We start from the raw sequence: 248,690 nt of genomic DNA on the forward strand, positions 1-248,690 counted from the left end.
TTCAGCCTTGTAAAAAGTCGAACGTTAAGAGATATTTTACAAGAAACTAATCCACTTTTGAGGAAAAGTTTCCTGCCAGAGATGCGAGAAAAGCAGCTATAGCTGAGCTAAAGCTTAAAGCAGAGCAAAGTAAGTCTGCGTTTTTTTTTTTATATTATGTTTTTAGCCTGTCTAGAACATCAGCACATACTGAGACATATTTACAGCCATGATGGTAAAATGGACTTAAAATGTTGTGGCTCCCAAGGTGGTTTGAGTTTTGTTGAAAGGACAAAATGGCTCTTCTAAACATTTGGGTTTCCAACCACTGATCTAGTGCAAAACTAAAGAAATCTACAGTCATCAAACCTCTCTCTCTCTCTCTCTCTCTCTCTCTCTCTCTCTCTCTCTCCCAGCTGCTGTAATTAATGCATGGTAAACAGATGTTGAGTGGGGTCGGCAGGTAGCAGACACATCTTTTTTTTTAGTGGGCAGCTGATTCTAATGGGCTGCATATGGGCAAGAGATGAATGACCGCCGCTGCCTCCGTGGCATCTGCTGACCGCACCAGCTCTCTGACCCTGCATTTTCCCAATGCTGGGCCAGCATGGAGCCAGGGTGGACCACCTCTTCACCCCATTCCCCTGTGTCGGACCATTAAACCACTTCTTCACTTCCTCACACTTCCACCCTTACACTCTTGCACTCTCGCGCTCTCTCACTTCCCAGTAGTGGCTGCATGCTTTTGTGTTTGTGCAGCTCTTGCACATTTAAATCAACTCACAGACAGTAGATATGGTTGAGATTAAGAATTATTCCCATAATCCATGTTTTCAGAGCTGATCTTTTATGGTTGGTTGACAGGCTGGACATCCAACTGGACTAGATGAACACATTTCCTATGCCGGTCAACCAGCTGGTAGGCCAGTTTAATTGGTTGACCAGCATGGGGTGTGATTTTGCTTGAATTTGATGGTTTGGCTGATCAATCAGATAAGATGGTCAACAAGTTAAACCATCTTGAGCTGACCAAGCTGGTTTTTCAGCCAGGTATCGACTGTTATTGCTCTAATTGACTAAATTAGCTATGTCTTCTGCCGTGTCCACTTACTTTGCCCTGTCTTGGAGCTGCCACACACCAAGTGCCCCCTCAAGATGATCTCTCTGCACCCTCAGTTTTAGACATGATTTTTGATGTTTTAGTTTACTGGGGCTTGAAAAAATATCTAAATTAAATCTTCCAATGATTTAATGTTTTTACAGATCAGGTGCTATAATAGTTATGGTTAAATAGCATCTAGGTGAACGGACCACTTAATTTGACCACTTACACAAGGTACTGTCTCTGTTTAACTTGAGAAACTAAGCCTCTTTTCTAAATACAGAATGTTCTGATTATTCAAATGCCAATGTAAACAGCACACTCCGATTTCTTAGATTGGAGTAAGGTCTAGAAATCCGATTAAGAAATCTGAAAAAAAAAGAGCTGGATTAGCTCAGTAATCAGATTCCTCAGTGCATGTGGACTCTCACTCTGATTTCTTTCATTCTTCCTCAGTCGGCACATGAGTGAAAACAGACGGCGGTACCGGAAATAAGTGAGCAGCGTTGCTGCGAGATGCAGCAAAACACTTTTGGAGCAACGATGAAACCAACTACATGCTTGACAAAATGAAGGATTTAAATATTTTTCATCTTCTCAATTATGCATATTCATATTTTAAAGGTAAAGTGGTGTGATGGTTTAAAAAAACCACAGCATGAAGTTTGTGTTTTACATATTTTGTTATCATAATGCTTTTGATGCTTTTGATGTAGTAATGCTGTAGTACAACACTGCTGTAACTGCAAAGTGTGTTTCACTCAAATTATCACCACCACCATCAAAATTTCACATGGCCTCCATTCATTGTATCCTGGCGCAGACCCTGGACTGCTATCATTCATATTCATAAAGCTCTTTTTCTGTAAGACACACATCAAAATCAAATAAATTAACCAAGAAACAAACTTTCTTATCATGCAGTTTTCTTTCAAAAAGTTTTTGTTTGTTCAATCTTATGTTAACATAATACTAATTTTGAAAATTCTCTATGGGAATCACAATATTATGTTAGCACCAACAGAGGTATACAGGGTGTCCCAAAAAAATTGATAATTTGAGATGTGAATATCTGAGTAACTACATGTCCGAGTCAAATGAAATTAAATATGCATCATGTTGAACAGTACAAAATTTATTTATCAAAATTCGAACAAGAAATTCAGAGTAGATTTTATAACCGATTTCACAAAGCTTCACAAATGTAATATCCTCTGATACTGGTGGTCATCCAGATCCCTTTGCCCTGCACAGACAGCCTTCCTCTCTGAATTTTTTGTGCCATGTCCAAATCTGCTTTCCAGTTGGTGCATTTTTATTGAATTTTCTCGAAAAATGCTGCACATTCTTGTCTGACTGTGTTCGAGCATATTCTAACACACAAAATGCCTTTTCATTTCTAGTGAAGGTCATTCTTCAACCTTAAAAAAAACATTAAAAATTAAACTTGGTTATTTTTTACACATTTTGTTAAAATTTGAGATCATTTGAAGAAGTATTGGCTGTTATTAGACTACGAAATGATGGGACACCCTGTACATTCACATTTCCACTCTGAATTTAACTATGCACTAACAATACGGCAGCTGTACATTAATGAGGATAAGACATGCACGATGTGTCTAATTAAAGCTTATAAGACAAACATTCAACGTGATTTACTTTGTATATTGTGAAGCTTTCAGTAAACATTTTAACTTTAATTTTAATTTTAATTTTTAATTTTAACTTTTCAGTGAATACTACTGAAGGAGCCTCTTAGCTTGTTAGCTATCTGACCAAGCTGTTTTTTCAGCCAGGTGTCGGCTGTTATTGCACTAATTGACTAAATTAACTAACTGTTGTGTCCACTTACTCATCCTGTCTTGGTTAGTTATCTGAGCTAACTGCTGAGCTGGTCAGTCAAGAGCAAATAAAAAAAAAACTTATTATTACAAAGGAAATTTTTAGTATGGTTTTCAACAATTTACTTCATATACATATATGATGCTGGAGTGGACTGACCACCCCAGAGACCACCCCGTTACTAAATGTGCTGAATGTGTTTGGGATCAGTTGGATCCTGTGAAGCATAAAATGCAACCAACTTCTAAGACTGAACTTTGGAGGTGGAGGTGGAAAAATATCCCAGCAGATTTCTTTGAAAAACTGAAAGTGAGTCTCCTAAAAAAGAACAGAAGGTGAACAGCAGACACAATAAATACTGAAAAAAATGATATTATACTTAGTTTTTGAGGCTTCTGTATGAATGTAATGGTCTTTGACTTTTGCACAATCCTGTGTATGTATGATAATATAACTGTTGTAGCTCATATTGATAATGAGCGAATGTGTTAAATCATATTTAACAAAGCCTTAAGTGAGTCAAACTGGGGAAAACACAAAAATGTACTGTGTCATTACTTGTTAGCTACATTAGCCTTGGAGCTTCAGTGCACTTTGGGCACCGAAGTGTGGGGTATTGACCACATTTGGGTTTGAAGGGGAAAATGTGATAACATCATTTCTTATATTATAGTATTTTCAGCTCTATTAATCTGCTTCTTTGGGTCAAGGCTCATCAGAGAGGAAGGATCTTGAGGCATGAGAAGGCGAGTCCACACTTGCTCGATATATTTTATTAATTTATTAATAATTTTGTTCATCAGGCAGCTCATAACTTCTGTTTGTCACTGGTGTCCTGTGCTTTAATGCCTGGGTAATTTAAATTTTGTCAAAATAATGCCACGAATCATTTTTATTATAAAATTGCTGATTTTAAGTAGTTGCACAAGGTCACCTGACCAACAATGAGTCAGCAAGTTTACAAGTTCCTCAATTTTAACTCTAATTTAAATTTTAAGCTCTCTGTCCTTTTTGCATATATGATAATAGGATGTGTTAATGGACATAATAAGATTATGTAGTTTTGGGATGAAAAAATAGATTTTTCAAAAATGTATATATATATATATATATTTTGCTTAACCTATATAGGAAACATCATTGCAATGTAGTTCGATACTGGATTAATGCATGTCTATGGCCGAATAGAAGCCAGTTGCTTCAGCCCAACCCACTGGCCTCTATTATAAGCATATTCTTTTATTAAGTATTAATTACTTTCTGCGCTAATCAAGCATATGATACAGATTGAGTAGACAGAGATTAGGCTGGAGTATCCCTTTACCCCCAGTCTGAGCTAATGGCACCATTGTGCATGGCTTTGGCCCTTTGCCTTAGTTTAGCATTAGTTTAATATTCACTGCTTAAATATATAATATTTTTCCCCTGTAACACCAAGCTGACGCCACTTCTCCAATTACCGGCTCCTCTATGGGTATATTTACATCAGTGCGTGACGGCAGCTTCCCCGGACAGCCCGCTGCTGTCTCCGGCTTTGGTCTGACCACACACCTGTGACACAACACCCCCCCCCTCTACACACACACTCATAACTCCCATGCTGCTGTAGGTATCCTGTGTCACTGGGCTAACGCTCAATAGAGCTCATTTTTACAGCCGAGATTATTTCGTGTAATTGGGCCTTGTGCGGTAATGACCTTGCAACTTCTTTTTCTCCCACACCCCACGCCTCCCCCCCACCCCCTGTTCCTCTCTGCAAATTGGAGAAGGGAAATCTGCTTTGACACGGGGGCCCAGAAGATGTATTAGCGCGCTATGGTAACTGCCTGCCGCAATAAGGTCGCAGTGGAAGTGTGTAATTAGTGCGTGGTGGCCGTCCCCCAGGAATGGCTTTTTATTACCCCAATATGTCATAGGGAAGGATCAGAGGGAGAGAGAGAGGGAGAGAAAGAGCGAGAGACTACTGTATAAGCATAAAAATGGTTATATTTTTAAAAGATATTAAAGTAATTACACATATGTTAACCCGGCTTTTGGAGTGGAAGTTGTGATATTATGGGATATTAGTGTAAAATAACTCACTCTCTCTTTGATTAATGCCTTATAGCCTTAGTGACCACACAGGAGGCCAGATACGTAAAACTAGCATGAAGTGAGAGCTGATTTGATCGCAATTTGAATCACTGTCCACGGTGTGTTAAGACCGTTTGGTCCGATTCATGGTCAGATTAATGAAAATTATTTTTTGTTATCAAAAATCAAAGGCGGTTGGCAAAACACTCAAAACGTTTTTCCTCAGTTTAGGTTCAGTTCAGGTTATGCTGGCTTCACATTATTATTTTGCCCCAGCTAAGAAATAAAATATGAAACAAACGTGATTAAGTTTTGATTAATTGAACAATTAAATCCGCAAAATGTTTGGGAATTTCTCGTAGCAAATCTCCTAAGTGCCACTATGTTCAGAGGGAGATATTACTGGGCCAATTGATGTGGACACTAGAGGTCAGTCTTGCTCCACTGTAGACAGCCTTTTCAGGTTTTATATGCAAAACCCAATGCTTGACCCTGGCTGCAGGTGTCCCGGCACGCAGGAATGATGAAGAAATGAGGCTTTTCTGTCCATATGTGTGGACAAATGTAGAGAATGCTATCTAACACTGAGCTGCCTCTGAATGGCGAGGCTGGAATTGTGCGACCATCCTAATATCAGTCTTTCCTGTCTGATTTTCCTTCTACAGATGGAGACGAGTCCATCTTCAGTCCTCTACAGTATTTCAGTTGGGTTTCAGTTCAATTTTGGAGATTTATTGGCATGACTGTATCATATACAGTGTGAGCAAAGCATAGTAATGTTTCTAGCTAAACATAATCAAAAAGTAATCATTGTTACATAGTAATAACACAATAATAATGATATCAACAACAGTATTGGGAAGATTGAATGTCATTGTAATGCTCTTCTTAAGCTTTTTCAAGCCTGCTAATCAACTGGCTGCTTATTACTACTTTATTAAGCAATAATGAGGGTGATCTAAGTATTTTCCAAGCACTTTTTTATGTATTATAATTATACATCATTAGCTTTCTTGTGAAATTTTAGGTGTCTGTTAATAAGGCCTTATTAAGCATTATCAAGCCAGTAGCTGGTAATGAACTAGTTGCTTATTACTACTTTATTAAGCAATAAAGAGGGTGACCTAAGCATTTTCCAAACACTTTTCTTTATGCATTATACATTATAGGCTTCCTTGTGAAATTGTATGTGCTAGTTATTAAGGCTTTATTAAGCATTATCAAGCCAGTAGCTGGTAATGAAGTAGCTGCTCATTACTACTTTATTTAGCAGTAAAGAGGGTGACTGAAGCATTTTTCAAGCACTTTTCTTAATGTACTATACATCATAAGCTTTCCTGTGAAATTTTATATGCCTGTAATTAAGATCTTATCAAGCATTATCAAGCTGGTAAGTTATCTTTCCAGTAACTGCTAATCTATTACTACTTTATTAAGCAGTAACTACTGTGAATTAAGCATTTTCCAGAGCATTAGTTGCAGATTATACATCATATTCTTGTACACAACCCAGACAGAACTGCATCTATATTGTTTCATTTGATTAATATCAATACCTCAATATTAGCTCTAAATAAAGACAAACTGACCCTCTACTTTAAAGTGAAGACTTCTAGTAAGCATGTACTAAGGTGTTTAGGCCTTATTTGAGTGCAAAGTCTGTATGAACTGTGCTAGAATCTAATGTCAGCCTACTTTAATGTCATATTTTGTTCATTAAGTAAATCAATACTGTGCAATAATTGTAAAATGTAGTGTTACATAGATTATTTTGTTGGCAGTTAGTGGCAAAAATCAACATCAAAGCACATAAATAAAATGAAATCAGCAACTTTAGCTCAGTTACAGGTTGCTATGAGTAAAAACAATTGATAATGACAAACATCTTGCTAGAGCAAAACACTTATTGTTGGTATCATTCAGATCAAATGTTTGCGTTTTATTTCATTAAAATTAAATACGTGTAAAGAGTAATCTAAACGTACAGCCAGCCTCACTGTAGCACATTCTACATATGTAAAAATTGGTTCTTCAAGCGTTCTTTAGTTAAGCAGGGGGTTCTATTTAAAACCATGAGTTCTATATAGCTTATGCTTTTTATGTTTTTTTCCATGGTCCTTCAGATTGATGGAGAATGTGCTGTTTATGGTTCTATAAAGCAGCAAAAAGGGTTGTTCTATTGTTACACTCTTAAAAAGATGGTACTTCAAGGATTCTTTAGTAAAGGAAATGGTTCTAGATAGAACCATGAACACTCAACAGAGGAATCCTTTAGGGTTCCATCTATAGCACATTCATGCACATTAAAGAACCCTTTCAAAGAACCGAAAGGGTTCTTTAATGTGCATGAATGTGCTATAGATGGAACCCTAAAGGATTCCTCTGTTGTTACAAACTTGACGCCGTAACAAAAGAAGAACCCTTTTCGAAAAGTTCTATCAAGAACCATCTACAGCACATTCTCCATGTGAGAATGTGACAAAAGCTGGATAATCTTCACTGAAATAAGGCTAAACCGTGTAAAATGACGAGGGGAAAAAGGGAAGACAAGGCAACTCTTGCAACACAAATGAACTTAAAACCTTGTTTGACGTTGTAGAGAATCCATGAATAACCCTATGAATATTTTAAAGGTCATAATAGTGCTGAGCTTGTTCCTTCAGATCATCTCAGACACAAACAGCCACTGAGAGAAAAGAAAGCACATTAAGACTGAGCTTCTCTCACCATGTTCACGCTGTTCTCCTCTGTTTTTGCAAGTCTGGAGGGAAACAAGTGGAAGGTGTTGTTTTTTCATGTAAACATGTTTATTTTGCTTTCCTTACTGGAGAAAAAGTGAAGATAAGAAAGACAGTGGTAGCCAGTCCACCAATGCATTTTGTAATGCTCTAAATTTGAGGGTTTGGCGATATGATGATGTATTATTGTTTTCGTGGAAAATTAAATTACACTATGATGTGCTTTCTGGGTATATCATGGGTACGGACAATACTTCTGTCATAAACAGACACATTTAGATCAATTATAGAGAGTCTGTGAACAACAACAGCCAAAGTATAGAAACTGTAGCTAATTGGATCTCAGCCCATTATGACATCATCTTAATTTATTCATTTATTTTTACTGGTTGTTTGATTTTTCTTCCTGTTTTTTCTTATTTTTTTGAAAATAAAATTTCTGTTAATCAGATTCGGACACGGTTAAATTTAATGGGATAATTTCCACTTCTACCACTAAAATTGCTAAGAAATTGCTAAAATTACAGGTTAATTATTTGCTGTTGTTCTCCCAAATTATGGTGTTTTCTCTTCTCTCTTTGATTATTTAGGCTGATGTCACCTAAATATCAGAAAGCCATATCAGAAAAAATGTTTTTTGACCATTAGTAGTTGCCGTATTTAGTATCTTAGCATAAGTATCCATTTTACCCCCAATTTCCTCCCCAGTTTAGTCAAGTCTAATTCTACCCACTAGCTATGTTTCTCCCAATCACATGATACTACAAGCACTATGATGGTAAAGGCTGGCAAGTGCTTCCTCATATAAAGCACCTCTGCACTTTTTCAAACTGTCGCTAACACAGCATCAATGGACAGTTCAACACGCTTGGAGGAGAACACTAAGCAGTTCTGTTACGTTAGCTAACAGACTCCTACACTATAGCATCGTGCTTAGTGATGGAGACAGAGAGAGGACCATCCTGCCCACTCAGAGAAAGCGAGACCAGTCCTGCTGTCTTGAACGCCTGGCCACAGATGGCTGTAGCATCATCAGCATCATCATCATCATCATCATCATCATCATCGTCCTGGTGATAAGGCCAACTTAGATGATTGAACCAATCAGGAGCCCCAGTTTCCATTTTAATCACTTCCAGAATCACAAAATATAGATGCTTTGTAAAATCATATAACCATGTGTGAAACTGATACGGCAGTTATTTTATTGACATCCACATGGGGACTTTTATCATATAAAAGTTGATTACCGATGTCAATATTACAGATGATATCCAATCAGAATGGAGCTTTAGCCAGGTAGATGTTTAGAGTAAATAATGATTGAATGCAATGTGTCTAAGAGATTTCTTATCCTGTGTGAATCGACCATAAATATTACCCATGGTCTGAGAAAAAAATGACATCACTCCACCTCCCAATGTAAAAAAATACCTGTCTGAAGAATATTAAAGTGCTATGATGTCATATTTTTGTCATATCATCCATCTTTACTTTCCATACTGCAGCAAATGCATGGATTTGTTTGGTTTCACCCCAGCATACCTACTGGACTTTGTAAATGGTTTACATCCACATCAAATTACAATTTATGGTATTAATGTTTGTATTTATAATAAATAAACACTTCGCCTTGGCAATTAGCTTGATAAGGACCTTATGCTTATGTACACTTATGTAAATATGTACCAGTTCAGTTCCCAGAGTGTATATATATACATATATATATATATATATATATATGTGTGTGTGTGTGTGTGTGTGTGTGTGTATGTGTGTGTGTGTGTGTGTGTGTGTGTGTGTATGTGTGTGTGTGTGTGTGTGTGTGTGTGTGTGTGTTTTGCTAATTATCTAAGTGAAAGTAACACATCCTTACAGGGAACAAGCTTAAGTATGGAATTTTTCTGTACATGTTACTGTTTATTTGCTGAGTTTAACATATTTCAAAAAAAAAAAAGCATATAAAACATAAAACATAAACTGTGCCGTAATGTCTGCACAGGACACATTTTATGTTTCATTTTTTTTCCCAAATATGTTAAATTCAGCAAATAAACAGTAATTGTGTGTTAAAATCTGCAGAAGTGTGTTCTCTGTAGAGGATGTATTCACAATATGTCATTTGACTGGGGCGCCCAAACCTTTGCATACAACTGTATATCTGCTTATTCAACCTACAGTGGTTTAGCTCCGCCCATTCAGGTTGAAGTTATACAGAGTGTTTCAGCCCTGCTTGTTAAATGATGCATGATACAGGGCAGCCAATCAGAACAGAGATGATTACATTAACATGTCAGTCTTAAAGGCACAGTAACAAAAGCGGCCTGTTTGATTGTAAGAGATAAACAAAGGTTGTAAAATGGAGATGTAAAATCGAACGATCGTTTTTTTCGGTATGTAAAAACATGCAAATGTCATCAGGGAGAAAAAAAGATGTGAGATAAATGAAGGATATTAGGTGTTAAACGGGTTAAACAGAACTTCCTCAGCTGGCCTGAGACTTTGCTCAGAACTGCAGGCTACAGGATCTGCTACAGTCGCTGCACACTGAGTACTTGTTTCCATCTTCTTCTTTGAAATAGAATGTGAAGCAAGCCTGAGATTTCTTCGAAATAGAAAAGCGCTCCCTCGTCCATCTTTCTAGCAAGGCGTATCTGTTGTTTCTCTCTCTCTCTCTCTCTCTTGCTGAGGGAAAGGGCGAGCGATTCTGTGGTATATGGGCTCTTTTCTCACTTTGTGTCATTTTCAGGCCAGCTCTCCCCCGGGACCCCCCCAGCCGCGGGCCTGCCGCGTGTAACACATGGGCTCTGTCACGGCGCCTTATTTTAGAGTGCCCCGCTTGGCTGCAGGAGCATTCGCTTTATGTAAATCATATTAATAAATTTGCTCCAAAGTTGCTCTAAGGATTTCCACTCGCGCTACCAGAGGGTGACAGGGAGAGGCAGAGTAATCCCTTTTGTTCAGCCACGGCTCACTGCGAATCCTCAGCCTGTGTGCTTGTGTCTGTGCAGCCTGCGTGTTGTCACAGCCTGCCCTTACCCACAGCGTTTGGGTCCACATAAATCTGCTTACTGAATAATCCAGACAGCTTTACCTTTAATAAACTGCCATCATAATAATTGGTGGCATCAACATTTCGAAGGGGAAAACGTGTGAATTACTCAATCGTCCTTAATGGGGCCCATTTAATAAGCACACAGAAGGCCTTTACAGAAAGCGAGCGTGATTTATTTGTGATGTCATTAAATTAATTCGAATGTGTGTACAGTCATTCGCAAAAGTTTAAACATCCATGGTCAAATGATGTTTTGAGGATTTTCTAAGTGAAAATAAGTTAAAATATCCTCTACAGAGAACATTTTTTGCCAATTTTAATGCTTATTTTCTACTTATTTGTGAAGTTTATCATACTTGGAGGAAAAAACAAACAAACATAAAAGGTGCCATAACTTTTGCACAGGCTATATTTTATTTTTTCCAGTATATTAAACGTGCAGAAGTGTTTTCTTTGTAGAAGATGTGTTAAAGACCCAGAGAACCCAAATCTGGGTTTTCTTTCTATTAGGTTAATCTCATTACTGCAGCCAAACAGCAAACATGTACTAAGAACACCCTTTGAATAATGTCCCAGTAACCAATGAATGACCAGTATATTTTATCATATTTCTCTCCCTTTAATGTGAACTGGGCGGTCCTCATCTTGGGTAACACTTTATAAACACTCCCCTGACCAATCACAAGGCTGACATCTCTGGCCCCGCCCACAAAAAACAGTTTCAGAGTCAGAGAAACTTAGGTAAGCCAGCATAACCAAAAGCTAGCAAGCTAGACCACCTGTCAGTAGCTGCCTGTCGCGCATTCATTCATTTATTCATACACCAACATTGGTCATTCGTCCATTTCTTCATTCACATATTGCTTCATCCATTCGTTTGACCGTCTGTCCGTCTGCACATCTGTTCATCTGAGATTGTTTCATCCAGTTATCATCATAAAAAAAATTGATGATGATTTTAGTTCTGTAATTGGGGGGCGGAGCTAGGAGTGTTGGCTAGGAGTGTTGGACAGAGAGCTGTCAATCAAGCTGCTCATTAGCCACACCCACACAGTTCTCAGATAGGTCTGATCAGTGGTTTTTAAGCTGTGTTTTATCATATTTAAATCAAAATTTTCATTCAGGCTTTGCTGGTTGTTGAATATAACAGTCATGTTTGGTATCATACAAACATTCTTAATATTTTACTCTGTTCCCTGGAACTTTAGCTTATTTTCACTTAGAAAATCAACAAAATATACATTTTGACCGGCAGAAACTTTTGCATAGCTGATGATAAACAAGTACGTTTTTAGCCTAGACTTAAAAAGTCCCGAACATTGACAAGAAGATTATTCCAAAGCTGGGGGGCTTTGTGTGAGAAGGCTCTCCCCCCTGATATAACTTTATTAATTATAGGTACTAACAGTAAACCAGCACCTTGTGATCTAAGTAGGCGTGATGGTTCATAGTAGGAGAGAAGTTCACTCGGGTACCGAGGGGCCGTTTAGAGCTTTATATGTCAGTAAAAAATGTTGTACTCAATACGGAATTTAACTGGCAACTAGTGTAGGTTTGATAAAACTGGGCTGATATGGTCAAACGTTCTGGTTCTTGTAAGGACTCTGGCTGCAGCGTTCTGGACTAACTGAAGCTTGTTGAGGCTTTTGCTGGAACATCCAGACAGCAGGGCATTACAGTGATCCAGCCAGGTCATAAACGTGTGAACTAGCTTTTCTTCCTGTAGAGTCATAGAGAGTGCATTTCTTAACTTCTTACTTTGGCAATAAATTGTGTTCACTATGTAATGGCCTTAATTCATTTCCAATAAAAAAATGTTCTCACCAGAAAAGCTTTTGTTTGTAGCGACTCTTGTATAGTTAATAAGTTTATGTGTTTAGATTCACTACATGTTGATTTTCCACCTCAAAATGTTAACTGGCCTGCAGTCATATTTTCTCAAACATGTATATGTGCGCTCAACATCTTGAAAAGCCAGTTCGTGGACATAGCAGCAGTAGTTAAGGGAGGGATTGTCAGAATTTTGCAAAGCTGAATTCCTCATCATATTGAATGGGAAGTTCTGTAAAGCTTGTCAAACTTAGCAAAAGTTGCTGTGAAAGAACGTCTTTGTGGGCAGTGCCTGGATAGCTTAATTTCAGCTTTGCTAAGTGGATTTTAGACTTTGGAATTCTGGAATGTTCTCTAATCTAATGGTGATCAGATTGAGAGCTGATTGGCTGAATGGATTTCTAATTGTGTGCATGCTACTGTATTTGGCACAGTTAGGTAATTAAGTGAGGCAGTGAGCCAAGAGTGAGGAAAATTGGATTTTTGCTGGTCATAGAGGTTTGGACATTAGTCCTGCTGTCTCCAAAGAGTGGAACCAGCAGATGGAACATTGTATTATACAGACACACAGCTTTCTGTTATAAGCCTCTATTATTTCTTTCATTCCTGTAGATTTATCAACTGCCAAGAAAGATCACTGACAGCTGAAACATAAGGTTAAATGTGTTGGGCCACTATGAGCTGCTAGATTCTACAAGTCTCTGGAACTGTACTACTGTACTCTGAAAGATATTCCCTCAGTTGGTGTTTTGATGGTGGTGGTCCAAAAACCTGATATTTTAGGATGTTCAAGAAATGTTTTGTTATGTTAGTTCTGGGTTGTGTATTCTCTAGCATTTATTACACTTGGTTCACTTTGCAATGGACTCTTATGGTAGAGGACGGGGCTAAGCATTACCCCAGGGGTGTGTGTATATGTATATGTGAGCTGAGACAGAGAGAGAGAGAGAGAGAGAGAGAGAGAGAGAGAGAGAGAGATGTGAGCTTGGGTAGAGAGAAGCTTCACTTATGTATGGTGTGGCTGTGGCTGACAACAGCTGGAAAATAAAGCACCGTGACTTGTGCTTAAGAAGTGTCTCTTTTAGTAGTAGAGAATGCTACAATATGCTACGCTCATAGGATTTACTTCAATTTAATACCATTCACTGACCCTGAGATCACTCAGGATAGAAATGTTTCTTCATAGAATAAAGGTGATCGATCAGAATAACTTTGTACTGATTGATTTCTTCTTAGGGGACAAGTGGACACAAACCATGTCAGCAAAATGTGCCCCACAGCCAAAGCCACCAGAAAACCTTACTGTGGAGGTCCAGTATTCAGGTCCAGGTCACAGATCTGAGGTACTGTTGGTGTATGCTGCACATGCACACTCCCACTTGTGGAGAATATGATGAAGGATAACTCATCTGACCAACCTATCTGAAAGCATCTGTGTGCAAAAAAGGCACCCATGGTCAAATGACATAATTTGTTGATTTTATAAGTGAAGGTAAAGTAAAAATAAACACATCCTCTACAGAGAAGCTACAAAAGCCTATGATCAAAATGCACAATGCCAAGCGTCAGATGGAGTGGTGTAAATCACCCCACCACTGGACTCTGGAGCCGTGGAAACCTCAGTGGAGTGATGAATCACACTTCTCTATCTGTCAGTCTGATGGACGAGTCTGGGTTCCGCGAATGCCAGGAGAACATTACCTGCCTGACTGCATTGTGCCAGCTGTAAGGTTTGGTGGAGGAGGGATGATGCTATGGGGTTGTTTTTCAGGGGTTGGTCTAGAACCCTCAGTTCCAGTGAAGGGAAATCTTAATGCTTCAGCAGACCAAGACCTTTTGGACAATTCTATGCTTCCAACAGACCCTTTTCTGTTCCAGCATGATTGAGCCCCAGTGCACAAAGCAAGGTCCATAAAGGCCTGGCTGGGTGAGTTTGGTGTGGAGGAACTCAACTGGCCCACACAGAGCCCTGACACCAACCCCATCGAACACCTTTGGGTTGAACTAGAATGGAGACTGTGAGCCAGGCCCTCTCAACCAATACCAGTGTCTGACCTCATAAATGCTCTTCTAGATGAATGGGCCACAATTCCCACAGTCACTCTCCAAAATCCTGTAGAAAGCTTCCCAGAAGAGTGGAAACTGTTACAGCTGCAAAGGGGGACTAACTCCATATTAATGCCTGTAAGTGTGATGTGTAGGTGTCCCAATACGTTTGTCCATAAAGTCTATTCTTATTCAGTGGTTTATCATGTTAAAATGACATGATATAAAGAAATGACCTGCTCTTTCATCGTGCATTGACAAGTATTTGGATTTAAATATAAAAAAAAACTCTGTGATACAACACAGATCAAATATTTATAGTGAAAATGTCTCCTGCTAAAACGATATTGCAACCTGGCAATACTTATTTGTGATCTTCTAATAGAGAAAGAAAAAAAAAGAGACAGGATAGACATGCTGGAGTATAAATTGGTGGCAGGGGACGGACGTTCTGGGTTTTAAAAGTAAGTGACATTGAGTGTCATACTGAAGCAGCTGCCAGAGTCTTTTTAGACTATTAGCCCAAGTAGGACAGAGTCCCAATCCACAGTGGACCTCAGGACGGCCAGAGCAGCTCGTTTAGACTCCACAGAGCCAGCGGAGACTCTGCCCTATTTATGAGAATGTTCCGGATAAATCCATGCAAGGGATGGCAAAACTGTATGGGTAGATGCATCCGTGCCACATTAAATCTTATATTAAATCTCCTAACACTTCAGGTTTAATGCACATACTACCAGACACATACACATGTTTACAAACATACAATACTGCCCCAAACACATCAGCACACACATAGTAGTTCTGAAGGAGATTAGATAGAAGATATCAGGAAGGAGGAAATCAAAGGAAAACAAATCTGGAGTTCTAGAAACAATCAAATGCTACAGAGAAAATATGACTCCTAACAACCACCTGGAAGACCTGGTAGACACCAACACTGCCCCCATCAGATAAACAGCACTTAAAGCTTTCATCTTTGAGAGAGAGGAGAAAATCAAGCTGCTTCAGATCTGAAAACATCCACAGGTGTTTCTGTCCATCCTTCCACTGTGAGAAGACGACTCAGCGCTGTGGGTCTGAAAGGATGTGTAGCTGATCAAGAAGAACCTCACTGAGAAAAGGAGACGGACACATCAAACAAAGAAGCTGCTGGTGTTCTCAGAACAATGAACTGACCACCCCAGAGTCCAGGCCTCAACATCACTGTATGTGTTTATGATTACTTGGATTGTGAAAAGCAGAAAATGCCACCAACGTCTAAGACTGAACTTTGGAGGTGTGATAAATATCCCTGCAGGTTTCTTTGAAAAAACTGAAAGTGAGTCTCCTGAAAAGAATGGAAGCTGTAATAAAGGTAAAGAGTGAACTCAGTAAATACTGAATCATCTGTTGTTATATGTGGTTGTAGTGAAAATGATGAAATAAATGATAAAAATGTGTCTGTTTTGATGCCAGTTTTCTGTTTGACTCACTTGTTGCTGTCATTTAAATGGGATATTAACATTTACTCTTCCACCTGTGATGGACTTGTGTTTTTGCATTATGACTCAGTTTGGCTTGAAAGAAAAAGAGATTTTAATTCAAATTTACACAAACCACCGATGTAGGTACAAGATATTGATAATAATAATAATAATAATAATAATAATAATAATAATGATGCAGTAGCAGTAGTAGTAGCAGTAGTAGTAGTAGTGGTAGTGGTGGTTGTGTGGCAGCAAAAGGTTGGCTAAGAAACATTAATTAAGATCAATACATTTATATATATTTTCCATATTTATAAGAAGCTTAAATACATTTATATATTATGTAGTTAAAAAATGGGACACATTTTCTCATATTTAAGTTTACAATACAAAACATTAGATGAGAACCTTTCTGTAGCTCAAATTCATAAGGACACTCTTTCCTGCGTTTTTTCAACTGGCGCCCCTTGGAGAAGACCACCTGGCTAGTGGCCCCTAGGTAATTTGTGTTGGAGACCCCCGAATTAGATGAAGCTCTAACTTTTATTTATTATTTAGTTATTTAGTTATTTAACTAAAATTCTATAAGGTCCAGTTAGAGAAAATTTCCTCAAGCAAAGGTCCAGAACACCATAATGTCTAACTTGCATCATGATTCAGTGCCTAGTAGGTATATCAACATCTTATACAGTCAGCAACTGAATGTCAAATCAAATAAAGTACAATTCAGCCATATTTCAACATCATTTATTGTTAGTTTTCTCTTTTTAGAGCGTCATGTGAAATAACTTCCCTCTGACTCACTTTCTTCTCCGAATGCTGTGTCTCGCCTCGTCCCTCCCCTGTGTGTGCGTCACTCACTCGAGTCTCAGTGCTCATCGTAATGCACAGATCTTATTGGCTGAGTAGCGTCACGTGTGATATTTACAATGCACATGATTGGTCTGTGAGTCTCCTGGGCCGCTCAAGCGGCACCGTAAAGGCTAGAAAAGTTACGCCGATTAAAATAAGACCACCCTGTCGAAATTAAATAATTCTCCATAGTTTATCAGTTATGGGTCCAGGTCTGCATAGGACAGCGTCTGGGTCCGGACTCGGACCGCGGGCCACCTATTAGTGACCTCTGCTCTAACTCCTTGATTTCAAGCAATTAAGTAGCATCATGGGTAATGTTACAGTCTTTATGCTGGTTCAGAATAACATGGTTCAAACCCATGTTCTATTTTTGGCTTTAACCCTTTGCTTCACTGTGAAACATGATGGCTCTGTCTCTCTTGATGAGAGTATCTGTAATATGCTGTGAAATTAAATTAAGTTCACTTTCAGGCTGCCGTCTTGTCCTCTCGAGCCCCTGCCCTCCAAAATGTATCATGTCTCTCCAAAGTGGTAACTTTGCAGGAGAAAAACCTTCCTAAGCTGCTTAAGAGATTTTGGTAACATGTTACTTAAACCCTGCTACAAAGTACTGACATTAACGGTAGCATGACTGGGATGGTCATAATGAGATGGTCGTAATATCTCATGACAGTGTATGACATCTTGTTAATGGTATCATTATGTGAATGTTATGTAGGGTTCAAGTAAAGCATTATGGAGATTATATTCCAAGCAATTTCGGAGCATTTCTATTCATCCTCAACATTTTCACAGAATGGAAACACCGGTTGTGTTGAAGCGATGAAGAGAAATATATATTAAAAAAGGAGATACTTTGTTTTCTTTTCAGACAAAGACGTTGTGTGCATACACTCCTACACAACACACACTCACTAATCTTATAGCTGTGTGTGGGCTGTGGCAGGAGGCCTAGTTAAGCTCTCTCTGAGCCCTTTCTCAGTGAGATGCAGCCTGGAGGGAATAGAGCAGACAAAGCTTCTATTTGTTCCATTTAACTTCAGGCATTTTCCCTTTAATAGCCTCCATTCTCATCACAAATCCACCTCTAACTCACTGCAGACCCTCTTCACACACTGATCTACGTGTGTGTGTGTGTGTGTGTGTGTGTGTGTGTGTGTGTGTGTGTGTGTGTGCGTATTGATCGGAGCAGGAGGTAATAATGCGATCAATGCAGCTGATGGGGAAGATGACGGGCGAGAACAAGGAAGGAAGTGGGTGGAGGAAAAGTGAGGGAGAGAGAGAGAGAGTGAGAGAGAGAGAGAGAGAGAGAGAGAGAGAGAGAGAGAGAGAGAGAGAGAGAGAGATGCAATGAGAAAGAAGAGCAAAAGAGAAAGAAACAAAGAGGAAAAAAGAAATGTGGAGAGAGAAAAAGAACAGAGAAAGAAAAAGAGATCAACATTAAAGGGGAGACTGGAAGACAGAGAGTGAATGAAGGAAAGAAAGAAAGAGAGACAATGTGAAAAAAGAGAGAAATATGGAGAAACAGAAAGAGAAAGAGCAAGCAAGAAAGAGAAAAAAGAGAAAGGAGGAAAGAGGGGACATTTGGAGAAAGAAAGAAAGAAAGAGAGAGAGAGAGAGAGAAGGAGAGGGAGGGAGAGAGACAAAAAGAAAGATTTAAAGAGAGAGACAATAGGAAAAAAGAAATGAAGAGAGAGAGCAAGCAAGGAAGAGTAAAAAGGAAAATGAGGGAAATTAGAGAAATGTGGAAAGAAAGAAAGAAAGAAAGAAAGAAAGAAAGAAAGAAAGAAAGAAAGAAGCAGCAACAGAAAGAGAGAGAGAGAGGGGCAGATAGAGAGAGAGGGGGAGGAAGAAAAGGAAAAATAAAAACGAGGGATAGAGAGGATAAAATCAGTAAGGAGAAAAAGAGATTTGAAAGAGAGATGGCAAAAAGAGAGCATGAGAGATGAAGAAGCAAGAACAAAGGAAAGAGAGCAAGAGAGGAGGCAGGAATAACAATAAGGAAGAACAAAAGAGAAAAAGAAAAAAGAGATAAAGAGAGAGAGAGAGAGAAAAAGGGGTTTAGGGTAAAATCATGTGTCCTTCATGGTTTGTGGACTTATTGGACATAAATGTTTCCTCTTTGGGCTCCTGTACACACACACACACACACACACACACACACACAGGTACACACATACATACACACACACACACACATACACACACACACACACACACACACACAGGTACACACATACACACACACACACACACACACACACACACACAGGTACACACATACATACACACACACACACACACACACAGGTACGCACATACATACACACACACACACACACACACACACACACACAGGTACACACATACATACACACACACACATACACACACACACACACACACACAGGTACACACACACACACACACACACACACACACACACACACACACACACAGCCCTGTGCTGTGATGCCAGGGCTGAAAAGCCCTGCTGAGAGAGAGTATGTGTGGTCAGTGAGGGTCAGGTGTTTGGAGTGGACGCTCTGTTGGTCAGGAACTCTCCCCCTCCGCTGCCTCGGAGCATGTACTTTTGCTCAGGCTGCATAATTCATGAAGAGAGACACACTGCTGCACAGAGAGAGAGAGAGAGAGAGAGAGGGGGGGCAGTGAGAGAGAGAGAGAGAGAGAGAGAGAGAGAGAGAGAGAGAGAAAGTGAAGAGAATCTATAAAGGCGTGTGTGTCTGTAACACCTTCTCACTGCCCACCTCTGTGTCCTCCTGTCAGCTCATGCTCTGATACACACCTCAACACTGCGTCTGTCACACACACAGCCTTCATCACACATGACCATCATCTCTATCTATTTCGCTTGTTTGTGTATTTTTACAATTATGTTCATATGTTTGGAATAATCTCCTGTATGAGTCATCATGATCTCGGTCACGATCTCGATCATATGCATGAAAACATAATATATTGTAAGAAGATGGTGAATAATGATGAGGTAAAGATGAACCAAACTGGTGCTTTAAGTATAATTTAACTAGCTTGGACCACTGAAGGCTGCTGGATCAACTCATGTTAGGAGCTGAACTGAAGGAGCAGCCTGTGTTTAGTGGTGGTAGGCCGGTGGGTGGAGTCTTTCCCATATGCAGAACAGCAGAGGGAGGAGTCACAGTGTTGGGAGCATGAAGAATCAGATGCATTTACACTCATATCCACCTCATTCCTGCACCCATGAGGCTTTGAGTGGCTTATGGACAGAACCTCCTGTGAAGTGTTAGCAGGCTGTTTACAGGTGTAAAGGTCCATGACAACAATAATTTTTATTGTTTTGATGTTTAAATGCTTTTGTGCAGATGCTGATCTGTCAACAAAAACATTTTAGTCAGAGGATTTTATTTATAGTCTACATAAATTTCATTTCAATAAAAATTAATGTGACTTTAATTTTGTTCATACTGTCAGTTACAGGCATAAAACCATAAAAGAATGTGAGTATTTAATGCAGAAACCCATTAATTCACTTACTTTTTGAGCACTTGGCTCAACATTATACTGGATTTTGATGTCAGCTGTAGGGTAAATAAAGACATTTTACGATTGTAACAGGTATACACGTAATATATTCTTTACTTTGTCTTTTTTGTACTTTGTGGAGTTTTTAAGTAATTCCTTCTGCGAAGGCTTGAACTCAAAGGAGCTTTTAGCTGGTTAGCTTTCTGCTCACCTGCTCAGCCTACTCTAGTGAGGGCAGAATATATCCAGTTACAGAGAATATAAAGTGTAAGCCAGTTAAAGAGAGTCTGTTAGCAGCAGCCAGTGATGCTCAACTGTCAGTTATTTATTTGATTGGAATTTATAGCCCAAATTTGAACAATAACAATAATAACTGGGCTTTTTCAAGCAATGATTATGAAGCCACTCTGCTAGACCAGCCATAGATTAACATATGTTGTGCTTTGGATGCTGGTATGCTGGTCAACCAGCAACACCATGAACCAGACCAGCACTAGACCAGCACAGACCAGCTTAGACCACACTGCTGATCTTCTTAGCCCTTAGAAGCTCTGCACTTTATTGAGCGCTTTATGCTCATAACATTCCTGGTCTTGTCATACTCAGCTTTACTGCAAGCTCCTTAACTTAGCTAAAACGGTAACGGCACTTTTGTCCCCCAACTGGGGTATTTTGGCCATAATCTTGAAATACAGGGGGTCACATCCCTGAAATCTCCTGAAGTGGTTTGAGTGATCAGATTTAACTCTGTTTTAAATGTGTCTTGGGTGCCTTTTACACCTGCATTATGTGGATATTCTCTATCTGGATATAATCCGGATACTCAAGATGCATGAAATGACCAGGGGTTTATGTGCACAAACTGTACTGGCTCTGTGACAAACACAAAAGAAAAACAGACAGACAGACACAAACACACACACACACACAAAGCATCACTGACATCTCGCCTAAACACACAGACACAAACATCCCGTCATACCGTCCGGCCCTGGAGCGATTCCAGCCAGCAGATCCGCTGCAGTCAGGGTGTGATGATTAATTCACACGGTGACACACTCATTTAGTGGCGTGGAAAAGGCCGCGGCAGCAGGGCCAAACATTCATCACACTGTTAGCATCTCCTGACAGCCGCAGGAAACACCGCCATCCACGCTTTCACTGAGAAAGAGCTGAAAAGAATATGATGGGGTTATCAAATCCCCCAGAGAGACAGAGAGAGAGAAAGAGAGAGCAAGGGAGAGAGAGAGTGTGTATGGTACCATTCAAAAGTATAAACTAGGCATTCAGATGTTTTATGCCATATTTTCAAGGATTTTGGAAACTTTTTGTATGAAAAAAATGATCAAACAGTAAATAATATACTATAGTTCTCTCTTTATAATCATTTTCATCATGTTATTTGCATTTGTTTTGAAATATGAGGTCTTTTGGATATTAATCTTATTATAATTTAGTTGAAGGCTGTGAAGTTCCACTGGACTAGTATACTGGAAAAAGGTGCAAAATACAGAGGGTCCAAAATTCTGGGGGGTCCTTGAAAATATGCTTATTATGATGTTATGATGTCCATTGGGGAAAAAGATGCTCAAATACAAATTCAGGGAAAGGTCATTGTTTAGCTTCATCTACATCCCCATTTCCAAAAATGTTGGGACACAAGCATTTACAAATTGCAAATAAAAAACAAAATGCAATGATGTGCAAATCATTGGAACCCTATATTTTATTGAAAATAGTGCAAAGACATGTCAAATGTTGAAACTGAGAAATTCTATTGTTTTTTGAAAGATATTTTCCCATTTTGAATTTGATGCCAACAACAAATGCTAATGAAAACTCTAAAACGCAAAGAAGAAACCACATAGAAACAGGATCCAGAAATGCTGCCACCTTCTCTGGGCCGGAGCTCATTTAAAATGCACTGAGAGGAAGTGGAAAAATGTCCTGTGGCCCGACGAATCAACATTTGAAGTTCTTGTTGGAAATTATGGACACTGTGTCCCCCGGGCTAAAGACCACTCAGCTTGTTACTGGTGCCCAGTTCAAAAGCCAGTATTCATGATGGTACAGGGGTGCAATAGTGCACATGGCATGGGTGACATGCACATCTGTGAAGGCACCATTAATGATATGTTGTCTTTGTAGTATTTTCCTTTATAAATATGGTTTACATGATTTGCATATAATTGCATTCTATTTTTATTTACATTCTGCACAGCATCCCAACTTTTTTGGAAATGGGGTTGTACAATTAGCAAGCTTCTGTCTTTGGTAGTCTGCAGCACTGGTCTGCCTCAAGGTGGTGCTGTAGCAACTTGGTTCACCCAGTTGGTCCTTAGTGGCCAAACAACTATAACTACACCTGGGAGATCTCTAAAAAACTTAGTTCTCTTAGCATCGCTAGCTAGCTGAGTTAACATCACAGCCTACACTGCTAGTTACTGCAGCATGACTGAAATTATATACTGACATTAGGGCAAAAACAGAAAACACAACATTATGTTACCTCAAACCAAATCAATAAAGTTAAACTACTTGGTGATGTGAATATGGAGAGAGATAAATAGAGGCTTAGCTCAAGGATTTGGTGGAAAGAGTGAATTTTTGCCTATTTTTCAAACCAAAGGCAAAAGAGGAGATGTGTAAGAACTCAGCTAATGTGTGGAAGTCTGCATTACTAAACTAGAAAACAGCTTTTCTGAAATAAGAATTGTTAAACGGAATATTTTGTTGCCATTGAGCTAGCATCAGTGCTACTATGGCTATGAGTTAGCAGCCATTGCTGGAGTAGCCAGCTAACACAGAACCCCCTGAGAATCAGGAAATAATTCGCACACTGTGTTGGAGCCATTCCATACATTTGTGGTAGAAATCAAGCAAGAAAGTTCACCAGTTACAGCTGTTTTAGGGCTGGTTTGCAGGTCAGGAATTAAGCCTAGTCCTGGACTAAACAGCATTTTAATTTGAGGTTTCCCAGAGAAAGGAATACATTCCATTCCTTGTTGCTAGCTAGCTAGTTTGAAGCAACATACTGTTGTGCTTTCAGTTTTTACAACAGTAAATAAGACAACATATGGTGGACAAACCACTTAGAGTAACTTCTAGCATGTTAACTTAGTTAGCTAGCTATGCTGCCAAGTTCCACAGGACAAGCCTATTTGAATCAACTGAGTGAACTTTCTGTATGGCCTATCAATCAGATGTTTAGCCCAAAGAACTTCAATTACATGACAAACTACAGCCAGTCTATCCTAACAGTGTGACTTTTCACTGACATACAACATAAATATCATTGGAAATGAATAACACACTTTAAATGCTATGATAGTTTCATGAAAACTGAGTTTCTCATTAAGTTGCATGGCATTTTTGCCAATGTTCTGTAAAGCCTGTCATACATACAAAAAAGAACACATGGGTAGGTGAAGCATAGACGACACATATCACGTTTATATTGGGGTGCCCAAACTTTTTGCATCAAAAAGACTTTTGCTATGTAGTGGGCCAAGGGCCAAAAAGACAAAATAACACACAAACAAAGAGGGTAGGTAGGCTTCCAAAAGTAGTTTTCAAAAATGTACATTATATAGTTGTTAACAAAATAATTCAAAGTACAACCCCAATTCAAAAAAAGTTGGGACGCTGTGTAAAATATAAATAAAAGTAAAAAAAACCAAAAAACAAATGCAATGATTTGCAAATCTCATAGGCCCGTATTTGCCATGCAATCCACAAATTTAAGTTAAAGCTGTATCATGCAAAGAAGAAGCCATATGTCAACAAGATCCAGAAACGCTGCCATTTTCTCTGGGCCAAAGCTCTTTTAAAATGGACTGAGGCTAAATGGAAAACTGTTCTGTGGTCAGATTAATCAAAATTTGAAATTCTTTTTGGAAACCGTAGATGCCGTGTCCTGCAGACTTAAGAGGAGAGGGATCATCCAGCTTGTTATCAGCGCACAGTTCAAAACCCTGCATCTCTGATGGTTTGGGGCTGCATTAGTGCCTATGGTGTGGACAGCTTACACATCTGGAAAGGCACTCTCAATGCTAAACAGTATATAGAGGTTTTAGAACAACATATGCTCACATCCAGACAGCGTTTTTCTCAGGGAAAGCCTAGCATATTTCAGCAAGACAATGCTAAACCACATACTGCATCCATTGAAACAGCATGGCTTTACAGAAGAACAGTCCGGGTGCTGGACTGGCCCGCCTGCAGTCCAGACCTTTCACCACTAGAAAACAGTTGGCACATCATGAAACAAAAAATCCGGCAAAGAAGACCCAGGACTGTTGAGCAGCTATCCTACATCAGACAACATTCCTCTCCCATAACTCCAGCAATTGGTCTCCTCACTTCCCAGATGTTTACAGACTGTTGTTAAAAGAAGAGGGGATGCTACACAGTGGTAGACACGGCCCTGTCCCAACCTTTTAGAGATGCATTGTTGTCATCAAGCTCTAAATGAGTTAATTTTTTTCATGAAATGGTAAAACTTTCTTTTTGTTTCACTGTCTCACTTTCAACTGATATGTGTTCTATATTGTGTATAAAATATGGGATTATGAGATTTGCAAACCATTGCATTCTGTTATTATTTACATTTATTTTCATTTTACACAGCATCTCAACTTTTTTGGAATTGGGGTTGTATAATTTAAAAATAAACAAGAATTTTCTAAGTATATAAGATTTAGTATAAAGTATATGGTATAAAAATTGTCCTTTCATTAGATGAGAAGTTGGGTTGCGTTCTGGTGGGCCAAATAAAGTCTTCGTAGAGCCCAAAGGCCACACTTTGGGCAGCCCTGGTTTATACTGAAAACAGACTTTTGAACAGTAGTATATGAGATACAGAAGCAGAAGAGGGAACTCCAGCCAAACACGGCCACATTAACCACGGCGCGTATCCCTGTTCGCTGCCCAGTGGAGGCCGATCAAAAATTCTATTAGATTACCCTCCAATTCCTGCCCCGATCTCAGCTGAGGAAACGTTTGCTCTGCCACCATCTGTCCGAATGGTAGGACATATTGGAAATCAAAGCAGAGGTCAGAGGAGAGCTGGCCCGCGGGTCCTGATGGCCTTCGCTCGGGCAGGCCGTGGAAAACATGGCAGAGAAGGAGCCGTGGATACACAGAGGTGGTGGAGGCCCACCTGCGTATAACACACAGCCATATGGCAGGAGTGGAGGATGAAGAGAGAGAGAGAGAGAGAGAGAGAGAGAGAGAGAGCAGGTAAGTGCATACACATGTACACATACAAATGGCAAGCTTACACGTCTAGAAATGAGGCTCGATGGGACGAAGCAGAAATAGATTCACATCTGCCAGAAACATGGGTTCTGTATACAGTACCAGTTATTATAGACACTTTAAAGGAAAACTGTGAGAATGTCCCGCCTCCCTTAGTTACTGTTGCTATGTCTGTCACACTCTCAGTTCAGGCTACTAAAACTTAAAACTCATGCTAACATGCTAAGTAGCGCAAAGGAAACTTTAGGAGCACTTAAAACATTGTTTCTTTCAAAAATAAACTGGCCTTACAAGATCGGTGCAAATATAAGTTTGAGAATTGGCAAAATATGTTTACATTATGTTTGCATAATCAAAATCAAACCAAGGATATGGTTTAGTTGCTCAACATTAAAGCGGCAATATGGCATCAAATCCAATTCAAAATCTGCAAGCGAGGAAGGCCGTTCTCACAAGAGGGAAACTAGGTCATCTTCTAGAGTGAAAGTCCTGTTCCCGGTTTTTTATATGCAGCAAAAGCTCTGACAACCACTGACAGCCAGCCAATCACAACACAGTTCCAGAAATCAGTAGTGTCCAATCTTCTGCGCGAGCAGAAGCTCAAGAAAGAGCGCAACCCCTCCCCCATGGATGCTTTTCTTTGCGCGAGTAATTCTCTTTGCATGCGCGAGAGTAGTATTCCTCTGTGAGACTGCAAAAACTCCTCACCTGTGACTTTTTGAATTGGATTTGATGCCATACGGCAGGTTTTCATATCTAATAAGGAGGAGGTTTTAGCAACGGAAGCTACCCCTTTAGATAAGCTAATGCTAACGCTAGTGCCAGATGCTGAGATCCAGAAGACTCATCATTTTTTTCCATAAGATCGTTTAGCAAACTTTTCGGGCCCACTTTATTTGGATGGTCCCCTATAGATGATCTCCAGATACTTAAATCAGTAACAAACTTTCTGGTGACATTCAGTTGATTATCAACAACATTATGGTGAGGGTTAGGTTTAGGAGTAGGTGTAGGTTTTGCCTTGAGGTTAGGATTAGGGTTAGGTTTAGGATTAGGGTTAGATTTAATAGAATCTTCCACACTCAACTTCACTGGCATTTAATGGATATTTAGTTGAATGTTACTTAAAGATGTACTGAGCATCTTTAAAGCATCTACAGTGGACCATCCAAATAAAGTGTTATCAGCTTTTCATTTTTCTGTAATGTCATTCACCTTTAGACATTATATTAAAATCAGTTTTTAGCAAGTACAGTAAACTGGATAAAACTTAGCTTACCTTAACTAGCACTGCCACTGAGCTAAGTGAGGTTTTCCAGAACGTTTTCAGCTTCAGGAGTAAAATAAAGAAAGCTCCGCCCACCAGCCAAAGAGGACAGCATGTGCCTGGCATCAACCAATCCTGATTGCTAGCCTAGCCACTGATCTTGGAGCTAACAAATACAAGCTAGCACTCTCTTACCTCAGTTGTTGAATGAAGCTGTGAAGAAAGCAGCAATTCTATCTTGAATCAGCACTGAATGGTTGCCAGAGAAAAGAAGCCAAACAAAGCGAAGATATCCAGACAGTCAGCTACCCTGCTGCTTGTTGCATGCAACTCACATCATGCAAATAGCTGCATGAAAGTTTCACAGTGCAGAGCCAGCCTAAGAGTGTTTTGAGGTTGATCACCTGAAGCCAATACTGAGTTTGTTATCAAAGCATTACAGCTGCTATTGGAATAAACAAGTGCATGAAAACACCCTCAACTATTTCCAATTTAAAAAAAATCAGGCAGGGAAAACCAAACAAAGCCCATTTTCTCATCACCTGCTCCCCCGCCTGGTCTAGACAGGTGTCTGAGCCTCCATCCATCAGAGTGGACAGTCCTGGCCAATCAGAACCTTCAAAATGATCCAAGAACAGATAGAGCTCGGAGCCTGGAGAGATTAAAGAGGTAGTAACTGACCAACACTGCTCCAAGTGCTTCAGACAGATGGAGAGAGAGAGAGAGAGATTAGCGAGAGAGAGGGGGAGAAAGAAAGAGATGGAAGTAGATGGATAGCAAAGAAGGATGGAAAGATAAAGAAAGAAAAAAGGAGAGAGACAACTGAAAGAGACTGTGCAAGAAAGAAGATAAAAGAGGGAAGTAGAGAGAGAGGGAGGATGTAAGAGAGAGAGATAGAGAGAGAGAGAGAGAGAGAAGGAGGTAGAGAGGGATAGAAAGAGAGCGAGAGAGACAAATAAAAGGGAAAGGGAGAGAGAGCGATAGAAAAAGGGAGATAAAAAGAGAAAGAGAAGGAGATAGAGATGTGTAGCAAAAAACAAGAGCAAGAGAGAGAGAGAAAGGAGAAAGAAAGAAAGATGGAAAGCGATAGAAAAAGAGTGAGAGAAAATGAGAGTGGGGAGAGATAGAGAGACATAAAGGGGAAGAGGAGAGAGATAGAGTTAGAAAGAGGGAGAGAGAAGGAAATAGCTGGAAATAAATGAAAGAAAGAAAGATAGAGATGGAGATAGAGAGGTATAAAAAGAGAGCAAGAGGGAGACATAAAGAGAGAGAGAGAGAGAGAGAGAGAGAGAGAGAGAGAGAGAGAGAGAGAGAGAGAGAGATACAATAAGAGTAATGAGAGAGAGAGAGTGAGAGAGAGAGACATCAACACACAACAATAAAAGAGAATGGCAGAGAAAGAGAGAGGTAAAGAGAGATCTCCCTCACTGATTCTTTTACATGCTCGCTCGCTCACACAGAGAGTGAGTGAGTGAAACCTGATGACTCCTCAAGATGTGAAATTTCTGGTTTGTTAATTAAACCTCATTTCCCACTACACTCCACAAACCCCCCACCCCCGCCGCAGTGCTCTGGCAGTTGGGCTGAGGGTAATTAGCCAGCTCCTGGCTCTGATGGGCACGACTCACACTGCTATATTGACTGGCATATGCTGCCTCTGCTGTGGGCAGCCCAGGAGAGGAGAGCCCTCGGACGTGCCGAGCCGGAGCTTCTGGAGCTCACTAACCGTGGCTGGAGACCAGGGCCAGGAGATAATTGGAGAGATTTTGCCAAGTGGCCAACATACCTCACTGTGAAGACCCAGAGAATGGACCCCCAAAGCTAGCACAATAACACTAGATTTCCCTCATTTAAGGAGCTCCGGGGGCCTCATGCAGCGATGGCCCATCAGCAAATACCGTAATGAGACTTAACTGACAAAGTGGGAGTCTATTATTCTTTCATATCAGCCTCTGGTGTGAAAGAGAAGGTAATTATATTTTAAAGCAGATGGGGGTGGGTGTTTTCGTCAAGCGCATTACTGTCACGTTGAGCCAATCATTTCCTTGACTATTATGTTCTACAGTACACAGTCGCAGCCACTTTATTAGAACCACCCCCCCCCCATACCTCCAGATATTTTTGTTACACTCTGCTGTAAAATAGCCAGTAAGTGGAAGTACATGATAGGTTTTTCTAATAAAGTGGCCAGTGAGTGGAAGTACATGGTAGGGGTTTCTAATAAAGTGGCCAGTGAGTGGAAGTACATGGTAGGGGTTTCTAATAAAGTGGTTAGTGAGTTGAAGTACAAGGCAGGGCTTCTAATAAAGTGGCCAGTCAGTGGAAGTACAAGGTAGGGGTTTCTAATAAAGTGGCCAGTAAGTGGACGTATGTGGTAGGAGTTTCTAATAAAGTGGCCAGTCAGTGAAAGTACATAGTAGGGGTTTCTAGGTTTCTAATAAAGTGGTTAGTGAGTGGAAGTACCTGGTACGTGTTTCTAATAAACTGGCCAGTGACTGGAAGTACGTGGTAGAGGTTTCTAATAAACTGGCCAGTGTGAGGAAGTACATGCTGGGGTTTCTAATAAAGTGGCCAGTGAGTGGAAGTACGTGGTAGGGGTTTCTAATAAACTGGCCAGTGAGTGGAAGTACATGCTGGGGTTTCTAATAAAGTGGCCAGTGAGTGGAAGTATGTGGTAGGGGTTTCTAATATACTGGCCAGTACATGGTAGGGGTTTCTAACATACTAGCCAGTGAGTGGAAGTACATTGTAGGGGTTTCTAATAAACTGGCCAGTGAGTGGAAGTACCTGGTAGGGGTTTTTAATAAAATGGCCAGTGAATGTAAGTACATGCTGGGGTTTCTAATAAAGTGGCCCGTCAGTGGAAGTACAAGGTAGGAATGTCTAATAAAGTGGCAACTGAATGTAAATTACATGCAATTTGGATTTCTGTCCATTCTTATTGGACGGAAACAATTTTATTTGTAGTCCAATCTCATTGGCTGTTGCTTTATGTTTTGTTTTTCTGTGATTTCTTCCTCATAATCAATGGTGGCTGCTGGAAAGATCGGGCATGTCTGGGAAGTGATGGTGCTGGCAGAGTGAAAGAGAGAGATACGGAGAAATAGAGAAGCTCATCCTTTCACAAATTACCCACTGTTTGTGCGTGTGTGTGTGAGAGAGAGAGATAGAGAGAGAGAGACATTTACTGTGCAAATAGTTGCTCCAGTTACATTTGTTTATTCAGTGTATTATTCAAAATAATTTTGAATCGCACAAAAACATTGAATGAAATCCTGGTGAAAACTGAGATTTTATCATGAACTGAATAGTTTCTGTGGGAATCTTAATCAAATCGATTTCTCGTGGAGCCGTTTAAACCTCCTACTCAGAGCACTACGAGTTTGTAAAGCTGCCATATGGTAATATGCGCAAACTGACTTGGTGGCTGGGAGGCATTCAGTTTCTTTATTTTCAGGCCAGCAACTGAACACTAGCAAACAAGATGAAGCTCTGAACCCAGAGGAACTCCAGGAACTCCATTAGCCAGTATTTATTAGTATTTCCAATACTCCCCCCAAACCTAATGGATGGTGCCTGCCCATCTGTGAACACGCCTGGTCGCCATTAGGAATTCAACCTGCTGAGATGCCACTGGAAGAGTCACTTGAATTATCTACACTTCCCATAAATCAGGAAGACTTAGCTTTTCAAAATGTTTTATCAGAGGTGAGCAAGCTTTCTGAGCTAGTTGGAAAAATGTAACATATTCAATTGATGAATCAGAAGAAACTGCAACTTGGAAAAATACTGAAACTGAATTATTATACCAAGGAAGACACTTCGACAAGAATACAAGATAAGTCTATTTAAAGTATTAAAGCACAGCTGTATTTCTGGTTAAACAAGAAGAGAAGAGAAGAGAAGAGAAGAGAAGAGAAGAGAAGAGAAGAGAAGAGAAGAAAAGAGAAAGGAAAAGAATAGATCAGATAAAAGATTAGAGGAGAAGAGAAGAGAAGAGAAGAGAAGAGAAGAGAAGAGAAGAGAAAAGAAAAAAGAAGTGAAAAAATGAGAAGAAAAGAAAAAGGAGAAGAGAGGAGAAGAGAAGAGAAAAGAACAGAATAGAAAAAAGAAGTGAAAAGATGAGAAGAAAAGAAAAAGGAGAAGAGAGGAGAAGGAGAAGAAAAAGGAAGTATAGAAGAAAGAAGAGAAGAGAATAGAAGAGAGGAGAAGAGAAAAAGAGAACAGACAAAAATAGAGAAGAGAAGAGAAAAAAGAAGAGAAAAGTAGAGTAGAAAAGGGATGAGAAAAGATCGGATAAAAGATTAGAGGAGAAGAGAAGAGAAGAGAAGAGAAGAAAGGAGAAGGGAAGAAAAGAGAAAAGAAAAGAGAAGAGGAGAGAAAAGAAGAAAAAAGAGAAGTCAAAATTATAGAAGAGAAGAGAAGAAAAGAGAAGAGAAGAGAAGAAGTGAAACGATGAGAAGAGAAGAAAAAAGAGAAGAGAGGAGAAGAGAAGAGAAAAGGAGAGAACAGAAAAGTGTAGAAGAAAGAAGAGAAGAAAAGAGAAAAGAAAGAGAACAGACAAATATATAGAAGAGAAAAAAGAAGAGAAAAGTAGAGTAGAGAAGGAAAGAGAAAAGAATAGATCAGATAAAAGATGAGAAGAGAAGAGAAGAGAAGAGAAGAGAAGAGAAGAAAGAAGGGAAGAAAATAGAAAAGAGAAGAGAAGAGCAGAGAACAGTAGAAAAAAGAGAACAGACAAATTATAGAAGAGAAGAGAAGAGAAGAGAATTATTAAGCCACAGTAATAATAATGGAAACACAGACAAATATAATAAAAGACTTTAACTGAGGACACTGTGCTTAATAAGTGTCTAATCTGTCTCTCACTGCCTTCGTTTCCTTTCTCTCTCTTTCATTAAAAAGGTGATTTCTTCATTTTTCTGTTATATTTGCCCTTTAAGCAGGAAAATGGTCAATCACCCCTAATGACCAAAGGTCAATAACTGTATCTCAGTCTTAAACTAACTGGCCTCACACGACCACATAGTTCTCTCTAAGTGTGCGTTTGTTTTGTTCTGTTGTTGTTGTGTGAAATTTTCATCAGGTTTCTGTTCGATAAGTTCCTGATTTACTCTCCTCAAAACAAATGAGTTAATTGTCTTTTTAATTTTAAAATGTATCTTTCCTTAAATCTCTCTCTCTCTCTTTCTCTCTCTCTCTCTCTCTCTCTCTCTCTCTCTCTATGACAGGCCTCCATCTCTGTTCTTGTTGACAGAATGTTAATTACCTCTGCACCATCTGAATAATGCATGCATCTTAATTAGCCCGATCTCCGTCATGTTTCTGTAATGACAGCAGATCTTTCCTCCTTTCCTCCCTCCCTAAACATCCCTTCCCATCACACACTCTGTTGGTGGAGCGTTTCCAGCAGCTTGCTGAAAAAATGATGCAAACATGCTCGCTGGAACAAATGAAAAAATGCCTGCACACGTTGCTGTTCATTCAGCAGCTGCATACTAACGGCCCTGCAGTCTGGGGCTTTCGCAGCCTTTCACAGGATAATTAACAAAACAACGGCCATTTTTCTTTTCAGAAGCTCTATTGGAGACGAATTAGTTTCACCAGAAGAGATTGTGTTATGTAGTTTGTTAAAATATCTCTGCAATTCACTGCAAATTTTCAATGATTGCCTGGATTGGAAGGTCATAGACTGGGTGTTTACATCAGTGCCACACAACAAGACTCAATAACAATAACAACACACTGCACAGTCGTGTGTATTGGCCAGTTTGGTTATTCCATTAGATTGGAATAGGATTACTGTTACTGAGGGAACTCCCAGTTCAGTTATTGCTGTACGATTGTAAAAACTACACACACTACAGATTCATACTGGATTAAAATCACTCCACAATTATTACTGTCAGACTGTAAAACTACACACACTGCAGATTCATACTGGATTAAAATCACTCCACAATTATTACTGTCAGACTGTAAAACTACACACACTGCAGATTCATACTGGATTAAAATCACTCCACAATTATTACTGTCAGACTGTAAAACTACACACACTGCAGATTCATACTGGATTAAAATCACTCCACAATTATTACTGTCAGACTGTAAAACTACACACACTGCAGAATCATACCGGATTAAAATCACTCCACAATTATTACTGTCAGACTGTAAAACTACACACACTGCAGAATCATACTGGATTCAGAATTCCATTACTAATGGTGAAACTCAAGCGGCCCAAATTTTACTGAAACTCATGTTAAAAAGTTAAGAATGTTTTTTGTAAACATCCTTAGGTTTTATTACGACAGCACTGTAATGTAAGCCGGAAGGAAGTCTCAGACAGAAAACTAGCCAGTCTAGCAGGAAAAAATGATGAGGTTCAGGAAAGCCGCTAATGAGCTGCGCCATTTGCTCAGCTCAGCACGTGCTCTGGCTAACTGCAGGTTAGCATGTAGCACTTGGCTAGCCTCAGCCTTTGGCCTAGAGACGTCCACTCCTGCTCTGAAGCATCCATCTGCTTCAGCATTAGCGGCTAAATTAGTGGCTAAATTAGCCGCTTAATGTAGCGTATTTGTTTAAGTAATTGGAGAGTAATTAATAAGATGAGATGCTGTAGTCTCTCCATGTGGGAGTGAAGACAGGCTTATCCAAAAGAGCGAGTGTGTCTGCACTACTGTTCAGTAGTATATACAGTTTTAACATTAATCATTTTTGCAAAGAAGGTGCCACAAAGCGTTCTTTGAAAAGGGTATTTGTGAGTGTGGCAAGCATTTAAAAGCTTAAAGAACCCTCACAGAATGTAAAGGTTCTGGAACAGTTTAAGGGTTTGTCCTAGAACCTTTACATCATGTGGAGGTTCTTACAACTTTAGAAAGGTTCTTTATACTCATACATCTCTTTTACAACAATGTAAGGTGTTTTTAGGGAAAAGTGCTTCTATGGCTTTGGGCAAAAAAACAGCTAGTTCCAGTCCTAAAATCTGATTGGCTGAGCTGCGTTCAAAGCCGTTTTAAAATCCACAATATATACACACCTATGACCACCTCACAACTGAATTGTGTGAAATGGAATAAACTTTGACTCTAATGCTGCTCACATGGACCACTGAGTATATCAATGGAGTAAGAACCCGTTTTTTGTTTAAACTGAGGGGCTGATGACTTATGTTCTTAACTAGAACTAGGCTGGTCAGCTAGCTAACAGACTAAAAGATATAAAACAACCTAATCAACTCCATCATTAATATCACAGGCTTGAATTAAAGTACTTACAGTATGATTAACTGAAAAACGGCAGTATGAAAGTCTAAAAAATGTCACTTGAATGAATTACATGCTTCAAATGTTCATATTTCAGACAGAAGTAGCATCAAACCCAGGCTGAATCCCAAATGGCTCCATATTATCTAAATAGTGCGCTATGAAAGTTTAGAAATTCTGGCTTCTACAGCCAAAGAGTGCATCATTTGTCGAGTGTGGATGTGTCTGAGTCCCAAATGACTATTTCCTATCTGTATTTTGCACCGTTGGGGTTCAGGATCAAGGGCACTATGTATGGGGCAGGGAGTCATTTGAGGTTCAGCCCCAGCTTGAGAAGAGGGCGCCGCTGGACTGATGCTAAATAAGACTCTCAGTGGTAATTTGGTGACCAAAAAGTACTTATAAAGTGAAAGGTTTTGCATTAAACAGTACTTTGTTATCAAATGCTTATTGTTAAATGACAAAAAGTTAAAAGGTTCATGAAATGACTGCAACATACAGCGATGGGCAAACGCCTCGCGTCATGCCTAAGAACACCCTTCCCGTGATAAAATCGCAGTAGTGCACGGCCTCTCGTGGTTTATCGCTTTAATATACATAAGAGAACCAATAAATGGTCAATTAATCTGACTTGGATTTACAGTTCTAAGAGAAACGTTTAATTAGCATAGAACACTTACACAATGTGGAAGTTCTTTGAACTTAAACTAGACTACCCTCATGAATGGTTTAAAATGGGTTCATTAATAGTTCTTAATTAGGTCAATGTATCATTAATAAACAGTTGTAACACATTAATAAAGGGGGCAACTGTGAGCTGTATGTGATGCATATGAATATCTGATGAAGCTGACATGTTCAATAGTGACTAATAGAGAAGTAAAATTTTAACCATATTGATAAATGTTGGATCACTATTTGGCAAGCAACAGGTCACCATATAGATAAATGTTGGATCACTATTTGGCCCTTTTTATTTATGTGCTATAAATGCTTATGATTGCTTTTTAAGGTGTTTATGGCCCATTTAATAACCATTTTAAACCATTCATAAACGCTTTATAAGTGGAGTATTGTTGTAAAGTGGTACCCAGTGATGTTTTTTAAAGAACGATCCTTTGAAACGTTCACCAGGGAAACAAATGGTGCTTCATAAATGCTTATTAGCATCTTCATTTTTAAGAGTGCAGTCTAGAAGCAACTGTCAGTACAGATGGTGCTTCATGTCGGGCTGTCAAGCTTTTCTAAGAGTTATTAAAAATCAGCATCGACACATCAAACAGTCAACACAGAGAGAGATATCAAAACCATTTTCAAACAGTTGGGCGTGATCATGAGCGCTGGTGGTCCGCTGAAGCCCAGCAGAAAGCCTTTGGTCGAATGGCTGCTTTGGAGTGCTTGCTGGCATCGTTTTCTGTCCCGTATCGGAAAAGAGCGCTGAGGGAGGCGTGCGGAATTAGTGCAACATTAAACTCTGCTTCTAATTACCGTGTTCAGAGGGGTTGGCTTTCATAAATATTTGATGCCATGTCATCTGCGGCGCAGAAGGGCGGCGGGATGGAGGGATGAGATGCGGAGAGAGAGACAGAGAGAGATGAAAGCAGCAGACTTTATCGGAAAACGAAGGGATGAGAGAGAGAGAGAGAGAGACAGAGGGATGAACGAGGATGAATGAAGCCATTTAGGGGCAAAGAGTGCACGATGCTAAAGATGGAGTGGTGGTGTAGAGGGATACAAGGAAGACGGATGCAGAGAGGGAAAGAGCGAGAGAAAATGACACAGCTTGAGGGAAAGTAGATTGAAAATGCCAGCTGTTCTTTACATCGTCTGATCATTTTATGATGAATGGATCAATAGAAATGGTTCAAATTTTGTTGGAATAAATAAAATCTCATTACAATTTGTTGCCATTGGACAGATTAAAACCAGTCACATATACATGTAGAATCAGAACGTAACTAAGAGAAGCTAATGTGCATTGGATGTCCATACTTCTGTAGGCAGAGCTTCTGATGCCCTAGCAGTGCCAGCTCTACCTAATAAGCGAAATAAGCAGCTGCTTAGGGCTCCACAGCCACAAAGGGGCCCACTAACAACTTCTGGGCTATTACTGTGCCATTATGTTGTCTAAGACGTTCGAGTGAAAAGCAATTGGTATTTCTCAAAAAAGAATGTAGAAATGTGGAACCGAAAAATGGAAAAGAAAAATGATGAGCAGGAAAAGCTTGAAGGTCCAGGTATATTTTGAAGGTTAAAAAAAAAAAACATACTACATGAGTATGTAGATTGTGAAGCATTTATTATTTATTTTACAGTAAAAAAACAACGCCGTCATCGCTGCCACCAGGGTTAGATCCAACTAAGCTTAAAGTTAGGTGGGTGAGCAAGAAGTACTGCCTCTTGAGGCAGAGGCCTGGACTGAGAATGCTGAGAAGGTGATCTATAATTTACATTTTAACTTATTAGAATCCCAAAACGAGCATCCAATCTTCAGTAATGCACACATTTGACAGCACATGTATACAATTTAGTGGTGATCATTGTTTTTAGTTAGTCTCTAAATTTCAATACATCAGCTAGCAGGGTGGGGGGGTCCAAATAAAAAATTTGCTTAGGTTAGGCCCTCAAAAGACTTGAGCTGGATCTGCGCCCGAGACAAAAATGGAAACATCAATGATGAATTTGCCACTGTGCTAATGTTAACTCAATTAGAAAAAATGTCAAAAAATGTATATATAATTAACCACATTAACGTTTCACATGCTTATTTTTTGTATTTTGGTATTTAGATAAAAAAACTGTAAATTGTCTTTGAATTAAACTGAATGGACTTATCCATGCTCCGCCCACAAATGCAATCTTTCTCAGAAACTAACGTAAGACTGGACCAGCTTTACAGAACACTGGCTAAAATATCATTCAACCAATATGAGAAACTGTCGAGATCTTTGTTTAGATTTGCAGCACAATATTGAACTACGACTAATTAACAGCTGAAAATGCCATACTATGAAGCTGGACTATGTTGCGCTAACATCAGCTCAGTTGGACATCAGGAAAAAAATGTGAGAAAAACTTGAAAGAAAAAGTTGTGTGCTACAATTTCTCGTAAGGCTAAATGGATTTTTTTGTCCTATAAACCTTGTCCAGCTGTTGCTATGAAAGAAAAAAGGTGTGATCAGAGCATGAATTGACTGGCAAAGCAACATTCAGCCTAATGAGAAATATAATATTTTGTAGTGTTTCCCACCATTAAAGGAGACACACAGCTTAAGTCCAAGTTGTTGTGCTTTATTACAGGCTGTTGTCTGTCCCGGCCACACTGTAGAAAAAGCAAGGCTTTAGGCTAACAGCTCACTCTAGCATTAGCTCAGGTCTGCACTCTCTCACTTCCGAGCTCCAGCTGACCAGTTCTTCCTGAGGACAGGCATAAACACAGAACAAAGTGGGTTAACCCTGCCTTCACAATAACAGTCCTTATAAAATAAACAATAAATAAATAACCCAAATTCTACATGTACACACTTCTTGAACATGCTGCAATGTTGTAATGGAGGGGGTTCTCAGAAAAACTTTACTGGACACTTGGCACAGCAATCAGAACTCTGAATGGAAAATGGCCCTAGTCTAGCTAACAGCTCGTCCTGCTAGCACTACACTATGAAGCTTGCTTCAGCAACACATCACTGAACCTAGTCCTGCCCATCACAATAAGAGTCCCTACAAAAGAAAACAAGCTTAATTAAACAGCCTAAGCTTAGCATGAGCAAGCATTTTAATGACAGGTTACACTTTAATAATTAACTAAGTAGAACACAGGCATGCTCTGACTCAGCAATATTTTGTTAAAATACATTAATTATTTCATACACTTTGATGCATAACATAGAGCTTTCAGTTTAAAATACATCACTATTGAGCTGGTCTATGTTATTAAAGCTATACAAAACCAGTCGGGTTGTAAATGCTCTTGTCAGAGAGCGTGATGCATTTGGTCACTTAACGTGGGAAGGAAGTGCCTACTTTGGCAGGAAAGGGCCGCCTGAGTGACAAACACGCGCGCAAGAATGTGTCAATGTGCAGACAGCCAGCAGGAATGGAACCAACAAAATCCCAATTGTTGTAGCCAAATTAATGCAACTGTAATGATGAATGGTCATGGCCCTTCTGAGGCTGAGACTGTATTAAACTAATAAAAGCAATAAATTTGCTGCTATGCTAATATTATCTTAATTACACATCAAAAAATCTAACTCCAACCCTCCAATGTGACTTTTCACACACATACAAAATGAATATTGTTGAATTTTGCACGAATTTTGGTATTTTAAGAATTCTCATTAAATGGGATTTTTTCAACGTTCTGTAAAGTCCAGTGTATCAATGACTAGATTGATCAGTTGTTGTTTGTTGGTAAATTGTCAGCATGCCATGACCTTAAAACTACCCTTTGCTAATGTAGTAGATACAATCAAGCTGATAGATCGATCTTGACCTTAAAGTAAGAGAAAGGGAAGAGATGGAGAAACATTCTAAACCACAGTCTAGTTCTAACCTCAATCTGTTCCCTGTTCCAGCTAATTAACATCTTCAGATGACCTTGATTGGTTGGATCAGATGCTTTAGTGTTAGGGAAGGAGGGGACAGCATTTCAGATGTGGGTTGGAACTAAACTCTGCAGGAAAGTAGATCTCCAGGAGCAGAGTCGATGACCACCATTCTAGAGAAACACAGCTGCACTCTGCAACGAGATGGAGCGATGAGAAGGAAAGTCGCAATAAATGAAGGAAGAAAGAGGGATGGAGAAAGAGCTGGGTAGCTGCTGTGGAATGAGACTCTACGGTATCGTAACTGGCTGATCAGAGTGGGTTGTGGTTAGGGAGATATATTCTGACAGGACGTGTCGAGGGCTATGGCTCCTGTAGGGATCTGCCGCAACGCACTCACTCACACAACATTACTGACTTCATTAAATGTAGCTTCCCAAGAGCAGCATGAAGGGAATAGGCTGTTTTGCACTGATTCAATGCAGGCACACATACAGCATCAGTCTATTATACATATGAGAAGGGAACAAACTAGATGGGATGTGGTGATTCAAATATGCAGGTATCTGGGCTCATCTTGGATATCAGAATATGGCCTGAGTCATTTGGGGGAAAAAAGTTAATTCCTTAATATCTTGTTAAGTTTTTGAGAAAGAATGATGACTGTAGTCCATCTGTTGCTCTGCATACGTTAGCCCCCTTTACTGTTCTTCAATGGTCAGGTACTGTTTGGGTGGTGGATCATTCTCAGCACTGCAGTAACACTGACGTGGTGGTGGTGTGTTAGTGTGTGTTGCGCTGGTCTGAGCGGATCAGACACAGCAGTGCTGCTGGAGTTTTTAAACACCTCAGTGTCACTGCTGGACTGAGAATAGTCCACCAACCCAAAGTATCCAGCCAACTCTGTCCTGTGTCGTTGCAGAACTACAAAGTGCACCTGTATAGTAGGTGGAGCTGATAAAATGGATACTGAGTGCAGATACAAGGGGGTGTCCTGTACATAAACATTACATGGCCAAATGGATGTCACTTTTACCACTGATCCCAGGTAAGCACAAAGCGGTAGACCACACAAACTTAAAGAGCGGGTTTATCGAGTGCTGAAGCTCCAATACTCTTAAATCACTCACTATAGACTTCCAAACTACAGACTTCCCAGGAGCAACATCAGCAAAAGAACTGTGCATTGGGAGCTTCACGAAATGGGTTTCAGTGGCCGAGCAGCTGCACACAAGCCTAAGATTTGGTGTGGAGGAATTCCAGTGGCCTGGAACTCAACCCCACTGAACACCTTTGGGATGAACTGGAATGTCGACTGTGAGCCAGGCCATCTTGTCCAACCTCAGTGTATATTTTATCAGCTTCACTTAGTCAAAATGTTCTTTTGAGTGAATGGACACAAATTCCCACAAACACACTCCAAAATTCAAATATAAGAAATTCCAAATATATTTACTGAATGTCAACATATAAATATAATTACATATACTTATGTCAAAAAACATATTTTGGAAAAATATATCATTCAATTTACATGTACATACCTACATATATATTTCAGAACTAACATATTTTTAAATACATGTAAATGTATCCATATACATGTAGATAAATATATATGAAATGGTGTCAATCATCAGAAGTGTCAGATGTATTTATATGTCAATGTATTTCAATTTTCCATGACGTTTTGAAAAATGTATGTAGACATATTTCCTTTTCATATGGGGCAGTCATCACACTTTGATTAAAGATTACAGGAAAACAAGCGTGTAACCTTTTAATGATATGACATGATTTATCATGAATATGACCAGAGATATGACTTTAAGAGTGCAGGTGACAAAGGTATTGACTGCTAAACGTCTGCTTTTTAAACATGACTGTGTTTGTCTACCCTGTTCATTCATTAACGAACCTTTTTATACAGCTCCAAACTGCAGCAGGAAGAGAGTGGAAGTGAATATTCCCTTCGAATATCTTTGCAAGGTTTTGCCCTTGTAAAGCACGGCGAGATTCGGGGTGAAACACTAATCCTTATTGATCCGATCAGGACAGCGACAGCTGAGATAAACAAACTGGCTTATTAAAGGAGAAGCCTCAGGCATTTACTAACGTGATGGCCCAAGAGCTAATTGGAGTCCAGTTTCCATTCTATTCCAGAGAGAGAGAGAGAGAGAGAGGGCGAGAGAGAGAGAGAAATATTTTAGTTCTGCAGTTCATATGACCTTGCGGACGTGTTGCTGACCTGTCCATATTGTCTGAAAACACTCAACACTGCATGCAGAATAAATGTATGTGTCTCAGCTTGGCCTGGGAGGGACAGCAGACTCATTAAAAGTGAATACATGAAAAGGAGACATGACCCTCCAAGATCTCACCGACTGGGAGAGGACCACCCCCACCCGCTCCACCAAAAGCTAGACGGCGCTTCAGCACAAAGTACAGTTTGAACTGCATTAGCTTGCATAATTTAAGGTTAATGAGAAAACAAGCTGAGATGAATATCAAAATCTTATCTCGTCTGGGCCACTGCTTGGCTGCGGGCGCTCATTAAACACACGTCAGCTGCTGTGTGTTAATGAATTGTCGAGTTGTTCAAATTTTCAGGGCATTATTACTTCCTTTCTGTGGCGCTTTTTGAAAAAGGCACACGTGCCCCCACTTTTTTTCAAAGAGATTTCGGGTTTGTTTAACACTGGATCGAAGGTTGTGGGACATATGGGCCTCAATTACACCAGTAACTCCACGAAAAACTAATTATTCCTGAAACGGGACATTAATATGGATGAGAAAGAAGCTCTTTGGCAGGTGGGAGCTCCACAGATCTGCTAATAACCCATCACTAATTTCTTTATTTAAAGAAACTGAAGAGACGGCTTATGACTGAGCTCCAGTCTTTATCCCAGTTGTCCAACATCTGAGGGATCTGTTGCAGTTACTGACTGAGGGAATCTGATTGGCTAGGATCAGCTTTCTTTCATGAAATTCAAAAATACTTGTTTGACTGTATGAAAAATCTTGGCAGGGTCCATTCTTGCTCTAAGCTATTGGGGTCCTGGGAGTTTTTTTTTTTTTCATGTTGTTTTTGTAAAATTATGATATTAGCAGAAACAATATATTGTGAACATACAACTGAAAACTCCCAAAAAGTCAAGATAGCAGAAATAATGTTCATAATTCATGTACTTTTTTGGTTTTGGTTATATAGACACTATAAAACTGTTCTAAATTCTTTTTCATTGTTTCATTCTTGCATATCTCTGCTGTCGGAATAAAACCTTGTATCTCCATTTTTGTCGTTTTTCAGTTTTTGACATCATTTGAAAATGTCAGCTGCCCTTTACATTGTGTGTAACTTTCATGATGAATGGACCAAAAGAAATGGACCAAAATGACTTGGGGAAAAATTCCGGTTCCATTGACTTACATTAGAAGTAAAATATGTTTTTTTCCTTCTCTTGTAAAGTTACCATTTTGGAGATGCGAGGTTTTGTTCCAACAACAGCAATATATAACAATATGATTGAATTGGGCAAGGGCCCCCAGAAAGGGCTAAGAATGTTGTGAAATATTACAAAAAAAACATCTTAAACAGGCAATGCAAACATGGTATAAAAGGTGCATCTAGGAAAGGCCTAGTTCTTTATGTACAAGGATGAGCCAAGACTCACCACTTTGTCAAAAAAATGCATCAAAGAATAATCCAACAGTTTAAGAATAATGGGCCTCATTCACCAATATGAGCTTTTGATTAAATGTGTCCTTGAGAAATGTCCTAAGAAGAAGTCTATGTCAGATTCATGATGTGTACACCACAAAATTGTTCGTACCTTTGTGCTCTTGAGTGTGTGTAGACTCTTACTAAGAACGAATCCCAAGTAAGAAAACAATGGTGAACGTCAGAATCTGTGAAAACTGTGTGGCTTTTAAGAAGAAGTTTCTTCATAATAATTGTTGGTGAATGAGTTCCATTGTTCCTCAATGAGCAATTGTAAGGATTTTATATATTGCACCCTCTACAGTGCATATCATCATCAAAAGACTCAGGGAATGTGGAAGAATGTCTGTGCATAATGAATCCTTGTGACCTTTGATCTCTCAGATGGAACTGCATGAAACATTGCGTGTTTCTATGATAGATGTCAATACATGGGCTTGAACATCCATTGTCAATAAACACCATTCATTGGTGCATCCACAAGTGCAAGTTGAGACTGTATGTCAAAAACCATAAGCCATATGTCAAAAGAAACGCCGCTGACTTCTCTGGGCTCAAGCTCATCTGAAATGCACAGTGGAAACGTGTATTGTCTGATGAGTCAACATTTCAGATTGTTTATGAAAATAGTGGACATTGTGTTCTCAGGGCCAAAGAGGAAAAGCACTATCTAGGATGTTACCAGCATAAAGTTCAAAGTCTGTCACGGCACAGGGGTGTATTAGTGGCCATGGCATTGGTAACTTGCACATCTGTAAAGCTACCATCCCCAAAATGGTTACTTTACAGAAAAAAAGAAAAAAACATTCTTCACTTTTAATAAAAGTTAACATAAAGAGCTTTTAATTACAAGCAATTTTGAAGGATTCCTATATTGGTCATTTATTATAAAAGAATAAATGAAAAAAGGTGGCAAAGTAAACAGTTAAGTCAAGAGCTGAATTTGGACTATCTTTTGTGTTATGATTGGTGACTTATCTAACTTTATAGCAACTATCTGGGACACTTTATTCATTATTATCACCAAAATATTCCTAACCACAATCTGTAGTTAAACAACACCAAAAAGAAGTGGGTTTTGTTTGTTTTGTTTTTATTTTTTGGGTCCTGCCTGGGTCACTATTTCTTAAAGAGACACAAATATCAGTGTGACTGTGGTTTCGGAGTGATATAAGACCCCAGTACAACACACAAACACACACACACACATTCTCCACTGTCCCCTAATGACATGGGCATGTACTCCGAGGCTCCTCGCTGTAATACAGGCGGAGGTAATTGGACAGCAGGACGGAGTGTCCTCACCTCTGCCGGCCCGACAGCGCAACTAATCACGTCGCAATTTGCATGGAGGGCCGCTCAAATCAGCCGCAATAACACCGCACCGCTCTGAGAGATGAGTTTTTAATCTCACCGAAGAGATGAGACACTGACTCTGGCATTCTCTTCAATTTTTCTTTCTTTTTTTTGCTTGTCGTATTTTCATTTCCCTGCCTTTTCTCTTCTCATCCTGTTTTCTTTTTTTCTCTCTTCTCGTATTGCGATGGACCAGTGGGTAAATTTATGAGGGCAGGACACCCATCACAGGCAGGAAGGACCATCACTGTGCATTCATTACTGCACCAATAACAGAGAGAGAGAGAGAGAGAGAGAGAGAGAGAGAGAGAGAGAGAGAGAGAGAGAGACAGAAGGAGAGAGACAGAGGGACAGAGGGAGTGGGAGAAAAAAGGAAGAAAGAGAGAGAGAGGGAGAGAGACAGAAAAAGAGAGAGGAAAAGAAGCAGAGAGAGAAAGAGGGAGATTGAAAAGGGGAGGAGGGAGGGATGGAATGGGAGAGAAAAGAAAGAGATAGAAACCAGAAGAGAGAGAGGGAATGAGTGGAAGAGTAAAGAAAGTAAGAGAAAGAGAGAGAAAGAGATAGCAGGAGAGTTGGAGAGAAAAGAAAGCCAAAAAGAGAGGGAGAGAGAAAGTGGAAGAGAGAGAGAGGGAGTGAGGTGGAGAGAAAAGAAAGTGAGACAGAAGAAAGTGAGAAAACAAAAGGGAGAAAGAAAGCAGAGAGAGAGAGAAGAGAGAGGAAGAGAGGGAGAGAGAAAAGACAGAGGGAGAGACAGAGAGGGGAAGAAAAGAGAGGGAGAGAGAGAGGGAGGGAGAGAAAGAGAGAGAGAGAGGGAGTGGGGAGAGAGAGAGAGGGAGGGAGAGAGAGAGAGAGAGAGGGAGGGAGAGAGAGAGAGGAAGAGGAAGAGAAAGAGAGAGAGAGAGAGAGGCTCTTTAGAGAAAGGTAGGTTGTCCATGTGAATGAAACTCCTCTAAAACGTAATCAAAGCGCTGACAGATATTCTAGCAGGAGGAAATTATTTCTTTAGCCGAGTCCTCGCGAAGGCCCCGAGACTTATTTGGGCCTCATTACCCCTGAGTGACCCACGTAATAGAGAATTTCACAACGGGAAGTGTTTGAAGAATCTGGCTGAGGTTGACTAATGAGAGTGTTTAGAGGAGACGGACGCTCCGAGAGCCGAACCAGACACATGAACCGACTATGGACTGCAAGGATATGACAAGCTAAATATCAGTGCTGCGCTGATGCTGAGGTACAACCAGAAATGTTAAACAGTCACGTCCCTTTGCGGCGGACTGGGCTGTCTCCTTGTGTACTCCAACGCTGGATTCAGGAGCTTACTGGAGCCTCCAATCAAATGGAAATTTGACTGGAAACCAAAATGACCTTGCTGATATCATCTAAGTTGAACCCAAGTTCTAAAGCATTTAAATCACAGTAACTATTGTAAAACCACAGTATGTTCCTGTACATATGTACAAATGTGCCCTCAAAGGTACAACAGTGGTTTTAAGGTCCAATTGTGTACCTTAAATACATTTTTCCTAGTGGAAAAGTACAACCCCATTTCCATAAAAGTTGGGGCGCTGTGCAAAATGTAAATAAAAACAAAATGCAACCATATGCAAATCATATAAACCCTATATTTCATTGAAAATAGCACAAAGACAACAAATCAAACGTTGAAACTGAAATTATATTGTTTTTTGAAAAATATATGCCTATTTTGAATTTGATGTCAACAACACATTCCAAAAAAGTTGGGACAGGGGCAACAAAAGACTGGTAAAGTTTTGCAACGCTAAAAAAAACCACCTGGCGGTTAATCGGCAACAGGTCAGTAACATGATTGAGTACAAAAAATGCATCCAAGACAGGCGGAGTCTTTCAGAAGTAAAGATGAGGAGGGTTCACCACTCTGTGAAAGACTGCACAATCAAATAGTGCAACAATTTAAGAACAACATTTCTCAACATAAAATAGCAAAGAACTTTTGCTTTTCATCATCTACAGTACATAATAACATTAAAAGTTTCAGAGAGTCTGGAGAAATCTCTGTATGCAATGGACAAGGCCAAAAATCAGTATTTGCTGGCCGTGATCTTTGGGCCCTCAGGTAGCACAGCATTAAAAACAGACATGATTCTGTAGTGGAAATCACTGCATGGGCTCTTCTGAAAACCACTGTCTCTGAAAATAGTTTGTCACTGCATCCACAAATGCTAATTAAAGCTCTAAAATGCAAAGAAGAAATCCTATATAAACAGGATCCAGAAACGCTGCCACCTTTTCTGGGCCCGAGCTCATTTAAAATGGTAAGCAGCTGAAATCCTATATCAAGGAAGAATGGGGAAAATTTTCCCTTTCAGAACGGCAGCAGTGTCTCCTCAGTTCCCAAACGTATACAGAGTGTTTTTAAAAGAAGAGGTGATGAAACACAGTGGCAAACAGGCCCCCGTCCCAACTTTTTTGAAACGTATTCTTGGCATTAAATTCAAAATAAGCATATATTTTTCAAAAAACAATAACATTTTTGAGTTTCAACATTTGATATGTTGTCTTTGTAGTATTTTCCTTTAAAAATATGGTTTACATGATTTGCACATCATTGCATTCTATTTTAATCAAATAATCTACAAATAATCAGACTGAACATGAATATTATTTTATGGTGTGTATATATATATATATATATATATATACATATACATATATATATATATATATATATATATATATGTAAACGCCATCAGTATAATGTTCATGATCATATCATGTTAAATAAATGGACTGCCCGTATGCATCAACATTTCACATGTAGAACTGAACTGCATACTCATATCAAAGTGTAAAGTGGCGAGGCAGGTTCATAATGAAGGAGGAGCCAGACTGCATCACCTTCATCAGTGCAGTCTCGCCTCTACGCTCCTTCATCTTCCTCTTTATCACCGGTGCCAAATCACCACTGACAGGCCCAGCTTTCCTTCACTCACGCAGAAAAGTGAGACGCCGAGAGTCAAACCTGCTCGATCCCAGCGGCACTTAACACACGCACGCCATGCGGACTCGCGCAGTCACCTTCAGCACGAGAGCACGAGGGGACAGAGATCACACACACCCTCCACACACGGCAGAGAAGGACACCTTCACCCACTCACTCAACACAACTCTGTGTGTCTGTGCTGGCAGACTGACAGTGGGACTTCAGCTGATTCAGTTCTCACTGTGATAATTCTAATTATGATCAACATACTTCTGTGAAGATTAAACAGAAAATAAGCAGAAGAAGATGAATAAGAAGGAGAGAAGAACAAGAAAGAAAGAAAGAAAGAAAGAAGGAAGAGGAGGATGAGAAGAAGAAAAAGAACTAGGAGGATCACTGGAAGAAGAAGAAGAAGAAGAAGCAGGAGGAGACAGAGGAGGAGAAGAAAGCTGAGAGGAAGAAAAAGTAGAAGACAGACAAAAGAAGAAGAAAAAAGAATAAAGGAGGAGAAGGAGAAAGATAACAAAGGAAGAGGAAGAAGACAAAGAGGAAGAAGAAGAAGACAAGAGGAAGAAGAAGAAAAAGAAAGGAAGAAGACGAAGAAAGGAAGGAGGCAAAGAAGAAGAAGAAGAAGAAGAAGAAGGAGACAAAGAAGAAGAAGAAGAAAAAGAAAGGAAGAAGAAGAAGAAATGAGGAAGAAGAAGAAGAAAAAAGGAAAAAGACAAAGAAGAAGGAGACAAAGAGGAAGAAGAAGAAGAAGAAAAAAGGAAAAAGACAAAGAAGAAGGAGACAAAGAGGAAGAAGAAGATGACAAAGAAGAAGACAAAGAAGAAGAAGAAAAAAGAAAGAAAAAATGGAGAAGAAGGAAGAGGAGGAGGGTAAGAACAAGGCAGTTAAGGAAGAGAGAAAAATAAAAGTAATAAGAAGAAGAAGGAAGAAGGAAAATAGATAGGAGAAAAGGAGGAGGATAAAGAGGAGGAGGAGGCAGAGGAGGAAACAAAGAAGAAGAGGCAAAGGAGGAGAAGAAAGAAAGGAAGAAGAAGAAGAAGAAGAAGAAGAAGAAGAAGAAGAAGAACAACAACAACAACAACAACAACAACAACAACAACAACAACAACAACAAAGAAAACTTTAATAATTTGATGTTATGGGAATATTCAGCTGACTCCTGTGTCCCTTTGTCATTTATTTTTTATTTAATTTAACATGGTGATATTTAGAGATATGTGTGTATTTATTTGTTTATGTATTATTATTAGTGTTATTAGTATTATTTTCTTTTTTTTTTGCTGAGGTTCAGGTTAAGTTTGAGTAAGGTGTGTGTAGTGAGGTAGTGTACACTAGCATTTACATACACCACACACGCACAGGCCAGTACACACTAGTGTGTGCACTGGTGTATTAGTGTATTAGTGTGTGTGATCACCTCACCTGCTGCTGAATCTCATTATTGGTCCACTTTAAAGCAAACGACGGAGCTCCGCTTCTGCTTTAATTAGAGGTCACACGCAATGAGCGTTTAATTAGTGTCAGCCATCAGATGACTTCCTCCGTATAGGAAAGCTCTCTGTGGAAAGCTCAGCAGCTAATTGGATCAGAGGCATTCCCAAACACATCACTGCCAGAAAGTTTGCGGGGAGAGAAAGTTCATCAAACAGAAAGAGAACAAACAAATATTTGAAAAGACAGCAGGCCGGAGTGCTGCAGGCGCGCTCGGCCCGAGCCTTTGTTACTGCAGCGTTTGATTATAAAAGGACCGTTAAGCCCTCATAGACAATAGAGAATAACACAACACACTGAGAGAGAGAGAGAGAGAGAGAGAGAGAGAGAGAGAGAGAGAGATTTACATATACAGATGTCTGACAAATTAAAAGAAAAAACACAAAGTGTCTTAGTAAGGTGTTAAGTCACCACAAGCTGCCAACAGGGCCAGCTCTGGCCTTCTGGGGACCCTAAGCAGGAATTTTTGTGGGCCCTCATCTTGCACTGCCCGTCCACTTCATTAAGTTCACCTCCTTGTTTCTACACTCATTGTCCATTTGATCATTTATCATGTTCATTTATTTTGTAGTTCTACAATTACAGACTGTAGTCCATCTGTTTCTCTGTATACCTTGTTAGCCCCTTTTCACCCTGTTCTTCAATGGTCAGGACCCCCACAGGACCACCACAGAGCAGGCATTATTTGGGTGGTGGATCATTCTCAGCACTGCAGTCACACTAATGTGGTGGTGGTGTGTTTTGCCTGTACGAGTGGATCAGACACCTCAGTGTCACTGCTAGCCAGAGAATAGTCCACCAACCACAAATATCCAGCCAACAGCACTTTATCCTATGACCACTGATGGACTACTAGCCGCAGGCCTCAAACCCCTAAAACAAAGTTCCTTAAAAAACCTAACAGTTTAAATTGAACCCAAAGACTTTTCAGATCATGTCCAAAACAGTCCCTTGAGGAACGTTAGGTTCTTCATGATCTTAGGTTACTCAGGGAACTGAGCTTCTCAAAAGGGTTCCTATAGGCTCCGTAAAGGGTTCTGCCAGTGCAGTGAGCTGAGGAACCCCAAAAGGTGCCTTGAGTATCCTTTAATTTTTACAATGTATGTTAAAATTACGAGTACTGTCCAACTGTACACTATATGCACTATAATTCAGTCTTACAGTGCTGTGAAAAAGTATTTGCCCCTTCCCCAATTTCTTCTAGTTTTGCATATTTGTCATATTTGAATGTTTCAGGTCATCAAGGTTCTTTTAATATTAGATAAAGTAACCCAAGTAAACACAAAATGCTGCTTTTAAATGATGATTTCATTTATTGAAGGAAAAATGCTGTTGAGCCCTACCTGGCCCTAAGTGAAAAAGTAATTGGCCCCTTAGCTACTAAATCGACCATTTAACCAAATCCAGTTAATTATTGGGTCCAATTTTACTGGTCACGCCCAGGCGTGATTAAAGCCAGACCTGTTGAATCTAAACATCGCTTAAATAGAACCTGTCTGGCAATGTGAAGCAGCACATTATGCCACGTTCTAAAGAGACTCAAATACAGGTGCGAAACAAAGTCATTGAAATCCACCAGTCTGGAAAGGGTTACAAAGCCATTGCTAAGGCTCTGGGACTCCAGCGAACCACAGTGTGAGCCGTTATCCACAAATGGAGAAAATGTGGAACAGTGGTGAACCTTCCCAGGAGTGGCTGGCCTACCAACATTTCACCAAGAATGCACTGACGATTCACCCAGCAGGTCACAAAAGAACCCAGATGAACATTGATAAGAACTGCAGGCCTCACTTGCCTCAGTTAAGGTCAGTGTACACGATTCCACAATAAGAAAGACACTGGGCAAAAATGGCATCCATGGGAGAGCTGCAAGGCGCAAACCACTACTGACCAAAGAGAACACAAAAGCTTGTCTCTCATTTGCCAACTAAATGACCACCAAGACAATATTCTGTGGGCTGATGAGTCAAAGGTGGAACTTTTTGGAAGACATGGGTCCTGTTACATCTGGCGTAAAGCTAACACCACATTCCACCATAACAACATCATACCAACAGTGAAACATGGTGGTTGTAGTAGTGTGATGGCCTGGGGCTGCTTTGCTTCTGCAGGACCTGGACGACTTGTCATAACTGATGGAACCATGAGTTCTGCTCTCTATCAGAAAATCCTGAAGGAGAATGTCCGCCGTCAGTTCATAACCTAAAGCTTGAAGCGCAGTTGGGTTATGCAGCAGGACAATGATCCGAAGCACAAAAGCAAGTCCGGCTCTGAATGGCACAAAAGAAACTAAAATAAAGGATTTGAAGTGGTCAAGCCAGAGTCCTTACTTGAATCCCATTGAGATACTGTAGCAAGACCTTAAGTGGGCAGACCATGCTTGAAAACCCTCTAATGTAGCCAAATTAAAACAATTCTCCAAAGAAGAGTGGGCCAAAATTCCTCCTGTGAAAGTCTCATCGCAAGTTATTGCAAATGTTTGCTTGCGGTTGTTATTGTGAAGTGTGGCACAACCAGTTATTAGGTTGGGGGGGCTATTACTTTTTCACGTTGATGATACAGGTTTTAAATAAAGCTTTATTTTCAATAAATGGAACAATCATTTGAAAGCTGCATTTCGTGTTTACTTGTGCTGTCTTTATCTTACATTAAAATGATTTGGATGATTTGAAACATTTAAATGTGATAAATTAGCAAAAATAGAAGAATTCAGGTGAGGGGCAAATACTTTTTCCACAGCACTGTATGCTAAAGTCCTTCACCTGGAGCTGTGCGTGTCCATTCCAGCCTGAGGATAATGGATTTCTTTGGCCATCTGTGATCCAAGGCTGCGCCATGAGCCCTGGATTGAAAGCAAAAGGCAGACAACAAAAGCATCCTCCTGGGACTGCGCTTTAGTCCAACCTTGTGATATAAAACTTTAGAAACAGATTTGCTTTATGGTATCAATCACAAAACATGTTCTAAAAACAATCTCAGAAGTATGGCTCTTCTACCTGTCCCACAACAAAAGGACACAATATTGTTGATTACTGCGCCTCCTAAATGGCAAGGACACCGAGTGGTCTCAGGAAAAAAAAGAGCTTGTTTGACCCTGAAGAAAAGTGCACAATAACCCACAGCCAGCTTCCAGGCACAGGAACAGCGATAACTTCACGACCTCTGCTGCCGACAAATTTACAATTTACCAGTGTATTGCCTTGTTACACACTAATACATTAGTCATTGTTACCTCAAAATGACACAATAAATGTCCAATTTTGGCTAAAAGGGAAGACCTGACCTCATTGTCTTCTTGTTCAGAAAGAGAAGAGCGTTTTAAGCCAAGGCCAGACTGCCTGTTTCACAATAAATGCAAAAGGCAGCCTTGTAGAGTGGCAATTACTGCACTGATATGAGCAGTGAAGGCTTAAAAAAGTCCTTTTCAGTTTGTGAGTCAAACGCTTACAGGCAACTCTACAACTGCTACTGTACCATACATGTTCTTTGTAGGTTTACAGTTACTGTAGCCAACTTTTTGCTGCACAGTTTATCAGCCCTCGTCGACACCATCCATCAATGGAAAAGGACCATCTAGGGCAGGGGTGTCCAAAGTCTGGCCCCAGGTCTGGAGAGATGGGCTTGTGGCTTCAGTTTAAGAGTGTGTAAGAGTGGTACAAAAGCCAGTGTGTTGCAGTGTTTCCTTTCACCAGATGGTGGCAGCAGCACCATAAAGTTACAGTATAATGCACCATTTGCCAAAAAAACAACCTCCAAGACTTTTGGGACAATATTCTGTGGGCTGATGAGCCAAAGGTGGAACGTTTTGGAAGACATGGGTCTCGTTACGTCTGGCGTAAAGCTAACACCGCATTCCACCATCACAACCAACAGTGAAACATGGTGGTGGTAGTGCCATGGTCTGGGGCTGCTTTGCTTCTGCAGGACCTGGATGACTTGTCATAACTGATGGAACCATGAATTCTGCTCTATATTAGAAAATCCTGAAGGAGAATGTCCGCCGTCAGTTCATGACCTAAAGCTCAAGTGCAGTTGGGTTATGCAGCAGGACAATGTTAACGAAGCACAAAAGCAAGTCCACTCTGAACGGCTCAAAAGAAACAAAGGTTTTTGAGTCAAAGTTAAAGTTCTGACTTGAATCCCATTGAGATGCTGTGGAAAGACCTTAAACGGGCAGTTCATGCTTGAAACCCTTCAATGTAGCCTGAATGCAGTTGCTGCATTTATTTGATATGCAAATAACACAATCTAACAAAACTAAAAAGTGTATATATTTTTGTTTAGTTTGTCTAATTATGTTTTTGAACAAGTAAACACTCAAATAGGAATATACTTAATACATTAGACATGTTTTATTATGAGCACTTACTGATCCAAATTGCTCTGAGCAACCCAACAGTGAAAGAAGCCCAGTGCATCTTTTATACAGTGATAGGAAACATTGTAGCTCTTATAGTTTCTATAAGCTGATATTCTAAAAACCTCATATTTTAAATCATTTGTGAATAATATTTGATCTCTCAGGTATTTTGAAACAGTATAATCTGGCCCTCTTTGGAAAAAGTTTGGACACCCCTGACCTATGGCAGCACGCTAGCGGGTGTGGCACTTATGCTGCATTCGGGACTAAGTGGGAACTGGGAATTTTCCGAGAACTTCCAAGTGGGAAAAATCAATGGGTTTGTTCCTCATACTTACCTGGTTAATATGTAGAACTTAGGGGACTGTAAAATAAAGCATTCTCATAACAAAAACATCATTTTCTATCAAGAGAGCTGATGAAAAAATAAGAGGTAATTATTGGAAAAAAATGTAAAGAATTCTGGGTCACTCTGCCCCCAGAGCTGCACTATTTCTATTACTTAAGACTGTGATTTTATCTGTTTATTTGAATTTAGGAAACATGCCCACTGAGAAGTGACAGTCACACATTATATGGACAAAAGTATTGGGACACCCCTCTTAATTATTGAGCTGGATAAAATTAAGCATATAGCCATGTAGTCTCGATAGACAAACACTGGCAGTAGAATGGGTCGTACTGATGAGCTCACTGACTTTAAACATGGCACTGTCATAGGACGCCACCTCTGCCACAAGTCAGTTTGTAAAACGTCTGTCCTGCTAGATCTGCCCTGGTCAACTGTAAGCGCTGTTATTGTGAAATGGAAGTCTGGGAGTCTGGGTTTGGCGAATGCCAGGAAAATCGTTACCTGCCCAACTACATTGTGCCACCTGTAAAGTTTGGTGGAGGAGGGATAATGCTATGGAGTAGTTTTTTATGGGTTGGCCTTTAGTTCTAGTGAAGGGAAATCTTAATGCTTGGTCAGCAGACCAAGACATTTTGGACAATTGTACTCATCCGACGTTGTGGGAACAGTTTGGAGAAGAACCTTTTCTGTTCCAGCATGACTGAGCCCCAGTGCACAAAGCAAAGTCTATAAAGGCCTGGCTGGGTGAGTTTGGTGTGGAGGAACTTGACTGGCCCTCACAGAGCCCTGACCTCAACACCAACAAACACCTTTGGGATGAACTAGAACGGAGACTGCGAACCAGGCCCTCTCGTCCAACATCAGTGTCTGACCTCACAAATGCTCTTCTGGATGAATGGGCAAAAATTCCCAAAGACACTCTCCAAAATCTTGTAGAAAGCTTCCCAGAAGACTGGAAGCTGTTATAACTGCAAAGGGGGCGACCAACTCCATATTAATGCCTATGTATTTAGAATGGGATGTCATAAAAGCTCCTGTGGGTGAATTGTGTAGGTGTCCCAATACTTTGGTCTGTGTAGTGTATACACTTACAGTGCAGCTGTCTAAACATTGGCTCAATCATCGAGAGTTTGATCCCCAGTGATGCCACAGCCTTCCATGGCCAGGCGTCCAAGCAGGGCCAGCTCTATGCCCTCCATCTGGAGAGACGGGAGAGTTTGCATGTTCTCCCTTCAGCCACTGATTACTGGAATTCTTAAATTCAGAAAGGCTACTGGACACAAAATGTTCATATTTGTTGGGCCCTAGTTGCTGGTATGAGTGCATCAGACGCAGCAGTGTTGTTGGGGTTCCAACACATTGAGTTCTATACGTCTAGAAAACAAATCCTGTTCCAATAGTACTTAGTACAAGCAATCAGACTCCAACAGCATGACCCCACTAAGAGTGTGGAAGAGGAGATTAGTGTGGCTGATAGATGATGATTTAATCCTCAATATGACTTCCAGTGTCAGTCGGATCATCTTCATTTAGATCAGATAACACTAATTCAGGACACTGAGTCCACACAACACTTATAATCTCTCTCTCTCACCCTCTTTATTAAACTCCTACTCTCATGCAAACGCATTTATATTCAGTCACACACACTCCTCCAAATTACACAATGTCAAGACAAGAGCATATTTTAACAAGGCTGGAACTTCAGCGCCTAATCCGTCCACACGCTCCTATTTGACACAGTGGAGGAAGGGCATGAAATAAGCAATTATTGACCCATCTCCTCCACTTACACTGCAGACTGCAGACCAGCGGAGCAGCTGACCACACGTCACCTCCAGAACGACAGAATGAGACTAATGAGAGACAGCGATAGAGAGAGAGGGTGAGGGAGAGAGAGAGTAAGTACTTTAAAACAGTCAGTGAGGACGCCTGTCTGATATCAGTTGCTAGACTGTTCCAGTGCCTTAGTGCAGCAACAGCAAAAGCCTGATCTCCTGTCAGTTGAGACTCTGACTCTCATTCAGAGTGACTGAGAACAGTCGAATGTAATTGAGCTGCTGACCTCAGAGATCCTGAAGGAGCACATAGACGGAGCATATCCACAATGTATGCAGGTGCTAGATCACCTTATACTGGGTTCTGTAATGAACTGGAACACAATTATAGATGCTAAAACTGGAGAACGGAGATCTTGTTTCTATATACCAGTTAATAATGGCGCTGCAGCATTTCAAACTAATTATGGATGGATGGATGGATAGAGAGACAAATAGAGAGTGGGAGAGACTGAGACAGAGAAAGAGAGAAGAGATAGAAATAAAAGAGAATGAGAGAGAGAGCTAGACAGACAGATAGGTGGGAGAGAGTGAAGGAGAGAGGGGAGAGAGTGAGAGATAGACAGAGAGAGAGTGAGAGAATGAGAGAGAGAGGAGAGAGATACAGACAGACAGACAGATAGATAGATAGATAGATAGATAGATAGATAGATAGATAGAAGAGTGAGAGAGATTGAAAAAGAGAAAGAGAGAGAAGGGAGAGAAATAAAAGAGAAAATGAGAGAGATGGACACAGGTGGGGGAGAGTGATAGAGAGAGAGAGAGGGAGAGAGAGAGAATAGAGAGATACAGAAAAAATGAGAGAGAGACAGACAGATAGACAGACAGATAGGTGGGAGAGAGAGAGAGAAATAAAAAAGAGATACAGAAAGAATGAGAGAGATGGACACAGATAGAGGGGAGAGAAAGAGAGAGCTAGACAGAAACAGACAGAGTGAAAGAGAGAAAGGAGAAATAAAAAGAGATACAGATAGATAGATAGATAGATAGATAGATAGAAGAGTGAGAGAGATTGAGTGAGTGATGGGGAGAGAGAGAATAAGAGAAAGTGACAGTGACAGAAAGAATGAGAGAGACAGACAGACAGACAGACAGAGAGGGGAGAGAAAGTGAGAAAAACGGAGACAGAGAGTGAAAGATAGAGTGACAGAGAGCAAGAGAGAGAGAGTGACAGACATACAGAGAAAGAGACAGAAGGGATAGAAATAAAGAGACATACTGAAAGAATGAGAGAGACAGACAGAGAGAGGGGAGAGAAAGTGAGAAAGAAAGATGGGGGGAGAGAGAGAGAGAGAGAGAGAGAGAGAAAGGGAGAAAGAGAGAGAGGAAGAGAGAGAGAGAGGAAGAGAGAGAGAGAGAAAAAGAGAGAGAGCAATAGAGTTATGAGAGCAGGTCAGTAGCTCGGGGCGTTTGATCCGGTCTGAGTGTCCTCACAGATCGGCAGACAGATAATCCATCACACACTCCGGCCAATGACACGGATGGATTTCAGCACACGGCTGTGGACACACACACACTCCCACGAGCCATGAAGGACACACACACACACACACACACACACACACACACACACACAAACCCCGCTGTGATCATTAACACGGCACCCAGCATTAAAACACACTTCTCCTGTGTCACTCTTTGGTTGAGGCCATTAATCTGATCCCTTCGATGTCAAAATGTTATAAAACGCTGACCTCATCATCATCAGCCTCCCAACGAAACAACTCCACAGACTTGCACTGATCAACGCAACACACTGGCTTTCAGAAAAAAGCCTCTGCTGTCAAGAACTAACAAACTAGAGCTTTAAATAGAGCTTTTTGGCAACAAACACCAGAGGTGAGTTTGGCATGGACACAAAGATAGCCATGCAGAAAAGTTCCCCACTGTGAAGCATGGTGGTGGATGTGTGATACTGTTGGGCTGGTTTAATGGTTTAATCAGATACATGATATCACAGACTCCATCCAGTACCAGCAGAAATAAAGTCAAAACCTGACTGCCTCAGCCGGGAAGCTTACACTGGACCAGAGTTTGGATCTTCCAGTAGGACAATGATCCAAAACACACCTTAAAATCAACACAAGAATGAATCACTGACCAAAGAACTAAGGTTTTGTCAAGGCCACCCCAGTGCCCTGACCTAAACCCTATAGAGAACCTTTGGGATGAGCTGAAGGGGAGGGTCTGAATGATCTGGAGAGGTTCTGTATGGAGTAATGATCCTTTGCCATGCGTTCTCCAGTCTTATTAAGCATCATAGGAGAAAACTCAGAGCTGTTACCTTCGCAAAAGGGAGGCTGCACAAAGGATTAAATGAAGGGGTGCCAACGATTGTGGCACACACAGATTTAAGAAAAATATTTATTTTATGATTGTTTTTTTAAAATCATTGTACTTAAAAAAAAAAAAAAAGTTAGATTTTTGTTTACATTTTGAATGAAAGATCAAAACGATAAGCAATAAACTATGTTTTTACAGTCTGTATGGAAATTTAAATGGTCCAAAATTACTTTGGATGAATACTGTCTCCATTAACTTCCATTCCAAGTTTTGGGAGTTCTGAGGTTTTGTTCTGACACTGACGATATACATCCGTACATACACCTGTACACACACACACACATTAAATATATATATATATATATATATATATATATATATATATATATATATATATATATATACACACACACACACACATCATAAAATCACACCTATAATAGCAAAAAATATACAAACAAAAGCAAAAACAACAGGACACAATGTGAGTTTAACGGAATCTTTTTATTTAATTGAACAAATAATACTCTAAAAATACATTCATGTATTTCAAAAAGTCTAATTACATACAATTTTGTTTCATTATAATAAAGAAATAGACAAAAATAAATCATGGATGGAAAAGTTGGCCTGCTGGACTGTAAAATCTGAGATAGGCATGGTGACAACAAATCAAGTCTGGCTACTGCACTAAACCAGATTTTATTTGAAGTGACACAACAAAGTAGCTGCACACAGTGGATTTTAAAAGGCATAGAACGACACCAGTGTTTATCTTACGCCCACAACACACACGTTTTCAGTAAGGCATAAATAAGCTAGGCCTTAGGCTTCACGTATTCAGACCTGTGACGAGGCAAACGAGCCCTAGAAGCCATACTTATAACTGAAATAAGGCCAAATCAAGAGTAAGCTGGATTCACCTGGAGGCTAAAAGGCTTAAAAGGTAAGGTGCACCTGAGCTAAATCCATTATTTAGCTCAGTTCTCCCTAAAAGCTTGCTAACTTACACCTCACCCAGGCTAACAAATGTATCATAGTGGAGGAGATATAGAAGCTGTTAAATCAACCTCTCCAAGCTCCGCCCACAAATGCACTCTGTCATAGCTACTGTTGCTAGGTTGGACATGTTCTACAGAACTCTGAATCTAGTTCAAGCTAAAGAGAAACTGTAGTGCACAACTCAAAATACCTACATTTACAGTGTTATTAATTTCTAAATATATTTATATTGGGCAAGAGTGAAAAGTTACAACGTTAGGGAAAAAGCAGGTGCAGGTTTTGTCGTGTAATCAAGGTTTTTAGTGATCGCTGACACAGTTGACGCTGATGCACTTACGCTAAGCCTATCAACCAGATGTTCATGTCTAAAAAACAAATAAAAATGACAGTTTATCATTAGGTTGAATGACATTTTTTCAATGTTCTGTAAAGGTCGTCCAAACACACAACAGCAGCTAAGAAAAAACACATTTGTGGGCAAATCAATTAAACGTCTTACTCCTTTTTTTCCCCAGAATACAGGCCTGAAGGCAACTCTGGCCACAGGGCACCTGGTAGAGCATTTACAGCCACAAAGCAGTAGGCCATGGGTTTGAATCCCACTTCACACCAGGCCAGCGAGCCTATAAGAAGCTTAATAAATCAATACCAGGTTTGCAGCTCATTTCACAGTCATAACGATAACCATCAGAGAGTTTCCTCTCCCTCCCTGCGGTTACTGTGTGCGATTAACAATACGCAATGCTGTTCATTGTGTGCTGAGGAGCGCTATTGTGCTGATTGCTATCTTGGCTAACGCTAACCCTGCGAATGCTCCCACACTGAAAAACAATCAGGAGGTTGACTATCTCTCGCCAACACGGAATGCAAACATGATTATACATAAAGCAACGATTGGACGATTGTACAAAAAACCCACAGGTTAATTAAAAAAAAAGGAAAATAATAAGAAGAAAAAGATGCAAATGGTCTTGAGATACAACGGCAAAAGTAAATTAAAGGACTTGTGGTGACAAATGGCACTTGAAGAGAGTAAACGAATGTGCTTGAGTGGATTTTACGGTCAATAGGGCTTGTTTTAAGGAATTATTATTAGGGGAATAGTTCGGCTTTTCAGAAGTTGACAAAAAAGTCTAGTTTTAAAGGAAATTACAGCATTTTCAACCTAATCTTTATCTGCTGCATCTGTGGCATATGGTCAAATATCATGGACATACGGTCAATTACCATGGACATATGTTTTATAGGCAAAAGAACAGAAATCTAAGGAATAGATCAGAACTCAGCCATTCATATGATAGAAACCACTGGGGACTTATAATAGAAGCCAATGGGAAGATGCTGAAGCGACTGTCCATTGACTTCTATTGGTATATTGACTACAGTATATGTTTCAAATCAATAGGTTTTCTGTTCTAACTAACAGGGAAATGCTTCAAAATTACTGTCCATGGTAACCAAACATATTCCACAGATGCAGATGATATACATTAGAATAAAAAATACTGGAAATCTTCTTTAACATTTCAGGTTAAAAGCTATTTGAACAGGAAATCATCACTTTAAAGCAGGTTTGAACCCTTTAACCTGTCCACAGCTCTGTTGGAGGGGCCTAAGCTTTAAACAGACCGGACGGCAGGGCATGGCGAGCCCAGTTTAGTGCAGTGAGTGTTTCTGTGATCTTCTACTTGCATGATTGATGAGTGCATGTGGATAAGGAAGAGGTTATTGTATAAGTATGTATGCATATCATTTCTTAGTGATAGCAGCCACTGCTTTCCTGGCTGCGTCGTCCAGGTCGCTGGCCGAAGTGATGGGCAGGCCGCTCTCGGACAGGATCCGCTTAGCCTCCTGCACGTTGGTTCCTACACCCACACAGAAAGAGAATTCTGGTTATGCCATGACATAAACAAACAAACACATACATACATACATACACACTTTTTAGTTTTTGAGTTTAGATCTGGAGCAGCGAGGCTAACATAGCTAACAAACACTAGAGCCCAATAGTCACCCAAATAGCCCAAATCTTTTCTGTAAAAATGCATCCATAAAACTTTTCTCAACCCACTCAAACTGCATCCAGGTCTTACACATAGTTGTAGATGTGAACTAGTACACAGTGCGACTTACTGTGCACTATAAAAATGAACCAAACCGCAGGCAGTCATTTTAGAGAACAGGCTCTGTTTTCAAAAACCACCTCAGGAGTAGGAGTGAGGATCTAGAATCGGTATTTGTGACAATGACCATCATAAATACAGCTCTGGCGTTGTCTGAAATGGCTGCCTGTGAAATTTAGTTAATTTTTTATAGTTTATAGTTTAGTAATTTCTATAGTCAAACTGTGTCCTAAACCATGTAGGCAAGTCTGCATGACTTTAATAAAGACTTGGGGATGGTTTGAGCAGCTGAGAGAAATTTTGGAGATGTGTTTTTATAGAAACAATTTGGGCTATTTGGGTGACTATTGACTTCTAGCGTTTGTTAGCTATGTTAGCCTCGCGGCTCTAGTACAAAGCTAAGGAAAAGCAAACTTCAGACACCAAACATACCTTGGCTAATCGACTACATTGAAATAAGAGGAAAACTGTGTAAATCTGAATTTTGCCCAATTATCTCTTTAACTGTCGTCCTGTTCACATGGTAAACTCAAAACGGCTCTGATTTGGCTGGAGTTTCCTTTGTTCTCTCTAAACTATGAGAATAGCAGGGCCTGAATTTGAGAGAGTTGCAAAACTGAACTTCGTCCTTTTCGACCTAGAAAGGCAGCGGTGTTGAAAATACGGCAGTGCCGGGCCATTGGCTGGGAAAAAGAAAGGGGTCGCTCGTTTGATTGGCTGAAAGTCAGTGGTGTCGTTCCATTGGCTGCAGTGCATGTCGACCCCAGCTGCTGGGGGGGCCCTCGGTGCGCGCTCTCAGTTTCATTCTGATCAGGCAGCGTTCCAGGACGGATCCCTCGGCCCTCCGGGGGTCTATACAGGGTTTATAACCTGACAAAATCTCTCACAATACCGCCCAAACCGACACGAGGGAAGGGCACAGAGCCAAAACAAGAAAATAGCGACTGAAAAACACCCCAGGAGACGAGAGGAGAGATAGAGAGGGAGATCGACATAGAGATAGAGGGGGGAAAAATGAGAAGAGAGACAAAAAAAGCAGAGATTGAGAGGGGGGTCTCAGAGGAAGGTGCTGTTGCTGTTGGGGTGTTTTTGTGTGTGTTTATTCCTGTGTTTAACCTTTTGTGAGGACCGACTCTCCTCGCAATGACAGAAAAGCATGAAGCAGTAGAGGTGAGGACACTTTTCTGGTCCTGTTTTCAACACAAACTCAACTTCTCTTTGGAAAAACTAGAAGAGCTGAAAGACTGACTTTTGGTCACTGAGGTTAGGGTTAGAGTTAGGATTGGGTGGAGCATTACACAGCAACAGTATTACACGAGTCAGTAGAAGTCCTCACAAAGATAGAGATTCACTCAAAAAGAAGTGCACAAAAAGAGTATAGAAAAAGAAGCGCAAACAAAAAGTGCACAAAAAGAGTACAGAAAAAGAAGTGCACACAATGAAATACACTAAAAGAGTACAAAAAAGAAGTGCACATAAAGAGTACTGGAAAAGAAGTGCACGCAATAAAGTACACAAAATGAGTACTGATAAAGAAGTGCAAACAAAAAAGTGTATAAGAAGAATACTGAAAAAAAAGTGCACATAAAGAGTACCACAAAAAAGTACACACAATGAAGTGCACAAAAAGAGTACTGAAAAAGAAGTGCACACAATGACATGCACAAAAAACGACTGAAAAAAAGATGTGCACACAAAGAAATGCACAAAAACAGTACCAGGAAAAAGTGCACATAAAGTGCACAAAAGAGTACTGAAAAAGAAGTGCACATAAAAAAGTGCACAGAGTACCGAAAAAGAAGGGCACACAGTGAAGTACACAAAAAGAGTAATGAAAAAAAGCCCATAGTTTATGCATGTGTTTGAGTATGACTGTGTGCGTGTGTTTGAGTATAATTTGTGTGTGTGTGTGTGTGTGTGTGTGTGTGTGTCTGTGTGTGAGCACGCAGTGTAATTATGATGGTATCTGTTCTCTCTGGAGGGAGGTGTCTCTAATCAATAGCAGTTTCAGAAGGAATTCAATTACCAGCACCACTTAACTACTGATATTTCAGCGCCCGTGTCCGCTCACATAACAACTCACTTCCAACACATCTCCCACATTTGGCAGCACTAAACAATCAATTGTATAATTTCATTAGCGCAGGAACCGGACTAAAGGGAGCATGTTAGCAGGGTATAGAGTGTCTGCTGCTGTCTCAACCTATAAAACACTGGACAGAGACAGAGAGAGTGAGAGAGAAAGAGAGAGAGACAGAGAGAGAAAGAGAAAGAGGGAGGAAAGTGGATATACAGTACTGTGCAAAAGTCTAAGCACCTAAACACATTATGATTACAATGAATACAAAATAATGAAGGACTGATGAGCCAAATGACTAATAACTACAATTAAAACGGGGCTGCAGTGAGGAGAGGCCTGGAAATGGTTAAGCAAACAACACTGACATGCATGTGGTCACTACATTATTCTAAAGTGTTTTTGAACAAATGAACGATTAATAAGAATTCATTGCCCAGATAAACAGTTTTACACATATATATATATATATATATATATATATATATATATATATATATATATATATATATATATATATGCATTTCTACATAAAATAGGATCAGATTTTCATTTAACCTAGAAATACAAACAATTATACAGGTTTTCATTAATTTATTGAACAATGTGATCCACCATTAAATGTCTTTGTTGGCACAGTGTGTGAACCTCTGCTTTCAGTAATTGCTCTAACATTCTACTGTAGAATTTCTTGATACAATCCAGATTTCATACCTTATTCAAATGATAGCAAGCTGTCGTGGTCCAATAGCAGCAAAACAGCCCCAAACCATGATACTGCCACCGCCATGTTTCACAGTTGAATAAGGTTTTTATGTTTCAATGCAGTGTTCATTTTTGTCAAACAACGTTTTTCTTTGCCTTACTTGTCCACATAACATTATTCAACAGTATTCTGGCTCATCCAGGTGATCTTTAGAAAACTTTAAACAGGCAGAATGTTCTTCCTGGAGAACTGTGGCTTCCACTATGCTATCAATCCATATACATTATCCTTATTTATGTATTTACGTGATGGTGAACTAATAAACACTGATATTAGCCAGTGTAAGAGAGACCTGAAGATCCTCCCACAATATCTACGTCTTTATCTTGGAATCATTTCTGTTGGATGAGCACTCCTGGGAAGGCTGACAATGGCATTGAATTTCTTCCATCTGCCTGACAGGGGGTCCAAACTCCTCCAAAATTATTTCGGAACCTCTTCCAGCCTAATGAGCACTGGTAGATGTTTTTTCTATGGGCCTCAGAAATCTCTTTTGATTCAGACATGGCATGAACTAACAAATGTGTGGTTGAAGTTTCTGAAACAGGGTTGGATCAGCCACAATCACACCTTCCGCAGAGAAATAGCTCAGTTGGGAGCGTGTTAGACTGAAGATCTACAGGTCCCTGGTTTGATCCGGGTTTCGGCAGGGAACATCAGGCCCGTCTTTTTATGGGGGCAGTCGTGGGCTGGAGGTTAGGGAACCAGCCCTGTGACTGGAAGGTTGCCGGTTCGATCCCCTCGGCTGACAGTCCATGACTGAAGTGCCCTTGAGCAAGGCACCTAACCCCAAATTGCTCCCCGGGCGCCGTGGATAGGGCTGCCCACCGCTCCGGGCAAGTGTGCTCACCGCCTTCTAGTGTGTGTGTGTTCACTAGTGTGTATGTATGTGGGTGTTTCACTGCACGGATGGGTTAAATGCGGAGGTCTAATTCCACAGTGTGCGAAACACAGTTGGCTGATGGTTCTGAATGAATAACCTGATTGTCATCCAACTGACTGAACCTCCTGACCCTAATTATCACCTACACCAAAGTGATAATTCTAGACGTTCACACCTTTGCCAACGGAAATATATAATGCTGGATCATGGTGTTAAATAAATGAATTAAAAAACTATAGAATTGTTTGTGCTATTTGTTGTATTGGATTCTCTTTATCTATAATTAAAGTAAATGAAGATTTGTTCTTGTTTTACATCAAAATTATGCAGAAATGATGCTAAAGGGTTCATAAACTTTCAATCAGCACTGTATAAACACAGTGTAAATACATATTGTCGCTGTCTGAACAAAACCTTCTATCTCCATAATTTGACATAATTCTGAATTTCATATGATCTAATGCCCTGGAAAGTTGTAAAAACAAACGTGTGTGTCATTGTTTGTGTATGCATTTCCTCCATTCAATCAAAATCTTAAAGCCAGCAATCCCAAGCAGATCCACACTCACACACAGACCCATCTCACCCAATCACACACACACACACACACACACTGCAGGGTAGAGGCTCTAACTGAGCAACACACACTCTTGCACACATGTTCCCGTGCTCACCTGTCACCACTAGGTGCTGCCAGAGACCTACTCTAGTCTCACATCAACACAAAGCAGAGTTACTTCACTAACACCACAACATGGCCTCAGACTGATCGCTGCCTAAAGAGCATTACAAATGCACAGGTTGCATACACTGCCATGTGTATTATATGAACCTGCCTGTATATAATAACTATAATAACAATATCTACAGACGAAAGCTGCCAAAAAGAGGCCCAGAAGGATGTCTGGTTTGGTCCATTGCTCCAACCTGCCCACCCCTTCATCACCCAGTGAGAGAACAAACATTTCATATAATTTCTTATTTCTCTTTTAAGATCTGAATTATCTAAAAAAACTTTTTGTAACAAAACATACAATCAAATATTATAATAGGCTGTTATGCTATATATGCTATATGTTATGACCCCTAACATCACACAGTCGTCACCAAATGCAACTCAGATGTAACACACAGATTTTCTACCTTTATACTTTCTACTTTTATTTTCTACCTTTACGTGGTCACTGTCGGAGCAAAACCTTCTTTCTCTAACAAAGTAATTCGCAGGAGAAGGGAATAATCTATATGCAAGATAATATTAGGTCATTTTGGACCTTTTTTATTGGTCTATTCATCATGAAAATGTTAGACTTTTAAAGCTAACATTTTTGATACACACTTATTACCTTTAGTTATTAATACAATTTTGGATATATCAAGTTTTCACAAAGAATAGCACAATTTTTATTTCTTTACTAAAGGTAGTATTAATCATAACACAGCATTGATGTTTCTTCCATGTATAAAAAGCATCCCTGACAACATATATCATAAAAATTGGATTTGCTCCGGCAGCAATGATATAAATACAAAAGAAAGAATAGTTAAAAATAATAATAATAAAGCAGGGTTGTAGGCTGTTAAGCCACTTCCTAACAGCAGGGGGGAGTGTGAGGCACCGGCCAGCAGGGTGAATGCTAATGCTGTGGGTAAAGAAGCGGGGGGGTGCAGCAGAAAAATGAGCATCATGTTAAACTAAGTTTATAAAGTTTAAAGTTAATAAAAAAGTCTCACAGATATACAGAGTTCAGCGTCGGAGATTCAGGCAGGCTGAGTAAAGCCCCCTGACCATCAAGCTGTGCCATGTTTCAGGGGGGAATCAATGGGCAGATAATGCAGCTAAAGTCAGACAGAGGAACCATCTTATAGCACTCTGTCAGACATGATCAGTGCCCACACTGAGAGACAGGCACGGCTATCGATCTCCCAGCAGCATGCCCAGCCACACACACACACACACACACACACACACACACACACGCACACACACACACCTCACACCCAAGAACTCTCCTCTACCCAAATAACTTTTTCAGCTCAACCCCACGTTTACTGCCTCAGGCTGACTTTAGTTATTTCTGCTGAGATTTTGATCCACATTTTATCTTATCAGTATTGAACTACACACCTAAACCATCAACTACTAATGCTATTCCAACCTTCAGTTGCTATCGTTTAGAATCAAATTAGCTGGTGTCCTCCAGGATATTTCATACATTGAATTTATTATTATGATTCAGTAAATGATACAGAATTACAGTAGAAGGCTTAATGTCTCAAATCATAGCTACAACAACAGACTGGATTCACCGTTAGGTTGCCCAGATTCCAGCCAGTCATGGAAGTAGCTGTCCAGTTCATGTAACCAGACTAGAAGTGTGAAAAAAAACAAGGTTTTAAATGGCTAGTTGCACTGATGGCTCTCTCAATAAAACCGGGGTTATTTCAAGCTTCTGCCATGGTGAATTTGTTTATCACCGAAGTACGCCGAGTCTGAAGTACAGCTGTAAGTTTAGGCACACCTGGTCAAATTTTCTAAGTGCAAATAAGTTACAGATTCTTAAGAGAGATCACACTTCTGCACATTTTAATGCACAATTACTGTTTGTTTGTTTAATTTAACATAGTGGGGAAAATTATATATACACCTTTAAAATGTGGCTTGTGCAAAACTCATGGTACATGTAATATTTAATGTTTTATTTTTTTCCTATAAGTCAAACGAAGCAAATAAAAAGAAAATGTGCTCTAAAATTTGCAGAAATATGCAGGAATAAGTGTGCTGAGGATATGTTTCATTTGACCAGGGGTGTTCAAACTTTTGCGTTCAACTGTGTCATTTACAAGCAAGTCACAGAGCTGATGTCAACATGCAAAATGCATTCACGCATAACTCTTACAATCAGGATAACATAAACAAAAAAAAGAGTTGGCTTCGGCTAAATGAGCCTCATCAATCAGCTCATCATGACAACTGAGAAACCTTTATAAAGGCTCATTTCAAAAGGCATCATCTTTGTTTTTCAGGCTCTAAGAAACTTAAAGCTTGGATCAGCCCCGTCTCTACTTTGGCAGCTCCTTATGGTACCTTAGCGATCTCCATGGAGTTAGTGAATTCAGTAAGCTAATGCGCTAGCGAGTAGCATGACTCAGCTATTTTGTGCCAATTATCCTAACGACCAGCTGGGAGCAGGCCGAGGGCTGGACACACTCTAGCTCTTAGCATTAGCATACCCAGGTGAGAGGTCGCGCAATCAGGGGCCGTCTCCTTCGTTCTTCTCACTATCGCTAACGACTGCTACGACGTTGCGCGCATGCTAACGATGCTCCCTCGCATGATACCCCGGGTGGACTCTGGGAGCGTGACAGTTGAGCAGTCAGCCTCTCTGAGAAGTTTGAGCTGCTTATAATGAGCACCGTGATGGAAGCATTATTTATGCGCGGACATGGCATTTAGCATGGTTTGACACAAGCTAACCCATTAGCCGCCTGCTCACAGACCGCTAGCTGGGTCTATCCAGCGTTGTTTAATAAATCCTTTCCTGTGGATACAATGACACCCCCCCCCGCAAGGCCCATCAGATGCAGTCATACCTCAAAATACACACCTTCTAACATGCTCAAAAACACACTAACCTTCCAGCCGGACGACCAGGGGCACCTTGAGCTCCAGCTCTCTGCAGGCTTTAGTGATGCCGTTAGCGATGATGGCACAGTTCACAATCCCGCCAAAGATATTCACCAGAATGGCCTCCACCTGAGAGAAACAGACAAAAGAGAGGGTTGGGTCAATTTATAGCAAGAGTCTGGACAGCTAAAACTGCAAATAAGCAAACGTTAGCATCTTTAGCTTGCCAGACTGTCTCTAGTTGTCCTAGTTGTGCTGCATATGCCAATACTAGGGATGCTCCAAAGGACCTGGATTGTAACAGGATCAGGCATATTTTAATGGATCAGGTTTTGGCTATACTAAGACTGATCCAGTTCCAATAAAATACACTCCCGTCACTCGCGAGTGGTTGAAAACAAAACTAGTGTGGAATTGTTCTGAAAAAGGAGCTGCTACTGTGCCTGTTAAAACCATGGCAACCAATGGTAACACTTTACTGTAGGGTACAGTTCATAAGGCGACATGACACCTACATAAGCTTGTCATTACAACTGACATAACCCTACATAAATGTTTATTAATGCTTTTTCCCATAGGAGTCATCTGTAATAAACCCTACTTTGATCAAAATGAGTAAATGTACCCTTTATAGCAAATAATGCCAATTGGAATAAGCATTAACCAACATTTATGTAGGTTTATATCAGTTATCATGACAAGCTTATGTAGCTGTCCTGTAGCCTTATGAACTGTACCCTACAGTAAAGTGTAACTCAAACAATCTATATAAATATAAATGTATTATTTCAGATAAGTAAACCACACAAAAAGATATCAGCACAGAGAATATATATGACCATGCAAGTCAGAGACCACCATTTGTTTATTTAATCCACAGTTAAAACAGCCATTGAAGATAAATTGCACAGATGCCTCAGCAACTAAATATAACATCACATTTGTCTACACATCTTTTCAAACTCATAGCGTTGAGCCGTCTTCTCGCAGTGGAAGGATGGACAGAAACATCTGTGGATGTTTTCGGATCTGAAGCAAGAGTGAAGCTTGATTTTCTTCTCGCTCTAAGAGATTAAAGATTTAAAGACACAGGGACTAAATCTGTTTTCTTTCTAATTAGGTTAATCTGGTTCTTGCAGGCAAACAGTAAATATGTACTAAGTAAACCCTCTGAATAATGTTCCAGTGACCACTAAATAAGCAATATATTTCACCATATTTCTATCCTCTTGATGTCAACTGGGCAGTCCTAATCTTGGGTAATGCTTCCGTAAGCATTTCTAACCAATCACAAGGCTGAGATCTCTTGCTCCGCCCACAGAAAACAGTTTCAGAGTCAGAGAAACTTAGCAAGCTAAAGGTAACCCAGCACAACCAAAAGCTAGCAAGCCAGACCACCTGACTGTAGGTGCCCATAGCCCGTTCATTCGTTTATCCATACATGAACATCGTTTGTCCGTTCCTTTTTGCATGCATTGCTTCGTCCGTCCATCCACAAGTCTGTTCGTCCATTCCTTCATGTGCTGCTTTGTTTATCCATTTGTTCTCCATCCGTCTGCATATCTGTTCATCCGTGACTTTTTTGTCCAGTTACCGTCACATAAAAGCTGGATAATGATTTCAGTTCTGTTTGAGGGGCGGAGCAGGCTAGGAGTGTTTGACAGAGCTGTCAATCAAGCTGCTCATTAGCCACACCCACACAGTTCTCAGATAGCTCTAATCCGTGTTTCATCATATTTCTACTATATTTTTCATTCAAGCTTTGGTGGATGTTTAATAAAACACTCAAAAATGTTTTGGTAATACTTTCTATGAATGTCACCTTTGTAAGCATCTATAAACATATTCATAACATGTTATAATGCATTCATAAGACATTATAAACATAGCTATAAATATTTATAAAAATGCATTATACATTATAGCCATGTTTATTATGCATTGTGAATTGTTAACATAATACATTATAAATACTGATCATAAATTATAAGAGCTCATAAGTCGTATTTGTCCGCTCTAAGTGAAGTGAAGCGTACTGTACTAAAGCCTCCTCCAGTGTTAAGAGTGAGGCTTCAAGTTGAAGTATTTACTGAAGGATTTACTGAAACACTAAAACATACACAGTAAAACACATTACAGGCTTCAAATGTCAGAGTTTAAACTAGTGCTGCCATCAGTGTTTTACCCAATGTGGGAAAGTCAATGTGCACCACCGTTAGCTTGGTATTTGTCTTTACTTAACTCCTGTTTTTTCACTAAAATTTCTTTTGTCTTTCTCCTTCCTTATGCGAGTGGTCTTGTGTCTAATCTACTCAGAAACATCTCCTGAAAAATGAAGTCGTACTTAATGGCTGTTCTGACTGGAAATTACATAAATGGCGGGTGGTATCTGACTTTTCCTCAGAAATTAAGTGATGTGACTGCAGCATTTTAAATGAACTGGTAGTTAAATCATCAGGGAAGTCAGTCAAGCTGGATTATAATAAATATTCAACAAATTTCTAAAATAAAGGGTAACATTTTATGAATCCTGTATTCAGAATGCTTTATTAATGTATTTATAAAGTGTTACATGGCATGCATAATGCCTTATAATGGCTGCCATAAGCCTGCACATTTGCTAATAAGTAGTTATAATTACATGCATAACACTTCATAAAGCAAGAGAATATGATTATAATGTTACAACATGAAACAAACATGAATGTTGTAATGCACTATAACAAGGCTCTGGTATGTTTTCTGTATGGCATCCAGACCCTTCACAACAGTTATGAGCATAATTAGGCCTGTTTACTTGGATTTAGTACAGTGCAGTTTGTAAAACATTGAAAATCACTGCAGCTGTAGGTTTATTAATATTACTTTATTGTTATTCGGCACTACATGTTGTCTGTTCCAACTTATTAAATCTCAGAAAAACTATCGTGATGCATATCATGAAACGCCTTGAAGTATCTCGATATAATATATACAAGCAATTATACAAACATATACTTGGTATTATAAGGTGTTATGTATGCCATATAATGCCTTATAAATTGATTTATAAAGCACTAAGTATACAGGATACATAAGAAATATTACTGCCAGAATTTCACATTATACAGACACTATAAAGTGCATTTTTACTGTAGTATTAACTAGACGTCTAGAATACCTTACCAAACCATGTAGCTGTATATCAATGAAAACACAGCACTGTGGTGGCTGATACTCAATATTAAAGGACTAAGGATCCGATTTGGCAGCAAAAAACGGAACCAATACACTTTACCAAAATCTCTTAACCTTATCAGGAGAATATTTCCTTTCTTTGAAGTTCTCTAGCTTACATACACTGCACACCTATGCACATATGCAGTGACTAAAACTTAAGGCAAGAGATTGGAGCAGCTAGAACTGCTAACAAAACAAACTTAAGCAACTTTAATTAGTCAGTCCGTCGCTAAATATACCGCTGTCACAGTTGCGCTGGATAAGCACATAAGCACTCTGACAGAGGCAGACAAGGCCACGGAGGAACCTTGTCTGGGACGGCGCAAAAATAAAAAACCTAGATTCAACAATATCACGACTCGCTCCCCAAATGAGCGAGCGGCATAAAAAACAACAATACGATCCCGCACGTCCACAAGGTCTTCCAGCGTGCCAGGAGAGATAAGAAAAGGAAGTGTGAGGTACAAAGTCCTTGTGAAAACACCAGACGCAGGATATTCAGCTTCAAAACTCTGGCTGAATGAGCGGAGCCAGTGAGGGGAAATCTAACGAGCGAGGCCAAGGTTAGCGCTATCAGTCGAGCCACAGTCAGGTATGGGATTAGGATAATCCCTCAAAAGCTAATAAACAGATTACATTTCACATAATCCCAACAATGATTTATATTCATGTCCATGAGGTGCACTTGAACGTGTGCACAAAAACCGTATTATGTGTGCATGCACGTACCATACTCACAGTCTCACAGAGACCAGCCTTCATTTCTTTAAATTCCAGTCAAAACAGCAAAGTACAAGTTATTCATTTTCCCCTTATATTTCTGAGGAGATTAGATATGAGATTAGATATAAGGAGAAAGGAAAAGGAAAATAAGTGAAAAAAAAGGAGTTTCCTAAACTGGAGTTCAAAACAATGATTGAAATACAGAGAAAATGGGCCTCCTAACAACCACCTGGAAGACCTGGTAGACACCAAAACTGCCCCCATCAGATAAACAGCACTTGAAGCTCTCATCTTTGAGAGAGAGGAGAAAATCAAGCTGCTTCAGATCTGAAAACATCCACAGGTGATTCTGTCCATCCTTCCACTGTGAGAAGATGACTCAGCGCTATGGGTCTCAAACCAAGCGAAGAAGCTGCTGGTGCTCTCAGGACAACAGAATGACCAGTCCACACCTCAACATCATTGAACGTTTTTAGGATTTTTTTTTGTTTTTTGGATTATGAGAAGCAAAGAAACACAACTAACTACTATAACTGAACTTACGAAGCTGAAAAATGAATTACTTGTACTTTTAGACCAATTTGATTGGAAATTAAATAAATAATTGGTGGTCTGGCTTTTGCAGTACTGTATAAATGTATGAACTTACTGTATATAAAATGCTTGTTTATACAGTAGGTACATATGTCTTATATTTAATTTCATATATATATATATATATATATGCACACTTCAGCATGGTATATTATTATTATTACATATAAATAGGAACTTTTGTTATTATTAGTAATCATCATTAGACATTTTAACACAAGTACATACATTTTAACACAGTACTACTACTATTAATAATAATTATAACAACAACAATAATAATAATAATTATTATTATTATTATATTATTATTGTTGTTGTTATTATTATGTTCTATCTGCCTTATATATCCCATATGTCCTTTTTTAATACAAAATCAGAGTCCTGGTTAATTTGCATATCAAATTGTGTTAATAAAAACACAATGCTCACAAATCACAGACTGTAGCACATTAACATCACTGCTATAAATGTCAGGCTGGAAAACTGAACTAATCTACGCAGATTTGCGTGTCAAATTTGTATTTTATAAGTCATTACTTTAAGACAATTTTCACTTCATTTAAATATTAAATCTCTGCATACAAATAAATGAGGCCCCACAATTATAGTCCTAAATACACACACACACACACACGCACACACACACACACACACACACACACACACACACACGCACACGCACACGCACACGCACACACACACACAGCTGAGTATCAGCTCTGCCTGTGCTACTGCAGTCTGAGATTGGAGAGATGGGATTAAACCGGCATGTTTACATATAATCTGCGCTAATCTGGGTGATCGACAGGAACAGGTGCTAATATTGTTTACACACAGAGTGAGTGGATCAGAGAGAGAGAGAGAGGGAGATGCAGACTGACTTCCAGGTGCCACTGCTTCTGTTCCGCTGTGAGAACATCTGTGCGTTCTAAGCTCTGTGACCTGAAGAGAGCCGAGTGCTGCTATCAGACCAGCAGATAGCAAATGAAAACAATAAACAAACATAAGCGGGTGATGGTGTTGTTAGCTCAGGGGACACCAGCAGCACTCAGGCAGATTCTGAGGTGTGTGACAGGAAGAATGTGTGTGTGTGTGCAGGTGTGTGTGTGTGTGTGTGTGTGTGTGTGTGTGGCTGCAGCTCTGAACAGCAGACACACACCTGAACGGTCCGTCAAACCGGCCTCTGCTACTGTGGAGAAAATCTCCACACAGTGATGCTGAGAGCACATCAACCATGACTGGACAATTTATGGTCCTGCAGCTGCTCCAAATGTCTAAAATCACTCACACACACACACACACACACACACATATACACACAGGCAGCACAATATACTGATGTTGTACAGTAAAGCTGTATGCAAAAGTTTAGGCACCCCTGGTCACGGTTAAAAAAAACACGCTTTGTTGATTTTCTAAGTGAAAACAGGTGAACACGTCCTCTACAGACAACATACTTCTGCACGTCTTTATGCACAACTACTGATTATTTGCTCAATGTACTTAGAGAAAAAATAAAACTTACATAAATAATAAAATGTGACCTGTGCAAACGTTTCGGCACATTATTTTTGCTTTATGTTTTCCTCCATATGCTTAACTTAATGTTTAGCAAATAAATAGAAACTGTGCACTAAAATGTGTAGAAAAAAAATATTTAAGCGTGTTCTCTGCAGAGGATGTATTACCTTATTTTCAATTAGAAACTCAGCAAAACGGTAGATATGATTGGGATGTTCAAACCTTTGCATGTGACTGTATATACAGTCTGATGGGTCCAGCTCCTCCACAGTTGTAGTCTCTTGCTTCTATACTGCTACATCCTGTTTTGAGGAGAACTGGAGTTTGCACTTCGCTGCTGCTTTTGTTAGTTTGCTGCTTGTTGATTTATCCATAGCTCTCCTGCTAGCACTGCTTCAGCGCTTTCTATTGCTTACTTAAGACTTGACGTACTTCAGTGATAAACAAATTCTCCCTGGCAGAAGCTGGAAATAACAGTTTTATCAAAGGAACCGTAAACAGATCGCTTTACCTTTTAAAAGCTGTATTTGAACAACAGGGCTACAGTCGGCAAATCATAGCAACACATACAGTGCACAGCAGATACCATGGATGGTTTGGGCGGTCAAACCATAGAACTTGTAGAGAGGAGAATTACCGCTCTGTAATGCTTTCTGGGTTTTTCAAATGCTAGAGGGCGCTCCTGAGCGAGTCTAAAATGAATGGGTTGATATGGATCATTTGAGTAAAATCATAGTTTATAAATGCTTAGACATTTTTAATGTAAAAGAATGCATTCATTTTCTGAACACAGACATTTTAACACCACTGTTATACTTTTAAACGCCTATAAAAAAAAGGAAACATACAGGTGAGTTTTCTTAGTTTTTAGTGAAATACATCCTATCTGAAATTAAAGGAAAGCTCTGGGCGAGTGATTAGAAACTATTTTAACTTTTCGTTTTAGCCGTTTAGCTCCATTCACCACCATTCATTGACGGCTCACTCGTGGGCGCCCTCTGCTGTTTTGCAGTCCTGTTTTTGATATAACGGGGGAAATAGGAAGTAGCCAGACTCCTCATAAACATGCCCCGGTCAAACTACAAAATGCATTAATGGTGCTACAATAAACTTAGCACCGTTAATCCTTTCACATTAACTTTGATACAAATAATTTATACTGAAATCAAATCAGATTTTTGAGAAAATGATGAATAGAAATCTCCTGAAATAGCCTGGAATAAAATCTGGTTATTTTAACATACTTTAAAAGGCCCATATCATGGAAAACCAAACCAACTTCCCAATCCATACAGCCTATGTATTTGGAAACTGCTGCAAAATTTCCCCCTTTTTTAAAAAAAAAAATATATATATATATTTTTTTTTGCAACATAAAAATCACACAAATGTCATAAAATGTCATGAAAAAATAAGCTGAATACAAGGGTGTAAGAATATTTCTCCCTTCTCCAGTGAAGTTTCAGTGATATAAGTTTCTTTTAATGGGGATGATGATATGCTAGTGGCTACTATCGTCATAGGAATCTGCGTGTCGACAGCAAAAATGAGAACCTGTCTAACATTTGTCAAAACAGGATACAGAAACATCAGCAGAGCTTTAATACACCAGATAAGCACTGAAAAGCGCCCGGCCTTCTTTAAAAGGCAGTTTTTTTATGCAGTGCCATTTCCTCCTTTGTCAAAGCTGAACACTGTCATTGGTATTTGGACTCTGACTGACAGCTCACACAAAGGGGGTCTTCCACAACATTGCCTTTTCTGCTCTCGTGCCACCAGAGGGCACTGCAGATCCAGCTGGGCGACAGCGCTCTGCTCCTTCCCCTAACGGCTCTCTCGCTATCACTGCCCCATTTTTCAGCTCAGCCCGTATTGAGAGCGGCCATATTTCTTCCGCTCATGCGTTTCCTATTGACATCTATGTATATTAATGATACACAGGGTGATTTATGTATCCTTATACACAAGTCAACGCAGTTCATAAAAACACTGGGCATGCTTCGCACCACCTGCTTGTGAATCTCCTACTTAAACACATATGCAAAGTTCCTGGGGAAAGAAGACGTTCCATCTGAAGTGTCCCATTTCCTCAAAACACTGTACCATGCTCAAATTTTTCAAACTGATTTTACTGAAATACTAGCTGGATCTCTCTTTCTGGCTTAAACAGTTATAATGCTTTACAATCATATTCAGAAAAAGTGGCCAATGTAATGAAAGAAACGTAATGGATGATCTGATAACGAATGAGTCCAACCATATTAGCTCTCACATGACCACAAGCACACTCAAATAACAGAATCAAATAGAATCATGTGTTACAAACCCTTGATACAGTGTTATACATGTGTTATTACATATAATAGCCATGACTGACCAACAGCAGCAGAATTTCAATATTCGAGGCCTTAAATATCAAATCCTTCTGAATACAAAGCAAAATGGACTCATTTATTTAAGCTCATAACATCATGCAAACATTTCATGAAGAATGGACCAATACAAATAATCCAAAATGACCTGGAATAAAACCTGGATACATTAACTTACATTAAAAGGCCTGTATCATGGAAAAACATCACGGTCCACAATCTCCTCAGTCCTTACTGTCCATATTGAAAATAAACTGGCCCATAATGAATTCACTGCTGTTGTGATGTCACAAAAATGGCTAGTCATGTAAAACTGAGTGCTAACACTTTACTGTAGAGCATTCAGAAGGCTACATGACATCTACGTGTCTATGACAACTGATACAAACCTATATTAACATTTTTAAGGGCTCAATCCAACAAGACTGTTGTTCTCAATTCTGATGAGTCTGATTGACAGCTGGACTCACCTGTCATGAAATGTTTCTGTAGGTGGTGTAAAAGCCAACAGCGTAATATTGTTCCAATAATGTAATAAACACCCAGAAATGCAATGAAATTTAACACTTGTTTGAAAATGTTATGAAACCCAATAATGTAATTACATGCCCAATAATGTAACAACGTCTCAACAGATAATGTACTAATATTTTTACTGATAATTTAATATTACATTTGGAATTTAATACATTTTCAGGTTGACTATGTTTAATACATTGCCAATTATGTAAGAATGTCTTAACTGATAATGTAATAATATTTTTTACTGATAATCCCAAATCTTATTACACTACTGGGAATTTATTATATTTACGGGTTGACTATGTTTTATAAATTCTTAATAATGTAAGAACATCTTAACAGATAATGTAATAATACTTTTACTGATAATATATTACATCATTGGGAATTTACTACATTTTTAGGTTGACTTTGTTTAATAAATTCCTAATAATGTAAGAACATCTTAACTGATAATATAATAACATTCTTACTGATAATTACACAATGGGGATTAATTATATTTTCAGGTTGACTATGTTTAATAAATTCCCAATAATGTAAGAACATCTTCACTGGTAATTCAATAATTTTTTTTTACTGATAATATAATATCTTATTACCTTGTTGGGAATTTATTACATTTTCAGGTTGACTATGTTTAATATCTTATTCCATTACTGGGTTTTATTGCATTTTTGATCAAATTAAGAGCAAAGTCTTATTACATTTAGGTGTCGTGTAGCCTTATGAGTGCTGCCCTACAGTAACATGTTACCAAAATAACCTCACAAATGTTGTAAGACTTCTGAGAAAAAAAAATAAAAAATACACACAAGCAAGGTGTACAAGACCACAAGCACCCACAATGCACAGCAACATTCTGCCATTGTGAATTCAACAGGAATTCCCCTTTAACTATAGTCAAAATAAGAAAACAAGACAGAGATTTGTTCAACCAGCCATGGTCAGGAGAGAAAATGGACAAACAGAATGGTTCCACATTGGCAAAGGAGTCAGACAAGGCTGCCCACTATCACCACACCTGTTCAACCTGTATGCAGAACATGTAATGAGGGAAGCAGGACTGGATGAAGACGATTGAGGATTCAGCATTGGAGGAAGAAACATCAATATTCTTCGATCTGCGGATCACATGACACCCACAGCGGAAAGTCTGGAAGATCTGAAGGCCCTTATACGGAAGGTTAGAGAACAGAGTGAAAAGATGGGACTTCAGTTATGAAGAAGACTAAGGTTATGATGACAGGAAAGAAAGCTAATTTACCACTGATGGAAATGATGTGGAAATGGTGGACGGCTTTTGCCAACTTGGATCAGTCATTAACAACAGAGGATTCAGCATTCAAGCAATACGACGTAGATTGACGCTCAAGAGAACAAGGATGAAGGAGGTTGAGATCATCTTCCAATGCAACGATTTGTCCACACAGACAAAGATCATGTAAAAATGAAAACTGTCCAGGCTGTGGTCTTCTCTGGGGTTCTTTATGGATGTAAAAGCTAGACATAAACAAATGTGGCAAGAAAAAATATAGATGTCTTTGGTGTTGCCGAAGACTTTTGAGAGTACCTTGGATGGCAAGGATCCTCAAACAAATTAAGCCTCACCTCTTGCTCGAAGCCCAGATCACCAAATCTGGACATATTCTGAGACGAACCAATGGGAAAAGAGCATTATGCTTGGAAGAGTTGAAGGTAAAAGAGGAAGAGGATGACCAGATACAAGTCAAAGGAATCCTGAACCAGCCTTTCAGAAGCCTGAAGACCCAAACAGAAGACAGGATAATCTGGAGAAGCACATCCATAAGGTCACCAGGAGGTGGAAACGACTTGACAGCACTTAATAACAGTACTAATAATAAGACAGAAATTATTTGAGAGAATAAATATGTTTTTTGAAGCTTAGTCCTGATTTAAATGAACATAATTAGTTGCAGCACGCATGTTTTATTGCATTTTGTAGCCATCAGGGTAAACATTTCACTTACACTAATTTTAGACGTCGGGTCAATTTGAATCAATTCTCGCTCCAATTAGGAGCCTAACGCACCAATGGCTTGATTGATCATCAAATCGTTCTGCAATGCGCAACAGTCCAAAATTACAGTAAGCAACATTTAATTAAGCCAATTAACACTCAACTGGATCGATTAAGTCAATTAACATTCAGTTAATTAATCCCTTGAGACAACAACCAGAGAAAAAAAAAATAAATACGTTCTGTTCACACTGGAACACAGGGAGTTTAGACTAGTGCATTTAGTACTGGTCCACTCAAGTGAATATTTTTACGGAAAACAAAAAGAAAAAAAGGCACAAAGGCGCCGTCCGACACTCGGTAAGCGCCTCGCACAAGTGTCACCGATTTCTGCCGTAAAAGTTGCACAAGCGACTCAAATTTCACATAATAAGGACATAGCCGCTGGCGGCAGAACGGCCTGTCAGTGCACTTTCCCTTCAAACTCGGGCGGAAGGGGGGAGGACGAACAGCTGGAACGGGCTTCAGAGCACAAGCAAGCAGCAAACAACCGGCTTTCTGCTTTAAAGCTCCCTCAAACCCGTCACACGCGGATACAGGCAAGGAAATGCTTAGTCATGAAACACCCTTGATGCACCGCTTACAAATTTATACATATGCTTTTGGGACAAAACCTCGTATCTCCAAAATGGTGACTGTTTGGGAAAGAGAAAATGCTTCTCTCCAGGAAAGGGAAAACATTCCGAAAGCATTCTTATATGAATGCAATGAGATTTTTCCTGCCCCCCCCAAGTCATTTTGGAGCATTTATAGTGGATGAAATGTTTACACAATGCAAAGCTGGTGCTTTCAAATGGCGTGATAGGAAGAGAGAAAATGGAGATAAAAGGTTTCGACAGAGGCTAGTTTGAACACCCCTTTGAACCAAAAATGTCCAACTATGGGCAGCATCTTGTGACCACTGAGGAAGGACTAGAGGATGACCAATACAAACTGAGCAGCAGCAGATGAGCTACTGTCTCTGTTGTGGACAGCAAGTGGACAGTGTTTGAAAACACCACTGCTGTATCTGATCCACTCGCACCAGCACAACACACACTAACACACCAGTGTCACTGCAGTGCTGAGAATGACCCACTACTCAAATGATACCTGGTCTGTGGTGGCCCGGTGGAGGTCCTGACCACTGAAGAACAGGTTAAAAGGGGGCCAACAAAGTATGCAGAAAAACAGATGGACTACAGTCTGTAGACCTACAAAGTGCTCCTATATGGTTGGTGAAGCTGATGAAATGGACAGTGAGACTATACGACTTCATGAAGTGTCTGCATGTAATTATAACGACTTAAGACACATTAAAATCCATAAAAAAAAACATACATGATACATATGCTGACATATAGACTATATAGTGAGGTCAACAGTGAAATGATAACATCATCCTTAGGTTAAGACTGACCACTTCAAAACAGCCCTAAAAGTTCTGATCAAATTTTTAGAGTCTGACCACAAAAGATGCAGGTTCTTTCTGTCCTTAAGATGATCTTTGCTAGGAGCCAGGACAATCCTAATGCGTACCAACTACTCAGCATGGAAACTGTTTCTCTGGGACAGGTATTACAACTTCAGTAAATAACCCTATGTAATCTGACCCTCACTGATACAGTGCCTTGGCAGCTCCTTCCCTTCCTGACACGAGAACAGGTCCAAGCTGCTTTTGTTGGTCAGCCATTTGTTTCGCCCAACAACCTCTGCGACACGTATAATGGCGCTCGATACAATGGTCCTGCGGAACGTGATTACGGCAAATCGGCCTAGAGTGGCATCAAAAGAGAGGAGCAAAGCGCCCATTCATATCCAGGCCTTCAAATAAAACAACAGTGCTCCGCTCTTCACTGTCAGGAGGTTTGAAGCCTGGTGACGCAGCGCTAACATTATCATCCTCTCTCACACAAACGTGCTCACAAACTCTGGCAGACCCGTTCAGACCGAAACGGGCCACTGGTCCTGTTGACCGGCGCTAATCAGCTGGCGGAAAGGCATCTGCCTTTTGTTAGCGGCTAACAGATTGAGCAAAAAGCGCTGGAATCGCCCCCTGTCTGCGAGGACCGTTAGCACCATTGTTCGGCTTATCTGCAGAACACAGCCGTCTCCGACAGCCGTCCTGTTCTGGTACCTCTCCGAACCTTCCAGAACCTCCAGCGGTTGGCCGCGATCGGCGCAGAATGCCACTCGTAGCAGTGGAGGTCAAAGGTTAGAACACATCACTTTCCAATGAAGAGAAGCAGCGGACAGCGGAGATCAGTCCCAGAGGACGAACGGACGGTTTTTTTTTTGTCTTCTTCCAGCAGTAATGGCATGTGCGTGGGTGTGCCGTGGCTAATAGGTAAATGGATATCCTGTGTAGTGCTTTCCTAACATTAAAAATTAACGAAACAGCAATAAAGGGAAGACGGACGCTTCTAAAGGCGGATGACGCTCCGAATCGGGAGGGGTTTGGGAAAAGCTTAAGTGAAAAACAGACACACCACACATACAAACTGTCAGCATGTCCCCGTATCAGCAGAATGTGATTGGCAGGCCTATACACATGCAAAACTCGCATTCAAATCAACAGCCCGAGATCCGAGTTGTGATCCGAGTGACCAATGACATCAATGACAGGACAGCTAATGTGAACGCGTATTTCTTTTGACTGCTTCCTTTTGGCTTTCTTCCTCTACTGGCACCATCTTATCAAATCTCGAGGCTATTTTTTTTGTCGCGCTAATCCGTTCCCATTGGCCCGGCCCTTCCTCTGGCATGGGACGTGGAGAAGAAGGGAGGGAGAGAGAGAGAGAGAGGAGGGCAGAGAGAGCTAGCGTGGTCTCAGGCTGTTATTGGGGACTGAGATTGGCCCTGGCAAAAGGGGATAAGAGGGAAATAATTATCCAGTCTGCTGGAGCATGACAGCTCCTCCTCTCGCCTCCAGTGAAAGAGATGAGGCATCATGTCAAAAAATCAAGCTCGCAAAAGCCCAAAGAAACATCCTGACATCGCCATCATCCCAGAGCGCTCGTCGCCTTCGCCACTTCTTGATGGAGTATTTTGTAGGACCTTATCTTATAGTGTGTGAGTTTCAGAAAGAGAAGAAGAACAACAAACGTGATTCAAAAAGAGTTCAAAGATAACTTTTGGAAAACGTCCTAAATTTGTAGATCTTTCTGAGGTTATCCCCAGATACGCCTGTTCAGAATATGACACAATGGAAAGAAATGTTTGTTTGCAGAGTGACAAGTGAATTTATATGAAGAAACGTCTTGCAGGGTTTTGTGCATTCAAGCTGTAAAACTGACATCCAGGTAACTGAAGACCCCCATCATCATCGTCCTCATCAATTTTTCCAACTAATATTTACTCATTTTGTTTTAAGAACAAATACCTGAAACATTTGTTTAACATAAAGCAGCTATGTGCTCATCTTTTGAGCAAGAGGTTTTACCTACATAATGATTTGACAGTTTTCTACTCCAAACTACTGTTTAAAGCATTAAACGTACATCTTGAAACTCTTTTGGCCCAAAGGTGATTTAAACACCTGGGTGTTTCGAGTGCTACTGAGTGCTACCATCACAGTGATGGGATCAAATGCATGGGCTTTGGCCTTGTTACCAATTCAAGGGTTTTTCAGTTGTTCCCTCAGCTTTGCAGCTACTAAAGAGCTGATCTAAGGATGTGCCTTGTGACAAATGTTTGGTCTTCAAGTATCCATAAGAGTTAATGGAAGGAAATTTGGCTAACTGCAAGGAAGAAAAAAAAAATATGACCACAGCTGGGCTTTAGGCTTACTGTTTAGATAATAGTAATAGTGTGAATATGCTACACCTTTCAGCAGCAAGAAAATAACAAAGAATACAGGTTAACTACTCAAAAATAGCAGAGAGAAGAGCTTTTCGTGTCTGACGAGGCTGCCTCTTCAGATGAGCCAATGAGCTAACACTAGAGCTAACCTGTACAACATTAAATGTGGATTAATGCTCAAGGTCTTCTCTGTGAACGATGTACCAATATTAGTTCATCTAAGAATAATTTTTCACCATTGCTAGAATTAGACAATATCAGCTGGCGTACCTTGCCTAGTTCAAGTCACAATTTATTTATATAGCACTTTTACAACAAGTGTTATCATAAAGCAGCTTTACAGAAAAGAAAAGTCATCTCTGCCTTTTCAGTCACGTCCATAGCAAGAGGTTTTACCTACATAATGATTTGACAGTCATTATGTCAATATGGCAATATGCTCATATTAAAGCACTTGTTTTCCATATTAGCAAAGTATAATATAATGCATTTACTTGCTCACAACTATTAGCGTAAGTTTCACATTTGACAATCCAGTTAAGGGGGCTCCCAAGTGGCGCAAGCATCGGCTCTATCATCAGGAGATCGCGAGTTCAATCCCTGGTGATGCTACAGCCATCCATGATCGGGAGTCCAAGAGAGCACAATTTGCCTCGCTCTCTGGGTGGGCAGGATGCCCCACTCTCTCCCCACATCACTTAAACGCGATGCTAGCCAGTGCAGGTGTCTGTCAGCTGACATAACAGCGTTCGACTGTCCAATTACGTTGCATGAGCGGCAGTTCGAAAAGATGCGACGGCACTTCACAGGTCTCGGAGGAAGCCTTCACCCTCCTAGCACTGGTGGTATCGTGTAAGTGGGGGAATCTAGTGGGTGGAATTGGAAACGACTTAATTGGGGAGAAAATTGGGGATTAAATAATAATAATCCAGTTAAAATGTTAAATTGCCATTTGGGTGAACTGTTTGCATGTATATTTTTCCTGCCGCCCCATAGTGAAACATAATGAATGCCCGAATAGTGAGAGTATTCAAATACTGGCAACCAGATGCACACTGCTAACCAAAACCACTGTCTAATAAGTCACTGCAAACTTCTGACCAATGGAGTACAAGCACATCGCCAAAGACTTCTTCAAGCACTGCTCATTCTCCATCAGCTAGCACCTCCTTGCTAGCACTAGAGAGGCTGCCGCATGGCTCTAGAGTTTATAATGATCCTCACGTATCTCCACCAGGTGAGCACCAAGTCAGAACCCTCTCTTTCACTTTGTTACACATTCCCAAACTTTTGACAGGTACTAAACAAACAGTGCCAAAGATTTATTCAAGCACGGTTTGCTCTCCTTCAGCTAGCACCTTCTTTGCTAGCACTGGAGAGGCTGCAGCATGGCTCGAGAGTTCATAACGGCCTTCAGGTCCTCACTTCTCTCTGGCATGTGAGCTCCAAGCCAGAAGCATCTCTCTTTCTCTCTCTAGTGAAAAGAAAGCAATCAAGACAGAAATGGATTTGCAGTCAGGGTCTGGAGGTGTGTGTGTGTGTGTGGGGGGGGCTGGGGGTGGTGTACCGCAGCGTCCCGGTGAATTGATACTTGAGTTGGTCATATCCGCCTCAAGGTCCCCTGCTGTTGTGTGGCGGCAGAGGGTTGTGAACTGTGACAGCTGCCGCTCTGCACAGCCTATCACGACCGAGCAAGACTGTCCTTTCACACTACCTGTCATTCAATTCCCAGCACAACACCACGCGCTCCAATAGCGTCAGCACAGAAAAGAGCCTCAGACGGAGGTTTATAAGGATGAGAGTGGTAGTAAACACACACACACACACACACACACACACACACACACACAAACACACACACAGACCCAACCAACACAAGGACAAATGCTAATAAACCGAGCAAGAAGGATGAAAAAACATGAATGATACCAAACAGTGAACTGAGCGTTTTAGCAAAATGTTACGAACGCTAAAAGGGAAAAATTCAACTTAATTTTTCCTGAAATTTCTAAAGACATATATATTTTTTTCCAGTATTTCGATTAGCTTATCTGTGTAAAGCCTTGGGTTCACTACACGACTTTAAAAGTCTTAACAGATTATGAAAAGACTGGGCATCTCACACATCTGACTGGTTTTTGCAGATATTTGGGCGACTGAAATATTGGGGATCACACACTAAACGATTAGGGATCACACACTACGCAACCTTTAAGCTGTTGCTGAACCGAACGGAACTCACTGAACTCGCACAAACTCACGATAACTCATGCGAACGCACACAAACTCACGCATTCTCCCGTTACTAGGAGACCCAAATGAACAAAGTATTTTTAGAGTTTTAAATGTACATAAACTCGATTGTTTTTGTGCCTTAAACTCAGCTCATTAAAAAGCTTCGCTCCACACGACATTTTTCGCCATTTTTATTTGTTTACTTCCTGTATTTTCTTCTTTCGCGCTCTCAGTTTTCATTGGCTGTTGCAGGAATCCATTCACATTGAGCTGTTGACCAGTTTACACTACTAGGTTACACTCAGAATGGGGTGGAAAAATCATGTTCGATAAACTCTGACTGGTCCGTAACGCAATTGGGAGACCAAAAATCTGAGTCTGCACCCCTCACACACTACTCAATTCTCTCTCCACCTGTCGACTCCAACTGACCCAAAAATCTGCAGACTAGAGCCGACCAGCACAGACTCAGCCAGACTGAGAATCGGGGCTAGAATCGGGGTATAAGTCGTGTAGAGTAACCTCGGCTTAACAGTGAGTTTCACATCCTGCTTAAACCATAAGGGGCAGAATGAGGCGCTAATTGCTGACCAGCTACAGACACTTTGCGTTGGTAGCGGTAGCCATTTTAGCATGTAATGGACACAGGTGCAACTCTGTATTTGTTATATGACCGAAACAATGTACATCCCTGTTTTGTTCATGTTCTGTGTGTAAATGGAAGCTCGTTTCCACCAAGTAGAACAAAACACAAGTTTCTTCATAACTGTGTAAACTTTCTTGCCTCCTTTTCTGACATTAGCATGTCCTTGTTTTTACTTATGACGTCAAAGGTTTGACTTGTCATCTCAAAGACTTTTCTTGATATTTTGAGTTACTAAGTCAAATTAATGACTTTGTGCGTTTGCTTATTTGACTTAGCATGTTGAAAAAGACCGCTTATCCTACTGGGTCGCAGGGAGTTGCTGGAACCTATCCTGTGGAAGGCAGGATACACCTTGGACAGGTCACCAATCCATCTCGGGGCAGACATACAGACATATACATTCACACACAGAGCAATTTAGTGTGTCCAACTGGCCTGACTGCATGTCTTTAGACTTTGGCAGGAAACAAGAGCACCCGGAGGAGAACTCCACACAGAAAGGACTCTGGTCGCCTGGCCGAGGAATCGAACCCAAGCCCTTCTTGCTGTGAGGCGACAGCGCTACCCACTACGCTGTAACGTGTTAGCGCTTGATGATTTTGCAGTTATATGTTGAAAGAAAACATCATCATCTTATTATTTTGTTGCCATGAGCTGATCACTAAGCCTCTCCACTCTATCAGCGTTTTTTTCCCTTCGTTTTCTACAAAACCAACTGCAACTTCTAGAGCCACCCAAGATGTTTTTCAAAGATTTCACGCTCCATCACTCTCCCGCTGCATTCCTTTGGACTCCTTCATCCTTCTGACCTTCTCTGACCATGTTTTTTCATCAGATGAACAGAAACATGAGCACAGGGTCAGGAACGCAGTGGCCACTCATACTCAATTTGCACCACTCGGAACTCAGTGACTCAGGAGGGAAGGGGAGAGAGAGACAGAGAGAGGGAGGCAGGGAGAGAGAGTTCTTGATGCTGCTAACTCTAGCAAAAGCATGCGAAAAGGAGGGAAAAGGTAACGCCAGTGCGAGCATGACGTGCAAAGCAGAAAAGCTACAAGACAGAAATAAGCAGCGAAGGAATGACAGAACGAGTCAGGTGGGGTCACAGTGAGAGAGAGAGAGAGAGAGAGAGAGAGAGAGAGAGAGAGAGAGAGAGAGAGAGAGAGAGAGAAGGCGGTTGGCAGCAGAATTGTCACATGTCAGTCAGAGCTGAGATTTCATTTCCTCTCATGAACTCCCAACATGCTGAGCGCACACACATCCCAGCATGCCGAGCTGTCAGCCGGTGAGATTTTGACGAAAGCAGACGCGCCGAAACGGGAAAACTCCTCATCTCCAGAGAACAACGTGTCACCAGAAACACACAAAAACCTGAAATGCTCTTCGGCTGAAGGAGTTAAGACGTCCATCAGGGGGACAGCAGACCACAGATAACTTACACAGCAAAGATACTCCACTACTGACAGGAAAAGACAAAACTGTAGGCTGTGGTGGCTACACAGTCATCTCTTACAGAACTCTGTGGATGGAAATACAAGTGAGCATGTTTTGTGGCACAACCACGCAATTTTGGCCCCACGGTCAAGAGGTTGGGAGTTGATTTGAATTTGGAATCTGTTGCTGTTAACGCTCAATATGAAGTCCAAAGAGGTTCACTGCCAGTGAAGCAAGCCATAATTAGGCTGAAAAATCAATCAGAGAGACAGCAAAAACATGAAGTGTGACCAGATCAACTACACTGGTGAGCTCAGAAGACCTGGTGGACCATGGACAACACTGTGGCGGAAGAACCCTGGTCAAGAAAATCCCCTTCATAACAGTTGGCCAGATGAAAAACACCCTCCAAGAGGTAGGTGTAGGTGTATCTGTGAAAAAGTCAACCATCAAGAGCAAAAACAAAGAGTTTACCACAAGATATAAATCATGGGTAAATATCAAAATCAGGAAGACCAAGTTTAAGTTTGTTAAACACTTCTAAAAAAGCCTGTACATTTCTGGAGCATCATCTTATGAACAAATGAGACATTGATCAACTTGACGATAGAAAGAAAGTATGAAGAGGAGAAGGTACTGCTCATAATCCGTATCATTTTACCTCATCTGTGAAGCATGGTGGAGGTAGTGTTATGGCTTGGTATACATGGCTCCCAGTGGAACTGATCTATTGATGATGTGACTGTTGACAAAAGCTGAAGGATGAATACTGAAGTGTGTAGGGCTATATTACCTGCTTAGACTCAGACCAAATGCTTCAAAACTCACTGGACGGTGCTTTACAGTGCAGAAGGACAATGACCCAAAGCATACTGCAACAGACTTATTTAATGCAAAGAAGTGGAATGTTCTGCAATAGCCAGTCAGTCTGCTGACCCGTGTCCAGTTGAGCACGTATTTCACTTACTGGAGGCAAAACTGAAGGTAAAACCCCTCAAGAACAAGCAGGAACTAAAGGCAGCTGCAGTAAAGGCCTGACAGAGCATCACCATGGAAGGAACCCAGCGTCTGGTGAAGTCTACGGGTTCCAGACTTGTGAGTATATCAAGTATACAGCAATGCCTCTGAATGTGGTTCAGCTAGAACCAGATCTGTTTTTTAATGGCTATTTATCTTTCTGTACCTACGACTGTTAAGTTACACACATGTACTGTGTCTCACTACGTCACGGAGCAGGGATACTTTACTGGACCTGTCCAAGGGGTCACTCACACTGCAACAACACGTTATATATAACACCATGTCACACTAAAAGACCAATTACCAGCTGTCCAAGTTTACCGCACTGTCAGTCTTTTTGTCGGGGTGACGGAGAGCACACAGGGGCCCAATCACTTCTTGGCTCCTGTCACAGTAAACAACAAAAACACTTCAGAAATCATTCATACTGGCAACCTAGACTGCACCCAGGCCTGCCGTCAGAGAGCAGACCTGTCCTTAAACTCCAAACAGAAAATTCAAGCATAACTGGACAAAACATTGACATATGCACTTTAATACAGTCACTGCTTACGTCCTTATCTGCACACAATTCATGACTTCATAACATCAATATTTATAGTTCGCAACATAACAAATATATTCTGTCGTTAGTCAGTTTATTCTCTGTGTTGTGTAGCTATTAAGTAATATTTAATAGTTTTTCAAATTACTATTTAAAAATAATTCTTGGTCATATTTCTTATGTAATAATAACACCATTTATTTATTTATTTATTTATTTATTTATTTATTTATTTCTACCTTGAGATTTGATAACTATTTTTAAACTTCATTCTAGATACTGATTTTATTAGAACTTCAGTGTGGATAATTTTATTAGAACTGCATTCTGGATATTAATTGTATTAGAATGTCATTCTGAACACTGATGAACTTTATTTTGGATGTTAATTTAATTAGAACCTAATTATTGATATTAACTGTTTTAGAAATATATTCTGGATATTAATTTGATTAGAACCTAATTATTGATATAAATTTTATTAGAACTTCATTTGGAATATTTATTTTATGCAAATTAATCTCTGATATTAATTTTATTAGAACTGCATTCTGGATGTTAATTTGATTAGAACCTAATTATTGATATTCATTTTATTAGAACTTAATTCTGGATATTAATTCATTAGAATTTCTTTCTGATGTAAATTTTATTAGAACTTCATTCTGGATGTTAATTAGAACCTAATTCTTGATATTAATTGTATTAAAACTTTATTCTGGATATTAACTTTATTAGAATTTCTCTCTGATATTCATTTTATTAGAACTTCATTCTAGATGTTAATTTAATTAACTTTATTCTTGATATGAATTGTATTAGATCTTCATTCTGGATATTATTTTTTAGAACCAAATTCTGGAAATTAATTTCAGTCATTTTAGAATCATTTCTGTTCATCATTTCAGACACATCTATAATTTATTTACTTTCTTTTTACAGTTTAAGATCACATGACAATCATTTTATACACTTATCTGCAACCAAACTGGTTTTATATTATTGAAACCGTTATTTCCAAACTTTGACACGGTTCTAAACTTTTTTTTTTAATATATCTTATTAGAATTTATGTTAACACCTGCACTGAGAGAAATGCCTTGTACATTTTGTCCCTGACGAATAAAACATTGTGATACTGACTGTAAATATTTAAGCTCAGGACGGCCCTTACGCGAAGCCCTAATGTGGCTCAGCACTACTACTGCTGTCACTGAGTGGACGGGCTGCGATGTTGGACAGACTGCTGTTTTTTTTTTCCTGACAGGCCTTAGCTATTAAATTTATAGCACAGTGTGTGGTTCTGCACACTGAAGCAGTCCCCATGCCCGCTCCAATCATCATGGAGCCGGGCGTCCGGCAGCGCTCTGAGCCACAGCTACTTTATTAAAGTGAAGAAATGCATAATGGCACCGAACGGCATGCATAATCACCTCGGAGAACAGCCACAACAAACCGGCCGCCGCATATAAAAGACCAACACGCCCGCCTCACTCCGCCGCGCCGCGCGGCCAATCAAAATTAATTTATTCTAATGTATTCGCGCAGAAGGTCAATTATCCAAATGATTCCGATCGCGACTGCACCTGATCTCAGGAGCCAATGAGGCGTCCAAAGGGCAGCTGCGCTACTTTTTGCAAAGCAAATCATTCTCTTTTAGTCGCAGTTCAGAGTCGTGTTTTGTGTCTTTGTAAAACGACGCTCGCTAATGACCACACAACTGGTCACTTTAACGTCGCTCGTAAATGCGGACCTGTTAAACAAGTGGGAGGTGGCCAGTGCTGCGGGATGCAGAGCTTAGGGAGCAGTTAATTATAGATTTCACCAAACATTAGAGCTGCTGGTTCGATACCGGGCACTGATATCAGGCCGATATCTTGGGAAATATTTGGTTAATGATATCGGACGGGAAAAAAAGGAATGAATCTGATCAGATTCTGTCACAAATCAAGCCTGAATTAGCAAAGAACTGCTTCTCACTCAGCAAAATGTAAAGTGAAGCAAAGAAAGTCATGTTATAGCATCACTAACCACATGATAACATCACGTTTCAACAGGAAGCGCAAGGTAGAAGTGTGAGTGGCTTGAGCAGCACAGTATATAAATATATAAATATTATACAGACTTTCGTTTTAAATCTTAGTAGTTTTTACTACAGCTGGGCAAAATGACGATATTCTGTTATTGTGATAAGCAATATCCTTTTTTAAGTATATCATGGATATTGCCTAAATGATCGCCTGACTGATACTGTTTCAATGAAATGATGAGTAATATTGTGATATGATATTTTTTGCCATATCGCCAAACCCTTATTTTTCACTAAGCTACTGAAACCTTGGGTATCAGCCAAAGAAGGAAAATAACATCAGATCAGTATGTGTATTAATCAATACTCAAGGCTCCCATAGAAGTAAAGGAAAAGAAGTGGTATCCTGCCAACTGTAACAAAAACGGATTAAATCTTTTAAATTAATATATAAATCTCTGTTTTTTTTGCTTTCATAAACTATTTTTGCCAGTAAATAGCTTATGAAAGTAAATTCTGGTTTGGCCTGGGGAAAAATGACAATAATCTGATCACAGTAATTTTCAGAGCATTTCTTGAGCAACATTTTTAAATGATGTCAAAAACGGAAAAACAACAAACAGAGATATATAATATAGAGAGAGGTTTTCTCTCTCTATTTTATATATATATATATATATATATATATATATATATATATATATATGCATATATATATATATATATACACATAGAAAGAGAGAGAGAAAGAGAGAGATTGTTCCAACTAATCATATCTTCAAAAATATCATTATACTTCTTATTTATCCTAAAAATACCTTTATGTATCATATTATATATTTGCCACATTGCTCAGCCTTGTTTTGGCCCCACCCGCAAAAAAATAAGGAAATAAATAAATAAATAAATAAATAAATAAATAAATAAAGCTTTGAAAATATGTCATTGACAAGATTTGCCTTCAGACATCATCAACAATTTGAGCGATGCCAAAGTCAATTCTACCAAATCAGGAGACAAACTTCACTGTTAAACTTCACCCAAAGCTTTCCAAACTCTCAAACTCTCAGAACTCAACAGTTTCACACATTCTCACGTTGTTTATTTGCTGACTTGAACAGCATGAAAAAAAATAAAACATAAAACAAAACATGCAGCCAAAACAAAACATGTGTTCACTTTTTTACTCTTAAAAAAAAGGAACAAAATCATGTAATCTGACCTGAGGGGGTCAAACCTCTGCATACGACTGTATCTTGTACTTTTGCTCCTTGGCCCCTAAAACACCAACTTCATAGGTCCACTATAAGTGTCCAAGTGCAGACAGCAGCCCATCTGTTGATGCACTGTATATGTGCCCCCCTCTACTCTATTCGTCACTGGTCAGTGTCTGACCACTGTTGACCAGACATGAGTGGTGGATCATTCACAGCACAGCAGTGACAGTGAGTGTATCAGACACAGCGGTGTTTCTGAAGTTTTTATGCTTGTTAGGTTGAGAGTGGACCACCTCCCAAAAATATCCAGGCAAGAGTGGCTCTGTGGTCAGAAAATGACCACTGATGAAGGGCTAGAGGACGATAAACACAAACTCTGCATTAACGGATGGGCTACAGTCTTTAACTGGAGCTACCAGGGAGGAGTTTCTGATAAAGTGACCAGTGAATGTTTTCTCAGTAAACAGACTTAAATAGGTGAACATTTTTCACACCTTAATTCACTATTTGAGGAGGAAAGTGTGAGAAGGGACTGTAAGCTCTTTGTGTCTGTGTCTATATCTGCCTCAGAGAGTTCAGTAAAGTATATATAAATGCTTGTGCTGCATTTGCAGAGTCATTTAATGCCTCTGATGGCAGAAAATCAGCAGGAGAAAGTTGGAGCGAGAGGGCCGGATAATTCACTTTTCTGCCCCTGTTTAGCGCGAGAGGCAATTTGGCGGGGATGAAATAACCTTACAGCGCTTTAATCCAGATAGATGGAATGCTATTTTGATATGGCGGTGTGGCCCTCCTTGGAGCCCACTCTAAAAATAGGGACCTTTTAAGGCCACTAATTTGTTATTCATCTGCGAGAATCACTGTATCACTACACTTATTGAAATGCAATGACTGGCTTCTGCTGCTGCTCCGCTCAATCTAAATGAGTAATTTAAAAATTGATAGAATACCACATACTGCAGGCTCTCTCCCTCTCTCTCTCTCCCTCTCTCCCTGGCTCCGTAGGGTCTGGGGAGACGCCTGCTGCTAAACTGCCCGAAAACCACAAATCAGGCCTAACAGATGGGCGCAATCAAGATTTAATTTCCTAAAAGCTCAAAACATGGATACATACACTGAGTGGGTGTTCTGGGTGACTCTGCACTGCTGTTCACAGAAACATAAGTGGGTGCATGCGTTCGTTACTTTATGGAATTTTTTTTTAGAAGAAAAACAAAATAAGAGAGAGAGAGAGATGGAAAAAGAAAACATATTAGAAGATGAAACAAATGGCAGAAAACAAAAGAAGGAAGAAAAAGACAGAAGGAATGTGGAGAAAGGAAGTAGTGAGAGGGTGGAAGAAGAATGTAGATAATAAAAGGTGAAAGAGTTAGAAAAAGAGAGAGAGCAGGGGAGGGAGGCTCACTGGCCACTTTATCTGAAACACCAACCTAATAGGCCCTCTATCCGTCTCTCTTTCTCTGTGTAAATGTATATAAAGTAAAGAAAATATGAAACCATTAACACTCATGATAAAAGGGTTCTTTGCATGGTCAAAGCGTTCTTCAGACTGATGGATAATGTGCTGTAAAAGGGTTCTACATAGCACCAAAAAGGGTTCTGCAATCGTTTCGATGTTAAGCTTGTAACAATAGAAGAAGCATTTTTTGGTGCTATATAGAGCCCCTTTTTAAAAAAGGTTCTATATATCATATAACCTATATACCTATATATATCATTTACAGCACATTCACCATTAATCTGAAGAACAATTTCACAATGCAAAGGGTTCTTTGAGTGTTCAAAGATTTTCTTTTTGGAAGAGCCTTTGATGAAGCACTACATATATATATATATATATATATATATACATATATATATATATATATACATATATATATATATATATATATATATATATATATATATATATAGGAAGTAAAATTCAACACTCAATTAAAAGTATTGATACGTGTGTCAAATGACAATGACAAGTAACTTTAAATAACACAACTTAAGTAAAAGTACAGAAGTATCAGGTCAAAATACTACTTAAGTACTAAGTAATGTTTAGTTAGTAATGTTAACTGCAGTGGAACGTCTTAGTAAATCCAGCGTCTATCAGCACAGGAAGTAGTTTGTATGGCTCTGGTTTTCTATTTTTATCCTGTTCTGGTCTAAAATAAAATGCTAAAGCTCTGAAGTCTGAGATTCCACCAATCACAAAGCAGATGTCAACAACAAAACAAACAAACAGACAGACAGACAGACAGACAGACAGATAGATAGATAGATAGATATTTAGAGAGAGAGAGAGAGAGAGAGAGAGAGAGAGGGAAAGTGACAGAGAGAGAGAGAGAAAGAGGAGATTAAGTGGAATTAGAGTAGAGCAATGTGATTGGATTATCTTATTTAGTTGTTTAGTTTTGTATGAAGAGTTAAAGAAGGTAAAAACACCACAGTGCAGTTATTCTGCTACATACAGACTCATGGTGATCTGCTCTGAGAGGCAGAGAGACAGACTACAGAAAAGGAAAAAGGAAGAAATTCAGGAAGTCCCTGCGTATCCCCGCAGTCTTGGCCGTGACCAAGCTCTCCTCTGGACGGCCCCTTCAGCCCTCTGGGCTCCGGCTCTGATCTGCATGACTCACATCAAAGCTCATCAATTAGCCACTGCAGCTTTAGCCAGGTATTAGGCTCCAATCCCTCAGTGAGTGACCACAGAGCACTGAGCCCATTACCCTGACCAACGGGCACTGAAGAGCAGTTACAGGTGGGGGGGGAGAGGGAGAGGGAGAGAGAGAGGGAGGGAGAGAGAGAGGGGAGATATCAGAAGAGAGAAAGAAGTGTGACAGAATGACAGAGACTAGAGAGAGACATAAAGAGGGGAGAGAGAGATGAAAAGAGAGAAAGAAAGAAGAAAGTGGAGAAAGAAGATAACGGAGAGCGCTAAAAAGAGAGGATGAGATGAGATAATGATGCAATGACTAAAAATGGAAGCTAAGAAAGAGAGCGAGAGAGTAGACAGTGAGAAAGTAGAGAGAAAGAAGAGAGGAAGTAGAGAGAAAGCGAAATAGTGAGAACAGAGAGAGAGAGAGAGAGAGAGAGAGAGAGAGACAGTGTGTGTGTGAGAGAGAAAGAGAGAGAGAGAGAGGAGATACCAGAGGAGAGAAAGAAGTGTGACAATGACAGACTAGAGAGAGAGACATAAAAAGAGGAGAAAGAGATGGGAGAGAGATGAAAAAAGAGAGAATGAAAGAAGAAAAAATAGGAGAAGGAAGATGATACAGAGTGCTAAAGAGAAAAGAGGATGAGATGAGAAAATGATGCAATTAAAAAAATGGAAAGAAAGAGAGAGTGAGAGTAGACAGAGAAAGGAGAGAGGAAGTAGAGAAATAGAGATAGTGAGAATAGACAGAGAGAGATAGTGAGAGAGAGAGATAGTGAGACAGAAAGAGAGAGAGCGACGGAGAGAGAAGAGTGACTGAATTTGATTTATTCTTCACATCTAAAAGTGGCGTTTCGCCACAGTAAACATCACACACACACACAAACACACACACACACAAACACACGCTCTCCCGTCAGCCCCCGGGTGCGGACATCTCTCGGGGTCTGCGGAATCCTCCCCAAAAGATGAGCTCCAGTGATTACAGGCACAGACAGTTTTCTAATTATTCTGTCAAACATCAGTCGGGGCGGCTGATGGAGGCTCTCGCGGCTCTGACGGACACTGTAATCACTCCTGCACTTCAGCAGCCTGACACGGCCTGACAGCGGCCGCGCAAAATCACACACGGGAGAGGCTCTATCAGCTGATCCAGCCTGGGCCTGCGCAAAAACACTGCCAAATCCACCTAAAATAGAGCCGTTCTCACATGGGGTCAAGCGGTGAGGAGCTTCCTCTCTTTAATAAACCAGTTAGCCCTTCAAAGTCTAGTTACTACTGTCATTTTTCTATACTACTTACATGAAACTACAAAACCGCTTAATTAATCACATTAACATATGATTTACATTAGGTGTTGCACTGATATCGTATCGGCGCTGATACTGGTACTTTAACACAGCATCGGTATTGGCTACAAATGAATGCCTACACTGTTCGAAATAAAGGTACTATGCAGGTACATTGTTCGTTCATCAAGGTACAAACAATTTAAATGTACCCTCAAGGGTACAACCGTGGCTTAAGGTCCAATTGTGCACCTTAAATAAGTTTATCCCAGGTGAAAAGTACGTATTTGAACCTTTTCAAAACAGAACAAGAAAATAAAAGTCCTGGAGACGAGACGGGGTGTGTGGAGTCAATACAACTTAGGAAATATCATTTCAATGGATTATGGCACAGTTATGTTCCCTGACTAAAGGTACCGAGATGTACCCTTGAGGGTCCCACCCCAGTGATAAGAGGGTTTAATTTCATTATTTCATGCTTGAGCAATAGCAAGTGCTGCAATGCCAGCATTTTGATAGAAGGCACAGCCAGGAATGATTTCAGTACATCCAATATAATTAACCATTTAAAGATAAACAATGACCACAGCAACTGCTTCCAGCTCTAAAACCAATTATATGTGAAGTTATCCAACCAATAAATGTTCTTCATTCAAGCCTAGTATGGTTTATTCATGACACAGAACACTGCTTTTACCGAAATAACCCAATCAATATTAGAGTTTATGGGCACTGATCGAGTAGTTAGGTTAAACAGAGTCAGGATTGGTGTTGATAATCAGTATCGGTAGGTATCAATAATAGGTATCGATAATAGGTATCGTATTGGTATCGGTGCATTCCTAATTCACATTCGGATCTTAATTAGAACTGTAAAGTTAACATGTTAATGATGTGATAACACAATAAATCATTAATGCCACCACTTTTTAACGTTAACAGTTTCCTAGTTTGACACTTTAAATGATCTGTAGCTGCAGCATGCTGGATGTTGTTATGATAGAATCCATGATTGTTCAAATACAGCTTTTACATTTTAAAAACTGTCATATTGTTCAAATTTTAAAACAGGATTTAAAAGCAATACCTTCAGCAGACTGGACAGTGCTCATTGATATGCTATGGATAAATCAACAAGCAGCAAACTAACAACAGCAACCGCAAACTGGAGCTCCAGTTCCCCTCCAATGTGCATTCTGATGTAGCTTCTTTTATCCACTTGCATAGTCATAACAAAATGCACTGCTTTTCAAATGAAAAGTGAAACTTGAACAAATGCAATTAACTGCAATTAACTGCAATTAACTCCCCAAAATAACAGGCTTCCTTACTTTATTCGACGGCCCTAGATTTAATACATTACTAGGAATATCACCTTATGTAGCAACATAGCCACATATTCGCAACACTAGTATCCCGTCCATATCGTGCAGCCCCAGCTTCCGCTGTCCACTGTGCCACATTTGTCACTTAAGAAAGGCAAAACTCTGATCCTAGATCAGACTGACAGGTCCAGGTGTGCAGCTGAGCTGACAGTGAAGGATAAGCTCAGCCCATCTCATCTCACGTCCATCTCCAATGGAGCCTCTGACAGCAGACCCCAGAGAGAGAGAGAGAAAGAGAGAGAGAGAGACACAAGAGGGCATGTTCAACATCTCACCTCCGTATCTACTCAATAACAGCACCACAGATGAACACTCGACTCCAGAGAACAGCAGCACTAGTCTGGTTCATCACAGTCTCCACAGACTCCTTCTATACAGTTATAGGAGTGAATCAAGCACTGGGAGCTGAAATATAAGGCTGATATGTTATTACATATGGGAAAATGATGTAATGATTATTTTATAACTGAAGGACGTAAGGGGTGTTGGAGGGGCAGCATCACCCCCACTGAGGGCAGGAAAACAAACAAAACAAAACAAAAAAAAAACAGGGGAATCTATGGGGACTTCAAAGCCTTCATAGAAGGTCTAAAAAATTCAGCGAAATAAAAAAAAGTTTGTATTTTTTAGTTCATTTTTGTTTATGCTTGCTGTCTTTAAATGCATAGTAATATTTTTATTACATTATTAAGTTTTAGGCTCAACAGAAAATGATCCAATCAGGATCGTCTTTTTCTGTAGTCTCTATGGAGATACAGCCAAGCAAGCTCTCTCATTGGTTGGTTAGGCCTTCAGGAGCTGAACTGAAGGCCTCAAATATCAGATCAACTGCTAATATTAGAATATTAGAATAATAGAATAATATTAGAAACTAACATTGGAATCAAGTAATCATGTTTTGATTTCCAGTAGGTGGGACCAATTTTGTGAAAAAAAGTCACTCTAAGCATTCTGGGAATGGACTGTAAATATGAGTGACAGCCTGACCAATGCGATAGAAAAACAGCAGAGGCAGCTCTATATCAGGACTCTGAGACACTGTGAAGCTGCTACAAGGTAAAATATATGTCCATGTGTCTGTTACAATGCTTCAAACAAAATATGGAAATGTTCATTACAACCTTTAAATGAATGTGTTTAATGCATGATGGCCAAAACGTGTTCATGTGAAACATGCTACTACAATCTCATACGGTTGCTAGTGAAAGTTAGCGCTGTGTTTTTCCTTTCCCCCATTTCTGTTTTCATTATTTTCTTGAGGGAAACGTTGCGTCAGACACCAACAGCAACACAATCTCACACAAACTACCGTCTGCAGCCACCGACCCTCTTTGCACTGCTGATTGTGTTTTGATGAGCATCAGCATCATTGTTTTCCTTGATTCCAAATTGGTTCTCCACTGCTTGTGTTTGCAGGCCGTCCGGTTTGTAACAGTGGTTGTGGTTCTGACAGTGATTTCTTTTACAGCTGCTAGGTTTGATCAGGGAAGAGTCGGAATTGTCAAAGGATATGGATTTTTGATAAATTAGCTGCTTGCTATCGTTCGTCAAATATTTTTTTGCATAATGACACAAATTCTTACAGCAATTTTGTCTGAAATGTCTCTGCCCAGTTTTAATGTTTCAGTAATGTTAAATCTACCTCTGACACAGTGAGTGAGTGAGGGAGTGAGTGAGTGAGTGAGTGAGTGAGGGAGTGAGTGAGTGAGTGAGTGAGGGAGTGAGTGAGTGAGGGAGGGAGTGAGTGAGTGAGGGAGTGAGTGAGCGAGGGAGTGAGGGAGTGAGGTACGGCTTTCTTTTGGTTTTCTTCCTCAGCTTCAGTGACGAGGTGTTGGACGTGCCCAGCAGATTTCAGATTAGCGTCTGATGAGAAACGTTTGGTGTGATCTGTGCAGCCTTTTCATTACAGCAGTAAAGAGTGCTGGATATCAGACGAGAGCCTCAAACAGAACCTCTGAAAAAGCCAATTACACTGACGATAATACCTGTGAACTGCTCTCAACACGCACCAGCAAACATACAGACAGACAGACAGACACAGACAGAGAGAGAGAGAGAGAGAGAGAGAGAGAGAGAGAGAGAGAGAGAGAGAAAGAGAGAGAGAGAGAGAGAGAGAGAGAGAGAGAGGGGTAGGGGAGGGAGAGAGAGAGAGAATAAGAGAGAGAAACAGACTGAAAGAAAGGGAGAAAGTAAGAAAGACAGATGAGACAGAAAGAAGAGAGAGAATGAGAGACAAGAGAGAAACAGAACGAGAGAGAGAAATAAGACAGAAAAAAGAACAGGAATAAGAGCAAAAGAGAGAGAGGGAGAGAAAATAAGAGAGAGAATGAGAGAATGTGTGAGAGGATACAGAATGAAAAAGAGAATAATTGAGAAAAGAGAATGGGAGAGAGAGATGGAGAGAGACAGAAACAGGGAGAATAAGAGAGAGAAACAGACTGAAAGAAAGAAAGTAAGAAAGACAGATGAGACAGAAAGAAGAGAGAGAATGAGAGAATGAGAGAATGAAAGAGAAACAATGAGCGAAAGGATACAGAATGAAAGAGAATAAGAGAGAAAAGAGAAGGGGAGATAGAGAGAGAGAGAATAAGAGAGAGAAACAGAATGAGAGAAAGAGAACGAGCAAATAGAGAAATAGAATGAGAGAGAGAGGATACACAATGAAGAAAGAATAAGACAGAGAGAAATAAAGAAGGAGAGAGAGAGAGGGGGTAGGGGAGAGGGAGAGAAAGAGAGACAGAATGAGAGAGAGAATACGAGAAAAAAAAAAAAGAATGACAGGGATCGATGAGGCAGAAAGAAGAGAGAATAAGAGAGAGAGAAAGAGAAGGGAGAGAGAAAATGAGAGAAACAGAATGAGAGAGAAATGAGACAGAAAGAGGAGAGAGGATAAGAGAGAAAGAAGAGAGAGACAGAAAGAGAGAAGGGGAGAGAGAGAAGGAGAGAGAGGATACAGAATGAGGGATGTCAGGAAAAATGATCAAATTATCAACAAAGTCTTAATGCGGCTTTATAACTGAAACAAATGTAATGCGAATCAGAAGTAAAGTATATTTGAACTCGGCTGTTCTTGTACAGCCTTTAAGTACTGCTATTATACTGCTACATTTGGTGACATACAACGTAATATATTAACACACTGGTCTACACTGAATGTTGTATGACTAAAATCAGCCTTAAGCTTTAAGGTGGAATAAATCAGCGTTTAGAATGTGAATCAACCAGTGAACGATTTATGAAACACACATCAGGGCCTGTGTTACAGAAACGTCCTGTCTTTTTGTCTTAAACCGAGATCTGACAGGTCAGGATAAGATTTTCCTCAAATTTGTATCACGGAAACAAACCTTATCTTAATGTAGGAATCTTGCAGCATCTTAAGTCAGGAAATCTTAACTTACTCAAAGTCGACTGTCACGTCTGTTACCTAGCAACCAACCATACGCGCAGAACTTAAACACAGACACATAATCAAAGTAATCAAGCTAGTTAGCAAGGAAGCTAACATTAGCTACTGCTACTGAGGTAACAAAGGTCAAACCAAACTAAAGCGTGATAAACTGAGAGTTAAGAATATTGAGAATGTTGTTTCAGCGCTTCAGGCTGTTTATCTCCACAGTTTCTATTTCCCAAATGTTTTAGCCGAGCGCGCTGACGTTATTCCTCCTAATAAACAGACACACGTTCAGCTCCGTCTCCTCATTATTCACCATCGTCGCTGTCATATTTTAGCATCAACATTAACACACGAAGGTCATAAGAGGAGGTGGAGGCCGAGTCTGCAGCGTCTGGGCTTTTAAAAACAAGTCAAAGCAGCGTTTTCAGTGTAGATAAATATGATGTCATTATGCTGGTCATAGTGAACTGTCTTGTCTATCACTGCATAAAACAATAGAAACAGACGGTTTAAACAGAAGTTAAGACCCTCTGGGGTTTATCTTAAAGTTAGGACAGTATTTAGGAGATTCAGTCTAGTTAGGATGTTTCTGTAATACTGTTTTCTTATTTGGAGTTAATAAGATTATGAACTTAAGAACTGTTGTTCTGTAATAACTCCTGTCCTAAATTCAGTCCTAACTGAAGTTGTCATGGTGATTATGCAGGTAAGTTTTCAGAGTTAAGAGGTTTCTGTAATACGGCCTCTGGTTTATAAAAATGTCGTACCCATCTTGGTGCATCTGGAATGCAGCCTTGATGCGAAAAAGTCATGTCTGAAAAAATGTCACATTACCCAGTTGTTTATTCCGGCTGTGTTAAGTATGTATTGACTGTCTATCTCTACAGTGTCTATCTGCCTTCTATAATATCATTACTGCAGAGGGTAATAATGTGATAATGATGTATGGATGATGCAGTGTACAGCCTACAGGCAGAGCCGGTCTGTAAAGGAGGCAAGTTTATTTGGAGGTTTACACCAGCGTGTTTTGGTGGCCGTGTGAAATGGACAAACACGATGTGACATGAAGTCTGGACAGACCTCGGAGGAAGATGGACACGTCTCCTCTCGACTGCTGTGCCAAAACTCATCAGCTTAATTATGGCACATGTCCCAGAGAGAAAGGAGGGGAGAGAGAGAGAGAGAGAGAGAGAGAGAGAGAGAGAGAGAGAGAAAGAAAAAGAGAGAGAGAGAGAGAGAGAGAGAGAGAGAGAGAGACAGAGAGAGATAGAAAGAGAAAGAGAGAGAGAGAGATAGAAAGAACAGATAGAAAGAGAAAGAGAGGGAGAGAGAGATAGAAAGACAGATAGAAAGAGAAAGAGAGGGAGAGAGAGGTAGAAAGACAGATAGAAAGAGAAAGAGAGAGAAAGACAGAGAGAGAGAAAGAGGAAAACAGAAAAAGAGAGAGAGGAAGAGAGAGATGAAAGAGATATGAAAGACAGAAGAGAAAGGAAGACAGAAAGAGAGAGAAAGAGAGATAGAAAGAAAAAGAGTGGGAGAGAGATAAAAAGAGAAAGAGAGAAAAAGAGATAGAAAGAGAAAGAGAGAGAAAGACAGAGAGAGAGAGAGAGACAGAGAGAGAGAAAAAAGACAAGGAGGAAGAGAGACATGAAAGAGATACGAGAGAGAAAGAAGAGAGAAAGGAAGACAGAGAAAGAGAGACAGAGAGATAGAAAGAGAAAGAGAGAGAGGCAATGAGAAAATAGGAGAGCACAAGATAGGGAGAGAGAGATAAAAGAAAGAAAGAAGAGAAAGAAGGGAGAGAAAGAGAGATGAAAGAGAAAGACAGAACAGAAAGGAGAGAGAGAGAAGGGGGAGGGAAAAGGAGAGAGAAATTGTGTTTTATATATAGAGAGAGAAAAAGACAGAGAGAAAGAGAGAGCGCATGAGCAACAGAGGAAGAATAAACAGACAAACGTTTGAAACGGATAACGCAAATAAACAGTGAGAGACACTAACAGAGAGAGAGAACAGCTCCATCTCTCTCAGCCACATTCATCAACACTGCTCCTCCCTTCTTCTGCATGTCAGCTTCACTGTGCTCAGCCATTCCTCCCCTGTAACCCCATCCAACACCTTCATACAGCAGAGCAATCATCACACACAGCAACACAGCAGCAGCTACACATACTCTCACTGCAGCAGGGTATTGCCAGCTAGCTTGCAATACGGCCATCAGGATACATCAATTTATCAGGACACATCACAGCAACACAACAGCGACGATGAAGTCATATCAGTCATATCTTCACCACAGCAAACGTTTATAATATATATATATATATATATATACACACACACACACACACACACACACACACACACACACACATAGGTACGTCATCCACATTAATTATGCTACAGTAATATATATGCACGGACAGACAGCTACACATTCTTAAACAAAACAGCTAAACTACGAAATGGTCCACTGGTCACTATTTCCCTAGTCAGCCCTATTCGAGCTGGATTAGTTTTACCAGAGGAGGTCCGGTAGTGTCATTTGTGCATGATGTGACCAGCCGATTCAGACGGGATGAAGGATCTGCATCTTCCCCAAATTACCCCAAATATTCCAGATCAAATCATCATCGCGTGGATGTTTACTTATTAGCATTATGCGACATACTGGCATCATGTGGCAGGTTCCATACCTCCGAACAATTAATATTGTGTTGTGTGGTTAATTAGCATTTAGACCAGCATTAGGCTGGTAAGGAGGGTTCAATCAGCTTAGAAATGCTGCCCAACATGACAGAAAACGCATCGACTTGCAAGTGGTACTGCTGAGATATTCCATTTTCCATCTCGTTGAAATTCGGCCATCGCCAAAAACATCGTGGATTTCAGTAGTCTTGAGAATTAAGGAACTGGGCCAAATTAAGCTCCAACAAATAAAAAAAAAATGAAAACATGGAGGTGCTGTTTTCTAGTTCTGTGACTTACAGAGGGGAATTCGCCCTGAAATGATTCTTTAGCAGACACTGTAGATTCATACTGGATTAAAATCATGGATCTTGTCCGTAATCACTCAATTACAGTGCCTCCCCAGGTTAAACTAATCCAGCTCCAATAGGGCTACATAAACACTTCATTTATTTCTTGCCTTAGGTGTTGGTATTGCTGTTTTTTTTAAGAAGTGATTACTATTTACAGCCTCATATTTCCTTTCCCAGAGAAGAATGATTCCAAGCAATACTGCACAGTGAGGTAAAGAGATCTAAACAGAGCACAGCCGATTTTGACTTCAGATATCAGAATTGGTATCAGAAAAAAATGTGGGCTCAGTGCATCCCTACGAAACACGTTTCACAAAGACACATGCACAGTCGCACAGACCAACACACAGTTAAACACACAGTAATACAATCAAACGCTGTCTGCTTCATCCGTACCTCTCAAACAAACCAGCATCTCCATCTCGGAGTTAAATTTACATCTCTCTACAGCACAATCAGCCACATGCCAGTGACTCAGAGCTAACTCAATGGCACACTGCACACTTCAGTAGCTCCTGAATGACATGGACATGCATTCATCTCCCTTTCCACATACACACGCTGTGAACTCCCTGACCTCCTGCTATCATCAGCGCTGGTTGGCTAAGTATTTCACGGCTGGTTGAGTCACGCAGTTCATGCAGCGGAGACATACTTCAGAATTCGAGGCGAGCGGCCAGCGGCTGGTTCATAAATATTGATGCATCAATAGTTAATGCGGGATAGGAGGACAGTAAAGAGCATTAGGGAATGCTCCATAAAGCAGAATTAGCTTCAGAGTCTGGACAGATGGAGAGAGAGAATGAATGATTAGAAGCTGAGGGCAGAGAAACGACTAGTTCAAGAAAGAGTGTTTTATAATGTACAGAATGGGCAGAGAGTGTTCGTGTCCGGAAGCAAGTGAGCTGAAGCATAACATTGCGCAATGCAATAAAAACTGCCACAGACGAGCTAGCAGGGCTAACAAAGCGGCAACACAGTACCAATGGTGGCAAAAAAAAAAAAAAAGAAATTATAAAGGAGGAGGAGACGCTTCACTGGCTGTAAAATAAATGGGAGGACTCAACATGAATTATTACATTAATGGGTCCATATTAGATTCAATTTTTCATTTTTAAAATCGTTTAATGTAGTATGTAAACATTGTTTCAAAAGATAGCATTACAGTCCATACATGAAAACTAAGCTGAAAAAACAGTCTATTCTGAATTTACAACACTTTTACATATATCCACCTATTAATCTATAAAGCACTTTAGCCCCACCCATTCACACTGAAGTTCTAGGGAGTGTTTCAACCTAGACTACTTTATGAATGAAGTACAATAAAGGACAGCCAATCAGAGCAGAGATCATTTACACATATCAGCTTTAAAGCCCTTGTTAATCCTAAGAGATAAAGAGAGGTCAGAAAGTGGTCATGAAAATATAAATTATGACTGTTTAGGTATAACTCATGCAAATGTCGTAAGTGGACCTCAAGAAAAAAAAAAATACAAGAATAGTCCACCAACCAAAAATATTTAGCCAACAGCGTCCTGTGACCACTGATGAAGAACTAGAGGATGACCAACGCAAACTGTGAAGCAACAGATGAGCCATCATCTGATCCATATCAGATCTCTACAGTGCTGAGAATGATCCACCACCCAATAGTACCTGCTCTGTGAGGGTCCACGGGGTCCTGACCATTGAAGAACAGGGTAAAAGGGGGCTAACAAAGTATGCAGAGAAACAGATGGACTACAGTCTGTAACTGTAGAACCACAAAGTGGTGAGTAGCCGATAAAAATATATACAATATATAAAATATAGTGTAAAAACAAGGAGGTAGTTTTATCGTTATGGCTGATCACTGTATGTTATGGAGTGGCAGAAACCAAATAAGCCTAAACTTACTAATCAATGTGATCTGAGGTCAATGTGTGCTGAATTAGGCATGTAGTTTGTAGCATGCCAGCCATCAAAAGCCTACTTTTTAGCTACAATAGCTTCACATCTTCTGTGTAAAAATAAAATTGGCAAACTTCAAACAACAAAATGTGACTTTTTCAACGATAATTTTTGGCCATTGCTTCAAAAGAATAGTTCAACTTAATGATGCTAAGATGAAAGCTATAAAGCTACAGCTGCCATCGGGCTACCTGGACATGGTTCATCACATTAGCATCCGAACAAATAATGCCTTTGACCATTACGAGCTTAACTAGCGTAGCTGTTCTTGGATCAGTTTAAAAGGGGAACTCTGGTCCAGAGAGAATCACAGAGCTGGGAAAGCAATATGTAGCATGACATGTGCCAAGAATGTTTAGTGCCATGTCAAGACCTTAACAAACTGGGAATTCTGGGGGAGTGTGAAGTCAGACATGACCGGGGGGCTTCCTCTGAGACATAGCAATACTGTAGTGGGACTGAAATCATGGCTAGAAAGTGTGCTATGCTGACAGCGGATGGGAAGTGATGGATGTTTTGGATTATTACAGGAAAGCTACGCAGTATCTTAGTATACTGGAAGCATACATTGAATGGCCGCTTTATTAGAAACCCTTCCCTTATCGCCCCACCTTTCCAGTTAGATAGTGTTTCCTGTGGTCATAAAATGACCAATGACGACATCATTTGGGATAGAGGGCACTTGATAAACTGAGCAGCGACAGATAGGATCCAGGTTGTAAATGTACACCTATATAGTGGTGTTTCTGGTGTATATATATATATATGTATATATATATATATATATATATACATATATATATATATATATATACCAAAATTAATGGTGATTAATACTGTGACATACATAAACCCCCTACTATTCAGCTGACTACTATGGAAATAGAAATAAATAGAAAACCTATTCATTAGGCCTGTTACAATGTGCAGTTACACATTTCCACCAGAGAGGTCTCCAAATCCCCAAATCTTACCTAGTGTAGCTTTAATAATTGCAATCAATGCAAATAACAGGTAATAATTGCGACAGGCCTACTGTTGACTTGAAATACACTTAGAACAGAAGCCAATGCTTCAGCATCTGTCCACTGACTTTTATTATCAGTTTCTTTTAAGTCAGTATGTTTTCTGTTCTTTATTTAAATGCATAGACCAATCATAAAATTTTAGTTGATATTTAATTGCCATGCAAATAATTGCAAGTAACAATTTAATAGTACTTTTTGTTCATTGTACGCAAGCCTAAAATAGGCTGATTAGCTATCTTGCTCCATAGCTGTTCCTACTTAGCAGCTTCCAAACACAACTTGAGCTCAACTGAACAAAAATTTATCACTGTCACCCTCTGAAAGTTTATTAAAAAATATATATCATATATATGAAATAAACAAAACACTACTCACCGCTGCCCTCTAAAGGTGTTACAGCACTAAGAACTATTGTTGCTTTCACAAAGATCCATGATGTGTCTCAATAAATGTGTTTTATGCCTTCATTTACATTATAAGACTTAAATAAAATAGTAATTATAACACTATAAATAATAATTTCAGGGGAGTTGGGTGGGATTTTGCAGGAGTTTTTCAGACCATGTCATACGTCTTTATGCACTAATGTACACGCACAGGCTCAAAAAGAACGTCCAGCTCGATGTTTACGTCTCAAACACAAAATCAACATTATACTGATAAAGATATGATGACAATAGCATATCATTCACTCACATCCTCAGAATAAACATCGTCCACCAAAACTGACTGAATTCTCTTTCAACGTGCTTGCAATCATCAGATTCATCCGCTCGGGAGGGGGTCCGAAGCACAACGAAGCAATTACAAAACGTTCTCCTGCATGTTGCGTGCAATTACACATTTCCACCAGAGAGGTCTCCAAATACCCAAATCTTACTTGGTGTAGTTTTAATAACTGTAATCAACACAAATAATTGTGATCAGGTGACTTTGTGATCATTGTGACAGGCCTACTGTTGACTCGAAACCAGAGATGGGAACAAGACGCTAAGTTGCAAGTAACAAGCAAGTCTTCACATTCAAGTCCCAAGTCAAGATAGTCAAGTCTCAATTCAAGTACTGAGTCAGTACAGGCGAGTCTCAAGTCGAGTCCCAAGTAAACAGTCCTAATCTTCGAGTCCTAAACAAATCAGTCTGCATTCTTCAGTTAATTTAAGGCCAAAACACTGAGTAAAGGTAACAGCACTGTAGCCTTTTAATGACAGCACGATAGCAGCGTATGGCTATAACTAAAACAACCACTAGTTTGAATCGAATTTAGATGGAAATAGAAATAAAAAAGACCAAACTGAACAAAGTTTACAGAAAAGACAGTAAAATGACTGAATGTACGAAGCTGAAGTTGACGTTCAGTTGAAGTTTTTTTCATCAGCTTCTTATTTGAAATTTCTATTCCACCTTAAATGGTGCAGCAGTTACGTTCTGGTGCCTAACGGATGGATGGATGGATGGATAGATAGATTTTGTTTTGCTACCATGAGGAAAATGATCGGTTTGCCTGGTGAGTGTCTCCAGTAAGATGGAGTTTAAGTGCTGAGTGAGGGGCGCATTGATGCTGTTGATGCTTCGCGTGTTTCCAGTTTACGGAGGCGAACGTGAGCTCTAACACTTCTCTTGTCTTCCGAACTGGAATTAACCGAGCATAAACACAGCAACAGACGTGGCTGTTTATTCAATTTACGGCAGGAAACGAACCCATTCACATGAAAAATAACCGACTGTGTAGAGTCCCGCCTGCGGTCAGGCTCTCCCCATGTTTCTCCCACTTTGAGTCTCGAGTCTTTCTGAGTCATGATGATCAAGTCTGAGTCAGAGCCAGAGTCGCTGGTGTTGAAGTCAAAGTCAAGTCCCAAATCTTTCTCGAGTCAAGTCTAAAGTCATCAAATTCGTGACTTGAGTCCACATCTCTGCTCCGAACACACTCAGAATGGAAACCAATGCTTCAGCATCTGCCTGTCGACTTTTATTATTAGTTTCAATATGTTTTCTGTTCATTTTTAAGTGCAAACAAATGCGTCAACATTATTATTCAGTGATCTGATGCATGAAAACTGCTGAAGTGTACAGTAGTACATAAACGCACACAGCAAGAAGAGCCAATCAAAGACATAACAGATACAATAAGACGAGACAAAGCATGACTGAAGATGCGAATCCGTCGTTTGATGAAATCCTCTATGAGTGGCCAGCAGGCGTGGACATGATAGCCCAACATCAACGAGCAAGACACACAGCAGCACAGTAATTACATCATAAGCTCTGGTGCATCATCCGGTGTGAAACAGAGCAGAACTAGTTCATACTGAGCCTGTTAAAACAGGATCACACATCATGTGATCGAATTACAATACACAAGACCTCATTTGAACAGATTCTGCGGTGTGAAGCTGCCGACGGTCAGACACGGCAACAGATAAGTCATTGAGGAAAAGATGAAAAACAACACAACAACTTGTTTTATTGAAGAGTTTTATTTCCTTTTCTTCAGTACCTCGAAGTTGGAATTGCACCTTAGCAGGTGATAATTATTGAAAGCAAAAACAATTTACAACAGCAGCTCAACTCCTAGAGGCTCATCACGAGGCTACATTTCAGTATTTACCTCCGCTTTTCAGCTCAAAGGAAATAATCCACGCCTAAAGGAAGAGGAAGGATAAAAATGACATTTCATCTAATTAAAATAAAATTATAAATATTCTTAAAAATATGTACTGCAGGGCCCTTTCAAATAATACAAATATAAGATTATTATTACTAGCATTTTTTTTTTGTTGTTTAAAATGGTAAAATGATATAATACCATAATTCTTGTTTTTGCATTATTATTAAGGCAATCGTTATTAATTAGTAACTGATTAATATATCAATTGTTTTCACAATTAATTGGGCAATTAAGAATTTTTAAAAAGGCAAAATATCAACAAATATCTGATCAACACATTTTGAAAGTGTTCTGTATCAAAAATTACATTTATAATATAAATGATATTGACATGGTTTACTTAAATATAATATATAATATCTAACAGAATGTATTTAGCTTCAATCAAACTTCATATTTACTTCTTTATTTTGACTTAAAAAAAAAGTATTAATACAACAATATAATACAAATTATAATATGTACTTAATTTATATGAGTATTTCTTATTTGAACTTACATTAAATCAAAAATGTAGCTTCAATTTAATTTTCTAAACTTGGGAAATATTTGGGGAAAATTTGGGGAAAAATGCAGAAAAAAAAAAAAAATAATAATAATAAATAAATAAATAAATGAATAAATTTTCCCCCTGAATTTAGAATTTGTACGAATCTGCTGAAGAAAGCTGTTCGGAATGCTGTGGAAAGTTTATAGCGTCTGCTGGCAAAACGCCAGACTAACAAGAACACGGTGGATTTTTACCTGAGGAACATCTGGAAAGTACGAGCAAAACTTTCTCAAACAAGTCCAAACTCTGGGCTCCCGAAAATCCCCCACTTTCAATATTTAATGACGTGGAGGAGCTGGGAGGTGTGAAGGATCTCAGGCCAAATAAATAAATAAATAAATAAATAAAAGACAACCGACCACAAGGTTCGGCTACAGTCTGACCGGTCTTACTCTGTGATGGACTTCAGTGTCCTCAGGCACGGCATACTGGAAGACAGAAAGACACAGGGAGGCGAGAAAGAAAGACTGAATAAAAGAAGGAGGGAAGAGAAGAGAGCGGGGAGGAATTCTCCTGCTGTATGTGGGACAAGAGCCGACACGGCCGAACACTTCTCCCCCTCAATAACTGCAGGAGAAAGGCTCAATTAGCGAGCCTCCAGCGCTTTCTCCCTCATCGATCCGCCTCAAATGAAGAATGGCAGGCGGGACGCTTTTCAATCAGTCCGTACTTTCTGAAGGCCACGTCCTGTTCGCGGCAGGTGGAAAATCCATGGGTGGCAGATATAAATAAATATCCGTCACGAATACGCAAACGGCCGCGAGGCATTTAGGCCGGCTTCTATTCAGCGGCTGTGGAAATGCCACGTTTTTTTTTATTTTTTTATGGCCTGAAGTCAAATACCATCCAGAAGCCTTGAGTGGACAAGGGCAGGGAGCGTCCCTGTGGACGGATCAATCAGATGGATCATCAGAGGCAAGGGGCACTCAGTACAATTCAAACTCACTTCGAATTAACCTTCAAGACGAGAAGGATTAAGAAAAAAATGGACCAGCGACTCCATTTTCTGTGAAGGCCTATCGGGAGGGTTCGGACAATGCTTCAAAATGCTGTCAATCTGTATAATTGGGATGTACGATAAAATCAGAACCACTTGGGATCGGTAGATAATCGTTAAAAAAAAACTGTATCGGCATAGGAGAGATGTTCAGATTGGGCTGACATTCCAAACTGATATTTAATGATTTATTGTACTCTGGAAAAGCAGAATGTTAAGGTCAGGGGTCGCAACCCAAATGTTAAGAGCAGCCACTTTGTCCTTTCAACAAAACTCAAACCACCTTGGGATCCACAACATTTTATGTATCTATTTCACCATCTTGGCTGTGAATATGTCTCAGTGTGTGCTGATGTACTAGTATAGGCTAAAAATACAGTATAAAAGAAAAACCTCTGCTTTAGGTTTGGCACAACTACAGCCGCTTTTCTCGCATCTCCGGCAGGAAACTTTTCCAAAAAAGTGGAACAGTTTCTTGTAAAATGTCTTGTAATGTTTGATGTTTTCCGAGGCTGAAGTTGCTTCTCATTCACAAGATTCTTGTTCAAACATTCCTGTCCCACCTTAAATGGTGCCTGAGGCACCAGAGTATAACTGTGGCACCATTTAAGGTGGAACAGGAGAATTTAAACAAGAATCAGATGAATGAGAAGATTAAACGTTGAGATATAAACGCAAACAAGTCTATTCGTCTCCAAATTATTGATGTGCTTTGCCTTTTCGTTAGCTACTAGCTAGGTGAAATTGTTGTCTGTGTTGCTATGGTGACCAGCAGTCTGCACGCCAACCTTCAGGGTTAAAGGCTGAATTAGCAGTTCTACATTAAATCCAGTGTTTAAGACCATTTATTGTTAAACTGTGTTGAACGACCAGCAGAGCTTTATTTTACTGCAAAGGAGGATCATTTTACTTTTACCTATAATTCTAATTCTGCTGTGGAGCCGCAGCAGGGCAGTAAAAGAGCCGCAAGTTGCCGACCCCTGGTTTAGGTGATGCTGGGTTACTGCACTAAAATACCTACATTTATTCATTTTACAGAATATACAGTATACCACCCCCACAGTGCTAATCCAGGTGAATGCAGCCTCAACTACTACATTTCATTCCTCTTTATATATCAATATCGGCAAGATATTCACCTGAAAGAACAGATTCACAGATTGACATCGGTCCACGGGACACCCGTACCTCTGCATCCCTACTTAAGCAGTGCTAAGGAACAGTTTGGCTAAAAAACACACACAAATGGACACAACCTGATCACCCACCACCTTTCGCAAATGTAGTCGAATAGCTAGGACATGTTTGGTGTATGTAGTTTTACACTGGAGCTATCAGGCTAACACAGCTAAGATATGGTAAATGCTAATGTCCTCCAATTAGCATCCATGTGGTTTTGATACATAATTATAAATTAAAGCTACTATAACTAGACTAACTTTGCAACTGTTTTCTAATTAATGCTAAAGATAAAAGACGCATGAAACTTGGTTAAAAATGGCACTTTTGGTTTCAGCCAAAAGAAGATAATGCAGAAAGAAAGCCAAACGATTGAATAGGACTACAAGGTGTCAACGTCTAACACTTAACAAATCATTTTAAAGATAAAGAAAATGAGATTCAGTGCTTAAGCACTGTTTTTTTCCCTTTTGCATAACCGCAGACCCGTTCAAACAGACTGAGCCGTAGCTCAACAACAAAAAAAGCGGTTGTGTGTAACTATTTCACAATTTGTAGAGTTTCTAGAGGTTTCTAATCTCTGTTCATCTCTCAACAGAGAGTCTGAGGCTCAAACGCTTCTATATTACAGGTTTGATACCATTTCAAAACACAACCACTCCCTACAAATAGTGCAGCAAAACAGAAGCAGTAAGTCCCTTTAGCACACCATCTGCAGCCACCGTCTTTGAAATTCACAAGTGAGGAAAGGAAAGGAAAGGAAGTGCAACGCATGACTAAAATATAATGGCAATAGAATTAATTGCCTTGGATGATTGACCATTCTCTGATGTTCAAGACGTCAGATATCAAAGGTAATTTCTAGCCTACACACTGCAGGGCTCAGTGTTACTCATTGCTCGAATGCCTGGGGCAAATAAATATTAATTCAGGGATAAAAAAATCACTTGACAAGTTGACATTCAGCCACAGGGTGCTTCTGACAGTGAACAACTGTACTTGATATAATCGCTTTTATAGGTAAACACTTCCTTCACCACGGGAAAAATGGCCTAATTCAGTTGTGTGTGGAGTTAAACTTAGCCAATCATGTTGTTTGTTGGTACTCCCATAGTAAAACTAGTAGTAAAACTACTTCCCCTGCAGAAAAATAGACCTCTTCACTCTGCTGCTCTTCTCAGCTGCTCTCTGAATGTTGAGTAAAAAGTGCAAAATGGAGAAAAAGCTGTTTGATGGTCATTTTAGATATCAAATTACATTTTACAGCTAACGGCTTTCATCTTATGAAAGGCAGATCATCTCCATAACCAATAGCTAGCTGGCTAACTGCTGTGCCGTCCTTCTGAAACTGAGGTCATGAAACTGGTCATATTTGCACTGTGGATGTGTGTCCCTTATTGTGTGTCAGGCCTGTGAAGTAAAACTGTGGGGACACTGTGAGGCCCAACGTTAGGAGGGGGTAGCTAACGTAGAACTAAGCTAACATATCAACTTATACAAGTAAGTTGACCATCGCACTCTTGTGAATGAAGTTAATCGCTTATAGTAGGATTCTGCAAAAGGTGGCTAACACAAGTAGGAAACAGTGTCTAGCTACGCTACAAAGAATGGTGTAATAAACCTTCATAAGAAACCCTGTTAATACATTTAGAAAAGCTTAAATAAGCTACATGCTGGGAGTTTTGTCTGGGACTCGGAGCAGCGATAGATCAGTCACATTTAAGTGAGGGACAGTAACACAAGTATATGATATATATCATTGCTGTCCAAAGAAAAACATGTATCTCCAAAATATTAACTTTACAGGAGAGGAGAAAAACACACTTAAGTTTCAATGTAATTAACGTAAAGAGGTTTAATTTTATTTGTACTTTACATTATTAACAATGTAAAGGAGAACTGCTGTGTCAAAAATGGATATACATGTTTTTCTTTGGACAGCGACGATATATTGGAACCTCTGAATTGTACTTTGGCAGATCTGACGTCACCAAATTTGGCCCCATCCAACTCTCAAAGTTGTTTCAACAGAAAAGACCACCAGCATTCGTTCTCTGCCAGTTCACTGTGCAAACATCATAAAAATACAGAAAATAGAAGAAAGTCATGAAAATGAGTAACAAAAATAGAACTGCAATGGATGATCAAACATTTATGTTCCTTTACTAAAGGTACTGAAGACGTACCCTTAAGGGTACCGCCCCAGTGAGAGTCTAGTACCTTTTCTTCTTAAAGTGTAGGCCCAGAAATTCCTTTGATGGCCATGACGCAGACTCCAGAATGACGACACGAGTTCAGTGCTCTATAGCCATCAGCAAAAATCATGTGTACATGTTTAGTGTCTACAGGTCTTCTTGTGCAGATTAAGTCAGCATGCATACACCCGGCCAGGCTCCAGGCGGAGCTCTCATCAGGACGTTGGCAGAGACGCAGAACGCTCAGATTGTGCGTGTTTGTGTGTACGAGTTCTCTCAGAACCTCAGAGCTGCATGAACATCAGCGCTCGAAGCCCTGAAGAACTACAGAAACCGGGCAGAATCAGTGGGGCTGTGCGTGTGGATGAAACATCTACAAGGAGTCTAACAAACCTCCAGCATCTCCACAAACCTCCCTCACTGCATCAACATCGGAGCCTCCACCGCTCAGAGCCGACTGCTGTAAATGCAGGTCATGCGTGGACCAGTGTGTACACAGCAAAGTACCCCTTACAAGACCTGGGTCTGTCGGCTGACCCAAAGTTTTATTACACACTTCTATAACCTAAGAATAGCTCAGTCGGTCCCTGTAGTTACTGAATAATAAGCTTCAGTATGCATTAAGCCTGGAATTTTAAGCTGTTAAGGGTAACGGTAATATGACACGGATATTACTGGACAATCTCTCACGACAGCATATAACATCTGGATTACATGTTGATGGCATGTCTGTGTTAATGTTATGCAGCAAGGTTCAAGCGTTCCTTGTAGACGACGTGTTTACTTATTTAGAAAATCAACAAAACGTCATTTGACTGAGGTGCCCAACCTTTTGCACACAACTGTAATCTCTAAAAATAAAAAGAACCATTATTTTTAAAATTGTCATTGTTGATATGAGTGTTTACGTGAAGCTACACTGGCGATTCAAGATTGAAGATTCAAGACCAGTTGACCATCATATGTATTCAGAATACAGGGCATTCAAAAATACTATGGCATTCATATACTACAGCACCTAGTAAAATAATAAAACTGGTTTATTAGCATGTTCCTTTGATTTAGTGCTGTCAGCTACTGGTTATAGCTACTAAAACTAACTAGACCAACTCAGACAGTCTTTTCTAGCTAATATTCAGCTCAGAAAAGTCAAAGAAAACTTTTATGGCCCATAACATACAGATATATATATATATATATATATATATATAGAATATTGTTTTTTTACAAGAAAATGTTGCCTATGCAAGCCTATGTTGCATGTTCAGGTTATATAAACCAATATGAAGCATTACTTGAAATCATTCTTGTATGAAACGAAGGTTGATACAGTTGGCCGACTGGTTTATCTCACCGCCTCTCTCTCACTTCCCAAGGAAACAAACAAATAAACAAACAAACAAACAAACAAACAAACAAACAGTGCACAAATAGATTCCTCTGCAACTCTCAGTCTCTCATTAGACTAGCCTGTTATTGATTAACCACACAGTACAGTGGGGTTTTGCTGGATTTGGTACTGTTTTTTGGCCCAGTTTCACTGTAGGCAGGTCCAAATGTTTACTCATTATCAGTACAGGTCAAATCACCCAGCTCCTGATAGCACAGCCTGTTAGCGTAATCATCTAAATAATAATAATAATAATAATAATAATACATTTATTTATTAAATAAATTCACAGATATTCAGGACTCCACATCTGACCACAAGAAAGAGAGAAGAAAAACAGAGAGAAAAAGGAAAGAGAGAGAAAGGGATTGAGCAAGGAAAGAGAAAGTGAGGGGAAAAAGAGAAAGAAAAAGAAAAAAATAAAGAGAAAGAAAGCAAGTTGAAAAGAGAGTTAGAGAGAAAAGAAGTAAAAAGAGAGAGAGAGGGGAGAAGGAGTGAGAGAGAGAGCGAGAGGGAAAGAGAGTGAGAGAAGAAGAGCAAAGAAAAACAAGGAAAAAGAGAAAGAGTGAGAGGAAGACAGCAAAAAAGAGCATGAGAGGAAGAAAAAGAAGGGAGAGAGTAAGCAAGCAAGAGAGGGAGAGAGAGTGAGAGAGAGAGAGAAAATAAGATCATGACAGATAGAGAGAGATAAAGGGAGGGAGAGAGGGAGGGAGAAGGGACAAAGAGAAAGAGACAGAGATAAGGAAAGTGGTGAAAGAGAGAAAGAGTGAGTGAGAGACAAAGACGATAAGAGAGAGAGAGAGAGAGAGAGAGAGAGAGAGAGAAAGAGAGAAAGAGAGAGAAAGAGATAAGGAAAGTGATTGGTGAAGCAAATCAGACTGTGAGGAAGCGAGAGAGGGAAAAAAAGAATGAATGAATAAAAAAAGAGAAACATCTGTGGTGAGGGAGTGAAACAGAGAGTGAGAGAGGTGTAGTGAGAGAGGGGAGCGGGGTTAAGTAGAGTAGATTAGTGTTCTGCTGTGGTGTCCTACAGAGCACCCACTGATTGATCCGGGCAGAAATTCCGAGGAGATAGGGAGGAATTATCGGCTCAGCGCTGCTCTCTGTGCGCTCCTCCCAAACACGTACGGCCTCTCGCTTGATTCACGCTGATAAGATCTACCATTAGTCTCAAAGAGAACAAGAGCGCTCTCTCTCTCTCAGAGGGCGCCCGCCGAGCACTGCCTAACAACTGCAAAATAACGAAAACTTTGTTTGAAAACACTGTGATCAATAATACGTGAAGTGAGTGATTCAGCACCTGTGCAATCCAGTCTGCACTGAGCTGAGGGGCAGGACTCGGGGCAGCTAATGAAATTTTCATGCAGTTGACCACACTTGATAAAAGAGCCGACGCTCGATTAAGACGTGAGAGCTTTATAAAGAGAACGTTTTATCTGCTTTAGTTAACTTCCACAAGTACAAATCTACACTGAGCGGCCTGTTTATTGGAAACACATAACTTGTTCCTACACTCACTGGCCATTTTATCAGAAACACCTACCATATACAGTGGGCACAAAGGTATTGACAGTTAACCATTTAAACAAAATAAAACAAAAAAAAAAACATACAAAATATTCCTCCACATGTATGCAATTACACATTTTCACCAGAGAGGTCTCCAAATCCCCAAATCTTACACAGTGCTGCTTTAATGGCCTGTTTAGGATTCTTCCGATTGTATTCAATCATCTTGTTGCACCTCATATACTGCACATACACTATATGGACAAAAGTATTGGGACACCTGCACATCACACCTAGAGGAGCTTTTATGACATCCCATTCTAAATCCATAGGCATAATATGGAGTTGATCCCCCTTTGCAGCTGTAACAGTTTCCACTCTTCTGGGAAGCTTTCTACAAGATTTTGGAGAGAGTCTGTGGGAATTTTTGCCCATTCATCCAGAAGAGCATTTGTGAGGTCAGACACTGATGTTGGACGAGAGGGCCTGGCTCGCAGTCTCCGCTCTAGTTCATCCCAAAGGTGTTTGTTGGTGTTGAGGTCAGGGCTCTGTGAGGGCCAGTCAAGTTCTTCCACATCAAACTCACCCAGCCTTTATGGACCTTGCTTTGTGCACTGGGGCTCAGTCATGCTGGAACAGAAACCGGTCTTCCCCAAACTGTTCCCACAAAGTGGGAAGCATAGAATTGTCCAAAATGTCTTGGTTTGCTGAAGCATTAAGATTTCCCTTCACTGGAACTAAAGGCTCTAGGCCAACCTCTGAAAAACTACCCCACAGCATCATCCCTCCTCCACCAAACTTGGCATAATGCAGTCGGGTAGGTAATGTTCTCCTGGCATTCGCCAAACCCAGACTCGTCTATCAGACTGGCAGATAGAGAAGCGTGATTCATCACTCCACTCCACAGAATATGTTTCCACTGCTCCAGAGTCCAGTGGTGACGTGCTTTACATCACTCCATTTGATGCTTGGCATTATGCTTGGTGATGTAAGGCTTGCATGCAGCTGCTCGGCCATAGAAACCCATGCCTTGAAGCTCCTGGCGCACAGTTTTTGTGCTGATGTTAACGCCAGAGGAGGTTTGAACAGTTATTGAGTCAGCAGAGCGTTGGAGACTTTTATGCACTATGCTCCTCAGCACTCAGCGTCCCGCTCTGTAACTTTTCGTGGTCTGATACTTCATGGCTGAGATGCTGTGGTTCCTAAACGCTTCCACTTTTCAATAATACCACTCACTGTCAATCGTGGCTTATCTAAAAGGGAAGAACGTTCATGAACTGACTTGTTGCTCAACGGTGGCTATTCCAGTACCACCCTCAAATTCAGTGAGCTCTACAGAATGACCCATTCTTTCACAAATGCTTGTAAAGGCAGACTGCATGGCTACGTGCTTGATTTTATACACCTGTGGCAATGGGACTGAATGAAACACCCAAATTCAACGATTAAGAGGTGTGTCCCAATACTTTTGTCCATGCAGTATGTTTATGAACTCTCTTAAAAGCTCTTTACTTGGTGGCATCTTACCAACAGGTTAAATCCCAGAGGGAAAGGTCAGTGGAGAGTGGAGAGTGGAGCTATTTAGTTGAAAAAAACAACAGCAGGGCTGTTTGCTTCCAGCCACGCAGACTGTCAATCATCTTTCAGCAGCGCACACATTTAAACATGCACGCGAGCCCACACACTCAACATGGGGAGGAAAAAAGCACCGTTTGTTGTTTCTTCTTGTTGTGAAAACATGTATATATTCAATGCGAACCATCAAGAAAAGGCGTTAGGAAGCTCAGCCATATGGCGCGTTCCTCATCAAACATCCCAGACTCATCCCCGTCATATCCACTCCACACACCAGGGCTTAACACACTGCGTGGGACACACTAACACCAAGGTTTTAACTGGCTGAGGACGATGTGGAGTACAGCGCAGCATCAGGCCTTTATGTACAGCACACACCAACAGTCTGAAAACACCTACTCGTTCCTCTGCTTCCACATTTTACAACAAGAGTGAAGACACTACAACTTTTAAAATAAAATACACCGCATTATGCAATTAACTACACACTGTTAAAAGAAACTGACTGCTATTTTACATTCTTAAAAGGCCCCTATCATCAAGTTTGGGTGTTTTAATACACCATTTCCTCATGACCATTTTCCAACCTCTGTTTATCCCTTAGAATTAAACAAGCTGTTTTTCTTACTGTGCCTTTAAGCCGGATATACAGCCGTATGCAAAACGTCTGAACGCCCCTCGTCACGTTCCATCTTTTGTCAGTTTTTATTAGTGCCCAATTTCAATTTGTTTCAGTTTAATGTATTGGAAAAAATAAAACATGCAATATAAAGTGTGCCATAACTTTTGCACAGGCCACATTTTATGTCAACATTTTTCCCCCTATATATATTAAATTCTGCATATAAACAATAACAGTGCATTAAAGTGTGCAGCTCTGTAGAGAATGTCTTAACTTATTAGACAAGCAACAAAACGTAATTTAACCAGGGGCACCCAAACTTTTGCACACAGCTAGGATGACCTGTTTTTATGACATCACAAAAACAATGAATTCAAAATAGCTTCTGTTTGTAGCTCAGTTTCCATTTCTGGGCTGTACAGATAACAATGTTTACCTACTACAGGGGTTGACAACATTTACTGCCCTGTTTCGGCTCCACAGCAGAATTAGATTTTAGGTAAAACTAAAATGATCCTCCTTAGAGTAAAATAAAGCTCTGCTGATCGTTCAACACAGTTTAACAATAAATGGTCTTAAATGCTGGAGTTTATCTATAAATGCTAATTCACCCCGAGGACTGGCGTGAAGACTGCTGATCACCATAGCAACGCAGACAACAATCTCGCCTAGCTAGCAGCTAAAGAAAAGACAAAGAGAGAGATTTAAGACGAACATCGATAATTTGGAGACGAAAGGACTCATTTGCATTTATAATCTCTCCAGCTGGTTTCCTGATACGTTTAATCTGCAACGAGAAACAAACACTAAAAAGTCCCAAAGCTGAAGTCGCTTCTCATTCGCCAGCTTCTTGTTTGAATTTTCTTTTTCCAACTTAAAGGTGCAGCAGTTACATTCTGGCACCTCAGGCACCATTTAAGGTGGAACGGGAAAATTAGAACAGAAAGCTGGCGAATGAGAAGCGACTTCAGCCTCGTAAAAAGTCGAAAGTTGAGAGACATTTTACAAGAAACTGTTCTACTTTCGAGGAAAAGTTTCCTGCCAGAGATGCGAGAAAAGCAGCTATAGCTGAGCTAAAGCTCAAAGCAGAGCAAAGTAAGTCTGTGTTTTTTTTTTTATATTATGTTTTTAGCCTGTCTAGTACATCAGCACATACTGAGACATATTTACAGCAAAGGTGGTAAAATGGACTTAAAATGTTGAGGCTGCCAAGGTGGATTGATTTTTGTTGAAAGGACAAAATGGCTCTTCTTAACATTTGGGTTGCCGACCCCTGACCTACAACAAACTCTTTTCATAGGTGTTTCAAAAAAGTGAGGACAATTATGTTTTGAATGATAGAGGCCCTTCAACTTCTTAAATGGCCAGGATCCCCCAGCGGCTCCTAAGTTTTACGGCACACTTTTTATAACCTAAGAATAACTCCAGTTTGCAATACTGTCCATGTAGTTACTGAACAATAAGCCTTAATATGTAATAAGCTTGGGATTTTAAGGGGTTAAAACCCATTGCATTGGTGCAGCACTGCACCATCTTAGCATTCATGAGCCACCTGTGATGCTTTTCAGGAGCGGAGAAGATGCACATAGCAGGTTTGCTAAAACTATTGATTGAGTGTATTTTTAAATGAAATATATATATTTCACTGAAAGTAAACAGTAGTTTTAACTTTAATTTATACGTAGACACTGACTGCAGTAGTTTATATGTCTAAGAAACATTTTAAATCAAATCATCTATAAAGGAATTCTCCATTTAACCTAATTTTCTCCTGCCATATCTCCATCATACCACGGAGAATAATTGCATTAACACACTGGCAACATGTTACCACAAATCTCTCATCTGGAAAGCTACCGAGCACTCTAGTACTCATTTTAACATGTCTTCATCATCTTTACCTAGCCATTGCCCCTTGGGGAACTTAAAAATACATTAAATTATAACTACAATTATAAACTATAATACTCAATTTGTTTAAATATACACAGATCAGCCATAACATTAAAATCACCTCCTTGTTTCTATGCTCATTGTCCATTTTATCAGCTCCACTTACTATATAGGAGCACTTTGTAGTTCTACAGTTACAGACTGTAGTCCATCTGTTTCTCTGCATACTTTGTTAGCCCCCCTTTTACCCTGTTCTTCAATGGTCAGGACCCCCATGCACCCTCACAGAGCAGGTACTATTTGTTTATACTATGCGTTGCGCTGGTCTGAGTGGATCAGACACAGCAGGGCTGCTGGAGTTTTTAAACACTGTGTCCACTCACTGTCCACTCTATTAGACACTCCTACCTTGTAGATGTAAAGTCAGAGACGATAGCTCATCTGCTGCTGCATAGTTTGTGATGGTCATCCTCTAGTCCTTCATCAGTGGTCACAGGACGCTGTTGGCTGGATATTTTTGGTTGGTGGACTATTCTCAGTCCAGCAGTGACACTGAGGTGTTTAAAAACTCCAGCAGCACTGCTGTGTCTGATTCTCTCAGACCAGCGCAACACACACTAACACACCACCACCACATCAGTGTTACTGCAGTGCTGAGAATGATCCACCACTCGAATAGTACCTGCTCTGTGGTGGTCCTGTGGGGTCCTGACCACTGAAGAACAGGGTGAAAGGTGGCTAACAAAGTATGCAGAGAAACAGATGGACTACAGTCTGTAACTGTAGAACTACAAAGTGCTCCTTTAAGATCATGAAAACGTACACAGGTGTGCTCAAACTTTTGACTGCTGCTTTAGAGAGAGGGAACTTCATACATACACACACACAAACATGAGCGCCCATAAGACGCACCATTTCAATTTGATTATACATGTGAAGGACTGTCTGCAGTGTCCTTTCACAGCAAAGCAAGCTCTTTCCTCCTACTCTCATCTTCAAAGCTCCATTCTCCTGTTTTTCCCAGAAAGCCCTCTGCAGCGCACAGACGCGGAACCCCTCCCAGTAAACAAATCAGCAAATGCAGCCGTGAGTGGGCCCTATCTCTTTTAACCCCGCGCGTCTGCGAGCGCAGAGTCAGAATGGACGGGCTCTTCTCTGGGATGATAATTGGATGCCGTCTCTCTTTACGTTTCCTCTCCACATCACAGGTCTCGTCTGGCTGAGCCGATATCAAAAGCTAACGTTCGCCTTTCATGACCGCCGCCATTCACGCGGCACGGTGGACGAGAGAGCGGCTAAGAGACACACAGGTGCGAATGGCTGAGATGAGACTTTGAGGTTGTTCATGTAAGTGGACTACAGAATCGGGGTGATAGCAGCAGCCTGTTTAAAGTATGAAGACACTTCGCTTTTTTTCACTCTTACTATTAAATACTACTACTACTACTACTAATAATAATAATAATAATTCTTATTTATATAGCACTTTTCATGCTGGTGGCAGCTCCAAGTGCTTTACAGACTGGTGACGCAGATTAATTCAAAAGATAAATCCCACAAGACGTAGGGTTTTAATTAAATGCTGAGTTAAAGAGATACATTTTAGATGCTTCTTAAAAGTGAGCACTGAGCTTGACTGTCCAATACAGGGGTCTTTAATTAAAATTCAGTACGGTCCAGTTAGGGAAAATATCCTCTAGCAAAGGTCCGGAACATCATAATGTCTAACTTGAACCATGATTCAGTGCCATATACTATTTACTGAAGTAGCCTAGTATGCAAATCAATATCTTATGTAGTCAACAACTGAATGTCAAATCAAATAAAGTACAATTCAGTCATATTTCAAAAACATTTTTGGTCAGTTTTCAATTTTAAAAGCACACAATGTAAAATAATCTGGCTCACTTTCTACCCTGACTGCTGTTTCTCACCTCGTCCCTCCCCTGTGTGTGCGTCACTCACTCGAGTCTCAGTGCTCATTGTAACACACAGATCTGATTGGCTGAGTAGTGTCACGTGTGATATTTACAATGCATGTGATTGGTCTGTGAGTCTCCCGGGCTGCTAAAGCTACCTTAAATGCTAGAAAAGCTACACCAAAATAGGACCATCCCATCGAAATTAAATAATTCTCCGTAGTTCATCGGCTATAGGTCCAGGTCCGCATAGGACAGAGTCTGGGTCCGGACCCGCAGTCTGCCTATTAGTGACCTCTGGTCTAATATAAGGTTAACTGGGCTTAGAAGTTTAGAAGCATAACAACTAAATGAGGTCTCTCCATGTTTCCATATTTTACAGAAGTCCAGTTTTGCAGATGTAAGTTCATGTGCTGATAGACACTCTGTGATGTAAGCGGTGCTTTAAGGTCATTTAGAGCCTTAAAAACTAGTAGCAAAATGTAAAAATCCATCCTGAACGAAACAGGCAGCCAGTGCAGCTCTTTTAAAGTGGGAGTGAGCTGGTCTCTCTGTGTTGTTTTTGTTAGGAAAGGATGTATTGTTTTCTTAGGAAGTCCAGTAAGAAGATCATTACAGTAGTCAACTCTGCTGTAACAAATGCATGAACTAGTTTCTCTGCGTCGCTCTGAGAGAGAAAAGGCCGAACTTTAGTGAAATTTCTCAAATGATAAAAAGCTACTTTAGTGACTGTGTTTACATGCGGGATAAAACAGAGCTCAGAGTCTAAGGTCACACCCAGGTTTGGAAAATGAAGCTAAAGAATGAAGTTCATGAGTTTTTGTTTCAACGATTAGTATTTCGTTTTTTTTGTGATTTAATTGTAGAGAATTTTGTGAGAAATATCTGACACACAGCTGGTCAGCCTGTCTACAGAGTCTTGATCATCAGAAATGTATAACTGGGTGTCAACAGCATAGCTAGGAAAATTTAGATTATGTTCCCTAATGACATCACCTCCAGGTAGCATGTACAAAGAGAAAATCAAAGGCCCTAAAACTGAACCTTGAGGAACTCCGCAAGAAATCTTTAAAGGGAATGTCAACTGCAAATATTAAAAATATCTTAATATTAGTGGAGATATGTGACTTGATACTGGAAAAAAAACCTTCATAATTCACATTAGGGACCAGTATTTCAGTCAGTCAACAAATCACCTTGTTCATACTAGCCTGGCTTTACGCAGTTGTGCATATGTATCACACAACAGCATGGAATAGTGCATTATAGCTATGACCAGGGGGGCGTGGCTGCTACTCAAACTAATCACAATAACTGCAAATAAAAGCTATTTTTAAAGTGCATGTACATATATCTATATACATCTATATATATCTATATATATATATATACATACATACGTATGTATATATATAATAGGTCATTTAAAGGGGATTTCACTGATTTTTCAAAGTTTCTACATAAATAAATGGTTAGGATGTACACAAAGTCAGAGTGGTTTGATGTGAAATGCTACGTTCTAGATAAACTTACTGAAAGAACTGTTCACAGTGGTGATGACAGGAACCGGTACATATAATACTCAGAAGATGTGTAGGTTCACTGGTGGTTTTGGATAGTAAATAAAATGGCTATATTTGTGTTGTAGACACAGCGTTCCTGGTTCCTATCACCACCACTGTAAAGAAATCTGAGTTTGTTGGCTTCTCTACAACGAACCATTCCATATCAAACCACACTGAACGACTTTGTTTATATCTCAACCACTGAATTATAACACACACAGATCACATATCATATTTGAACACCCAGTACTTAACATAACGTTACACATAAAACATAATACAGCAGATCCTTCAACAGTGTCCTTGACGTGTTTACCTAACCGCACTCAGGGCTGCAAACTGATGACTTAACGTCATCCGATTTGCTGAGTTCTACTCTAAGTTTATGTCAGTATTGTGCCACTTCATCCTGTGTCCATATTTCAGTACCAAAAACAAATAAGATCAGTTCACTTACACCAAATAAATGAAAGCAGTGCCCGATTCTTGATCTGAACCGTCAATTGAATAACACTTGCTAAATGTTAAACGGTGCTGCAAACAAGGGGAGGGGAGCTGGTTGGTATTAGCTTAGCATGCTAACAGCTCTGCTCACTACACAACAGCTTTGATTCTGGCTAACAGAAGCTGTACTGACAAGTTTAGATGGTAATGACTCAAGTCTGAAGAAGCGAAGCCGAGTCGCTCATGCTGGAGTGATAAAAAGCTAAAATGAGAAATTAGCCGAAATTGCTAGCTGGTTCATCCCTTCTGCAAACAGACAATGAAAACAAGCTTGTATTTGAGAAGCTAGGTGTCCGAGCTTTGATGGGCAGTGTAAAACACTACAGTGAAATAGCAAAAAACACTTACTACACATTTAAAAAAAGATTTTTCAAGGTTTCTTTAATAAAGGCAATTATTCTATTAAGAACCATTTCATGTTTAAATGGTTCTTAGAAAAAAGTTTTATATGGAACCATATAAAAAACGTTCTCCGTCAATCTGAAGGACCGTTTCACCATGCAAAGATACATTTAAGCATGAAATGGTTCTAGATAGAACTCATGGCTCCGAACAACCACTGTCTTTACTAAAGAACCTTTGAAGAACGCTTGTGTGGGAGAACAAAATCCCTGCAGCTAGTAACGGTACAGTGCTTCATTAGTATTCCCCAACAGGTGGTCTAAAAACCTCCAAACACAATCACCTTCTGAACTGTCTTTTATTTTCAGAACATCAAAAAATGCATCTGCTTTGACAAAAAAACAAAGATTGTTTTTGTAAAACATTTCCTCAGCTGGTCCAAAGTCACAGTGAATCCAAGCTAAAAACAAAAACAAAACAAAACAAACAAAAAAACCAAAAAAACAGCTGAAGTATGGAAGTAAATATACTGCATTATCTGGTCATTTTTAAGGTTTGGGTTGGATCTGAAGAGAATGTGGGGACATTCTGATATTGAGAATAAGGGAAGGCTTGTATTAGCCCTTAAGCTAAGCAATATAATATCTGTACATGGAATATGGAAATATTTCAAGTAAAGAAAAAATAAAAAACCTTGTTCAGTGCAAGTTTTGCAAGGTACTGCTCTTGTACTTGTGTTACATCACACCTGAAACACAGGGGATAAAAACAACCAGACGGTCAGTGCGATATTACTTTTTTATTGCTTTTTTGAAATCTGTTTATAGAATGACTGAGCTTTATTTGTGCGATATTAGGTCACTGGATATGTAGGTCATTCCACGTCCCTGTCATGTCATGTCACGTATTTCCATGAGGGAAAAAAAAAAATAATAATAATAAATGCAACCATGTAAAAATTAAGTGTTTTTTTTAATTATGAATTTTTAAAGTCAGCCCAATTACACTCTTAAATATCTTAAATATTTAATTTAACTGCTGACAGAATGACTGAACTGAGCTGAAATATTAACTGAGTATAAATGCAACACAATAAATACTATTTCACTTTAAATCAACTAGGTTCATGTTCATATATTTCCACAGCAGGTTCATTTACTGGACACTGACCGACAAATAAAAAATGTAAAAATTAATATTGCACATAAAAAGTCCTCTCCTCCAATGAATTAACCTGCTGTGGAAATAACATGAATCCAGTTTATTTAAATTGAAATATTATTTTCGGTGTTGTACTTATACCCAGTTAATACAGTCAGCTCCATAATTATTGGCATCCTTGGTAAAGCTGTGAAAAAGGCCTTAAAAATGTGGTTAATCAACTCAATCTCATAGAAAATATGGGAGAAATCGAAATGTAGACTAGATGTACTTCAATTACAATTTAGATTTTTCTCACAATTTCAGTGTGAGATCAACTTTTTTTTTAACAAGGGTGCTAATAATAATGGAGCTGACTGTACTTCAGCTCAGCCCAGTCGTTCTATAAACAGTTAAGCTCAATATAAAATGAATCTAACAGGGTGAACTTTTTAAAAAAATCAGCTGAATAACTATCTGGAGCACAGTTTTGAATTTCTGCAAGGTTTATTAGATTAATTTGAAGTTTTTGCTTGAATTTCTTCACACAAATTCAAAAAGGTAATAGACGGGGTCACACAGAGTGACCCATCTATGTCATAAGCTCATCTAACTCTCAACGTACTCCTTTGTTGGGATACCTGAATACCATTTGTTAACAAATATGCATATTTGAACAGCAAAAACGGTTGAAAACGCTCACTCGACGCTGCAATCGTCTCATATAAAACAGCTCGGCTGTGTTGTCGTGTCAATCACACTTAGCGGAGAGCATGTGAGCGCGGGGCAGACGGCTGGACGCAGGGGAAATGAGCTCTATTACTGCAGGCGGCCGCGTCGGGGCGCTGAGATTGGAGCGGGCCTTATTGCCTGCGCTCGGGACAAATGGGAAATGAGGGTCCGTTGGGAATGGGGTGCGTGTGAGGGGGAATCATTACAAACTAATGGCACCATCAAAGCCACAATGACAAGGGCACTGGGGTCCATATGTACTTATAGAGACAAATGATGAAGTGTGGGTGGGATGGAATAAAGAGGGTGGGGGGTGTTTATGGGAGAGACACGAGTTTCGTGTGTATGTGTGGCTCGAGGCGGACAGTATCGGTATGGTTGGTAATGAAGAGAGTGGGACACAAATCCGCTCTAGACGGAGCACTAGAACCTCTCCTGCTCTCTCTTTAACCTCCAGCCGTCTGTCTGGTCCTCTCTCTACTTACTCTGGAGTCCACAGTCACAAATACATCCACGTTGCATCACGTATCAAAAGTGTGGTGCTTTTTTCCAACAGAGAAAAATACAAACCTCAATTCCAAAAATGTTGGGACAGTATGTGAAATACAAATAAAAACAGAAAGAGGTGATATATAAATCTGCTGTGACCTCTATTGGCACAAAAACATAATGTCATGCTTTACCTTATCGATGTCCCTGTTCTTTCAAATAAATATGCGCTTATTTTAAAATTCAGTTTTCTATTACATCATTAAGAACATCCCACTGGCGTTTTAGGCAAGCTGTAACTCTGTAACTCTCGTCTCGTCATTGCTGCTGCAGCTACAACCCTGCAGGTGAAAGATGACCGACCAAAATAGAGTGGAATGACCATAAAAAGATGAATTCATACATGGACACGTTAAATATGCCACTAAAATATGTTCAATAACCTCAATAAATGTAGCCTTAATCAGGAAATACCTTAAACTTTCGCTTGAAAATGTTTAAAGAGCAGCAGTGAGCTAAAGCTATAATCAGCCGATGGAGCTGCTGGGCTGTTGAACGCGTCTCATTGGCTGATCTAACGCTGCCAAACCAAACACTGCTATACTTTACCCACTACGCTAATGAGTGCACTTCTAATGGTGCTGCACTACTGTTTGCACACTATTTAATGTGCTGGTTTGTGGTTTGGGAAGTAACATGTTAAATCTCAGCCATTCAGATTTCAGTTTGTTAGTTTTACAACAACTAATCAAGTAAATAAAGGCAGTTCACTGAAATGTATTGGTTAATATGCTTTAAAATGAGATTTAAGCTCAGTGTTCCCCCCCCAAAAAATTGTTTTTCTGCCTTTGCTGGATCATATATGAAATAAATTCATAACCGACCCAGCAAAGGCGATAAAACAGGGTTTTGGGGAGGAGAGTGAATACCGCCACTACGCTCCTGAGTAAACTTGAAATCGCCTGCCAAAATGGTGGTACTGAGATTAAGTGACATCATCGGAATACTAAATGATGCCTGCAACATGTGCCTACAGAGTTGATACTAAGACTAAGAACATTGTGAACTATTTAAAAAAAAAAAAAACATCTTAAAGAGGTGATGCAAACATTCTCAGGTTTACAAGGAGCATCCAGGAAAGGCCTAGTCCTATATGAGCAAGGGTGGGTCAAAGTTCACTCTGTCCCACGACGGCTAATGTGTCAACCAAAGCCAAAACATAACCGAGAAAGACACTGAGTGCGTTTACATGCACTTAATAGTCTAATAACTGCAGAAAATCAGATTTTGTCAGTAATCCAATCAACGCATTTACGTGCACTTGAGTTATCAGATAATGGGGAAACTCCAGGTCTACATGAGTCAGACAGTAATCAGATTTCTACTTTGCAACCAGCCAATAAACTCACAGAAGACAACGTGACGTAAACGTAATGTAAAACTCAAACTTCATGCTGCGGCTTTTTAAAAAAACATTGCGTCACTTTACCTGAAAATATGAACAAACATCATCTAGAAGATGAAGAATATTCAAATCCTTCATTACGTCAAGCATGTGTTTGTTTTCAGTGTCGCTCCAAAAGTGTTTTGCTGCGTCTCGCGGCAACGCTGCTCGCTTATTTCCGATCTGTTTTTGCACATGTGCAGACTGAGAAATCCAAAAGAAATTCACATGTACTGAGAAATCTGATTACTGAGCTAAAATCCAGCTCTCTTTACCGGATTTCTTAATCGGATTTCTAGATTGGAGCATAGTGTTTACATGAACATTTGAACGATCAGATAACTGCAGAAATCAGATTATGGTGTACACAGCAGCAAAATGCATGTTCTTATAGCTGAGGTTTCAGCAGGGATGGACTAAACATGATTTTCATGGCTGAGTCTGATTACCCCTCCCTCACCCATGTAAGCGAATGCCGCACAAGACAAACTACCACTTCAACCATTTCATTACACGTCAAACTAATTTCTTCAGCATCTGTGTTCTGTCAGTTCCACAACTTATCATCATGTTGACCTTTCTAGCTAATACTTTTCTTTCAATGCTTTTATAGAAGTTATGTGGTAACATGTAAAAAGCTGCTCTGACTGACGGCTAAAACATCTTATTTTCTCTGTTGTCTTTTTCTGTCCTTTTCTTATGTTGGCTTTTATTTGCCTTTCTTAACTCCGGCACTTTGAGATGCTCTTTAATGTATGAAAGATACAGATAAAAAAATAAATAAATACTGTGTAAATGTGTGGTGTGTGATTCGGCTCACTTTAGGGTTCATAACTGCATAAGGGACATCTGTGGACTCATGCAGTCCACTTATATATACTTATACAATCACTGGAAGAGAGACACAAAAAAACAAGAAAGAAAGAAAGAAGAGGGGAGTGAGAGAAAAGAGAGACAAGGAGATGGGGAGAGAGAGAATGAGCAGGAGAGGAAAAGAGAGTAGGAGAGAGAAAAGGAAAAAGAGCGAGAAGAAGACACAAGGAGAGGGAGAGAGAAGGAGAAAGAGGGAGAGGGAGAAGGAGAAAGAGGGAAAGAGGAAGAGAGAGCAGAAGCAAGAAGGATCAAGAGAGAAAGAAGAGGAGAGAGCAAAAAAGAGAGAGAAAAAAAGGAGAGAGAAAAGGGAAGTGAGAAGAAGAGAAAGAGAAAGAGGGAAAGGGAGAGAAAGAAGGAGAGAAGGAGAGAGTGAAGACAAAGAGAGAGGAGGAGAGAGCATACGCAAGTAGGACAGAGAGAGAGAGAGACAGAGAGAGAGAGAGAGAGAGAGAGAGAGAAGAGAGAAAGAGAGAAGGAGACAGAGAGAGAGAGAGAAAGCCTAGAGAAAGAGTGCAGGAGAAGAAGAGAGAGAGAAAGAGGGAGAGAAAAGGAGAGAGCAAAGTGTGAAGTATGAGAAAGAGAGAAAGAAGAGGGGAGAGAGAGGGAGAGAGAGTGAGAGAGAATGTGAGAGAAAGAAGAAGCAGAAAGAGTTAGAAGGAGAGAAAGAGGTAGAGAGAGAGAGAGAGAGTTAAAGAGAGAGAGAGTTAAAGAGAGAGAGAGGAAGAGAGAAGGATATAAATATAAAATAAACACTCTGTGTTTAGACGTTTTTTTTCATGGTGAGGTTTTTGGATTGAGCACTGTGACACAACAGTTAGTATCAATATTGATGTCAGAGTCAAAAGTCGACCCTGCGACACATTCAACACATACGCAAAGGCTTCGAAATAGAGACAGACAGACAGACAGACAGACAGACACAGACAGACAGAACGCCCCTGAGAGTGAGTGTGACTGCATGAAGCAGAGACGACGACCCAACAGGATTTCACACATCAAAGAAAAAACAAAGAGGCGGAGAGAATCCACACGGGTGATCTCAGAAACAAGAGACGATAAAGACATCAGAGAGAGAGAGAGAGAGAGAGAGAGAGAGAGAGAGAGAGAGAGAGAGACACTCACAGTGAAGAATGTAAGAGTATTTAGTTTTATAATCTTAGTTACATTACTTACAAAGGAAGCACGTACAGTGAGGACTGACCAACATATCAAGTACTGTGATACAGCCACACTGAGTGTGTTTACATGCGCTTAATAATCCGATAACTGAAGAAAATCAGATTTTGTCAGTAATCTGATCAACACGTTAACATGCACTTGAGTAATCAGATAATGGGGAAACTCCAGGTCTATACGAGTCAGACAGTAATCAGATTTCTGCTTTGCAACCAGCCAATAAACTCACAGAAGTAGACGTGACGTAAACGTAATATAAAACTCAAACTTCATGCCGCGTTTTTTTTTAAATGCTACGTTACCTGAAAATATAAACACACATCATCGAGGAGATGAAGAATATTTAAATCCCTCATTTCGTCAAGCATGTAGTCAGTTTTAGTGTCGTTCCAAAAGCGGCAACACTGCTCGCTTATTTACTGTCTGTTTTCACACATGCTCAGACTGAGAAATCTGAAAGAAATCAGAGTAAGAGTTCACATGCACTGAGAAATCTGATTACAGAGATAATCCAGCTGTCTTTATCAAGTTTTTTTTTTTTATCAGATTTCTAGATCGGAGTGTGGTGTTTACACGAACATTTGAATAACTGCAGAAATCTGATTATGATCCGATTATGCATGTAAAGTGCATGTAAACACATTCAATGATTTTTTTGAGGCTTTTTCTGGCTTCTTACTTATTATCTTACACACAATCGAATCATTTAATATATTTATCTGCAATAAAATGGTTTTAAATTAAATAGTTCATTTAAATTGATTACAAACTTATGAAGTGTACAAGCAACTCTGGAATTATAACTGTGACCTCAATGTGCCTTATTATGTTTGTTTTAGATGCATTAGATGCACAAAGCTGAGATTCCTGAAGGCCACTGCAGTACAGTGACCCCTCCTCATGATGTTTGTGCTTTTGCTGCCCAGATAAATAGCTTTAAACAACTGGACGGTGACCAACTGCAGAATCAGGGCTGCTTCAAAACACAGTAAAGAGTAAATAAAGGCACTGATGGTTGTTTCGGCAGCGCGGCTCAGCTCGGCCCATTAGCAGTAAGACGAGAAAAGGACTCTGCCCCAGTCAAAGGAGAGCCCTGTCTGATGGTGAGCACTGATCAGCGAGCCTGCACTGAGCTTAATGGGAGAAACGAGGGGCCGGAACATTTGGAGCGGAGAAAAGAAGCCCAAGCGGAGTGAAGGAGCTGAGGGAAGTGAGGAGAAATGCAGATTTGATCCTGTTAGAGATGGAATAATTAACAACTCAATTAAAATTCCCAGCACAGAGCAGAGGTGGCAGAGAAAACTCCTGTGAAATGCAAATTAACACAGAGAGAAAGAGAGAGAGAGAGAGAGAGAGAGAGAGAGAGAGAGAGAGAGAGAGAGAGAGAGAGAGAGAGAGAGAAAGTAAGGGAGGGTATAAAAAGAACAAAAAGAGAGGGAGAAGAGAGAGAGAGTAAGGGAGAGAAAAGAGAAAGAACAAAAAAAGTAGAGAAAGAAGAAAGTGTGTGAAAGAGAGTGAGTAAAAAAAAGGAAAAAGAACAAAAAGGGGAAAGAAAGAAAGAAAGAAAGAAAGAAAGAAAGAAAGAAAGAAAGAAAGAAAGAAAGAAATAGCGAGAGAAAGAAAGAAAAAGAAAGACAGAAAGAAACAGAGAAACAAATAAAGAGGAAGGGAGAGAGGGAGAGAGAGAGGGAGGAAGGTAGAGAGGGAGGGAGATGGAGGTGAAATAAAGTAAGTAAAAAAGAACAAAGGAGAGAGAGAAAGCAATAGCGAAAGGAAGGGAGACAAAACAAAGAGAAAGAATCAAAGAAGAGAGAATAAAGAGGTGCAAAAGAAAACAGAAAAAGACAAGAGAGAGACAGATGGGAAGAAAGAGAAAAAGAGAGCACGAGAGAAGGAAAGAGAAACGTGAGAGAAGAAGAAGAAAGAGAGAAAGAACAGTAGAGGAGAGAACGAAGGTGAAAGAAAGATAGGGAGAGAAGCAGGGAAAGAGGGAAGGATGGAGAGGGAGATGAAACAAAGTAAGCGAAAAAGGAGAAAGAACAACAGAGAAGAGAGAGACAGTAATAGAGAGAAATGGAGATAAAATGGAGACATACAGAAAGAATGAAAGGAGAGAAGAGAGAGAGGAAGTGATCAACGAAACGGAGAACGTAAGAGAAAGTAGAAAGAAAGAACAAGAGAGCAGAGAGAAAAGGAAAAAGAGAAAAAAGAACAGAAGAGGTGCAAAAGAAGACAGTAAAGAGAGAGAGATGGGGAAAAAGAGAAAGAGAGCAAGAAAGAAAGGAAGAAAAGAAAAACAGAGAGTAAGTGAGAGAAGAAGGAGAGTAAGAGAAAGAACAGAAGAGGAGAAAAAGAAGAGAGAACATATCTATCTATATATATATATATATATGGAGAGAGAGAGAGAGATAAAGAAACAGCGAGAGAGAGAGAGGAAAAAGCGAGAGAGAGAGAGAGAGAGAGAGAGAGATAAAGAAACAGCGAGAGAGAGGGAAAATGGGAAAAAGTAAGAGAAGGAAAGAAAGAAAGGAGAGCGAGAGAGCACGAGAGAGCGAGAGAGATAAAGAAACAGCGAGAGAGAGAGAGGAAACAGCGAGAGAGAGAGAGAGAGAGAGAGATAAAGAAACAGCGAGAGAGAGGGAAAATGGGAAAAAGTAAGAGAAGGAAAGAAAGAAAGGAGAGCGAGAGAGCACGAGAGAGAGCGAGAGAGATAAAGAAACAGCGAGAGAGAGAGAGGAAAAAGCGAGAGAGAGAGAGAGATAAAGAAACAGCGAGAGAGAGAGAGAGAGAGAGAGAGAAAGAGAGAGAGAGAGAGAGAGAGAGAGACTCTTGGTAGCTGCCCATTAAACCACAGGTGCTTTAGCGATGAGACACTCTGGATGGAGAGACTCAAACTCTGGTCTCTTCCAGCCTCATAATCGCGCTGTTTAATCCTGTGATTAAAAACTGGCCAAACGTCCGGCAGCATTAATCTTTATTACTGGGTCGACTGACAGAATAACGGATGAGTGTGGTCCTGCGGACGGGGCAGGAGAAACACTGTCCAAAAATACCCCCTCCTGCACCTCCTCCACGTTTTTTTCCCTTCCCCTGCAGTACAACATGATGAATTCATGCATGACAAGAAATAATAAATACACCTCTGATATTTGAGCACGAACAATATATCAGCTGCTGAGAGCTTCTGGACCGCAGCCTGTTCAAAATTCATCATCTCCGAGAACGGCGGCCGCGGCCACTTTCTCAGCATTAAAGCCTCGCCGCTCGTGTCGTCCCGGAAAAAGACGGATACTGTAATTCGCGTCCCTGTAAACACAGCGCGCTGGGATGAAGATGTCACCTCCCGCTCCGAACGCAAACAGATCCGGTGGAAAAATAAATCCGCCGCATATTGACACGTGTGATTAGGGCAGAGGTAAACAAATGATTAGCGTCACCGTATCTTATCACGCTCCGGCTTATTGGAACTCCGAGGGCGGAACGTTCGGGCTGGTGAAAACCCCGCTGGGAAGAAAAAGCTGGCTTTCAGGAGTTAGTAATCAATGACGGAAGTGTTGCGGGAGAGGTGAGGAATAAAGGAGAGAGGTGAGGAATAAAGGAGAGCAGATGAGTCTGAGGCGTGTGGGTTTATGATTGCAGAGGAGAGAAGTGCGATGATGAAGATGAACCTGATCAAGCCTGTGATGAAAAGCAGCGGCATGAAGGACCTCGCTGTCAAACTCAGACCAGTGTCTACGTCAACAAACCGCCAGTGTCGGAAAGAAAACTTCGGAATTTAAAAATCTGGCTTTTACATTGCGCCAAAATTTCATGATGAATGGACCAATAGGAAGAGTCCAAAATTACTTGGAATAAATAATTCCACTGAAAGTCAAGAACATTTTCCTTCTCTTATCAATTTAACTTTTTGGAAACACGAGATTTTGCTCTGACAACATATGAAGATGTGTGTCCATAAAAGAAAACTAAACCACTAAATTATTTTCTTTCAATCTTTTTTCACCTTATAAGCTCATATTAAGCACAATTCATCCTATAAAGGAGAATTTAAATGGTCATGATGTAAACAAAGTCGTTGAGAGTGGTAAGTGTTGTAGAGAAACTTACTGAATCAGAAACGTTCACAGTGGTTTTGATAGGAACCAGACGTCTGAAGAGTTTAACGCCTCTAAAAGTTCCCTCACAGAAAGCTGTTACATGAAATGGTTACAAATATGCTGCCTGATGTTGTTTTATAATAGTCTTGAATCAGTTATATTGATGGTGGAGAGGTACATTTTCTTTATTTTAGCACTATTTTACCATTATTAATATGAGAATAAATACATAATGTATAATATAATGGCTATATTTGAGATGTAGGCCTCAGGAACCAGGGGTTGCATCAGAACCACTGTAAAGAGTCCGTAAGTTTCTCTAGGATAAACCATTTCACATCAATGCACTCTGACTTTGTCTACATTTTAATTACTAAATTATGCAGAAATTATATACATCACTACTGTCGGAACAAAACCTTGTATCTCCATTTTTGCCGTTTTTCAGTTTGTCATATAATTTGAAAATGCCAGTCACCCTTTACACTGTGCTCAAATTTCATGATAAATGGCCCAAAATTACTTGGAAAAATTCTGGTTCCATTGACTTACATTAGAAGTAAAGTATGTTTTTTCCTTCTGTGAAGTCTCCATTTTGGAGATTGGATGAAGATTGGACCAATAGAAATGCTCCAAAAATGCTTGGAATACAATCTCTTCACATCAACTTACACTGAAGGTGACGAATGTTTTTGCCCTCTCCTGTAAAGTTACTATTTTGGAAAATTTTTCTTTTGACAGCAACAATATATATTTAGCACATATCGTATATCGTAGCATTATGGCTGCCCGGACTGGCTGTTTGAAAGCTATGTCGTAGCCTTCTCCAGCCACTCGAGTGATGCTATACTGCAGCTACGTTTCTGGCAGGACTGACTGCTTGAATGGCGTTAGATTATAGGTATGCGGCTGCTCGAGCAGCGCTACATCACTGCTTTGCGGCTGCTTAGACCGGCCGCTTGAGCGGCGTTACATCATAGGTATGTGGTTTCCTGGGCCGGCCACTTAAGCAGCGCTACATCACAGCTACGTGGCTGCCTGGACCGACTGCTTGAGTTATGCTTCACCACAGCTATGAGGCTGACTGGATTGCTGGTGTTCAGCTGCATGAACGACGCTACCCATTTATGGCTGAGGACTTTTTCTGGGGGAATCCCAGGCTAGCTGCCTGGGTGATGCTACACTGCAGGACCCCTGGGCAGAGAGGGTCTTTCTCCCACGGACTGCTTCCATGCCAGCAAAGTGAGTCTACACTATGGTCCGGGGAGTTTGCCCTCCTGTGTGTGTGTGTGTGTGTGTGTGTTGTGTGTTGTGGGTTGTTTGATTTCTTTTTGATAATGTATTTTTTACTTCTGTAAAGCATCCATGGGTTTGAAAAAGGTGCCATATAAATTAAAATGAATATTATTATCATCATTCACCATCACACCAGCTCGTCGTGTTGTTTCAGGTATAATCCACATCACTCAAAAACGCTGCTGTTTCCCAGCGGAACAATGGGTTGCGCCCCAGCTTTGGATTCCACATGAACTCTTACCTTCGGGTCAGCAGTGAGCAGCTTGAAGGCTGCGTACACCTGGTTCTCCTTCACTCCTCCTCCCAGGTCCAGGAAGTTAGCCGGTTTGCCGCCGTGCAGGTCAATGATGTCACATGTTGCCATGGCGAGGCCGGCACCATTTACTGTAATGGGCAAACACAACAAAGGCATGAACATCACATGTGTGAAACGCCTGGAAACAACGGATTAAGAAACAGAACTAAGTGAGAGGCACAACATGTTTGTATGAGACTGATGTCCAACAGGAATGTGCACAACTAATCAAATACCGGGTAAATCCTTTCAGACCGCAGTGATCAAATGCTAAAAATGTAATTTTTAGAAAAATATTTGGACAGCACGAGTATAATTTGTATGCTAAGAATGCTTGTGTCTGTGTCATTAGTCTATGCCAACATTAATAAATATTCAAAAGATTATTGTCTAGTATTCTAATACTGAAATCATTATTCTAATATATATATATATATTTCCGGCATTTCAGTCTAGTTCAATTCACTTACAAGGTATGTATGTTTTTCCCTTCTCCAATTTTGTATCTCCAATTTTGTCATTTTTCAGTTTTTGACATAATTTTCAAAATACCTGTTGTCCTTTACGTTGTGTGTAAATTTTATGAAGAATGGGCCAAAAGAAACGGCCCAAAATTACTTGTAAAAATGTCTGGTTCCACTGACTTACATTAAAAATAAAGTATGTTTTTCCTTCTCCTATAAAAATACCATTTTAGAGATACATATGTATGTGTATGTGATTTTTATCTAATTTACTCCCTAATTTATTCATTGCCGATTCAACCGCCCAGCTTCAGTCATATGCAAATGTTTGGGCACCCCTGTTCAAATTACATCGTCTACAGAGACCACACCTCTGCACACCTGTGCACTAAAATTTACAAAGAAATTCCATATTAAAGATTGGAAGAAAAAAAAAAATAGAAATTATGGAGCCCTGATATTCACTATACTTTAAAGGGCTAATATTATGGAAACATCTTTGCAGCATTTTTAAAATAAAATTACATGTACAATACACACACTTTCAAAGTTTCAAAACATAGCATGTACTCCACATTCTATATGGTCCATTTATGCTAAAATAAACACAAAACATGCACAAAATATAAACAAAAAAATATTCACAGCCACATATACACATTTCCACATATCTATCTATTCAGCCTACATGCTCAAGTTATGAGGAGTGCTTGGGCTGCTTTTGGAATGAGCCAATCAGAGCAGAGGTCACTGACATACATCAGTCTTAAAGGCAAACTAACAAAAACCGGTTTAACTGAGTGCTTAAGAACCTGAGGCGAATGTGAGCTTCACTCTACCAACTGTCAGTGGTCAGGAATGGCGTTCAACGCTGTTTAAAAAAAGAAAACCTGAATGAAAAACTCACTAATCTAATTGTGTATCAGCCCGGCTGTCGGACAGATAAGTGAATCAGACCACAGGTCTGTTGAACATCAGCAGTAGCAGTAGTTGTGGTGTTAGCTGGCCTATCGAACCCGCCTCATTACTCCTGCAGCCGAGCCAGGAGCTCGAGTGTTTTCCTGCAGCTAGAGTCCAGTTCTGGCTTGGTAAGCACTCTCAACAAAGAAAAACTCACTTTAGCAGCCGTCACATGTTCAAACCAGCATCTCATGTCTATAGCTGTGTACTTACAGCATGTAACAAAGTCCTTACAGGCCTTTTTCACAGTGCCCTCAGGCAGCTACTTCCAGTCATACAGGACCAGACTCACCTTCAGTTGGGGCCTAACAACACCCCTTGAAGGAGAACTCCACTCATTTTTCAAATGGTCTGCATAATTAAACAATTAAGAGGTAAACAAAGTCATTGAGGGAGCTTTGATGTGTCTTCATTTTAGAAAAATGTGCTGAGTCAGAATTGTTTACAGTGGTGGTGATGGGAACCAGACATCCAAAACGTTTAATGCCTCTAAAAGCTACTTCACAGGAAGTTATTTTACAAATAAAGAGTGAGATTGTTGCAAATACACTGTCTGACGCCTGAGACATGGTTTTATGGTAGTACTGCAATAAAGTTTTGGCATAAAATGTTTTCAAAATGTTTCCTTAATATACATTTATGGCGGAGAAGTACATGTAAGGAGTAATAAGGCAAAACAGCCCCCAAAGAAAATTTACTTTTCAGATTTATTATTTTACCACTATCATCATCATATATCAAACACAGCCAGCTGTAGGTGGTGTTGGGTAGTAAATAAAATGGCTATATTTGTGCTGTAGACATCGCGACCCCTGGTTCCTATCACCACCACTGTAAAGAATGACTGAATGATTGCATTATGTTGGATTCTTTACAAAATTGGTCGAATTCCCCTTCAACAGCTGCAAAATCACTGTAACACAGTCGCTTGTGGTTTATTGCTTTAAATGCGATTTTCTCCTATAATAATAACACAGCAGTAACACAACACCATGTTGAGCTACTCTATTCATTTCCCTCTGATGATTTCTCCCAATACAGATAGCTTGCAGTGTCAATGACCTAATCTTGTCTTTCTTAGGGTGTAGGGAGTCTTTTTTGTTTCACCCTCCAGCCTTAAAGTCATGATTTCCGAAGAAACGCAGCTTTAATGACAACTCGAACCGTCTCTCTGTCTCGCTGAGCCGTTTTCTAGAGGTTTCTCACTAATTGGAAGCCATTGCTTCCAGCAGGTCTCATCAGGAGCGGCTAGATAGCTGTGTAAGAGCCTGACTGGAATAAAGCCTACGTGGTTATACTTTCGCATAGTTCAATAATTTCAAGATCAAAATAAGACCCTCTAAGATAAGACGCTGAGGAACTGGAGATAACAACTCCCCAGACGTGTCTTTATCACACTCTCCACAGTTCATAAAGAAGCGCACAGTCTCACAGTTTCTTGTCAGGTTGAACTCTCAGAAGGGCTGATCTGGCGGGTGATGGTATCGGGCGATACGTTAGACCAAACACATGCCAACCCGTATGCTGACCATTGAAAGACTGGGGACGCCTAACTTTACAAACCAAATGTTTTCATAAATGCTTACTTTCAATAAACGAACATGTTTACTTTGTCTGTAAACGTGTTGTAAACTGATATATTAAAGTCTAAACAGGTTAAGAAATAAAATATTATCTATTTAACATTCCATAAAGTGCACTGCAGCAATTTCAGTTAAGTAGAAACAATCATGCTCTCTTTGTAATGAAATATGCAGTTATGTAAGAATAATATACACAGCATGAGCCGAAAACCATATTGTGATGTGATTAGTCACAACAATAAATTACAATTAATATTATTATTAATTAATAAATAAATTAATATTTGTTAAAATACAGAAAAACAACTGTTACAAGAAAACCTGATGTCTTTCTGTCTGTTTCTGTTTCTTTTTTTAATTATTTGATTTAAAAAGCTGCTCTCACACTTTTGTGAACAATTAATGATGAATGGACCAATAAAATTGATCCACCTGGATTGCTTACAATTAAATTTTGTTACATTAACACAGATGTTTATGAACATTATTTCCTTCTCGTCTACAAATTTTGGAGAACAAAACTAAAGCAAATCAAAAAAGACTTCACAATTGTAATTGCTGCAAACATATTTTTATATATATATATATATATATATCATGTATATAAAAAAACAGAAAAATATAGATAAAATATATTAAATATCAGAATGTTATATACTTCAAAGCTATAATACGCTGTATATTATAATATTTTATTCAGCTTTTTCGTTCAAATTTTCTATTCTACTTAAACAGAGCAGCAGGGGGAGTCGTAGGTTGGAGGAGGGTACCAGCCTTGTGAACGGAAGGTTGCCAGTTCAATCCCCTGAGCTAACAGGACATGACTGAAGTGCACTTGAGCAAGGCACCTAACCCCCAACTGCTCCCTGTGGCGACATGGATAGGGCTGCCCACCGCCCTGGTCAAGTGTGCTCACTGCCCCCTAGTGTGTGTGTTCACTAATGTGCGTGTGTGTGTTTTACTGCACAGATGAGTTAAATGTGGAGGTCAAATTCCTCTGTGTGTAAGCAGAGTTAAATCAATGGTTCAAAATGTTCTATTCTACCTTAAACAGAGCAGCACATACATTCTGGCAACTGTACCGGCGCCTGAATGTAACTGCTGCACCATTTAAGGTAGAGCGGCTATTCTTTTGTGTCCAACTCAGATGACATGGACTAGACAGCGGGAAGTGATCGGGGCGTCTGCTGCATTTTCATTTCCATTTGAAACATGATTGAAACATCCCTGACTCAGCCATTCACCTAAACATGCTAACTCTAGTGTGGTTTGCACTGTTTGTAAGTCACACTGTCTGAGTTTATAGGTGTTATATCACTGTAACTCATACCCGAGGAAGAATTCCAACGGTACACCGCCCACTACTATGGACACTCAATATTTCAATTTTTCCAGACATTTTTGACCGTTGTTCTTGCCGAAAAACGAACTAAACTGTTTTTACTGTCTAATTTTAGTAATTATTACATGTGATATTGTTTCCTCTAAATGAGCTTGATCAGTCTTTAATGTGTAAAGTTATTACAAACCAATAAAGAACATTTGCTGATTTATTAAAAGAGGAAAACGTACCGAAGCAGGCGATGTTTCCATCCATGCCGATGTATTTGAGGTCATATTTGGCCGCCTCGGTTTCGATGGGGTCACTCTCGGCCGTGTCGTCCATGGCGAAGACGGTTTTCTGGCGGAACTCCGCGTTGTCGTCAAAGTTTATTTTGGCGTCGAAGCACACAACTGAGAAAAACATGAGCACAACAAAAGCATTAGTGCTGGTTTTCTGTTTGCAGACAAAAGTCTGGATACACCAGACTGAAGGGTTAATATAAATGTTTTTCATAATCTTTTTGATCCATATATTACATCATACATGTTTTAAGGCTTATGCTTAAATGCATATGCTTCCAAGACACAGTAGTGAAATAGTGAAGTTAAAGGTGTGAATATATATATATATATATATATATATATATATATATATATAACTCTTAGAATTAAACAGATTGTTTCTGTTGGTGTTTCTTAAAGACTGATAATATACAAATGAGTTCTGTTCTGATTGGTTGCCATGTATTGGGGCTTGAAACACTCCTTAGCACTCATTAGCACTTTAAAGTGAATGGGTGTGGCTAAACTGCTGTAGGCTGAATTTATGTACGTGGATGAGCTGGCTCTTGTGACAAACATTCTTTAAGTTTTTGTGATATCATATTTCATAAAGCTCTTGTATAAAAAAAAGGAACTTTTTCCATGATATGGATCCTTTAATGTTTATTTTACAGTGCACAATCTTTCCACATATTTTTCCTTTATTTACTCATTTGTTTTCTGTGCTTGACTTTATTATCAGTTCTACGTCCTCTATCCCTTTATGAGTGGTGTGTTTCTGACCCCACATGACCACTGGATATTTTTATTTGGGGGGATTATTCTGAAATACTACATTATACAGTGACTCTTCACCCTCGCCTTTGGGCCTTATTTTAGATTCGAATGCCTCTAATAGTAAAAATAAAGTTTTTTAGACGCTGTTTGACTTTTTAAAATATATTTTAAGACTTTATAAGACTTTAAGGCTCTTTCTACAGTTTCCTTTCTATCAACCACCTTCCATTAAAACCTATTCATTTAGTAAATTCTTACATTTTCAAGGTACAGTCATTGACCTAAGCAGAAAGTTTAAAAAAAAATGGGCGTGGCTAAACTCCTGTAGGCTGAATTTATGTATGTAAATGAGCTGGTACTTGTGACACCACAAAAACAAGCTGAATGAATTCAAAATAAGCTGTTTTTGCAGCATAGTTTTGAAGTACTTTACGTACTTTAAGAATGTTTATCATATTTCATAAAGCTTTTATATTAAAAAAAAAAAGTTAGGGAAATTTTCAACGGTATTGGCCCTTTAATGTTTATTTTATTCAGATTGGCTGGAAATGCAACATAAATATCTGCTAGATTTCACAATCTTTACATAAATATTTTTTATTTATTATTATTATTTTTTTAACTGCAGTTGACTTTATTATCATTTCTGCATCCTCTACCCCTTCATCAGTGGTCTGTTTCTGACCACATGACCACTGGATGTTTTTAACTGGGGGAATTATTCTGAACCTCTCGACCTCACCTTTGGGCATCACCTTAGATTTTAATGCCACTACTGGTTAAAAACAAAACTTTTTTTAGATTCTTTTTGATTTATTAAAATACATTTTAAGACTTTAGAAGACTTTAAGGATCTGAAGGAACTCTGACCTTTCTGCACTTCCCTTTCTATCGTCCACCTTCCCATTAAAACCTATTAATTCAGTAAATTCTTACATTTTCAAGATACAGTCACTAATCTTAGCAGAGAGATTTAATGAATGGGCGTAGCTAATGTGCTGAAATAATATATGCAAATGAGCTGGTTCTTGTGACATAACAAAAACAATGCAGACTGACCAGATATCCTTCAGAAGACTAGAAAAAAAGTCTAAAAAAGTTTTATTTTTAATTATTAGAGGCTTTAAAATCTACGATGATGCCCAAAGGCAAGGTCCAAACTGACCGCACTAGTGTCCAGACTGTGCTGCACTATAAAATACCTCCATCCATATGGTACCATTCTACAAACAGGGCCTCTACACTAAGCAGAACTAACAGGGGTTTTCTATCCATACAGAAGAGTGGGAACAGATTCTGTTCCTAAGGTAACATGAAAGCTAATGAGGTTTCGTGTTAAACCAGCACAGCTTTAGTCTTCAGTGCTGGGTATCTGAGTGCGCTGTCTCCACCGCGTAAAGTCTGACAGTGCCTCGAAGGGAAATATTATTATTTATGATGAGCTCTGCTTTAACGTTTCGCTGCTGGACACTGTTCAGAGCAAATAACATTTGAACAGTGAGCTACCTTCCCCTAGGCCAAAGCAGCTTTAAAACACAAAAGGGCATCGTCTCCCTTCCACCTTTCAGTGCAGTTTCAAGGGCTCTCCCGAATGGAAATAAAGGATAGAATATACGTGATTAACCTTGCAAAGCTTTATGAAACAATAACAATGCGTGAGCTTCACTCTTTAAAGCGACAGCTTTATACAGTGCTGTGCAGGTACATTTGCAAATTCACCAAAGTAACAACATCGGTCATTATTAACCAACACCTTTCTGTTTTTTTCATAAATTAGTTCTTGAGAAAGGTCCTAAGAAAAAGTCTACGTCAGATTCATGACGCGTTCGTAAACCGCAGAACTGTTCGCACCTTTGTGCTCTTGAGTGGGTCTAGATTCTGTTCTTACATAAGAACAAATGCCAAATAAGAAAACACTGGTGAATGTTAGAACATTCATGAAAACTGCGTAAGTGGACGAAATTTCGGTAACACTTTCTATGAATGTCATGTTTGTAAGCATCTATAAAAATTCATAACCTGTTATAATGCATACATAAGCCGGGCTATAAATATTTACAAAAATGCATTACACATTATAGCCATGCTTATTATGCATTTTGAATTGTTAACATAATACATTATAAGTACTGATCATAAAAAATTATAAGAGCTCATAAGTCGTATTTGTCCACTCTAAGTAAAGTGAAGCGTACTGTACTAAAGCCTCCTCCAGTGTTAAGAGTGAGGCTTCAAGTTGAAGTATTTACTGAAGGATTTACTGAAACACTAAAACATTCACAGTAAAACACATTACAGGCTTCAAATGTCAGAGTTTAAACTAGAGCTGCCATCAGTGTTTTACCCAATGTGGGAAAGGTAATGTACACCACCGTTAGCTTGGCACTAACTTAACACTGCATATCTAATAAAAGGCTAGCAGAAACTAACATTACTGTAGTGTAGTGTAGTGATGTTACAGAGTGAAGGGTTCTAGCGCTTGACTTTAGAACCAGTGAGGGAACAAATTACATTGACAACACTCTACTATCAAATATAACATGTTATTAACACTACTTATAATGCATTATGTTAACAATTCATAAATGTATAACAAACATGGCTATAAAGTGTAATTCAGTGTAATCCATTTTTAGAAATATTTATAACTATGTTCAAAATGCCTTATGAATGCATTATAACATGTTATGAATGTGTGTATAGATGCTTAAAAATGTGACATTCATAGAAAGTGCTACCGAAATTTCTTCTAAGGAACAGTTGGTGAATGAGGCCCAATGGTCTTGAGGTCAAACTGTACGCTATAAATAAGTTTTAAAGGTACAGTACATTCAGTTTCCAAGGAGAAAGGGGCATACATGCTTTAAAATGGTTTATTATAGAAAAATAAAAAGACTGGAGTCAAGACAAGATGTCTAGAGTTAATGTAACATAATGGAACTTTGGAAAAAAATATAGCTGATAAAAAAATAACTAAATAACCACAAATAACTGACGGTACCAAAGCTGCACCCTCTCAATCAGACCGTGTGTAGTTGATCAGCAAATACATGCCTGAGGTCTGAAGTTGCTTCTTTAGTTTTGCACTGGGGCTACGAGGCTGATGTAGCTAACAAGCAATGGAAGCTTAGCATCGTGTAAACTGCATATCGCACACATTTTCTAAGCCGCTTATCCTCCTGGCTTGCGGTGGTGCTGGAGCCTATCCCAGCGCTCACTGGGTGGAAGGCAGGTAACACCCTGGACAGGTTGCCAGTCCATCACAGGGCAGACACACAAACACCTAGGGCCAATTTAGCATCTCCAATTAGCCAATTGTACATCTCTGGACTGTGGGAGGAAACCAGAGCACCTGTCGCCTAGCATGTAGCCTGATCACACAATGCTACCAAGCTGGGAGAGTGAAGGCTAGCTTCCTCCAAGTCACAGGAAGCAGCATTGGAAACCACAACACGCTTGGAGGAGAACACTAATGGCCAGTTCTGTGACATCAGCTACCACATGTCCTGCACTCAGTGATTTTGGAAGAGGGAGGACCGTCCTACCCACCAAGAGAGAACAAGGTCAGTTACACTCTGTTGGACCCCTGGTTACAGAGGGCTGTGACATCGCTGTGGATCAAACTTGCAGTCTTAGAGACTATGAGACTTACGTGGTTCCTCAATCTGTATGAGATACGCACTAAAATTCACAAAAGCATAAAAAACTTCAGTTAATATTGATTTTTACAGACAGCAGTTTATCATACAGTGTTAGAAACAACAAAATCAAGCTGATTCAAAATTACTTAACAAAACACTGAGTGCGTTTACATGTGCTTAATAATCTGATCATAATCTGATTTCTGCAGTTATCTGATTATTCAAATGGTCATGTAAACAATTTACTCCAATCTAGAAATCTGACTGAGAAATCCGATTAAAAAGAACTGGATTTTAGTTTAGTAAGCAGATTTCTCAGTGCAGGTAAACTCTTACTCTGATTTCTTTCGTTTTTCTCAGTCTGCACATGGGAGAAAACAGACTGGAAATAAGCGAGCAGTGTTGCCACGAGATGCAGCAAAACACTTTTGGAGCAAATGAGGGATTTAAATATTCTTTATCTTCTAGATAGATGTATGTTCATATTTTCAGGTAAAGTGGAGCAAAATTTTTAAAAAAAAAAAAGCCGCAGCATGAAGTTTAAGCTTCACAATACATTTACATCACGTCCTCTGTGAGTTTGTGGCTGGTTGCAGAAAGCAGAAACCTGATTGCTGCCTGACCCATGTAGACCCAGAGTTTAACCATCATCTGATAACTCAACTGCATGTAAATGTGTTGACCGGATTACTGACCAAATCAGATTTTCTGCCGTTATGGAATTTTTAAGTGCATGACACTTCTTAGCTACATTAGCCTTGTAGCTTCACTATAAAATTATTGAACTTCAGACACCAAACATGTCTTGGCTGATCAACTGCATGCGAGATAAGCGGAAAACTGCGCAAATTTGAACGATCTCTTCAAGCCCGACCGAGTGGGCCGCCTCCTTTTTTCCACCCTCTGTAGAATCCTATGATCGATCTTCTCCCTCTATATCACAGTCCTTTCCCTGGAGATGCCATCATCCACAGACTCGTACACGTTTCTGCTCCAGCCGTTATATGTGTGATATAATGGCTGCTACAGAGCTCAATACAATCATTTAGGCAGCAGCCAGAGAGGCTGAACATTCATCACTGCGCTCTCAGTGCAGCGTCTCTGAGCTCATCCAGCACAGCGAGAGGAGGTGATGAATCGGAGGGAGGAGAGGAGGACTCTAATCAGACTCGTCTGTAGACTTCCAACTCTATCCCTCCATTTCACTTCTCTCTCTCTCTCTCTCTCTCTCACACACACACACTGTATCACTCTCCATCTTCTCCCTCACTCCTTCCCTCTGTCTCTTTCTCAACCCTCTCCATTTTTCCTTTCCTCCCTCTCTTACCCCTTCCATCTTTTCCCTCCCTCTCTCTCTCTTTCTGTAACTCTGTCTCTCTCTCAACCCCCTCCAATTTTCCCTTCTTCCCTCTCTTCCTCTAACTTTCTATCTCACCCCTTTTCCTCCCTCTCTCTCCATTTTTCCCTCCCTCTCTCTCACCCCTCCATTCATTTTTCCCTCCCTCTCTCTCACCCCCACTATTACCCCCTCTCTTTCTCTCTCTCCATTTTTCCCTCCCTCTCTCACCCCTCCATTCATTTTTTCCCTCCCTCTCTCTCACTCTCTATCTTCTCCCTCACTCTTTCCCTCTCTCTCACCCCTTTCACCTTTTCCCTCTCTCTTCCTCTAACTCTCTCTCTCACCCCTTTCATCTTTTCCTCTCTCTCACCCCCTCTATTTCTGCCTCTCTCTCTCTTTCTCTCTCTCTATCTTCTCCCTCACTCTTTCCCTCTCTCTCACCCCTTTCACCTTTTCCCTCCCTCTTCCTCTAACTTTCTTTCACCTTCCATGTTTTCCTCTCTCACTCATTTCTATCTTTCTCTCTCCATGTACCTTTTCTATCTCTCTCCTCAGCTTTTTGTCCACTTCTCTCTCTCTCTCTCTCTACACACTCACTTTCTCCCTCTCCCTCGCCATCTCTCCCCATCTTTTCTTTTCCGCTCCCTCTCTCTCTCTGTGTCTCCTTCTCTCCCTCCTTACCTCACCACTCTCTCTCTCTCTCTCCTGCCATCTCCCCTTCTCCATCTCTCTCTCGGGTTGCTGTGCACAGCCCCAGTCGTCCACTTATTTGTAGTGGTGTCCAGTGTCTCATTCAGACTCAGCCCCACTGGACAGAGGGTGCGCTGGACACGTGTGTATGAGGGGAAAAAAGGCAAGACTCTCACTCTCAGCTTTACACTGTACACAGCCATGAAGATACACGCGGTCCGCTACTGCAGTATTATTTAACAACAGTACCGACACACAGAGAGAGAGAGAGAGAGAAGGTGTGAAAGAGAGAAGAAAGAAAGGTGAGGAATAAGAAAGAGTGAAAGAGAGAGAGGAGAAAGGGAAGGAGAGAGATCAGGAGAGAGAAGAGTACGAAGAGATACAGAGAGAAAAGGTGTGAAAGAGAAGAAAGGTGAGTGATAAGAAAGAGAGAGGGAGAAAGAGAGAAAGGGACAGAGAGAGAGGAGAGAAAGGGAAGGAGAGAGACAGGGAGAGAGAAGAGATGCAGAGAAAGGGTGTGAAAGAGAGAAGAAAGAAAGGTGAATAATGAGAAAGAGAGAGGGGAAGAGAGAAAGGGACAGAGAGAGATAAGGAGAGAGAGGAGTAAGAAGAGATACTGAGAGAAAAGGTGTGAAAGAGAGAAGAAAGTAAGAAAGGAGGAGAGGAATAAGAAAAAGTGAGAAATAGAGAGATGAGAAGACAGACAGGTTTTAATGGAATGCAGGCCGACAGGAGACGCGTGAGGAGCGGACGAGTCTGAACAAACGCGCTCAGTCTGACTATACACAGAGAAAACACTTCATTAGGAATTTCTCAAAACTCAATGAAAAGACAGAGAGAGAGAGAGAGAGAGAGAGAGATAGAGAGAGAGAGAGAGAGAGAGAGAGATAATAAACACATCCTCTTTCTTTGTCATCTCCTGACACTACAGAACACTAACGATGTCGTCTCTGAACAATCCATCAAACGACAGAGGAGGAAACGTGAGCGCACGTCCGGCACAGACAGACGTTTAATTTAAACACCGTGATGTCACTGTGAGAACAGATACAGCACTGAGAGCTGATCACAAACCAACAAACAAACAAACAAACAAACAAACAAACCAACAAACCAGACAACAGAGACATTATTCACTATGTGAAGAGGGGGAGAGTGATAAAAAAAAAGAAAATATAGACAGAGAGGAAGAGAGAAAGAAAAGGGATATAAAAAATAAGAGAGAAAGAGGAAGAAGATATAAAGAGAGAAAATAAGAGAGTATGAAGATAAAAGAAGAGAGAGAGAGAGAGAGTGTGGGAGAGAGAGATGAGAGAAATAAGAGGAGCACATATGAATAGAGAAAAGGACAGAGAGAGACAGATGCAGAGAGAGAAAGAGAGAGAGATATAAATGAGAAGAGGAAGAAAAGAAAGATAATCAGAGAAAAAGAGTGAAGGAGAGAAAAACAACAGACATGAGGAGAGAGAGACAAAAAGAAGTAAAGAGAGAAGGAAAGGTGTACAAAGTGAAGAACTGTGAAGTACAAGGTAAATGAGGAAAGAAGAGAGAGAAGAGATGAGAAAGATCAATAGAGGAGAGAGAGGGGGAGACAGAGAGAAGAGAAGAGAAGAGAAGAGAAACAGAAAAGATTAAGAGAAGAGAACAAAGAGAAAGAGAACAGATTAAGAGAAGCATAGAAACAAGAGAAGAAAAGAGAAAAAGAGTACATGAGAAACAAAAGATGAGAAGAGAGGAAAAACAGATTAGGCAAGAAACGTGAGGAGAGGACCAGAAATGGAAGAAGAGAAGAGAAGAGAAGAGAAGAGAAGAGAAGAGACAAGATGAGAAGAGAAGAAAAGAGAAGAGAAGAGACAGAACAGAAGAGAACAGAACAGAACGGAATGGAAGAGAACAGAACAGAAAAGAAGAAAGCAGAAGAGAGGAGAAGAGAAGAAAGTAGAAGAAAAGAGAGGAGAAGAGAAGAAAGTAGAAAAGAAGAGAAGAAAGTAGAAGAGAAGAGCAGAGCAGAGAAGAGCAGAGAAGAGCAGAGCAGAGCAGAGCAGAGAAGAGCAGAGAAGAGAAGAGCAGAGAAGAGCAGAGCAGAGCAGAGCAGAGCAGAGCAGAGAAGAGAAGAGCAGAGAAGAGAAGAGAAGAAAGTAGAAGCAAAGAGTGTTAGTCCCCCTTCATCCTTTTTATTATTGATCAGGACCACCACAGGACCACCACAGGACCACCACAGAGTAGGTAGATCATTCTCAGCACTGCAGTAACACTGACGCGGTGGTGGCGTGTTAGAGTGTGTTGTGCTGGTGCGAGTGAATTAGACACAGCAGTGCTTCAGGAGTTTTTAAACACTGTGTCCACTCACTGTCCACTCTATTAGACACTCCTACCTTGTTGGTCCACCTTATACATGTAAAGTCAGAGACGATGGCTCATCTGCTGCTGCACAGTTTGTGTTGGTCCTTCTCTAGTCCTTCATCAGTGGTCACAGGACGCTGTTGGCTGGATATTTTTGGTTGGTGGACTATTCTCAGTCCAGCAGTGACACTCAGACTGCATGGCTATGTGCTTGATTTTATTCACCTCTTAGCAAAGGGTGTGTCTGAAACACGTGAACTGAACAATTAGGAGAGGCGTCCACATACTTTTGGCCACATAGTGCAGCTAACTGGTGAGAAAATTTGATTGAAAAAAATAAAAAAGGATATTGAGTAAGTCTTAATCGATTGAGCGGAGTCTCTGGACGTCCTGCTGATCTGGACAGTGAGAAAAGAGTGGAGCTACAGCTTTACTCTCACCAGAGCTGTTACACAACCTCTCAGCGAGCTTCTTCTCTCACACTTACAGTTCGACTTTTTATGCACAAACTCAGTGATGAGTATATACCGTGACTTTCCCACAAACCCAGAGGAGCTCCTGAGAGACAGCTGCGGCGGTGTGGAAGCGTCTCACCTTGTCCTTGGGGAGTCTCTCCGAGTGGATTGACTTCCACTTGAGTGGCGTCGACTTTCAGGAACAGATCATAGAGCTTCTTAATCTGATCTGCAGCCTGGGACACATCCACAGAGAGAGGAGTAATTACCCCACAGCAATCAAACTCACCAGCCTGTCAGCGTCCATCATCACAACCACACACACACACACACACACACACACACACTCCCACCATCACCATTACCTTCTCATCACGCACACAGGCACCCTCACACGCATACAGAAACAGCAGCACTGTGAGGGCTGAACAATTACGGCATTTTTAGAGGGAGAAATCAGTTTCCAGCCTTAACTGACCGTCAGTACAGTTTAAGGTGAGCCACTGCACTGTTCAGTAAAGGTGAAATAACCAGCAGCCTTTTTAAACACCTGTAAACCACGAAGGACAGAGTTATGAAGCACAATAAAAGGATTGTCTAAGGTTAAGAATAAACACTGTATCATTTATTAACTTTGAAGGGTTTATAAAGTTTTAAACTACTGCTGCTACTACTACTATTACTATCACTACTAGAATTATTATTATTATTATTATTATTGTGCTTTTTCTACTGTATTATTAAATAAAAGTAGAACAGTAGTATAGTTATTATATAGTTATGTAATACAATATTATACACACAGCTGCTTTGTGAAGCGTTCTTTAGTAAAGAAAATGGTTCCATATAGAACCATGAACACTCGAAGAACCCTTTGCATGATTAAACTGTTCTTTGCATTGTGAAAGCGTTCTTCAGACTGATGAAGAATGCATTATATATGGTTCTACTTGGAACCTTTTTGAAAAGGGTTCTATGTAGCACCGAAAAAAGGTTCTTCTACTGTTACGGTGTCAAGGCTGTAACAGAAGAATCCTTTTAGTGCTATATGGAAGCTTTTGAAAAGAACCATATACAAGACCTTCTCTATTAATCTGAAGAACTCTTCACAAGGCAAAGAACCCTTTAATCATGCAAAGGGTTCTTTAAGTGTTCATGGTTCTATATGGAACCATTCTCTTTACTAAGGTACCCTTGAAAAACCATCTGTATACCAATGTACATATATTATTGTATTATATAACTATGCAATAACTATACCACTTAATAATACAACATAAAAAGCACTATAATAATAATAATAATAATAATAATAATAATAATAATAATAATAAGAAGAAGAAGAAGAAGAAGAAGGAGAAGAAGAAGGAAATATTAACAATACAATATTGATAATGAATAAATACAATAATTCATCATAAAAATTACTACTTTATTACCATATATTTAATTATATAGCATAATAATAGAAATATATTTTTAAATATATTTTAAAACTTACAATAATCTGATACTTTTGTATTAAAACATATTATTGTAGTAGTGTTGTAGTATTATTGCATATTACATAATAGAACCATATACAAAATGTGATATAACAACTATATAATAGTGTTAATAACTATAAAACAATAATAATAAAATGAATCAATTTTAATAATACTTTTAGGACAATCAATAAACCTAATATTCTAATCGAATCAAAACAGAAATGTGGTTAAACAGCATTTAAAGATCTTAGTGTTTTTCCACCAGGCAGTATAACACAGCATGGCGCCTTTACAAAGCTGAACCTGGAACTCTTCACAGCCAGCGTCCACTTTTTGTTGTGTAACAGAAGCATGAAAGAAGACGGACTTCTCTGAAGGTTGTGTGATGGTCACAGGATTTCTCATATGAGGCTTATTGTTATTATTATAATGATGATGATGATGATGAAGATGAAGACAGCGTTAGTGTCTACTGTTAACAGTAAACCCAATAAATCAGTATCAACAGTGCAGACGTTTCTGATTTACCTTTTACTCTGCTTTTGGTTTCACGTGAGAGTCAGTGATTCAGCCTGGTTCACTAGAGCTTTTAAGAAATGGCCGTCGTTTGACTGGACTCGATCTGTAAGCGTGCTGCCCTGCACTGCCCAGTGGAAAAGCACCAATTACACATTTTACGGCAGACACAGGTCCAAGATGAGCACTGTAGTGTAGAGACCATGAAGAAGTGACTGAGCTCCATCAGAGTGAAGCTTGCTTGGAGAAGAGTTTGAGTGGGAGAGGATGGTGGACCGGTCACTGTAATACAGCGTGTTCTCGAGAGGTCATCCTAACAAATCCCATTATCTAAAGCCTTGTGGAGATAAAATGACATTTCTCAGTGTTCCTGCAGTTAAGAACGCAGGGTGACTAAACACGGCAGTGCAGCTCACACTCACTCACACACACACTCACACACACACAAACACACACACACTCACTCACACACTCACTCACACACACACACACACACACACACACACACACACACACACACTCACTCACTCACACACAAACATACACACACACTGACTCACACACAAACACACTCTCTCACACACATACACACACACACACAGACACACACTCACACACTCACTGACTCACACACAAACACATTCACACACACACACACACACACACTCACACACACACACACACACACACACACACACACACTTACACACACACACACAGACACACACACAAACACACTCACACACACACAAACACAGACACACACAGACACACACACACACACAGACACACACACACACACACACACAAACACACTCACACACTCACACACACACACTCACAAACACACTCACACACACACACTCACAAACACACTCACACACTCACACACAAACACATTCACACACACTCACACACACACACACATACTCACACACAAACACATTCACACACTCACACACACACACACTCACACGCACACACACACTCACACACACACTCACACACAAACACATTCACACACACTCACACACACACACAAACACATTCACACACACTCACACACACAAACACACTCACACACTCACACTCACACACAAACACATTCACACACACTCACACACACTCACACACACACTCACACACACACTCACACACAAACACATTCACACACACTCACACACACACACTCACACACACTCACACACACACACACACTCTCACACACACTCTCACACACACACTCTCACACACACTCACACACACACTCACACTGCCCTCGTTTAGTCATCTTACAGCACTTCAAAGTTATTGAAGTTATTTAAACCATATTCCGCCTCCAAAAGCATCCTAATTACAGCTGAGCTGAATAGACGTTTGCAAATGAGCTTTATTAAAAGGACGACTTTAGCAGAAACAAAATGACAAGCCGCACACTTGATTAATAATTTCTCTCTCCTCGGGCTGCTGAAATCGATGCCTGATCGCACAGCCGTACAGACACACGCTGAGCATCCAGAGCTAAAGCCTCGTGTTCACATCCCTTAAAAAACGCCTTCATTAAGTCAATTTATACATTTCCTGTATTTCAGCATTCAAATGAGTCTGAGTCCGGCACGCTAGTCTGAATTAGCCTTAATACAATGCCACTCGACAATGAACCAAGAATGAAGAGAAGGAAAAGGAGGAAGGAGGGGGAGGAGGAGGAGGAGGAGGGGAATGAGACAGGAAAAAAAGAAGACGACAGAAGAAAAAAAAAAAATGAAGAGAAGAGGAAAAATTAAGGCAAAGCAGCAACAGAAGAAGAAGAAGAATAAGAACAAGAACAAGAAGAGCAAGAAGAAGAAGAAGAAGAACAAGAACATCAATGAAAGACAAAGAAGAACAAGAATGAAGGACAAAGAAGAAGAAGATCATCGATGAAGGACAAAGAAGAAGAAGAAGCAGAAGAAGAAAAAGAAGAAGCAGAAGAAGAAGAAGAAAAACAACAACAAAAAGATCAATGAAAGACAAAGAAGATGATGAGGAAGAACAAGAAAAAGAAGCAGAAGAAGAACAACAATAACAACAAGAAGAGCAAAAAGAAAAAGAAGAAAAAGAAAAAGAAGAAGAATAAGAACAACAACAACAAGAGCAAGAAGAAAAAGAAGAAGAAGAAGAAGAAGAAGAAGAAAACAAAGAACAAGAACAACAAGAAGAATAAGATCAATGAAAGACAAAGAAGAAAGATGAAAAAGAAAGCTAAGAGGAAGATGAAAACACCGAGGACAAAGATGAAAAGAGGAGATGAAGGAGATGAAGATAACAAAGAAGCGCATTTAATGCAGAAAGGTTCAACAGAAAAGAGCCCAGAAGTGCTTGGATTAAAATCTCATTATATTATTGTATATTAAAAATTAGATCCTTTCTTTCTTTCTCTTCTAAAGTTATGAAGGTGGGGGTTTTGTTACGACTATGACATACTGACCAAATCATCTCCTGACCTAGACGCCTGCCAAAACTGGAATAAGCCACACCTCTAAATGTTTTCGTGGCTAAAGGTGACATAACATTAAAAACACACAGCATTTAGTCAATGGGATCAGCAGAACAACCGGATCTGTGGAACGTGAGTGGAGAGCAGGGAGTCTGTCTCCAGTGAGTCCATCTATTCTTAAGAACAGTGAGCTTTTCCGTATTTGGTGTCAAGAGTGGGACTATGTGCTGCTTCAAGTTCTGGCCATTACCTGCCTCTCCAGTGGCCCTTTGAAGCCCAAATTAGCCGCCATACGCAGCGCTTGGTCATCTCGAACACCTTCGAAAATATCGATGGCCTCCTGTGGAGAGAGAGAGAGAGAGAGAGAGAGAGAGAGAGAGAAAGAACCACCATCAGCGCTAATTTGACACAAAGTGGATGTTCGTATTAAAATGGCGAGATTGCAATTATGCAGTGGCAAGCTGCCAACCAGAGAGAGAGCGAGAGAGCGAGAGAGCGAGAGCGAGAGCGAGAGAGAGAGAGAGAGAGAGCGAGAGCGAGAGAGAGAGAGAGAGAGAGAGAGAGAGAGAGAGAGAGGGGAGGCCAAGGGTCTCATACAATAGCTTTCTAATTACAGAGTGGCTCTCTGACTGAGCACCTTTGGATTGGAACTGCAAACATTTGACACGACAGACATTATGCACGTCAGAGGTGACCACAAAGAACATTCCTGGTCTAGTGCTGAACCTCATTCAGATCAGGTGCTTACATATAATATGTAATCCAAAATGTATTGTTATTTTCAGTAATGTGCGAATGTCAGAGACCACCTTTAACTATTTAAATTGGAGTCAAACACTGAAACAATGGAAGCTACACATCACACCCAGAGGAGCTTTTATGACATCCCATTCTAAATCCATAGGCATTAATATGGAGTTGGTCCCCTTTTTTGCAGCTTCCACTCTTCTGAGAAGCTTGACCATTCATCCAGAAGAGCGTTTGTGAGGTCAGACACTGATGTTTGACAAAAGGGCCTGGCTTGACGTTTTCGTTCTAGCTCTTCCCAACGGTGTTCAGTGGGGTTGAGGTCAGCACTCTGAGCAGGCCAGTCAAGTTCTTCCACATCAAACTCACCCAGTCAGGCCTTTATAGACTTTGCTTTGTGCACTGGGGCTCAGTCATGCTGGAACAGGAAAGGGTCTTCCCCAAACTGTTCCCATAAAGTTGGAAGCATAGAACTGCCCAAAATGTCTTCTGGATTTCCCTTCACTGGAACTAAGAGCTCTAGGCCAACCCCTGAAAAACAACCCCATAGCATCATCCCTCCTCCACCAAACTTTACAGCTGGGACAATGCAGTCGGGCAGGTAACGTTCTCCTGGCTTTCACCGAACCCAGACTCGTCCATCAGACTGACAGATAGAGAAACATGATTAGTCACTTCACCAAATATGTTTCCACTGCTCCAGAGCCCAGTGGCGGTGTGATTTACACCACTCCATCCGCTTGGTGATGTAAGGCTTGCATGCAGCTGCTCGGCCACAGAATCCCATGCCATTTGGTGACTTTTATGCTCTACGCTCCTCAGCACTCAGTGACCTGCTCTGTAACCTTTACACTTCGTGTCTGGGTTGCTGTGGTTCCTAATTGCTTCCACTTTTCAATAATACCACTCATGTTTAATCCTACATGGTTACAGCACCATGCTGGAATTCAGTGAGCTCTTTAGAACGACCCACTCTTTCACAGATGTGTGTAAAGGCAGACTGCATGGCTAGGTGCTTAATTCTATACACATGTGGCAATGGGACTGAATGAAACGCCTGAATTCAGTGATTGAGGTGTGTATATGTATACGAATGTGTATACATGCGCACAAGCAGACAGGCATGTACCTTAAAGATGAGCTCTGGTGTTCTGGCCGCCACTTCCTCAATGTCCATTCCCCCCTGTGGACTGCCCACCATGACAGGCCCGTTACATGCGCGGTCCATTAGGATTGCAAAGTACGTCTCCCTGTTGATGTCCAGAGCTTCGGCCACCATCACCTGCAACACAGACACACAAATACAAAGACAAAACACACAAACAGAGGAAAGTCGAGTTCATTGGTGCACATGAATCAATACCCAAGCTAGAAATCACATCACATTCAAAAGACTACAGCTCCTCTAAATGCCAGAGTGGACAGATTACAACATAAACATGTACACAGATCAATAAAACTCTGTTCATATTTACAGTTCACAATAAGACATATTGTGCTTTTGGAGGTTTTGGGGATGTATTTACAGGAAAGATTTGGGTGACTATTGACTTCTAGTGTTGGTTAGTAATGTTAGCCTAGAAGCTGCAAACATTCAGACAAAATTTAGACACCGAACATGTCTCGGCCGATTCACTACATCTGGGATAAGAGGAATCTTGTGCCAACTTTTGACATCAGCCTTCCTCTTTACACTGGATCAGGTCTATTAACCCACAGCTACCTCAGACTAGTGGCAGCTATGATAGCAGAACAAGTCACCCAGCAGGAAAAAGACAAAGTGAAGAGATAGCAAACACAGCTAGAGGTAAAAGGTATGGACTACAACAGGGGGAAGGAGAGAAAAAGAAAAAGAAAAAGAGAGAGAGAGAGGAGTGTGTCTGTATTGCAATCTGAATACAGCCATATTAGCGGATAAGCTCCTGGCGAGGTGACAGCTAGCTGTGCTTTCCTGTTCGCAGAAACGCAGAATGACAATGCAATTACAGCCTCTTAACGGCACTCGAATTCAAGCCTCCACCATGTTCAACTCCTGCTACGCTCACTCCATTCATTAAAAGTGATCCGCTGCCTCCGTCCTCCGACGCGGAAAAGAATTCCGAGAATTCCGCCACAGCACACATTTCTCTTTTCTTTCCCTTAAGAACGAAAGAAAATAGACAGTGTCGAATTCGTGAGCAGACTCATTATTCCCAAACACATGCGAGCTGGGGGTGGGAAAGTCTTTGAATAGCAAATGTGAAGGACCCTCAAAAGACGAATCTGAAATGAGTGGTGGAAAGAGCTGGGACTCAAACACGAGTTTGGAGGAAAACACAAGGCTGGCGTTCTCCGAAAGACTTCCGCACTCACGCCTGAGGAGGTTTTTCTCCTTTTTTTTCGCCTTTTCACTAACTCTCTCAGCCTTTCTGGAACTTTCAATCCCTATCTGTCTCTCTCATCTCTCTTTCTTTCTCCTTCCTTCTGTCTCCATCTCTCTCTGTCCCTCTCCCAGGACTGTTTTAATCTCCATGCGTTTCTACCAGTGCTAATAGTTAGATGTGTTAATTACAGCTTTTTGGGTCCAACTTTATGCAAAGTGTCTCTAATAACTGTGTAATTACAAATTAACAATGCATGTAACTACAGTGTAACTACTGGTGCTGTGTTGACTGTTACAGACAAATTGCAGGGGCCATATTACAGAAACATCTAAGGTCTGAAACCTTATCTTACCTGCTTAGTCACCATGACAACTTCAGTTAGAACTGGATTTAGCACAGAAGCTAGTGTGCACTAGCAAAAACGGTTGAAAAGATGGTTCTTCAAGGGTTCTTTAGTAAAGAAAATGGTTCCATATAGGACCATGAACACTCAAAGAACCCTTTGTATGAATGAGGGTTCTTTGCATCAAGAAAGGGTTCTTCGGATTGATGGAAAATATGCATGACTGTCCTATAGACGGTTCTATACAGAATCTTTTCGAAAATGGTTCTCTATAGCACCCAAAAGGGTTCTTCTATTATTAAAAGCGTGACACCATAAGAACAGAAGAACCCTTCTGGGTGCTATATAGAACCATTTTACTAAAGAAGCCTTGAAGAACCATCTTTTTTAAGAATGTACCAAAAAAGGGTTCCTTAGCTTGTTAGAATAGTAGAACACCTTTTGATGCTGTACAAAACCATTTTCAAAAAGGTTCTATAACGAACATTCTACATGAATCTGAAGAACGCTTTCACAACACAAAAAACCCTTTAATCACGCAAAGTGTTCTTTGAGTTCATGGTTCAGAACCATTTTCTTTACTAAAGAACCCTTGGAGAACCTCTTTTCAAGAGTGTACAGTCTTAGCAAAATGGGTTCTACATAATACTGGCTTTAAAAAGATGGTTCTTTAATTGTTCCTTTGTAAAGAACATGGTTCTATATAGACTCAAAGAACCTTTTGCATGATTAAAGGGTTCTTTGCATCATGAAAGAGTTCTTCAGATTGATGGAGAATGTGCGGTAGATATTTCTATACAGACTGCTTTGAAAAGGGTTCAATATGGCACCCAAAAGGGGTTCTTCTACTCTTATAAGCTTGACATCGTAACAATAGAAGAACCTTTTAGGTGCTACATAGAACCGTTTTTAGAAAGGTTCTATACAGGAACATCTACATCACATTCTCCATCAATCTGAAGAACCTTTCACAATGCAAAGAACTCTTTAATGATGCAAAGGGTTCTTTGGGTGTTCATGGATCTATATAGAACCAGTTTTTTTTACTAAAGAACTCTTGGAGAACCATTATTAAGAGTGTACAGAGAAATGCATGGATCATTTGACTCTTTTCTTAAATAACAGGCAGGGCAGAGGGGGAGTGGACAGGAAGTGAGGCCCACTGTAACAGCAAGTTAGAGGCAACGTTATACACACAGCAAGGAAATGAGGACTACTTAGCAGCTAAGGGGATCATTACCTGTGTGTGTGTGTCTGTGTGTGTGTGTGTGTGTTTCCTTTTCTGTGCTGCTGAGAGGAACAGATAGAAAAAGAAAAAGAAAGAAGAGTCAAAGAAAATGGGAATATGATGCGCAGGCTTGTTAGTGACAGGGAGAGTTGTGCATCTGCTGATATTGGCTGTTACTAGAAACACATGTTTTATGTATTGCACTGAACCCTGGCACCACACACTCCCCACAGAACACTGTTTTCCTCTATTTCAGAAGGAGGACAACAAACGGTGCTGGATCACAACGAGCGAGTCTCATTTACTGAAGAGAGCATCGTTCAGAAGAGAGAGTGAGCGTCATTAATGCAGCAGAGCGGCAGATGATCAGCAGCCTGAAGCTCAGTAAAAGGATGAAGGTGACGGAGGTGAAATGTAGAGGTTTCTTCTGAGGGAAAAACTCACCGTTTTCACTTTCACTCCGTCTTTAGGCGTCTGCTTGGTGGTCAGGTTGTAGCCGAGCATCTTACCGGCCAACTCGCCCACCGCTGCAGGACTGCAACACAACACAAACGGGTCATTAATGTGAGGAAGAACGCCTTCTAATACAGCCTCTTAATACAGACGTCTGGAATCTGTTCTCAAACATATAAAAGCAACTTTGTTGGGAATAAAATATGTTATAAATATTATTCTAATGTGATGCTTCACATTTCAAAACTGCAATATTTTTTTCTTTCTTATTTATTTCTTATTTAATATCTTAACGTTCCCAAAAAAGCTGAATTGATATTAAACAAAATATTTAAAAGGATGTTTCAGTGTCTTGGTTAAAATATTTTAATGTACTGTGATTCTAGATTAGATTAGATTAGGACAGTGATTAATATAATAAGTGGTTCTAAACTTTTGAATGCTACCATTAAATAATATTAATAATAATAATAATAATAATAATAATAATAGAAAAAGAAGAATGAGAGAATTAAAGAGAAAGAGAGAGAGAGAAAGAGAGAGAGAGAGAGAAATCAGATAAAGAGAGTGATATAGAGACTGAGATAAAAAAGAAGAAAGAGAGAATAAGGGAGAGGGACAGAGAGGAAATAAGAAAGAAAAAGGGAATGAGAGAGAGAGACAGACACAGAGAGAATGAGAGAGAATGAGAGAGAGAGAGAATGAGAGTAGTAAGGGAAGAATGGGTGACTGATGTACTCACTCTGTGGTTAAGTGCACTCCTCCTTTAAGGCCACTGTCAAATACTCCTTTACCCCGACCCCCTGCCAGAATCTGAGCCTTCAGCACGATCTCCTTAGCATCTGAGAGAGAGAGAGAGAGAGAGAGACAGAGAGAGAGAGAGAGACAGAGAGACAGACAGTCATATATCACTCCACCAAACTGTCCAGAGACCTCTCCTCAGCAGTGGGTCAAACAAAGTTTATTACAGCGAATAAAATACAGCTGCACATCCCATTCACTCAGCACATAATGCATATTTCACCCATTAATAGTCTGAACCATTCACTGAATCACAGAAAGAGAGAAGAAAATGAAAAGCAAAGAAAGAAAAAAGAAAAAAAAAATGGATGTATGGATGGATGGATGGATGGATGGATGAGCACATGGTCTGGAACACAGACACTGAACAGTAACTTTATCTTCCCAAAGAGAATCACAGCACAGAGCTCTAACGAGAGAGAGGAGCAGAGCAGAACTCTGCCAAACAACTGTGTCAAACATACAGTATGCTAATAACTATATACAGGTTAGACAGTAAAAACTATATGTAATACTACTACTACTACTACTACTATTACTACTACTACTACTAATAATAATAATAATAATAACAAACCTATTTCCAAAAAAGTTGGGATGCTGTGCAAATAGTAAATAAAAACAGGAAAAAAAAAACATTTAAACCCCATATTTCACTGAAAACGAGAATATATCACATCTTGAAACTAAGAAATTATATTGCTTTTTGGAAAAAAAAAGCTTATTTTGAATTTGATACTACCAAAAAATGTCATTAAACATCCATGATTTTCTAAAAGAATTTAAAATTTTGATTCATCAGACCACAGGACACTTTCCACTTCACCTCAATCCATCTTAAATGAGCTCGGGCCCAGAGAAGGCAGCAGCGTTTCTGAATCCTGTTTATATATAGTTTCTTCTTTGAACTGTAGAGTTTTAATTAGTATTTGTGGACGCAGTGATGAATTGTGTTCACAGACAATGGATTTCAGAAGTGTTTCTGAGCCCATGTGATTTCCACTGCAGAATCAAGTCTGTTTTTCATGCAGTGCTGCCTGAAAGCCTGAAGATCACGGCCGGCTGGTACTGGTTTTTGGCTTTGTCCCTTACATACAGAGATTTCTCCAGATTCTCTGAAGCTTTTCATGATATTATGACCCATAGATGATGAAAAGCAAAAGTTCTTTGCTATTTTACGGTGAGAATCATTATTTGCCTGTAAGGTCTTTCACAGAGTGGTGAACCCTTCCCCATCTTTACTTCTGAAAGACTCAGCCTCTCTGAGATGTTCCATCAGATGTTTGTTTTTTAGCATTACACAACTTTACCGTTTGTTGCCCCATCATTTGATATGTTGTCTTTGTACGATTTTTGATGAAATATAGGGTTTATATTATTTGCGCATCATTGCATTTCGTTTTTAATTTACATTTTGCACAGTGTCCCAACTTTTTTGGAAATTGGACTATAATAATAATAATAATAATAGTAATAATAATAATAATAATAAATAATAATATATGCAATAAGAAAAAGATTAAGCTACTAAATTTTATTTTTTTATTTAACCATATCGTGTATTCATCATCCTCATAATAATAGTCTCTTTGGCAATTTAACATTAGTTATAATTATATCAAAATAACTGAATTGATTCACTGTAAACTCTGAGACTGAATGATGAACTGAATCACTTTCTAAAGTATATGAATCAAACTGAATCACTGTGGGATCTGATCAAATATGCGCTGAATCACTTACTAGAATCAAGAATCATAAATGATTCTGAGGTCAGAGATCTACAGATTCACAGGGGTCAGAGGGTTTTTAAAGGTCTAAGAAAGCTATTTTTTATTGAGCAAATGCAAAGCCAGGCTTCAGGCTCTAAAGAGGGCAGAGGCATCAGCATTCGGCTCGTGCTCACGCTCAGTGTCAGGCCAAAGTCTGGGGAAGCTAATGATCCCTCCAGCCACATACAACCACACCCCTTTCAGACTGGCATCTCTCTAAAGCCCACTCCAGGAAGCCCACTGCAGCAGCTTCCACAGACAGCCTGAGTGAAGGGCGAGTGGGAACATGAGGCAACGGGGGGCTCCATCACCTCATCTGGGAGCGATACAAACGTGGAAAACACTGCTTTGGCTTTGTCTGGATCAGAGATCTGCTGCACCGCCGAGAGAGAAAAGAACATCGAGGCCCCTCACTGCATCACCCCATCACACACCCCCCGAAAACACTCAGCACGATCGAACAGACACTCCTAACAGAGACCAGCCAGATAGAGCTGAGAGAGAGAGAGAGAGAGAGAGAGAGAGAGAGAGAGAGAGAGAGAGAGAGAGAGAGAGAGACTGAGAGGGAGAGAGAGAGAGAGAGAGAGAGAGAGAGAGAGAGAGAAAGAGAGAGAAGAGAGAGAAGAAAGAAATAAAGAAATAAAAAAGAAATAAAGAAATAAAGAAAGAAAGAAAGAAAGAAAGAAAGAAAGATGGAAGGGGAAAAGAAAAAGAAAAGAAAGGGACACAATGAAAGAAAGAAAGAAAAAGAAAGAAAGAAAGAAAGATGGATGGGTGAGGGAAGGAAGGAAAGAAGGACGGAAGGAAAGAAGGAAAGAAGGAAGGAAGGGAAGTAGGAGGAAGAAAGGAATAAAGCAAGGGGAGTAGGAGAAAGAAAGAAAAAGAAAGAAAGATGGATGGGTGAGGGAAGGAAGGAAAGAAGGACGGAAGGAAAGAAGGAAAGAAGGAAGGAAGGAAAGTAGGAGGAAGAAAGGAATAAAGCAAGGGGAGAAGGAGAAAGAAAGAAAGAAAGAAAGAAAGAAAGAAAGAAATGATGGGTGAGGAAAGGAAGGACATAGGAGGAAGAAAAATGAAGGATAGGAAGTAGAAAGAAAGAAAGAAAGAAAGAAAAAAATGATGGGTGAGGGAAGGAAGGAAGTAGGAGGAAGAAAGGAATGCAGGATAGGAAGTAGGAAAAAGAAAGACAGAAAGATAAAGAAAAAGAAAGAAAGAACGAAAGAAAGAAAGAAAGAAAGGGGAAACGGAAGGAAAAGAAAAGAAATAAAGAGAAAAAGAAGAGCAGTTGAAAGAGACATAGAGAAACAAAGAAGAAAGGAATGGAGGAATAAAGGAAGGAAGGAATGCAAAACGAAGAGCAGACAGAAGAGAGAAGAGAATGAAAAAGGAGAGACAGACAGATAAAGAGTCCAGTCGTCTTGGCGTCATCGTCAGTGTTGCCATAGCGACGTGGTTTGAACCCTGAGCTGAGGGAGACGGTGCTGAGGGGCAGAGGTGGCTCAGGGTTTGTCGTCTATTACAGACTCTATTCAGAGGCCACCTGTTTACGGCTGATTAAAACGGCCGAGAGACGCAGCTCAGCTCCTGAAAATCAGCTCAGATCCAGCCCAGCTCTCACTCACGTCTGCATCAGGAGCACTACAGCAGATCTCCACACGGCCTCCAGCGCATCCTCGCCAGAGAGAATTGATGGAAAAACATGGCAGAGGGTCCAGGAGCCCACTGAGAGGTCAGGAAAAAAAGAAAAAAAACTTCTTCTTCCTCTAGAAAAGAGTCATTAGCATTCTGTACCGTTCACTAACTCCTCTCTTCCTTTCTCCTCTCTCCTCCCCTCCTCTGGCTTTCTTAAGGACACAAAAGAGAAATTAACATGTTCCTACATCTCCACTCGCATCATAAGTAATTGGGGTAACACAGAAATCCCCGGGCAAGCAATTTCCAATTAATGAGCTCAAATTAATTTGAAGCTTATTTACTGATGGAGGCAGAGCGCTCGGCTGAGCTCACTTCCGCCCCACTGTCTCCTCTCTCTGCTGCTGCTGTCCCCACACGGCCCTGCAGGGACCACCACTAACATCTAATACAGCCACGGGGGCGGGAGTTAGATAGAAAGAGAGAAGAATGAAGAGAAAGAGAAGTGAAAAAAGAAAACTAAGAAAGAGAGCAAGAAAGAAAGGAAGAGAAAGAAAAAAAAAGAAAGAAAAATCTGAGAAAATGAGAGAAACGGATTAGAAAAAGAGAAGGGAAAGAGAGGAAGAGGAAATAACGGGAGAGGGAGAGGGAGAGAGAGAGAGAGAGAGAGAGAGAGAGAGAGAGGGGGAGAAAAATGAAGTGAGAGGGAAGACAGTGAGAAAGAAGAAGAGAAAGAAACGAGAGACAAAGAGAGAGAAAAATGTAGAGAAAAATAAGAGACAAAACTAACAAAGAGAGCCAGAAAGAGGGGGAGAGGAAGAGCAAGAAATGGATAAAAAGAAATCTGAGCAAGAGAAAATGAGAGAGAGAGAGAGAGAGAGAGGGAGAGAGAAGAAAAAGAGAAAAGGGAATATAAATAATGGAAGAGAGGGAGAAAGAGAACAAAAAATAAAAAGAGAAAACTAAGAAAGAGAGAAAGAAGGGGAGAGGGAGAGAAAGAAATGGATAAAGAGAAAACAGAGAAAGAGAAAATGGGGAAAAGGGGAAATAATCAGAGAGAGAACAAAAAATAAAAAGACAAAACTAAGAGAGAGAGAGAGAGAGAGAGAGAGAGAGAGAGAGTGAGAGAGAGAGTTAGATAGAAAGAGAGAAAAATGTGAAAAGAAAAAAATGAAGAGAAAGAGAAGTGAAAAAGAAAACTAAGAAAGAGAACAAGAAAGGAGGGAAAAGAAAGAGAAAGAAACAAAGAAAAAAAACTAAGAAAAATCTGAGAAAATGAGAGAAACAGATTAGAAAAGGAGAAGAGAAAGAGAGGAAGAGGAAATAACGGGAGAGAGAGAGAGAGAGAGAGAGAGAGCAAAAAAAGAAGAGAGAAAACTAAGAAAGAGAGAGAAGGGGGAGAAGTGACCCCCAAAGCTCTGAAGGACTGTGTGCAGGTTTCGGCTTCAGTTCCTCTCGTAACTCACATATTAGTTTCACAGTAGTTTGATTCCTTTACAAAACAACATCTCCAAGGAAGCATAAAGCACTGAACTTTTCCAAATTTCCAAAATATGCAACCATGAAACATTCTGAATGGTCAGTCATGCACAGCTGCCCAGTTCCAGCCACAGGAACCCAACCCTCCAACTCTCCTGACTGATGAGATGTAGCATTAAGGGCTACCAGCTAAGCCAGCTCAGGCCTGTTAGAGCTGGGAGGACAAAACCATGCAGAGTGGAGTGTCCTGGACCGGCGCTGGAGCCACTGCTCTCTCATTTTATAGAGTCATAATGCTGAGACTACCGGTTTAGAAACACGTCTCAGCAGAGCTGAAAAGCATGCAATTTTAATGGACTTAAATGAGTTTTTCCTCCAAATACCAAGACAGAATGATCAAAGCTATCTGTTATATTCTTTTCAGCTTAAACGTGGCTGCTGTTATTTCTCTTATTATCTGTAAAGAAGTCTATGCAGTATCAGAGGGCGAACCTGCTCCCTGTGCAGCACTCATTAGACGTGGTTCGTGGACTAGGAACTGTCACCACCATTAAACAAGATGTCGATTGACTGCATCTTGCAACAACTGGCTTTAAACTATCTTCAGCGAAACGCAGCCTCCATCTTACAAAGCTACACTATCCAAAAGTATCCAGACACCATTGTGTTGACACAGATGTTCAGCTGCACACATACAACTTGTATAATCTCCACAGAGAATGAATGCGAAGTGCCAGGGGGTATAAAGCCCCCCAGCTTTGGAGTAGCGTAGCCATGTTTTCTGGAGTGATGGAGCCCAATCCAATACCTTTGGGATGAGCTGAAGTGATCCAGACCTGATCATCCAACATCAGCACCTGACCTCACTAATGCTCTTGTGGCTGAATGCAATCAGATCCTCACATCAATGTCCCAGCATCTAAAGTAAAGCCTTCCCAGAAGAGTAGAGGCAGCAAAGGGGAACAAACTTCCTAATAATATCCCTGATTCCAGAAGAAATGCTGGGTGTCCACAAACTTTTGGCCACTTTAAAGAAGCCTAACCCACACTGTAAAGTCCAAAATACAGAAGCACAGAACATCCAAATAGGCAAGTATGGAGTGTTTTGAATGGGCAGACATTCATAAGCAGTTTTGTATCAAGGTATGCATGTAAGTGCAGGGCATCCTGAGCATTTGGATACAGAGCTAAGCCTCCTGGCTGTTCTCCCGAACGTCACACACTGGCGGGTTCTGTGGCTTCTGTTCCGAAGCATTATTAACACGGCCTTGTCTCCACAGAAACAAGGGAAGTTGGAACGCGCGGCTGACTTAATTAAATCACATCCTCAGGTAAGCATCGCGTTCGGTGGAAGGCGGCACTGAATCCAAAAACAAATTTGGATAATCGCCTTCGCTGAAACGCGGTGCAATAAGCTGGAATGTGAAATTAAGCTTTTACATCCTTGCATTACTGCGCGTGCTGGGGTTATTTCTCCAAAGGCTTGCAGTGACGCCCCACAGGCTCTGAAGATCACGGCACAATTAGAACATGGATGGTTCGCTACAGACACTAAGCAGATGCTTAAACTATCGTTATATTACAAACAATTAAATATGCATTAACATCATAATCATAATCTTAACCCTAAGCCTGGTTCTAACCCTAATTATAATGCTATCGCTATTGAGAATCACCCAAGAGTTTGTTAAGAGCACATATAGATCATCTACAGAGGAATAAATAAAGACGGGTGATTAGGAAACAGAACAGACCTCTGAAGTTGTGCTGTCATTCTGTAGCTGCTGTCATGCCCATATAAGGCACTTCCTGTCTTTGCCTTTTTTCTCTATATGAAAAATGAATGGCGGTCTTGAAAATCGCTTGCATCACTTATATAAATCACTTATATAGCTTATTCCAAAGCTGATATATTATACTGTATACAATATATATTTTATCCTGTATACAATACAACTCAAAAGTTTGGAGGCACTTTTCAAATGAATTACTGTTATTAAAAAAGAGTAATAAATACAGTGAAGACTGAAATGTTACAAACTCAAAAGTAAACCGATGGTTTATTTACAATAAGAATTTTGAGAACAATGAGTGCATTTACATGCACTTAATAATCCGATCATAATCAGATTTCTGCAGTTATCTGATTATTCCAATGGTCATGTAAACAGCACACTCTGATTACTTAGATCAGAGTAAGGTCTAGAAATCCGATAAAGAGAGCTGGATTTTAGCTCAGTAATCAGATTTCTCAGTGCATGAAAACTCTTACTCTGATTTCTTTCGGATTTCTACGCTTGTCCGAAAACAGCAGCAGTACTGGAAATAAGGGAGCAGTACTGACGTCAGATGGCAACAAAACTCTTCTGGAGCGTTGCTGAAATCAACTACATGCTTGATGAAATGAGGAAAAACAAAGAAAAAACAACGCGGCAGAGTTCGACGTTAACATCATGTCTTCTGTAAGTTTATGGTGGGATGCAAAGCAGAAATCCAATTTCTGCCTGACTTATGCAGACCTGGAGTTTTCCCATCATCTGATTATGCAAGTGAATGCAAATGCGTTGAACTGATTTCTGACAAAATCTGATTTTCTGCAGTAATTAGGTTTTTAAGTGCATATAAATGCACGCATTGTTTTTGCCTGGACATTTTACTTCTTTTATTTTATTTTACTGTTCTAACTTATCAAACCTCAGAAAAACAAAATATTGTGATACATATTGTGTCATAATATTATACATACCAGCAAGCTTCATCAGTTGTGGCTACCTCTGCCAAAACAACTTCTGACTAAGCTCGCTGATTTGCACAGATTATTCTGGTGAACCTGATAGTCTTACTATAGCAACATGACAACATTAGCAATGCAGCTAATCTGTTTCTCTCATTTTCTCAGATTTTACTTAGTTTTTTTTCTTTGTTTATTTCTCTTTCTCTTCCCTTCTTTCTTGTTCTCTTTCTTAGTTTTCTTTTTTTCACTTCTCTTTCTCTTCATTTTTCTCTCTCTCTCTCTCTCTTTTTTTTTTGGGATTTTTCTGCAATTTTTCCCCATTTAGTCGTTTCCGATTCCACCAGCTAGTTAGCACTCCCCCAGTCACACCACACCACCAGCGCTAGGAGGGTCGAAGGCTAGCACAGGCACTTAGACGGTTGCACCACTCGGGAGCCCACCTTTTAAATTCTTAACAAGGATCCTGTGATATTTAAAGCAAACACATGCTTATTACACATTAGATCAGTTTCAGAACAGTTTTGTTTACCACAGAGACTACTTTCAGGAACGCCATTCATTCTTCCCATAGAGAAAAACTGCTTAGACCCGGAATTCCTTATATGGGCATATCGCCAACAAACAAAATGACAAACGACTTCAGAGGTCTATTAATGTTCATAGATAATACTGCAGCATTTTAGGACCTAATCTCTATCCTCTGCATCTGTACCATAAGGCAGATTACCACAGACAGTAATTCGGGCCCAGAAAACCTGCTGACTCAAAACCTGCTTATAATAAAAGGCAATGGGCAGCGTTAAAAAAAGAAAACACAGAAGTTTTCCTTTAATACCATCACAGCACTATATGATTCTATTTTGGCCATGATTTCAGCTTTCAGTGCTCTGTTTGATAGTGAATCAGCTTGTCAAGACACTTATTTCAAATGCAGTACAGCCACACTTAATTATACTGTAGCTCGCACAACAAAGAGGGATATTAATATGTCTGGTTTCTCAGGGTCAACACAGGAAAAATAAAACACAGTCACCCACCGTGTCACTCTGACGTTAACACAACTAGGCTGCCAGGCAAACTTCATATTCACAGTTCTGAACAATTCTGATTGCTGTTTGTGGTGCGAGAGAAGAAATGCTGTTCGGTAATGAGCGATGCCTGTGAGTGTTTTCATAAACCACATTCGTATTCATTTCGAAGTGGATCAGAGAGACGAGAGATGACCAGTCAGAGAGATTGACTGTAAACAGAAAGGAACAGAACAATCATACTGTAGTGTGATGCCATTTTTCATAACCTTAAAAAAACATTTTCAAATGCTTAAAGGAATAATTCAGCACTTTACAACTTAATCTTCATCAGCCGCTATTGTACAGTCAGTTAGCACAAGACAATAACTGTACAATAACTTCTCTGTACTTAGTAAAACAACAGAAACTGTGTTGAACTGTAACCCACTTATAATAGAAGTCAGTGGGTAGGTGCTGCAGCAGGTGCCACTGACTTCTATCCTACGTGTGATTCGAGTCAACGCTTGGGTACAATACTGATGTGGCCGGTACAGATAAAGTTCAAACTTTCTGAAGCATTCCATTAAAAGCCTGAAACATTTTTTAAGACAAATATGAAAATACCAAAGTTGATGCTTATGTATGTATTTCTAACTCCAGCCTTACATCAAAGGACTTTTCAAGCGATTTTACTGTCGCGGACAGATATTCAGTGTCGGAACAGAATAATGAGAGTCTTGCTAGAGTTGCGTTGCACTCGGGTCATCTCGATAATTTAGTGTAAGGTGGTCAAGATGGCGGTCTTAAATCAGTGTTTTAGATAGTTAAATAGATAGATAGATAGATAGATAGATAGATAGATAGACAGACAGACAGACAGACAGACAGAAAGATATATCGATAGATAGATGGATAGACAGACAGACAGAAAGACAGACAGACAGAAAGATATATCGATAGATAGTTAGATAGATAGATAGATAGATAGATAGATAGATAGATAGATAGATAGAGAGATAGACAGATACATCGATAGATAGACAGATAGATAGACAGACGCATCGATAGATCGATAGATAGACAGACGGACAGACAGACAGACAGACAGACAGACAGACAGACAGATACACTGATAGATCGATAGATAGATACATCGATAGATACATCAATAGACACATCGATAGATAGATATATAGATAGATAGATAAATAGATAGATAGATAGATAGATAGATAGATAGATAGAAAGACAGACAGACAGGCAGGCAGACAGACAGATAGACAGATATATCGATAGATCCATAGATAGATAGATAGATAGATAGATAGACAGACACAGATAGACAGACATAGATAGATAGACAGACAGGCAGAAAGGCAGACAGATAGACAGAAAGATAGACAGATAGACAGAAAGATATATCGATAGATAGATAGATAGATAGATAGACAGACAGATAGACAGATACATCGATAGATAGACAGATAGGTAGATAGACGCATCGATAGATCGATAGATAGATAGACAGACAGACAGATAGAAAGATAGACATAGATAGACAGATAGATACAGTGATAGATAGGTAGACAGACAGACAGACAGATACATCGATAGATCGATAGATTGATAGATCAATAGAACGATAGACATAGATAGATAGACAGATAGATACATCGATGTGTAGACAGACAGACAGATAGATAGATAGATAGATAGCTAGACATAGATAGATAGATAGACAGATAGAAAGACAGACAGACAGGTAGACAGATATCGATAGATAGATAGATAGATAGATAGATAGATAGACAGACATAGATAGATAGACAGACATATATAGATAGATAGATAGATAGCTAGACATAGATAGATAGACAGACATAGATAGATAGATAGATAGATAGACACATCGATAGACACATCGATAGACAGGTACACAGACAGATAGATACATCAATAGACAGACAGACAGACAGACAGAGAAAGAGAGAGAGGGCAAGAGAGAGAAAGCGTGAGGGCCTGAAAGCTCTGTAAAAAAGGCGAATCTGCTCCACTTTAAAACAATAATCAAGGGCTACAAGAAAAAGGACGGGGAAAACGCCTCTACAGTGCAGCACTGCGCCACACACAAGCATTACATTCATAATGCTGAGCGATTCTGATCACTCTGAGCGTCAGTAACTCTGTTAGTTATGAGCTGCTGGTGTAAACTCTCTGAGTGTTCATAAATCCTGCTGCTGTTCATTTTGAAGCGTCAGTCAGTCGAGGTCCATGTGTACCGCGTCCATCTAATTTGCTGCAGGATGACGGGAAACGGACGGCCGTTAGAGCGAGGGAGCCTGACCTGTCTGATCATCGCCGTACGCTGTTACACACACACGCGCGCGCCGCTCCGGCTCAAACCAGGTAGGACACGGGCAGGAAGCAGCCGCAGAGCGTCTAATGATGCCGTTCACCTCACAAAAACAGAACAGGGCTTGATAAGGAGGCCCAGACTGTGTGTTCTCAACTTCAGCTGTCACTGAGCGACTGACAGCTGAAGCCTTGTTAAAGCCGTCCACCTGCTCACACTAACAATTCCCTGATAATGACTTCCAGCGCTGGGCTGTAAAGTGACGCCGTGTTCGAGCCCTGCGCTCTTAAACAGGAGAGCGCGAGTCTAGAACACTCCCGCTGGACTTCAGCACGGCCGCGGCCGGAAGACCGAGGCGGATAATATAGAGGAATGAAGCAAAAAAAATAATACACACATCAATATATATACTCTCTATCGCTCTCTCTCAACTATATACTTTATCTCTGTTAACATATACATTACCTCTCTCTCTCAATATATGTTCTAACTTTCTCTCTCTCAACACATATACTCTCAACTACCTTTATCTCTGTTAAAATATATACTTTTTTCTCTCTCTCTATCAACATATATACTACCACTCTCTCTCAATACACGTTCTACCTTTCTCTCTCCCTCTCAATATATATACTACCCCACTCTCAACTACCTTTATCTCTGTTAAAATATATATCTTTTTCTCTCTCTCGCACAATATATGTTCTACCTTTATCTCTCTCTCTCTATCTATCTATCTATCTATATATATCTATATATATATCTATATCTATATATATCTATCTATCTATCTATATATATCTATATATATATCTATATCTATATATATATATCTATATATATATCTATATCTATATATATATATATATACACTACCTCTCTCTCTCAATACATGTTCTACCTTTCTCTCTCTCCCTCTCAAAATATATACTAATTCTCTCTCTCAACACATATACTACCCCACTCTCTCAACTACCTTTCTCTCTCTCTCTCTATCAACATATACACTACCTCTCTCTCTCTCAATACGTTCTACCTTTCTCTCTCTCTCCCTCTCAACATATATACTACCTCTCTCTCTCAACATATATACTACCCCACTCTCAAATACCTTTCTCTGTTAATATATATACACCTTTCTCTCTCTCTCACAACACATATACTACCTCTCTTTTTACCTCTCTCTTGCTCAACTACCTTTATCGCTGTTAAAATATATAGTACCTCTCTCTCTCTCTCAACATATATACTACCTCTCTCTCTTCCTCCATCAACATATATACTACCTTTCTCTCTCTATCAATGTTCTACCTTTCTTTCTCTCTCCCAACATACATACCACCTCTCTCCCAACTACCTTTATCTCTGTTAAAATATATACTACCGTTCTCTCTCTCCCTCTCAATATGTTCTACCTCTCTCTCTCCCTCTCAACATATATACTACCTTACTCTCTCAACTACCTTTATCTGTTAAAATATATACCACCTTTCTCTCTCTCTCTCTCTCTCTCTCTCTCTCTATCAACATATATACTACCCCACTATCTCTCTCAATATAAGTTCCACCTTTCTCTCTCTATTTCTATCAACATACATACTCCAGCAGCACTGCTGTGTCTGATCCACTCGTGCAAGTGCAACACACACTAACACGCCACCACCACGTCACCCAAATGATACCTGCTCTGTGGTGGTCCTGTGGGGGTCCTGACCACTGAAGAACAGGGTAACAAAGTATGCAGAGGAAAAGATGGACTACAGTCTGTAATCGAAGCACTACAAAGTGCTGAGTAATGAGTAACGAGTGTAGATACAAGGAGGCGGATTTAATGTTATGGCTGATTGGGCTCTATCTTTCAAGACATACAGCTCCTATCTCTCTCTCTCACTCTCTCTCACTCTCTGTCCTTAACAAAGGAACACAAGCACTGCGGTATCTCTACTCTGAGAAACGGCCTCAGATACGTGCGATGTTAACCTTACACAGACGTGACCCAAAGCTCAGCCCAGGTGTGTGTGTGTGTGTGTTTTTCCACGTGAGTGAGCAGGAGGGGTGGGAGTAATGTATATTACCTGTGTGTTTGTGTCTGAGGGGATGTGCATAATAAGACACTGCGTGTGTGTGTAGCTCATTTGTTCAGGCTGGTGTTGGTAACCTCGCACACCATCCATCTTCCTGTGTGACAGCTACATATGCCATGCCGGGTGAAAACCCTTCAGTCTGTCACTCACAAGCCGAAGCAGAGCTTGAGAGATGAGCAGAAGATACACTATATGTCCAAAAATACTCAGACATCCCTTCTAATTAGTGAATTCGGTGACTTTAAGGTGCATCCATTACTGACACAGGCATTCTCAGCTTGTATAATCTCTATAGAAAAGCACTGTCAATAGAACAGGATGCTCCGGAGCAGCCACACATAAGCTTGAGGTCATCACGCCCAAGGCAGGGTGTCACCTAAAGGGGTATAAAGCCCACCAAGCACTGGGCTGTAGAGCTGAACTGGGTTCCCTGGAAAGATAGAGCTCCATTTGATACCTTAATACCTCAATACTTTACCCTAAAAGATATATTTAAATCATTTTAACTTGCGTGAAGAAGTGGTACACACTTAAAGATGGTTCTTCAGGGGTTCTTTAGCAAAGACAGTGGTTCTATATAGGACCATGAACACTTAAAGAACCCCTTTGCATGATCAACCCCTTAACAATCCAGGTTTATTTCATACAAAGGCTTATTATTCAGTAATAACAGGGACGTCAATGTAAAACTAATGGAGCTATTCTTAGGTTATAAAGTGTGTAATAAAACTTTGGGCCCACCTGTGTCCAGTCTAACAAGGCCATGAGGTAGTTATAATTTTCTGGATTGTTATCTTAAGATAAGTTAATGTTATCTCAAGATAAAGTTGTTATTTTGAATTAACGAGTTAGCTACCTTGTTATCTTGAAATAATAACAGTTATCTTGAAACAAGTTAACTATCTTGTGATCATAAGATAAAGTTGTTATCTTGAAAACACAAGATAATTAACTCGTTATCTCAAGAAAACAATCCAGAAACAGCTCATGGTATCTCCGTACATCCGTACCACGGCTTGTTGAGGGGTTAAAGGGTTCTTTGCATCATGAAAGAGTTTTTCAGATTGATGGAGAATGTGCTGTAGATGGTTCTGCATGGAACCTTTTTTAAAAAAGGGTTCTATACAGCACCCAAAAAGGGTTCTTCTACTGTTATGTAGAAGCTTACAAAGCTTATTACAACAGAAGAACCCTTTTGTGTGCCAACAATCAAGGTTTATTTCATACAAAGGCTTATTATTTAGTAACTACAGGGACTTCAATGTAAAACTAATGGAGCTATTCTTAGGTTATAAAGTGTGTAATAAAACTTGGCTTGTTGAGGGGTCAAATGGTTCTTTGCAGATTGTTCTTTGCTATATATAACCTTTTTAAAAAGGGTTCTAGACAGCACTCAAAAGGGTTCTTCTATTGTTATGATGTCAAGCTTGTTACAACAGAAGAACCCTTTTTGGCGCTATATTGAACCATTTTCAGAAAGGTTCTCTTTCATGATGCTAAGATGACTTTAATCATTCGAAGGGTTCTTTGAGTGTTCATGGTCCTATATAAAACCATTTTCTTTACTAAAGAACCTTTGAACAACCATCATTTTCAAGTGTCTAAAACAGGCTTTTTTAGTGCAAATTCAAAGATCTACAGTACTGTATTAGGTAATAATACCATATTATAATATTATTCTATGAATTACAGTCGTGTCCCTTAGGCCTGTCACAATTACTGCATAATTGCCTAATCACAATAATTTAAGATGATCGCAGTTATTTAAGCTGACTGCAGTCGCTTTCCACAGGCAAAATCAGAGCTGAGTATATACACTCCTACAAAAGAGGGTTCTTCGAGGCTTCTTTAGAACAGAAAATGGTGCTATACAGAACCACAAACACTCAAAGAACCCTTTGCATGGTGAGTGTTCTTTAGATTGATGAAGAATGTGTTGTATATGGTTCTACATAGAACCTTTTTGAAAAGGGATCTGTATAGCACCAAAAATAATACTTCTAATATAACACTCTTGAAGAAAATGGTTCTCCAAGGGTTCTTTAATAAAGAAAATAGTTCCATATCGAACCATACACACTCAAATAACCTTTTTAAATGGTTCTTCAGATGATGGAGAATGTGTTTTACATGGTTCTACATAGCACTGAAAAGGGCTCTTCTATGGTTACAAGCTTGACATCATAACATTAGCTGAACCCTGTCTGGCGCTATATAGAGCCCTTTACTAAAAGGATCTACACAGAACCATTTACAGCACATTCTCTATCAATCTGAAGAACCTTTAGTCATGCACAGGGTTCTGTGAGTGTTCGTGGTTCTCTTTAGAACCATTTTCTTTACTAAAGAACCCTTGAAGAACCATTTTTTTTAAGTGTGAACATAAATAAATGGATGTAAATAAAAGAAAGCAGGACATGCAGTGATGGAGACCAACACGTTTAGAGGGCAGTGCTGAGTCACGTTCATTTATCTGTTAGCTATGTAGCTAATTCTAATGTTTTTAGCATGTTCGCCAGCAGGATGAGCTTTTTTTTGCTTATATTTTCCAATTTATAGGAAAAAATTATGCTCTCCAAACGATTCTTTGTGACTGTAGACATGTAAACAGCTGTAAACAGACAACAAAAATGACAATTAAATGTTAATTTGCACTTATTTATATGACAATTATTCATCAGCTAAAATTTCATGATGGCATTTCATTCTAGGGTCTCTGTAACTAAATGGCTACAAACTCTGCTGCCTGCTATTTACTATATATACTGTCAAATGTACAGGATTTTTTACAGTGATAAATAAAAGACTTAGTGATAACAGGACAAGTGTTTTGTTTAATGCACCGATACTGAAATCCATGTCAAATACAACCTCTTCACACAGAGGCGGCTCACTTACGATGTGTTTAGATGCTTGTCGGACGAAATTAAGACTGAGAGATAAACCTGCTAGGTTTCTGGTCAGTTAGAACAAGGGGTTCTCAACATTTACCACCTCAAGGCCCACTCCTTTGTCACTAGTAAGCATGAAGGCCCACAAAACAAAAAAAAAAAAAAAACAGCTTTTTGGGGGAAATTTACGGCACAGTGTGTCCACTCCTGCAATATGTAACATGCATCAGTGAACATAAAATATCAACAGAACAGTAGCAAATTAAGTGGAATGTTTCTGCAACACAATTTCTTTTTTGTAGTGTTGCAGGTGGGCAGCTGAAACATCGGGCAGAGAATATTTTGTTTTTCGAGTCAAGAGGCAAAAAATTGGCTTTCTGAAGGTTTTCACAAACCTCATATTAATGCTGTTCACCGTTTGGAAACATTTTATGGTTCGTTTTTATTGTTGAGTCAATTTTTTATTTTTTATTTTTATGACAAAGTGCCATCGCAGGCCCAGTATGGACCACTGGCACCCCCTCAGCAATGGCCTGAGGACCACCAGAGGGTGTTTCAAGGCCCACTTGTGGCCCAGTGGCTGAGAAACCCTGAGTTAGAGGAAGCAATATGGCGTAAACGTTGAGACAGTCAATATCTGCTCTGAAAATGAAACCTATTGTTATATGTTGTCAGTATAACCCAAATTATAATGATTTTGATTTTCAAATTCAAGCATCTGTCGAGTGGTGAATTCACCCTTGTGTGGTGCTGATGTGTTTGTTACTCAGTGGTCTGGTGGACCCACCGTGTTATTGGTTTTCTAAATCAATACAGCCACAACAAATTATGTTAAAATTCCAGATGTTAAAAATACCAAGTGGCCAGCGTAGCTTCTGCTTTAGCAGCTGTAGCCAGTCAGCAGCCTGTGCATGTTGTCCACCCTCACACATACATATACACACAGACACACACACTAACAGCAGGCCATGTAGGAGGAGAACAGAGTGAAGGGACACAGCACCTTTTATCCATACATAACACTTTTACTCTATTACTTTTACTTTATTTTTTATTTTGATAAACACTGAAAATGGGTCCCACAGACACCAACACCACACAAGGGTTAATACAGCTAAATTAGCCCAGCCTTTAGTTTATACTGGCTCATCTTCCCACTATCATGATGCTGACCAAGTTAAGCACCAAGTGGACTGCACACAGACTTAACTGTCCATATTATTGCTGTACTATTGTACTTCTGATTCTTTTACAGTAGGCTGAGTCGACACTTATGATTCCATTTGTTTCAAAGTCAAACACTGTAAAATGTGTACCTACAGTCATTTTACAGTGTTTTTTTTTGGAAACAAATGGAATCATAAGTGTCGACTCAATCGTTTATCAAATTCAAATCAAAATAAAAAATCTCATCTACTTACATACACGAATGTGGTGCAGACTAAAAGCTTAGAATCTGCACTTTCCACACAACCTCTCGACCGGTTTCAACGAGCTACAGGTGAGAAATAATTCATATCGCTTTCTGTTATCATCAGCGATAACTGCGACTTCTAATGTTTAGGCAGTGTACTTTTCAACTCTGGAACTGAAACTAAAGTTTCTCGTTATGTTCTTGTTTTGAGGATCAATAAGCGAGCTGTCTTCTGCAGGAAGCTGGATACAGATTAGTTGGCGCTCAGGCTTATTTGCAGGGCAAACATTCATTCGGTGAGAACATAATCTAAGGGAGATTATACTGCCGCCCTGAAACTGATTTACCGACGGGCCAAAGCATGCAGAGGTAATTAGGGGAAGAAAAGCTTCCGCAAAAGAACTAAGTCACTTTCACTTTTCCCTGCAATAACCAGATCAGATGCAAGAGTGGAGCAGTAAGAGTGCGGTTCACTTCTGTTCAGGACAGATCCAGACTGAGCCACTGTGTGTGTGTGTGTGTGTGTGTGTGTGTGTGTGTGTGTGTGTGTGTGTGTGTGTGTGTGTGTGTGGCCCAGGGCAGCATGCTGCTTCATTCTAGCTGCTGGAACACACTCAGCGAGCTGTCAGCCTGCATGTCTATGTCAATCAACATCCTCAGAGACTCCAATCTCTCCAATCCACCTTAAAAGAGCACAGCTGCTGAACAGACACAGCAACAGGACAGACAGACATACACAAACACACATACACACACACACACACACACACACACACACACACACAAACCTCCTACTCATACCTAGGGGGTGCAGGGATGCAGCAAAATTTTGCCTGCCGAAAAAAAAGGACAAAAAAAGACTGAAAATTTTTGCTGAAAAAGTGAAAGATTAAATACAGTTGTTTGCAAAAGTTTAGACACCCCCTTTCAAATAACATATCTTGCTAATTTGCTAAGTGAAAATAATGCAACACATGATACCAAAGGTATATTCACAACAAACAATGAAGTTGTGGATAAAACATAAAAAAAGGATAAAACATCAAATTACTTGTTGTATTTGTACTGTTTTAATTAAAAAAAAAAAGTTCAAAGTGAATTTACAAATCTCTGTTTTCATATCGTCACTGTCCACAGAAACCACGTATCTCAATTTTAGTTCATTTATATTTTTCTACATCATTTCAACACACAAGCTGTCCTGTACGTGTGTGAGAATTTTATGATGAAAGGACCAATAGAAACGCTCCAAAATCACTTGGGAAAAAACCTCTTTACATTAACTTCCACTAAAAGTTAAGAGTGTTTTGCCTTCCCCTGTAAAGTTCCTATTCTGGAGATACTTGTTTTTCTTTGGACAGCAACGATATGCATTTCACTTACTTGGGGGGGTGGTGATTGGACAAGGGTGTCCACTCCTAAAGGGCTTTTTTGCGGTTTTCTTGCTTGAAAATACTGGATTCAACTCAGCAGTTAGTTACAAGGTTTAATAGGTGTATCTGAACACGAAATCATGCTGGACTCCGGCCCTAAAATACTAGAATTGGACGCCCCTACTGGGCTAATCCATAACTAAAAGGCATAGCAGCCACGCTTGCTGGACCGCACTCAATCATTCACAATTTCAGCCTTCTTCACGCAAATCAGCCGCATTACAACAAAGGCAGAGAGAGTCTAACACGCCGTCTGTCGATGGTTACAGTAGTCTCGAATTTGCCCAGCGGGTACACACGCACACACACTTACCAGGCACGAGCCAGCCAGAAACAAGAACTGGAACAAAGTCAGTGGGAGGAGAGAAGAAAAAAAGAAAAAAAAATAATAATAATAATAATAACAGTGTATTTCTTCTTACAAATTTAGCACTCAATGGAGCGTAGAACAGCCCTAATAAAACATGCAATTTGGAGCGCGCATTAGCAGAGTAATGGCGTCATAGCTCCTACTGGAGCGGCCGTTGAGGCTCCGGAGGCGCGGGGAGCAGTAATGCACCGTGGGTAATGTCAATCCAGAGGAGCCGTCAGGAAGGCCAAATTACATTTTGATTTGTGGGCTCGTCGAAACGCGGCTTGTGTTCCCCTCCGCCGATGGATTTGCAGAATCATTTGAAAAGCCGGCGCTATTGTTTTACCACAGGGGCACAAATCACCGGGCCAATTACAGTTCTTTATGATTCATAAACTCGAGAGATTTTTTCGTATTATGGCTTTTTTTTCCTGCGCCCATGTTGTTTTATGAGAGTAGATTCCATTAGTGACTCAAGGGCCTCCATTCGCGTACTTATAAGCCTGAGGAGGCTCCACTTCCGCGAAGAAACTGAGTAAAGACAAATACGCATGTGTTCATTTCATAAACACGAACACAGATTCAATGAACGACCTTTAAAAGGGCTCATATCACGGAAAAATGAAATTTCCTTGCTTTCTGAAAAGGGCCACACCCTACATGCTTTCCCCGAGGTCCACTTATAATATTTGTCTGGTTTAATGCATCAAAGCACATTTTTATTCCTATTTTCCACCCACGGTTTATCCCTTACGATTAAACAGGCTGGCTGGTTACTGTGCCTTTAAGACTGACATATACATCCCACCACTGCTCTGATTGGATGCTTTGCATTGTGCCTGAAACACGTGACTGAAACATTCCTTAAAACATCAGCGTGAAGGGGCGGGGCTAAACTGCTGTATGCTGAACAGATGTATATGCAGTACATAAATGTGTTGGTTTTGGTGACATCACAAAAACAATGAATTCAAAACAGGCCGTTTTTGAAGTTTAGTTTCCATATATGGACTAATGTGAATGTTGAGGATTCAAAACCTGCCAATGTTGACATACTATACTCAACTCTTAATTCAAAAAGCAAGGAAATTTTATTTTTATGATACAGGCCCTTTAAAATAAGGGATCGATGTAGCATATAAATACTGCTCGAGTTTCAAAATGTACCGTTTCATATAGTATTATACTATATATGCTATATACTATATATACTATAGCAGGGTTCGGCAACACGCTGCTCCGGAGCTGCATGTAGTTCTTTCCAGATCTCCAATCTCGCCTAGCTAGTAGCTAACGAAACAGCAAAGAGAAAGCTTTAAGGCAGACATCAATAATCTGGAGACGAATAAACTTATTTGCATTTTTAATCACTTCAGCTGCTTTCCTAACATGTTTAATCCTAAAAGAGAAACTGTCAAACACTTAAAAAGTCGCAAAGATGAAGTCAGCTACTCGCTCCAATTTTCCCTTTCCACCTTAAATGGTGCAGCAGGCTATAGTCTCAGGCACTATTTAAGGTGGAATGAGAAAATTCAAACAAGAAGCTAGTGAGCGAGACGCTGACTTCAGCCTCATAAAAAAAAATCGGATGTTGAGAGACGTTTTACAAGAAATGATTCCACTTTTGGAAAAGTTTCCTGCCGGAGATGCGAGAAAAGCAGCTATAGCTGAGCTAAAGCTTTATATTTTTGAGCCTATACTAGTACATTATTTGTGGCTCCCAAAGTGGTTGGATTTTTGCCGCAAAGACAAAATGGCTCTTCTTGACATTTGGGTTGCGACCCTTGTACTATAGAATCTAATCTGCAAAAATAGACGGTTTACAATCCATTGTTTTTTGTGAGGTCATGAAAAAGACCGCATTTTTTAAAAAGAGATATATTGTACTCATTAACATACTTGTTTGTTGTTGCTCTTTGAAAGACAATTGCAAAAAAAAAGCTTTTATTCAGCTTTTCTACACTCTGTTTTAACCTTGAATTAACCTTCAAAGGCTCATTTTATGGGCATTAATTCTATATTCAAACGAGAAAACTCACAGTCATTGTGCTGCTGTGTAAAGTTCAAAAACGCTCGAGTGGAGTGCAGCATTGTGAGACTGTATAGCATCACTTAGCAGAGCAGTGCTATAAAACGCAGCAGGATGTTTTCCAGTGGTAAAGGTTTACATTCACGTTCTCAGCCTTGTTTCATTTTGCTTGTATCTTTCTTAGCAAACACACAGGAATTTAGCATGATTGTCTGACAAAGACCCGTCAGAGATGTCTAGACTTCTCCTACATATCAGTGTTGTATCACTAGTCTGACTAAAGTCAGAAAACTCTGAGTTCTGAACCTCACCGATGTAGCCTAGCAGCTAACTGCATTATTTTTCAAGAGCTTATCCAACAACGGAAGTCTTCAATCGCATAAGGGATACAAATATTCATCTCTAGGGAACATCATGTTAACCGGGGTTTGGTCATGTACAGAGCATACTCGGATTTCTTCAGATCAGAGTAAGGTCTAGCAATCTGATTAAGAAATCCGATAAAGAGCTGGATTTTAGCTCAGTAATCAGATTTCTCAGAGCATGTGAACTCTTACTCTGATTTCTTTCAGATTTCTCAGTCTGCGCATGTGCGAAACAGAAAACATTATTAAGTGCATGTAAACGCGAGTTATGAACTTTCTAAACCATTCTGTCCCTACAAAGCACACTCACATTTATCAGAATGACGATGTTCATTGTTATCATAAATTACATCAAAACATCAAAATATATCTTTATGAGAATATCTTGGATATCAGTCCTCTGTTTTGAAATAAGAGAGTTTGATGATGTACATAAAGGGTGTTAAAACAAAGTTCACGCCCCGGTCCACATACGGACACCAAACAGATCCAAAAACAGCCTGTTTCAAATGAATTGTTTTTGTGATGTCACAAAAACCAACACATTTACATAGTTCCGTCTATTCAGCTTACAACGGTTTAGCCTCGGCCTTTCACGCTGAAGTTATAAGGAGTGTTTCAGCCTGGACTGCTTTTGGAATGAAGCACAACACAGAACAGCCAATCAGAACAGGATCATTGGCATAAATCAGTCTTAAAGGCACAGTAACAAAAACAGCCTGTTTGAATCTAAGGAATAGAGAGAGGTTGGAACAACATATATGACTGTTTATGGTACATAAAACCACACAAACATTATAAACTGACCTCAGGGGAAAAAAACAGCATATGGGCCCTTCAGTAAACAATGACAAGGTGCTTGTTTCATTACAAAGAGAGCATAATTAGTCCTGTATTCAGTGTAGCGAAGTGTTCAAAGATCACTGTACTCACTTTAAACGTGGCACCAATCATGCTTTTTATTTGTTCCAACTGATCAAACCTCTGAAATATCAATGCGATACATATCATGCAGCGTGAAAATGTCTTGAACTGTCGTCCCGTTATTTTCACCCTACTGTCCACCCCAACCTGAAACGGCACAAACACACAGACAGGTTCAGAGACGCCGTCAGTCATGCTGCTCCCACTGAACGCAGTCATGACATCTAACAATCAGAGTTTATTAGCACAGGAGCTGCACAACAAACAAGCATGCATACAAACAAAACAACAACAACAACACATACTTCAAACGTCTTTTATCTCCCATCAGAGAAATTGGCCTGACCAGCGTTGGCCTATCAAAGCCCGTCTCTGACAACGAACGTCAGAGCGAGAAACAAAACAGAGCTCAAAAAGGCCTTCAGAAAATAAATATATAAACACAGAGGTTGAGGCCAGTCGTTTGTGCAGATTCTGTTTAACATATAACAGCGAGACAGGGAGGCTCGCCGCTCGTCACGCTTGGCCGCGGAGGCTCATGTAAAGAACGAGGGGAGAGAGAGAGAGAGAGAGAGAGAGAGAGAGAGAGAGAGAGGCAGATGGCTGGGACATGGCGGAGTGGTGGGTTCAGAATGAGACATATGGTCCGACACAGCTGATGAAGAGGAGCAGGCAGAAGAAAGAGGCGAGATGGAAGAGCGGCGCCGCTTTGAGGCTCTCTCGTAGACGAGGCGACTGATTCCGCAGCCGCAGTGGGACCGAGGGGGCTGATTCTGCCACAAAAGGACCGAGGCAGCTGTCTCTGGAAACCTTCACACTCCCAATGAAGCTGAGGCAGCTGAAACCTCCAAAGTCATGATGAAGCCAAGCAGGGCATCAACTCTTTTCTAAAATCATTTAGCCCGTCAATTACTGTTTGATTATTCCACTCGCGTAACGGTTCTGCTTTTTTCGGTTCCTCTGGCTTTGGCACCACCATCTTTCAAGGTTCTGTTTGTCCAGAAAGCAACAACATCATAATTGAGCCCTGTTCAAATGACTGCATGTATAATATGAACGTAAACCTCCATGTGGTGGTTGACTCTAGAACCTCTATGACCACGATGGAACCTAGGAACAGATTCTAGAACCTCTATGACCATGATAGAGCCAAAGTGGGCTGACTCTGGGCCCTCTTTGACCATGAAGCAGCTGATTCTGGAATTTCTGTGACCATGATGGATCCGAGGCAGCTGAATATGGAACGTCTACGACCAACAACCACGAAGCTGACTGTGGAACCTCTATGACCAAGATGGCCAAGGCAGTCGACTGTGGGACCTCTATGCCTAATAAGAAGCCAAGGCCGCTGGCTCTAGGACCTCTATGATCATGAAGAAGCCAAGGCAGCTGACTCTAGAACCTCTTTGACTGAGATAGAGCTGAGGCAGCTGACTATGCAACATTCATCGCCATGATGGAGCCGAGGCAGCTTACTCTGGAACCTCTATGACCAAAATGGAGCTGAGGCAACTGATTCTGGAACTCCATGACCACGATGGATCCAAGGCAGCTGACTCTGGAACTTCCTTGACCCTAACGGATCCACGCAGCTGACTCTGGGAACTCCATTACCATGATGGAGCCAAGGCTGCTTACTGCAGAACTTCCATGACCACAATGGAGCAAAGGAAGCTGATTCTGGAACCTCTATCACCAAGATGGACCTGAGTCAGCAGACTCTAGAACCTCCACAACCACCACACAGTTGAGGCAGCTGACTCTGGGAGCTCCATTACCGCGATGGAGCCAAGACTGCTGACTGCAGAACTTCCGTGACCAGAATGGAGCCAAGAAAGCTAACTCTGGAACTTCCATTCAACCACAATGGGGCAGAGGCAGCTGAATCTGAAAACCTATATAACCATTAAGAAGCTGACTCTGAAAGCTCTTTAACCACAATATAGCGAAAAAAGCAGATTATGGAACCTCTATCACCACAGTGGGGCTGACAGAACTCAGAAACATCAATAGGGCCAAGACTTCTGACTCTGGAAACCTCGATTTTTGCAGGCTAGTTAAGGCAGCTTAATCTGGAAGAAATTATTTATCTGGAGCAGGTGTGGCAGACTGGGGTAGTGGAATTAGATCCCAAAGGAAGGCTGGTTTCCAGGACCAGGGTTGGTGCCCACTACTCTATAACCACAATGGCTATGTGCTATATACTGGAAAGTCTATGACCATGATGGAACCAAAGCAGCTGACTTCACAACCACAACTGAACCAAGGAAAACCAAAATCAGACTCTTGGCTTCTGAAGATACATTAAATTCAACAAAAAACAGGCCCAGAGTTCTTTGATACACATCAGTTGAGACTGTGTGAAAGTGCCAAAAGAGCACCACAGCCTGGTTAGCAGAGGTTATTAACAGAGATCTCTTTAAGCATAGGCATTGCTCCAGCGCAGCAGAGCTGTTGCTATCAAGGATGGGACCTCCGTTTGGCGACTCAAGTTGCACTGGAGTTGTGTGCTGACTGACTCATGACTCGTCTCAACACTTACTACAGTCATGTACGGCCATTACTGTAATGCTGTTTTTCCTAAAATTCAGTGGCATCAGGTTTGATAAGGCTTCAAATAATGAACCTTACGGTGGCGCAGTGGGTAGCGCTGCTGCCTGACAGCAAGAAGGCCCTGGGTTTGATTCCTGGCTGGGCAACCAGGGTCGTTTCTGAGTTTGCATGTTCTCCCCGTGTCTGCGTGGGTTTCCTCCAGGGTTCTCTGGTTTCTTCCCACAGTCCAAAGACATGCAGTCAGGCTAACTGGACATGCTAATTTGCCCCTATGTGTGTGTGTGTGTGTCTGCCCTGCAATGGACTGGTGACCTGTCCAGGGTGTATCCTGCCTTCTGCCCAGTGACTACTGGGAAAGGCTCCAGCACTATCTGGGACCCAGAAGGATAACGCTGCCTTTACTTAAAGTTGTTTCAAACCTGGCAGGTTTTTAGAAGTGTTTTTGTTCGTATAATGTGATGCCTGCAGCAAATAACAAGACAAAACTACAACTCTCCACTAAATCTTCGAAGCTCAACTTACTTGAAGCCACTTACAAACACCGCTGGCTGCTATTATTAAAAAGCAGCTACTCTGGCTGGTCTGAAAGCTGCAACGATTTGCGCCTTTTTTAAAAAAAAAGGCCTGCATTACTTGAGATATGTAGAATAATTCTTCACTATGTGAAAAAGATGGCATGCCAGTGCAGATGATGGGAAATTAAGCAGCGGTGGCGCGCCTTTGAAATTTCGCAATTCTTCAAAGTAATTGCTCTCAACAAGGCCCAGATCACATCAGCCATTAGGGATGATAACAGCCTAAATCTTAGAGGAAAATGATCTGAGCTGAGAAATCTAGATACAGCTCCGGGAAGAGATCTCACCCTCCGCAAAGGGGGAAAAAAAAAAACAAAAAAAACAAAAAGAAGTACTGTCATGTAACAAACGCCTTGAGTCTAAACGTGACAACACATTAGCGGCAAATCACCTTAATCAAAGGTTCTTCAAAGGGTTTCTCCTAGGGCGAATGTCAAAGCGTGCTCATCGTGTACAGACCGCAGTTATTAAATAAGGGAGCGTGAATAAGCGAGACAGAAGTGGGTACCTCCACCTGTCTCCTCGAAGGTGGTTTGATGCCAGCGCGCTTCAGCATCAACACAGGGTATCAAACCTCGCTAATAAGCGCACAAGAGATTTGACTGCAATCCATGAAACAGCACTGGAATATTCATGTCCGGGCTATATGAATTCATTACGGCTCATTCTCGTGTTAATTGTTGACTGTTTTTCTTTGACTTTCAATGAAAAAGGAGCTGCTTTCCTACAGTGTAAAGAAGGAAGGTGAAAAAGAAATAAAAAGGAAGCAAGAAAGAGAAAGACCTGGCGGAAATCTAAAAAAAAAGCATCTGCAAGGCTTAAACGGAATAAAGCCAAGGAGATTCAGATGGCAAATAAAGATAATCTGAATTTATCAGATGGACATTAAAACTTCAAGAACTCACTTGGCTGCTTGCCGTAACAACCCGTATCTACAAGCACATACGTCGGACATCACAACACCAATATGTCATCGAATTCCCCATCTTTAAGCAAAATCAAATCTGGCGTCTCCCTTTAGGGCCGGAAACCGATTTGTGCCGTTAACAAAGGGTGTCATTTGGGAGAAGATGAGCGATGAGGATGAATAAGACGCAGCCAAATGTTCTTCCATATTCGCCTCGCCCATTAGAGGGCTCAGCGCTCGTCCCTGGCGGACTCGAGCTCCCTCCCACAGACGCTGGGCAGGCTGATCTGGAACATTCTAAGAGGAAAATCCATCACCATGTACCCGGCAGATGCATGTGTCAACATGGCCAATGGCGCAAACCGGAGGCCAAAATAATGCAACTCTTTCATTGGCTGGAGAAAACAAGAGCAGGCCCTGCTGCATGGCTGACACGGGAGAGGCAGGGAAAACACGGATTTGTCTTCATTAGACGCTTTCTCTAAAAGATGGCAGGCGAGCGCCAGCCTTACAATCCATCTCACATACTTTAGATTGTATTATAGCATCTACTCTGCGCAATAAAACAAGTGAACTTGAACGAAGAGAGTTTAAAAGCGGCGTTCCAGCCTAAAACTACAGCTTAATATCTCATTTGTCGTGTTATGCTATACTCTGCAGTGCATTATATCCCTGTACCTCATTGTTTTGATAGTTTTATATCATTTTCACGCTTTCGTTCATCAGTGTTCCCTCACTACAATACCTCGGCATGCATAGAGCAAATACATTGTACGATCCTTGGGGATCTCTGTGGTGTCACCCAACCCTGTCAGCTTAGCCACCAAACTATAGGCTACTACATACAACCAAGGTAGCATGAATGCAACTCCTTCCTTGGGCGAACAAAATCGCAGTCCTTATTTACCCCAAAATCAATGCCATAAACATGTTTTTACCCTTTCATCCAGAAAAAAAGAAGCCAAACTGAGGTTTGTTGTCTTACTCATCTGACAAGTCATCTATGTCATTTAAGTAATCCATTTCTTTCCTTTTAATGATGAGCTGAAGACTACAGTTACACAGTTGCAATAATACAGATTCGGCTTCCTAGCAGTAATGTGTCCGTGTCAGCCATTTCACTTCCTTCTACATTTACAAGCTAATGGAAATTCAAAACAGACCACCCTATAAAAATCAAACCCAAGGTACACTACTGCAGCACCGCTGTAGCATGTGTAGGATGTATTGATGGTTTTCGCTTTGGCCAGAGTTTCCCTTTACTTGTGTCCCTTTACTTACAGCATAGAAAATGGTTCCGATATCTCGGCAGCACTGAAAAAAAAGGAAAAACCTTTCCTCATCTTGGAAACCTTCAATCTCTGTATACATCTTTCTTATGTAGGGCATTTAGAGTACATTTAATGCAGCACAGCTTTCCTGGACGCTTTCAAAGTTTTTCTGAAAGCCTTCTCCTAGATTTGATTTACCGCATCTCAAAGCAACAACAACAAAAAAAACACTTCAGGTTCATCTTCCAATCACGGTGCAGTGATGGCATTTTTAGCTGGTATTTGCATGTGTGTTTTGTGTGCTGAAGCTGCATAATCTAACCTGTGAGTGATGAAGGCAGCATCAGGCTTGCCTCTTTGACAGTTAGATCACTTAGACCCCCTATTTGGAAGCCAAACACAGGCCCTCTTTGGAGACAGGTGCGCCTTCATTAGCATCAAGGCCCACAGCCAGTCAGCAAATAAAGCAGGCGACTTCAAGAGCGAGGGGGGGGGCGGGGGGAGTCTTTTCGGTCTTCCAGGACAGCAACTTTTATATCCTCTCTTTGTTCTTTGCTCCACTTTTTCCTCCCATCTTCTCTGAATAGCAAGACAAAAGCCTCAAAAAAAAAAAAAAAGTTTCTTCTTAAGGAACAGAACTATAGACCATCACCTCACACCATAAATGTCCCAATACATTTTTTAGAATATCTCTCCATATAGCGAGAATTTAAAGTCCCTAAAGCTACAAGCGCAATAAATCATGGTCTTCTGGAGCATCTTTGCTGTGTCTGTGAGTGTGTGTGTGCAAAACAGAGTGTCCGATTGAACTGTCAGCTGCACTGCAGCATGGGTAAGTGGGTCCGCCACAGAGGGGAGAGTGAGTGTCCGTCACGTCTCGGAGGGGAAAAACCTGGCGGCCGCGTCGCGGTGACAGAAATCCATTTGCGTCTCGCCTGGTCAGCTCGGCTCACTGCGGCCCGGGCTGGGCAATGGCGAGGCCTGTGGAGACCCGGTTGTGGAGCCATGCGTGCTGAGCTGGAAAGAGGAGCGACGATGGCCAGCCCAAACTCAGTCGGATAAAACGAGAAAGCTGTTCTGATTTGTCCCTCAAACATGACCTGACACTGAGATCGCTGAATCACAGTCATATGAACAAATGCTACAAACCTAACCAATGAATTGTTTGGCCAATAAAACAGGCCAATATGAAGGTCTCACGGATTTATTAGCATCAATTAGCATCAACAAGATCCCAATAATAACGAGCCAGATTCATAAAACTCGGTGGGACATGGTAATAAAGTCCTATTCATAAAGTCACCAAAGCAATACTGTTCAGGCATTTCACCACAGTAAATGGCAATCAAATGTGGCATGTTAATGAGGCAATGCATATTTATGACCAACATTCAACACCTGTTTATGTGCCAAAATGGACAAGCCAAATCAAAGAATACTAAAAATTACAGCTGTAGATTCTAAAAAAAAAAGAAGCCTGCTCGAAACTGATTGGCTGAGCCACGTTCTACAGCCACTTTTGGTCGAGTTGCTCTCAGCTTTTCAAAGAGATCTTCAGGGATGTTCTAAAGTTCAGTCTTAGTAGTTGGTAGCATTTTCTGCATTTAATGATCGAAGTCAGAGGTGTCGAACTCAACCAGTAAAAGTGCCATATTAAAAAATCTCAACAAATCTGAGGGCCAGAGAGTTTATATTTCAATACGCCAAAATGGAAACAGCAAAATATAGCCACTTGTAGGAAACCTTCAAATGTTACGTGTGATTACTTGATATAATGGCTACAGATAACTGTTAAATCTCTTTAAATGTCCCCAGAATGTAGGTCTTTTAAACCTACCTGCTTGATCTACACACCTGGCATCTTTTCTTTCCTGCAAGTTCATTCATTCTTGGGATCAATTCCTGAGCTGCTGAGTGTTTATAGTGTTTATACTGTTTGTTGGTTGAACTGCAGCCGAATCGCAGCTAGTGTGTTTGGTGATATGACGTGTGCAGAGTAGAAAACTGCTGTCCCATAGAGTGCTGTTGGGGGACGCTGCAGTGCATGCTGGAGATTGTAGTGCAGCTCATTGTGAAATGGGCTAATGCCAATAGAAAATCTAAATAATTTCAAGGGCCTGATTGGATTGTGCCACGGGCCTGATCTGGACCGTGGACCTCGTGTTTGACACAGGGGATCTAAGTAATCTCAAACACATTCAGTGATGCTGAGGTCTGGACTCTGGGGTGGTCAGTTCATTGTTCTGAGAACACCAACAGCTGCTCTGTTTGTTTTTCTTCTTTTTTTGTCTGTTTCCTTTTCTCAGTGAGGTTCTTCTTGACAGCTACACATCCTTTCAGACCCACAGCGCTGAGTCGTCTTCTCACAGTGGAAGGATGGACAGAAACACCTGTGGATGTTTTCAGATCTGAAGCAGCTTGATTTTCTCCTCTCTCTCCAAGAGGAAAGCTTTAAGTGCTGTTTATCTGATGTGGACAGTTCTGGTGTCTACCAGGTCTTCCAGGTGGTTGTTAGGAGTCTCATTTTCTCTGTATCTTTTAATCATTTTTTGAACTCTGAGTTTTGGAAAGTCCTTTTTTACCTTTTTGTCATTCTCTCTTTCCTTATGCAAGTGGATTATCTTACATATCTCCTCTTAATAACTTAATTAATGACCTTTTGACAGTCATTTAAATGAAGGGAGGGTGGTCTCTGATTTTCCCACAGTACTGCATGGACAAATTTACATAGGATAGTAAATGTAATTCCAAAAAAAGCAAGAAAACTGAGTTTAATATCTACATCTGTCGATTATCGCCTGTCTGAATTTGAGCTCCTTTAGTATCTGTATTGTGTTGATGCTTATATCGCTCAGGCACTACTGCACACACTCACTCTCTCTCTCTCACTCATACACACTCTGAACAAATGAGGCATCAGCAGCAGCTCTGTTCGGTTCTGCTTTCATTTCAAAGGGAGCCAGAAAAGCATTTGGATGAAACACTGTCGTACAGCCTCATGCTGCACTGTAGTAGCTCGGCGAGCGTGCGGGAGCGCGGCAGGCTGCGCTAAAGCCCATTGTGAGCAGCAAGATAAAGAGCAGATTACAGGCGCGAGAGCGGGCAGCTGAGGGATCAGCCTCTGGAAAGAGGCCCGGGCTCCTTCACACTCACCCGGCACGCGTGGCTTAGCGAGAGTAGCCGAGGCGCTTGCACGTTAGCCCACCTCCGCTTATCTCCTGCTCTTGTCCCTCGGCCACTTGCGCTGCCCTCATGTTAGGGCTGCATGATCTGTGATATGGACAAAACACCATATTGCAATTGCAGCGTATTGTGATATATTACAGTCAATCTGGTACTTTATTAAAAGGCTCATATCTTACATTTTCTCATATTTGAGGTCCTCTTGTGGTTCTATGCACCAAAAGCAGTCAGAATTCATTTTCAGCATTTTCCAGCCTCTCTTAAAGCCTTAGATTTAAACAGGCTGTTTTTGTTACTGTATCTTTAGGACTGATGTATGTAAATGAGCTCTGTTCTGATTGGCTGCCCTGTGTTGTGCCTCATTCAAAAATCACTCAGAAAAAAAAACACTCCATAGAACTTAAACATGAATGTATGGGTCTAAACTACAGTAAGCTGAATAGGTGATTACATGTCACTGGTTTGTGTGACATCACAGAAATTCAAATTGAGCTGTTTTTGCAGCTTAGTGTCCATATATGGACCAGTACAGACTGGCATGGGCTCTTTAATATGTTTTTGGTTGTTGTTCTAATGTGCAGCAAGCCGCATCATTATTGCAAAGACCAATGATAACAAATAATAAACAATATTATAACAAAACCTACTTTGCATGTTATCTGAATGATCATTAATACGAGTTCCTGATCTAAAAGTTGCACATGAATCCAGTGCAAGATGGACTGGAAACAAATTTGATCCCCAAGTTTCTGACTTGCTACTGACCCTGACAGGTTATTTTTAGTTTTCTAAAGTCCGAACAAGAGTTTGGGTTTTTGCGACATTGTATGTGTCATGTGGTTTGGTTGGTTTCACACTGCCACAGGTAAGTGGACCAAGTTATATACGTGGGTGTTCGTTGTTTAGTCAGAATGGCTGTGACTTTCATATGAGAGCCAAATTTTTTGAACGGTCACTAGCCCATGGGGTCGGCGACATGCGACTCTTCTGCCATCCTGTTGCGGCTCCACAGCAGAATTAGATTTGTAGGTAAAAATAAAAATAATCCTCTAACACAGTTTTAATACTATATGGTCTGAAACGCTGAAGTTAATGTATAACTGCTAATTCACCCTTCAACCCTGAAGGTTGGCGTGCAGACCGCTGGTCACCATAGCAACACAGACAACAATCTCACCTAGCTAGTAGCTAACAAAAGGCAAAGAGAGAGATTTAAGACGAACCCCTGTTCAACAAAACTGTTCTACTTCTGCAGAAAAGTTTCCTGCTGGAGATGTGAGAAAAGCAGCTTTAGACTTTAGACTTTCGTTTATATTGTATTTTTTATCCTATACTAGTTTATTATACACATATTGAGACATATTCACAGCCAAGATGATAAAATGGACATCAAATGTTGTGGCTCCCAAAGTGGTTTGATTTTTGTTGAAAGGACAAAATGGCTCTTCTTAACATTTGGGCTGCTGACCCCTGCACTAGCCTATAAAATCCAGACCTTTCTCTCACATATGCCTTTGATATGTAAGAGTGTGTATTATTCTACCCTTACTTTGCATTAAAACAGATGCACTTAACATACACAGAGATGCGTAACATACCTTAAAATAAAAGCAATAACAATAAACCTTCCTTGATCTCTGCTTCTTTATGAATGAACGTGTTGTCAGTTTAAATTGACCCCAACAAGTTGCTGATGCCTGGCCAAAAACGCATTCAGTGATCCATGTGCTGAAATCAAATGCACTGCTTTGCTACTATTTAACTGCTCATCTGCCATTATTAGTGTTGCAAGTGTCACAGTGGCTTTACACACCCAATTATATGAAGTGACACAGTTGTCCCACAATGTAGGGCTAACAAACAGATAATGACAGTAAGCAGAAAATGCATTCATTAAAACAGTCCAATAATGAATACAGTAACAGTGGCGAGTGCTGTACACTCGAGCTCAAGCTATGTCTGAAATTCTCATCCTGCAGTACAAGCTGTACACCCTGCCGTTATTTAGCAATTTTTCACTTTTCCAGGTGATGATAAAGTCAGCTAGCACTGGTACATCATCACTAAGTGCATCAGAGTGTAAAATGGAACAGCATTTTGATGCGTCAATCTTTAGATTCATCACTTTGTAAAGACAGATGTAATATTAGCTAACTCAGAAGCTATAATGCTAGTGTTGTTAGCATGTACGTTAGCAGTCAGAGAAGAGGTTTTCAAAGCTGGTAGATGAAATAAATGTCAGTCTGCCACCCCGCACTTAATGCAAGTGGTGCCATGAAGTTGTTGGTGGTCCAGAAAAACAAGGCTTGTTTAGTCTTGATCTAAATGCAACACAGGTTTTCACAGTAATAGACATCAGGTAGACACAAATATTCGCCGATCATATGGACAAAAGTGTTGGGACACTTCACTTAATCATTGAATTCAGGTGTTTCATTCAGTCTCACTGCCACAGGTGTTTAAGTCAAGCACCTAGCCATGCAGTCTGCCCTTTGTGAAAGAATAGGTCATCCTAAAGAGCTCACTGAATTCCAGCACGGTGCTGTAATAGGATGCCACCGTTGAAACAAGTCAGTTTGCGGAATTTCTTCCCTCCTAGATATTCCGCGATCAACTGGGAGTGGTATTATTGCAAAGTGGAAGCATTTAGGAACCACAGCATCTCAGCCACAAAGTGCAGTGCACAAAGCAAGCTCCATAAAGGCATGACTGGGTGAGTCTGGTGTGGAAGAACTTGACTGGCCCTCACAGAGCCCTGACCTCAACCCCATCAAACATCTTTGGGATGAACTAGAACGGAGACTGCGAGCCGGGCCCTCTCATCAGTGTCTGACCTCACAAATGCTCTTCTGGAGGAATGGGCAAACATTCCCACAGACTCTCTCCAAAATCTTGGAGTGGAAGCTGTTATAGCTGCAAAGGGAGACCAACTCCATATTAATGCCTATGGATTTAGAATGGGATGTCATAAAAGCTCCTGTAGGTGTCCCAATACTGTTGTCCATATAGTGTAAATCGTTAGTTGCATTATACACATTACACTTTAAAATGCAAGTAAACGTCTATCTACCTGATCAGGTTGGCTAACTATCAGTAGTGCATTAAATAAGCTCGGCAAACAGACTCCGCTAGACGGAGTTGCGAATTCTGACCATCTACCAAACACGTGAAGGCATCATCTTTCTTTCTCAGGCCGCTGAAATAAATCAAGCACCTTTCAACGTCCAACACCTGCACTGGCCCACAACACAGTGGACGGGCTCATCCAGGGAAAATAAATAAATAAATCAATGAATTACACACTGCATGTGTGGGTGTGCATGTAGATGTGCACACATAAGTGCGCTTGGAACAATACACCAGCAGAGAGAGGGAGCGAGGTATTTTACAAGGAAGAGGGTGAAAAAAGACATCTTAGAAAAAAGGGAAAGGGAAGAGAAACAGCACTTTCGTTTTTCTGCTCACAAAAGAAGAAAATGGCAAAATACAACATACATTTATTTTTGTGACTGCTACAAAATTACAGCCCTACATGTGTTTGTCTTAGTCAAGCAGAACAGCCCAGCACCTCTAGAGCTGGGACACATATACACTGCAGTCTTATAGCCCAGCTCAGGCAGTCCTCTGCCCTGTATGAATAAACTAACTGTAAGAAGCTTTTCAGTATTTAACTATATATCAAGAATGACACTATATGTAGATAAAGGTGACAAATGAACAGAAAATTCAAACATAATGTATTGGTGTGTGTGTATTTACACCGATCAGGCGTAACATTATGACCACCTCCTTGTTTCTACGCTCATTGTCCATTTTATCAGCTCCACTTACTATATAGGAGCACTTTGTAGTTCTACAGTTACAGACTGTAGTCCATCTGTTTCTCTGCGTATTTTGTTAGCCACCTTTCACCCTGTTCTTCAGTGGTCAGGACCCCCATGGACCCTCACAGAGCAGGTACTATTTGGGTGGTGGATCATTCTCAGCACTGCAGTAACACTGATGTGTTAGTGTGTGTTGCGCTGGTACAAGTGGATCAGACACAGCAGTGCTGCTGGAGTTTTGGTCGTCCTCTAGTCCTTCATCAGTGCTCACAGGACGCTGTTGGCTGGATATTTTTGGTTGGTGGACTATTCTCAGTCCAGCAGTGACACTGAGGTGTTTAAAAACTCCAGCAGCACTGCTGTGCCTGATCCACTCAGACCAGCGCAACACACACTAACACACCACCACCACGTCAGTGTTACTGCAGTGCTGAGAATGATCCACCACCCAAATAGTACCTGCTCTGTGAGGGTCCATGGGGGTCCTGACCACTGAAGAACAGGGCAAAAGGGGGCTAACAAAGTATGCAGAGAAACAGATGGACTACAGTCTGTAACTGTAGAACTACAAAGTGCTCCTATATAGTAAGTGGAGCTGATAAAATGGACAATGAGCGTAGAAACAAGGAGGTGCTCATAATGTTATGCCTGATCGGTGCATGTATCTAATATAGCCACTGTGTTTAAGTAAACCTTTTTTTTGTAGTGGAACAGTGGCATATTATTCTGGTGGCCTCGTCATTTTAATAAGAGCCATATTTAACTAAAGTAAATCTAAAATGTTTGTATTAGGCAAAATAGTAAAAATAGAAACTGATATATAGGCAATGTATGTCACTTTTGCTTTCCAGCTCTACTAAGATAAAGGTGAGATTATGTAAAGCCCACAGCAGCTACTCTGAGCTCTATGTTGTTTAGTGTCAAAAAGATATCTGTCTCATACGTGCGGGAAGCTGGCTGGTCTCCATGCAAGGCTAATTTGCAGGAGACCGGTTTCCTTTTCACTCCACTCTCTTTTTCCCTGTTAACTCATCACAATCTGATGTTGCTCCTTTAACAATAAACTGGACCAACTCACCCCAGGCTGCAACTCACTGCACAAGAGGTGAGGAAATCAGTCTGTTTGTACGTCGCATTATCTGCATTTATCTGCGTACCAGTATAACAGTAATGACAAAGCTAATACATACATACATACATACATACATACATACATCATCTAAACCGCTTATCCTTCTGGGTCGCGGTGGGGTGCTGGAGCCTTTCCCAGCTGTCATTGGGCGGAAGGCAGGATACACCCTGGACAGGTCGCCAGTCCATCGCAGGGCAGACAGACAGACAAACACATTCACACCTAGGGGCAATTTAGCATGTCCAATTGGCCTGACTGCATGTCTTTGGACTGTGGGAGGAACCCGGAGTACCCGGAGGAAACCCACGCAGACACGGGGAGAACAGGCAAACTCCACCCAGAAATGACCTGGTCACCCAGCCGGGAATCGAACCCAGGCCATTCTTGCTGTGAGGCGACAGCGCTACCCACTGCGCCACCGTGCCGCCCCTATAGACCACCCAATATCCATAATTTAAAGGCATGAAATGGTTCTATATAGAATCATTCCCTTTACTAAAGAGCCATCTTTTTTTTAAGAGTGTAGCATGTCACTGTGCTAGCATAGAGGTGCTAGCTCCTCACACTCTTAATGCCCAGTTAGGTGCCTCTAACTCAGTCTCTGGCCCTGACTGCGGTGCTATTTCATATTTCTTTAAGCTCATCATGTTTCTATTTCAGCATGCTGCTGTGTCAGCAGAAATTTGCCTCACAAATTTCCCTCAGTTACTATTTTTGTGTTAGCATGTATGTGAGCCACTCTCTGTTCCATATAAGCTTGTACCCATGTTAGCACGTAGGTGCTACTTACTGAGCCTCTTGGCAGCCTCCAGGGCTTCGGCAGCGGTGTCCGCCACGAAGAAGCGCTGGACGGTCACGCCGCTGTCCTGCATCAGCTTCTTGCTCTGGTACTCCTGCAGGTTCAGCCATCTTCTGGGGCTCTCCCTCACCACCTGCACATGCACACAACTCCATTACTACAGTATACAGTAAGGATGTAAACCTTTATGATTTCTGTTGTTCGGCTGTCTGTATTACTTTTCAAATACCCTAGAAATAATGTATACTGTTACGAATGAAAAAGGCAATCTGGGAGAATTTATGTTTATTTATTACTTTTAGTTAGCATAAAGATGTGTGTCCATTACACGCTAACCTGTTATCATGAGAAAACTATATACTAAACCTTGGCACTAAATCTCAGAGAAAAACGCTTTATGAAAGCTTGGTTCTTTTCTTTCGCTACGTATATCAAACCTATATGAAACCTGGGTGTCATTTTAGACTTACTACCAATACTACTACCACCACTACCACTACCAATACTACTATTACTACTAGTACCACTACTACTATTACTACTACTCCTACCAATACTACCACCACCACCAATACTACTACTACTAACACCACCACCACCAATACTACTATTACTACTACTACCAATACTGCCACCACTACCAACACTACCACTATTACTACCACCACTACTAATACTAATATTACCACCAATACTACCTTCACTACTAATACTACCAATACTACCACCACCAATAATACTACTGCTACTCCTACCACCAATACTACTACTACTACCACCACCACCAATACTACTATTACTACTACTATCAATACTACTACCACCGCTACTATTCCTACTACTACCACCACTACCAATACTACTACTATTACTACCACCACTACTAATACTAATATTACCACCAATACTACCTTTACTACTAATAATAATACCAATGCTACCACCACCAATACAGCTACTACTACCACCACCACCAATACTACTACTACCAATATTAATACCACTACTACTCCCACCAATACCACTACTAATAATAAGAATAATATTAATAATAACAATAACAACAATAAAAAAAACAAAGATTTTAGCCATAGATATTTGCAAGGATTATGTTGTGATCTATTTAAACACAAGGCATTAATTCAGATTGTAATAGGCCAAATACATACAAAATCATTATTTATTTAATTTAAATTTAATTATTTATTTAAATTTGAGCATAACAGCTTAACAAATGAAATAAAATGCTCGATTTGCAGTTAACTAACTAAAACTATTATCAATACAATCTATAACACCAGTATTAAGAATAATAATTGAAAATCACAATCATACTAATAAGTTACGCACATCGCAATCCAGTATAAGCGTGGACGTATTAACTGTACATGCAGACTGGTGTAAACAAATGTTGCAACTATTCCAAGTTCCAATTAAAGATACATTACACTGTGCCTTTGTTTTATACGACTGACTCCGCCCACAAAATAACAAAGCCGGTAAATGCTACTTTATTCTTACTACTCATCGGAATTTTAAGACAATGAAATTTTGTCAGTAGGGGGCACAGTGCACTCTCTGCTCGACCTCAAGCTTTGCCTACAAGCACAGCCATTGGCTAATACGTACTGTTGTTTTATTGGCCCTACGTAAACATCTGCATGAATAAGGGCGTAGTTTATGGAAATGAAATGTAAATGAGGTAATGGTGGGGTGGTGCTTGATTTCATGCACTGATCAGATGCGGAGTGGTCCGTACGTCATTTAAAGCGGTCAAATCTATGCTTGTTTTTATGCAATTTTCATGAACAAGGACCAATAAATTTTATTCGTTTCACAAACTGCAGTGCACCAAATCTAATTATGCTCCCTTTGTAAAGAAACCTGCAGGTCTTTATGCTTTTATGTACAGACAATATGCTCAGAAAATCATATTGTGAATTTGTCAGTAAAATTTCACAGAAAATTGCATTATTTTTGCACATAAGCGTGTACAGATAAACAAATCACAGTAAATAAAGGTTAGGCTCACAGTCTTTAACTGCAGCAGTGCAGTGGATGCAGCACTTTAGCATTTTGCCAACAACAAAACGCCACCGCTAACTATTTATCACCCCTCCTTACGACCCGCAATTAAACGAGACATTGAGCACTCTTATACGGCTCCATCCTGAGCAATTAAACGGACGAGCCCCCATTATCCTTCAACGAACGGCGAGCCAAAAAGAGCCTTCTGGAATGGGACAGGAGGACGAGGAGCCAGCGGAGAGCCCGGGGCAGTGCGTGCCCTGATGAAGCCACGCTTTAGAACGGCTCTCCGGAGCTGACGCTGTCCGCGCTCCGTGGCCTCCTCGGGGAATAATGAGGCAGCCAGATGGAGTGGAGGGGTAGTAGTGCGCACTCTGAAGTGTGCACTCAGAAGTGTGTGCTCAGCAGCCGAGATGGCCGTTGTCTCCAGCTGTTGCTGCTATTAAAAAGACATTGGAGGGACTGTAGAGAGGAAGAGGGACGCGTCGAGGTGAATTCTCCTCCGGTGTTTTCAGCTCATTATACTGGGAGTGTGAGTTAGTACAAGAGCCAGCAGCAAAACTGAGAACAAAGCTATTATACTGGGGAGAGAGAGAGAGAGAGAGAGAGAGAGAGAGAGAGAGAGAGATAAAGTGTGAAGAAACAGAGAAGAAAGAAGAAAGAAAATAGAGAGACAAATAGAGAAAGAAATAGAGATGGTTGACATTGGGGAAAATTTATGAGGGTTAGAAAGAGTAAAAGTGGACAAGAGAGAGACAGACAGAGGGATATAGAAAAAAGAGAGAGAGAGAGAGAGAGAGAGAGAGAGAGAGAGAGAGAGAGAGAGAGAGAGAAATAAAGACAGAGAGAGAAGATATAAGAAAGAGAGAAAACAGAGAGAGAGACATGACAAAAAAAGGAAGTAGACAAAGAGAAAGAGAGAAAGGTGTTGAGAGGGAAAGAGAGAGAAACAGATGGAGAAAGACAGAGGGGAGAGAGAAGAGAGCATGAGAAAATAGAGAAACAGGAAGAGTGAGAAAGATAGAGAAGAGAGAGAAAAAAGACAAAGAGAGATGAAATGGGGAGGGAGAGAGAGAGAGAGAGAGAGAGAGAGAGAGAGAAGACAGAGAACTGAACAGAGAGAGAAAATAGAGAAACAGAAAGAGAGAAAGAGAGGAGAAAGAAAGAAAACTAAAGTGATACAGAGAGAAGAAACAAAGAGACAGAGAGAATAAAGGGACAAATAAAGAGAGCAGAGACAGAGCAAGGGAGAAAAGAATAAAGAGAGAACAGAGAAAGAAAGAATAGAGACTAATAAGACAGAAGAAAGAACAGACAGAGAGAAGATAGAAGAGAGAGAAAGAGAGAGAAAATAGAGAGACAGAGAGAAGATAGAGAAGAAAGAAGAGAGAAAACAGACGAATACAGAAAGAAAGAGAGAGAGATTGAAAGAAAAAAGTAAAAGAAACTGAAACAGAATGAGAGGGAGTGGGTGGGGGAGAGAGACAAAGAAGGAGAAAAGAGAGCGAGATAAGCAGACGACAGAGAAGAGAAAAGAGAGAAGAGGAAGAAGGCAAAGATAATGACAGAGAGACAGAAATATGTTGGTAGAGATTAATGAGAGTGAGAGAGAGAGAAAGAGAGAGAGAGAGAGAGAGAGAGAGAGAGAGAGATGGGATTTTAAAGTCTCCTCCTGCTTTAATCTATCCTGTCCTGATAAGGCTGCTCTTCTCTCTCTGTTCATCCAGTTATTCCGCACTGTGGCTCGCGATTGTGTTTTAGCCGTGTTGGGCTTCATTCACCCAAACACAAAGCGCAAAAACCCGTCTGACGCTCTTATCGCTCTCCTGACCGTACACACATTCCGCTGGTGCTGCAGCGTCAGGATCTACTTTTGCGGAGATCTCAGGTCGTATCACTGCACTGCAGTGATAATAGACTCTTCCACTCCATCATGTAAGAGCACACAGTACAGACCATCACAGGACGTGGAGACATTTACATAGCTGGCAATAATCTCCTCATCACAGTGGAGTGCTGCGTCTGTACTGTGACCGGGACGGACATTTTTGCTATTTGCTAAGGACTGAAAAGCGCTGCGCTCAACTCAATCTGTCTTCATGCCAAAAATTATATCTTAAATCATTTTTCCCAAGAACATCATTCAATTATTGACTTATTTGACATGTAAATTTGTCTCTTTGGCCACTGCTTTGGCTGCGCTGACCTCTGAAGGGGCCATCCAACACATAGCAGCACTGAACCTCCAAAATGAAGGAAACAAAATAAAAAAATTCCCCCAATGGCTGTAAATAAACACCTGATAGGGAGACTGTATTATTATCTTTACTTTTCTGCTTTTACCGTTTGGGCTAGACTAGCTAGCCAGCTTGCTAACTGTGAGGTTAGCTCCATGGCTAACTGCAGCTGCGCAGTTATTGGCATTTTTGTTGCAGATCAGTGTGAAGCACTACACTGTGATATGTATAATTATCTAGTATATAATTAATACTGTGTTTTACTATGCATGTTAGGCTAGTTAGCCAGCTAACTGTGAGGTTAGCTCCATGGCTAACTGCAGCTGCACACAAGTCACCCCCTCCATGCCAACCATGCCAGTTACTGGCATGTTTTGCTACAGATCAGTGTGTAATCTGATATATAATTCACTGTGTTTTACTGTTCATGGTAGGCAAGTTAGCCAGCTTGCTAAATGCTATGGTAGTAGCTTCCTGGCTAACCACCGCTGTACATGTCATCCCACCGTCACCAACACACACACACACACACACACACTATATCATATACCATGAACACTCAAAGAACCCTTTGCATTATTAAAGCGTTCTTCAGAATGTGCTGTAGATGGTTTGGAAAGGGTTCTATATAGCACCCAAAAGGGTTCTTCTATTGTTACGATGTCAAGCTTGTAATATTAGAAGAACCCTTTTTGGTGCTATATAGAACCCTTTTCAAAAAGGTTCTATAGAGAACTGTCTACAGCACATTCTCCATCAATCTGAAGAACGCTTTCATGATGCAAAGAACCCTTTAATCATGCAAAGGGTTTTTTGAGTGTTCATGGCTCTTTATAGGACCACTTTACTAAAGAACCATCTTTTTAAAGAGTGTATATCGTATGACTGCCACTTTAAGATTATAACTAATGAAATTCCCTTAGTAATAAAAAATTAATGTACAATCTACAATAAAACTAATATTCTTACAGCAATCTCATAAGAAATATTAGCTATACTGGTTAGATTTAAGACATTTTCACTCACTAGGATATCTTTTTTTTTTTTTTGCAGTGTTCATATATGATTCTGTGTTTTCCTACACATGCTCAGTTGCTCCTCCAACAGGAGAAACTTCTGGAACCCACTTTAAAAAGAATGAGGTTTGACAGTAAGGCTCAGTGGAGGACGGTGGGGAACGGCTGCTTCTCTCAGACTCAGTGGTTTGGTCAGAAGTGCCTAGGCCGCAGCGTGTGTGTGGGATAAAGATGGGAATCACTCCATCATTTATGAGCGAGAGAGTGTTGAGTCGGCTCTAACACGCCACTCCCTCAACGCCTCAGTGACCGACCACAGGGACGGCCTTCAACCCCACTTAGCCTCTGAGAGAGCTGTTAGACAAACACGGCCTTGGGCTATCATTACACCTCCAAACACTGCGGAGTTATCTACACCAGACTAGACTAAACTGGACTAGATGAGACCGGACCAAAATAGCAGACAAATCTTATGTTCTATATAGCGATACAACGGTTTCTTTTCATTATACCAATACTGGAATTGAAACTTTGAGTATTGGTCAATATTTACAATGATTGCAAACTTGTTCAAAAACTACTACAATTCAAAATAAGCTATTTTTATTTGAAGCAGTTCATCTGAAAGTAGACTATCATGCTGAAACTACTCAAACGTTCTACTTCCCACTGCTAACATCAAATCACACAGTGAGTGAGGACTATTTCAGAGCAGATTTGTTACAAGATTAGTTCAGATTCATTGATTCTTCTCTCCAATATCAGATCCAGCATCTTCTTATATCAGCCTTGGCTGTATAATATTGATGTCATCTGCAGTTAGAACGCGACTTTAAACTAGAGGCACGCAACATATCAGCTGCTATTATGTTATTAACTGATAAATGGGACAATTTAATTAATGGTATTGGTCCAATTTTGGGCTTACAGACCATAATTACAACAGAACAACTTGATTCCTCTGCTTTGCGAGGCTTTTGCGCTGCTGCCAAACTTCCTCACTGAAAGACTGGAAGTTTGACTCCTTGTTCAGGCAGGAATGGCAGTGCTTCCATCACAGCGCATGAATCATTTTTGTCTCATATTCTGCATTTTCGTGTATTTTGTAGTTCACGTTATTTCAGCCCATATAAGACTGGCTTCAAAACACAGGGCAGTACAAAGCACAAAGCAATTAATGTAGCCCAGCCTTAGAGCCCCAGCCTTAGAGCCCCAGCCTTAGAGCCCCAGCCTTACAGCCCAGTAACATAACAGCCCTCAAGGTTCTTACATTGGTAAGATTTAAGATTGTTTTTTTTTAAATTCTCCTCAATTTTGTCATGAATGATTCTCACCCACCCATCCTCCTATCACACAATGCTACCAAGCTGCATGGATGAAGCCTAGCCTGTTAAACATCACTGGACAGCTCAACACGCTTGGAGGAGAACACTAACTGCTGATTCTTTTATGTCAGCTAGCATCATGCCGAGTAATGGGGAACAGAGAGGACCATCCTACCCACCTGAGATTGAACTTGCGATCTCCCAACAACACAACCAACATTTGAACAGTTATGCATAAAACAAGAACTATCAAAGCAACCAGAAGCACAGTTAGTTTACAAGTTTAAATAACTCAGCAGGGACTCGAGAAGTGGGTGCACTGAGGGGGCTGCGGCACCCCCTGCAACCAAAAAATAACAACAGTAGAGGCACTGTTTAAGTGAACGCTGTATTTTCATTACAGTGACCTGAAAACTGTTGGCCACTTTGCGGTCACGTGGCTCCAAGACACGGCAGGCGTTCAATGCAGAATTATAGGCTAGTTGTAAATCCCAAAATAACCTCATTTCGATTTCTTAAACTTTAAAAAAATCTAACATAACATAATCTATCAACCGCTCAGCATGCATTCCAACGTTAAATCTCAACCGATCATAACTGAACAATCTGATTGGACGCCGCTTAGCTTATTTGCATCAAGTTCGTCCAGAACAAACAGCAGTGGTTTGATGTACATATTGTCGGCCCTCACCTCATTATAGCACTGCATGACACATTCTGTTTGATGTAAACTATCAAAAATGACATCATCAGTCACATTACATATACAAAACGTAAAATTTTAGCACCCGCAACTTGAAATATCTTCCCACATTCATGTAGTTCAGTCATTATGATGTAGGTAAAGTCATTCAGAGTGGTTTGACGTGAAATGTTCTATTCTAGACAAACTTTGATTTGATAAACTTTCTTTACCGTATTGATGACAGGAACCAGGCACTGTGATGTCTAACACCAACATATCCTATTTATTAACTATTTAAAATGCCTGGTTTCTTGCCTGATTCTCTTTTGCTTTACAACATCCTGCATGGACCTCTCTGGACCTTTATGGGCAAAAACTTTCTCTAAATCTATCGACATCAAACAAGGCATCAAGTATCAGGAAACACATTCCTAACCATTTCATTGCAACAGTTTTCTGTGAGGGAGATTTTAGAATCATTAAACTTGTTTGGTTCGTCTATCGTCTGGTTCCCATCAGCCCCACTGTGAGTCAGTACGTTTCTCTGTGAATGGAGCATTTCACATCAAAGCACTCTGACTTTATTAAATCCTGACAACTTAATTATGCAGAAATTGGTGGAATAATTGGTGGAAATCCCCTTTAAGCATGAGCGTGTTTATTTCCTCTGGTTTAAGCAGGCTCACGTTACTTGTCGTGCTGAAAAGTTTATTGGAGAAAGGTGCCACGAATATTGATTGAGAGGCTACTCGACCTTCCTTATCAATACAACCCTATTTAAAATGTACTGAAAGACCTTTCTGTTCCACTCTGACATTTCTAGAAATTTCACACAACTGGGAGAGACAGATAAAGCCTTCTCGCGAATACAACTGATGTGCCACACCAGCTCAGTGACTGTGAATGGTGCATCACTGTGAGACTCAAGCGTCCAGCCTGGGCTTTGAGCCAGGGGTCAGTCACTTTGAAAGAGGGTCAAGGCTCTTGTCTGAGGGCACAGTGATGGTAAGCAGCGAGGCAAAAATAAGTAGGTGCACACACCTGAGCAAACCTCAGTTTGCAAAGCTCAGTAGTGGGTAGTATGGATTAAATTAATATCACAGTACATTAACATTTCTAATGGTTTCAATATACATCACAATACATGATTGTTTTTAATGAAATCATTACAGATGTTTAGGTAAATCTACTTGTGTAGGTTAACAGTGGCTTATTACAGCAATAAGTCATGCGTTACTGCAATTTTATCACAGGGAAGGGTGTTCTTAGGCACGACGCGAAGCAAAACTCCCTTCCATGTGATAAAACCACAGTAACGCATGGCCTCAAGCGGCTTATTGCTTTTATAACATGGCAGCCCACACAAAAGATGATAGAACACAATATAAAATAATTAAAGTTATTATTCATTAATCAACATAAGTATTCCGCCAAGAAATATACCTCCTTCAGAGTGCGGTATCGTAACCAAGCAACCATGGACCACTGAATGAGGAGAACGTTCAGTCACCTATCGCTGCATATTGCAGTCATTTCATGAATTTTTTAACCTTTTCTGTATAATATCGAACATATGATGACACAGCACTGTTTAATGCAAACTTTTGCTTTATAAGTACTTTTTGGTCACCAAATTACCACCGCAAGTCTTATTTAGCACCAATCTAGCAGCGCCCCTCTTCTCACGCTGGGGCTGAATCTCAAAAGGCTCCCTGCTCCCTACATAGTGCACGACGTAGGACTTTAAATACTGGATTCTGCAGCCCAACGGTGCAAAATACAGCTAAGAAACAGTCATTTGGGACTCAGACACATCCACACTCCACAAATGATGCACTATTATTATTATTATTATTATTATCATTATTATTATTATCATTATTATTATTATTAATATCATTATTATTATTCGCTGCTTCACATCTTTATTTCCACAAGGCTGATTTGGCTTCTTATTTCGCCAGTTTTTTGTTCAAATTTCCCGTTCCACCTTAAATGGTGCAGCATACACTGCGGCAACTATACAGGCGTCTGAATGTATTTGCTGCACCAAGGTTATTTAAGGTGGAACAGAAAAATCAAATTAGAAGATATTCAGCTTTGTCGAATTTCTCAAGCCATTTGTCTCATATGTGCGTCCCACACCCTCAGCCCTTGCAATCAGTACCAGCTGGCCTGTTGCAGCCGGCTCCTTTAAGGCGGTGCGAAAGTAAAGAGAAGTGCTCTGGTGGCCATTTTATGCTAAGGCTGACCTTAGTTCGGCCATTCATTCCTTTACCTTGGACTACTGCAGATGCGACAGACTAGACAGTGGGAGGTGACTGAGGGTCTGCTGCCTTTTCAGTTTCATTTGAAAGGTGACAGAAACATCCCAGGCTCAGCTGTTCAGCCAAATTGGCTAACGTTAGCAGGCCTTGCACTGTTTGTATGTCAGGTTAGCTGCACTTGTTTGCACCACACTGGCATGTAAAACTCAGAATTTCAACTTCTTCTTTGTTTCGAAACAGCCCGGTTTCAATAAAACAGGATGACTCACCTGTTTGGCCTTTATCTCCCATTAAAGCCAAGGACAGAAGGCATTATGTGGTCACTGTGAAAGCTGGCGTGTCACTGTAAAAGCTGTGTTTCCTGCGTGAGAACAGTTAGCCAGCGGCCCTAACAGCTCCCTCCTAAGTTGTTCGTGTGCCAGCTGGGCTGTTAAGAGTTCACAGGCAGGACAGTGGGTACTAAAAGCCTCCTCACCCACACATATCTAAATCCAACCCTGGGCCCTCGCCCCTCGCCCTACACAAAAGTTTCTGATGCCCTACTTAACGCCTCCTGCCACCTCTCAGGCTGCGCTACTTACCATATAAACGGCAGAAATGCAACAATATTTACCCTCTTAAGCTCAGCTAAAGCCTTTTATATATGGTTTTGAAGACTCCCAGCATCTGCGTAATCGGTATGACTGCGTGGAACAGTCTGGAATTACTGTTCTTTACCGTTCCCCACCTTTTTTTTTTCATTCAATAATTCAATAAAAGTGCTGGCTGAAAGCGTGCCATTCGCCCGCACTTTCATATCAAAGGAGCCAGTGAGAAAAACGGCAGAAAATGCCATGTTACACGGAGCTGGAGAAAAGAGGGCAGTTTTAGAACGGCTCAGTCCTCTCTGCATGACGGAATTAGTAGCAACGTTTTTCACGCAAAGAGACTGGCAATTAGAGTCTACAGCAGACAGGCCTCGCTTAAATCACGCTGGATTTGAGGAGGAAATGCATGTGAAACATGCAGAAGAGATGAAGCGACAGAGGGAGAGGGCAGACTTAAAAGAAAAAGGAGAGGGAGAGAGAAAGCAAGACAGAGAGCGTATACAGACAGAACAGGGCGGCGCAAAATACTTTATATTAGTCATAACCGCAATACTGGTCTTCGTAATACTGACATCAGGAAAGGCTACAGTAACCAATCACAGCGTCTTTACTGTGTGCTGTGAGCACCCTGACCAATCACAGCTCCAGATAACCCTCTATGAGTGATTTGATCAATCTTTGGTCAGGTCGATCTTTAGCCAAGTCCCATTATTATTTTTTGTCTGATTAATATTTAAGATATTGCAAGTCATACAGCATTTGAAATGTATGCACAATGCAGTCGCAATGATAATATTTTGTCTATATCAAACACACCTAAGATAAACACCCCAAAGGAGTGTAGAGGAGCGAACACTCCTACCCAAACATGCTTCTTCTTCTTCTTCTTCTTATTATTATTATTATTATAGATGCACCGATACTACTTTTTCCCTTCCGATACCAATACCGTCACACAATCCTTAAATGTGCGTTGATACCAAGTACTTATACTGATACCACCTCTATCTAACCTAACTAACCTCTAAATCCTCAAATTTATACAATTACATTTTTAAATTATTTTATTTTGGTAAAGTCTATGTTCTGTATTACAAATAAAACATAGTGATAGCATTTACTTCTTGGACTATATATATTAGACACCTAAGAACACCTATTTTTGTTTATTTACTTTATATACTATATACTTAGTCTTTAATATTATATAATCAGTGATGGGAACCATGTTTAACAACTTCAGTACATGTAAAATATCTTTATTATGCAAAACAGTTAGTATACAGATAAACCTGTGGTGTTTACACATCAGCACACAGCAGCTTCTCTGGCTCAAAAACGGAGCTGAATGTTGTTTCACATCCAAATTTCTCAAGTCACGTGTCTCATACGTGTGTCCCGTTCACTCATGCTGCATCTCTGAGCATCAGACTCTGCCAGAGTTCAGTAAATATCATCAACATTCACACTATCGATAGCGGTGACTGTCAGAGTTTTCTCCAGCTCGTCTGAAGCAACAGGCCGTGAGACCCCGCTGCTGAGTGACACAGCTGACCAACAGAGGTGCACCACACTAGCATAGCATAGCATCCTGCTGGTCAGCTAGTGGGCTGCTATGCTGAAGGCTAAATCAAGGCTAAAGGCAACATTACGCCGAGAGCCTGGTGGTTCAGTCTGCTCCTTCAATAACAATCTGCATAAGGGGATAAGGGGCTCCTGTTAGCATGTTTTTTCCCCCATGAAATACTGCCGGTACAGTTTTGCCATGAACATATTTACTGCTGCTTGTCAACCCACACTGCTGATGTGCTGCTAAGTTCTGTCTACTAGTGCGCATGTGGTGTCAGTGTGCCATGCGCCCGCCCGAACACCCAGTGGCGAACCTCGGCGAGGACGGCAGGGAGAGAGCCGCAAGTGGGGAGGGGGCGGAGCGCAAAGCCCGAGCTCAGCCGAGGGACGCCAGTCACGCGAGTGACGGTGGGAGGAGGAGGACGAGGACGATGGTGCCGGCCACGAGAGGCACCAGGGCATGGAGCAAGTCCCGAGCTGCAAGCTGGGGGCGGTGACGGGGAGGCGGAGCAGCGAGCTCTCGTTCCCTCTCAGCTCGGGTGCCTTTTTAAAGAGCTGGGAGGGAACAGAGAGAGAGAGGGACAAGCAGCAGCAAGAAGAGACTGGCAAAGAGCTGAAAAGCTTGAGTAAAAGACTGAAAAGTTTAGTCAGTTAAAAGCCACTGAAAAGTGGCCAGTGTAGCATAGAGTTGGTCTTGGTTCTGTTAGCTTTGTTTAGTTGATGTGTGATTAAAAATATGCCGTGCTACAGTCAGTTATAAGTATCGGAATCCCCATTGCCAACACCGATACTGTGTTTAAGTACCAGTATCGGCGATGATACCGATACTGTATCAGTATCAGTGCCAACACTTGATGAATATTCACCAAGACGGAGCTAATCCTCTGTTGTCAAGGATGCTGGATGTAGTGGAAAATAAATCAGCCCACATACTGTAATAAGTTTAGTTAATTTATTTTATGTAAACTGCATTTACTGTTAACTTGTTTGGGGGTTGTCTGTATCAGTTTTCAGCCTAGTTTGTCTTGAATTTCCGCTTCAGTTTAGGCCAAGAATTTACAAAGCACTGCATCACTACTTCAAACCTTTAGAAGTAACAGCAAGTGGCTGGAGTGCTAACAGGAGGGAGACAAAAAAGCAAGGAAGCAAAACGGAGGAAGAACTGAAGAGCCTTTGAATATACCAGCTGCCACACTAGGAACGGTGGGCATCCCTGCCGGCTGGGACAGTCACCACAATGCCACAGGACAGGAAAAAAAAAAAAGGAGCTGGATGCATCGTGTTTCATGAAAATGCCTTTAATTATTGTGATGTTAGTTGTTTTGCTACTATTTGTGAATGTAGCCTAATAAAAATGACGGATCACAGCTTATATACAGGTATTGTAAAAAACCTCTGATGAATACTCAGCTTTCATCATTTCGCATATAATGTCCAACAGAATATAGAGGTGAGAGAGATCTGCCTGCTGATTTATAGGGTAATCGTTCTGATCAACATCAAGTGGAAGCTTGTTCTGTAGAGGCAAAGAAATGACTGTTTTCACTGCTGTTTATGTTTATCTTCCTCGAAAACCTTTACAGTTTCGCCCGAGCCTCCACTTTTCACTTCCCTTCGTTAATTAAACCTGCACGCAGCTGAAGGAATGCCATGGCAACCTCTTGGCACACATTAGCAGTAAATATCATGTTCCTCTTGTGCTAAATTTAGGCAGTCGCGCAGGCTGATAAAGGCTGAATAAAGGTTGTTAGTTGATGAAAGGACTTGCAGGGCTGGAGCCAGAGCTGCTGGGGGAGCTGAGGGAGGCTCGGCCCCAGGAGAGAGACACGAACCCAGGGAAACACACGGCGTCACCCCATGAGACTCAGCATCAACTGTAATTATCTTCATCAGCACTCTGCACTGAGATACTGTTAAACAGAGAGACAAACAGCAACAAACATCAAACGCTTCCAAACAAACACACCTAAACACAACCACACCCAACAACAAACACCTTAACAAAGCTATAGAATTTTGATTTGGATATTGACGCCAAGTGCAGGATAACAATGATCCAGAAAACTAGACGACTACTCAGAACGCTACTATGTTCAACGATAGCGCACAAATTTACACTCATACAAATAGCCTGACAGACACAGCGAAACACAAGCATAACTAAACACGGATACAAAAAATATACAGAGGTAAGGAAAAGTTTTGGCACCCCTGGCTAAATTACATCTTTTGTTGATTATCCTGATCGAAATAAATTCCCTGACCCTTCAAACCTTGTGCTTTCACTTAGTAACCACGGGCTCCTCTAGACAGCTGGCTGAGGATCTGAAAATGAAGCTAACTGATGCTTACAAACCAAGGGAAGCCTATAAAAAGATATCAAAGTGCTTCCAGCTCGCTGCTAAGAAATAGCAGGACCTGCGGAAGTCAAGGCAAGACCTCAGATCTCAACACTCTCTGATAGAACTGCTAGCATGCTGGCCAGAAAGGTAAAGCAAAACCCCCATATGACAGCAAAGAACCTTCAGGAAGGTTTAGCTGACACAGGGAGTGGTGCAGCAGTCCGCTGTGCAACGCTGCTTGCACAAACATTATCTGCATGGACGAGTCTTCAGAAAAGAACCTTACTTGTGACCTCACCACAAAAGTTGACGTCTAAAGTATGCAAAACATCTAGATGAGCCAGAGGCATTTTGGAAACAAGCACTGTAGACTGTTGCTGAGTTTGGAGAAAAAAAGGAACAGCATTTGATGAAAAGAACACCTTGCTAACTGTTAAAGATGGGGGTGAATCTACTGTGCTTTGCAGCCTGTGGCACAAAACATTGCATGGGTAGAAATGGATTCCACTAAAGATCAATAAATTATGGATGCAAATGTGACCCAGTCAGTTAAGGCTTCCAAAACATCTCAAAATTCAACAAGAAGCTTTTGGAACAGCCCTCTCAGTGCCCTGACTTGAACATCATTGACAATGTGTGAGTAGATATTAAACATGCTGTGCATGTAACACAGCCAAGGAACATCGCAGGCTTAGAAGTGTTCTGGAAGGAAGAGTGACTGAAAATTCCTAAAACAAGAACCGAAAGACGCCTAGCTGGCTACGAGAAGTGTTTGCAAGCTGCAAAGCGAGCCAAAGGAAGCCTAATTAGGTACAGACTCAACTTTTGCACAATGCCACAATTACCAACTTTACTTTTTCTATTTTAAAAGGATCAAAGATGAGCTAACTATGCCTTGGCATTTGCAGATGATGTTATTTTAAAAAAATAATTAGCTGCATAAGTCGTTTACTTCTTTCTACTTGAAAAACTGACAAAATGTGTAATTTCGTTATGTGAATACGTAAAACTTTTGCACCCCACAGTGTATATATACACGCAGATAAAACAGCCACAAACACATCCCTAAACAAACACCTACACATATAGGAAGAGAGTGTTAGCAGCACTGAGAGGAAGGAAATCAGTGTCACACATGCCTGCAGTGCTGAGAATCAAAGGGAAAAACGGTGTGAAGGGAATGTGATTCAGACAGTGACTAAACGAGTGAAGTATGACGTCTCTATGCGTTATGTGTTACTGCGATATGATCTTCCACAATAAACACGTTGTTAAGGGCTGCAATGACAGAACAGATCGAGTTACCCGAGACGCAGAGCGACTGTGATTAGACTGGTGGAGCATAGTGTTCGAAGGCCAACATGTGCTGCCCTGCGGTGGACTTCAACCCTGCTTTGGTTAAATTTGAAAGTTACATTACTGCAGGTTTTGGACATCCTAATAAAAACCAAACAGAGAGATCAGATCACTCCCATTTTAAAAGACCTGCACTGGCAACCTTCAAAATAGATTTGAAAGTTCTGTAGTTTTTAACTACCTTAAAGCACCGTTTACATCACAGAGAGTGTGTTTATGTTCCAGCATGTGATCTTGGATCTGCAGATAGTGACCTTCAACAAACACCTTCTGTAAAATACAGAAAACATGGAGAGACTCGTTCAGTTATTCTGCTCCTAAGCTGTGGAACTCAGTTCCACTTTTTATTAGATATTATGCAACAGTTAGTTCCGGCCACGCAAGCTGATTGGTGGAGAAGCGTTGTAACAGAAGCGTTGTTTTTTCACAAACACTGCATCACTCTGCTGAGACGCCGTTGCTAAGCAACGACATTGACAGCTGTAGGAGACACTCGAGCCATTTGAACGTTTTTACTTCTTACTTTGCCACAAACAGAAAACGGATACTTTTAAGATCACGTTTGACCGACAGCCGATTTGGTCAGACTCTGAAGATGAGACGACACTAAATTCCCAAACTGTCATCACCACTGAGCAGCTTTTCAGTCGGCAGCTGTGACAGAAGAACGGCTAAACAACCTGGAATCAGCCAGAAATGAACCCAATACGATTCGCCAAACTAAATGGGCTGTAAGATGCTTTACAGACCGACTGAGACAAAACAACATTAATATTGATCTGGCACAAAAAGACAAAACTGAGCTGAACTTGATATTCATGGCTCAGTTATTTTATGGCTCAGTCTGTACTTCAAAAGGTGAGGTTTACAGCAGGCTGTGCAGTGAGTGAGCGGATTTCGTTACTCTGACGTAGCAACAAGCTGCTTGTTAAGGAACTATAATTTGGCTGAAGGAACTACGAACATTAAAGCCTATTAAACGCCGCGTTCACGGCCCAGTTTATTAATTTCTTACTTTATTTAACTGTTGTAGAAAAGCAATAGAAACTCGAGGTCGTGATGTTATTTCCCGATAACACACTCCCTCTCATGTTCTATCGCTTAAGTCAAGCTCAGTGCTCACTTTTAAGAAGCATCTAAAAGGGTCTCTCTTTAACTTAGCATTTTCCTATTCTTAATTAAAACTGATAATTTATTATATTACTGTTATTTACTGTATTACTAAGATTTATCATCTGTCTGTAAAGCACTGTGAGCTGCCACCAGCATAAAAAGTGATATATATATATATATATATATACATATATATATATATATATATATATATAGATAGATAGATAGATATATATATAGATATATAGAAAAATAAATAACTAAATTAAATAATAATAATAACCCTCCAAACTCCCAAAATCTGTGTAAGTAAAATGCTTAGACTGTATGGTAAAAGGTATGAAGCAGTAATGCTACTGTTACAACAAACCTGCGCTATCATAAGAAGCTTTTTATGGATTTATCCATTTTGTTGGGTCTATTTTGAAAACAAAAATATACATATTTATGTAGCCCGACTGAAAGCTGTTCAGGGAATCCTGATTGTTTGAAGACGTCTCAACAAACTGACATTTTGCAGGTTAAAATTCTCCACAAGGGGGCGCCATTAGCAGTCAAATAGCTTCTGATGCAATGGCACTGTGTGCCCTTGTTCAGCCTTGCATTGTGTAAGACGTGTGTGCAGCTCTGATTAAAGTAGCTCTTAGGATGTTTTTTTTTATTTTATTTTTTTGCACACTAATGAATGGCACTTTTGTAATTTTGTGTTTTTATTTTCTTAAAGAAGAGGTCAGATTTCTTCTTATACAGAAAAAAAACAAAATTAAGATTTAAAACTATTTTAGTCCTACTAAGAGCGCACATAAACTCTAAAGGCAGTAATTCGGCCAGCTGGAGCAGAACGCTCAGACACGAAGATTTTAACCTGAGAGTGTACGCATGAGCGAGCGCGGTCTACTTTCTACATCGTCTCCTCTCTCGCTCCCTAATTTTCTGGCTATTAATTTCTTATTCATATCACTTGTTCTCTCCCTCCGTCTCTCTCCCTGGTGGGGACAGATCCCTTGTACAAAGATAAGCCCACTGTAGCTCTGGGGGGGGTGTGCTGAGATAATACTTACTTTTCTGTTGCTGTTCTGTTTCATGTCCTATTCGCACTACATAAAATCAAAAACCCAAAACACACAGTGAAAAGCCCAGGGACATCCAAAGGCTCCTGTGGCTTGGACATCCAAAAATGAGCAACATTTAGGCGTGATAATTATATGTCTTCTAAAATCACCACAAATATATATATATATACATATATATTAGGGGTGCGGGAAAAACTCGATTCTTAGATGCATCACGATGCGGACGTGGACGATTCTGAATCGATTCATAAATGTCAAGAAACGATTTTCTAAATATTTAATTTATAACGTAATGTTGATGGAACGCAAAAGGCGGAACTGGAAGTGGGTAAGTGCAGCGCCCGGACAGTCTGTGGCGGCACATAACAAAAACGATCCAGAACGAGAAATCCGACCGGCTCCCTCTGCATTAAAGCCAGGTCAGGTCAGGAGTCACAACACAAATGATAAGAAGAGCCATTTTGTCCTTTCAACAAAGTCAAACCACCTCGGGAGCCACAACATTTAATGCCCAGTGTGTCTCAGTATGGGATGATGTCCTAGTATGGGCTAAACAATATAAACGAGAGCGCAGATTTACTCCGCTCTGCTTTAAGCTTTAGCTTTAGCCGCTTTCCTCCCACCTCCGCCAGAAAACCTTCCTTCAAAACTAGAAGAGTTTCTTGTAAAATGTCTCAGCGTCCGGCTGTTTTACGAGGGTGAAGTCGCTTCTCATTCACCAGCTTCCCGTTCCAATTTTCCCGTTCCACCTTAAATTCTGCCTTAGGCGCCGAATGTAACTGCTGCACCATTTAAGGTGGAACGGGAAAATTCGAAAGAGAAGCGAGTTCATTTTCGCAACTTTTTAGAGAAAGACAGTCTATCAGCAGATTTAACCAACCGCGCTGCTTATAAATGCGAATAAGTCCTCCAAATGTTCGGCTTAATCTGTTTTTTCGTTCGCTACTGGCGAGGCCAGACCTCGGGGCTATGTGACCTGCTGTCTGCTGTCTGTTCTCAGTCATTGAGAACCAGGGCTTTCGCGCTATGCTGCACACTTTGGAGCCGAGATTCAGCGTCCAGTCTCGAAAACACCTTCCATTTGATTTATTAATAAAAGATATTTTAGATATTTAAAGCAAAGTATTCGTAAAGATCCATAATGCATTTACATTATGGATCATTTGCTTTAAAACTACCAAGTGTTTAGACAGTAGGAAGACAGAAATCCTGTATAGAGAAAAAAGATGCATCGAGATGCATCGATAATCGTTTTATAATCGCATCGCAGCCCTCTGAATCGAATCGAATCATGAGGTGCCTAAAGATTCCCACCCATATATATGTATACATGGTGGTAACTTCAGTCTGTGAAATCGTTCCAGAGTGAATTGTGAGGGATCTACTCATTTAATGTTAGCCTTTCACTGTTTCATTGAACGGTGTCTTGCTGAGTGTGCTCTTAGATTCACTGTGTTCCCCAAATATTTGATTTTGGCATATGAGACTCTGCAAACGGCCTGGCTCTGGCTGATCTCTATTGTAGAAGCCAAAATGAGCCCAAACTTCAGCTCTGTACACTGCGGGATCCAGTGTTACAACAAATCGTGCTGCCTTGTCGAAATGTCCCACCATAGCGCATATTCATAGGTAGCGCCGCACATAAAACCACAGGTAGGTGGTTTAGGTTTTGCCTAAATCACCTTATCAGTAAAATACCACCAGCATCAAAACTATAGATAGGATTTTTGATAACCTATATCACATGGATTTCAGCTTCCCATTCGCCAGCATCTTGTTTGAATTTCCCCCATTCCACCTAAAATTCAAGATGGAACAGAAAAATTACGACAAGAAGCACGCAAAGAGGAAGCTGACTTCAGCCTCGTCCTTATCAGAAAATATTTCCAGCATTAAAAGAACAGGTAGGACATTTCGATAGCCTGTATCACCTTATCAGGGGGTAAGTAGTAATATTAAGCTGGACAATACAATAGACTGTACAGGAGACTTGAACTAAGAATGCATCAACATTAAAAACACAAGTTACTCTACTATAGTACTGATACAGGCACGCTCGCTCGATGGGTAGGACAAGACAGATTTCATCATGATTGTGAGGTCACAACCATGAACATGTTTCCAATGACTGCCCATTCAGTCTACAGCAGTTTAGCTGTTGTTCCTGCAGACAGTCTGTAGAGGAGCTACTGGAGTGGAAGGTGTGTGAAAGTGATTAAATGCTGTGCTGCTCATGGCTGTCAGTAAGCAAACGGACATGTGCACCTTTCCAATGATCCACACATCCAAAAGCAGTGACTGAGGTTCATTTTTCCGATGTTCCTCAGGATTTAGGTCAAACTTAACAGGTTTTTTTTCCCCCATCGGTTTCAGCCTGAACTGCTTTTTGAATGAAAAGTGACCGTTTTTTGATGCATCTGTAAGTGGATTTGAAGAAACAGCAATTCGAGAAAATGCAGAAAATGACTCCTTTATGACACAATACAGCAGGTCACAAGTACATAATACACAATCAGGAATATTTCCCAACAGGACAAAATGAAGCAATACAGAATGACTTTCGTTCTGAGACAGTATTGCTTTTGGCAAGCTACACGCAGAGACATTCAGTTCTGTAAATGTCACATGTACAGAGCTTCAAAACGTTCCTCTCTCTCAAATCTGCTCGAGTCTTTTAGGGTCTGCTCATGGCCTGACAAGAACATTTAACATCCGTCCAAAGGTCTTTTTAAAACACAAACAGAATACAGTGTACCACACAATATAACAAACAGTGGAAACCTGTGGCGGAATCTGCGAGGAGGCGGGGGTGATGCCCCAGGCCCCACCCTTCAGCCAGACTGTCATGCCATAGCACCAACACAAACAGCCAATAAACAGTTAAGCACAAATCAGCAGTGCCGAAGAGAAAGCTGGCTTTGACTCAGCCTTGATTTCACTCATTCAGTTTCAAACTCAAACGGCCAAAAAGTAACCATTAGAGTGACCAAGTGACCATCACAACAAAGGGCAGAGCATATTTAGCAGACGAGAAAATGACATTAACATGAGGTCGAAGCCAGGTCTGATGTTGAGGAAATGCGAGCGTTAAATCAGTGGTTTAAACTGTGTAAATGAGTGTTATGCAACCTTAACAATAAAATCAATAAAATCTAGCTGATTTTAAATGAAGTATATTAGCTAGCAACATTACACTGATTACCTTGGATCAAGCCACGCTGCAGTGGAGAGGAGCTGGTTTTGATAGAAAAGCACTTCTGTAAGTTAAGTATGTTTCATAGTTTTGATCCCTGCTCCTCTTTCTCTCTCAACAACAGCCTCTGTAGCACAGCGACAGCAGGAATCACGTAGAAGGCGAGTTTTACTTTATGTTGGAATCTTCTGTTTGGCTGGCTGAGCTGTAGACAGGCATACACTGTGTAAGAAATTTTGTCCTTTGGTGACTCACACTGTACATTTAAAGAGACCATCGTGTGCAGACAAAGCATTTATATACTCACACTGTACAAAAACACAGACCAATTGACATGCTTAGTGAAACGCGGCCTCTGCAGACAGCTCTGTCTATGGACAATCATCAATAAAGCTGTTTCATTAAACAAAACAACACATGGCGCAAAAGTACAGAGCAAAAACGCTGAGAAACTGAGCTACAGCAGCTTTGCTAACTTGTGATTCACTGTGCACTGAAACTATTTAGACTTTGAGGGCAAATTTTGACCTTTTTGCCTCCGTTTTGCTAGCCTACATGTGCAAAAGTGGCTGTAATTGTGTTCGTGTGCACAAAAACAGGCTAAAAATCGCACAGTGTATGCCTGGTGGGAATATACCAAGCCTACTGTAATGTGCAGGATGTTGTGTACTGTAGTCTATGTATCTATTTATTCATTTATATATTTATTTAAACTTTATTTTGGAATATTGAAAGTATATATGTAATATTTCAAGGTTCATTACAAGTGCCCTGATTTTGATGTTGGTGTTTTGGCGTATGCACTAGGCTTAGATCACATGGTGTCAGCTGGTACTGGATGATGATATCGGTGCATTTTTACGAGGATGTGTAAATGAGCACGGTATCGGGCCAATACCCAATAACAGTATCAATATCAATGCATCTCTACTGACAACTATCAATAAATCGATAAGTGGTTCCAGCCCTATTAAACTGTAACATCTGGCTGCTACGCTACCATAACAACCTATAGTGTAACTGAAGAAGGAAAACGAGTGGTCTGCCTTCAAAGCTGGAGAATAAGCGACTAGTTTGATCTTAAAAAAAAAGCCCAGTATAGGAGTTTAGGACTAATCCAGGCTGAAGCCTCGCCCCTTTCCTCCGAGACGACTAACAGCCTCCACTCAGCCCTGCGTAACCTTTATTTACAGCATATATTTATTTACCGATGAAGAAACTAAGGGCTCATTTATAATCTGCCTCTGCCAAGCACAAGCCATTAGACAAGCAAAAAAAAAGGGATGCTAAGACCAATAAAAAAAAAACAAAAAAAAAAACACCAAAAACGTTTCTGTCTGCCTTTTTATAGCTTCTTCTGCATTAACGTTAACGGAAATTTCCCGAGTCTCTGGAGGCCAGGAGCAGATGTCCCTTCAGGACAGGCGGCGCGCCCCGAGCGGATCTTGACTTATTGGTCGTCCTCACACAAAGCCAAAAGGACAGAGGAAAGCTGTGGCAGCACTTGCATCAGATTCTGCCGAGCAGCAGCAGATGCTGCGGGAACGGGACGAGAACCGGCATCAAAAGCGAGGTGAAAAAAAATAATAAATAATAAAGTTGAAGGTGTAATGTACTTGAAGGGCGAAAAGAACTCGACCGACGTCCTCCTCAGCACAACGTGCGACTTAAATAAACACGAACGCAAACCCCTGAGGACGTGAGAAAGCGGTTCGTATTTATAGTCGTTTATTGACTTCACTTTATGCCCTTATGAGGCAGCGGAAGGTGCATGTTTGAGTTATTCAGAGAATGCAGTGTTAGAAAGCAACGTAAAGAGGACGAGAAGACTTTGTTTCAAATGATCAAGCCTGTATGTGTGAATGCTCTCAATCAAATAACTGATGTGGAATCACTCGTCATATTAATGACTGTCAGTGAATAATAACCCACACAGTGTTGACAAATGTTATGAACTTGACATATAAAATATAAACGAAGGTTTATTCACAGTTTTAAGTATTTTTGAATTCATGACATTGGGGAAAAATGACATTTTATCTATTTACATTTATTTCTTATCACAAAATTACTATTAATAGCTACCTGAGTAGCAACTTTTGGTCACTGATTTGTAAATACGAGGCATTCTGGACATTAATTGTATTACAAGTTCATTCTCGATAGCTTTGTGAACGGTTATAGAATCATTATTAAAGGTTTCTTAATTTGTACTGTTTCTTACAAATAGTCTGAAACCTATAGAATATGAGGACCATATTAGAATCAGTTTATACATGTATTTGCATCAAAATTCATTTTATATTAATGAAAACTGTGATTCCTAACTTCTGAATATGTACGTGTCAGTATGAATTAGCTGAAGCAAAAGCTTTAGCAGATGACAGAATTCCCAGATACGTTTTCAGAACATAGATTAAGTCTAGATTTAAAGGAACAGTTGAATAAAAAACATAATCTTCCATGTTGCTATGGTTTCTCTGGTGGTTAAAATGTTGCTAAGCCATTGCTATGGTATCCTAGGTGGTTGCTAAGGTGCTGCTAGATTATTGTTATTGTATCCCAGACTGTTGCTAAAATGCTGCTAGACCACGGCTATTGTATCCAAGCTGGTTGCTAAGGTGCTGCTAAATCATTGCTATGGTATCCCAGGTGGTTGCTAAGGTGCTGCTAGATAATTGTGATAGTATCCCAGGTGGTTGCTAAAGTGCTGCTAGACCACGGCTATTGTATTCAAGCTGGTTGCTAAGGTGCTGCTAAATCATTGCTGTTGTATCCCAGGTGGTTGCTAAGGTGCTGCTAGGCCATTGCTGTTGCATCCCAGGTGGTTGCTAAGGTGCTGCTAGGCCATTGCTGTTGCATCCCAGGTGGTTGCTAAGGTGCTGCTAGGCCATTGCTGTTGCATCCCAGGTGGTTGCTAAGGTGCTGCTAGGCCATTGCTGTTGTATCGCAGGTGGTTGCTAAGGTGCTGTTAGATCGTTGTGATGGTATCCCAGGTGGCACACCATAAAGGGCAGCTGGCGAGCTCAAACGATGTTGACATGTTTCTGAGTTGAGAATAAAGACCAAAGGATCGCCACAGCAGCTACACTGTAATGTAGGGGCGCGTCGCTCTACTTTGGACTTTATTATTACTCTAATACACGCTCTCTCTCTCTCCAGTGCTGAGGGAAACCTCTGTAAACTCAGTACACCTCTGTAAGATCTAAGACATCTGAGGCCACAGCGAGTGAGAGTACAACAGACTGCACTCACAGTCACTGATATGAAGTCTCTAAGCTGTCACTTTCCTGAGACCTCCTTTCTTTAAAGGATTGAATGGAGTTGGTGGAGCTGCAGCCGATTAGCTTAGCATAAGAAAGGGAACCTGCTAAACACTTCCAACGGTCTTCGCATTGGATGGAAAGAGGAACCTGGCTAGAAAAAATAAATAAAAAATTGATAATGAAGTTATAAAGAGTGTTTTGGACTAGAAGGCATGTATTATTATTGTTACAGTGCAAACATTATTTACCTTTGATTTTATATAATAATAATAATAATAATAATAATAATAATAAATCTTTATTTTTTGTATGAAAAATAATAATAAAATACTGTTGTAATTTGTATATTTACTTTACTGTATATTTATTTTTTTTACTGTTTGTTTGAATATCTTTAGTCAGGATCAGCTCCAGCAATCAGAAAATTGAAAATAGAAAATTATAGTAACCCCCCCTCTCAAATATATTATTAATATTATTATTATTATATTTAGAATTACTGTGATTATTACTGTTATTGCTATTATTATTATTATTATTATTATTGTTGTTTTGTTGTTACTACAGTGCAAAATATTTATTTTGGCATTTTATATATTTATAATAATGATAATCATAATTTATTTATTTGTGTATCTCCTTATTTGTTTGAACATCTTTTGTCAGGGACAGCTTATTATTACAAATTACTATATTATTATTATTATTATTATTATTATTACTGCAGTGCAAAATATATTATTTTGTATTTTATATATTTATTCTGATACTTTTTTAAATATATTTATACTACTACATTTTTATTATTATTTATTTGTGTATTTCCTTATTCATTTGTTTGAAAATCAATCAAAAATGGAAAATTACAATGTCCCAAAGAATTATTATGATTATTTTTATTACAGTGCAACGATTTTTTGTTTAATTTTATACATATGTACTACTCCTACTACTACTACTACTAATAATAATAATAATAATTAACTCATATTTACTTCATTTGTTTGAAAATCGTTAGTCAGGGTCAGCTCTGCGAAAATTATGATAAAATAATCATAATAAGATCATAAGACATGTTTTCAAAGATACATTCACATTCATAAGTTATAAAGACAGATTCAAGATGGGGGGCTTCTGACTTCTGGGATGCACCGCAGTTCCTGGTTGGAAGAAGCTGTGAAAAGAAACAATATCCCTCCTGCTGAAAGCCTTAAAGAGTCCTCTGCATTCAGCTCGACGAGTTTACAGGGTTTGAACAGAGGCAAAATTACACAGGCATTTCCTCTCTTACAGTGATAGCAGGTGTAGCAAACGGCGGCGCTGCTAACCTCGCTAATGCGCTTCAGTCTAATAGCTGGCCAAAACCGTCATTAGCATGGATCCAACATAAACCTGATCCATTAGAAACAGAGAGGGGGGTGGACTCGATAAGTCGATGCAAAATTGATTCTTCACAGAGTAGTCGTAGAGAAATAAATAAATAAATAAATAAATAAATAAATAAATACGAACACAAGCACTTTCCACGCTGAGGGAAAAACAGGTTTTACGCTGGCATATTCATGAAGGGATTTTTTTACAAATCTGTATTGACCGGCTGACTCTTCAGGGAGAGCGATAGCTGCTTAAGAGAGCTCAATCATGGAGCTTAACGGCAGAGAAGGAGGAAATGATACAGTCACTCAAGGTCTTCCAGAGGTCACTCCCTCGTTTTTGAGCGGCAAACAAAGACCCCTCAAGAGAACCAGGAGCCGTGACACGCTAAACACACAATCAATCATCAAACGCTGACAGGTTACTGAACGCACAGCGGTTTCAAACATGAGCCAAGTTGGAATAATTATTAGAATCAACCCCATTACTTCCTTAAACTGCTGCTTATTAATGATATAATTAATAAAAATAACAGTACAAATACAGTTTAAAAACAGTAAAAATACTGTTTTTAACATTATGGCAAATTTTAAATTTCAATAAACTGTTTTCAACATGCCCTGTGACGAACTGGCTGATCTGTACAGGGTGTTTCCTGCCCTCTGCCCAATGACCGCTGGGATAGGCTCCAGCAATCCCCCACGGCACAGGAGGCTAAGTGGCTAAGATGTGGCCAACAGTCTGGCAGTAAGGAAGATGAGCCATTAACCAGGTTCAAATCCCATGACTGACTAGGAATACCTGATTGTGCCCTTGGGCAAGGCACTTTAACCCCCTACTGCCCCAGGCAGTGCTGTGCTGCTCCTGGATTGGGCACAGTTAGGCAGCAAAATTACAATTTTCCCCTGTAGAAGCAATAAAGTACATAACATTAGAGAGTGAGTGTTTTCAACATTCATTTTCCATTGTTACAGTAGAATTTCTTTTACTTCAAATTGTATTTTGCGCCTGTTTGTATATAAGGAACTTTTATTTTCTGGCAGGAAATATCGTATACAGGGGTCTGACAGCCTGCAGGTCAAAGTCTACTGCGTTTGCGACACGTTGCCATCAATTTTTTCTAAAATCTGGTTCCACTTCATGGCGGTCTCTATATTTCTCGCAACATAAATGCTCATAAGTTTCTTCTTAATGCAACAGACATAAAATATTATGGGTCATTATTGCCCTCTATTGGAATGGTACGCTCATGTGGGCATTCTTGAGTCCCTTTTGCATAGTGGACATGTGGATGGAGAGTTTTTTGAAAACTGCTGGTCTGGACGAAGACTTTTTTGCTTCTAAAGACAACCGGATACTGGATATACAGAAAATGTCTATATAATTCAATTCTTAAGAAGGAAACAAAGTCATTGAGAGCGGTTTCATGTCAAATGGTCCACTGTAGAGAAGCTTAATGAGAACCATTTTTTTTACTATTTAAAATGACCTACATGTCTTCTAAATTTTTATATGTAATGTTAATGATAGTAAAACAAAGGTAAATCTTTTAAAAAAATGTTTTCTTTGGGGAATATTTGGCTCACCTACCTGTATCTCACCTTCCCATACATGCTTAAAAATGATGTTTTTTATGCAAATTATGCAAAAACTGAATCTCACAAATGCAAAACAAGGTGTCAGTATTCATAAATATTTCACGTAATAGCTTTGTTATGTAGCCTTTAGAGGCGTTAAATGCTTCGGACGTCTGGTTCCTATCACCACCACTCTAAACAATTTCTTTGAAACTGAGCATTTCACACCAACCCACCCTGAAAGACGTGGTATACATTTTACTCATTTAATTATGCAAAAAGTTTGAAAAATGGGTGGAATCCATTTCAAGTGAAGTGCTTCAATCAAGACAGATCAATATCGGTATCAGCTATCGGGAAAAAAAAGGTGGTATAATGGTGCCGTTCCTACTGTAAACCACAATGAAACAGCATTTTTGACATTTTTCAGTTTTTGACCTAATTTGAAAGTACCTGTTACCCTTTACATTGTCTGGAAATTTCATGATGAACGGACTAAAAGAAACGGCTCAAAATGACTTGGGAAAACGTCTGGTTCCATTGACTTACATTAAAAGTAAAGTAGGTTTTTTCCTTCTCTTGTAAAGTTACCATTTTGGAGATACGAGGTTTTCTTCCGACAACAGTATGCTCCATTTCTTGTCTTGTAGCTTCAAATCCTGTCTGCTGTCGAGCTTCAGAAAGAGTCCGTCCCCTCTACTGGCTCTTCCCTGCTAGAGCAGCCACGCAGCAGCTGTCTCCAAGGGTTAAAATCCTCATTACCAGTCATAGGCGAACCCTAAACCCTTTGAAATGACTCTTCTTAATTAGCACCTTTGAATGGTCTCGCGCTTAATTAAGTGGAAGATTTCCTCCCGGGGCGTTTGGAAATATTTAAAAAATTAACACGTTTTTCATATTGCTGATTGTACCTAATTGATTTGTTACATTCAGGGTCTGCACCGCACTCCTTCTCACTGATCTCTGAGCTGAACCATACGCTCTGAATGTTAATAAAGAGCGCAGCCGCGACTCCCTGGCTGATCCATTTCGGAGCTGAGCCAGAACAACACAGCAGATAAGCCACGCTCGCTCATCCCCGTAGCATCGATTTGGGTCCAGTCGGGCCTTTCCGTTTCACCCTGTTTGCGGTAATGAATTTCAAACGTACAACCAGGAACGGGCAATATGATGATATGTTGCCGCTATCATGATAAATTATGTCACAATAGGCTTTTCTGAGTATATTATGGGGATGGTCAGTACTTCTGGGATACTAAACAACTGTACAGATGATAAAGACAGAAATCTTGTAAACAAGAAATATTACATAAAAATAAATCAGTGTTACGTCACAACTAGTGTACAATTCCAACGTTTATCTTACATCAAACCACAATGAATGACTTCTTTTTCTAAAATCTGTGCAGAAATTTTGAAAAATTGGTGGAATTCCCCTTTAAGATGGCCACGTAAAAGTAGTACACAGCTCAAACACACTGCAGGAAAAACATACAGCCAAAATTACTTTTATACAAAATCCTACTTTGTTTATTCATTTAACTTTTTTAACTCCATGAGACCACCGGTGGTTCCAAAACACACTTCGTCATATTCTTCATAACTTTCATATTTCATAAGCTACATTCAAAAGGTGGGGGTCGTATGAGGCTGTAACTGTCTTCTTTCCAGTCAAATAGATGGGTGATGTCATTTTAAACCCTTATAATAAAAGAAGCTGAACTCACAATTTTTTTTTCTACTGAAAGTCGACCCATTTTTCCACAAATCTGGGCTATAAACTATAAACAGATGGCGTCTCTTCAGTGATCTGCTCTGTGAAAATTATTTTAATAAAATAATACAAAGAGCGTCTAAGATTTTTGGCTTTCAGCCATAAATTGTAAGCATATAGCAATATGTGTATGATCATAAAACACATTTTCTGTTAATTTGAGAGGAGCCTTTAAAAAAAAAAAATAATAAAAATAAATAAATAAAATAAAAATGTACATTTATTTTGTGGAGTTACTGAATAATTTGCCTAACAATTGGTCATGTAAATTCAGATGGAAAAACCAAAATATACCCTGGAGAAAAAAAGAGGTTAAACTTACTCTTTTAAAAAATAAAAAAAAGTAATATCACAAACAAAAATTTTGAAAAATCTGTGGAACTGCCCTTAAACTTAATCAAATGTGGGGCATAATGGCAAAATAATAAGCCGGCAGCTCAGCAAGTTAATTTCAAACGTACGACTCCAATTCACACATACACAGATTTCTTGCGAAGCCCAATAAAAACTGTAATCAATTAGTCAAATTTGCTCCTTGATTTGACCCCAATGAGCTGACAGTGTCCCCCCTGCAGTGTTACGGAAGGAGCGGCATCATCACTTCGCACTTTGGCTCAGTGCAGTAATGAGAAAGTAATTGCGCAGCCAGTGACGGAGCTGACACGAGCACTTAATGAAATTAATGGCGGAAAACTCAGAGAAATTCTAATGCACAACATAAATAAAGCAAAATGAGTCACCCGCAATTATCTCACACACACACACACACACACCTACACACACAGCCACAGCACCACACCGTGAAGCATTGATAATGAAGATCAGCTATTCTGCTGTAACAAAAAGAGGCCCTTTAAATAAATGGAGCAATTCACTGTTAATAGAGAAGACCCTATTGCTGCTACATAACTTAATGAATTATATAGTAATGTAAATGAATTAAAGACTAATGAACAAATCTTTATCTTTAACAGAGCAGTTTCTATTCCCTTCCTTTGCTCTCGCTCTCTCTTTCTCTCTCTCTCTCTCTCTCTCCCCCTCTCTCTCCCTCTCTCTCCCTCTCTCTTTCTCTCTCTCTCCCCCTCTCTCTCCCTCTCTCTCCCTCTCTCTTTCTCTCTCTCTCTCTCTCTCCCCCTCTCTCTCCCTCTCTCTCCCTCTCTCTCTCTCTCTCTCTCCCTCTCCCTCTCTCTCTCTCTCACACCCCGTAAGTCTTTGACCTCAGAGGAAGGTCATACAGAAGAAGTGATAAGCGGCGTCTGAAGAGATGACGAGAGCACTCCGTCAGGCTTTGACGTTCGTCTGTGTATGTGTGTTTGGGGGCAGAGCTGCGTTAAAGAGCGAGTCAGCAGAGCGTGCCACAGGATTTAGATCGGGCAGATTTGCATCATGGGTAATGCGTCAGGACGCAGCGTAATCTGCCTCAGACAGACTCTGACTGAGGGCGAAGGCAATTCTCCACAGATATGACTTAGCAATTAGCATAGTTAATAAGGGACATCATTAGAAAGAACGAAAGGTGTCAGCTCTCTGCAGATATACTGAGAGAGAGAGAGAGAGAGAGAGAGAGTGCAAGTGAGTAAATGAAAGACAGTGAGAGCACAGGTAAACAAGGGAAGGAGTGAATAAAGGAGCGAGTTAACTCGGGAGAAAAGGCACAGGGGAGCGAGGGAACAAGGGAGTGAAGGAGCGAGGGAGTTAGTGAATAAGAGAGCATGAGAGCGGGATCAAGAACGAGAGCAAAAATGTGAGTGAACAAGAGAGCGAAGGCACAAGGAAGCAAGTGAACAAGAATGTAAGTGAACATTGGAGTGAGAACCCAAGAAAACAAGTGAGCCAGAGAACAAGGGCAAGAATGCGAGGGAACAAGGGAGCGAGGGAACAAGAAAGTTAGTGAATAAGAGCGCATGAGAGCGGGATCGAGAGCGAGAGCAAAAATGTGAGTGACCAAGAGAGCGAAGGCACAAGGAAGCAAGTGAACGAGAATATGAGTGAACATGAGAGCAAGAACGCAAGTGAACAAGTGAGCAAGAGACCAATGACGTGACGTGAACGTGAGCGACAGGAGAGCGAGTGAACAAGAAGAAAGTGAATGAACAAGAGAGCAGGTGAGCAAGAAAGTTAGTGAACAAGAGAGTGCGAAAGAGTGACCGAGAAAGCGAGAGAGAGTGACCGAGAGCAAGCATGAGTGAACAAGAGAGTGAGAGCGGGAGAGCGTATGAACAAGTGAGCTAGTGGGAACAGCCAGTAAACGACAACAAGAGTGTGAGTGAACAAGAACACATAATTAGCAAAAAAGAGAAAGTGTAAGAGAGTGATCAAAAGAGTGATAGAACGATGGCACGAGAGAGAGCGCGAGGGACTATAAGCCGGAGCCAGGAAATAAGTGAATAAGAGAGAGCGAGAGAGCAAGTGAAAAGAAACAATGAGAGTAAGCGAAAGGGAAAATGGGAGAATGAGAGAGCGAGTGAGGGAGAGAGCGAGCAAGTGAATGAAAGTCAGAGTGAGAGAAGGCCAGTGAACGAGTGAGCAAAAGAGCAAGTGAACAAGAACGAGACAATGAGAGTGAGAGAATGGGAAAATGGGAGAATGAGAGAGCGAGTAAGCAGGAGAGCAAGTGAATGAGAGAGCAAGTGAACGAGAGAGCGAGGGAGAGAGGGAGGGAGAGAGCGAGCAAGGGAGGGAGAGAGCGAGCAAGGGAGGGAGGGGGGGAGAGAGAGAGAGAGCGTGTAAAGGAGAGAGAGAGAGTGAGTGAGTGAGGGAGAGAGCGAGTGAGTGAGGGAGAGAGCGAGTGAGGGAGAGAGCGAGTGAGGGAGGGAGAGAGCGAGCGAGGGAGGGAGGGAGAGAGCGAGCGAGGGAGGGAGAGAGAGAGCGTGTAAGGGAGAGAGAGAGCGTGTAAGGGAGAGAGAGTGAGTGAGTGAGTGAGGGAGAGAGCGAGTGAGTGAGGGAGAGAGCGAGTGAGGGAGAGAGCGAGTGAGGGAGGGAGGGAGGGAGAGAGCGAGTGAGGGAGGGAGGGAGGGAGAGAGCGAGTGAGGGAGGGAGGGAGGGAGAGAGCGAGTGAGGGAGGGAGGGAGGGACAGAGCGAGTGAGGGAGGGAGGGAGGGAGAGTGAGTGCATGAGTAAGAGAATAAACCAAAGGATGAAAAGGCAAAATAGTCCAAGTGAGCGAACGAGAGAGCAGGCGCCAGTGAACGAGTGAGCGATAGAGCGAGTGAAAAGTGAATGAGAGACGGCAAAAGAGCAGGTGAGTTAGTGAATGAGAGGAGATGAGCAACTGGAAGAGCGCGAGGCGGCACAGCGATAGAGAGAGATGAGAGAGAGATGAGAGAGAGAAAGAGAGAGTGAAAGGGTGAGGGTGGTTTCGGCTCTTGGTTAATCCAGAGAGAAGCCGCAGTGACAGATGACAAAGTGCAGTCCTTCTGATCAAACAGGCGACGGCTGGGAAGTGCCCGGAATCTTAATGCGGCGTCTGAAGAGAGATCAGATCCACACCACACCTCAGATCACTCACCACCTCACCATCAGGAAACATCAGCTCTGAATTGAAGCCATATACACTGCAATAAATTATATCTTAGCAAGTGTAAACATCCTACATGTAGTCGATATATGTAATACTGCTCATTATGAGACTGTCGTAAGAACATTATAAGATTATTCAACTTATTTCTAGACATTCTTTACTTGTTTTTAAGCAGTGTTATCTTATAAAACTGTCTTATTCCACTGGCAGATCATGTTCCTTGTTATAAGCTAAATTATCTTAATTATTTCTCAAAACAAACGAATCTGCCAACGGAATAAGACACTTTCACCAGATAAAATCACATAAAACAAGTAAAAAATGTACAGAAACAGGTGGAATAATCTTATAATATTCTTACAACAGTCTCAAAGTGAGAAATAAGGTTTATTGACTACTTTTACAAAGTTTTCACTGGTTAAGATATTATTTTTTACAGTGTATTTACACCGATCAGGCATAGCATTATGACCACCTCCTTGTTTCTACACTCATTGTCCATTTTATCAGCTCCACTTACTATATAGGTGCACTTTGTAGTTCTACAGTTACAGACTGTAGTCCATCTGTTTCTCTGCATACTTTGTCAGCCCCCTTTTACCCTGTTCTTCAGTGGTCAGGACCCCCATGGACCCTCACAGAGAAGGTACTGTTTGGGTGGTGGATCATTCTCAGCACTGCAGTAACACTGACGTGGTGGTGGTGTGTTAGTGTGTGTTGCGCTGGTCTGAGTGGATCAGACACAGCAGTGCTGCTGGAGTTTTTAAACACCTCAGTGTCACTGCTGGACTGAGAATAGTCCACCAACCAAAAATATCCAGCCAACAGTGTCCTGTGGGCAGCGTCCTGTGACCCCTGATGAAGGACTAGAGGATGACCAACACAAACCGTGCAGCAGCAGATGAGCTATCGTCTCTGAGTTTACATCTACAAGGTGGACTGACAAGGTAGAAGTGTCTAATAGAGTGGACAGTGAGTGGACACAGTGTTTAAAAACTTCAAAAAAAGCAATAAAAATGTAAGATATGGGCCCTTTAATGATAATCGCAATAAATAATGTTAGGCATGTAGTCTGTTAATAGCAGGTTACGGTTGCCAGGCAACCTAACGATTAAACATCATTCCACTTATAGCTGGTGTGTTCAATAGATGCGTACGGTCATACTGAATATTTCACAAGCGCTTTGCTTCTGGCTCGGCCAATCAGATTTTAGAACCGGGACTATTCATTTTATAATCACCTTTCGCCTCAATTACCACCAACCCTCCATGACCGTATCACAATTTCTAACAATTATCAAAGCCATTACTTTTAAATAATGTTTCTTGCTCACATTCGTTACAAATGAACCACAAGTAAAGGTGAATTGCAGCTTCCTGTAAGAGCGTGTAAACCCGTCTCCTTCAGAAAGCCCCTCTGACTGATTGCAGGCCCCTCTAAATTATTGAAAAAGCCTAAACAGCGCTCACGAGCAGCAGAAATGGCTATTAACCTTGGCGAAATGATATTCAAATCCAGTTACAGCAAAACTTGCTGCACTGTATCCCTGGCGGCGGGGAAATGTAAATGTGTTCTTGCTGTAGACAGATGGGAGCGAGTCGGGCGTCGTTTGAAGTTTCAGCTCCAGAGAAAGCCTCCCCAACCTCCCTCCCGCCGCCACCACCACCAACACCACTCTCCGCTGTGCCCACCCCGCTGTTTAAAACATTCAAGCCGCTGCTTCTTCCACCGCTCTTCCGTTTCGGCTCTCCTGACAAACTTTTCTCCTCCTGTTATGCCGCAATGAGTAGCAACGGAACCAAAACCTATTTCTACAATTGATTAGTCTAGGAAGTGTACTGATGTAAAACTGCTATTTTTAACGATGATTCTGAATCATGCCAAAATAAGCGAACTGAATCACATTCAAATTTGATTTCATGATGCACTGAATCGTTTTATGATGCATGATGCACTGAATCAAAGTGAATCCCTGTGAGGTCAGAGATTTACACCTCTACTTGACGATTAATCGATCAATCACACCAATACTCCTTGTGTGATTTCGTCTCACTTCGGCCAAGAGGAAGGAAAGAGTGAGAGAATGAGAGTGAGCTATTAAATGAGTGAACAAGAAAATTAGCGAGCATGTGTGAGTGAGTGAACAAGAGTGAAATCTGAAATTGAACTAACAAATAGTAATCGATTAATCTATAGTCGATTACTGGGCAACGTGTAAAGTTAGCGAGTAAGGTTGCCATATATGAACCTGAATCATTTCAAAACAAGTGAACTGAATCACAGTGAAATGCCACATTTCATGACACACTGAATCATTTCCTAAAGAATCAAATGAATCAAACTGAGATCAGAGGTCAGAATTCTAACAATAATGCAATCAACTGATCATTCGATTAATCGACTAATCAAATCATTATGCCTTCGGCCATCTCCTCTTAAGTTGTCCTTAACAGCACCGTAATCATCAAGTTCCAACCATGCAAAGATTGTTTCATTTATCATGCAACAAAACAAAAAAATTTGTATTCCCTACACTTCCTGTCGTGTATTGTAATCTGTCAGAATGACCAGGTCATTATAATGTGCTATTATAAAGCAGGGATGTCCATTCTGACTTTTTTTTTATATTCGAGCCCGGTCAAGAGCTAATGAATGGATATGGTTATCCACAGCAGGCATTAGTAACAGAGGCTGCCTCTACAGATGAGATAATTAGCTAAAGCTAACACTAGAGATAACCAGTGCAGCGGTAGATGGTGATGATTTCTCGTCTTCTGCTCTGTTTTTTTTCTCTTCAGACGACAATGTGCCAACATGTAAGCTTGTAAAGACAATACTGAGAACATCTTTGTTCATCTGTTTTTGGTTAAAGCTATCAGCAGCTAGCATAGTTACAGCCGAGCTATGCCTGCCTTCCAAGTCACGTCCTTAAAGTGAAAAATGTAACCATTGCCACATCTGCTGTAAACAAGCTTACTCATCAGTTTTAAGATTAAGACCCCTTATGATGATATATCTTGATGTTTGGAGAGACTTGGGGCAGACACTCGAGGCCAGGCTGTTCCTCCCTCGCTAGCTTGCCAATGCCGAATGAAGGTAGATGGCTAACACCCCTGTAGGAAGCCAAACGTCTATACTTATTAACTTCTACATTGGAGCATTTCTTTATCACAGTGGGAAGAGGCCCAGTGGTTGTCTGCAGTATTTCTGCAATGCATGCTGGGTTTTGTAGTTAAAGTACACTGATGGAGGAAATGCAAAAAGAATACTAAATCATGAACGCCGTCAAATCGATGCAGCTGCAATGCTGTGCTACAGAATATTCCACAGCACAACAAAAAAAAAACATATTAAATGCTAGTTTTAGGCCATAATGCCTCTTTAACAATGTGTCCTTGGCAAAACCCATCAGCTCCCCATATAGTGGTTTTTATAATTGCTGTCATTGTCAACTAATCGACTTTGTTGACTAATCACTGCCACAGAATGAACTGGCACTGAGGTCCGCCAGCTCCGCAACCATTTCTTGCTTTTATCCTCTTCAGCGTTTATAAGCACTTTTTTTTTCTTCTTTTTTTTAGTGTTAGTGTTGTTGTTGTTCCTGTGGCAGTAGTGGTGCAGCGCAGGCCTGGCTGTGTTGGTGGAAAAAACAGCCCCAGGTTTATCTCCTGGTCCAGACAGGAATTTCGGCGCTAGATTGTGTTTATCAGGCATCGCCCAGCTCCAATCCATCCTCGGCATGGCGTTGCTCTTTGCATTGTTATTGACAAACCATGGCAAATTGAATTGCCGCGCAGGATGAACTGTCATAGCAGATGGGACTGAATCGCCACGATACAAGGCTGTCAATCACGGCTCCTCAGGTCCGCAACAGCAGACAGGACGCTTCAGATCATCACACTTATATCTCACAGTACAGCTTTGAAGAAGAAGAAAGTGGAGGAAGTACAGGTGCCGCAAGCCAACAAAGTTAAAAGTTCAGCAGACTTGATCAGGAAAAGCGGCGATGCGGTAAACACCTATTCTTCAACGGCGAGACTCTAAGTTTACATCTTTATTCTTCACTGTTTTAACCAGCAATAACAAAAAGATGGTGTAAATCTGCAAAGCCAATTGCAAAACAGTTGAGATGGCAGGTAAAATTCAAATAAAAAACAGAAAGCAGTGATAAAAATAAATCTACTTTGAAAAACCTACTTTTTTTGGTAAACATGCATTCATTCTGAAATTGACGCATGCAACACATTCCAAAAAGGTTGGGACAGGAGCAATTTAAGACTAGGACCATTGAGAAAAATCCAAAAAAACATCTTCAACAGGTAATGCAATCATGTTTGGATAAAAAGAGCATCCAGCAAAGGCCTAGTCCTTTAAAAGTGAGGACGGATCGAGGCTCAACACATTGCCAAAAATGTGTCAACAAGGACAAGGCCGAAAACCACAAATGAATGTCCCTCACCTTTGACCTCCTATTAAAAAATAAAATTCATCATCATCATCATCGTCATCAACGATGTCAGTAAACACTGTCTGTTGCTGCATGCACACCACAAGTTAAGACTGTACTAAGCCCAGCGGAAGCCATGGTTCAGAAACACTGCTGACTTCTCTGGGCACAGTTTTTTTTTTATATATATAATTTTAATGCAAAAAAGTGTCCAAACATTTTGCATTTTGTGCTGCGTTTGGTGTGTACCTGCTCTTGAAGCAGTGGTCTCCAACATCCTAGAAAGCTACCTTCTCAGCGAGCCTAGCTCCAACAACATCAGCTCCATCTTTCCAACTTCCTGATTGGCGGGATCATATGTATTAGCGTTAAGTGCAGGGTGGGGCAGCTTACTGGATACAGGTTGGACCTAAACTCTGCAGGAAGACAGCTCTCCAGAACCAGGGTTGGAGACCACTGCCTTGGCCTAAATCACACTGTCACTAGCTCTAGTTCTCCTTCTTCACCATTTAGCACTAATCTTAATCTTTATCATGAAAACTGTTCCTGTAACTGAAGCTCGGAATAATTGCTGCCAGTCGCAATAAAGCCTGACGCTTTTCACTAGTAGGCACAAAATAACCTGCATTACCCTAAAGACGTGCATGCTGCCCTGATCTTACGCAACTCTTAAACAAACCCACTCGGATAAAGACGTGAGCTGTAATATAACTTGGCACGATGTACTTTCTCATTATCAGAGAGCCTCTCTGAAGCAGACGTGAGGCCAGTCCCCTGCTCCAGCACACTCATCTCATTATACCAACCAGATGAAAATATATGCCAGATAAGCACTTAGAAGATACAGTTTTTGTTTGTGGACGTTGTGCGTGGGCTGGGCTGGACTGGACCGAGCGTTAAAGTGGAACATACAGCACAGCGACTCACTGAAGGCCTCATTGTAGCCGGGTTTCTCTTTAACAGTGCAGCACTGCAAGACGAAGCTACATTTACTCCACTCGTGGGCGTAAGCAGTCAGACTTAGACACGTTAATTAGTTGGTAAAGGACAATCAAATGGCTCAGACATCAACAGGCTGCACCATCAATGACAACACTATTCTGTTCATGTCATTAGTAAACAGGCTATTTTTTTTTCAGGAATAAAAGCCGAACAGGTGGCAGCTGGTTTCAGACGGCTCAAAAGCGGGTTTGATTCCGCTGTTTCTTTAGGTTGGTGACAACTGCTTCACACACTGGCTATAAATAGGCAAGTATGATATCAGAACCATAGCAGTATGGGCCGAAAACGATCAGCACCAGACAAATCAATATATTTATACATATTTCCAACCAATATATTATGTGTTTACTCATTGCACAATTGCAGACTGTAGTCCGTCTGTTTCTCTGCATACTTTGTTACCTTGTGGTCAGGACTCCCAGAGGACCACCACAGAGCAGGTGGATCGTTCCCCGCACTACAGTGACACTAATGTGGTGGTGGTGTGTTAGTGTGAGCTACTGGAGCTTTTAAACACCTCAGTGTCACTGCTGGACTCAGAATAGTCCACCAACCAAAAATATCCAGCCAACAGCGTCCTGTGGGCAGCGTCCTGTGACCACTGATGAAGGACTAGAGGATGACCAACACAACCTGTGCAGCAACAGATGAGCCATCGTCTCTGACTTCACATCTACAAGGTGGACTGACAAGGTAGGAGTGTCTAATAGAGTGGACAGTGAGCGGACACCGTGTTTAAAAACTCCTGAAGCACTGCTGTGTCTGATCCACTCGTACCAGCACAACACACACTAACACACCACCACCATGTCAGTGACATTAGTCCTTTTTCACATCCTTTGTTGTTCATTATTTATTAACGATTGATCACTTTTAGCAAACTAAGCCCTGATAAGTGTCCATATGACTGTAAGGACTGTTTACATCACACTTTACTGGACATGTGCACGTCGTAGTGATCATCCAGCGCTGCATGCAGACACGTAGCTCACGTACATGATGCCAAAAATGTGCACCTACAGGTTCTTGAATAGCAGAAGTGTGTTCACACCACCGACACATTAAGACCTAGGGACGCGGGAAGGTGTTTTAAGCCGGGGTGCTGAAATTTTAAGCAGTCTATGCATGAGGGATACGACTAGGTCACGCAAAATTCCATTTTTCCAATTTGAATACATTTTTTGATAATTCACATCAAACAGAATGTATCACAACATGCTTTAGTGTGACGAGAGGCTACAATATATGCATATATTATAATATATGACACCTTATACCACTGATGCACATCCTCTTTTTTTCACGCCCACGGTGAGATTTAACACTGGAACGCACAACGAGGAGCAGATATAATAGCTGATAATAATGATATTTTAAAGTTCAATGATTTTACATTTATAGTTTAATAACACAACTATATTAGGCTGCTTTGGGCTCTGAAATGCAGCTCTGCACACACTTTCCCTCCTTGAGTGACGCTCCCACAACACGGCCAACACTTGGTGACCGAAGCAATGCATGGCTACTGTTGACTCTGAGAATATGTAAATAAGATAGAAAGTAAAGAGTCCAATCTATAACATGGACACGTTGGTCTTTACTACGCTCAAATTATGTAGTTCGGACTTCGTTATTATTATTATTAATATTATTTTCAGTAGTTGCAATCCTAAAATCTATGATTCCAAATACCAGACATCTGAAAGTTACAGTCAGAAATTTAAAAATTGTGTATATATTATACACATATATACACAAAAATGTGTATATATATATATACCCACATATACACACACACACACGTGTGTGTGTATATATATACACACACACATACATATATATATATATATATATATATATATATATATATATATATATATATATATATATATGTATACACACACACACACACACACACATATTATATATATATATATATATATATTTATATATATATATGTTTGTTTTTTATTTATTTATATTTATTATTAATATCACTGAACCAACACGTGTCCTTTGATGTCTTATTTGTAATGTTTGTAAATGATAATAACTTGACTATTCTGACGATTGACTATTTTGCCATTTATGTAATTTATACACATACATATACATACAATAATTAATAATATATATATTATATATATATATATATATATATATATATATATATATATATATATATAGACGCACATGGATGTACATGTATACACACAGAGTATATATATATATATATTCTTTTTTTTTTTACTATATCTTTGAGGCCATTTTATGTCAACATATATATTTTTTTAAACATTACAAATCAAACGTCAAAGGACATGTGAAGGTTCAGTGGTTGTTTCAGTGTAAATGGCTACATTTGCGCCACCCCTGGTTCCTCTCACCACCACTGCAAAGCAATCTGAATCAGTAAATTTCTCACAGAAATCCACTCTTAATAATTGTTTACAACAAACAACCCTAATATGAACCGTCAAGGCAGAAAGATCAGATCCGAGCAAAACATTCCAGAATTGAGCGACGAGGGCTCTAATGTGAACCTAACCTACGATCAGGCTGTATCAGCACACTGTGGGCTGACTTAGGCGAACTTTGGCAGTTTCATCAACAGTCTAATCAGCTCTGTTCTCAGAGTGATAAGTGATGAAAGCGACTGTGAGCTTCAGAGCACTCACTCAACTATCAACATGAAAGTTAGATTAGCTGACAACACAGTAAAACACTCACCCGTCCTGTCTAGAAATGTTTGAGAAACAGATGCTGTAGAAGCAGGTAAATATAGAAAGTGTCACAATTAAAACATCTGTTTAGCCCACAATCTGCTTCATTTACTTTAGATTCCTTCAATTTCCCTTATTTAAGTCCATCATGGAGTAGGGCTGGGCTGGATGATTTGGGGGAAAATATCTGATTACATTTTCTCCAATATTGTGATTTAAATGCAATTATTTTCTAGGAAATTAAGCTCCAGGCCTTTTATCCGCACAAAAAGATCAATGCACCCATTCTCTTCGGCTTAAAGCTTCTATGCTTAATGTGATGTGCCAAATTTTTATATTATTTTGATATAAAAAAAGACCGATCACCCATAGCGATGTGGCAAAAATATAACATCCAAGTATTTGAACACATTTTTACAGAAACGTGCAATTGTTTACTGTTCTTTAAGTACTGCCAATATCCACAATATGCTCAGAAAAGCATACTGTGACATAACTTACCACCATAACCCTCTATTGCACGATGTTGCCTCAGGGCAACAAACTAATTTTCCTCACTTTAAAATAACAAACATATTTAAAGACAATGATCAGGCGAAAAATGAAGGGAAGAGTTTAAGTAGGTCAATAAAAAGCATGTACTTGGTCATACTATCTCTTATTGGCCACCTTTAAACCCTTTATAACATTCAATATTAATTTTTTGTTATCAGAATCTTCAGAAATATGTTTGTTGCCTAGAAGCAACATTGTGCGACAGTGGAATGGATTTAGCCAGTCTCAAGCCAGGTCACACCACTTCAGGGAACATGGCTCTGTATGATTTCTTCCCATTGTTGCACAATGTTGCCTCAAGGCAACATAATCCGAAAGGGCCCCTGCACACATTTTTTAAAATGTTTTTGAATTTAATAATCAGATCCATTTTATAGAAGAAAAGTTAATGAAATATATATATTTTTAATTGCTCTCATACTGTGTGCAGTACAGGGTTAATGATGAAATATATATATTGAAATATGAGTGAAATATATATTAATGATAAATATATATACACACACACATATATATAACTATTGCCGGAACAAAACCTTGTATCTCCAAAATGACAACTTTTCAGGAGAAGGAAAAACATGCTTTACTTTTAATGTAAGTCAATGGAACCAGACATTCTTCCAAGTCATTTTGGGCCGTTTCTTTCGGGCCATTTCCACACAATATGAAGGTCAACAGGCATTTTCAAATTATGTCAAAAACTGAAAAACGACAAAAATGGAGATAAAAGGTTTTGTCCCGACAGCAGCGATATACAGAAATGCAACGCTGGTGGGCTTTAGTGTGTGTCTTTCTAAAGGCCTGCATCAGCCACGAGTACCACCATGATTTTCCCGAAAACTTTGCAAATCATAACTCTTGAATTGTGCAGAATAGTGAACTAAGAAACTTAGTATTTGACTTGTTAATGGACTACAGTGCTCTAAATAGAAACCCAATAGCAGCAATTTATTATAATAATCAACCCTAAAACTACAGACACAACAGACAGAGATCAGGTAGAAAACCACTGAAGTTTTCCTTTAAGTCCTGCACTGTCTGTCCCACTGAGCTCACTGAGAAGTAAAGAAGAAAAGAACAATAATCCTCATTTCTCTGCAGCACTAGTCTCTGTAGCCTGAACTCAATAAGCCACCGTTTTGTATGTCAACAGGCTCTGCACAATTTAGGGATCACAAGGACAGAAATAAGAGAAATGAAGGCCAATTCAAATGCGCAACCTACATTCTGGCTTTTTACACCAGCTGCCATCTGACCTTCCTGTACAACATACAGACTCCATTAAACATCTACAGGAGTCTTTCACTGAGTGTGTGCACTGTGTGGTAAAGTGAGGTTGTGCAAAAAAATCAGAAAGCAGAATTCCAAAATGAAGAAAATGAAATGTCCAACATGTTGCAACATCAGAAAAGAAGGATGACCACAGTGTCACATGACAATGAAAATAAGACTTGGGTAATTTTGGCTGATGTTGAAAGTGGGCAATTAAAGTTCATGTTGGTGGGACATACAAGCAAAATCAACCTTTACACTATGGCCTGTGCACTCAAGTCAGCTCTTCCAGTATCTTTGCTTGTGCACTACAAGTGTACTTTGTGCCACTGACAGAGTGTTGGCTGAGCGCGCTTTGAGCACACAAGCACAAACTCCGCATCCCACTCCAATTGCACCCTTTGTTTAATTCATTTCCAGTGAAAATGCCCATTAAGTACAAGTCATTCTGTTTTCAGGAGATATTTCTGAGCAGACTGGTTATGAGAACAATCCACTTGCATAAGGAAGGAGAAAGTCAAATAAATACAAGTGGAAAAAAAACAGGAGTTTCCAAAATTGGAGTTCAAAAAAATTATTAAAATGGGTCTCCTAACAACCACCTGCAAGACCTGAGAGCCCTCCAAAACTGTCCCCATCAGAATTCCAATGATTTTTGCAAATTTCTGCATTTGACAGGAAATGTTCTGTTCTAGATAAACCTAAAAGTCAAGAATTTTCACAATGGTGGTGATGAGAACCAGACGTCTGTACACACATACATATATATATATATATATATATATATATATATGCACACATATATATTTAAATATATTGTAAATAAATTGCCCACATTTGCGCAACCCCTGGTTCCTATCACCACCACTGTACAGCAATCTGAGTCAGTATTTTCCTCAATAATGCACCATTTCAGAGAAATCCACTCTGAATGAATTTGTTTACATCTCAGTAACTGAATTTTACAGAAATTAGGAAAAATCTGCATAATTTCCCTTTTTAACAAGTGACTATCCACATGCGCTCCAATCAAAATCATGCCTCATAAGTGTGCACCTAAGCAAAGCCACAGACCACAAGAGTGGACTTTGGGACGGGCCACAAAAGTGACAAACAGTTCACTGCTATTGGCCAACTATTGCAAAAGGGGAAAAAGGAAAAAAATAGAGGGGTCAAAGGGTGTTTAGAGCTGAGCATGAAACAAATGACATACAAAGGTATAAAGTTAACATACGAAGAAGTTAAACAAACCTCACCATAAAGATACCAGGATGTGTTTAAGTCAGCTGAAGTACAAACAAACCTGAATAAATATCGACACAGACACTAAGACTCGCTGCTAAAACGCCTTTTACAAACTTGCAAATATATGAATAATTTCATCATTGAGATGTAAACAGAGTCATTCAGAGAGGTTTGATGAAGACTGGTTCATTGTAAGCAAACTCACAGACTCAGACTTCTTTACAGTGGTGGTGATAGGAACCAGGAGGCGCAACGTTTACTACACAGATATAGCCATTTTATTTACTATCTAGAACCTCCAGTGAACCTACACATGCCTTTATATGTAATACTGATCACGGCAAAATATTAGTAAGCCTGAAAAAGCTTTCTTTGGGGACTATTTTGCCTTGCATGTACCTCTCATTAAAGAATTAAAAAAATATTACATTTTAGCCCAAAATCTTTTCTCAAAACAATCAGGCAGCATATTTACAACCATTTCACGTAACAGCGTACAAGTATGATTCCTGATGCTGGAGATATTGCTTTATGGTAGTTTCTGATAAAACATACACCATAAAAAAGGGACTATTTCTTTAGTTTTCTGTGAGGCAGCTTTTAGAAGCTTTAGACGTCTGGTTCCCACCACCACCACCACCACTGTCCACAGTTCTGACTCTAAGTTTCTCAAGAAGTGAGCATTTCACACCAAACCACTCTGAATGACTTTGTTTACATCTTACTCACTAACTTACTTTCCTAATGGAGAACTTTTGAAATATGGGTGGAATTCCCCTTTAAGCACCTGCCCATTGTGTGCTGTCAACTGTTGAGTGCTACAAGTCAAAGTCAAAAGTCAAACGTCAAACCCCAGGATGACCAGGATGACCCTCACGGCCTCGTTTAGACCCAAAACAACAGGGCTACATTAATGACAGTCTAACGGCGGAACAAGCTGCACTTAACCTCCAGACTCCGACTCTCAACAGTTTAATAAGGCGCTGAGCTGAACAGAGTAACATTGCAGAGTGAAGTGAACTGACAGCACGGGCTCGCGCAGTCAGTCCGCGGCACGTGAGCCCCGCGAGCGCACTGGCGCTGACCGGGGCTGAGGAGTGTGAGAGCGGGGTGTGGAGTGTGTGTTGTTACCTTCCTCCTGCTGAGGAAAACAGCCGCACTCTCCGCTCCTCTCTGCACAGCCCGCCACCACATGCACGCCGCCATCTTCAAACGGAAGTGAGCGCAGTGTCCACGTGCGCACCAAGTCAGCCTAGAGTACGCAGGTGACGTCACTCAGCGGGTAGTCCAGAATGTGGCTGAGCGCTTCAGGTCTGTGGAGGCTGAATTCTCTGTGCTCACTTATACATGTTATACATGTGGATCTTCATGTGGATGATTTGTGTGCGTGTATACACACACACACACACACACACACACACACACACACACATACATACATACACATAAACACACATACACACACACACACACTCACACACACACACACACACATAAACACACACACAGACACACACACACAGACACACATAAACACACACAAACACACACAAACACACATAAACACACACACAGACACACACACACAGACACACATAAACACACACAAACACACACAAACACACATAAACACACACACAGACACACACACGTACACACGTTTGTCTTGCTATACATATGAGGACGTCCATAGGTTTCTATTGATTTTTGTGTTACTGTAGCTAAATAATACCACACCTAAACCTAAACCTAAACCTAACCTTAACCTCAGTATCCAAAAAGCTATTTTTCTGCTCTTTTAGTTTTCAAATAAAAAAAGTAATTGTGATAAAAACAACACATGCTCAAGTGAGGACCAGCAAAATGTCCTCACTTGAACCAAAACTTAATATAGTCCTAGCATAATGAGGACATACGGTCCTCACAAGCATAGCACGACAAGAATCATATATATATATATATATAGAGAGAGAGAGAGAGAGAGAGAAAACCATGAACACTCAAAGAATCCTTTGCATGGTTAAACGGTTCTTTGCTTCATGAAATGGTTCTTCAGATTGATGGACAATGTGTTGTAGATGGTTCTATATAGCACCCAACAGTATCTGTTGCCCATTCATGGACATTTTCCATCAATCTGAAGAACTCTTTAATGATGCAAAGAACCCTTAAACCATGCAAAGGGTTCTTTGAGTGTTTATGGTTCTATATAAAAACTTTCATTGCTAAAAAACAATTGAAGAACATTTTTTGAGAGTGTAGAATAGTGATACATTTGAAAGAAAATTACCGCCAAGAATGGGTTTTTAAAAAAATAGCCCAAAAGCTGATCTTAAAACTTTCATAAAACAATGTCTCAGGCATCCGGCAGTGTATTCACCACCATTTAATGTAATAACTTTCTGTGAGGGCCCTGTTAGAAAAACAGCACAACCAGCATATGTTGTGCTTTGAATGCTGGTATGGTGGCCAACCAGCATGCCCATTCTGGGTGACCAGCTAAACCAGCACTAGACCAGGATAAAGTTTAGACATAGCTTGGAATTCATGCTGCTCTCTGCTATATTTTCAGAGGGTAGAGGATTTGGGGGGTGTATTATTAACCCCTTAAATCCCAGGCTTTTTACATACTAAGGCATATTATTCAGTAACTACAGGGACTTCAGTGGAAACTGACTGGGCTATTCTTAGGTTATAGAAGTGTGTAATAAAACTTTGGGCCTGCTGATGGACCTTGGCCATGTAGGAGGTTAAACTCTTCAGACGTCTGGTTCCTATCAACACCACTGTGAGCAAGTCTGACTTGGTACATTTCTCTAGAAAACATCAAACCACTGTGAAGGACTTTGTTCACATCTTCACTATTGTTTAATGGACAACCTAAAAAAAGGGTGGAATTCCTCTTTAATGTCCTACCATGCTCTGTGGTAGTTATAAATATGCTGAGCAGGTGTAGTTGACCACAGTTTTGGATCAAGATGGGCAGGGAAAAGATCATGGCTAGTCTGAAAGAGGGGTCACAAATTGCAGGAACCTTACTAGTGACTAGTGTGTCTAAAGGGACATCTGTATCTATGCGACTTCAGTGGTGTTAAAACTACATCCACTGGCCTACAGACATGAGGAAAAGAGTGGTACGTTCAGATGAGTCATCCACTATGGCCTTCACAGCCATCAGCTCTCCGCCCAGTTCATCACCTACACCAACACTGTCCACCACCATCATCAAAACGTCTAGTTATCTAAGTTTTTATGGCATTCTACAATTTCAATCTACACTGTATGATTTACTATGGAATAAACCAACAGCAGTTATTAATATGACAAGTTTAGTTTTTCAAATAAATCTGCAAGGATATTTTTCTAAGTTCAGTCTTAGAGGTTTGTTGCATTTTCTACTTCTCACAATTCAAGTAACCCCACTTACAAATTTGGACTCAACTAATAGAACCTTAGTCCACATCTCAGATGTCTAGTTTCAGTGTTCTGATGTTCTTCTTTCTTGTCAATTTTCTTTTCTCAGTGAGGTTCTTCTTGACAGCTACACATCCTTTCAGACCCACAGCGCTGAGTCGTCTTCTCACAGTGGAAGGATGGACAGAAACACCTGTGGATGTTTTCAGATCTGAAGCAGCTTGATTTTCTCCTCTCTCTCAAAGATGAAAGCTTTAAGTGCTGTTTATCTGAAGGGGACAGTGTTGTGGTCTACCAGGTTTTCCAGGTGGTTGTTAGGAGCTCCATTTTCTCTGTAGCTTTTAATCATTTCTTGACCTCTAGTTTTGTTAACTCCTGATTTTTTGTCACTTGTTTTACTTTTACTTTTTCCTTCCTTATGCAAGTGATTCATATGGTTACTATATTGTTCTCCATTTTATATTCTTCTTCTTTTTTATTATTATTATTCTTATTTTTCTACGTAACTTGTCCTGCAGTTTTCGAGATATCAACACTGTTCCAACTCCAGACTGTCTGGTCTGATTGTGTGATTCGGGCTTGGATACAGCTTTTTGATCGGATACATGGTTTTCATACAATCTTTGATACATTCTGATTTTTTTTTTTTGCCATAGTAATGAATGAGATAAAAAAAAAATGCACAACCATTTACTGTACTCCTCTGTGTGTCATTATCATCCCTCGTTCCTCACATAGATTCCCATTCATTTTCAGCAACACGTAGCTAATACTTGGCAACTCCCTATGAACAACTAAATAAACACCCCATACACCATGTCAACTGCCTTACAGCAATTTAGCAACTGCATGGGATACCATAGCAACTGCCTAGCAACACCTTAGCAACCACCTGGGATACCATAGTAACTGCCTAGCAACAACCTAGCAGGTAAGTGGGAACCATTTAAGCTGTGCAACTCTGCGTTTCCATCTGGAAATGCATGTTTCTAATCATATGTATAATCTCCTCAAAAATGAAAAATTGTACTTAATAGCTGCTTTTACTGGAATATAAATAAATGGAGGATAGTCAGACTTTTGAACAGCACTGTATCTCCATTTGTTTCTATGTCTTTTGAACACAGCTGCTGTCCTTTACATAGTATAAAACATGCATGACGAACAGACAAACAGAAATGCTCCAAAATAAAAATCACTGTACATTAACTTATATATCGCTGCTGTTGGAGCAAAACCTTGTATCTTAATTTTTGTCATTTTTCAGTTTTTGACATAATTTGAAAATGCCTGTCGCCCTTTACATTGTTTGTAAATTTTACCATGAACGGACCAAAAGAAATAGCACAAAATTGCTTGGAAAAAAGTCTGGTTCCATTGACTTACATTAAAAATAAAGTAGGTTTTTTCCTTCTCCTCTAAAATTACAATTTTGGAGATATGAGGTTTTGTTCCGACAGCATCGATATATTAGTTACCATTTAGGAGATACCTGTTTTTTGTTTGTGTTTTTGGACAGTGATGATATGTAGACTTGGACAAAATAATGGAAACACTAGACGAAAGCACAAAAAGGTGTCTAGGAGGCTGTTATTGGAGATGAACAAGTGATCTTACTGCATATGTATCAGGTAAAGGAACAAATATGACATTCGTTCCAGGAAAAAAAAAAACAAAACACATACCTTAGTACCTTAAAAATTACCCCAGGCCCCAATTTATACCCACCACAGCCAGCCGGCCAGTGATTATTAGCTCCTTCAAGCTGTTATTTATGAATGAGTGGACTTGAAAACCACTTGTACCGAAAAGCTATAGTGTCAAGCACGCAACCTGATACAACACGCCCAGAACACAGACCTCAGAGCAGCGGAGGAAAGCAATATTGTGTGATGAGATGTCTTTTACTCTTTTTCTATAAATTTGTTCTCCTGAGAGAGTTATAGAAAGCCTTCAGCTCGCATTGCCTGCCTGTCAGACATGATACGGGGGCTGTTCTTCTTGAAGAATCCTCCAATTTCCCTCTAGAAACTCTTCAAAAATGTCAAAACGCAATGTCTTTCCACAAAGAGCTAAAAGCTGCTCTGAAGACAAACGGCAGTTTATTCATGATAAGTTGTCTGTGGTTTCCTTTATTTTGTCCTCTCTCTGAATTGCATATGCATAAAGCACAAATTCGTCTGTGTATATTTTATATAACAGAACTGTGAGGATGTCCATGAATAACGCTGACCTTCTGACCCTCAGTGTGATGGTGGGAGTGCGTTGAGTTTCGAGCTCCACTGAGCAAGTAAAGAACCCATTTACCCTCCTCTCTCTCTCTCTGTCTCTCTCTCTCTCTGTCTGTCTGCCTCTCTCTCTCTCTCTCTCTCTCTCTTTCTTTGTCTCTAGATATCTTTCTCTTATACCCCTTTCTATTTCCATCTCTCTTAGTATTTCTATCTTTCTTTCTTTCTTTCTTGCTTTCTTTCTTCCACTTCTTGAACTCCTGATCTGAGCTCTGAGAGGTTTGTGCTCTTTGTTTGATCACAGTTTATTTGTCTTTGGCTGTATTACTGTATTACTGTAAAGCTCAGCTCTCTAAATGTGTTTTGGTTGGTTTCTTAGGGGAGCAGGCAAAGTTAGCAGTTTGGGAATCTTTCAGATCAGTGTTGGAAGGATGTTGGAAGACCAGGATGTAGATGTTGTAAAACTGTTCCAGGCCCTAGTGAAAATTAGGAAAAGCTGCGGCTAAAGTTTCTGCTTTTGAAAGAAATGGTGTGTTAATCAAGGCTGCGTTTCTGTTAATGAGTGTATCTTATTGTTTAACTGGTGACCTTTTTACCTTCACCTTACAGAGGGAGACATCTAGAAATGGAGAGAGACAGAGGGACAGATAGAGGTACAGAGATAAAGAGAGAGAGAGACTAGGAAAGGTGGAAATCAAAAGCAGCTTAAGAGAGAAGCAGAGAGAGATATAGATAGAGAGACAGAGAGATAGATAGAGATATAAAGAGGGAGAGGTTTAGAGAAAGAGAGAGATAGATGGAGACAAAGAGAGATAGATAGAGGAGGGTAAATGGGTTATTTGCTTGCTCACTGAAGCTCAAAACTCAACACACTCCCACCATCACACTGAGGGTCAGAGCTGAGGCAGAAGGTCAGCGTTATTTATGGACACTATCAGAGTTCTGTTATATAAAATATACACAGAAGAATTACTTCATGCATATGCATTGAGAGAGGACAAAATAATGGAAACCACAGGCAGTATGTCATAAACAGGCTGCCCATAAAAAGCAGTGATTACAAAAAACAGAGAGAGAGAGATAGAGCGAGAGAGAGAGAGAGAGAGAGAGAGAGAGAGAGATAGGGGCTTACATCAAAATGTTTGACGTCAGCAGAATTGCGTTCAGAGCGGATCTCCCTCTGTCTGAACATTTTTACAAGAGCAAATGGGCGGATTTCCTTCATTTCCATTCAATCCTTCATGTATATTCCGCTCTTCATCCCGGCCTGATCTCTCCGGCTTTCATGCGCTTTTTCCAGGCACTTTTAATAGGCCGGAGATCCATATTTCATTAAATAGAATAGATACATATGGAATGCATTCGGCCTGTGCCAGCTATGCACTCTGTTTCATTGTGTTGACAAAGCTTTACCTTTCAGCTGTGTAGTCGGGCTTCTGATGTATGCTAATGAAGCGCAGGGCCTACAACGTAGACTATAAAGAGCAGCTCTACTGTCAGCATAAGTGTATTCATTAGAATATGAAGAACCCAAACTGGGAACTTTTGTGTGTATTATCCTAAAACCTTACCCACCTTTAAAACTCTACAAAACTTTCAGAACTTGTTTATTATTATAGTAAAATGAGCAGCAATAAAGTAAATAAAGCTCCAGAGCCAGAACATCCAAACACTGCATATATTTAAGGGCCCATATCATGGAAAAATTCATTTAACATTGC

The 248,690-nt window shown here is 40.3% G+C and overlaps 1 protein-coding gene across 1 annotated transcript; it reads right to left on the reverse strand.

Annotated features, from left to right (window-relative positions):
- Window positions 1-57,715: 57,715 nt before the first annotated feature.
- Window positions 57,716-242,584, reverse strand: suclg2 (succinate-CoA ligase GDP-forming subunit beta). The gene is made up of 11 exons (XM_036559221.1): window positions 242,459-242,584; window positions 197,772-197,913; window positions 161,009-161,108; window positions 160,258-160,348; window positions 157,009-157,161; window positions 155,383-155,472; window positions 150,790-150,886; window positions 141,373-141,534; window positions 136,740-136,882; window positions 67,718-67,838; window positions 57,716-60,097 (listed from the first exon to the last, which is right to left on the reverse strand). Exons 1-11 carry the CDS (start codon window positions 242,531-242,533, stop codon window positions 59,982-59,984), a joined length of 1,290 nt encoding a protein of 429 aa, XP_036415114.1. The 5' UTR covers window positions 242,534-242,584; the 3' UTR covers window positions 57,716-59,981.
- Window positions 242,585-248,690: the final 6,106 nt, after the last annotated feature.

The sequence above is a fragment of the Colossoma macropomum genome, unplaced genomic scaffold, assembly GCF_904425465.1.
Source record: "Colossoma macropomum unplaced genomic scaffold, Colossoma_macropomum, whole genome shotgun sequence".
Classification (NCBI taxonomy): Eukaryota; Metazoa; Chordata; class Actinopteri; order Characiformes; family Serrasalmidae; genus Colossoma; species Colossoma macropomum.

Excerpts from the sequence above, each read along its gene's own strand:
- suclg2 (XM_036559221.1), bottom strand. The coding sequence starts at position 242,533 with ATGGCGGCGTGCATGTGGTGGCGGGCTGTGCAGAGAGGAGCGGAGAGT. Across the intron at positions 155,473-157,008 it reads CACCAGAGCTCATCTTTAAG|GAGGCCATCGATATTTTCGA; the intron begins GTACATGCCTGT and ends CTCTCTCCACAG. Across the intron at positions 67,839-136,739 it reads TGCTCACTGCTGACCCGAAG|GTGGAGGCCATTCTGGTGAA; the intron begins GTAAGAGTTCAT and ends TGTTTCTCTCAG.